The sequence below is a fragment of the Zingiber officinale genome, chromosome 5A (genome assembly GCF_018446385.1).
Source record: "Zingiber officinale cultivar Zhangliang chromosome 5A, Zo_v1.1, whole genome shotgun sequence".
In the NCBI taxonomy this organism is placed as follows: Eukaryota; Viridiplantae; Streptophyta; class Magnoliopsida; order Zingiberales; family Zingiberaceae; genus Zingiber; species Zingiber officinale.
In genome coordinates, this window is record NC_055994.1 from 39,656,760 (window position 1) to 39,945,117 (window position 288,358).

At 37.7% G+C, this 288,358-nt stretch overlaps 3 protein-coding genes across 4 annotated transcripts; 2 read left to right on the forward strand and 1 right to left on the reverse strand.

Annotated features, from left to right (window-relative positions):
• Positions 1-117,759: 117,759 nt before the first annotated feature.
• On the forward strand, positions 117,760-197,312 carry LOC121980448 (probable sodium/metabolite cotransporter BASS4, chloroplastic). 2 transcript variants are annotated; one of them, XM_042532482.1, is made up of 14 exons: positions 117,760-118,071; positions 123,410-123,515; positions 135,175-135,282; positions 135,368-135,435; positions 146,010-146,088; positions 146,197-146,255; positions 146,344-146,412; positions 156,625-156,738; positions 171,711-171,732; positions 172,186-172,253; positions 186,481-186,566; positions 187,913-188,042; positions 196,816-196,917; positions 197,002-197,312. In XM_042532482.1, the coding sequence occupies exons 1-14, from the start codon at positions 117,871-117,873 to the stop codon at positions 197,074-197,076; spliced, it is 1,287 nt and encodes a 428-aa protein (XP_042388416.1). In that variant the 5' UTR covers positions 117,760-117,870; the 3' UTR covers positions 197,077-197,312. The 2 variants fall into 2 exon arrangements, with proteins under 2 accessions (XP_042388416.1, XP_042388417.1); XM_042532483.1 differs by lacking the exon at positions 156,625-156,738.
• Positions 197,313-206,228: 8,916 nt separating this feature from the next.
• LOC121979537 (probable sodium/metabolite cotransporter BASS4, chloroplastic) lies at positions 206,229-238,657 on the forward strand. Its single transcript, XM_042531526.1, has 7 exons — positions 206,229-206,304; positions 213,101-213,160; positions 213,614-213,681; positions 227,908-227,993; positions 229,339-229,468; positions 238,237-238,338; positions 238,423-238,657. Exons 1-7 carry the CDS (start codon positions 206,229-206,231, stop codon positions 238,495-238,497), a joined length of 597 nt encoding a protein of 198 aa, XP_042387460.1. The 3' UTR covers positions 238,498-238,657.
• Positions 238,658-276,675: 38,018 nt separating this feature from the next.
• LOC121980449 (serine/threonine-protein kinase D6PK-like) lies at positions 276,676-279,377 on the reverse strand. Its single transcript, XM_042532484.1, has 2 exons — positions 278,748-279,377; positions 276,676-277,647 (listed from the first exon to the last, which is right to left on the reverse strand). Exons 1-2 carry the CDS (start codon positions 279,296-279,298, stop codon positions 276,828-276,830), a joined length of 1,371 nt encoding a protein of 456 aa, XP_042388418.1. The 5' UTR covers positions 279,299-279,377; the 3' UTR covers positions 276,676-276,827.
• Positions 279,378-288,358: the final 8,981 nt, after the last annotated feature.

Genomic DNA, 288,358 nt, shown 5'->3' on the forward strand with positions numbered 1-288,358 from the left:
CTTAAAGAATTCAAATATTTAATCTTTTATCTGAAACCCTAAGTCCAATTTTACTTTTAATTTATACAAATTTTTGGAACCCAATGTAGGTTCCTTACTATAGGATTAATCAAGAATTTTGGGGGTACGTAACTTTTGGATATTTTTCTGATTTGACCCCTGTGAAATCTAAGGTACAAGCTTAGTTTTTTATAATTTTGAGTTTGAACAGTTGAACATGTATGATTTTTCAAGTTTTCAACTTGTGTCCTCAATTTATCGTTTTCAATTTTTAATTTTTCAAAATCTTCTAACAGACAAGATTTAGCTAAAATTATTTTTAATTCTTTATTTTTTTTCAAGTTTGCAACAATCTTTACTTAATAATTTCATAAATTTAAATAACTTGTCAGGTGGGAGAGATCGTACTTGATTTATCTTGTCGATCCCGTCATCTGTAGCTCCATCTAAACTGTTTCTTTCTTTTGATATAGCTCCTCTTTCATCGATGATCTTGATGCTCATTTCGGATAAGCTTTCTTCATGTTCGTCTTCTTGATGACTTTCCATCAATGCAAGTCTGGAAAAGGGTTCGACCTCCGATTCGAATGATGTTTCGTCCCAAGTCACTTTAAGGGTCTTGTGTTTGTTCATTTAGACGGGCTTATTGTCTTTGCTTTTGTCCTATTTTTCAATTTAGGGCAGTTGTCTTTTACATGCCCTTCTTCATTGTAGTGGTAGCAGCTGATTATCCTTTTCTTTCTACCCTACAGATGATTAGATTTTCTAGTTTTAAATAATTTCTTAAATTGTCTTACCATCATTATCGTGTCGAGAGAGGATTCTGAACCTTGTTTGTCCATCTTTGCCTTAAGGGTAATGTTGTGCTTCGGCTCCTTCTTCAAATCTGTACATCTCGTTTCATGGATTTCAAATGTTGAAAATAACTCTTCTAAGGTAACAGACTCTAGATCCTTAGAGATATAGTTGGCATCTACTAATGATGCTCATTCCTTATTTCTAGGGAATGTGTTAAGTGCGTACCTTAGCGAATCTCGGTTGCTAGCCTTTTCTCTGAGATTCAAAAGTCCGGTGATAAGCTCCTTAATCCACGAGTGAAAGTTTGCAATGGTTTCATCTTCTTCTAATCGAAGGTTGGTGATTTGGTTGTGAAGTAGGTCCTGTCTCGCAAGTTTCACCTTCAAGGTTCCTTCATGTAGTTTCAGGAATTTTTCCCAGAGCTCATTGACAGACTCGTAAGCACCGATCCGGTTGACTTCTTGTGACAGTAGAACGCTTAGCAGATGAAACTCTACTTTGCCATTTGCCACGAAGTCGACTTGTTCCTTCTTTGCCCATTGATACTTTTTCTTGCCCTCGGGTGCTTCAAAATCAAATTTCATTATTAAAAATAATTCAAAGTTGGTTTTAAATAAAACCTCCATTTTCTTTTTCGAACTCACAAATTCCCCCTCATATTTTGGTGGGCAGATGCTTGGTTTGGTCATCTCGTTTACTTCATTTGGCGGTTAGCTCTCCTGAAGCTGTTAGGCTCTGATACCACTTGTTGGTCCGGTTAGGTCGGCTGGAAGGGTTGAGTTGCCTGAAACACTAAAATAAACCTTTCTCATCTTTCGACTTAGATTAGCAAAGCAATTAAAAAATAGAAATAATAACTTAAATAAAATCAGTAAAAGGCCAATAATTACTTGGTTATAACCTAGATGGTTGTTAATCCAAGATAATAGAAAGCTCACTAAGAATCTCCTTCAATGAAGGCAGAGAAGCCTTTTACACACAATGAAAGCTCAAAAAAGACTAGGGAAGTGAACACACAAGTTGTTACTTCTTTCCTAGATCCAGGAGTCTTTTTATAGCCCTTAAAAAATTATATCCGCAGGCTGAAGGCGCCTTCCATAGGGTGGGAAGGCACCTCCAGTGAGACACTCGTGGATAAAACTTTATCCATGACCAACGGTTCATTTCAGCCTGCTCGAAAGCGCGCCTTCCAGCCATGGAAGGTACCTTCCACAAAAGGCGTAGAGGCGCCTTCACCAACCTTTGAAGGTGCCTCTAGCAACACTTGCAGCTCCATTTCGCTCCTTTACTGTTGCGATCTCCAGGGTGATTTCGACCAACGGAATAGGGCTCACCTGAACCCAATTTCTGACCCAATGAATTGAGGCCCAAGCTTGCCCTTCTTGCTAAATCTCATAACCCCCTTCATGGGAGCTACTTTCATGAACACATGGTCTCCAACGGTAAACTTGAGCTCTCTTTTTCTCTTGTCAGCATAACTCTTCTGTCGGCTTTGAGCAACCTTCATCCAATCCCCGATTCTAATTACTAAGTCTGCGGCGTGCCACAAAATCTCTAGCTCAATCTTAGTTCTTTCTCCAACCTCATCCCAATAAATAGGTGGTTTACGCTTTCTTCCATAAAGTGCCGCATAAGGAGTCATACCTATAGATGACTGATAATTATTATTATAGGTAAACTCTACTAAAGATAACTTGCACTAAAAATAGCTTCAGCTCCCCGCTTCCTTGAAAATTGATCACACAAGCCTATAGTAAGTCCTCTAGAATCTATATCACTCTCTTAGACTGATCATCTGTCTCAAGATGAAATGCTTCATTGAACAACAACTTAGTCCCCATAGCGGACTACAAACTCTTCCAAAAGGATGACATAAATTTCGGCTCTCTGTCAGCCACTATCAAAACTGGGATTCCATGTAACTTGACTATCTCCCAAATATATAGTTTTGTATACTGTGTTATGGTGAAATTTGTCTTTACTGGCAAAAAGTGTGCTAATTTAGTGAGTCAATCAATGATCACCCAAATAGTATTAAAGCCCTTTACCATCCTCGACAATTCTATAACAAAGTCTATTGTAATGTTCTCTTATTTCCACTTAGGAATAGGAAGCGGTCTAAGTATCCTTACTGGTCTTTGATGCTCTGCTTTTACCTATTGATAATTTAGGCATTCAGATACAAAATGTATAATATCTCACTTTATACTTTGGCCACCAATAGAGTAGTTGCAAGTCTTTATATATCTTCGTACTCTCCAGATGTATAGAATATAGAGAAGTATATGCCTCAGTCATAATCTCAACACTAAGAGAATAAATTTTAGGAACCCAAAGTTGGCCTCAGTATTTGACTATACTATATATCCTCCACTGAGTATGACATACGACCCTTAGATTTATTCCTCTATCTCCACTTTCGTAACTGCTCGTTTGCCGATTGCTCGATACAAATGTGATCTATTAAGGTAGACTGTATTGTTAAAATGGATAATCTAGGAACGTTGCCCCTAGCATAAATCTTAAGGTCAAACCTTTGAATCTCGGTTTGAAGAGGTTTTTGCATTGGCAGATGAACTATGATGGCTATCTTCCTGCTAGGGTGGTAGCTGATATCACAATTATAGTCCTTCATGAGTTCTAGACAATGTCTCTACCTCATGTTCAGCTCCTTCTAGGTGAAAACGAACTTAAGACTCTTGTGGTCAGTAAAGATTTTGCACTTCTCACCGTACAAGTAATGTCTCCAAATCTTCAAGGCAAAAACAACTATTGTTAATTCCAAGTCATGCGTCGAATAATTCCTTTCATAGGCCATCAATTGTCTAAATGTATAAGTAATACCTCGATCGTCCTACGTCAAAATGGTGTCCAATCCAAGTTTAGAAGCATCAATATACAACACATAGTCTCCTTACCCAGATGACATCGCTAGAATTGGTGCGACAGTAAGTACTTTCTTCAACTTCTCAAAACTTCCTTGATAATCATCTCCCTATACGAACTTAATATTCTTCTTAGTCAAGGTTGTCAAGGGCACTGCAATGGACAAAAATCCCTTGATAAATTTTTGATAATAGCCCGCCAAGCATAAGAAACTACGTATCTCGATTGCACTTCTCGATACCGACCATTCTTTTATGACCTCCACCATAGATAGGTCCACTGCTACCCCCTCACTCAAAATTAAGTGGCCTAAGAAAGCGACTTTCTCCAACTAGAATTCACACTTGTTGTACTTAGCATATAGTTTTCGATCTTGAAGTACCTGTAATGCGATCCTCAAGTGTTGTTTGTACTCCTCCCTGCTCTTGGAGTATATCAGAATGTCATTTATGAATACGATGATAAATTGATACAAGTATGGTTGAAAAACATGATTCATGAGATCGATGAAAATTGCTAGGGCATTCATCATCTCGAAGAACATTGCCAAAAACTTATAATGCTTATAACAAGTTCTGAAGGCTATCTTCTGAGCATCTGCTTCCCTCACCTTCAACTAATGGTATCCTAAATGAAGATCTATCATCAAAAATACCGAAGCTCCCTGCAATTGATCAAAGAGATTCTCGATCCTCAGCAACAGGTACTTATTCTTCACTGTCACTCTATTCAACTCTTGATAATTGATACAAAGTCTCATGTTCTCATCCTTCTTCTTTAGAATAATATTGGTGCACCCCATAAAGAGAAACTAGGATGAATAAATCCCTTATTTATTAACTCCTGAATCTAGTCCTTCAGTTCTTTCACCTCTATAGGTGTTAGACAATACAGTGCCTTAGAAATTAGCACTACACCCAACAACAACTCAATAGTCAATTCCACTTCTCTCTTAGGTGGAATACTGACAACATCATCAGAAAATACTTTAGGGAACTCTCTTACCACTTCTATATCCTCTATAGGCCAACTAGTTACGTCGAGAGCTAAAATGATACTGGCTAGAAACCTATGACAATCTCTATACAAAAGCTTCCTCACATGAACATAAGAAATAACATGTGACATTTGCCTGCTCTTTACTGCCTCAAAGATAAATGACTTCCCACTAATCGGTTTGATCAACACTGACCTCAATTGGAAATCAATCGGAGCTCCATTTAATGTCAACCAATCCATGGCCAATATAATATCGCACTCAGGAATTGATAACATAATAAGATCAACCCAAATAGTGTTCTTCTATAGCCCAAGATTTACGTTTCTAACCCAACTGGTAGATAACATTTCTTCTCCTAAAGGGTCTATCACTCTAAATTCTAACTCTATATGCTCAGGGGTGATCTCCAAATGACTCACAAAAGATTTGTATATGATGAATTCGTAGCTCCAGAATCTAATAAAGCACACGTGGCTACACTTGCAATAAGAATCCTACCTATGATCAACAAAAACATCACATCCAACACAAAATTCCTCAAAAGCTATCATACAATTTTTTTCTCTTTCTAATTATCTATAAATCCCAAAATCCTACATTAGTAATAATTGTTTCAGTTGGAACTTAACATCTCAATAAATTTGACTATTTAAAATTTCCCAAATTAACTGTAATTACATGTGATAAGTGTAGTGTCCGACTCTGCTTGCTTGGCATGCCATAAGCTCTTCCGATCACTAGCTACTTCAGAATTTAGGCAATTATATGATTGATGTCCATCCTCTCTGCACTTTAAGAACTTACCCTATCCCCACATGCATTTGCCAAAGTGATAACTGTTGCACTCCTTGCACAAGAGTTTGTCACCTGATTTCGAAGCAAGTGGATTCGAAAGTTGTTGCTTCTGCTATCCTTGAGGCTTTGCAGTCCCTGAAATCTAGGTGGTCTTGCAAACAACTTCTTGTTCTTTTATTGCTGCTACGGATACTGCTTCTTTCTCTGCACCTCAACATTAATGTCCTTTAGGGTCTGCTCTGCCCAGGAAAGCTCTGGTAATAGCGGCAGAGTACTTAATCCGGTATGCCATCAGAATATCGTGATGAATAGTAGGTCGCAGACCATCCAAGAAGTGTTTAAGCTTTTCCTTAGCATCATTTACAATTAGGGCCACAAAATGACACCTCCTGTCAAACTTCCGGATGTACTTCGCCACGGATAAATCTTCTTGTCAGAGACTCATGAACTCTCTCTTCACCCTCGACTACACATTTACTGTGAAGTACTTCTCATAGAATATCTTCTTGAATCCCTCCTAAGTTAAGGTGTTCATGTCAACTAACTTCTTTGCTCCCTCCCACCACAAGGAGGTATCATCCTTTAGTAAATAAGTAGTGCAACGCACCCTGTCGACATCTACTATATCCATAAACTTGAATATTACCTTTAAAGATCTGATCCATCCCTTAGCCATGAATGGATCCATAGTGACAGAGAAATCCTTGGGGTCCATCCTCCAAAAACGCTTATAAACTGCTTCTGGTCGAACCTTGCACACAGTTTCAGCGTGCTACTCTAATAATTGTGTCATACCTTCTACCATACAAGTACTAATGCCCGGGGGTGGAGGTGGAGGAGGTGGTACCTCATCGTGCCCCTCCTCCTCATGGCCATATTCCCCATGCCTACGATAAACGCATCTCAGAGGCATATCTGTTCACACCTTCCAGTGCAATACGTAATTATCATGTAATTTACCACCATAGATGTGCATGAAAGATGAATATGTTTTTTACCGTGCTTATTCCTGGTCCAACCAATCTGAAAGAGAAGATAGATATTTTCTTACAGTCTCTGATTGCCGAGTTGATTGAATTATGGAATGTAGGGCCAGTTACTTATGATATTGTAAGTAAAACTAATTTTAGATTGCATGATGCATTATTATAGATGATTAGTGATTTTTCAGTATACTCAATATTGTCGGGATGAAGCACGACTGGTAAATTAGCATGCCACACTACATGACATTTATGATATATTTTCATTACTTGTAGTGGGAAGGTATCTTGGTTTGATAATCATTGTAAATTTTTACTAGTTGATCACCCTTTCAAGTGAAATAAAAAAATTCCTAAAAAATATTGTAGTCAGAAATCCTCCTCGAACAGTCCATGCTTCAGATGAAAAAAATCATTAAACAAATAAGAAATTATTAATTTCTACCAGTATCTCAATCTGGTTCCGATGAGATAAATAAATATATTATTAGAATGTGCAAGTATAGTTGGAAGAAAATGAGTATTTTATGGGAGTTGTCATGTTAGAAGTATTTGCTCATTTGACATAATTTAAATGTTATGCATATTGAAAAAATTTCTTCGATAATATCTTCAACACTGTGATTAATGTGCCTGGAAGAACTAAAGACTCTATAAAATCATGTGAGGAATTAAAAGAACTAGTAAACAAATCATAGTTGCATCATAATGAAATAACTAATAGATTTCCAAAGACTTGTTATACATTGAAAAAAGATGGTAAGTAAGTTTTATGTAGTTAGTTAAAAGAAATATAATTCTCAGATGGGTATGCCTAAAATATGTCTCGATACATGAATATGAACAAGTTAAAGATGTTTGGAATGAATAGTCATGACTATCATGTATTCATACAAAGACTTTTTTCAGTAGCTTTCCATTATTTGCTTCCTCATAATGTAGCAAGCACTCATAGAATTGAGTTTATTTTTTAGAGATTTGACAGCAAGGTGTATTATGATGGATGATATGATTTGGCTAGAAATAAGCATTCCTCTTATACAATGTAAGATAGTACGTATATTTCCACCTAGCTTTTTAATTCAATAGGACATCTACTAGTATATTTATTATATGAGGCACAAGTAGCTGGTTCTGTGCAGTACAGATGGATGTATCTATTAAAATAATTTTTAAGGAAATTAACTAATAATATTCATAATGAAGCAAGAGTTGAGGGGTCAATGTGTAATACTTATCTGGTTGAAGAAGCATCTTTTTTCTACTCCTACTGATAATGTGAAAATCAGACATTGCAAGTGCCCTAGAAATTCTGATGATGCTCAACTAATAGATCCATCAATGCTTTATATCATTAAATTTCTTAGTAAGTCAATGGGTGCATCTGTTTCTAGATTCTTAACTTAAGAAAAATACAATGCTGTAAGAATATACATACTGTTAAACTGTGATGAGGTCAAACCATACATAAAGTAAGTTAACTTCTCTAATCAAACATTTATCTCCAGTTTAATTTATTTGTTTGATATCCCAATTGTCTTAAAATTACCTTCTTTCCCATCTTATACTAACAACAACTATATCTACAAAATCTATCAATAGTGTAAGTGAGGTAGCTGAAAAGTTAGAGGCTGAATTTGTATTATGGTTTTAAATATATGCAAGTTAGAGAATTTATCAAAATTTTAAGTTTATGTGTATTAAGAAGTATCCTAATGTATACTATTTTTATTGGTAAAAGACTATAGAAAATCAAATGTACAAGATGATAGGATCATGCATCAAGACCCCTCTGTAAAATAAAGGTTTGTTGGATTGAGAAGCGCTAGAGGGGGGGGGGGGTGAATAGCGCTCGTGGCTTTCACCTTTCATATTCGAAAATTTGACGAGTAAATGCACAGCAGAAATTAAATCAAACACACAGAAAGACCCAAGTATTTACTTGGTTCGGAGGCTTGGGCGACTTCTGCTCCAAGGTCCGCGATCGTTGATCACTTTCGGTGGGCAACAACTATAATATCGTAAATTTAGTACAATAAATGATTACAGTTAAATGCACTAGAAATAAATTATACCGACAACACTAAATGGAAATCTCGTAGATTCGGGTCGTCGGGGACTTGTCGTAGCTTAGTCGGGTCGCTTCTTGAGCAACACACGAAGGAAGATGGCTTTTTTAATACTGTATCGAAGCTGTTAGTCGAGACCCCTTAGAAAGGTCACTTATGGCACCCTTAACCTCCTTGAGGGCGCCCTCATCCGCGCCGAAATCGCTGTGCGGATGAGTGCTGAATCCTTCGCAGCCTATCCGGTTAAATGCGCCTCCATACACCTTGAGGGCGCCTTCAAGCCTGTCTGAGGCGCCTCCAGCTCCATCCGAGGCGCCTCCAGCTCTGTTGCATGTGCTACATCTGCCTTGCACCCAAGGCGCATCAAGCTCCATGAGGGTGCCTCGCGTACTGTTCATCCGAGGCACACTTTACTTTTTAGCCCCTGCAAAATATGTTAGTCCACAGAATACCAACATATCCTGTAAAACAAAGTTAGTATATACAACAAAGCATAATAAAATATTTTGACAGTCTCTGGATTGTCCGGTTCTGACTTCGGATCTCCGCCCGAAAATCCTAGGTCGAACCGACGCCTACTATTCCCTCTTCCGGGGAACCCGTCCTCACCTACTCCACTCAGGAGAAGTTACCTTTTGCCAGTTCGGTCTTCCAGACCGACTGAACTTTTGTTCAGCGTCTGATGCTTCTGGTCTTTATACTGGACGTCCGGTCCACGACCCGTCCAGACTTTCATCTGGTTCGCAACACTAGGATTTCAACCTAGAGTTACGACCCCCTAGGATTTTTGCCCGAAGCTCCGACACGTCAAGACTTTCTGCCTAGGGTTATCACCCCCTAGGACCTAGGGTTGCCACCCCCTAGGGTTTTCAACCAGCCTAACACCAGCTAGGACTTTTACCTAAGTACACTTAGGACTTTTCCTGCAAAGCTCATTCAACATATTAGATAACAAAACACCTTAAATTTGAATCCTTTGACATAATCAAAACATAGATTCGATCGTCGCATGCTTCCCACACCAACAATCTCCCCCTTTTTTATTATGGTAACACAGTTCAAAGTTAAGTAAAAGTATGACAACATTATAGGGAACTTTAAGCATAAGAATAAATGTAATGAGGTAAAAACAAACTTATGCTACTAAAATTTATGCTCCAAATATTTCTTATATTCTCACTTACTTCACTTACTTAACTTTGACTTCTTGTCTCTCCCCCTTTGATATTGATCCGGCGGTAAAAATCCGGAACCCCATAAGGAGTCAACGCTGAGGGGAGGTCAAAGGGTCCAGTGGCTCGCCGGAAAAGGGCGAGCCGACCAGACTTAGAAGAAAGGGAAATCTGATAGTAAAAGGCACCCTGGTAGGGACCAGGGGTCCGACGCTCAAATAAAGCAGTGCGTAATGACCGAGCGGAAGGAGGTGCCGCCCAGACGGCGCAAAGAATCAAGGCTGTCCGGACGACGTTCATCGCCCGCCCGGCGGGCCGGGCACCCCAGTCAGATGGTGGGTAAAAGACGGGGACATCTTCTGACAGCCGTCAAGTCGTATGGCTGTGCCATACTTCTAGTCTGACAACGGGTGGTCCTGCCGTCCCATCAAAGAACATGCTCGGACTGTGGCAGCATGGTGTCAGGTAAGCTCTCTGACAAGTGCATACCGTGGTATGGGTTGCTGACACGTACGCACCTCGGTGGGCGTGCATCAGTTCCTTCTCCGTCCTATATAAAGAGGCTATTACTTCGCCAAAGGTACGCATAATACAAATTTGGCAGCCACTTTCTCCACCACTTACCTGACTTGAGCGTCGGAGGACCGTCGCCGGGGCACCCCTCCCGGCTCGGTTTTGTTGCAGGTTCGCCGGAGCACTCGAGGATCCAGCAGAGAGCGCCACATGCTGACTCTTGGTTCGGACAGGATCAAATTGGCGCCGTCTGTGGGAACGCTCCTGCATTCGAACAAGAACAATGGACGAGGCTGGACGACAACACACGGTGGCGCTTTCAACAGAAGAACTCGACGCTCTGGTCGAGATGAGGGCCGCCAAACTCATGGAGCAAAAACAAAAAGCATCCGCCGAGCGGGCAGAGCAACAAGCAACATCTGCGTCTGGTGGCCGAGCGGAAGCACCTCCAGCCACCGTCGTATTCCATCGGGCCTTATTTCGCACCCCTGAAGCCATACCAGCCCGAAGAGATAGAGGATCTTCCTTAGATGAAATGCCAAGGCGGGATGACAGGAAGGGGAAAGCTCCCCGAGCGGACTCCTCCCCCGAGCGGATCAATCGCCAATTTTCGGAGGCTATCTTACGAGACCCTCTGCCCAAGCACTACGTGCCTCCGACGATCGGCGAATACAATGGAACAACAGACCCGGATGATCATCTGGGTAAGTTCGATAATACAGCCACACTCCATTAGTACACAGATGGAGTAAAGTGTAGAGTCTTCCTTACCACCCTCTCGGGATCGGCTCAACGGTGGTTTCGGAGGTTGCCGGACGGATCCATCACGAGCTTCAAGGAATTCCGAACGGCCTTCCTCCACCACTTCGCCAGTAGTCGGCGTTATCAAAAGACAAGTGTCAGCTTATTCGCCATCAAGCAAGAGCCGAGAGAATCGCTTCGAGGTTATATTCAGCGATTCAACCAAGTGGAGATGGATATCCCCACGGCCACATCGGAGACGATGATGAATGCCTTCACGCAAGGCCTTGTGGATGGGGACTTCTTCCGGTCGCTCATCCGAAAGCCGCCCCGAGATTATGATCACATGCTACATCGGGCCAACGAATATATAAATGTGGAAGAAGCGCAAGCCGCTCGGAAAAAGGAAACTCCAGCCGAGCGCGCACCTGTTCATGCCGAGCGGAAACAGCACGCCGCTCAGCAGCCACCCAGAGGACCGAGGGCCGAAGCAATTCGATCCCCTCACGCCAGATCGCACGTACAAGAAGTGGCTGCCGCTCGGCCCAAGCCAAAGAAGAGGTGGACCCCTATGTTCTGCACCTTCCACCAGACGGATACGCACAACACGAGGGATTGCCGAAGTCTTCCCTTTGTGTCCAATCCTGTTCCCAGGAAAGCCGAACGACGGTCGCCTCCCATCGACAGGAGACGTAGGACTCATGAAGCTGACCGGACCTGCACCGAGGGGCGACATCAGCAGACACCCGATCGGCACCGATCTCCGAGGCAGGAGAATCGCCGGGCATCCGTCCACTCGGGAGGAGGAAAATAGGAGCAATACTTCTCGGGGCGAGATCAACGTTATTGCTGGTGGGCTGACCGGAGGAGACTCCAACCGAGCCAGAAAGGCGGGCGTCCGGCAGCTGCAGATCCACGCGGTCGGCTGCAGCCAAGAGCGGGCAAGTGGACCGGAAATCACTTTCGGACCCGGGGACTTAGAAGGAGTAGAAGTGCCCCACGACGACGCGCTGCTCATTAAAGCGGTAATAGCAAATTACACCATTCACCGCATATTTGTTGACACAGGGAGCTCGGTCAACATCATATTCAAGAAAGCGTTCGATCAGCTGCAAATTGATCGAGCCGAGCCGCCGCCATGACGACCCCGCCTACGGGTTTACGGCAACGGTTCACCGGACAAATCCTACCGGCCACCTCGCTAGGAGAAGAGCCACTCAGGAGGAACAATAAACTTTGTGGTGGTCGACTCTCCTCATCCTACAACGTTATTTTGGGACCAGCGCTCGGCGAATTCCGAGCGGTTGTCTCAACCTTCCACCAGAAGATAAAGTTCCCCGTGGAGGACAAAGTAGGAGAAGTGCGGGGAGATCAGCTAGCAGCTCGGCGGTGCTATATAGAGATGATCCGAGCAGAAGCTTGTTCCGCTCGGAAGGCGCCCCGAATTGAGGTACACGCCATAACCGAGAAACCTCCTGCTTTAATTTATGATGAAAAGGAGGAAGTCCAGATCCATCCGACCCGATCGGAGGCCACGACTTTTATCGCCTCTGATCTGGGGAAAGAACAGAAGGAGAAGCTGATTCAATGCCTCCAACGAAATCATGATGTCTTCGCATGGGCGACATGAGTTCCCAGGAATTTCACCAGCCTAGCGCAGCATGAATTGCATGTCCGACCGGACGCCGGCCATGAAGCGAGAAAAGGGACTTCAGCTCAGAGTAATGCCATTATCCGGGAGGAGGTGGAAAAACTACTCAAGGCCGAGCATATAGCTGACTGGCCAACGTAGTCTTGGTCTCCAAGCCGGCGGCAAGTGGAGGGTCTGCATCGACTTTCGAGATTTAAACAAGGCATGCCCCAAGGATTTTTATCCTCTGCCCAGATGGTGGACTCTACGGCCGGCTGCGAATTAATTTGCATGCTTGACGCCTACCAAGGATATCATCAAGTGCCGCTCGCCCGGGAAGATCAAGAAAAAGTAAGCTTCGTAACGGCCGACGGCACATATTGTTACAATGTGATGCCGTTCGGATTGAAGAATGCCGGTGCCACCTATCAACGCTTGATGAACAAGGTGTTCAAGGAGCAGATCGGGCGGAATCTGGAAGTTTATGTGGACGACATTCTTATCAAATCCGTCCGAGCGGCCGATCTTTTCAAGGATATGGAAGAAACCTTCCGAACGCTGCGTAAATATGGAGTCAAGCTAAATCCCCAAAAGTGCCTGTTCGGAGCCAAAGGAGGGCGTTTCTTGGGGTACATAGTGACCGAGCGGGGAATCGAAGCAAATCCCAGCAAGGTTAAAGCACTGCAAGACATGCCGCCCCCAAGAAATACAAGAGAAGTGCAAAGGTTGACCGGTCGGATAACTGCTTTATCCAGATTCATCTCCAGAACCGCCGACCGGAGCCTGCCATTCTTCAGGATCCTGCGCAAGGCCACTAAGTTCCAGTGGGATGAAGAAAGTGACCGAGCATTTGAAGAGTTGAAGACATATCTTAATTCTCTGCCAGTGTTAGCCAAGCCGGTCGGGGGTGAGTCACTTTATATGTATCTGTCGTCAACTGAGCATGCTGTAGGCTCAGCACTTGTGAGGGCGAACGGCGAAGAACAGCCGGTGTATTTTCTAAGCCACATTTTAAAAGATGCTAAATCTCGTTACACTGGGCTCGAGAAGTTGGCCTTTGCTTTGGTTCTAGCCGCTCGGCGCCTGCGACCGTATTTCTTGGCTCACACTATTGTTGTCCGGACGAACAGTCCACTTGGAAGAGTGCTGTTGAATCCAGAAGCGTCCGGACGGCTTATCAAGTGGACGACAGAATTAAGTGAATTTGACATCCAATATCAGCCCCGCTCGGCGATTAAAGCCCAATCCTTGGCTGATTTTGTGACCGAAGTGCAAAGAGGCGGAAGCTATGTGGAGAATATATGGATGGATCCTCCACTCGGCTCGAAGTGGATCGGAATATTACTACTCTCACCTCAGAAGAAAAGATGCACCTATCCGTCGGCTAGATTACAAAGCTACTAACAATGAAGCAGTATGAGGCCCTCATAGCCGGATTGCAGGCATGTGGGAGCCGGTCGGGTGACACTCTATTCGATTCACAGTTGACCGCTTTCCGGCACCTTTGAAATCAACTGTGTTCGGCTCAAACTCTACGCTGAGGCCTTTGAAAAACTCAAAGCTACTTTCCGAGAGGTGCTTATTCAGAAGATCCCCCGAACGGAGAACCAGGCTGCCGATGAGTTAGCCAAACTAGCGAGCTCAATAACGCCGGTCGCCATTCAGCAACCAATTGAAAAAACGCTGCTGGTGGCGCATGTCGACCGAATGCAAGGCCTCGCATTTCCAAGTGACTGGAGGACACCTATTATAGAATTCCTCCGTTCGGGCACCACACCATCCGATGAATATGCAGCCCGGCTCCTCAGAAGAAGAGCCGGTCGGTTCACACTCATCGGAGATCAGCTTTACAAGAAAGCTTTCTCGCGCCCTTTGCTGAAATGTGTAAGCTCGGAGGACTCAGCTTACATCCTCCAGGAAGTACATCAAGGATCATGCGGGGGTCATCCGGGCGGACGCTCATTGGCCAAGAAGATCCTCTTGGCCGGATACTTTTGGCCAACTTTACAAACAGATGCCGCTCGGACAGTATCTACATGCCTTTCGTGCCAGAAATATCACAACTTCTCCCACCGACCGGCAGAGGAGATGAAGGCATCAACCATCTCATGTCCGTTCGATCAATGGGGAATGGATATTGTGGGTCCATTTCCGATGGCGACCGGGCAGAGAAAATTTTTACTAGTGGCGGTAGACTATTTCTCCAAGTGGGTGGAGGCCGGCAAAGATCACTGAACAAATGGTTAAAAATTCATCGACAACACATCATTTGGCGGTTCGGCATCCCTCGCCAGTTCACATGGAAGATGTTAGAGGATTGGTACAAAAGCTACGGATTGAGCAACATTTCACGTCCGTGGCCTATCCTCGAGCAACAAGTCAAGTCGCCAACCGAAATTCTGCGCGCTCGGCTCGACCATTTGGGAGGGAGTTGGCCGGATGAAGTGCCGAGCGTCTTGTGGGCCATCCGAACGACGCCAAAAGAAGGGACGGGAGTCACACCGTTCCATTTGGTATATGGCGGTGAGGCTGTCATACCGGTCGAAGTCGGCGTTGAGTCAGCCCGGATCCAGAGCTATGATGATGACAACGCCGAACGAAGAAACATGGAGCTGGACTTGGTAGAAGAGGAGAGGGCAAAGGCGTCCGTTCGGCTGATGGCATACCGTCAGCGGATGAAGCAAAACTACAACCGGCGCGTAATTCCCAGATCGTTCCAAGTCGGCGATCTTGTCTGGAAGAAAGTCAAGCCGGTCGGCGACGTCGGCAAGCTTGAAGCTCCATGGGCAGGCCCTTTCAAAATCATCGAAAAGCTCCGCTCGGGCGCGTATTATCTGGAGGACGAGGACGGACGGCAGCTAGATAGGCCGTGGAGCGCGAACCACCTCCAGCCTTACCGGGCGGGGTGAAAGGTGTATCACTGTAAATCACCCTGTGTATTTCATTTTTCGACTAAATACTTGAAATGCAGAGATGAAAAGTCAAAAGAGCGAATATAAGGCATTATCATCGTAAACCGAAGGCCCCCGAGCCGATCGGCCGGGAGGTTTATATCCGAGCCGGGAGCTAGAAATCGAAGACCCCGAGCTGTTCGGCCGGGCTGCATACTAGTGTGGCAGGAAGGAAACCAAAGCTCTGCGCTCTTCAGGATGATAGAGGGAGGTTATTGCTTGAAGCGAAGGCCTGATCCGGTCGGCCGGGTATATGGTTTTCCGAGCCAAGCGCTCGACAACGAAGGCCCCGAGCCGCTCGGCCGGAGGTATACGGATCAAATTGGCGCCAAGCGCTCTAAAAACGGAAGCCCCGTACCATTCGGAAGGGGGTATATTATCCGAGCCAAGATACTCGACGAAGTGGACCCTGAGCCGTTCGGCCAGGGGGTAATTATCCAAGCTAGACTTGAAAGGAAGGCCAAGGTCGCTCGACCGTAGAGCCGCGCCGACCGGCTATAAAAACCGAGCGGAAAACCGACGAGCACCGTCGTTAAAAATCGAGAGCCGCGCCGATCGGCTATAAATATCCGCGCCATCGAGCTCCGACGATAAATATCGAGAGCCGCGCCGACCGGCTATAAAAACCGAGCGGAAAACCGACGAGCACCGTCGTTAAAAATCGAGAGCCGCGCCGATCGGCTATAAATATCCGCGCCGTCTAGCCCAGACGTTAAACCGTAGAGCCGCGCCGACCGGCTATAAAAACCGAGCGGAAAACCGACGAGCACCGTCGTTAAAAATCGAGAGCCGCGCCGATCGGCTATAAATATCCGCGCCGTCTAGCCCAGACGTTAAACCGTAGAGCCGCGCCGACCGGCTATAAAAACCGAGCGGAAAACCGACGAGCACCGTCGTTAAAAATCGAGAGTCGCGCCGATCGGCTATAAATATCCGCGCCGTCTAGCCCAGACGTTAAACCGTAGAGCCGCGCCGACCGGCTATAAAAACCGAGCGGAAAACCGACGAGCACCGTCGTTAAAAATCGAGAGCCGCGCCGATCGGCTATAAATATCCGCGCCGTCTAGCCCAGACGTTAAACCGTAGAGCCGCGCCGACCGGCTATAAAAACCGAGCGGAAAACCGACGAGCACCGTCGTTAAAAATCGAGAGCCGCGCCGATCGGCTATAAATATCCGCGCCGTCTAGCCCAGACGTTAAACCGCAGAGCCGCGCCGACCGGCTATAAAAACCGAGCGGAAAACCGACGAGCACCGTCGTTAAAAATCGAGAGCCGCGCCGATCGGCTATAAATATCCGCGCCGTCTAGCCCAGACGTTAAACCATAGAGCCGCGCCGACCGGCTATAAAAACCGAGCGGAAAACCGATGAGCACCGTCGTTAAAAATCGAGAGCCGCGCCGATCGGCTATAAATATCCGCGCCGTCTAGCCCAGACGTTAAACCGTAGAGCCGCGCCGACCGGCTATAAAAACCGAGCGGAAAACCGACGAGCCCCGTCGTTAAAAATCGAGAGCCGCGCCGATCGGCTATAAATATCCGCGCCGTCGAGCTCCGACGATAAATATCGAGAGACGAGCCGGCGTCTATAAATAATCCGAGCGGACGAACCGACGAGCCCCGTCGTTAAAAATCGAGAGCCGCGCCGACCGGCTATAAATATCCGCGCCGTCGAGCTCCGACGATAAATATCGAGAGACGAGCCGGCGTCTATAAATAATCCGAGCGGACGAACCGACGAGCCCCGTCGTTAAAAATCGAGAGCCGCGCCGACCGGCTATAAATATCCGAGCCGTCGAGCTCCGACGATAAATATCGAGAGACACTTAAAGTTGGGACGAGGGAAAAATTTCTTGCTAAAATAGAAAGGAGCAGAAGATTATCTAATATGCAAGCCAAAAAAGTCATTACATAGATAAGCGGGGCCGAACGGCGGGAATTCAAAAAAGTTTACAGAAACGCTCCTCACACATCGAAATCAAAAAGAGCGTCGGGGATGGCGTCCATCCTCGTCGGGGATAGTCAGCTCGGCAGACAGGTGACCTTTGGTCTTCAGATAGCCCACCGCCGCCTTGATGGCCTCCTCGAACGTGAGGGATATCTTGTCGGTAAACTTCTCTCCGAAGCCTTCCGAGCGGAGGAACGCCTTCCTCACTTCGTCCGAGCGGGCCGACTCCCCCTCTTGATACTCCTTGAGCGCGGCATGGGCAGCGTCGCTAGCAGCTTGGAGATCCTTCAAGTCTCCATCGAATCTTTGGAGATCAGCCGAGCGGCTCTCTTTTTCGGTGGCCAGCAGAGCATCCAGGTCCTTGATGCGTTGCTCCAACCCCCGGATCTCCACCTTCATGTGGTCCATATCGTTGATGGCTTGTTGCTTCCGAGTGGTCGCCGTCTGGATCTCCTTGTCTCGCTGCTTAATCATTGTTTCAAGCCGAACGACCTTGCTCGCCAGATCAGAGGCTCGTTTCCGTTCGGCTTCTAGCGATTTCTTGGCCTTCTCCAGAGCGGCCGTTGACTGCCTGGCGTCCCCCGCTATTTTTTGTTTCTTCAGTTCCTCCTCCAGCTCGGCCAACCGATCGCTAATGGCGATCTGCTCCACCCAGTTCTGCTAGCAAACACGAACAGGGTAAAAACTTCAAATAAGAGAGAGAAGAGGGGGAAGGGCTATACCCCGGTGGCTGATTGAAGGTTGCTATCGCCGAGCTGCCCGGGAGTCAACTTAGCTATCCGACTCCGAGCATCTATCCAAGCTTGTGCGAGAGGGCCCGTCAGGGTGATCATCTGCTCAGGAAACACCGGCCGATCGGCGGCAGCCATGTACGCCTCTGAAGGGAGGCGCAGAACGGTTTTAAGTAAATTCTGGCCGCTCGGCCCGCTCTGAGATGGCCCGCCAGCAGAAGAGGTGGGTAGCTCGCCTAAACGCCGGAGACGTCGTCGAGTCCTCGAAGGGCTGGACGGCGGCACTTCCAAGCTGGCCCTCGGAGAATCCTGAGGGGTCGGGGTACTCTCGAGAGAAACTGTTCCGGACAGCACCAGCGCATCTGCACCCCGCTCAGGTTGTGGCTCATCAAGTGTAGAGGCAGGTGCGGATTCCGGTCGCCGGCGTTTCCGAGCGCGCAGCGGCACATCATCGGCCGAACGGCCCTCCACTTCAGCTTCACTCGCAGGTTCTATATTGCCCGTGGCCTCATCAGGAGGGGCAGGGGCGTCCGGGGCTTCTGGGACCGTTGGCGTCCCCTCACCTTCTTCGCCGGCCGGATCAGCCGGAGCAATGCCCCGTTCGGCGGCCTCCTGGCTCGTCACCGCCTCAATCCGAGCGGCCTTCAGTTTGAGCTTCTCGGTGGCTCTGGCCCGCCACATGACCTCAGCTACAGAAGCAGAGAATAAATCAGTTAGAACAAAATAAAGGGGAAGATAGGGAAGCTTACTCATGCTACAAGGCAGATCGGCTGGTGTAGAAGACAAGCCGAATATATGCATTACTCCTGGGAGAAGCATCTTGTCAATGTGGTAGCGCTGACCGACTAGCTGTTCGGCTGCATGGAGATAGTCTGCGTCACCTCTAAACTTGCCGAGCTCCGGTTGCGCAGGCATAGTCGTCTGCCACTTGGTGCGGAAAGTGGGCCGCTCGGGAAAGCGTATATAGAAAAAATGCTCCTTCCAGTGTTTGTTGGAGCTCGGCATATTATCGAAAAGGACGAAGTCTATCCTAGATTGGAAAACAAAGGTGCCCCACTCGGCTTGCTTGGGATAGTAGAAGTAGTGGAAGATTTTTGGGGTTAAGGGAATGCCGTTCAGTTTAAACAAAACTACCACTCCGCTCAGCAACCTAATAGAATTAGGAACTACTTGGCCGAGCGGAATGCGGAAATAGTTGCAAACTTCTAAGAAAAACTTGTGAGGAGGAAAACGTAGTCTGGCCAGGAATTGATCCCGGAAGAAGACAACAGTGCCGGGCGGAGGATCGTTAGGCCGATCGGAAGACGTGGCTAACACTATTTCGTGGTCGGTCGGTAGGTCATATGCTCGAGTGAGGCGCATGGCGTCTTCCTCGTCGAACCGACTTTCCATGTTCGAGTACCAAAGACCCGGAGCACCGCCGGTTGACTGCGAGGTACTGGTCATGATCGAAAGGCCAGAATGCGGGATAGAAGAGGATGGTTCAAGCAATGGAAGAAAACCGGCTGAAAAGGATGATTAACAGAAAGAAGAATGCGTCTGAAGCGAATAAAAGGCTCTTACAGGTGAGGAAGATGACCGGAAGAAGCCGTGTGATCGTCGGAAAGTCTGAGAACAAAGTCGCCGGCGAGAGGGGGAATGACAGGAGTCTGGAAACGAAGAAGACGAAATGCGGCGGAAACAAAGTCAAGGGTCTTATATCTCCGCCCGGAAACGATCTCCACCGTCCGATCCAGGTCGTCGATATCGAGGTTGTCATCGGATCGTCCGTTTCAAACGGCGGCTATCCCATCGGAAGTGACGTAACCGCCATACTCTGACAAATGCACGGTCGCCACGTGTCAGTCGGTTACTAGCCGCATTTAATGAGCTCCCCTTACCGTGCGCAGAGCATGTGATGGGTAGTGTGGGAGAACAACGGACATCGATTCCCAGAAAATACAAGGCATGGACAAAGTATCGCCGGACAGACAGATATCGCCGCACGGATGAGCATCTTTATGCCTGGCCGAGCGGCCTAAGGCAATGATCATTGTTCGACAGATCGGCAGTCTAGTCAGTCGGACTTTGCCTCCTTCGACTAGACTCGAGAGGAAGGCAAGTGATCCGGCGGTAAAAATCCGGAACCCCATAAGGAGTCAACGCTGAGGGGAGGTCAAAGGGTCCAGTGGCTCGCCGGAAAAGGGCGAGCCGACCGGACTCAGAAGAAAGGGAAATCTGATAGTAAAAGGCACCCTGGTAGGGACCAGGGGTCCGACGCTCAAATAAAGCAGTGCGTAATGACCGAGCGGAAGGAGGTGCCGCCCGGACGACGCAAAGAATCAAGGCCGTCCGGACGACGTTCATCGCCCGCCCGGCGGGCCGGGCACCCCAGTCAGATGGTGGGTAAAAGACGGGGACATCTTCTGACAGCCGTCAAGTCGTATGGCTGTGCCATACTTCTAGTCTGACAACGGGTGGTCCTGCCGTCCCATCAAAGAACATGCTCGGACTGTGGCAGCATGGTGTCAGGTAAGCTCTCTGACAAGTGCATACCGTGGTATGGGTTGCTGACACGTACGCACCTCGGTGGGCGTGCATCAGTTCCTTCTCCGTCCTATATAAAGAGGCTATTACTTCGCCAAAGGTACGCATAATACAAATTTGGCAGCCACTTTCTCCACCACTTACCTGACTTGAGCGTCGGAGGACCGTCGCCGGGGCACCCCTCCCGGCTCGGTTTTGTTGCAGGTTCGCCGGAGCACTCGAGGATCCAGCAGAGAGCGCCACGTGCCCAGCGTCCGCTGACTCTTGGTTCGGACAGGATCAGATATAAATCAAAAAAAAATTTGTAGAGAGAATAAAAAATATTCTATGTAATTCTGAGCTCCCCCTGAAGGGTAGCATTTAGCTAAAATGGCTTTGAAAATAATTATTTTTGAGAAAACTTAGTTATGTACTAAGCAATTTGATAACAAGTGCTTAAAAATTGCTAAGTACTTAGCAAGTCAAATGCTTAGCAATTTGAATTCAAGGCTAAGTCAAAAATAATTAAATTTTTTTTAAGCCAAGTAAAAAAATAATTAATTTTTAAGCCAAGTAGGAAAAGTCAAAAAATAATTAATATTTTTTTATTTTTTTAAATACCAAATGTTCAGTAAAAAATGATTGTTAAATAATTTTTAAAATATTTTTAAAATGATTTTAAAATAATTTTAAAAATATTTTTAAAGTTATTTTAAAATAATTTTTAAAAGGATTTTTAAAGTGATTTTAAAATAATTTTTAAAAGGATTTTTAAAAGAATTTTAAAGTTTTTTTTAAAATAATTTTTAAAAGATTTTTAAATAATTTTAAAAATATTTTTAAATAATTTTTAAAAGGATTTTAAATAATCTTAAAATAATTTTTAAATATTTTTAAAATGGTTTTAAAAATATTTTTAAAGTTTTTTTAAAATAATTTTTAAATGGATTTTTAAAGTGATTTTTAAATAATTTTTTAAAAATTTTAAAAAGATTTTAAAAGTTATTTTAAAATAATTTTTAAAGTTATTTTTAAATAATTTTTAAAAGGATGCTTAAAGGATTTTTATTTTTAAATAATTTTTAAAAGGATTTTTAAATAATTTTTAAAAGGATTTTAAAAATATTATTAAAGTTATTTTTAAATAATTTTTAGAAGGATTTTTAAAGTGGTTTTTAAATAACTTTTAAAAGGATTTTTAAAGGTTTTAAAAGTGATTTTAAAATAACTTTTAAAAGGATTTTTAAAGGATTTTTAAAGTGATTTTTAAATAATTTTTAAAAGATTTTTAAAGTTTTTTTAAAATAATTTGTAAAAAAATTTAAAAGGATTTTTAAAGTTATTTTAAAATAATTTTTAAAAGGATTTGTTAAAAAATTTTAAAGTTATTTTTAAATAATTTTAAATGGATTTTTAAAGCTATTTTAAAATAATTTTTAAAAGGATTTTTTAAGTTGTCCTAGATCTATCTCACCCGATTCTAAGTTATCAATAAGGTAATTTTATGTATTTTTGTGAGATGATTATCTTTAATTAAGATTATGTCTAAGAATTAATTTACATTTGAGTTAAACTTAGATTTTCCAATTAGTTAATTAAATACACATTTCAAAGATTGACTCCCAGACTGTGGCGAGGCACTAGGCCTTCTTGGGTATGAGATCATCCACCATTTCTAGACAGAGCCTTTCAAAGAAATTATATATTTAATTTCCTTTTTGAACCCCTTAGGTTTAACTAAACAAGTGTAAATTACGCATAGGTTCTTAATCTACCCTAGTCTAAGCATGTATAATAAAGAGCAGAAATGACAAGTATCAAACAGTTCTATCTATTGATAAAAATAATCTTTCTATTGGCTCCCCCTGGATCATAGCCTCGATATGGTCTATCATGCATTTCATGTGTTGGGTCAATCATTGATCATGGTTGACCCTACTGGAGATCGAGGATTTGCAGTCTCAGGGGATTTCCTCATATCATACTATTAGTAGTTTTAGTGTCTGTTACTACTAGTTGGTTGAGAGTCAGATGTTAGCTAGAGCCCTAGAGCCAATCATTTGATGATTATATTTTGGACTTGTTGTATCATATTCTATATAAATAAAAGCATTTGGTTTTTGGTTATTATACTTACTTGTATTGGTGCCAAATAAACTAAGTATAATAACGTCCTTGAGTAGAAGGTTCTCACCTATATCAATCGGTTAGTTGAACCGATAGTGAGATGATATAGGGAACACTACTCTTAATCATTCCTAGTTGAGTATTAACATTCAGGGACAATGTTAATGCAATAAGACTAGTATGTAGGTCAACTCGATGACTTGATCTCACAAGTCATGGATATAGAGATATCAAGTTGACACATGGGTATGCATTGGAGAATGTATACTGAATGACCCGCCATGAGAAAGTATCATGGATCGTTATATGAGTGTCATATACTTTCTCATGTGGCTATTAATATGACTACTAGTCCTTAGACCTGAAGTCACCATGGTTCCCTACATAAGGAGTTATGTACTTTAGTTTCGTCAAACGTCACCCGTAACTGGGTGGACTATAAAGGCGATTACTGGGTATGTAACAAATTATGTGGAGGGATGTGAGTGATGTAGATGGGATCTATCCCTCCTATATGACGGGAGAGACATCGGTATTCTTGATAGAGTGAGACCACGAAGTGCATAGTCATGCCCAAATGAGTCAATATGAGATATTGAGCTCATTTGATTGAGTGAGTCTACTTGGAGTTCAAGATTTAGATTGATTAGAGGATGACACGGTCTATGCCTCACATTGATCAATCTAGATGTCTAGGATAGAAGAACACTTGTCATATATTGTGAGGAGTCACAATTAGTAGTCACAAGGTGATGTTGGATCTCAACATTCTTGTAACTTTGGTAGTAATGATGTATTGCTAGATACCGCTCATTATTTATGTTTCTAAATGAGTTTAGGGGCATTGCCAACGTTACAAGAACCTATTGGGTCACACACAAAGAACAAGTGGATGGAGATTAGGTTCATATGATGAACCAAGAGGATTAGATTCATTTGATGAATCAAATTGGATTAAGAGTAATCCTAATTAGACTAATTGAGTTGGACTCAAGTTGATTCATGTGTTCAATGAGTCTAATTTAGATTATGACTCATTGAATCAATTTAATTAAATGAATTAGATTCATTATATTAAATTGGCTTGAATTCAATGGTTGGATTAGATCAATCATGAGAGAGATTAAGTCAAGTTTGACTTGACTTGAGAGGAAGATGAAGAGTCAAGTTTGACTTGACTTTATGCCACCTCATTGGTGAGTTGGCATTAAGTGGACCAATGATGATGCTCCACATCATCATGGTTACTTAAGTGAAGTGCCACCTCATGGGAGTTACCAAGAGTTGTGACTCTTGGTATCCCATGGAGGTTACAAACCACTTAATTAGATGAAAAGAGTTTCATTTTGCAAGAGTAACTCTCATTCAAGTGATCTTCCTCCTCCTAAGCTCTCTTCTTGCTCCTTCTCTTCTCTTGGTCGTGGGTTTCAAGCAAGGGAGAATAAAGGAGAGTGAATCTAATCCAAGAAGAAAGGTTAGTGAAAGTCACATAGAGATTTTAGAGGAGTGTGTTCTCTTCTTTTCCTTTCTTCTTCTTCCAATCCTACCCGAGAGCCCTAGAGAGTGCTAGCACACTTGTGGTGCTCTCTTCTCCATCCTTGTGTGTTAGAGAACACATCTTGTTCGTGTGGATACTTCTAGAGGATTGTCTACGTTGACAATCACGAGATCCGGCGTACCTTGGATGAGCGGGATTCGCAAAGGGCACGCATCGAAGGTATAAAATATTTTTTCTTTGTAGATCTACTGTAGATCATAGTTTGAAACTCGTACTCGTATTTTCGAAAGTTTTCTTCGCACGGATCCAATGGCTAGGGGGTTTCGGGGTTTCCGCGACGCGAAAAAGCGGTTTTCGCGGCCCGAAAAACCCAACATCAGAGTCACATACCTGTCTCTATTATTATTAGTTGGATAGTGGATGGTATCTGTATGCATATGTTGACTCAGTTTGTATTACTCCGGTTGGTTAGATCAGTTTAGGATTGATTTACCTGATCGACTTGTGCAGTTGTGGATTGATTTATCTTAGTTGGTTTCGTACTCCTGTTATTTTGATTAGTAGAGTATTGATTTACTCATGTTGGTTAGGTTAGTAGATTACCCTCGTTGACTTGGGTAGTGGTGGATCGATTTTACCTTAGTTGATTTTGACGAGGATTGATTTACCCTTATTAGATCAGTTAGTTGACGACCGATTTAGTTAGTAGTTCGATCATTTGGGTATCGTCATACTTTATTTTTAGAGATTCTGATCTTTGGGGTTACTTGTGCTTGGTTAGATATTTTGGGAGATATATTTGAGTACATGACTTGTACCGGTGTAGAAAGGATTGAATTGGCCGTATACCATTATCGGCTTAGTCAGTCTATAGAGGATCGATGTATCCTATTCCATGAGGACTTTGACTATGGATTGTCTGTACTTGGTTGGGGGGCTTAGAAGGTACATTCAGATAGGATACCGCACGGTGTGGAAAAGTGTAAAGTTATGTGCTTAACACTTTGAGATACAACCGTTACAAGGGTATAACTTGGAGAGTACAGTTGGATATGATGATCTTCGAGGGGTAGAGCGTCGATTGAAAGATAGTTTGATCAGCTATTTAGTTATAGCGTTCCTCTATCTTTGTGTTCATTGCTCGATACTGGAGGTTGCTAAACCTCAGGGTGGAGCAATCATAGTAGGATGGGGTACAAGACAATGGTTAGACGACTCAGCTAACATTGTCTCTATCAGATAGCTCAAGACCCTGACCACGTGATCATTTTACCAGATATTGTAGTTTATACCTTAGATTAGAGGGTTTGATCTTTTATCAATATTTATCGAGGGGCATTTATAGATGAGGGTGATGGAGATACTCTTTTGATGAGTAGACTCTTAGCCAGGAGATTGTGTGACCCTTTGACTTTGGATTGGTATTCTTTTACTATGGATATTTGATTATCAGAAAGGATGAGATGATGAGATTTGGCAGACTTTATGGATACATTTAGTTTGTTGGCAGTAGGTGTTGAGGGTTGGATGCTTTCGTTTTCTCTATCATTGTTTAGGAGACTATCTGGTATGATTGATTGATATTGAGGATGATTATGATTGGTGGATATTGGGAGATCATATGTGGTGATAGGTTGTCTTTTGATGATCTATTAGTGGATATTTGACTTGATGATCTATTATTTGGTAATTGATATTGATAGTGACATGAGGAGTAGCACATGTGTGATATATATGGATTTGGTGATTTGTAGTTGGTGATCCAATCACAGACTTATTGTTGGGGATCCTACGGTTGAGTGAACCTATTGTACGTACATTATGGGTCATTGGTGTTACCATTTTAGGTATACCGTGCCTTAGATGTTTTTATGGATTTGATGTACTTGGTATTCCTAGGGTGATTGAATCCATTTTCATTGTCTTCATTGACGATGTTGTGATCTATTCACTATCCAAAGTGGATCATGTACACTAACTTCGCATAGTTCTAGAGATGTTTCGACGATAACATCTATATGTGAGGTTCAGTAGTACGTATTGTAATTATCTTCTGTGAGATTTTGGGACGCGTTGTCTTTAGTAGAGAGATATTAGTGGATCCATGGCAGTTAGAAGCTGTTATCAGTTGGGAGTAGTCGTAGTCTATACAGGAGATTCACAATTTCCTTGATCTGTCTAGATATTATTGGAGATTAGTTGAGGTTTCTCCAGTATTGTTATGCTGTTGACTGGACTGTCTAGGAGGGGTATGGAATTTTCCTAGATAGATGCGTACGAGATCAGTTTCAGGAGTTGAAACGAAGAGTTGTTAACTGCACCGTATTAGTTATGCTTTCTAGTGTAGACGGATTTGTACTCTACACAGATGTATCGTACCTGGGGTTTGGTGCAGTTTCGATGTAGCATGAACGGAGTAGTCTCATGCCAGTATACCGAATTATCATGTAATGAGAATGAAATTCTTTATCTTCGTAGGAGATTATGTGTGTTTCCGAGTCATTTCTTATCCGGGAGGAGTTACTGCAGGAAACACATTGATCTGGATTTGCGATACATTCGGGTGATATCTGATGTATGGAGACATTGGAGTGCTCTTATTTGTGGAACGATATGAAGAAAGACATCACGGATTTAGTAGCTTGAGGTCTAGTATGTCAGCAAGAGAAGGTTGAACATCAGATGTTAGTAGGATTGTCTCTGTTGGTTTGCATACTAGAGTAGAGTTGGAAGCATGTTTTGACAGATTTTGTTGTGGAATTATCCAAGATATGGAGAGGATATGATGGTTTGGATAATCATTGTTGGGCGACGACTTGCTCCCTAGCTATCGATTTGTAGGACAGATTCTTTTGGATTGAGTAGCAGGATTATACTCTAGAGGGATTATCGGACTGGATGATGTCTCTTTGAGTATTGTTTTGGATGGAGATCAGTGATTTCATATCATGGTTTTGATTATGCTTACAGCAGACTTTGGATTAGGAGTTTCACTTTAGTATAGGTTTTCATCTCAGACTGATGGATAGTTTGAGCGCTCTATACAGGTGTTGGAGGATTTATTGATAGTGGATTTTGGATTTTTAGAGGTGTTTGATTTATCCACAGTTGGCTAGATTGCAGAGTGGGAGTAGCGGGAGTAGGGTGAGTTCATAGCTCACAGAGTTATCGCTAGTCACTTGGAGGAGGATTATCATGTTTGGAGATATGTTTATGATACTAGGGTTGGAGATTTGGTTATGATATTTGGATGGAGTGGTATATGGGTATATTGCTTGGTGGTTAACTTGGTTGAGGATCCCTGAATTGACCAGTAAATTTGGGGACCAAATTTTTATTAGTGGGGAGAATGTAAGATACCGAAAAATTTAATAATAAATGTTATTGGACGAAAAATCTTATTGAATTTTTTCAAAATTTTTAGAAATTTATCGGGATTTAAACGGAGTCCGTATGACTCGTTTTGAGGGGATAAATTCTGGGTACAGTGGAGGCCTAATTGGAATACCCAATTAAAGTGGGATTTGATTGAGGAATTAACTTAGGTTTTAATTACTTAAACCTAAGTTATATATGCTAATTAAACCTAATTTGCTTTCTTCTACCGCTTCTTCCCCCAACTTCTTCCCCGATTCATTTCGTCCCGAGACTCACCAGCGATCGGTGATCTCCCTCTTCCCCTCTCGGCGTCACCGGCGCGAGCAACCACCGGAGCGTTGAGGGGGAAGTAACTGGCCGATCTTTCTTCCTCTCTCATTTTCTCCTCTTCTGCTTCCTCTCACGTGCACGGACGACCCGACGCCGACGGCTTCCCCGACGATCTCATCCTCGCCGCATCATTGGAGGAACGCCGCCGGATCTTGGAGATAAGGAGGTTATTCGGATCATATCTAGTGGAGCGCTCGTCTTCTCTGCTGGTCCTTGCGCGCGGTCGACAGTGATCGGAGGGATCCGATCTAGGGCACAACAAGATTTGGGATCGCAACGCCCTCCTAGCCGATTGGCCACCTTCAATCCTCCTCCTGGATCCGATCACTGGGGTATGCTCTGTATCTTCCCACTAGACGGATCGAATAGGATGATCAACCTTGGTAAGCTTCATCCGAATTCATATGGAATCAAGGTCTTGCCTTAATTGTTTCCAATTTTTGTTCTTCTTTCTGTCCTCGAATAGAGAAATCATTGGATCAGTATGTGGTGGACCTTCCTTGTTGCCGGCCATTGCCAATTCTACTTCTTCAAGCTGTGCAGGCTTCGGGTGAGAAGGTAAGGGGCTGTTGAGGTGAGTTTTGTATTGTGGATTAGGGCTTCAACAATCCTTTGCTGTATAATGAATTTTCTAGATTGATTCTTGGAGAGAAAAGTGTGTGTATGTGCTCTTGTAGTTTTCGGACAGGGGATCATAGTGCTGTTGAGCTACTGGATTTGTTGTCATACCTCAAGGTGAGTGTTTTCTAGTGATGTACCTATGGTATTCTCATTAGTATGATGCTAAATTAGGTTTTCTAAGGAATCTAGGGTTTTATGCTTGCTTAGATTATAAATGGTGAGTAGATGTATTGATTTAACTCATATTGATATTAGATTATGGATTTTTGGATTGGATGAGTTATGGGTTGGATAATTGAAGCATGTTAACAAGAAGAGTTAACTAATTGAATTGGATTAATTCATGAGGAGTTTTGATTGGATTAATTGATGATTGTGGATTATGTTTGATTTAGAAGGAGTTGGATTAAGGATGGATTTAATATCGTATTGGATTTGGATCACTAGGTGGAGTTAAACATGATCGTTATTGGTATGTGTTGGATTGATTGAGGATTGTTTGGAGGATTAATCAGAGATCAGATTTAGTTGGAGTGATCCTAGTTGGGTTAGGGATTTTATTTAGCTATTTAATCATATGAATTTAGCTAAATGAAATAAATATATTGATTTCTGCAGGACTTGGATTCGGGACGAGCGTCTCGACGCGGGATTACTTGGCACGATCTATATTTAAGGCGGGTATTTCTTCCTTGACCTCTGTGTAGATTTTCTTTGAGCTTAGTGCATGATTGTTATTTGACGGATTAGGTTACTTTACCTTATATCGTGTTCGGTTGCTGTTTTTCCTGCTTGTTACTTTTGCTTGAGCTTAGAGATGATCTATTTAATTCATATATAGTCTCAACTCTTGATATCTACTCTGTTGTGATTACACGTGTAGAGTATGTCTTGTAGGGATTGTCAGGTTGTTGGTATTCCCATGTTGATTGAGTATATGATGTGGACTGTACATAGGTGGGCATGTGTTATAGGAGTCATCTTGTTGACCGTGCATTTACATGTGGTGTGTACATACATATTTGCCATGTACTTTTGGAGAAGTTGTGTTGATTGTATGTTTGGGGTATATACACATGTCTGTTGTGTTTTTACTGGAGGATACATGTTGATTGTACTTATATTTGGTGTACATGTGTCTGGTGGGATTATTGGAGATTTTTGGTTGATTATACATGTGTAGTGTGTACATATGTTTGGCGGGATACGTGGAGGTATCATGACGATTATATTCATGTTGGAGGTATTTATGAGGTTTGGGGGTTGCATGGATGATGATTATATATATATATATATATATATATATATATATCATGTTCATCATTCATTGCATCTGATGACTATTGTCTCCCTTGTGGTTGAGAGAGTCATCGGTTTGGTTTAGCGCCGCACACTCGGCCACTCATGGGTAGTGGTAGCTGGAGCAGTTGCCGCTCGTCCTGTCATGCCACCCGGTCACGAGGTTTAGTGAGATCCGGCGTTGTGAGCAGTCAGGGACCCTGATGCTATGTAGTTAGATAACTACTTAGCATTCCGTCTGCCTCAGCTGCTTTATAGCAGTTTGGAGTATGAGGCTTGTACGGTTGTCACGGACCCAAGCCTCTCGGCCATACTGGGGTCGTGGTGTCTGGAGAGGTGTCGGGGTGACCATGGAGCATGCATACGCAGTTATTATTCCTGCATTTGATGCGCGGTGCATCTGCATTTGCATACATGCCTAGTAGATACTAGTTGCATGTGATTGTTGTTGTTGCACTTGATTTAGATATGGTTGTTGCATTTGGTTGCCATGCTGCATACATGTCATTTATTTTACATGTATATGCAGTCATATTTACATTGCACAGGTGTCACGGGTATATCTGTTGTAGATCCGGTGAGTTCACTGATCATTGTACTACGTGTCGATTCCGGATTGGGTTTGTATCTGTCATTATGTTAGTTGTGGTTTGTACAGTTTATATGTCAGGTTATTATGTCAGATATGTTTAGGTGCATTGATTATGATAGTATGATCATGTTCTTTATTCCCTACTGAGACTGTATACTTGTGATCTGCATGTTGTTTATGGACCATGCACTATCTTTTCTTTTACCCGCTGAGTTACCTATACTCACCACCGCATGTATACATTTATGTTTTCAGGTAGCTTGTAGATGGTTGGTGTCGCTCGGGGTATCCTGTCTGCCGGGTCCTACGTCACATCCGAAGACCGCGCTTGTTTTCTTTTGTATATTCTTTTCTTATTTTTGGCATTGTATTTGTGTATAGTCATGTGACTATCTTATGGTTTTGGTGTTGTATTTGTGTTTAAGCCGTGCCGGTATGCATTGTATTTATTTGTGTTGTGTGGGCTTTCCTTCATTTTTTCCGCTGTGTTTTAGTACAGCCGTGTGAGATGTTTTATATATAACTGCGTGGTTGTGATTGTTTCATTCCAGCCGAGTGAGCTGTTATTATAACTGCGTGGTTGTGTATATAAATATTCCAGCCGCATGTGGCTGATGTATTTTGCTTGTATGGATGCTTCAGATTGTCACCGGTACAGGGGAGATGTTGTCGGATTTTTGTCTGGCAGAGACTCCTTTGGGGGTGTGACACCCTGTCTCTCCTTCCTACATTTTTATGTTATATAATTTGTTTAGAATTAAATCGTGCTTGCTTACCTTAGTGTCGGAGGTGCCCTCGTGTAGCTCGATCAATTTTTTTCACAACTCTTTAGCACTTGAGAAGGGTCTGACTCTATTCAATTCTTCTTTTGTTAACCCGTATTGTAGCATATAGGTTGCTTTGACATCAGCTTCAACTTTCTTCATTATGCTAGCATCCCAGTTGATGCATGAGACTAGTTCTTCAGTGCCGTCACGTGGAAGCTCGAGATCGGTCTGGATAATGATCCACATCTCGACTTGTGTCTTGAGGTGGTATTCCATCCGATTCTTCTAATAGCTAAAGTCCTCGTCGAAAAAAAATGGCAAGCGGACTGTGTTGTAGCCTTCTTGATGGACCATTTGAAAAATGAATATCTCGCACATACGGAAATAAAAAAAACATGCCCCAGGACTTAATCCTGAATTAGTAGTTGGATTTAAAAAGAATATTATGCGATCATGAGTGGTGTTACGCCAACTTCGAGACAAATCCGATTACGAAAGAAAACTAGATTGGAAGATGGCAAGAATACTAATTCTGATCGACTCTAAAAAACTTTAAAAAACACCACGAAAAAGTGCTTGAATGGTGGTTGCACCAAATCGAAGCTACCCCGCTCTGATACCAATTGTTGGATCAAGAAGCGCTAGAGGGGGGGTGAATAGCGCCCATGACTTTCACCTTTCGTATTAGAAAATTAGACGAGTAAATGCACAACGGAAATTAAATCAAATACACAGAAGGACCCAAGTATTTATTTAGTTCGGAGCCTTGGGCAGCTCCTACTTCAAGGTCCGCGATCATTGATCGCTTTCGGTGGGCAACAACTATAATATCGTAAATTCAGTACAAAAAATGATTACGTTAAATGCACTGGAAATAAATTATACTGACAACACTAAATGGAAATCTCGTAGATTCGGGTCGTCGGGGACTTGTTGTAGCTTAGTCGGGTCGCTTCTTGAGCAGCACACAAAGGAAGATGGCTTTTTTAATTCTGTATCGAAGCTGCTGGTCGAGACCCCTTATAATGGTCACTAAGGGCGCCCTCAACCTCCTTGTGGGCGCCCTCATCTGTGCCGAAATCGTCGTACGGATGAGCGTTGAATCCTTCGCAGCCTATCCAGTTGAATACACCTTAAGGGTGCCTTCAAGCCTGTCTGAGGCGCCTCCAGCTCCGTCCGAGGCGCCTCCAACTCTGCTGCATACGCTACATCTGCCTTGCACCCGAGGTGCCTCAAGCTCCATGAGGGTGCCTCGGGTACTGTTCATCCGAGGCACACTTTACTTTTTAGCCCCTGTAAAATATATTAGTCCATAGAATACCAACATATTGTTGGAGCTACTCGAAATTTCATTTTGTTTTCCCTGTACAAAAATTTGTACAAGCACAGAACTTTTCCTAGCAACCCATGTGCTTTTCAGAAGTTAAACTTGGATTGCAAATGAAACTTAACATTATTAATCCAAGTTCAACCCATGTGTTCATCAGAAGTTAAACTATATTACAGAAGTTGATTAAATATATATTTCAAGGATTGGCTTCCAGGTCATTGGCGAGGCACTCGACCTTCTTTGGTATAAGATCATCCACCACTTCCTAGTCAAAGCCTTTCAAAGAAATTGAATATTTAAACTCCTTACAGTAAACCCTAGGTTAAACTACAGAGATCTCAATCAAAACACAAGATCGCTAGCCTCTTGTGTTGGTACTTCAGGATTCATACAAAGGAAAAATAAGCTAGTACATAGTGGAAACAATTAATTAGTTATACCTTTATTTGTATCTTAAAGACTCTTGATCTTCTGCTGTATTCCTCTCCTCCTTTTGAACGTCGTGTGGGCGACGATCTACCAAGACGTAAAAACCACCCAAGTCCTTTCTTCCAAGACTTCCGGCCACCAAGGGATCAAAGCTAGGAACACCACTTCTTGTTCTTCTTTCTTCCTTGCAATCCGCCGACCACAATATGGTTGAAGCCTCTTGATGCCGTCGACCTTAGGTGATAAAGCAAAGGGAGAATAAGAATATGAGGGGGTCGGCCACAAGGAGAATAGAAGAGGAATAGAAATTGTGTAGATGATTATTTCCTCTAAGGCACTATCTATTTCTTTTATAATCCTTGGTAATGGCTAAAAAGAAAAGATTTTAACAACAATTAAAAACTCTCTTTTGAATTTCCTATTGTGAATGACTACAAAAGGAAAGTTTTAAAATTAAAAATCCCTCTTTTAAACATTGTAGATGGCTATAAAAAGGAAAGATTTTTAAAAATAAAACCTCTATTTTAAATCATAATTACAAAAAGGAAAGTTCTAACAAAAATAAAATCTCTCTTTTAAACCATTGTAGATGGCTATAAAAGGAAAGATTTTTTAAATTTAAAACTCTCTTTTAAAACCATGTGGATGACTTCAAAAAATAAAAGTTTTTAAAATTTAAAATCTATCTTTTAAAATATTGTAGATGACTACAAAAAGAAAATTTTAAAAAAAATTAAAACCCCACTTTTAAACTCATCTTAGCCGGCCCCTTGCTTGCGCACCAAGCAAGGGGTGGCCGACCCCTTGCTTGGGCACCAAGCAAGGATGTGTCCGGCCATAAGGATGACTTGGGTTGATGCAAGACTTTATACATAGAGGCTACAACAGGGACTTAGAGGAGGAACTGGTTTTGGCCTCCTGATGAGCTTGCGCTTCCTGTGTTCTACCCGAACACCCAACTCAAGTTCATCAATAATAACTCATACCACTAAAGAGTTATTATTGAACTACCACACCAATTCCATATTACATTATGGTCTCCTTCTTATCATGAGTGCGTTAATCTCCCTGTGTTTAAGATATCGAATATCCATTAATTAAATGAGTTATTGACAACTCACTTAATTAACATCTAACGCCAAGAATAGTACCACTCAACTTCATTGTCATGTCAGAACTAAGTCCACCTGCACGGTTTACATGACAATCCTTATGAGCTCCTCAAGGGGACATCATCATCCTAATAAATAGGACATAATTACTTTCTATAATCAACAACACCATATAAATAATATTATTTCCCAACTTATCGGACTTATTGATTTAACGAATAAATCTCACCATTTGATAAATTAAAGAATAAATACTAAGTACATGTACTTGTTATTATATCGGGATTAAGAGTACGCACATCCATAATAACAGAGGTTCTGTTCTTTTATGCAGTCAGTATAAAAGGAACAACCTCAAATGGTCCTGCTCTATACACACATAGTGTACTAGTGTAATTTTATAGTCAAGATAAATTAGTACCAAATTACACTACAACCATTCCAATGGTTTGTCCCAATCCATCTTGGTTGTGAGCTTCTATTTATAATTTATAAGGAATTGATAACATGATCTTCTGTGTGACACCACACACCATGTTATCTACAATATAAATTAAATTGACAACTATATTTAACTAAATGCAGACATTTGACCAATGTGATTCTCATTTCAAAATAAATATTTATATAAAAACTAGGCTTTTAGTATGCATTCTAACACATATCCTGCAAAATAAAGTTAGCATACACAACAAAACATAATAAAATATTTTGACGGTCTCCGGACTGTCTGGTTCTGACTTCGGATTTCCGCCGGAAAATCCTAGGTCGAACCGACGCCTACTGTTCCCTCTTCCGGGGAACGCGCCCTCACCTACTCCACTTAGGAGAAGTTACCTTTTGACAGTTCGGTCTTCCAGATCGACTGGACTTTTGCTGAGCGCCCGATGCTTCCGATCTTCATGTTGGACATCCGGTCCACGACCCGTCCAAACTTCCACCTGGTTCGCGACACCAGGATTTCAACCTAGGGTTACCGTCCCCTAGGATTTTTGCCCAAAGCTCCGACCCGCCAAGACTTTCCACCTAGGGTTACCACTCTCTAGGACCTAGGGTTGCCGCCCCCTAGGGTTTTCAACCATCTTAGCCGTAGCTAGGACTTTTGCCTAAGTACACTTAGGACTTTTCTTGCAAAGCTCATTCAACATATCAGATAACAAATACCTTAACTTTGAACCCTTTGACATAATCAAAACATAGGTTCGATCATCGGATGCTTCCTGCACAACGAGGTTTATTTTGGTTACTATGTTAACGACCTCAAATTCGATGTGGCATAATAAGATTTACGGAGATTAACCTATAATTCTGGTATTTATGTCAAATGATCTATAGACAATAATAACACTCAGTTTGATTACTATGGTAAACTTGAGAAAATCATAGAGGTTGAATATCTTGTACCACCTATAAAAAAGTGTGTTATTCAAATGTTCATGGAATGATCCCACCCCAAGAACAAATACCAAAATACATCTAAACTATAATTTAGTTGTGGTTAATGTAACAAAAGGTTCAACAAGTTTAAACCTTTTAATTTCGGGGTACAAGCGGGTCAAATTTTCCATCTTGAATATCCTATGAAGAGAAGAAGAAGTAGTGAATGGTTGTCTGTTAGTCGAATGAAGCCTCACTCAATTATAGAAATGTCGAACACTATCACTACTCAAAATCATGATGCATTTCAGAATGATGAAGTGGAGAAACATTCAGTTGATTTACAACTCTAATCCACATCTCAATTACTTGTAGATGCTAACATCACTTACGAGGAGATAGATGATAGAGAGATGTCCAATTGTCAGGATGAAGTTGAACTAATAGAATCTAGCGATGAGCACTTAGAAACGGTTAATATTAATTAGTAAAATGTTAATGATAATTAAATATTGGTATTATTGTTCAACAAGTAAGTTTTGTTTCCATATTATTTTTTATTGATGTCATACATGTTTGTAAACTTTATTATGTTGTGTTGTAATATTATTTTACAGATATTATTATGGTAGAGTAACGGGTAGTAGCACCCCTTGGGTACAAGGTTTTTAGAGTTGTCGGAGACTTGTAAGTATTTTTTTTATTAGTAATTCAAGTTCATATATTACTTTAATAATTTCATACCTTAAGATTTTTTTTGCATATTTATTCCTGATAGCCACCAAATGCCACTTATATCACTGGAAAATTTAAATAACGAATATGCACTTCTGGTAATACATGAAGCCATATAGACTAAGACATGAAGATGTTTTATTATAATAAATATAGTAAGTAAATTTAATATATTTGATATTCTATAATATATTTATCCTTTAATATACTAAATGTTTAACTTATAATTGCAAAAAATATATACATGAGAAGAAGGGCAAAACGAATAATTTAAAACTACATTGAATAGTTATCGTGTCAAACTTTATAGAGACCTTATGTATTATATAAGAAAGAAGGGTACTAGGCCGACGTATGTTTTCGAGGCAACATGGAGTGTATGGACGGTCACCTAAGTTAGAGAAAGGTGGCAAGAAAATGCTTAAAAAGCTTGATCAAATAGAAATTCAGAGCCAGGTGGTATCGGAACCGCTCGACATACGTCAAGATTCAGATCTATTGTTGAGCATATCATGGATCTGATGAGTTTAATTTTAAGTAATACTTTGTAACAAATTTTGTACTTATTACCAAACTTGTATAATTTTGTCCCAAATTTTTTGTGTATGCAAGAACGTTATCTTGCTCGATAGTCCACATGTACGGAGGCCTTTTTAAGACCCATAAGAAGAAGGATGAGATATTTATCGATTCTCGATCCTGGGCCCTACACATAAGATTATTAACTTTATTATATTTGTTCTTTTCTATCTTTTCTATCCAATTGTGATCAAATTGGATATTAATCATATAATATTTTTCTACATAGGAACAAATGATGGATAGAGTGACTCAGATATCTTAGGCATCATCAGAGGGGATGAGTCACAACGTCTATCCATTGACACACTAAATGAGATTTATTTGTTTGATGACTCCCAAGGGTCATGCTAGTTCCTCTTCTTATATTGAGGTGTAGTCTTTAAGAAGTAAAATGAAGAATTACTCACTCAACTGAAGTCAATGGATGAGAGGATGGTTGCTATAGATTAGTGGAGGATCGTTGAGGAGCAAAGGAGGGTCTATGATGACCAGAGGAGAGCAAGAAGGATCGGAGGAGGGCCGAACATGATGTGAATAATGAACCTCTCTTTGCCCATATGTGATCGATTATGGTTAATTTCTTCGAGACCCAGACACCATATGGTTTTAAGTCATAGGAAACTAAAGACCCATTTGACCGTGGTAATTAGCTTTTCTGAGGTTTGTTTAACTACAACTTAATTTTTTATTTATTATATATAAACCATGCAAAATATATTTATTCTATTTTGATATTCTAATATGCTCATTTTTAAATATTATATTATTATTATATTACTATCCATCGGGAAAATCATTTCCGATGAATTATCTCCCTACAAACGAGTTTCCGTCGGAACGCTATCAATAAGCGAATGTACCGATAGATTTCCGATGAAAAATTTCGTCAGTAAACTAGGATATTTTTATAGTGTAAGATTTGAAATAACAAGATTTGAGACCGCTAAAATGGATAGAATCTATTGAAACCAAGTCATCAATGAAAAATCACAAACCTATCTAGCTGGGTCATCTAAAAAGGTAGCAAATCAATTGAAGACAAAGTCATAAAAATGTCTTAGCTATCTAGATGAGTTGACTACCATGGGTTTAAGTTTGCTACTAAGAAGTTAAGTCACTAAAAACAAAGTCATCAGGAAAAAAGGCCACAAGCTTATCCAATGAATTCAAATGATGCAAGGATGAATGAACTAATACAAATTTGAGTTAATGGAAAGGTTTTGAGTCGAGTGAAGAAGAAACCATTGTTGTGGATAACTTGTGGGATTAATGTTTTATTCCATTGGGGGAGATTTAAGTTGATTGAAATCATCCAAATTGTGTGACTATAAGAATAGGTGAGCAAGGCGACAAGACAACTCATATGCTCTGATATTTCATTCTCTAGTTTTATTTTCATGCTCAAAGGTGTTTTGAACAGCCCAGGAAATTGTAATCTAAAGATCTTCACCTATTCATTACCCCCTCCCTCCAATCGCACATATTTATAATTTATAAACAAATTTCTCTTTTATTTCTGATCTTGTTATCTTGTGTGTAACTAGTAAACTATAATAAAAGATTTTATTTGTATCATTTGTTTAGCTATAAATTGAGATAAATGTGAGACAAGCATACGATGATGTTATTTAAAGTTTCTTGGTCATAGTAATTTTAAGACAAAACAATAACTTCAAAATATGATTAGTATGTGTTATTCTATTGTTATACGATAGCAGTGGATGATGTCTAAGATAATCACATATATGTAGAATTGATGATGAATAAATTAAATCACTAGATATGATTCATCATAAAAACTTATTTTGTATCTTATCTAGTGTCTGTGGGGATCTCATGGAGATAAATATAATTGGTCATTAATCTTGATATTATTATTATTATCCTTAAGAGAATCAATATATTTTTATACTTATAGGTTGAACCCTTACAAGAGGATACTTATGCACTTGTCGTTGGGATATTGGTGGTCATACAGAGGTAAGTGATTAAACGATAAGAGACTTATTACTACCGGGTAAAAGATTTTGTAAAAGGTAAAATTAGTTACCTTGACAACCCCTCCATAACTGTCCCACACCATTAACAGGGTGTTGCACAAAGAAAAGATAATACCTCTCAACCTTTAACGTGCGGAAGAAGAGGAAGAGAGAAAAGGGATCACGCGGAGCAATAAGACAAAGATGCACAAAAGGAGAGCAAACATAAAGAAGGAGAAGAAGAGAAAGAAAAAGAGTTACCGTAATTCGGCGGCATGCCTACTCCATAAAAACGGCCGAAGCTTTATTAGAATTCTCTCTACACAAGAGAATCACATTACATGATTGTTGTGATTGTTATTGTTCAATAGGTTTACAATGATCTCTATAAATAATGCATAAACTCCAGACCCGATAAAATTATAACAGAATTTTGTTATGAAAAATCACAATAGAATTCTGTTATATAAAATCGTAACATAATTTTATTATCAAAAATCTTAACAGATTTTTCTTCCATAACATTCATTGCATTGATCTTCATCTAAATATGAGTCACCCGTCAACAATCTCCACCTTGGCGAATATTCACCCCTTTGAAGAATACGAGTATCTAAATAAAGCTCCAATTGGATCTTTGGGTCTAGGCTTTCTTCCTCTAGCATTTAGAGATATGAATTAAGTTCAAGCAATGCTTGAACTTCTCTGTGGTCACTGGCTTTGTCAGCATGTCTGCAAGCATTATTTGCAGTGTGAACCTTCTCAAGTTGAATTTCTCTATAAGTAATCAACTCTCTGATCTTGTGAAACCTTACATCAATGTGCTTGGTTCTCACATGATACACCTGATTCTTCGCTAAATATATAGCGCTCTGACTATCGCATAACAACTTGACTTCACATTGTTGAACACCCAGTTCTCTGACCAACCCTGTAAGTCATAAAGCTTCCTTCGCTGCTTCAATTGCTACCATATACTTCGACTCCGTAGTAGACAATGCAACAATAGATTGTATCATAGATTTCCAGCAAATAGGTCCTCCTGCTATAGTGAACACGTATCCTATAGTAGTGTTGGTTGCTACTGGGAATATCGTACCGGTTCCCCTGTACAAAAATTTTGTACAAGTCCTGAACCTTTCCTAACAACCTATTGTGTTCTTTAGAAATTAAATTCGGAATCACAAACGGAACTTAACATTATTGATTCCAAATTTAACTTATCTGTTCTTAGATGTTTAGACTTGGATCGCAAACGATACTTAACATTATAGATCCAAATCCACCTATGTTACAAATTCAATTAAATATTAATTTCAGAAATAAACTTCCAGGTTAAACATGGCGAGACACTAGGCCTTCTTGGATATGGGAGCAACCACCACTTCCTAGACAAAGCCTTTCAATGAAATTTAATATTTAATTTCCTTATAGTAACCCTAGGTTTAACCAAAAGGAACAATCGAATCACAAGATCGAAAAACAAAGAAACACAAATTCAAAACAAATCCGAAACCTAGAATTATATGCCTCTTGTGTTTGGAATTCATACAAAGAAAACTAGTATGATGCGGAAAATAATTACTAGTTATACCTTTCTTTGTAAGCAACAACCTCTTGATCTTCTATCGTATTCCTCTTCTTATCTCGGACGTTGTGTGGGCAACGATCTATCGAGATGAGAATCCACCAAGCCTCATTAATTCTTCCAAGTTTCGGCGAAGCACCTTTCTCCAAGAGATAGCAAGTCTCGGCCACCAACCAAGCTCCAAGGGATGCAAGAGCAAAGCCTCCTTTATCTCCTTCTTCTCCTAGCAAGAACCGGCCACCACAAGAACTCCAAGAAAGGGATGCACCGAACACTAAAGAGGAAGAGAAGAGGAGAAGAATAGGGTCGGCCACACACCAAGGAAGAGAAGAGAAACTATAGAAGATATGTTGTGAGATGAAAGCACCTCTACCCCCTCTTTTATATTCCTTGGTCTTGACATATAAGAAAATTTAATTATAATTAAAATTCCCTTATTCTCTTTGCCATTGGTTAATAAGGAAAATTTAATTAAAATCTCCTTATTAAACCTCTAATAGCCGACCCCTTCAATTGCTCCAAATAAGACAAGTTTTAAACACAAAATTAAAACTTCCTTATTTGTTTCTGGAAATTTTTAAAATAAAAATTTCTCTAATAATTTTTCCCATCATAGTTGGTTATAAAAGGAAATTTTATAAATTAAAATCTCTCTATTAAAACATGTGGATGATTTCCAAAAAAGAAAGTTTTCTTCAAAATTAAAATCTTCCTTTTAACTACAAATAAGGAAAGCTATATAATTTTTTCTTAATCTTTTGTAGAAACCATAAAAGGAAATATTTAATTTTAAAACTCTCTTTTAAATCATGAGGATGGTTACAAAAAAGGTAGGTTTTATCAAAAATTAAAATCTTCCTTTTAACTACAAATAAGGAAAGATATCAAACCTTTCACTTAATCTCTTATAGAAAACTATAAAAGGAAAGATTTAAATTTTAAACTCTCTTTTAAAACCATGGCTTCCACATATGGACAGATTTTAAATAAAATCCCTTTTATTTTATATATGGTCGGCCACACCAAGCTTGGGCTCCAAGCTATGGCCAACCATTAAACTTGGCTCAAGCCCTTGGCTTTGGCCGACCCAAGCTTGCTTGGTCGGCCACCTAAGGGTGGGTAGGAAATGGATATTTGGTGGGTATAATTCTCTATACATAAGAGGCTACGATAGGGACCGAGAGGAGGAATTGGTTTTGGTCTCCTGATGAAATTAAGCTTCCCGTGTTCGCCCCAAACACCCAACTTAATTTCATCAATAATAATTCATACCACTAAAGAATTATTATTGAACTACCACACCAATCCCAAATTACATTTTAGGCTCCTTCTTATCATGAGTGTGTTAATCTCCCTGTGTTTAAGATGTTGGATGTCCGCTAATTAATTGAGTTACTGACAACTCACTTTAATTAATATCTTAGTCCAAGAGTATTACCACTTAACATTATTGTCGTGTCGGACTAAGTCCACCTACAGGGTTTAACATGACAATCCTTATGAGCTTCTCTTGGGGACATTATCAACCTAGATTACTAGGACACAGTTTCCTTCTATAATCAACAACACACACTATAAGTAATATCATTTCTCAACTTATCGGGCATATTAATTTATCGAGCTAAATCTTACCCTTTGATAAGTCAAAGAAATAAATACTAAATATATGAGCTTGTTATTATATTAGGATTAAGAGCACATACTTCCATAATAACTAAGGTCTTGTTCTTTTATTAAGTCAGTATAAAAAGAACTTACCTTAAATGGTCATACTCAATACACTCAGAGTGTACTAGTGTAATTTTATAGTTAAGATAAACTAATACCAAAGTACACTATGACTATTCCGATGGTTTGTTCCTATCCATCTTAGTCGTGAGCTACTGTTTATAATTTATAAAGAACCGATAACATGATCTTCTGTGTGACACCACACACCATGTTATCTATAATATAAATTAATTGAACAACTACACTTAGCATATAAATGTAGACATTTTTGACCAATGCAATTCTTTATTTCAAAATAAATGTTTACAAAAGCTAGGCTTTCAGTATACACTCTAACAAGTAGATCTCCTGTTATCTAAATCTCCTACATAGTCTGCATCTACGTACTCAGCAACTGAAGGATCTTCCAGTTGTCTACTAAACATGATACCATAATCAGTTGTATTTCTCAAGTATCTAAAAATCTACTTCACTGTATCTTAATGTGGTTGACCAGGATTTGAAAGAAACTAGCTTACCATAGTAACTGCTTACGCCAAATCTGGTCTCGTACAAATCATGACACACATCAGACAACTAATTGTACTGGCATAAGGAACTTTTGACATCTCTTGGATCTCGTCATCCGTCTTTGGACACTATGTATTAGATAACTTGAAGTGATGTGTTAGGGGTGTGCTCACCGACTTTACATTCTTCATGTTAAACCTATCTGGTACCTTCTTCACATAGCTACGTTGAGATAACCATAATCTCCCTGTAGTTCTATCCCTATAAATCTCCATCCCAAGAATCTTCTTAACATCTCCCAAATCTTTCATGTCAAATTCCTTGCTCAGTAGTCTCTTTAATTTATCAACCTCTTTCATTTTCTTCACAACAATGAGCATGTCATTTACGTATAATAGTAAGAAAATCAATAATTTATCTTCAAAACTCTTCACATATATGCAGCAGTCACACTCATATCTCCTGTATCTGTTTTGAATCATGTATGAATCAAAACATTTGTACCATTTCCTATGAGATTGTTTCAATCCATAGAGTGATTTATTCAACTTGCAAACCAACCGCTCTTGTCCGAGCCGACTGAATCCCTCAGGTTGTGACATAAAAATCTGCTCCTCCAAATTTCCATGAAGAAATGCTGTCATCACATCCGTTTGCTCCTGCTGTAAATCGTTATGTGCCACCAAAGCCAACACCACTCTAATTGATGTATGTTTTACCACTGGAGAGAAAATTTCTTTATAGTCAATCCCCTTTCTCTATGAATACCCCTTTGCTACCAACCGAGCATTGAACTTCACTTATTCTCCCTCTGACATTGCTTCTTTCTTCTTGAATATCCACTTGCACCCTATAGCTTTCTCTCCTTTAGGAAGTTCCGCTAGATCCCACGTTTGGTTCTTATGCAACGACTTCATCTCCTTTGTTATAGTACCCATCCACCTGTCATTCTCAAAGCTATGTATTGTCTCCTAAAAAGATGTAGGGTCTCCGCTACTAGTGATAAGCACATAAGATACTAAGTCTTCGAATCCATATCTGGTGGGTGGTTTTATGACTCGTCTTGTTCTACCACCAGGTATAGTGCAATGCTCCACGTGCTCTAATCTAGAATTATTGAAGTCATGAATCTCTAGCTCCACCTGCATAATTTCTCCATGTTACTCTGTAGTGTTTCCTTTCCTTTTTCCTGAGTACACTGTAGCATAGTTTTCTCATCAAACACCACATCTCTGTTGATCACCACCTTATTTACCTTAGGATCCCAAAGCTTGAAGCCTTTAACTCCTTTCTGATACCCCAGAAAAATGCACTACTTTGACTTTGCATCCAGCTTTGATCTTTCCTCACTAGATATGAGCATATAGGTTGGACATCCAAAAACTCGAAGATGAGAGTAATCTACTTGATTTCTTGTCCATACTTCCTCTGATACTTTGCCTTCTAGTGCCGCCCTTGGTGATCTATTAATAAGATAACATGTCATATTAACCGCTTCTGCCTAGAAATTCTTTACAAACCCTGCATTCAACCTGAGACATCTTACCTTCTCAATGATTGTCATGTTCAACCTTTCCGCTATCCCGTTCTACTGAGGTGTCCTACGAACGGAGAAATACCTCATTATCCCATATTGCTCACAAAATTCCTGAAACTTTGAATCTGTGTACTCAGACTCATTGTCTAACCTAAGACATTTGATCTTTCTTCTGGTCTGCTTCTCTACTTCAGTTTTCCATAGTTTAAACTTTATAAAAGGTTTTGACTTGTGACGCATAAAGTATACCGAGACCTTTCATGAGAAATCATCATTAAAACTCACAAAATACAAGTGTCCTCCACGTGATGCTACACTGGCTGGTCCCCAGAGATCCGTATGTATATAGTACAGAATCCCCTCTGACTTGTTTGTTGCCATCTTGAATTTGTAGGATTGAAAAGCGCTAGAGAGGGGGCGAAGAACGCTCGTGGCTAATTCATTCGTTTCAAGTAAACTCAAAGTAAATACGCAGTGAAAATAAGAGAGATAAACAAAATACAAACACCAAGGATTTACTTGGTTCAGAGCCTGTGGCGATTCCTACTCCAAGGCCCGCACATGAGAGTGCTTTCGCAATCACTATAAGCTCGATTGTCGGAACAACAGCTGAGCATCGTTGAGTCATTTCAGCATAGAGTGCAGCTTCAAAGATTGCTTGTAGAATTGTTGTGTTCGAAGTAGATGGCCGAGACCCCCTTTTATAGCAACTTCAAGCCTGATCCAGATCCCCTGATCTTCGGGATCAAGCCTTGACTTGACGCGGATCGGTCGACCGATCCCCTGGTTCGGTCGACTGAACCTGCTGAACTTGCCCGGTCTTCTGTCTAGATACAACCTCTCTAGATAGCTCCTGCATTCGGTGGGTCGATCCCTCTGTTCGGTCGTCTGATCAGCCGATGGTCTCTACCTCATCTGATCCAATCAACTCGCTCGACCAGGTCTCTATCTATCTTCGGTTCGGCCGATTGATCCCAAGGTTCGGTCGACCGATCCCAAGGTTCAATCGACCGATCCCAAGGTTTGGTCAACCGATCCCAAAGTTCGGTCGACCGATCCCTCTGGTCAACCCTTTACTGAGAGCTGGATTCTAATCCTTTGTGTACTGGGGTTTGGTTGACTGATAATGTCATTTAGTCGATTAATCAAAGCTGAGTCCGACCTTGCAGAACTGTTAGTTTCCTGCAAAACAGAGTTAGGCAAATAGAGCAAATAATATTAAACAATTAAGTTGACAACCTTTGGACTATCTAGTTCTGACTTCGGATTTCCTCCAGAAACCTTAGGTGGAACCGACGCCTACTGTTCTCTCAACGGGGAATGCGTTCTCACCTACTCCTCTCAGAAGAGTTTACATGTTGTCATATTGATTCTCTAGACCAACTGGACTTTTGCACAACATCTGAAGCTTCCGATCTTCATGTTGGATGTCCGCGCCATGACCCGCCTAGACTTCCACCCGGTTCGTGACACCAGGATTTCAACCTAGAGTCCGCGACTCTAGGATTTTGCCCAAACTCGTCGGTTCGCCAAGACTTTCCGCCTAGACTTACCACCCCCTAGGACCTTGGGTTACCACCACCTAGGATTTACCACCTGCTTAATGGCGGCTAGGGCTTTTGCCTAAGAACCCTTAGGACTTTTCTTCAATCTCATTCAAACTTGTTAGACCACAAATAACCTTAACATTGAACCCTTTGCCATTATCAAAACTCAGGTTTGATCGTCAGATGCTTCCCGCACCAACAATCTCCCCCTTTTTGATTATGACAACAAAATTCAAAGTTAAGTAAAACATAACTTGATTATAAGAACATAAATGCGTATGAGTTAAAAAGATGCAATATCAAGATTCAATATCAATATCAAGATTCAATATCAAGTGCAATTTAAAAAGATGCAATATTTAGAACAACTTGTTGTAGCTCCCCTTTAATCACTTATTTACTTTTTAATTACTTAACTTTCACTTTTCTCTCCCCCTTTGCCATATATCAAAAATACTAAACAGAGAGAAGGATGTAAAGATAAGAAATTCTTAGCTCCCCTTGAAAGGTAACTCTTACTTGAAAAAAAAATATTGCCAAGTTTGTAGTTTTAAAGTAGACTTTAATTTAAAAACTTAACAAATTTTTAAGCTTTGAAAATGATTTAGGGTTTACCAAAAACTTAGCTAGACTTAGTTTTTGAAAATAATTGCTTTAAAAAAACACCTAGCTAAATTCGAAATGCTTTGAAAATATTTAGCTTTTTTAATAAAAAATTAGCTTTAAAAAATATTTTGATTGGGACTAAGCTTTAAAAAAGAGTTTAAAGAAAAACATAGTTATTTGAAAAGGTTTCGATAGAAATTATAGTTTAAGTACTTAGCTTGAAAAATACTTAGCTTAAAAAAATATTTTTAGATAAAAAGCATAGTTACAAACTTAAAATTTTTCAAAAATATTTGAACTTGTTTTTTTAAATAAGGTTTATTTTCAAAAATAGTTAAAACTGAACTTCTTTAAAAAATTTGAAATCTTAAAAAAAGTAATATTTTAACAAAATAAAAATTAATGACTTAACCTTCCTTTCACTCCCTCTTAATTAATGTCAAAAATGAGTGTTTTGAGTTTTAGGGTATCCTAGAGTTCAAGCATGTAAAACAAAAATATAAAAATTATTATTTATTTTCCTAATTTTCCATCTCATCCTTTCTAGGTTATCAAACATGTTTAGCTTATGATTTTGTATGAGATGAAATTATGTTAATCTTGAAGATGATTTTATCTATAATTTTGGAAAATATTTATGACATTTCAACCATAATTTAAGTTTAATTTGGATTTTAAAAAATATTGAATTTGAGAATTTAAAATATATGTGTGAATTTTAAATGACTTTGAATTTCAAATTTTGGAATATAAGTTTGGATTTTGAATAAGTTCTGATCTGGTGGTAAGGACGGGGAACCCTCATTGTGTTAGCTAGAGCCCTAGAGCCAATCATTTGATGATTGTATTATGGACTTATTGTATCATATTCTTATATTAATAAAGGCATTTGTTTGGTTATTATACTTACTTGTATTGGTGCCAAATAAACTAAGTATAATAACGTCCTTGAGTAGAAGGTTCTTACCTATATCAATCGATTGGTTGAATCGATAGTGAGATGATATAGGGAACACTACTCTAAATCATTCCTAGTCGAGTATTAACATTCAGGGACAATGTTAATGCAATAAGACTAGCATGTAGGTCAACTCGATGACTTGATCTCACAAGTCATGGATATGGAGATATCAAGTTGGCACATGGGTATGCATTGGAGAATGTATACTGAATGACCCGCCATGAGAAAGTATCATATATCGTTATATGAGTGTCATATACTTTCTCATGTGACTATTATTATGACTATTGGTCCTTAGACTTGAAGTCACCATGGTTCCCTACATAAGGAGTTATGTACTTTGGTTTCGTCAAACGTCACCCGTAACTGGGTGGACTATAAAGGCGATTACTGGGTATATAACGAATTATGCAGAGGGATGTGAGTGATGTAGATGGGATCTATCCCTCCCATATGACGGGAGCGACATCGGTATTCTTGATAGAGTTAGACCACGAAGTGCATGGCTATGCCCAAATGAGTCAACATGAGATGTTGAGCTCATTTGATTGAGTGAGTCTACTTAGAGTTCAAGAGTTAGATTGATTAGAGGATGACACGGTCTATACCTCACATTGATCAATCTAGATGTCTAGGATAGAAGGACAATGTCACATATTGTGAGGAGTCACAAGGTGATGTTGGATCTCAACATTCTTGTAACTTGGGTAGCAATGATGTATTGCTAGATGTCGCTCATTATTTATGTTTCTAAAGGAGTTTAGAAACATTGCCAACGTTACAAGAACCTATTGGGTCACACACAAAGAACAAGTGGATGGAGATTGGGTTCATATGATGAACCAATTGGATTAGGTTCATATGATGCACCAAAGATTGGATTCAAATTAGACTTATTGAGTTAGACTCAATTAGATTCAATTGTTAAATAAGTCTAATTTAAATTTGATTCATTGAGTCAATTTGTATTAATGAATTGAGATTCATTAAATTCAAATTGACTTGAATCAAAGGTTGGATTTAACTCAACAAGGAAGATAATTGGTCAATTTTGACTTGACTAAATGGAAGTTGAAACATCAAGTTTGACTTGATGTATTGTCACATCATGAAGGTTGACTCATCCTACATGTCATGACTAACCTTGCCACATCATTTCCACCTCATAATGGTGTGCCACCTCATGGAGGTTACACCTCCCATTCCATTTAATGTGGCCGGCCACATTAAATGAGGGAGTTATGTGTATGGCCGGCCACACTAAAGGGTGGAGGGGGTTTTCATTTGGTGGCATTCATGTGTGGTAATTGCTTCTCCTTCTTCCTTGCTTCTTCCTCCTCTTTGCTTGTGTTGCCGTGAGCTTTCATGGAAGGAGAAGGTGTGTGAGTTGTGTTCCAAGAGAATAAGGGAAAGTGAAGGTCACAAAGGGAGGATACTACTAGTGAGTGTATAAGATTCTTTTTTGCTTTCTCTCTTTTCTCTCTTTTAAATCCTACCCGAGAGCCCAAGAAGTGCTAGTACACTTGTGGTGCTCTCTTCTCCATCCTTGAGTGTTAGAGAACACTTCTTGTTCGTGTGGATATCACTAGAGAGTTGTCTACGTTGACAACTTCGAGATCCGGCGTACCGTTGGACGAGCGAGATTTGTGAGGGCACGCTTCAAGGTATAACTCTTATCTACTGTAGATCTGGAGTGTGAAACTCGTATTCGTAGTTTTATAAATTTTTCTTCACACGAGATCCAGTGGCATGGGTGATTCGGGGTTTCCGCGACGCGAAAAAGCGGTTTTCACGGCCTGAAAAACCCAACACATTGGCGGGAGGTCAACGACACGTGGGGGTCAACGGTCAAGGTGGTCAGCACCAAGGTCGTGCCGAGCGGACTGGCCGACCGGGCACCCGGTCCGGGTCTTCCAGGCGACCGGACAAAAGATAACCCGACCATAGGGCGGGTTTCCGATGCTCAAGGTAAAAGAGTATTTAAGCCGAGCGATTAGGACACTCGGCCGAGCTGCAGGACAATAATCCGTAATCCCAGCCGAGTACGTGAATAGGGCTTCTTGGAGGACATGAGCGTCGAGCGGCCGTTCCGCTAAGCCCGGAAACAAATAAGAGCGCTAGGAGACAAAAAGGATAGCTGGTAGCTTCATCCTCGAGACACCTGCCGTCGACAAACAGCATGGTCGCCGGCTGGAGTGGACAGGATATCGTACGGTAGAAGCTTCCACCGTCACATCCGGGATATGTTTGGATGATTGTGGAATGGCGTCATGCGTACTTTTCTGACACAACCCTATTGAGGTATGTTTGGGGAAGCGTGCACGAATCGAGAAGCGTGCCCGCGCCTCCTCGGTGTCCTATATAAGGACCCCCAGACTTCGACGGAGGTATGCAATCTTGATCACTGTAGCCACAGTAACATTACTCTGCTTCTTCGTTGCCTGACTTGAGCGTCGGAGGGTCGTCGCCGGGAAATCCCTCCCGGCTCGGCTTCTTTGCAGGTTCGCCGGAGATCTACACCACCAGTCGGATCAGCAGCAGAGAGTGCCACGTCCTCAGCGTCCGTCAACTCAGTGCTCGAACAGGATCAAGTTCAATTTTAAAATATAAGTGTAATTTAAGGATTAATTAACATTTTAAAATTTTGAAGGTTAATTATAATTTGGAAATCAATTAGATTTGAAAGTTAGTTGCAGTTTTGAAATTAATTAAGTTTTTGAAATTAATTAAAGATTTGAAATTAATTAAACTTTTGAAATTAATTAAAGTTTTGTAATTAATTATAGTTTTGTAATTAATTATATTTTTGAAATTGATTAAACTTTTGATTGAGTTAACTTAATTGAATTGAGTTTTGGGTTTAGTTAACTACTTTTTAAACCTAGGTTCATCTTATCCTTTTCTTGATTTTCAATCATGGAACCTTAATAGTTTTGTAAGATGATTAATTTAATCTTCAATTTAAATTCAAATCTAAGGATTGATCTATATTTGAATTAGACTAAAGTTTAACAGTTAGTCGATTAAATATTTATTTCAATGATTGGATTCTAGGCTGTGGTGAGACATTGGACCTTCTTGGGTATGGGATCATCCACCACTTCTAGACAAAACCTCTCAAGGAAATTGAATATTTAATTTTCTTTCTGAAACTCCTAGGTCTAATTAGTCAAGTGTAGATCAAACCTAAGTCTTTATCTATCCTAATCTAAGTATAAATAATAAAAGGCAGTAAATCAAGCATAAGACAATTCTATTTTACAATAAAAATGGTCTTTTTATTGGTTTCCCTTGGATCATAGCCTCGATAAGGTCTATAATAAAAATGATTGAATCCAACGTAACTAATCAGATTGAACTTGGGGACCCATGCTTGGACTAAGTTTCTATTTGATCGATTTACTAATGATAAGTAGGATCTAAATCTTTGTTTGGCCTTGTATCCAAGTCTAGTTTGATTGTATACGACCCCTTGTTTTCTAAGAATTAGGTCAAGTTTCTTGGAACTCAAAGTGAACCGTTCTAATGAGTCCTTGAGTTCTTTGACTTGAGTTTTTTAATTGGAATTCTCTTCCTTAACTTGCTCAGTCAAAGAACTCGAGTTAGTCATTTTCTTAAGGATTATTACCTCCTTTTGGAGTGACTTAATCTGGACGTTGGATTTGGCCAACTTTCTTAATAAATATGAAACTAAATTTTGTAAGTCATCTATATTAGTACCAGAAATTAGAGAGCTTACAATGTGATTAGGCCCTTCTAAAATGGATACGGATTCGTGGCTTCTCTCGAACTCCGTTTCCGATTCGCTGTTGGTTTCTAACTCGAACTCTATTTTGGAAACGTACGCTTGTACTAGTAGAGCGAGGAAGCTTGTTTACTTGTGTTCTTCTTCATCCGACTCTCCCGATGACTTGGACCACGCTGCCTTCAAGGTCTTCCTTCTTCCGTGCTTCTGGTTTGGACAGTCAGGCTTGTAGTGTCCCTTCTTGTTGCAGCCATAGTAGGTAACTCTAGATTTGGCCTTCGTGTTCGATTGAGTCACCTTCTTCTTCTTTAGTGCTTTCCAAACTAGTTTGACTAGTTCAGTGGTGATTTCATCTTCGAGATCTGATTCGTCTTCGAATTTGGGTTCAATTCGGCACTTGATTTTTGGTTCTCTTGTTCTGCTTGCACCTACAATCAAAGCAATACCTTTCTCGGCTGGACATGTATTGGTTTGTTCATGCAATTCAAATTTTGAAAATAACTCGTTTAGTCTAATTAAAAAAAGGTCCTTGGATGCTTTGTAAACATCTACCATTGATGCCCATAAGGTATTCCTCGGAAAAGCATTAAGTGCATACCTTATTATATCGCGGTTCTCCACTTTCTGCCAGATCGCGTGAAGTTCGTTCACTAGATCTGGTATGCGAGCATGAAGCTGGCTCGCTGACTCACCATCCTGTATTTTTATATTATACAATTTATTTAATATTAAATCACATTGACTTACCTTAGTATCAGAAGTGCCTTCGTGCAGCTTGATCAGCTTCTCCCATAGTTCTTTTGCACTTTTGAAGGGGTCAACCCGATTTAGCTCCTCTTTCATTAAGCCACATTGGAGAGTACAGGTCGCCTTGGCGTTGACTTCTACTTTCTTCATTAAGGTTGTGTCCCAGTTCTCGCATGATACTACTTTCCCAGCGCTGTCAAGTGGGAGTTCAAGGCTCGTTTGGATGATTATCCACATCTCAATTTGTGTCTTGAGGTAGTACTCCATTCGACCCTTCCAGTAGCCAAAGTCCTTGCTGGAGAAGAGGGTGTTGGTGTGGGAAACATCCGATGATCGAACCTGTGTTTTGATTAAGTCAAAGGGTCTAAAGTTAAGTTATTTTGTTATCTAACAAGGTTCATTGAGCTTGTAGGAAAGTCCTAAGTTGTTTTAGGCAAAAGTCCTAGTGGATTATAGGCAGGTGGAAAATCCTAGGGAGTGGTAACCCTAGGTCCTAGGGGGCGGTAACCCTAGGTGGTGGAAAGTCCTAGCTACGATTAGGCAGGTAGAAAATCCTAGGGGGTGGTAACCCTAGGTCCTAGGGGCCGGTAACCCTAGGTGGTGGAAAGTCTTAGCTATGGTTAGGCAAGTGGAAAACCCTAGGGGGTGATAACCCTAGGTAAAAAGTCTAGTTGGTCTGGAGGATCGAGCTGGCAATAGGTAAACTCTCCTGAGAGGAGTAGGTGAGGACGTATTCTCCGGCGAGGGAACAGTAGGCGTTGGTTCAACTTAGAATTTCGACAAAACTCAAAGTTAGAACTGGACAATTAGAGGCTATCATAATTTTATATTATATGTATATTGTTTTTGCTTGGACTAACCTTATTTTACAGAAAATAAGGGTTGGAGAAAGTTGGTCCGGGCGCCCCGAGCTGGTCCGAGCGCCCGGAATTGTTCCAGGCGCTGGAGTCAGTCTAGGTGCCTGGAACCCAAAAGTTATCGCTAAGTTGATGTGGCACGCACGGAGTGGCCAATCCACGTGGTCTAGGCGCCTGGAGGGGTTCCGAGCGCTCGGAATAGCCTATAAAAGTAGCCTCGACCAGAAGCTTTAGAACAACACAATGAACGACTTTTGCTTCTTCGAGCTACTCAAAAAATGCCTCCTCGACGATCAAAAGCTGCTCTGACAACCATCGCGTTGAAGATCCATATTTCTAAATTGTTGGTATTCTTTAAAGTTTTTATTACTTGTAATCAATCATTGTACTTGTACTTATTCTGAATTGATTAGTGATTGCCTATCGAAAGCACTCTTACGTGCGGGTCTTACAGTAGGAGTCACCACAGGCTCTGAACCAAGTAAAACTCTTGGTGTTAGCGATTGTTTTTCATTTACTTCTATTCCGCTGCGTATTTCTGAAATATAAGTGAAAGCCACGAGCGCTATTCACCCCTTCCCTCTAGCGCTTTTGATCCTACAATTGGTATCAGAGCAGAGTCGCTTTGAATTGGTGAAACCACCATTTAAGCAATTTTTCGTGGTAATTTTTTATTTTTCAGAGTCTATCTGAATCGGTAAAATTGTCGCCTTCCGATCTGTTTTTATCGCAATCGAAATTTTCCCTCGAAGCTGGTGCAACACCACTCGAGTTCGCGCATTGATCTTTAATCCCACACTACTAATCCAAGACCAAGTCTTGGAACAAAGTTTCTTATTTTTGTTAGTGTGAGATTTGACTTCCACAATGGCCCACCAAGAAGGCTACAACACAGTCCGCCTGCCTCTCTTCTCCGGCGAGGACTTCGGCTACTGGAAGGGCCGAATGGAGTCCTACCTCCAAACCCAATTCGAGATGTTGATGAACATCAAAATCGACATCTCACTCCCACTCGACGACACGAGAAAACCAGTATCATGCGAGAACTGGGACACAAGTATAATAAAGAAGGTCGAGACCAACGTAAAAGCAACGTGTACTCTTTAATGTGGTCTAACAAAGGAAGAGTTGAATCGAGTTGGCCCGTTTTCAAGTGCGAAAGAACTATGCGAGAAGTTGATCGAGCTCCATGAGGGAACTTCCGACACGAAAGTAAGTAAAAGAGATCTAATTTTGAATAAATTATATAACATAAAATTGCAGGATGGTGAATCGGCAAGTCAATTGCATGCATGCATCCAAGATCTCCTCAACGACCTCCACGCAATCGGACAGAAGGTGGAGAATCGAGACGTAATAAGGTACGCACTAAACACTTTTATGAGGAATACATTGTGGGCATCAATGGTAGGCCTACAAAGTATCTAAGAATTTGTCGTTAATTAAATTAGACGAGTTATTTTCAGAGTTTAAATTACATGAGCAGACTAATGCATTACCGGGTGAGAAAGGTATTGCTTTGATTGCAGGTACAAGCAGAACGAGAGAACCAAAAATCAAGCGCCGAACCAAACCCTAGTCCGAAGATGGCAAAATTACCGCCGAGCTCGTAAAACTAGTACAGAAAATGTGCAAAAAGAAGAAGGTGACTCAATCGAATACGAAGGTCAAGTCTGGAGTTACATGCTACGATTGCAACCAGAAGGGACACTACAAGCCGAAGTGCCCGAACCAGAAGCAAAGAAGAAGGAAGGCCTTGAAAGCAACATAGTCTGAATCCTCTGAAGATTCCGACGAAGAACACGTGCAAGCAAGCTTTCTTGCTCTACTAGTACAAGGATACGTTGCTGAAATAGAGTCTGAATAAGAAATCGAAGCCGAATCAAAAATTAATGAATTTTAAAATTTAGTTTCATATTTATTTAGAAAGTTGGCCAAATCCAACATCCGGGTTAAGTCACTCCAAAAGGAGGTAACATCCCCTAAGGAAGTGACTAACTTGAGTTCTTTGACTGAACAAGTTAAGGAAGAGAATTCCAAATTAAAAACTCAAGTTAAAGAACTCAAAGATACGTTGAAATGGTTCACCTTGGGTTCCAAGAATCTTGATCTGATTCTTGGAAAACAAAGAGTCGTCTACAACCGATCTGGACTTGGATTTAAGGCTAAATGAAAATACAAGTCTTATTTGTCACTTGTAAATAGAACTAATAGAAAAATAGTCCAAGCATGAGTCTCCAAGTCGAACTTTGTTAATCAAGTTGGACTTGATCAATATTGGATCCCCAAGGATCAGATCCATTATCTTGATAGACCCTATCGAGGTTATGATCCAGGGGGAACCAATAAAAAAATCATCTTTATCGATAAATAAATTTTTTTGATGCTTGTTTTTATTACTTTATTATACATGCTTAGACTAGGCTAGATAGGGACCTAGGTGTGATTTACACTTGACTAGTTAGACCTAAGGGTTTCAAAAAGGAAATTAAATATCCAATTTCTTTGAAAGCACTTGCCTAGAAATGATGGATGATCCCATACCCAAGAAGGTCTAGTGCCTCACCACAGCCTGGAGGCCAATTTTTGAAATGAATATTTAATTGGCTGGTTGTAAAATCTGAGTCTAACTCAAATGCAATTCAATCCTTATATGATAATCTAAATTGAAGATTAAATTAACCATCTCACAAAACTATTAAGGTTCCCTGATTGAAAATCTAGAAAAGGGCGAGATGGACATAGATTTAAAGTAGTTAACCAAACCCAAATTAATTAATTCAATTAAATTAACTTAATTAATTTTGAAAAATTAATTTCAAAATGTTAATTTATGATTTCAAAATTTCAAGATCATAATTAATTTTAATAAAATTCAAAAATCTTAATCATTTGATTATTAATTTTCAAATTATAATTAAATTTCAAATTATTAATTCTTATATTTTCAAAATCTTAATTATTTTTAAAAAATAATTAATTTTCAAATCATAATTAATATGTAAGTTTATAATTTTAATATATTTTTAAAATCTTCAAAATTTTAGTTATTGTCAAATGTTTAAATCTAATTAAATTTATATTTTAAAATTTAAAATTTAAACTCATTAAAAATTCAATCTTATATTTTAAATCTCAATTTCAATATTTTTAAATATTGATAAAATTAAAATAAACTTAACTCCGTCTCACACAAACTCATAAGCTGAACATACTTGATAACATAGAATGAGTGAGATGAAAAATCAAGAAAATAAACAATAAATCTTTATTTTTTTTTATCTACATACTTGGACTCTAGAACTCTAAAAAAATTTTTACCATTAATTAAGGGGGAGTGCACAAAAGTTTAAGACATTATTTCTTTAAGCATTATTTTTCAAAGTTAAACTTTTCAAAAAAGAGGAAGTTTAATTTTTTACTATTTTGAAAAAAAATAAATTATTTTTTGAAAAGACAGAAACTAAGTATTTGATAAAGTATATTTAAGTTTTTTTTTAAAAAAATTTATTTTTAAGCTAAGTGTTTAAGCAAAATTATTTTTAAAAGCTAAGTGTTTAAGAAAAATTATTTTCAAAGCTAAAAATTAGTTAAGTTATTCTTTTGGAAAAAGCTAAGTATTTTTAAAGCATTTCTAAATTAGCTAAATCTATTTCAAAGCACTTATTTTCAAAAGCTAAGTTTAGCTAAGTTTTTTTAAGTCTGACTCACTTTTAAATGCTTAAAAATTAGCTAAGTTTTTAAATGCTACCCTTCAGGAGGAGCTTAAAGTTAAAAGAATAAATATTTTTTCTATGTAAAATAAACTCCTCTCTACTTAGTATTATTTTTGATTTATGTCAAAGGGGGAGAGAAAAGTCAAAATTAAGAATTTAAACATAATTTTTATGAAAGGGGGAGCATAAGGAAGTTTTTTTTTAAATCATTGTATTTATGCTCATGCTTAGATTCATTTATTATTTTATTATATTTTACTTAACTTCGAACCGTGTTGCCAAAATCAAAAAGGGGGAGATTGTTGGTGCGGGAAGCATCTGACGATCGAACTTGTGTTTTGATTATGTCAAATGGTCCAAAGTTAAGTTGTCTTGTTATCTAACAAGATTCATTGAGCTTGCCGGAAAGTCCTAAGTTATCTTAGGCAAAAGTCCTAGTGGATTCTAGGCAGGTGGAAAACCCTAGGGGGTGGTAACCCTAGGTCCTAGGGGCGCGGTAACCCTAGGTGGTGGAAAGTCCTAGCTGTGGTTAGGCAGGTGGAAAACCCTAGGGGGTGGTAACCCTAGGTCCTATGGGGTGGTAACCCTAGGCTGAGGAAAATCCTAGGGGTGGTAACCCTAGGCAAAAAGTCCATTCGATCTGGAAGACCGAGCTAGCAATAGGTAAACTCTCTTGAGAGGAGTAGGTGAGGATGTGTTTCCCGGTGAGGGAACAATAGACGTCGGTTCAACCTAGAGTTTCGACAAAACTCAAAGTCAGAATCAAACAATCAGATGCTGTCATAATTTCATATTATATGCATATTGTTTTTGCTTGGACTAACCTTGTTTTACAGAAAATAATGGTTGGCGAAAGTTGGTTCGGGCTCCTGGAACTGGTCCGGGCGCCCCGAGCTGGTCCAAGCGCCCGGAGTCAGTCGAGGCACCCAGAACCTAGAAGTTATCGCCAAGCTGATGAGGCACGCGCGGAGTGGCCGAGCCATGTGGTCTAGGCATCTAGAGGGGTTTCGGGCGCCCGGAACGACCTATAAAAGTAGCATGGACCAGAAGCTTCAGAACAACACAATGAACTACTTTCGGTTCTTCGAGTTGCTCAAAAAAATGCCTCCTCAACGCTCAAAAGTTGCTCCGACAATCACCGCGCTAAAGATCAATATTTCCGAGTTGTTGGTATTCTTTAAAATTTTTAATTACTTATAATCAATCATTGTACTTGTACTTATTCCAGATTGATTAGTGATTGTCCATCGAAAGTACTCATACGTGTGGACCTTGGAGTAGGAGTTGCCACAGACTCCAAACCAAGTAAAATTCTTGGTGTTAGTGATTGTTTTTCGTTTACTTCTATTCCACTGCGTATTTCTGAAACATAAGTGAAAGCTATGAGCGCTATTGACCCCCCCCTCTCTAGCGCTTTCGATCCTACATAGAGGTGAGCATGCTGTGCTGTAACCTTCTTGGTAGGCCATTGATTAAGAACCTCACACACAAACAATACAATAACAAATGTTCCAAGACTTGGTCTTAAATTAATAGTACAGGAGAAAAATAAAAGTAGAAATTTACTAATTTTGAAAATAATAATAAAAAAAATAATAATAATAATAAAAATATATTATTATAAATTTTTAAAAATACGATATTTCGCTAATACCGACCAATGGTGAAAAGATGAAAATTCAAAAATAGTTTTGGAGGGAAAAACAAAAGGTGTAAAGTTTTATTTTTAACAAAAATGGACGAAAAAACGATGAATAAGAATGCTCAAACGGTAGTTGTATCAATTCATAGTGACTCCGCTCTGATATCAATTGTAGAATCGAAAAGCCTTAGACGCGGGGAGGGGGGTGAATAGCGCTCGTGGCTAATTCGTTCATTTCGAGTAAACTCAAAGTAAATACGCAACGGAAATAAGAGAGAGACAAACACCAAGGATTTACTTGGTTCGGAGCCTGTGACGACTCCTACTCAAAGGTCTGCACGTGAGAGTGTTTTCAATGGACAATCACTATAAGTTCGAGAAATCTTTACAAGATTAATTAAAGTATTGAATTTAAAAATATTATATCGACAATAAAGATTATGGAAGAAGTTGTCGATTGTCGGAATACCAGTTAAGCGTCATTGAGTCGTTTCAGCGTAGAGTGCAACTTTGAAGATTTCTTGTAGAATTATTGTGTTCGAAGTAGCTGGCCGAGACCCCTTTTTATAGCAGCTTGAAGCCTGATCCAGATCCCCTGATCTTCGGGATCAAGCCTTGACTCGACCCGGATCGGTCGACCAATCCCCTGGTTCGATCAACCGAACATGCTGAACTTACCCGACCTTTTGTCTAGACGCAACCTCTCTGGATAGCGCCTGCATTCGGTCGACCGATCCCTCTGTTTAGTCGATCGATCAGCCGATGCTCTCTGGCTCATCTGATCCGATCAACTCGCTCGACCATGTCTTTGTCTATCTTCGGTTAGGTCAACCAATCCCGAGGTTCGGTCGATCGATCCCTCTGGGCAACCCTTTACCGAGAGCTAGATTAAGATCCTTTGTGTATTGGGGTTTGGTCAACCGATCAGGTTGTTTGGTTGACCGATCAAGGCTGAGTCTGACCATGCAGAACTGTTAGTTCCTACAAAATAGATTTAGGCAAATAGAGCAAATAATATTAAACAATTAAGTTGACAGCCTTTGGACTGTTTAGTTCTGACTTCGGATTTCTTCCGAAAACCCTAGGTCGAGCCGACGCTTACTGTTCCCTCAACAGGGAATGCGTCCTCACCTACTCCTCTCAGGAGAGTTTACCTGTTGTCATATTGATCCTCCAGACCAACTGAACTTTTTCTCAGTGTCCGAAGCTTCCGGTTTTCATGTTGGACGCCCACTCCACGACCCGCCCAAACTTCCACCCGATTCGCGATACCAAGATTTCAACCTAGAGTCCCCGACTCTAGGATTTTGCCTGAAGCTCTCGACCCGCCAAGACTTGTCGCCTAGGGTTACCACCTCCTAGGACCTAGGGTTACCACCCTCTAGGATTTTCCATTTGCCTAACCGCAGCTAGAAATTTTGCCTAAGAACCCTAAAGACTTTCCTGCAATCTCATTTAAACTTGTTAGACCACAAGTAACCTTAACTTTGAACCCTTTGTTATTATCAAAACTCAGATTCGATTGTCGAATGCTTCCCACACCAACAGAATTGCACTTTGCTCTGTTTCCCAATAACACAGAATTTGCAGAATTCATGCTTGCATGTCTTTGTTGGGTCGTGAAACGTCGATAGAGGGGGGGTGAATATCGATTCGAAAAACAGCGTTAATAAGAGTTAAGCGTAGCGAAATAATAAAAAAAACTTAGACAAACTGAACACGGTGTTTTTTACTTCGTTCGGAGCCTGTGACGACTCCTACTCGAAGGCCCGTACTCCGTGAGTACTTTCGTTGGGCAATCACTAGCAGTTCGAAAATGATTACAATTTAAAGTACAGGAATGCTAGCAAAATAAAGAAAATACCGACAAGAATTAAAGAAAAGGAAAGAAGCGTATTGTCGGATCTTTGTTAGCGTCGCTAGAGCGCAGAGCAGTAGAGCAAGCAGTAGAAGACTTTCTTTTCGTTGTTGTTTTTGTTGATACGGTCTGACCTGGCTGTTTTTTTGATGTTGACACTGATTTAAGTTTGTATCAGATATTAATTAAACTCAGATTGATTACTGATCAATGTTGTTCAGGTGGAAGGGAAAAGTCCAAGTATGGAAACTTGGCACGCGAAGTCGGAGAGGGCTCCATAGCTCGTTCTCCGGACTAGGTCAGAGAGGGCTCGGTAGCTCGTTCTCTGGACCGGACGAAGTCGGAGAGGGCTCGGTAGCTCATTCTCCGGACTAGGTCAGAGAGGGCTCGGTAGCTCGTTCTCTGGACCGGACGAAGTCGGAGAGGGCTCGGTAGCTCATTCTTTGGACCGGACGAAGTCGGAGAGGGCTCCGTAGCCCGTTCTCCAGACTAGGTCAGAGAGGGCTCGGTAGCTCGTTCTCTGGACCGGACGAAGTCAGAGAGGGCTCCGTAGCTCGTTCTCCGGACTAGGTCAGAGAGGGCTTGGTAGCTCGTTCTCTAGACCGGACGAAGTCGGAGAGGACTCCGTACCTCATTCTCCGGACTAGGTCAGAGAGGGCTCGGTAGCTCGTTCTCTGGACCGGACGAAGTCGGAGAGGGCTCGGTAGCTCGTTCTCTGGACTAGGTCAGAGAGGGCTCGGTAGCTCGTTCTCTATACCAGGAAGGCTTTAGGGTTTAGGGCTGGGAAGCTCTAAACCTACCTACATAGGCATTTGATCGGTCTGTTGACCGATTTAGTGATACTATGGATATCTGATCGGTTTGTTGAGCGATCCAGTGATACTATGGATATCTGATCGGTCAACAGACCGATCCAGTGATACTGTGGTTATCTGATCGGTCTGGTGATCGATCAGTAACTAAACAGTAGCTTTCTGTGGGTTATCTGATCGGTCTGGTGACCGATCAATAACCAAACAGTAGTTCACTGTAAGTTATCTGATCGGTCTGTAGACCGATCAGGAAGCGATGGGATTCAGAGGACAATAAGGGGATCGGTCTGTGGACCGATCCACCTATAGGTTGATCGATCCACAGACCGGTCAGAAGCCTCCCAGACCGATCAGGGTATGTCCTGATCGGTCCAGAGGGTTATGGATCGGTCTGCTGACCGATCCACAACACTGTCTGTTTGTCTGTAACTTCTGATTCGTCTGATTTAACCATCTGGTGTGAGCTTTTTACGTTGCAGGTTGCAGGTATCATGCTAGTGCTTAAGTTCAAATTAAGGTCTATCAGAGGAATAAGACAAAGTGGTTTTTCTACTATGTTTGGCTGCAAATGGTGCAATTGGAGCGTCAACGGTTACTGGCGATCTGGCTGTGTTCTGGTTGCAATCAGCTTGACTCCTGGCTATTGGTTCGAGCTCAGAAACACCAGTGAAGACCATGGATGGTATTGGTGTGAGTTCAGAGAACCAGATGAGGAGGAAAAGTGATTGGCGACGCCTGAGTTGGCAGCAGCGATTCGGTGCAGGTTGCAGTGATTCGATACAGGCAGACGTAATGGAAAAGGCAGAGGCATAAGAAGGAGTATGAGATGTTCGAGAGAACAACTAAAAAAAAAAGGAAGAAGAAAATCTCTCTCGGTCGATCAAGCTAGAGTGCTGTGTGTTTTTGAGCTCTTGGCTAAGGAACTTCTTCTGGTTTTGCGCTCTGCTTTCATCGTGGCTGTAAGCTTATTTTTCATACCCTTTAGCCACTAATCCCTGTAAGTCTTGTGCTTCATTTAAATATTTTCTGTGACTTTGTGGAGAGATTACTCCACCAAGAAGGAGAAATTCTTAGCCGGAATCTATCCGGGGTGTGATCTACCGAAAGATCAAGGGATCGTCCACCTTACGGACACGCCGAGGAGTAGGGGCAAGTTATCCCCGAACCTCGTACATACTTGTGTTAGTTGTGGGTTGTTTCTTTTCCTTGTATTAGTTTTTCTTTTGCATATTTCCGCTGTGCTAACAGACTTTTGTGAGAAGATTGTTTAAGTTTTAGAGGAGACTATTCACACCCCCCCTCTCTAGCCATCCGAAGGTCCTAACAAGTGGTATCAAAGCTTGGTGCTCTTCATCCGGATTAACACCCTAAAGAGCAAGAAGATGGCTATGAAGGAAGGTTTTAGCACCAATCGTCCACCCTACTTTAACGGAGTGGACTTTCAATATTGGAAGAGCCGCATGGAATATTATCTCAAGACCGACATCTCCATGTGGTTCTCTGTCAAGGAAGGGTTTACACCTCCGAAGGACGAAGAAGGTAAGGAACTTGACTCATCAAGGTGGTCCACCGAGCAAACTCGCAAAGGACAAGCCGATGCCAAGGCGGTGGTCACTCTACAATGTGGGATAGACAAGGATCAACTCATCAAGGTAGGTCCATTCACGAGCGTAAAAGATTTGTGGAACAAGCTCATCGAGCTCCAAGAAGGAACCCGAGACTCTCGGATCGCCAAGAGAGACTTGTTCCTAAACCATCTACAAAACCTCACCATAAAGGAGAACGAGACGGTAAGTGAACTACACGGAAGGTTCAAAGAAATCATCAATGGTCTTCATTCCGTAGATGAACGCGTAGAGAATTGCGATCTTGTAAGGTATGCTCTCAAAGCCTTTCCAAGGAATGCCTTGTGGTCATCGATGGTAGATGCCTACAAGGTCTCCAAGGACCTTTCAATTGTTAAATTAGATGAATTATTTTGTGAAATGGAACTTCATGAACTTACTAACAAAGGTCAAAAAGAGAAAGGTATTGCCTTAGTTGCAGGAGAAAAGAGCAAGGATGGAAGAAGGAAGAAGGAAAAGAAGAAGGAAAAAGAGATTCCTTCATCCTCATCCTCCTCCGAGTCCGATGATGAAGGTGGATCATCATCAAGCGAGATGGCCAACTTTGTAAGGAGAATCATGAGAAGAAGCCGGAGATACAAAGGGAAAGGTAAACCTATCGATCAAAATGTTGATAAAACTAATGTTACTTGTTATGAGTGTAGCAAGAAAGGACACTATCGGAGCGAGTGTCCAAAACTCAAGAAGAAGGAGGAAAGGGCCAAGAAGAAGAAAGCTCTCAAGGTTACTTGGGATGAATCCTCCTCAAGCTCATCGAAGGAAGAGAAGAAGGAGAAAAGCACACCTCAATTAGCGTTCATGGCAAGGGAGGAACCGGATTCCGAGAGTGATGGTGACACAAGTGACACCTCAACCGCGGCTTCATCATCTTCGGATGATGAAGAGGTAACCTCTCCGCATTTAGAGAAATGTTATAAAATTATTGCACATTTATCTACTTTGCTTAAGAAATCAAAAACTGAAGTTAAATCATTAAAAGATGAAGTAAAGCACTTGAAGGCTCTTAGGGAAGATGAGGTTGATGACCTACATCAAGAGCTCCTTGAGGATGAAAACAAAGCCTTAAAGGGTGAAGTTGAGAAACTCAAGAAAATGCTTGAAAAATTCTCAACTAGCTCTAAGACCTTAGATATGATTTTAAATGCCCAAAGGGCGGTCTACAACAAGGCTGGGTTAGGATATCAACCTAAGGAGTCTAGTTTCATTTCACTAGTGTCTAGAACCCAATTTCATAGATCACATGCTTCTAGGGTTCATGATGTTGGGTTCTTCGGGCCGCGAAAACCGCTTTTCGCGTCGCGGAAACCCCGAATTACCCAAGCCGTAGATCCGTGCAAGGAAAACCGAACGAAAATTACAAGTACGAGGTTTTAAATATCTAGATCTACTCCTAGATCTATGTGTTAAGAAGTATACCTTGAAGCGTGCCCTTTCGCATTCCCGCTCGTCCAAGGAATTGCCGGATCTCTAGACCGTTAAGCGTCGGTCCTCTAGAAGTATCCACACGGACACGTAGATGGAGAAAACCTCACACAAAGGTGTGCTAGCACCTTGGTAAGATTCGGCCAAGCAAGGAGGAGAGGGAGAGGGAGAGCTTAAGGAAGAAGAAAGGAGTGAATGAGGCTTCAATGAATAAATTCATTTCTTTTCCCTCACTAAAGTGGCCGGCCACATCTCCAAGAGTAACCCCCATTTCTCATTTAATGCCTCAATAAAAGAGAATGGGTATGTAACTCCCATGAGGTGGCACACCATGATGATGTGGAACATCATCATTGGTCCACCTAATGCCAACTCACCAATGAAGTGGCAAAAAGTCAAGTCAAAATTGACCTTTGGTCTTCCTTCTCAAGTCAAGTCAAACTTGACCCAATCTCTACCATGGTTGATCTAATCCAACCATTTGATTCGAGCCAACTTAATATAATGAATCTAATTGATTAAATTAAATTGATTTAATAAGTCATAATCTAAATTAGACTCATTGAATACTTGAATCAACTTGAGTCCAACTCAATTAGCCCAATTAGGATTACTTTTAATCCAATTTGATTCATCAAATGAATCTAATCCTCTTGGTTCATCATATGAACCAAATCTCCATCTAATTATCCTTAGTGTGTGACCCTATAGGTTCTTGTAAAGTTGGCAATGCCCCTAAACTCATTTAGGAACATAAGTAATGAGCGGTATCTAGCAACATATCATTACTACCCAAATTACAAGAATGTTGAGATCCAACATCACCTTGTGACTACTAATTGTGACTCCTCACAATATGTGACATTGTCCTTCTATCCTAGACATCTAGATTGATCAATGTGAGGCATAGACCGTGTCATCCTCTAATCAATCTAAATCTTGAACTCTAAGTAGACTCACTCGATCAAATGAGCTCAACATCTCATGTTGACTCATTTGGGCATGGCCATGCACTTAGTGGTCTCACTCTATCAAGAATATTGATGTCGCTCCCGTCATATGGGAGGGATAGATCCCATCTACATCACTCACATCCCTCTGCATAATTTGTTACATACCCGGCAATCGCCTTTATAGTCCACCCAGTTACGGGTGGCGTTTGACGAAACCAAAGTACATAACTCCTTATGTAGGGATCCATGGTGACTTCAGGTCCAAGGACTAATAGTCATACTAATAGCCACATGAGAAAGTATATGACACTCATATAACGATCCATGATACTTTCTCATGGTGGGTTATTCAGTATACATTCTCTAATGTATACCCATGTGTCAACTTGATATCTCTATATCCATGACTTGTGAGATCAAGTCATCGAGTTGACCTACATGCTAGTCTTATTGCATTAACATTGTCCCTGAATGTTAATACTCGACTAGGAATGATTAAGAGTAGTGTTCCCTATATCATCTCACTATCAGTTCAACTAACCCATTGTTATAGGTGAGAACCATCTACTCAAGGACATTATTATACTTAGTTTATTTGGCACAAATACAAGTAAGTATAATAACCAAAATCCAAATGCCTTTATTTATATAGAATATGATACAATAAGTCCAAAATACAATCATCTAATGATTGGCTCTAGGGCTCTAGCTAACAATCTCCCACTAGCACTAGTGGCAATCAGTGTAGGCTATAAGCCCAAATGACCTAGTGTGACCATCATGCTTCTTCTGTGCCAAAGCTTTGGTCAAGGGATCTGCGATGTTAGCCTCTGTAGGTACTCTGCAAATCTTCACATCTCCTCTCTCGATAATCTCTCGAATGAGATGGAAGCGCCGTTGTATGTGCTTGGTCCGCTGGTGTGAGCGAGGTTCCTTCGCCTGTGCTATAACTGTTGGTTGCTACTCGGAAAACCTAGAGGTTCCACTGTACAAAAATTTTGTACAAAGGTCTGAACCTTTTCCTAGCTACCATGTGTTCTTTTAAATTAAATTTTGGATCGCTTGCGGAACTTAACACGTTTGATCCAAAACTTAATCTATTCGTTCTTTTAGGTTTTGACTTGGGTCTCCTGCGGAACTTAACACGTTCGACCCAAATCACCTTAAGTTGTTAATTCCATTAAATATTAATTTCCATAATTGGTTCCCAGTACTGACGTGGCGAGGCACATGACCTTCTTGGATATGCGAGCAACCACCACCGACTAGACAAAACCTTTTATGGAAAGCTAATATTTAATTTCCTAAAATAACTTTAGGTTAACCGAAAAGAACAATCAAATCACAAGGAAAAGAAAAACAAAAGAACACTATATCGAAAACAAATTCGAAACTCTAGAATCGTATGCCTCTTGTATTTGGTATTATTTCCAAAAATAACTAGTAAGATGCGGAAAGAAAAATTACTAGTTATACCTTTTAGAAAGACCTCTTGATCTTCTACCGTATTCCTCTTCTAACCTCGGACGTTGTGTGAGCAACGATCTTTCGAGATGAGAACCACCAAGCACCTTCTTCTTCCTTACAAGTTTCGGCCATCAAAACTTCTCCTAGGATGAAGAGGTTCGGCCACCACCACCATGCTCCAAGGGATGCTAGAAAAGAGGCTTCTTTTCTCTCCTTCTTCTCCTTCTTAGATCCGGCCACCAAAGCTATCTCCACCATGAGAAGGTTTCGGCCACACAAAGGAGAGGAGAGGAAAGAAAGGGCCGGCCACACCCAAGGAGAAAAGAGAGGAAAAATAGAATAGAGTCGTTCACCTTGAAGCCTCCTCTACCCCCTCTTTTATAATCCTTGGTCTTGGCAAATAAGGAAAATTTAATAAAAACTTCCTTAATTCTTTTGCCATTGAAAAGGAAAATTTATTTAATTAAAATAATTTTCTCTTTTCAAATTATAATGGCCGGCCACTCTTCTCCCAAAACAAGGAGAGTTTTAATTAAAACAAAAATTAAAACTTCCTAATTTGTTTCTAGAAATTTATAAAAATTTCTCCAATAATTTTAATCCCTTCATGATTGGTTAATAAAAAGAAATTTTATAAATTAAAATCTTTCTTTTAAACATGTGGATAATTTCCAAAAAGAAAAGTTATCTCTAAAAATTAAAATCTCCTTTCAATCTACAAATAAGGAAAGATATTAAATTTTTTCTTAATCTTTTGTAGAAACTAATAAAAGAGAATTTTTAATTTTTAAACTTTCTTTTAAATCATGAATATAATTAAAAGGAAAGTTTTTACCAAAATTAAAATCAACCTTTTAATCTACAAATAAGGAAAGAGATTTTAACTCTTCTCTTAATCTTTTGTAGAATCTTATAAAAGGAAGGATTTAAATTTTTAAACTCTCTTTTAAATTATATTATCCACATAAGAAAAATTTTAAAATTTAAAATTCCTTTTTATTTAATAGGGCCGGCCACATGAATTCACCCATGAACAAACCCATGGCCGGCCCTAGCTTGGTCTCCAAGCTAGCTTGGCCGGCCCCTATAGGATGGGTAAGAAGGTGGGTATAGGTGGGTATAGTACTCTATAATTAAGAGGCTACGATAGGGACCGAGAGGAGGAATTGGTTTTGGTCTCCCGATAAAATTAAGCATCCCGTGCTCGCCCCGAACACACAACTTAATTTTATCAATAATAATTCATTCCACTAGAGAACTATTATTGAACTACCGCACCAATCCCAAATTACATTTTGGGCTCCTTCTTATCATGAGTGTGTTAGTCTCCCTGTGTTTAAGATAACAAATGTCCACTAATTAAGTAAGTTACTGACAACTCGCTTAATTAATATCTAGCTCCAAGAGTAGTACCACTCAACTTCATCGTCATGTCGGACTAAGTCCACCTGCAGGGTTTAACATGACAATCCTTATGAGCTCCTCTTGGGGACATTCTCAACCAAGATCACTAGGACACAGTTTCCTTCTATAATCAACAACACACACTATAAGTGATATCATTTCCCAACTTATCGGGCTTATTGATTTATCGAACTAAATCTCACCCATTGATAAATTAAAGAAATAAATATCAAATATATGTGCTTGTTATTATATTAGGATTAAGAACACACGCTTCCATAATAACTGAGGTTTTTGTTCCTTTATTAAGTCAGTATAAAAGGAACGACCTCAAATGGTCCTACTCAATACACTGTAAGTGTACTAGTGTAATTATATAGTTAAGATAAACTAATACCTAATTACACTACGACCTTCCAATGGTTTGTTCATTTCCATCTTGGTCGTGAGCTACTGTTTATAATTTATAAGGTACTGATAACATGATCTTTTGTGTGTGACACCACACACCATGTTATCTACAATATAAATTAATTGAACAACTACATTTATCATAAATGTAGTCATTTGACCAATGTGATTCTTATTTCTAGATAAATGTTTATACCAAAAGCTAGGCTTTTAGTATACACTCTAACAATCTCCCACTTATACTAAAAGACTAAGCTGCCATATCTGCTGCTATACATCTGATTCCCATCCCTTCAACATGCCCATCAAAAGCTCTTGCCTTAAGGACCTTAGTGAAAGGATCTATAGGCCATCACCTGATGCAATCTAGGCGGCAACAACTTCTCCTTGTTTATACGATTCCTCGTATTGGGTGGTACTTGCGCTCTATTGTGTTTACTTGCCTTATAGACTTATGGTTTCTTCGAGTTTGCTACTGCACCAATATTATTACAATAAATTGTAATAATTTTTGGACAAACCAGAAATCATATCTAAGTCTATCTTGAGGTTATTGAGTCATTCAGCTTTTATGGCTACCTCAGAGGCTTGCCATATACTAAGCTTCTATGGTGGAGTCCAGAAAAATACCTATGCTTATCACTCTTCCATAGTTATGACTTTACCTCTCTAAAGTAAACACAAAACCCCGAGGTTGACTTATTATTGTTCCTATCTGATTGGAAGTCAAAATCCATGCAACCCTCAAGGACTAAATTAACTGCCTTGTAAGCTAGCATATAATCTCTAGTGCCTCTAAGGTACTACAATATATGCTTTACTGCAGTCCACTGTCCTTGTCCAGGGTTACTTTGATATCTGCTAACTATGCCCTTGGCAAAACAGATTTCTGATCTCGTGCATAGCATACATTAGACTTCCAACAGCTGTAGCATAAAGAACTGCCTTTATTTCCTTTATCTCCTTTGATGTCTACAGAGACATATCTTTAGATAAAGTTACTCCATCCTGAAGAGGTAAGAAACCTTTCTTGGAGTTTTGTATGCTTAAAACGAGCAAGGATTTTTCCGATATATGAAGCTTGGGATAAGTAAAATATTCTTTTCTTGCGATCCCTTATTACTTTGATCTCAAGAATATATACATTCTCCCAAGTCCTTTATATCGAATTGTTTGGACAACCATACCCTTACTTCTGACAACATTTTGATATTGTTTCCAACTACCAAAAATGTTATCTAAGTATAGTACAAGAAATACCACCACGTTTCCATCACATCTTTTGTATACACAAGACTTATCCGGTTACTAAATCCATAGATTTGGATTACTTTGATAAACCGGATGTTCCAAGACCTTGAAGCTTTGCCTCAGTCCATAGACTGATTGAGCTTGCACACAAGATGCTCTTAGCCCTTTGCAATGAACCCTTCTGGTTGCTTTATATGGATGTTTTCTTCAAGACTTCCATTAAGGAATGTTGTCTTGACATCCACTTGCCAAATAGATAAAAGAATCCAGATAGACTTAAGCATGGCTACCAGTGAAAAAGTTTCCTTTTTCATCTAGCCTTGCTTTGAAAGTTTCTACCTTCCTGTCTATCCCTCTTTTCCTAATATAGACCTTTTTACACCCAAAGGCTTTTATACCATTTGGTGGTTCTATAAGCTTCCAGATTTTATTAGAATACATATATTCTAATTCTGTTATTCATTACTCTTTGCCAAGATATTACATCTTTATCTTGGAGTGTTTCGTCATATGTCCGAAGATCAGGTTCATGTCCTCCAGGGATCGAGTCCAAAAACTCTCCCAAAACATGAATCTTTTTAGGTTGCCTAACAACCCTCCCACTACGACAAGGCACTTTCTGCAATTGTGTATCATTTGTGATACGTGTTGCAGTTTCCTTGTGGTATCTCATCTTGTACAGTTGGTACTAGATTAGACATGCCTTTTATTATTTCCTTAAGAACAAATTTTCTTATGGGCACATGGTTTATTACATAGTCCTTTTCTAAAAATCGGTCATTGATGCTAACAATGACCTTCGATTTAAGACTATAAACCTACTTTCATTTCACTAGGATAACCCATAAACAAGTGAATTCTGTCCAACTTATCATTGTCTCTCTTATGCATATGTGATGGACTACCCGAATCCGAATATGCTTGAAATTAGGCTATTCATCAATTCTATATGAGTGAGAGTTCTGACTTTAGAAGGTACTATATTCACTCCCGTTTCCAGAGCATATCCTTAAAATGATTTTGATAATATTCTTAATAACTCATCAATCTACTTATTTCCATAAGAGTCCTATACCTTCCTTTTCCTACACCATTCTGTTGGGATGTACCAAGGTGCAGTTAGTTGGGATTGAATCCCTACTTCTGATAAATGACTCCTAAATTCTCCCAAGAGGTACTTGCCACTATGATTTTACCGTAGTGTCTTGATATTTTTACTTTGTCGTTTCTCCACATCAGCCTCGTACTCTTTGAACTAATCAAAGCACTTAGACTTGCGGCACATCAAGTAAATATATCCGTATCTCAAATAGTTGTCTATAATATAGATGAAATATTTGAAACAACCTCTTGCCTGGATGCTCATAGGATCACACAAATCAGAATGAACCAATTCCAATATATCTTTGACTCCATACCCCTTAGACTTAAAAGCTTCTTGGTTATTTTTCCTTCCAAGTAAGACTCGTAGGTTGGAAAGATTTCCACTACTAATGAACCCAAAAGTTCATCAGCTACCAATGAATCCTACTCAAGTTAATATAACCTAGCCTTAGAAGCCAAAGATATAATTGGTTCATTTTCGAAGGTTACTTTCTCTTAAAGTTAGAAGATGTGTTACTAATTTCCATTTATTGCATCGTGAGAGTTATTGGATTTATAAATTGCCAACCAACGTACCAGAACAGATAACTTCCCTCTTTTTCTTAATAACAACTTTGTTATTTAAAAAGAGGCAGAATATCAAGTTCTTTGAATAGTTTAGAAACTGAAAACTAGTTCTTTCTAAACTTGGTGCGTAAAGACAATTACTCAAAAATCCATGTTTTATTCTTATCAAAAGATAAACATCTCCCACTGCCACAGCTACCATTTTTACAGTAGTGCCCATGTAGACGGTGTTTTAATTTTCATTTAGTTGTCGGGTTTCCTGGAACCCTGCAATGAATTGCGGACATGATTAATGGCATCTGTATCTACACTCCAGGTTCTGGTAGATAACACCACTAAACATGTTTCAACTAATAAATTAAATACACCTATATTGTTCTTAGATCTAAGAAGACAGTCTACCTTAATGTCCAAGTCCTATTTCCAATCATTATAATTGGGATTACTAAGTCTTTTCTATAGTATGACTACTAGGGAATTGACAAACATTTTAAATCCTAAGAATCACAAAAATATTTGGTCAAGATCAACTCCTTAAAAATCCCCATGAATTTTGTATGCCACGATAGTGTGAACGTATACAAAATCGAAGAGGAGATTTTATTCATTAATTTTATTATCTCGTCAACTTTACTTTATGACGAATAAAATTAATAGTTGATCTGTCTTTGATCAAATATTTGGTCAAAACTTTTTGAATTTAAAATAACATTGATTCCTCAAACAATATTATTTAAATTCACCAATACCTCAAACACCGTGAATTTTGCATGCCACGTTAGTGTGGACGTATACAAATTCAACCTTTGTAAAAGGAGGGTTTTAACCCATTAATTTTATTATCTTGTCAACCTAACTTTTTGACAAATAAAATTAATAGTTGGTGTCTTTTGGTCACATAAATAATAGCAGTGACTCCGATGGGGAGGATACTATTAGATGTGTCTAAGTGTATACCATTACTTGACACTAAGTCCATTAATAAGATTATGCCCCTTCCGTTGGGGAAGATCACACGCTCTTAATTAACTTCCTATAGTCATCCAAAAATGGAAGTCTGTTCTAGTGATCCACAAACAAGCTCATCCGTTATGGAGGAAGGCACTCAGAGCCAACGCGCAAGCTTGTTTGCATCACTTACAAACCAGTAATGGAGACCATGGGATTTATTTAAACCTCTCCCACTTAGTTATTTATAAACAAGGAATTTTAACTATGCTAGCCTACTAGTCATGTATACTAACATGCACACACAGCACAATATAAAAGCAATAAATAGAAAATCTAATTTTCAACTATTATGGCTTTTATCTATGGTTATCCTCCGTGTGTTGTCATCCCAAGGTGCTGCCATATTTGGCCACCGCCACCGGGTCTAGCTGTCGCATCCATCTTGCTCCTTGTTCCGCTGCGCCTCTGGTCCTCAGAAGGTTCTACGCTTTGCAAGATTCGATCCAAGACATAAATAGAATTTTACAATTTTGATCCTATATTCCATAAAAGGAATGTACATGTATCTAGATCAAAAATAAAATCCTAATAAAACTAAATACAGCTCCTGCTGTATTTTATAATACAATCATGCACACACATATAAATGCCCTTGACATGTCCAAGGGTCCAATCACACACATAAAACTATAAGCCATAATAGTTGGATCCTGCATCCACAAAGTTAGCACATCCTACTATTATCCTGCCTAAATTATGTATGACATGTGCATAATTAAACTAATACCAAATACACAGAGGCAAAACCCTAGCTCTGATACCAATTGTTGGTTGCTACTCGGAAAACCTAGAGGTTCCATTGTACAAAAATTTTGTACAAAGGTCTGAACCTTTTCCTAGCTACCATGTGTTCTTTTAAATTAAATTTTGGATCGCCTGCGGAACTTAACACGTTTGATCCAAAACTTAATCTATTCGTTCTTTTAGGTTTTGACTTGGGTCTCCTGCGGAACTTAACACGTTCGACCCAAATCACCTTAAGTTATTAATTCCATTAAATATTAATTTCCATAATTGGTTCCCAGTATTGACGTGGCGAGGCACATGACCTTCTTGGATATGGGAGCAACCACCACCGACTAGACAAAACCTTTTATGGAAAGCTAATATTTAATTTCCTAAAATAACTTTAGGTTAACCGAAAAGAACAATCAAATCACAAGGAAAAGAAAAACAAAAGAACACTATATCGAAAACAAATTCGAAACTCTAGAATCGTATGCCTCTTGTATTTGGTATTATTTCCAAAAATAACTAGTATGATGCGGAAAGAAAAATTACTAGTTATACCTTTTAGAAAGACCTATTGATCTTCTACCGTATTCCTCTTCTAACCTCGGACGTTGTGTGAGCAACGATCTTCCGAGATGAGAACCACCAAGCACCTTCTTCTTCCTTACAAGTTTCGGCCATCAAAACTTCTCCTAGGATGAAGAGGTTCGGCCACCACCACCATGCTCCAAGGGATGCTAGAAAAGAGGCTTCTTTTCTCTCCTTCTTCTCCTTCTTAGATCCGGCCACCAAAGCTATCTCCACCATGAGAAGGTTTCGGCCACACAAAGGAGAGGAGAGGAAAGAAAGGGCCGGCCACACCCAAGGAGAAAAGAGAGGAAAAATAGAATAGAGTCGTTAGCATTGAAGCCTCCTCTACCCCCTCTTTTATAATCCTTGGTCTTGGCAAATAAGGAAAATTTAATAAAAACTTCCTTAATTCTTTTGTCATTGAAAAGGAAAATTTATTTAATTAAAATAATTTTCTCTTTTCAAATTATAATGGCCGGCCACTCTTCTCCCCAAAACAAGGAGAGTTTTAATTAAAACAAAAATTAAAACTTCCTAATTTGTTTCTAGAAATTTATAAAAATTTCTCCAATAATTTTAATCCCTTCATGATTGGTTAATAAAAAGAAATTTTATAAATTAAATCTTTCTTTAAACATGTGGATAATTTCAGAAAAGTTATTTCTAAAATTAAAATCTCCTTTCAATCTACAAATAAGGAAAGATATTAAATCTTTTCTTAATCTTTTGTAGAAACTAATAAAAGAGAATTTTTAATTTTTAAACTTTCTTTTAAATCATGAATATAATTAAAAGGAAAGTTTTTACCAAAATTAAAATCAACCTTTTAATCTACAAATAAGGAAAGAGATTTTAACTCTTCTCTTAATCTTTTGTAGAATCTTATAAAAGGAAGGATTTAAATCTTTAAACTCTCTTTAAATTATATTATCCACATAAGAAAATTTTAAAATTTAAAATTCCTTTTTATTTAATAGGGTCGGCCACATGAATTCACCCATGAACATACCCATGGTCGGCCCTAGCTTGGTCTCCAAGCTAGCTTGGCCGGCCCCTATAGGATGGGTAAGAAGGTGGGTATAGGTGGGTATAGTACTCTATAATTAAGAGGCTACGATAGGGACCGAGAGGAGGAATTGGTTTTGGTCTCCCGATAAAATTAAGCATCCCGTGTTCGCCCCGAACACACAACTTAATTTTATCAATAATAATTCATTCCACTAGAGAACTATTATTGAACTACCGCACCAATCCCAAATTATATTTTGGGCTCCTTCTTATTATGAGTGTGTTAGTCTCCCTGTGTTTAAGATAATAAATGTCCACTAATTAAGTAAGTTACTGACAACTCACTTAATTAATATCTAGCTCCAAGAGTAGTACCACTCAACCTTATCGTCATGTCAGACTAAGTCCACCTGCAGGGTTTAACATGACAATCCTTATGAGCTCCTCTTGGGGACATTCTCAACCTAGATTACTAGGACACAGTTTCCTTCTATAATCAACAACACACACTATAAGTGATATCTTTTCCCAACTTATCGGGCTTATTGATTTATCGAACTAAATCTCACCCATTGATAAATTAAAGAAATAAATATCAAATATATGTGCTTGTTATTATATTAGGATTAAGAGCACACGCTTCCATAATAACTGAGGTTTTTGTTCCTTTATTAAGTCAGTATAAAAGGAACGACCTCAAATGGTCCTACTCAATACACTGTAAGTGTACTAGTGTAATTATATAGTTAAGATAAACTAATACCTAATTACACTACGACCTTCCAATGGTTTGTTCCTTTCCATCTTGGTCGTGAGCTACTGTTTATAATTTATAAGGTACTGATAACATGATCTTTTGTGTGTGACACCACACACCATGTTATCTACAATATAAATTAATTGAACAACTACATTTATCATAAATGTAGTCATTTGACCAATGTGATTCTTATTTCTAGATAAATGTTTATACCAAAAGTTAGGCTTTTAGTATACACTCTAACAATAACTCCATTGTTGTCACAATAGAGCTCAATGAGGTCAGCAATACTAGGAACCACCCCAAGTTCAGTGATGAACTTGCGGATCCAAACTGCCTCATTTGCTGCCTCTGATGCAGCAATATACTCGGCTTCTGCTGTAGAATCAGCTACTGTATCCTGCTTCGAACTCTTCCAGCTGACAGCACCACCATTAATGCAAAATACGAACCCCGACTGCGATCTATAATCATCTTGGTCGGTCTGGAAGCTAGCATCACTGTAACCCTTTACAGCTAGCTCATCATTGCCTCCATATATCAAGAAATATTCTTTAGTCCTTCTTAAGTACTTAAGAATATTCTTGACCGTTATCCAGTGACTTTCACTTGGATCTGACTGGTATCTGCTCGTCATGCTCAAAGCATACGAGACATCAGGTCGAGTACATAGCATGGCGTACATGATCGATCCTATGGCTGAGGCATAAGGGATCTGATCCATGCGGTCTCTCTCCTCTCTAGAAGAGGGACCTTGAGTCTTTGAAAGACTCACGCCATGTGACATCGGCAGAAATCCCTTCTTGGAGTTCTGCATGGCAAACCGTAGGAGTACCTTGTCAATGTATGTACTCTAACTTAGGTCAAGCAATCTCTTAGATCTATCTCTATAGATCTGTATCCCTAGAATGCGGGATGTCTCACCTAAGTCCTTCATTGAGAAGCAACTCCCTAGCCAGGTCTTGACAGACTGAAGCATAGGGATGTCCTTCCCAATGAGTAGTATGTCATCCACATACAATATGAGGAAGACAACTATATCCCCTACAACCTTCTTGTAGACACAAGGTTCATCTTCGTTCTTGATGAAACCAAACTGTTTGATTGCATCATCGAATCGAAGATTCCAGCTCCGAGAAGCTTGCTTTAGTCCATAAATGGACCTATAAATACTCTACTAGTATGCTGTGGATCTACAAAACCCTCAGGTTGTGTCATGTACACATCCTCGAGCAGGTTTCCATTCAGAAACGCGGTTTTGACATCCATCTGCCATATCTCATAGTCATGGTAGGCTGCAATAGCAAGCATGATCTGAATGGACTTAAACATCGCTACTGGAGAAAAGGTTTCATCATAGTCAATACCATGAATCTGCTTGAAACCTTTAGCTACCAAGCAACCCTTATAGATAAGTCCATCCATGTCAGTCTTTCTCTTAAAGGCCCACTTGCACCCAATGGGTTTTACCCCTTCAGGTGGATCAACCAAAGTCCATACTTGGTTGGTGTACATGGATTCCATTTCGGATCTCATGGCCTCTAGCCATTTCTCGGAATCTGGTCTTATCACAGCTTCCTGATAGGTGGTAGGCTCATCCTCTATGAGCATAATGTCATCATGGTCAGACAAGAGAAATGAGTATCTCTCTAGCTGACGACGTACCCAATCAGACCTGGGAAGAGGTATGTCTACTTGAACTGGTTGTTGGTCCTCAACTCCTTGTGGAACAACATCATCCACAACACTTTGTGGTTCCAGTTCAATTTCCATCGAGGCATCAGTGCTATTGTTCGCATCTTGAACTTCTTCAAGATCGAACGTGCTCCCACTAGTCTTTCTAGAAACAAAGTCCCTTTCTAGAAACACCCCAGTCTTTGCCACAACTACCTTGTGCTGACTGGGAATGTAGAAGTAATTTCCCTTAGTTTCCTTGGGATATCCGATGAAATAGCACTTGTCGGATTTGGGTCCTAATTTGTCTGAGACTTGACGTCGTACGTAAGCCTCACAGCCCCAAATCCTCATGAAAGACACCTGGGCATCTCTCCCAGTCCATATCATATATGGTGTCTTTATCACGGCCTTGGATGGAACTCGGTTGAGTATAAAAGCTGCCGTGTCTAGAGCATAACCCCCAAGGTATGTCGGAAGATCTGTGTGACTCATCATAGATCGTACCATATCTAATAGGGTACGATTCCTCCTTTCGGATACACCATTCCACTGTGGTGTTCCAGGAGGAGTGAGTTGGGATAGAATCCCACACTCAGCTAAATAGTCACGAAACTCATGGTTTAAGTATTCACCACCTCGATCTGATCGAAGTATTTTAATACTCTTGCCAAGCTGGTTCTGTACTTCACTCTTGAATTCTTTGAACTTTTCAAAGGATTCAGACTTATGTGTCATCAAGTACACATAACCATATCTACTGAAGTCATCAGTAAATGTGATAAAGTATCTATAACCGCCTCTAGCAGCGACATTGAAAGGGCCACATACATCACTATGTATGAGTCCTAACAAATCAGTCGCTCTATTGTTGTGCCCACTAAAGGGAGTCTTGGTCATCTTGCCTCGTAGGCATGACTCGCATATCTCATATGATTCAAAATCAAATGAGTCCAGCAAACCATCCTTATGGAGCTGGGATAAGTGCTTGTCATTTATATGACCTAAGCGACAGTGCCAGAGATAGGTGTGGTTCATATCGTTCGATTTGAACCTCTTGGTACTAACGTTTTAGATAGAGCTCTCAAGGTCTAGAATATAGAGTCCGTTCATCAAAGGTGCACTACAATAGAACATATCGTTTAAATAGACAGAACAACATTTGTTCTTTATTATAAACGAAAATCCTTTCTTGTCCAAACAAGAAACTGAAATTATGTTCTTAGTCAAGGCAGGCACATAACAACAATCATCTAATTCTAGTACAACCCCAGAGGGAAGGGATAGATGATAAGTTCCTACAGCAATAGCAGCAACTCGTGCTCCATTGCCTACTCGTAGGTCTATCTCACCCTTCGTCAATGCCCTGCTATTTCTCAGCGCTTGTACATTAGTACAAATGTGCGAAGCACATCCGGTATCTAATACCCACGATGAAGAAATAGAGAGGTTGACTTCTATAACATGTATACCTGAAGTAGAAATCTTATTTCTCTTCTTCGTAAGATCTTCCAGGTATTCTTTGGAGTTCCTCTTCCAGTGCCTTGCTTGTCCTTGATATAGGTGACAAAGATGTTCAACCATATCGTAAGCGCTCATCAACTCATGTTGCTTCTGAAGCTCAGAGTTCATGGTTGCGAGCATAAGACAGGACACATCTAATGCGTCATCTTGATGCTTCTTGTAAGCATCTCGGTCTGCTCGCGTGGCAGTGGCAGGAGGAGCCTCCGGAATGGGCTGCTCCAGAACGTACAGTTTACGTTCTTGGGTGAGAACTATTCTCAGGTTCCTGTACCAGTCCAGGAAATTTGCTCCGTTGAGCTTGTCCTTCTTAAGGACAGATCGTAGAGAGAAGGTGTTCGTATTCGACGTCATGAAAATTCTACAATAGAAATAAATGCAGAAATAAGTATCATATTCTTAATCATTTAATTAGGCCTTTAACTAAATGATGCTCCCACTGAATTCTATAATTCACGTGGGACAAGATCCACATCATACTAACCCTTGAGTTAGCTTTGGCTAATACGCCCAAGATTTAATATGATCGGTAGGTAACGATTACCAATTACATCTCTATGCAACTCTTGTTTATAGGATGAAATCCGCATTTATATTAAAACTCGAGTTAGCTTTGGCTAATACGCCCGAGAGTTAATATAGATGTGATTTTGACCTATCTTTTCCAACCGTTGGAGGAATGCCTATAGTTGACTCGATCTAACCGAGCAACTAGGAATACTCAATCTAATTGAGTTTGTATTCACCCATGCGTTGATAGGCGGGACCAAGATTGTCCCTTCGTACCCTACCAAGATAATATGTATTGCTCTGCTTTGGCAGATTCAACAATACATGTGATCGAGGTAGTGATATGTATCACGGCACGGTTAGGCATTTAGAGTTGGTTCGATCGAGATATAATCTAATCGAAAAGGATGCATCTTGTGCACGACTTAGATCTAATCTAATCGCAAGGGTGCATCATGTGCACGACTTAGATCTAATCTAATCGTAAGGCACTAATTAATTAATTGCTTATTAAACATGCATCATATACATAAGCAATTAACTAATTAATCTATTTGTGATTTAGTCATGGCCCCACTATGATCTTCTCAAGCCAATGAGAAGATCGAATGGTCAACCTAGGGTTAACAGCTTCTCCAAGCTCCTCCCTTTGACCACCTTGTGTTGCTCGTGCCCGCCTCGGAACTCCGTCTCGTGTGGACCCTCCACCGCTCCAATTTGTAAATTACAATTTGAAACTCGAGTTACATTCGAGTCTAAATCTAATTTACAACCAGAATATATGAGAAAGGCACGACGCGCAGGTCACGGAAAAATAAAAACATACAACACGCGCAAACACATAACGGCACGCAGGCCGTATTATGAATTACAACACAATCCAATTATATTGGGTTTTTGGGCCATGACTATCACAAATTAATATATAATTGAAAATTATATATTTTCATAATTTTCTATAATTTTAAAAATTAATTTTTTTACAATTTTTACGAGTAAAATTTCCCGGCGGTCCCGTTTAGCGATTTCGGGCGCAATCGCGGATCAGCTCAGGGGCAGCGCCCCTACCCGCGATCTAACCATCGCGAGGGTTCCATTGCGATCCAACAGCGCCTAAACTCGCTGTCCCAAAACGATTTGGGTTGAGACATTGCCGTTTCGGAAAAATCTTCCCGGCAGGTTCGTTTTTAGCGATTTCGGGTGCAATCGCGAAGCAAATCCCCTTGCGGGGTTAGGAACAGTACCCCTACCCACGATCTAACCATCGTGAGTTGCTCCTTTGCGATCTAATGGCACCCAAGCCCGCTGTCCCAAACGGATTTGGGGCAAAACGAAGCCGTTTAAGGAAAAACTTCCCGGTAGCCGAGATACTTGTGCTTCGCTTCTATGGAAAAATTACCCATAAAAACATAAAAAACTAAATTTTTACAGAAAATCACAGAAGGTTTAGTTTTCATAAAACCAAAAATTAAACTCGTACAAGCCTTGCACGTGGCTCTGATACCACTGTTGGGATCCTCGCGTCGCGGAAACCCCGAATCACCCAAAGCCGTAGATCCGTGCAAGGAAAACCGAACGAAAATTACGAGTACAAGGTTTTAAATATCTAGATCTACTCCTAGATCTATGTGTTAAGAAGTATACCTTGAAGCGTGCCCTTTCGCGTTCCCGCTCGTCCAAGGAATTGCCGGATCTCTAGACCGTCAAGCGTCGGTCCTCTAGAAGTATCCACACGGGCACGTAGATGGAGAAAAACTCACACAAAGGTGTGCTAGCACCTTGGTAAGATTCGGCCAAGCAAGGAGGAGAGGGAGAGGGAGAGCTTAAGGAAGAAGAAAGGAGTGAATGAGGCTTCAATGAATAAATTCATTTCTTTTCCCTCACTAAAGTGGCCGGCCACATCTCCAAGAGTAACCCCCATTTCTCATTTAATGCCTCATTAAAAAAGAATGGGTATGTAACTCCCATGAGGTGGCACACCATGATGATGTGGAACATCATCATTGGTCCACCTAATGCCAACTCACCAATGAGGTGGCAAAAAGTCAAGTCAAAATTGACCTTTGGTCTTCCTTCTCAAGTCAAGTCAAACTTGACCCAATCTCTACCATGGTTGATCTAATCCAACCATTTGATTCGAGCCAACTTAATATAATGAATCTAATTGATTAAATTAAATTGATTTAATAAGTCATAATCTAAATTAGACTCATTGAATACTTGAATCAACTTGAGTCCAACTCAATTAGCCCAATTAGGATTACTTTTAATCCAATTTGATTCATCAAATGAATCTAATCCTCTTGGTTCATCATATGAACCAAATCTCCATCTAATTGTCCTTAGTGTGTGACCCTATAGGTTCTTGTAAAGTTGGCAATGCCCCTAAACTCATTTAGAAACATAAGTAATGAGCGGTATCTAGCAACACATCATTACTACCCAAATTACAAGAATGTTGAGATCCAACATCACCTTGTGACTACTAATTGTGACTCCTCACAATATGTGACATTGCTCTTCTATCCTAGACATCTAGATTGATCAATGTGAGGCATAGACTGTGTCATCCTCTAATCAATCTAAATCTTGAACTCTAAGTAGACTCACTCGATCAAATGAGCTCAACATCTCATGTTGACTCATTTGGGCATGGTCATGCACTTAGTGGTCTCACTCTATCAAGAATATTGATGTCCCTCCCGTCATATGGGAGGGATAGATCTCATCTACATCACTCACATCCCTCTGCATAATTTGTTACATACCCGGTAATCGCCTTTATAGTCCACCCAGTTACGGGTGACGTTTGACGAAACCAAAGTACATAACTCCTTATGTAGGGATCCATGGTGACTTCAGGTCCAAGGACTAATAGTCATACTAATAGCCACATGAGAAAGTATATGACACTCATATAACGATCCATGATACTTTCTCATGGCGGGTCATTCAGTATACATTCTCTAATATATACCCATGTGTCAACTTGATATCTCTATATCCATGACTTGTGAGATCAAGTCATCGAGTTGACCTACATGCTAGTCTTATTGCATTAACATTGTCCCTGAATGTTAATACTCGACTAGGAATGATTAAGAGTAGTGTTCCCTATATCATCTCACTATCGGTTCAACTAACCAATTGATATAGGTGAGAACCATCTACTCAAGGACATTATTATACTTAGTTTATTTGACACAAATACAAGTAAGTATAATAACCAAAATCCAAATGCCTTTATTTATATAGAATATGATACAATAAGTCCAAAATACAATCATCTAATGATTGGCTCTAGGGCTCTAGCTAACACATGAGACTAGGAAGGGTGTGACCAAGGCATGGGTTCCTAGGTCTTTCATTGTAGATGCATTAGGTCCCAAGATTTGGGTACCTAAAACGTCTATCTTTCGTGTCTTATAGGCATTTGTCAAGGGGGAGCATCTATCAACTTGGTTTGTTGATAGTGGATGCTCCAAGCACATGACCGGGGACAAGTCACTCTTCACTACCCTTCAAAACAAAAATAGAGGTAATGTGTCTTTTGGTAATAATGGTAGCCTTAAGGTTATAGGAGTTGGAGATATTCATATATCCGAATATCTCCAAATCAAGAATGTCCTTCTAGTCAAGGGGATGACCTTTAATCTCCTAAGTGTCAGCCAATTGTGTGATACGGGTTACACAATTGAGTTTCATTCAAATCAATGTCTGGTCAAACACATTGACACACTTGACACGGTACTAGTAGGCACAAGGGTAGATAACATTTATCAAGTATCTTTTAAAAGTGCTACTAATGCCTCTGCTAAGTGTTTCATGTCAAAAGAAGAAGAATCATGGCTTTGGCATAGGAGGTTGGCCCATGTGAACATGAAGAATATTCGAAAGCTGGCCAACAAAGGATTAGTGCGAGGCCTACCAAGCATCAAGTACCAAAAGACAAAATTATGTGATGCATGTCAAAAGGGTAAGCAAACAAAAGCGTCTCATAAAGGTAAAAGCGTTGTAAGTACCTCTACTGCTTTAGATTTATTGCATATGGACTTATTTGATTGTAGTAATATCATTTCATTGAATGGTAGTAGATATTACTTAGTAATCATTGATGACTTTACTAGATATACATGGACTTTCTTTTTAAAAAATAAGGATCAAACCATAGATATTTTTGTTTCCTTTTGTAGAAGAACTGAAAATGAAAAATCAACAACAATTAAAACAATTAGAAGTGATCATGGTGGAGAATTTCAAATCATAGATTTTTAGAATTTTGTCAAGAAAAAGGATATAGGCATGAGTTCTCTACTCCAAGGACCCCACAGCAAAATGGGGTTGTGGAGAGAAAGAATCGAGTCTTGCAAGAAGTTGCACGAAGCATGCTCAATGAGTACTCACTACCGAGCTACTTATGGGCTGAAGCTGTAAATACAGCTTGCTATGTGCAAAACCGAGTCTTGATACATAGGTTTTTAGGAAAGACTCCCATGAACTTTGGTTTAGAAAACCCCCTACAATTAAACATCTTAGGGTGTTTGGTTGTAAGGTGTTTATCTTGAACACCAAGGATTATCTTGGAAAGTTCACAGCTAAGGCTGATGAAGGAATACTGGTCGGGTATTCTCTCATCAGCAAAGCCTATCGAGTCTACAACAATAGGACTAAATTGATTGAAGAGTCCTCGGATGTAGCATTTGAAGAAATTCCTAAATCAAATGATCAATCAAGGGATGTAGGAGAAATTCAATTTGAACTTAGAAATCCAAGTTTAAATGATCAAAACATAGAAAGAGTCGAAATTGACTCCGATGATGATGAACAAAGGCAAGAGAGGGCTCAGTCTGATTCTTTGCCTGATATTGAGTCTTTGCCTGTGTCTAGTGAGACCACTAATGAGACACCGCCAACACCAAGGCAATCAAGGATAGCCTCTAGTCATCCCCAAGACCAGATTGTAGGAGACATCCAACAAGGGGTTAGGACTAGATCATTCTTTAGAAATGAGTCTAATGAGGTCGCCTTGATCTCAGAAATCAAACCAAAATTAGTTGATGAGGCATTGCACGATCCTGACTGGGTCATAGCTATGCAAGATGAGTTAGGTCAATTTAAAAGGAGCCAGGTGTGGGACTTAGTTCCTAGACCTAAGAAGACCACCATTATTGGAACCAAATGTGTCTTCAAAAATAAGTTAAACCAAAAGGGAGAAGTCGTGAGAAACAAGGCAAGACTTGTAGCCAAGGGCTATAGTCAAGTCGAAGGTCTCGATTATGATGAGACTTATGCTCCCGTGGCCCGATTAGAGTCCATTCGTTTGATGCTAGCTTTTGCTGCACATAGAGGCTTCAAGCTCTATCAAATGGACGTTAAATCGGCCTTCTTAAATGGTTTCATTAAAGAAGAGGTCTATGTTGAACAACCACCGGGGTTTGTGAATACCGAAGCTCCAAACCACGTGTACAAGCTCAAGAAAGCTCTTTATGGACTTAAACAAGCACCTCGAGCTTGGTACGAAAGGTTGTCAACTTACTTACTAGAAAAGGGTTTTGTAAGAGGTCAAATAGATCCAACACTATTTCTGCGTAGAGATGGTGAAAACATATTTGTAGCCCAGGTGTATGTCGATGACATAATTTGTGGCTCAAATAACAAGGATTATTTGAATGAATTTATCACTCATATAGAAAGTGAGTTTGAGATGAGTCTGGTGGGAGAATTGACATTCTTCCTTGGACTTGAAATCAAACAAACTCGAGATGGCATTTATGTCCATCAGACAAAATACACTCAAGAGATGATCAAGAAATTCAAAATGAGTGACTCTAAGGAAGTATCCACTCCAATGGCGACAAACACTCGCCTTGACAATGATGAGAATGGAAAACCAGTTGATCTAACGCAATATCGAAGCATGATCGGTAGTCTTCTATATCTCACAGCTAGTCAACCGGACATACTTTTTGCTATGGGCATGTGCGCTAGATATCAAGTCTGTGCCAAGGAATCTCATTTAATTGCAGTTAAGAGAATTCTGAGATACCTTAAGGGCACAATTAGAGTAGGTCTCTGGTACCCTCGTACTGAGTCTTTTGATTTAATAGGTTATACTGACTCCGATTATGCTGGGTGCAAATTGGATCGGAAAAGCACTAGTGGGGGTTGCCAATTTTTAGGTTCATCATTGGTTAGTTGGTCAAGTCGGAAGCAACATTGCGTTGCTCTCTCCATGACCGAGGCTGAATACATTGCCATGGGAGAGAGTGTATCACAATTGTTGTGGATGATCCACACCCTAAAAGATTATGGGCTTTCGTATAAGGGAGTGCAAGTGCTGTGTGACAACATCAGCACAATAAACCTAATGAAAAATCCAGTCCATCATTCAAGGACCAAACACATTGAAGTGTGTCATCACTTCATTAGAGATCACGTAGCTAGGGGAGACATTGCGCTCACATATGTTGAGTCAAAGTTAAACCTAGCCGATATTTTCACCAAACCTCTTCCGGAAAATGAATTTAGTCATTTAAGGAGAGAATTGGGAATGTGTTTGGCTCAATAGGCCATTAGGACGTCATCATGATCAATAAGAACAATTAAAACAACAAGAGAAATTGGGAAATTAATTTGGGCAACTTGGGGACATCTCACACAAACTATAAGGTTTAACAAATTATTTTTGTTTGTTAGAAATGGGGTGAGATGCTAGGATCAGCCAAATTATTCAAAATGTATCATGCATCCCTTGAATAATTAGGTTGAAGAGACATAAATTGAGTATGGGGAAGACCATTACATAATTCATGTGCATTTGGTTCTTAGATCTTACTCATATATTCCAACCAAGGAAACTTGGTTGGACCTTTACCTAGAAATTATGTAACTTTGGTTGATGGACTGTTTGATACCTTTGATCGATACCTTTCATGTTTTTGATTGAAACTAGGACAAGTCGTTGAAATAATGATAGCAATTTGGATATATTTTGACAAACTTGAAACTGAACATAACAAGGTCGGAAATTTCAGTGTTTGAAGCCTTGAGTTGTCTGTGTTCTTTTAAACGTCTGAAACTTTCGGGCTATAGACAATTTCAGACCATAAGAGTTCATCTTTAGGGAATAGTTATGTTTGTAGATTCTTCAGATTCTAGGTACTGAATTTGGAAGTTTCTGGACTTCTTGAGTTATGAATTATCGAACACTTCTACGAATTTACGAATTTCAGTTACTGAAATTACTGGAGTGTCAGACACTGATCGGTCTACAGCCCGATCAGGAGAGGGTGGATCGGTCTGTCGACCGATCCAAAAACTCTCCAGATTTGATATCTGATCGGTCCAGGGACCGATCAGGTTCTTTTTACGCTAGGAAGCTTACTGATCGGTCTACAGACCGATCAGTAGGGGTGTAATCGAGCCGAGCCGAGCCGAGCCGAACTCTTGAATGTTTGAGCTTAGCTCGTTTATAATCAAGCCGAGCTCGAGCTTTATTTAACGAATATATTCATGGCTCACGAGCTTATTCGAGCTTTTATCGAGCCTAAACGAGCTTAATAAGTATAAATTATAAATTTAAATATTCATTAAAAATTAAATTATATATTTAGAGAAAATTATAATATTCTTATTAAAATTTATAATTTTATTCTAATAAATAAATTTAATATATTTGTTTATATTTTTCATAAGTAGAGTGTAAAATCTATAAATTTAATATCAAAATTATTATTTTTTTAATTTAAAAGTTGATTCATGAGCTTAACGAACATGTTCGTGAGCTAACGAGCAGAGTACTGCGAAGCTTGAGCTTGGTTTGTTTATCTTAACGAGCCTCATTAAACGAATTTAAACGAGCTTTTATCGAATCGAGCTTCGAATAGCTCACGAGCGGCTTGGTTCATTTACACCCCTACCGATCAGGAGGTTTCCGGGATCGGTCCAGGGACTGAGCTACTAGCTGCTGAGCTCCATGGGCTGCATGTTCGGATTGACCAGCGTTACGATGATCTACACAGTCAGCAGTTAGCGACGCAGCAGGTGCTTCTGGGATGGATGGCCAGCTACCCACCTCCGCAGTATTACTCGGGCTATCCACCCTCGAGCATGCCGCCTCAGGGATCCATTCCTCCAGCAGATGATGATGCTGCTCCTCATCTTGAGGATATTGATTGATACACCTTGTTTTATGTTGGTCATTTTGACTGCCTATGTTTCAGATACTGTTTGATAGATACTATGTCTGACCTGGATATTAGCTGTTTATGCTACTCATTTTTCTATTACTTGCTTCTCCTTATTTTTCAGTTCTTATTGACACTTTATATGTTTTTTATATGCCATATCTTGATTGTCTCTTATTTACTGTCCGATATTACACTTAGAGGGGATTCTGTGTGGATTAAGAAAGAGACAGTATGGGTTAAGGGGGAGTCCTTTGAGTCTTATTACCTAATTCGCACCTTTTCGATGTTTGACAAAGGGGGAGAAGATGACTAAGTTTAGAAATGAATGAAGTTTTGATTTTAGGGGAGAGGATAATCTTGAGGATTATTGACTTCCTTAGTGTTGTATTCGTCTTAGGGGAAGGATCTTGATTCCCCTAGAATTAGGGAAATATGAGCATTTCTGATATAAACTTAAATCGTGTTGTCAAACAACAAAAAGGGGGAGATTGTTGATACGGTCTGACCTGGCTGTTTTTTTGATGTTGACACTGATTTAAGTTTGTATCAGATATTAATTAAACTCAGATTGATTACTGATCAATGTTGTTCAGGTGGAAGGGAAAAGTCCAAGTATGGAAACTTGGCACGCGAAGTCGGAGAGGGCTCCGTAGCTCGTTCTCCGGACTAGGTCAGAGAGGGCTCGGTAGCTCGTTCTCTGGACCGGATGAAGTCGGAGAGGGCTCGGTAGCTCGTTCTCCAGACTAGGTCAGACAGGGCTGGGTAGCTCGTTCTCTGGACCGGACGAAGTCGGAGGGGCTCGGTAGCTCGTTCTTCGGACTAGGTCAGAGAGGGCTCGGTAGCTCGTTCTCTGGACCGGACGAAGTCGGAGAGGGCTCCGTAGCCCGTTCTCCGGACTAGGTCAGAGAGGACTCGGTAGCTCGTTCTCTGGACCGGACGAAGTCGAAGAGGGCTCCGTAGCTCGTTCTCCGAACTTGGTCAGAGAGGGCTCAGTAGCTCGTTCTCTAGACTGGATGAAGTCGGAGAGGGCTCCGTAGCTCGTTCTCCGGACTAGGTCAGAGAGGGCTCGGTAGCTCGTTCTCTGGATCGGACGAAGTCGGAGAGGGCTCGGTAGCTCGTTCTCCAGACTAGGTCAGAGAGGGCTCGGTAGCTCGTTCTCTAGACCAGGAAGGCTTTAGGGTTTAGGGCTGGGAAGCTCTAAACCTACCTACATAGGCATTGGATCGGTCTGTTGACCGATTTAGTGATACTATGGATATCTGATCGGTCTGTTGACCGATCCAGTGATACTATGGATATCTGATCGGTCAATAGACCGATCCAGTGATACTGTGGTTATCTGATCGGTCTGGTGATCAATCAGTAACCAAACAGTAGCTTTCTGTGGGTTATCTGATCGGTCTGGTGACCGATCAGTAACCAAACAGTAGTTCACTGTAAGTTATCTGATCGATCTGTAGACCGATCAAGAAGCGATGGGATTCAGAGGACAATAAGGGGATCAGTCTGTGGACCGATCCACCTATAGGCTGATCGGTCCACAGACCGATCAGAAGCCTCCCAGACCGATCAGGGTATGTCCTGATCGGTCTAGAGGGCTATGGATCGGTCTGTTGGCCGATCCACAACACTGTCTGTTTGTCTGTAACTTCTGATTCATCTGATTTAACCATCTGGTGTGAGCTTTTTACGTTGCAGGTATCATGCTAGTGCTTAAGTTCAAATTAAGGTCTATCAGAGGAATAAGACAAAGTGGTTTTTCTACTGTGTTTGGCTGCAAATGGTGCAATTGGAGCGTCAACGGTTACTAGCGATCTGGTTGTGTTCTGGTTGCAATCAGCTTGACTCCTGGCTATTGGTTCAAGCTCAGAGACACCAGTGAAGACCATGGATGGTATTGGTGTGAGTTCAGAGAACTAGATGAGGAGGAAAAGTGATTGGCGACGCCTGAGTTGGCAGCAGCGATTCGTTGCAGGTTGCAGTGATTCGATACAGGAAGACGCAATGGAAAAGGCAGAGGCATAAGAAGAAGGAGTATGAGATGTTTGAGAGAACAACCAAAAAAAAAGGAAGAAGAAAATCTCTCTCGGTCAATCAAGCTAGAGTGCTGTGTGTTTTTGAGCTCTTGGCTAAGGAACTTCTTCTGGTTTTACGCTCTGCTTTCATCGTGGCTGTAAGCTTATTTTTCATACCCTTTAGCCACTAATCCCTGTAAGTCTTGTGCTTCATTTAAATATTTTCTGTGACTTTGTGGAGAGGTTACTCCACCGAGAAGGAGAAATTCTTAGCCGAAATCTATCCGGGGTGTGATCTACCGAAAGATCAAGGGATCGTCCACCTTACGGACATGCCGAGGAGTAGGGGCAAGTTATCCCCGAACCTCATACATACTTGTGTTAGTTGTGGGTTGTTTCTTTTCCTTGTATTAGTTTTTCTTTTGCATATTTCCGCTGTGCTAACAGACTTTTATGAGAAGATTGTTTAAGTTTTAGAGGAGGCTATTCACACCCCCCCTTCTCTAGCCATCCGAAGGTCCTAACAGTTTTGAAGCTCCCCTCTGACCCTCCTTTTATATGAGGCTCGGGGCGCCCTGGATCCCTTTCGGGCGCCCTGGTGGGACATGGCAGGTCCAACCAGCAAGCTCCATGTGGCGATGCGCGAGTTTGGATAAAACTTACCTCCGGGCGCCCGGATCCCTTCCGAGCGCCCAGACCTCCTATTTCCAGGAACTCCTTCTCCTGCAAAATAGAGTTAGTTCGAGGCAAATGTATATCCTATAAAACATATTGTTAGCACAATTAAAGTTCAACAAAGTAATAGCAAAGTGTATGACTTAGATTCCGTCTTTCCGAGACCGGAATCTAGTCACGATCTCGACTTAGATATCTGAAATGGATCTAAGCCGGATCGACGCCTAATGTTCCCTTCCCGGGAACGCGTCCTCGCAGTCACTCCCCTCCAGTGACTTACCTCACTTACCTGCCAGACGTCCGGTCAGCCCGTCGACCCGTCTGGACTTCGTGCCAGCTATCCGGTCAGCCCGTCGACCTAGCTGGACTTCTCGCCAAGCGTCCGGTCAGCCCATCGACTCGCTTGGTCTTCTCACCAGCTATCCGGTCAGCCCGTCGACCCAGCTGGGCTTCGTGCCAGACATCCGGTCAGCTCGTCGACCTGTCTGGACTTCTCCTACACACTTGATCAAAGTGTCAGACAACAACAAACTAACTTAACCTGATTTGTCATTCATCAAAACCTAGGTTAAATCGTTAATGCTAACCGCACCAATAATCTCCCCCTTTTTGATGGAATGACAACCTGGTTAAGTTAGTGAAAACATATGCAAGAAACAACATGCATTTATGTGGTTTTAAAGGTTAGTTTGTATTTTCAAATTGGTTTAGCTAACTTAACCACCTAACCCTCCCCCTTTGGCATTCATAAAAAATAAGCATGGATTAAGTAAGCATAAACATAGACTTCAGACAAAGTAAGAAATAATGTCAAGTTAATCTGGGGGAGTTTAAAACATAGATTATTTTGCTTTTATTTCTTAAATCTTTAAAAAAAAAACAAGTCTTGAAAGATAGTTAATTTTTTTAAGTATAGTTTTTAAGGTCAAAGTTAAAAATTCAAGGTTTCAAACATAAGTTTTCAAAATCAAAATTCCAAAACTAAGTTTGAAAAAATCTATTTTTCAAAACTAATTGAAATTTATTTTTCAACACTAAGTTTGTAAAAGATTCAATTTTCAAAATTAAGGAAAATGATTTTGAGAAGCTTAGTTTGTAAACTTAAGTTTTGAAAAATCTAATTTCCACAATTTTCAATAACAAAGCAATTTTTAAAACTAATTTTTGTAAAATTTTAACTTTCAAATCAAATTGTCAAAATTAAGTGAAAAAAAATTCAATTTTCAAAACTAAGTTAGATATAATTTTCAAAATCAATTTTTTAACAAAAAGTAAAACCCAAAACAACTTAGTTTTATAAGAGTTAGTTTTCAAAAATAAATTTAAGAAATATTTAAGAAAACATTTTTCAATCACTAACATAAAATGTTGAAAGTATTTGCTAAAAATATTCAAAGCAGATTATTTTTTTTAAAAAACAAAGGAGTTTTCAAAATAATTTTGTAAAATTCTTTTTTCAGAATCAAATTTTCAAAAAAAAAAAAATTGCATATTTTTAAGCAAGTTGAGTTTAGACTTTGATTTTCAAAGATAAGTTTAACAATTCAATTTGAAATACTGAAGTAGTTTTATTTCTCCCAACTCAAATATCTAACCAGTTTGTTACTGACTGACTTATCAGAAGATAGCAGCTTTCACTTGGTTAGTCAAGTTAAGTTCAATCTTAACTTGATTAATGTATATTTTGTATTTAATGCCCAGACTTATATCGATGCACTGAAATAAGCATCTTAAGTCTTAGGCAAGTGGCCTATACATCTCACCCCTTTCTATGTTCGTCAATCACAAGCAAGTTAAGCCTAGAGTTTTGGTGAGATGCTCAAAACTAGTCTTATGGGTACATGCTTTCTAAGGATTTTGAACTAGTCTAAGGCTAAAAATATATTTAAAAATCTAAAAATAGGAAAGTTTTGAAAATGAAATATGTTTTAACCTATAATTTGAGAATAACCATTTTTGAAAAATATTTTTGAAATTTGAAACTCCTAGTCTATTAAGCACATTCCTAGATTTCTACGTAAATTGCTAAATTCACTTTCAGAGAGTGGTTTAGTGAATATGTCAGCTAAGTTTGACTTGGACTCAGCGTATTTGAGTTCAATGTCACCCTTAGTAACATGATCCCTGATAAAGTGGTGCCTGATTTCAATGTGTTTGGTTCTTGAATGATGCACTGGATTTTTTGTTAAATTTATTGAGCTAATATTGTCAATTAAAACTTTGACATTTGTGATTTTTTAAGTTGAAATCTTTTAAAGTGTGCATCATCCATAATAATTGGGCTACACATTCTCCTATGGCTATGTATTCTGACTCAGTTATAGATAGTGCAACACAATGTTACTTTCTACTAAACCAGCTACCAAGTGATGGGCCTAGTAGTTGGCATCCACCACTTGTGCTTTTGCGGTCTAATTTGCATCCAGCATAATCTGAATCAGAATATCCTATTAATTCAAAGTCATTGGTCCTAGGATACCAAATTCCTACGTTTGTTGTTCCATTAAGATATCTAAAAATTCTTTTGACTTGAGTCAAATGGGATTCTTTAGCACAGGTTTGGTATCTAGCACACATACTAACTGCAAATAGGATATCAGGTCGGCTTGCAGTTAAGTAAAGTAGACTACCTATTGCACTTCTATAATACTTTAGATCCACTGGTTTTCCATTTGGGTCATTGTCTAAGATTGTGTTTACTGCCATGAGTGTTTTTATTTCTTTTTTATTTTCCATTCTGAATTTTTTAAGTAATTCTTTAGTGTATTTATGTTGATAAATGTAATTTCCTTCATTTGTTTGTTTAATTTGTAATCCTAGAAAATATGTCAATTTTCCTACTAAACTCATTTCAAATTCTTGTTCCATTAGGTTGATAAATTCTTCTAAAAAGTTTGAGTTAGTTGAACCAAATATTATATCATCTACATGTATTTGTGCTATAAATATGTCATTATTTAGTAATTTAACAAACAAGGTTGAGTCAATTTGTCCTTGGTTGAATCCTTTGGATGTTAAGTAAGATGTTAGCCTTTCATACCATGCCCTGGGTGCTTGTTTAAGTCCATATAATGCTTTCTTTAATTTAAAGACATAATCAGGATGTTCTAGATTTTCAAATCCAGGAGGCTGACCTACATAAACTTCTTCTTTTATCAGTCCATTGAGAAAGGCTGACTTAACATCCATTTGATATAGTTTGAATCCCTTATGGGCTGCATAACTTAGTAATATTCTAATGGATTCTAATCTGGCTACTGGGGCATAGGTTTCATCGTAGTCAAGTCCTTCAACTTGACTGAACCCTTTGGCAACTAGCCTAGCCTTATTCCTAGTAATTTCCCCAGATTCACTTAATTTGTTTCTAAATACCCATTTTGTTTCTATTATTTTCTTATCTTTAGGTGGTGGTACTAGATCCCAAACTTCATTATGCTCAAATTGAGCTAGTTCCTCTTGCATAGCGATGATCCAATCTGGATCACGTAGGGATTCAGCTACAGTTTGGGTTCAATTTTTGAAATCAGGGAAATTTGACTTAGGTTCCTAAAGGATGATCTGGTCTGAACCCTTAGGTCTGAGTCACCAATTATTTGATCAGTTGGATGGTTAGGGTTGAATCTTATAGTTCTTGGAGGTTGATTTGCTTGAGTGTGTTCATCTTCTTCATGATCTAGGGATTGATTGGTTTCTTCAGAATTATTATTTTCAATAGGTTGAAGTTGATTTTGTTCTTGGGTTTCTTCAAATTTTACGTTTGTGGTTTCCTCGATTTTTAATGTAATTTTATTATATATTCTGTAACCCCTACTGTTTAGAGAATATCCTACAAAAATTCCATTTTCTACTTTAGAGGTAAATTTTCCTAAGTGTTCTCTAGTATTTAAGATGTAGGCTGGACACCCAAATACTTTAAAATATTTTATGTTGGGTTATTTGTTATAAAATAGTTCAAAGAAAGTTTTATTATGTCTTTTATTTAATGTTGTTCTATTTTGCACATAGCAGGCTGTACTAACAGCTTCTGCCCAAAAATATTTAGGTAAGTTATATTCATTTAACATAGTTCTAGAGGCTTCTAATAAAGTTCTATTTTTTCTTTTTACAATTCCATTTTGTTGGGGGGTTTTAGGACACGAAAATTCGTGATGGTAGCCATTCTCAAGACAGAACTTGTTGAAATTATGATTTTTAAATTCTCCCCCGTTGTCACTCCTAATTCTTTTAATTTTAATATCTTTTTTGTTTTCAATTTGTTTGCAAAAGTTTGCAAAGATTTCAAAAGTTTCATCTTTATATTTTAAGAATTTAACCCAAGTAAATCTAGAATAATCATCTATTATTACTAAGTAGTATAAGTTTCCATTTATGGATTTGACTCTATGGGAGTCAAAAAGGTCTAAATGTAGAAGTTCTAATATCGAGTTGGTTTGTGGCTACTTGGTTGGTTTGTGAGTGGATTTTGTTTGTTTACTTGTTGACAAGCATTACATATGGTTGAATCTGTTAGGATCGATGATCGCGGCTAGAGAGGGGGGGTGTGAATAGCCGACCCCAAATTCTCGTTTCTTTCTACAATTAGAGTTAGCGCAGCGGAAATAAAACGAATAGAAACGAAAGCGGAAAGATCAAACCTCAAACTCGTCGATATAACGAGGTTCGGAGATAAACTCCTACTCCTCGGCGTGTCCGTAAGGTGGACGAAGCCTATCAATCCGTCGGTGGATGAGTCCCCGGAAAACCGGCTAATAAGAACTCCTTCTGGGTGGAGAAACCTCGCCACAAGAACTTTGCAACAGCAATAAGGAGTACAAAGAAGAGCAAGAACAAAATACACAATAAATGTACAAATACTCGCTTGCCTTCTAGTTGACTGAAGTCCTGGATGAAGCACCAACTTCACGGACGAATGCCAACAAGCAATCTCAGTCAAAGAAGCTCCCCCGAAGCTTCGGAGCTCAGCAAAGCTCAAGCACAGCTTTCAGAAGAACAACAGCTCGAGGAGAAAGAAGAAGTGTTAGTCAGCAACCCTCGATCTCTTCTTATATTCCCTGATATCCTGGCTAACCTGCGAACCTGCAAGCAAAAAGACCAGAACACAGAAGCCCGAAATAACCTAGCCGTTGAGTCACAACGGCTAGGGCTGGACCGATCAGGCTCCACCCTGATCGGTCCAGAGTGCTGCTGATCGGTCATGGGGACCGATCAGCATGCTTTTCTCCCGAACTTCTTGCCTCTGATCGTTGTTTCCTGATCGGTCTGCAGACCGATCAGATAACACTCAGTAGGCTACTGTTTGGTTACTGATCGGTCACCAGACCGATCCAGATACCCAGTGTATCACTGGATCGATCCACTGATCGATCCAGAGCTTGGTTTTTGCCCAAACCAAGTCCCAAACCTTCCAAACCAACATCCGGTCAACCTTGACCTGTTGGTACATCATGCTTAGCATCCGGTCACTCCCTTGACCTGCTAAGACTCCCCACCAAGTGTCCGGTCAATCCCTTTGACCCACTTGGACTTTTCTCTTCGTGTCAAGTATCCGATCACTCCCTTGACCTACTTGACCTTCTCAACACCAGATGTCCGATCACCCTTGATCCATCTGGATTTTCCCTTGCCCGGCTTCACTCACCAGGACTTTCACCTAGCTTCACTCACTAGGGTTTTCACCTGGCTTCACTCACCAGGATTTCCAATCTGCCCGGCTTCACTCACCAGGACTTTCCAACTGCCTGGCTTCACTCACCAGGACTTTCCCACTGCCTGGCTTCACTCACCAGGACTTTCACTTTCACCTAGCTTCACTCACTAGGATTTTCACCTGGCTTCACTCACCAGGATTTTCACCTGGCTTCACTCACCAGGTTTTTCCAACTGCCTGGCTTCACTCACCAGGACTTTCACTTTCACCTAGCTTCACTCACTAGGATTTTCACCTGGCTTCACTCACCAGGATTTCCCGACTGCCTGGTTTCACTCACCAGGACTTTCTGAACTGCCTAACATCCCAGTTAGGACTCCCCAGTTAAGTATCCGGTCAACCTTGACCTACTTGACTCTTCTTCATCCAACCTGATCAGACCCTGATCAGTATCTCTCCGCATGGACAGCTGCACCTGCATTGTCCATGTCTACATGTCTTTCTGTATTGTTAAACATCGAAACCATGACCAAGGTTTACGCTTGGTCAACTAGGTCAACCTTGACCTACAGTTGCACCAACAATCTCCCATCAAAATACAACTCTTTTGTTATTGTCAAACATCAAAATACAACTCGAGTCAGATCAACTCGAGTCGGGTCAACCAGGTCAACCTTGACCTAAGGTTGCACCAACAGAATCTAGGTTAGGTAATTTCGATAAGCCTCTCACTAGTCCATTTAATTTACTTATATTTCTAAAGTTGGTGTGAGACATTCTCCTATGCCATAACCAAGTTTCTTCTTTTTGTGTTAAATAACACTTAATTGAAGAGGTGGTTAAGTTGATAGCATAGATGTTGTTTTTTCTAAAACCTTTTAGACTTATAGTAGGATTATCTAGATGTTTGATTAAACACTCTGTGAATAGAAATTTAACCTTATACCTAGTATTACACAATTGACTTATACTCAGGAGATTGTATTTAAAATTCTCGACAAGTAGAACATTTGTAATTATGAAATCTATTTTTAATTCAATATTACCTATTCCGATTACCTTGAGTTTGCCGTTGTTTCCAAAGGCAACTGTTCCTAAGCTTTTGTAAGTGAGTTGAGTGAACTTGGTGTGATCTCCAGTCATATGTTTGGAGCAACCACTGTCCAAAATCCACTTGGTTTCCTACAATGAGTAGGAATTAAGGTTAGTCTTTTATTTTTAAAGTTAATTTAATAATTCTTAAAATAGTTTTTAAAGTTAAAATAATTTTAAAATAATTTTTAAAGTTTAAAAGAAATTTAGTTTTAATTCAAAATTTAATTTAAATTTGAAATTTGAAATTTGAAATTTAATTTGAAATTCGAAATTTAATTTCAATTTAATTTAATTTGAAATTCAAAATTTAATTTTAATTCATTTGAAATTCGAAATTTAATTTGAAATTTGAAATTTAATTTTAATTTAATTTAATTTGAATTTCAAAATTTAATTTTAATTCATTTGAAATTTAATTTTGATCCTTAGTCATCTCACCCGATTTAAGTTTTCAATCAGGGAATCCTATAATCTTGTGAGATGGGTTGGATTTTAATTATGGAGTTTGGTTTAACTTGTGTTAGATTCAGGTTTAGCTTTGGTCTCTACAAATAGGCATTCTTCGGATAAACTTCTAAGCTTGGTGAGTCACATGGACATCATTAGAAGTAACCAACCTTTCGAGGTTTTCCGAATAGTCCTATCCACGGAGCTTAGTACTAAATCTTGGTCTAACTAGTTAGGATCTATTTAAGGGTAGCTTCGATCAGTTCCACTTGGCCAAATGCACCAGATCGAAACCATATCTTTCTAGACATGCGATGCCCAAGCTTCCCTAACGTACTATCATCCAAAAACTTCACCAGTACCATGATTCAAGTTAAACTTAGTCTCTTTTTAACTAATCCTAATTACCCTGCCGGGTTAGTTTGTTTAGGTTACCCTGTCAGGTAAGTTAGTTTTGGAGGTGCCAGCTATTCTGGAGCCTCCCCCTGAATTATTGACTTTTAATTTAAATTTTCGCTTTAGGTTTGTGTCGATTTCTTTTATAATTATAATTAACTTGGTGATAATTTATATTTTGTTGAGTTTTTGATTTCTTTGACTTGTATTTTGGTTTTTGATTTGGTTTATTCGAGTTTATATAAAATATTTTTTCTTTAGGTATGTAATATTGATTCATTCCTACTTGCGTGGTCAAACACGCTTTCGGAACCCAAGCTTGATTAGTTGATTTGTATTGGGTTATTAATGACTTAAAGGTTTTATTTGAGTTCGACTTGTATCCAAGTCCGGTTTTATTATAACATGCTTTTTGATTGTTCAGGATTAAGTCTAGATTTTTTGATCTTCTAGTGAATTTTTCTAGTATTTCTTTTAAGTTATTAATTTTTGATTTTAATGATGAATTCTCTTCAAGTATTAGATCTTGAGTTAGATTTAAATTTTTTATTTATTCCTTGAGGTCTTGATTTTCCTCAAGGAGTGATTTGTTTTCATTTTCTATTTTAATTAACTTACTATTTAAGCAAGAAATAATTTTAAAGAATTTTTTGTTTAAATTAAAATATACCTCATCCGGGCCTTCGGAAACGAGTACGGACTCGTGGCTTGATTCGGGTTCCGACCCGTCTTCCGATTCAGCTTCTGACTCGTCTTCCGTTTCAGCTTCGCGGGCCATCAGCGCGAGGTGGCTCTGGTGTTTCTGCTCTTCTACCTCCGATTCGTCCGAGGAGTCTTCCCACGTTGCTTTGAGGGTCTTCTTTTTGGTTGGCTTCGGTTTGTCGAACTTCAGTCTTGGACATTTGCTCTTGTAGTGCCCCTTTTTGTTGCATCCGAAGCAAGTCACATTCTTTTGTTCCGCGGGAGGACTGATCTTTTGAAGATCCTTTTTGCTGAAGCTCTTTTTTCTCCTGGTGAACATTTTTCTTACCAAGTTCACCAGGTATTCTTCGTCTTCTGAATCTTGACCGGAATCCTCTTCAGATTCATACTTGCTCTTCTTTTCTTTGGATGATCCTTCAAATAAAGCAATACCTTTCTCGGCTCCAGCATTAGTTTGTTCATGTAATTCTAACTCACAGAAAAGCTCGTCTAATTTTAACTTAGATAGATTTTTTAAAATTTTGTAGGCATCTACGATTGATGCCCACAAGCTATTACGAGGAAAGGCATTTAGTGCATACCTTATTAAATCTCTATTTTCCATCTGATGGCCTATCGCGTGGAGTCCTTTGAGGATGTCCTTGATTCTTGCGTGCAGTTGACTTGTCGTTTCCCCTTCCTGTATTTTTATATTAAATATTTTATTTAAAAATAAATCTCTTTTTGTTACCTTTGCGTCGCTCGTTCCTTCGTGCAGCTCGATCAATTTGTCCCACAATTCTTTAGCATTCTGATGCGGTCCGACCCGGTTCAGCTCTTCTCGTGTTAAGCCGCAGTGTAGCGTATTGATTGCTTTGTTTTCTGTCGACGCCTTTTTCCTCATGTCCGGAGTCCACTATTCCGTGTCTAGTGGATTTCCGGAGTTGTCGGTTGGAGCTCGGTAGGCCTTTATAACGCTGAACCACTTATCGTAATCCGTCTTTAGGTACACTTCCATTCTTTTCTTCCAGTAGGAGAAGTCATCCCCGTTGAATAGGGGAGGACGTACTGTGCTGAAGTCTTCTAGTTGAGACATTCTGCACACAAGTAAACAACGAAAAGATATTCCAAGACTTGGTCTTGGATTAGTAGTGCGGGAAAAAATAATAGCTGTGTCTAAGTTGGTGTTGCACCAATTTAGATTTAATTGCAACGAGAAAAAAAATCCCAAATTAATAATAATATCAACTTAGAATTAAGCGTAAATAAAAAAAGAAAAAAAATCTTTTCACCCCTGTCTGATTGGTGGTTGCACCAAATCAGAGCGGTACCTGCTCTGATACCACTTGTTGGATCGTGAAACATCGATAGAGGGGGTGAATATCGATTCGAAAAACAGCGTTAATAAGAGTTAAGCGTAACGGAATAATAAAAAAAACTTAGACAAACTGAACACGGTGTTTTTTACTTCATTCGGAGCTTGTGACGACTCCTACTCGAAGGCCCATACTCCGTGAGTACTTTCGTTGGGCAATCACTAGCAGTTCGAAAATGATTACAATTTAAAGTACAGGAATGCTAGCAAAATAAAGAAAATACCGACAAGAATTAAAGAAAAGGAAAGGAGCGTATTGTTGGATCTTTGTTAGCGTCGCTGGAGCGCAGAGCAGTAGAGCAAGCAGTAGAAGACTTTCTTTTCGTTGTTGTTTTGAAGCTCCCCTCTGACCCTCCTTTTATATGAGGCTCGGGGCACCCTGGATCCCTTCCGGGCGCCCTGGTGGGACGTGGCAGGTCCAACCAGCAAGCTCCACGTGGCGATGCGCGAGTTTGGATAAAACTTACCTCCGAGCGCCCGGATCCCTTCCAGGCGCCTGAACCTCCGGGCGCCCGGATCCCTTCCGGGCGCCCGGACATCCTATTTCCAGGAACTCCTTCTCCTGCAAAATAAAGTTAGTCCGAGGCAAATGTATATCCTGTAAAACAGATTGTTAGCACAATTAAAGTTCAACAAAGTAATAGCAAAGAGTATGAGTTAGATTCCGTCTTTCCGAGACCGGAATCTAGTCACGATCTCGACTTAGATATCCGAAATGGATCTAAGCTGGATCGACGCCTAATGTTCCCTTCCCGGGAACGCGTCCTCGCAGTCACTCCCCTCCAGTGACTTACCTCACTTACCTTCCAAACGTCCGGTCAGCCCGTCTGGACTTCGTGCCAGCTATCCGGTCAACCCGTCGACCTAGCTGGACTTCTCGCCAAGCGTCCGGTCAGCCCGTTGACCCGCTTGGTCTTCTCGCCAGCTATCCGGTCAGCCCGTCGACCTAGTTGGGTTTCGTGCCAGACATCCGGTTAGCCCATCGACCTGTCTGGACTTCTCCTACACACTTGATCAAAGTGTCAGACAACAACAAACTAACTTAACCTGATTTGTCATTCATCAAAACCTAGGTTAAATCGTTAATGTTAACCGCACCAACAGTCTTGACACCCATCAACAAATCTCTCTTGTGAAGTTCTAGCATTCCATGTTCACCCATATGCCCTAGCCACATATGCCACAAGACTATACTGTTGATACAATCGACCTAGGAATTAAATAGGTGATCTTTATTTTTGATGTGTGTGTCAAAGGGTTTAAGTTAGACTTTGTATTGGTTCTAATATATACTTAAGATTGTGCAGGACTTGGTAGACTGCATAATCTTGGAAAGTTTCATGGCTCATGTTCTTGAAGATTGGTGAAGGATGGTGCATCCGATAGACTACGGACAAAAAGTAAACGGAGTGAAGGGAAGTGAATCTCAAGGCAATGTGAAGGATGGCACGAAGATTAGCTGCAGGCTTGAGTGCATCTGAGGGACAAAGGCTGAGGAGAAAGACTTCAAGAGCAACTCCGGACACCAGTCGACTGATGCAGTTGACTGTGAGCGAACAGAGACATTCTGTTCGCTCGGTCCACAGTCACTAGTCGACTGATGAAACATGCAGTCGACTGGTAGAATGCCGTTGGGATGATGACGCACAGGATCTCCGCATATTTGATTTAAACAGTAGCCGTTGTGTGATACCAATCGACTGCATGTTTCATCAGTCGACTGATGTCGCGAATTCCAGCACACTGTATATAAAGTTGAGAGCTTGGAAAGAAAAACTCAACTGATTGAAATTACTGTTTAAGCTTTCCAAGTGCTCTCTCAGTCTTACTACTCTTATTCTCTCCTCCCTAAGCTTATCAAAAACCTTGTAAAAAGAGGAGATCATCTTGTAAAGGTTTCTCCACCATCACTCTTGGATTGAAAAGGAGAAGATCTTAGTGGAGCTTGCTTGGGTGTGTGTGTGCCTTGGATTAGTCACCTCAAGGAGGTGGAGACCAAGTAAATCGAAGAGTTAGCCGTGTTCTCTTATTGTTTTTCATTTGCATGTTCGTTTTGTGCTTCCGCTAACAAATTGTAGGTAAAAAAATCAAGAAAGGCTATTCACCCCCCCTCTAGCCATGCTCAAGGTTCTATCAATTGGTATCAGAGTGAGGTTCACATCGGAAGACCTCACCGTCAACCGAAGCATCAAAATGGCATTTCAAGAGGGATATAGCACCGCAAGGCCACCCTTCTTCGATGGGAACGACTTTGCATATTGGAAAGGTAGGATGGAGTATTATTTAATGAATGACATTGAAAATTGGTTTAGTGTTGTAGATGGATTCGAGATGCCAAAGGATGGGTCGGGAGCTCCTCTTTCAACCAAGGATTGGACAAAAGAGATGGCAAAGAAGGCTCAAGCAAATGCAAAGGCTACGACAACCCTACAATGTGGACTCTCAAAGGAGCAACTAAGCAAAGTAGGACCATTCAACTCCGCCAAAGATCTTTGGGAAAAACTCATTGAGTTGAATGAAGGATCAAGTGAATCAAGGAGAGCCAAGAGAGATCTCTTGTTGGGGCAACTTCAAACTTTCACTATGAAGACAAATGAAACCGTGAGTCAAATGCATGGTAGATTCAAGGAGATAGTGAATGGTCTTCATGTAATAGGTGAGAAAATTGACAATCGAGACTTAGTAAGGTATGTTTTACAATCCTTTTCTAGAACTACCTTATGAGCATCAATGGTTGATGCGTATAAGGTTTCTAGAGATCTTTCCTTAGTTAAGCTTGATGAATTATTTTGTGAATTTGAACTTCATGAACAAGCTAATATGGTTTCAAAAGAGAAAGGTATGGCTCTTATTGTAGAAAAGAAGGAAAAGAAAAAGAAGAAAGAAAAGAAGATAGAATCCTCATCATCCGAATCCGAACAAGAATCATCGGATAGTGATGATGAAATGTCGGCGAGTGAAGTGGCTCACTATGTCAAAAAGATTATGGGAAGATCAAGAAAATTCACAAGAAAGGATGTGAAGAAAATGTTTCAACCCTCAAAAGGTAAAAGTAGTCAAAGTTCAAGTTTTAACACTAATGTGACTTGTTATGGATGTAACAAGAGAGGACACATTAAGCCAAATTGCCCGGAACTAAAGAAGAAAGAAGAAATGGAGAAGAAGAAAAAGGAGAAAAAGAAGAAGGAAGCCATGGTGGCTCAAGCTACATGGGATACACCAAGCATTGACTCATCGGATGAAGATGAGCTATGCCATGTTACTCGACATATGGCATTTATGGCTTGTGAAGATGGTAAAGAAGAGTCAAGTCAAGAAGAAGTGTCAAGTGAAGAGGATTCATCAAATGGAGAGTCATCAAGTGAGGAATCATCATCAAGTGATGATGATGAGGTAAAAGAATCTCCCAAAGTAGAATTTCTCTATAAAACTATTGCTCATCTCAAAAATGCTTTTGTTAAATCACAATCTAAGGTAAAAACCTTGAAGGGAAAGCTTAGGACCATTAAAGTTGATGCATGCATGTCTAGTGAGTCAAATATGCTCAAGGAAGAAAATGAGAAATTGAAGAATGATGTGATTGAATTAAGAGCGTATTTAGAAAAATTCACAAATGGATCCAAGTATCTAGATATGATCATTAGAGATCAAAGAGACGTTTACAACAAAGCCGGAATAGGATATAGACTTAAGGAAAAGGAAGTTGCTTATATGTCTCTAATCAATGGTACTAGGAATGATGCACTTAAGAACAAAGTTACGAAAAATCTTAAAGGAAAGGTAAAACAAGCTTGGGTGCCTAAGAAATATTTGAATGATATTTCCGAATCTAGTGCATGGGTACCAAAGAGTTGTGTGTTTTATGTTTCTTAGGTAGAGAAGAAGGATGCAAGTATGTGGATTGTGGATAGCGGTTGCTCAAGACATATGACCGGTGATGTGAGCAAGTTCTCCACAATAAATTATATAAAGAAGGGAACGGTATCATTTGGGAATAGTGGAAAGCTCAAGATTATAGGTAAAGGTACAATTGAGGTATCATCTAAAATTACTATTCATAAAGTCCTATTGGTTAAAAGTATGGGGTTTAATTTGCTTAGTGTTAGCCAATTATGTGATGCCGGATATAATGTTGAGTTTCATCCCGATAAATATTTAGTTAAGCACAAAAATTTTGAGAATGTTGTGCTACACGGATTTAGAAAAGCAAATCTTTATTATATTGATCTTTCATATGCTTCTAATCCTCCTATTAAGTGTTTAATATTAAAAGAAGAGGAAGGATGGTTATGGCATAGAAGACTTGGACATATCAACATGAGAAACATAGCCAAGGTAGCCAAGATGGAGCTAGTAAAGGGACTACCAAAGATCAAGTACATCAAGGACAAATTGTGTGATGCATGTCAAGAGGGTAAGCAATCAAGGTCATCACACAAAGGTAAAACTTTAACTAGCACTTCATTGCCATTAGAGTTATTGCATTTGGATCTTTTTGATTGTCATAGAACACCCTCTTTGGTAGGTAACAAATATTGTTTGGTGATAGTAGATGATTATTCTAGATATACTTGGGTTTATTTCTTGAAACAAAAGGGGAAAACTTTAGAAACAATTATCGGGTTTACCAAGAGGGTAGAAAACGAAAAGAATCTCAAGATTGATAGAATTCGAAGTGATCATGGTGGAGAATTTGAAAACTTGAACTTTTCTAAATTTTGCTTGGAAAATGGCTATAAGCACGAATTTTCTTGTCCAAGAACACCTCAATAAAATGGTGTAGTGGAGAGGAAAAATAGGGCCTTACAAGAGGCGGCTAGGACCATGCTTAATGCATACTCCTTACCTAGTTACTTGTGGGCCGAAGCGGTTAATACTGCATGTTATATTCAAAATCGTGTCTTGATTCATAAGTTTTTAGGTAAAACACCTTTTGAATTATAGAATGGCAAAATCCCTACAATTCACTATTTTAAAGTCTTTGGTTGTAAGGTTTATATTCTCAATACTAAAGATGACTTAGGAAAATTTGAGGCCAAGTCCAATGAGGGAATTTTAGTTGGGTACTCATCTACTAGTCGAGGATATAGAGTATACAACAAAAGGACTCAAACAATTGAGGAATCATCCAATGTTGAGTTTGATGAATCCACTAATACTTACCCTAGGAAATCCCCTATTGATAAGGATATAAGTGAACCAAATCAAGACGTTACTCAAGGATTGCAAAATCTACATTTAGGTGGTATTGATCAAGGGGGAGGAAGAGATGGTTTGGATGATGAACGAAACAATGTAAACAATGATCCTTCAAAAGATGATGATTCTATAACCTCAAGGATCTTAAGGCATCATCAAGATCATCCTATTAATCAAGTAGTTGGAGATGTTGCACAAGGGGTAAGGACTATGTCATACTTTAGGGATCACACTAGTCAAATTGCTCTAATATCACAACTTGAACCAAAAACAATTGATGATGCTTTGCTTGATACGGATTGGATTCTAGCAATGCAAGAAGAGTTGAATCAATTTGAAAGAAGTGATGTATGGGAGTTGGTTCCAAGACCAAATGATAGTACAATTGTCACAACTAAATGGGTCTTTAGAAACAAGTTGGATGATCAAGGGAGAGTCACTAGGAATAAGGCTAGGTTGGTAGCTAGGGGTTTTAATCAAGTAGAAGGACTTGATTATGATGAAACATATGCTTCGGTAGCACGATTAGAGTCCATTCAGATACTATTAGGATATGCCGCCTATATGGGGTTTAAACTTCACCAAATGGATGTAAAATCAGCTTTTCTAAATGGGTTCATTAAGGAAGAAGTTTATGTAGAGCAACCACCCGAATTTGAGAATATGGATTATCTGAACTATGTTTATAAACTTAAAAAGGCATTATATGGTTTAAAACAAGCTCCCCGGGCTTGGTATGAGAGACTTTCATCTTTTTTAATCTCTAAGGGCTTTAGGAGGGGAACAATTGATCCAACATTATTTTTAAAGTCTAAAGATGGAGACATTTTCATTGCCCAAGTCAATGTTGATGACATCATCTTTGGCTCAACAAATAATGATCTTCTTCATGATTTTATTCAACACATGGAAAGCGAGTTTGAAATGAGTCTAGTTAGAGAATTAAGTTTCTTTTTGGGGTTACAAGTAAAACAAACTAATGAGGGAACCTATGTGTACCAATCCAAGTTTGCTAAAGAACTTATCAAGAAATTTGGATTGGAAAATACGAAAGGAGCAACTACCCCTATGGGGACAAACACCAAGATAGATAGTGATCAAGAAGGAAAGTTAGTGGATCCAAAGCAATATAGGAGCATGATTGGTAGTTTGCTATATCTAACCGCTAGTAGACCGGATATATTATTCGCAGTAGGAATGTGTGCAAGATATCAATCATGTGCTAAAGAGTCACATTTAGTAGCGGTAAAAAAAATTTTGAGATACATCAAGAACACTCTTAATGTGGGGCTTTGGTACCCTAGAACTAGAAATTTTGACTTAATTGGGTATACCGATTCTGATTATGTGGGTTGCAAATTGGATAGAAAGAGTACTAGCGGTGGATGTCAATTTCTTGGACCTTCACTTGTAAGTTGGAGTAGTCGAAAACAACCTTGTGTGGCATTGTCCACAACCGAGGCCGAGTATGTGGCAATGGGTGGTTGTGTAGCTCAATTGCTTTGGATGATGCATACCTTAGAGGATTATGAGCTCCATTATTCCAAAGTCAAGGTCTTATGTGATAATGTGAGCACCATTAATTTAACCAAAAATCCGATACATCACTCTAGAACAAAGCACATTGAGGTCAAACACCACTTCATTAGAGATCATGTGGCAAGAGGAGACATTGAACTACTTTATGTTGAATCCAAATCTAATCTTGCCGATGTTTTTACCAAACCATTACCCGAAGCGGAGTTTATCTCTATTAGAAGAGAACTTGGTTTGTGCCTTGTAGAATAATAGATTTAGCTTTTCATGATCACATAAATTCAAAAGCTAAATACATACTTGAATGCATCTCACAACGACCTAGGATGACTTGAATGTATTTAAACATGATGTGAGATATTAGGAAGATGCATTTGGCTCCTCATGTTAGTTATGATGCATCATTGTGAGCCAACATGACATCTAGAGATATCAATCCTTCATTGGACCAATCATTGGGAAGGCTTGTGCACAATCAATGTGCTCTTTGCTCCTAGAATATGATTGGAAATTCTTGAAACAAATATGGCCATGAGGACATCAATTTATAAATTCGTTACAAAATTATCATATAAATGACTTCTTGAAATGTACTCAGATTTGGCTAGGTAAATAATTCTAAGGGAAAACTCAAACTAGTACTTTGGCTCAAGGTTCTATCTTTGTAATCTTAATGGTTATCAAGTTTGTATCTATTTTGTAGGGTGGCTTGTATCCAATTGGATACCTATTTTTCCCAAGTAAATATTCACATAACAGATCACTCCACGAATTTTGGGCATTTTTAAAGGTCTAGAGAATATTTAGTGATTTTTCAAAACTCAGTTCCTGAATCTTCCATCTGCGTGCCAGTCCCCTGTCACTGCATCAGTCGACTGGATCAGTCGACTGCATCAGTCGACTGGGTCAGTCGACTGCATCAGTCGACTGGGTCAGTCGACTGCATCAGTCGACTGGTAGCACTATTCGACCATACAGAATGGTTCTATATATTTTTTTCTGGGGAGCAGTCGACTGATAAAACATGCAGTCGACTGCATGTTTTAGCAGTCGACTGATGCCCTCGATTTTATATAAGCCGCCAGATTTGGGCGGTGGCAGAAACCCTAGCTTTTCGCCGCCGCCCGCTATTTCTCGACTCCTACACCTTCTTCCCGACGTCTTCCACCGGTTTGTGGCTCCACAAACTCTTCCAAACCTTCAGATCCGCTCTCCCTCCCGTTCCTTCTCTCATTTGCCGCTTGGAACAAGGTTTAGCCACCCCTTCGAGGTTTGGTTGCGGTTCCTGCCATTTATCTGTCGTTTGACGATTCCCCGACACAATGGAGCGTCGGTAATACTTTCTTCCTTGTTTGTTCTGGTATTTTAGGGTTGATTCTTACCTAAAGTCTTCTATGTGTTGTTTCCCTTCACGATTGACTGGTACTTGGCATGGTTATTGCATATGCATGGTTTAGAGTTAGGCAAAAGCGTCCAAGTGAAGCGGGTACCTCTCGGCAGCCCCCTCCGGCGCCTTTTGGAGGGCGGTTTCCCTCTGTGGCTTGCCGTACTCATTTTGAGAACACCGACTTCAAAAATGATGAGCTGTCGCTATCTCAATCGTCCATATTTCACTAGACTTGCCCCTGAAATCATTGACATCAATGTGCATTATGGTTTAGAAAAGTTATTTCATTGCACAACTACTGTCAATTTAGACCTATGTAAGGAATTCTATAATAATCTGAGTCCATCTAGTACTGAGGGTCATGCATATGTCACTATGGTAAGCGGGACATCCATTAGCTTCACCCCTGAAATATTGAGGTCATTCTTAGGATGTAGGCGGTCTACTAGTACCTTTACATGCTTTCCTCAGGTTGAGGAGCCTCTATCTGATACACTCTCTCATGTCTCTGTTGATATGATTCATCAGCATTATTTCCATGTTCCTAGGCCTCCACTTAAATGTATTTTTGATGCCACCCGCATGTCAGCCCCCAGTTACGCTCTGTATAAGGTTGTCATTGCATGTCTCCTGCCCATCGTGACCAAAGGGCAAGCCAAAATCCGTCTTCCTCATCTAGTTCTGATGTATGCCCTAGAGCAGCGTCTTGACATTGATATTGCTCTTCAGGTCTATGAGTCTATCATCCACTTTTCTAGACCAGTCCAGGGGAAGCTATACATGCCTTTCTGTCATGTCTTAACATCATTTTTCGTGCATAAAGGGATAGATGTCACTAGGGGTGCCTTGCATCCGTTGTCTAAGGACTTTGATCAGTTAGGACCTCGCCAGATGTCTTTAGCCCAGATTGAGCCACGTGACGGTGTTATGGTGTGGCGTCGTCGCCCTGGCCCGGATGATTCTGATTCGGATGAGGATGCAGAGGATGTTCCTGTTCCTGCTGCAGAGCCAGCACGTGCCTCACTGCGGGAGCGTGTCTACCACTTGGAGGAGTTTGTTCGGGAGGAGTTTCGGAGCGTTCGCCAGCAGCAGACAGAGATATTTGATATGATGCGACGCTGGGATCTTGCCTACCAGGGCCCCCCTCCTCCTCCACCTTCCCATGATGATGCGTCGGCATAGGAGTTTGTTGTGTTGCTATGGTGTCGGGTGACTTTTTGGCTTTGTCGTGCCTATCTTTTCTCACCGCGAACACTATTGATGCTGATGTTGTTGGATATTATCCACTCTCTTTCCTATGTTGCTTAAGAACTTTTATTTTTCTATCTATGCATGCTAGTTATGTTTCTGGTATTATTGTTAATTTCTGAGTATGTGTTTTATTTTGTCACTATTCATATACACATATGCTTCGGTTTACTATTGTCATGGTTTGATGAAATTGTTGTTTCTTCTTGTTTTTTTGATGTATGTCAAAGGGGGAGGATACCACAAGTTTAAGTTAAAAATACTCTTGATAGAGCATATGTTAAGGGGGAGTTTTAGATTATAATGTTTTAATATAGTATGTGTTAAGGGGGAGTGTGTGTGGATCTCGTTATGCCTTATGGTTCATGATTTAAATCATGCTTACAATCTTCAAAGAAATGAGTTTATATTCTTCATGAGTTTATGTTTCATAAAAACAAATATCAAAATTATGTTTCATGTTTATATTATGATTGTAACTTTCAAAGCTGATTTTATGTCTAACTTAAACATATTGCCACACATCAAAAAATGGAGAGATTGTTGATACAATCGACCTAGGAATTAAATAGGTGATCTTTGTTTTTGATGTGTGTGTCAAAGGGTTTAAGTTAGACTTTGCATTGGTTCTAATATATACTTAAGATTGTGCAGGACTTGGTAGACTGCACAAGCTTGGAAAGTTTCATGGCTCATGTTCTTGAAGATTGGTGAAGGATGGTGCATCCGATGGACTATGGACAAAAAGCAAACGGAGTGAAAGGAAGTGAATCTCAAGGCAATGTGAAGGATGACACGAAGATTAGCTGCAGGCTTGAGTGCATCTGAGGGACAAAGGCTGAGGAGAAAGACTTTAAGAGCAACTCCGGACACCAGTCGACTGATGCAGTCGACTGTGAGCGAACAGAGACATTCTGTTCGCTCGGTCCACAGTCACCAGTCGACTGATGAAACATGCAGTCGACTGGTAGAATGCCGTTGGGATGATGACGCACAGGATCTCCGCAGATTTGATTTAAACAGTAGTCGTTGTGTGATACCAGTCGACTGCATGTTTCATCAGTCGACTGATGTCGCGAATTCCAGCACACTGTATATAAAATTGAGAGCTTGGAAAGAAAAACTCAACTGATTGAAATTACTGTTTAAGCTTTCCAAGTGCTCTCTCAGTCTTACTACTCTTATTCTCTCCTCCCTAAGCTCATCAAAAATCTTGTAAAAGGAGGAGATCATCTTGTAAAGGTTTCTCCACCATCACTCTTGGATTGAAAAGGAGAAGATCTTAGTGGAGCTTGCTTGGGTGTGTGTGTGCCTTGGATTAGTCACCTCAAGGAGGTGGAGACCAAGTAAATCGAAGAGTTAGCCGTGTTCTCTTATTGTTTTCCATTTGCATGTTCGTTTTGTGCTTCCGCTAACAAATTGTAGGTAAAAAATCAAGAAAGGCTATTCCCCCCCCCCCCCCCCCCCCCTCTAGCCATACTTAAGGTTCTATCATATACTGTCTGATTCAGATTCTACCGAAGCGACTCCACCTACAACTGTAGTCCCTATCAACTTGTAGATGTTTCTTGCTACCTTTTGCCCTTTCATTACCGTCAGAGCTCCCTTGCTGACTTTCATCACCCCGCTCACTGATTTATAATTACAATCAATATCATCCAGTGTAACTAATGAGATCAAGTTCTTCCTTAGCACTGGTATATATCTAACATCACATAAAGTTCTGATCACACCATCAAGCATCTTGATTCTGACATTCCCTATGCCGATAACTTTGCATGACACATTATTTCCCATCAAAATTGAACCAGAATCCACTGCCCTATAGGTGTCAAACCAATCCATGTTTGGAGCCATATGATATGAATATGCAGTCTAAAATCCATACATCTGTCAGCTACTCTGAACTCGATATAACTGATAGCATATCTCCATCACCGCTCTCTAAATTTTCTTCTTCAACTATGTTTGCAGACTTTGCCAAACTACCTTTGTTCTTTGCAACATGTTTCTTTATCTCTAGACAATCTCTCTTAATATGACCTTTGCCTCCACACTTGTAGCACGTGATCACCTTTTTTCTTCTTGACTTAGAATGAGCCTTGTTATTATTGTCAAATCCATGTTGAGATTTGCTCTTACCACGCTCTTTGTTGCTATTTACCACAAGTCCTTCTGTAGGATTGAAAAGAATTTAGATATCTCCATAATAGTATGATATTATCCACTTTGAGCCTAATCCCTCATGGTTTTGCTCTTAGGCTCTACCCAAAATGCCTCATGTTAATGGAGATATCTTTCCTCTTATAAACTCATTATCTTTCCTATGTGTTTTCAATGTGGGACTATGCTTGCAACATTGCAACCCCAACGATCCCCCCCAAACAAAGGACCACAGACTTCCCACGTCTGATTCTTGACCCACCAGGACTTCCTACCCCTCGGTTCAACCGACCTCAATCCACCCGACCTACTAGGACTTCCTGCCTGGTGTTTTGTCCTCTTGATCCGAACATAAGAGCTCCCACTTTCTTTGTTCGAGGTCAATATTGTACCCACATAGCTCAATCAGACCATAGCTCTTGTGCACAGTCGGCTGCTAAACTTTCTGGCAGTTTGGGTTCTGATACCAATTGTAGGATCGAAAAGAATTTATATATCTCCACAATGGTATGCTATTGTCCACTTTGGGCCTAAGCCCTCATGATTTTGCTCTTGGGTTCTACCCAAAAGACCTCATGCCAATGGAGATATCTTTTCTCTTAAAAACCCATGATCTTTCCCATGTGTTTTCAATGTGGTACTATGTTTGCAACCTTACAACCCCAACACCTTCTCCCTAAGAAACTTTATCGCATGTTTTCTTTTTTTGGTAAAAACCTAGCAACGCACCTGTGATCTCCTCCAATTTAAGAGTTTCCTTACCCCACATCAAAGTAGTAATCAAATTCGCGTACGTAGGAGATGAAGGTAGAGAATTCAACAACATCAATGCCTTGTTCTCATCTTAGATCTTCACATCAACCTGCTTCAGATCGCTCATAATCTGATTGAATACGTTGATATGTTGGCTCAGATCGGTTCCTTTTGTCATCTTCAACCCGAATAATTTCTGATTGAGATATAACTTGTTTGTTAATGACTTTAACATGTACTGACTTTGACATGTACTGACTTTCCAACTTTTGCCAAACTGCCAACGATGACTCATCGTCTATGACATGATACATCACATCATCTGTAAGACAAAGTCTGATTGTTGCTACTGTCTTCGCCTGAAGTTCTTCCCAATCTGATCTATAAACGTGCACGACGGCCAACTCAGAAACCCAGGATCCTTTGGTTGCGCTCCCCATTTGGAGGAAAATTTTTTATAAATATGTCATAGTTGAAGATCGAACTATAAATACTTAGATGATAATCTGAATATCCTACCATGATACTATAATCCCGGAGATACTACTGAGTAAAAGGGAACATATATCACATGACTAATTGATTATTGACTATTTGGGTTAAATATATGCACGGTGAAAAGTAGTCGAGTCTATATAGGTTTATTTAAGAGGTCCCTAAATGAACCATGATTGCATTAAATAAACACTTGGACATACCCTAATCTTAATCTTGGTCTTGTTACCCAAGTATTTTGATGCTTGATCAATTTTCTTCGTTTGGGTGTTGGGGAGGAGTGGAGGTTGTAGTTAGCAATGGAAAGTCCAATAGGTGGTCAGCAACAGAGAAGTCTAGCATGTGGTTGCTAACTAGAAGTGATACAAGTAATTGACAACAAAGTCTTATAGTAGCTAGCAATAAAGAAGTCCAAATAAATTTAATAATAAAGTCCAAACAAATTAAGGAATATTATATAAGGAGTGTTAGATGTTTGATAAACGTGAAAGTCTAATCAATCTAAAGGTATTTATAATGGGGGTTTATAATAATAAATTTATACTATAAATCTTTCATTAAAAACCTCTCCTTCCATTATATGGGTGGAGTTTATAAATTTTTTTTATAAACTCAGTCCTAAAATCTTAGGATCGAATTTATAAAAAGTGGTTAAGATCTGATATAATAGATAAATTTTGGAATAAATATAATATGCAATTTTATGTTTTGTGAGTGAGAATTGATAATTTTCCAGCCTGCGAGGACCATATCGTCATCCTTCTGCTATATTGAATCAAATAATATCAAAACTTTTCTCGTGAGAATGTATCTTTATTCTTCAGCTGCGCTGCGTTACCAGATTGATTTGAACTTGGACATTCAAAATTCTGACAGAAAGAGAAGGGTCAATTGATGAAGCCTTGGAGACAATCTTAGCCATGACAATTTTTATAAGTCAAGGTTAACTTATACTGAATATATAAGGAATTTCTGGACACGAGTCTTTTGACACAATTATAATTCATCCAAAGTGGACGGAATGAAGTTATCAATAGACTATATATATATATATATATATATATAAAATTGACATCACATATTCTGCACTTTAAACTAATTAATTTTGACAGTTCAATTTTATAGAAATTTCCTATTGATTATTAGAATAATTCAAAAAATACTGATAGAGATTTTTTCATACGATCAATATTTTTAAATCTATTTCTCATTGAAATAAAAATCATATGCACCATAATTAAATCTTGAACCTTAGATTTTTTAATTAGTCGTTAGAGAATTGATCTTCTTATTAGGGTTCAATTAAAATCCCATATTAAAAAGATTTGGTAAAGATCATGAGATTAAAATGATGCAAGATATCTCTATTGGCATGAGACCTTTTGGGTAGAGCCCAAGAGCAAAGCCATGAGGGTCTAGGCCCAAAGTGGATAATATCATACCATTGTGGAGATATGTGGACATCCTTCGGACCCAACAAATGATATCAGAGTCATGGTACGAACCAGATACTATGTGGGGCGACCTTGAACGAAGTTGAGGGTGGACCTGGAGTAGGTCAGGGTGACTGGATGTTCGTAGGAGGACTGGAGCAGGTCAGGGTGATCGGATACTTGTGCGGAAGTAAGTAGGTCAGGGTGACTAGATACTCGCGGGGAGGCCTGGGGCAGGTCAGGGTAACCGAGTACTTGCGGTGAGGCGAGTAGGTCAGGGTGGCCAGATGCTCGTAGGTAGGCCTGGAGTAGGTCAAGGTGACCGAGCGCGGATGCTGGCGGGGAGGCCCGGAGCAGGTCAAGGTAATCGAATACTTGTAGGGGCAAGTAGGTCAGGGTGACCGGATGCTCACGGTGTAAAATACCGGATAATAATAAGGGAATTTTCTGAAATTTTTAGAAATTTTTTGAAAATTTTTCGGAGCTCGTATGGTCGAGTTAACGGGGATAAAAACGGGGTCCAGGAAAGCCTGTTTAGGCTACCCCATTTTTAACGAGGAAAAGTTTTCTTTTCTTTAATTACATTTCTCCTTCCCCGCCGAATCCACGCGCCCCGTGCCTTTCCTCCCGAGCTCTCCTCGCGACACCGATCTGCCCTAACTGCTACACTGCGGTTTTCATCACTTCGCCGAACCTGATTTCCCTCTTCTTTTCCCCTTTCTTCGCATTGTTGTGCCCTAGATCTGCAGCGCGCCTCCAGCCGACCGCCACAAGAGCACCGCCGGCTCCTTCTCTCGGTCAATCCATCCTCGCCGGCCGACGAGAGACAAGGAAAAGCCAATCTCTTCCTCATGCACGCCCGACGCTACTGCCATTGTGAGCCGCCGCCCGAAGCTAGGCGGTCAGCGACGCCGGCCACCTTCTCCTTCTTTTGGCATCCGAGCCCTAGCATCGCCGCTGACCCATCTCCTCTCTTTTTATCGCCGGCCAAAGCCCTGAGTAGTGCCGATCAAGCCAACTCTCTTTTCCTTTGCCCTAGCGACGACAGACGGTCGCCCCTCTCTGTTGACCTCACGCCTCGGCACTGGTTGCTGATCACCAGGTACTGTCGTGCCATCGATGGGCCTAGTAGTGCCCTAGTTCTCCACCGCCGCAGCCACCTAGCCTCACTGTGCCAACCTGTTCCTATGCCCTAGTGTCGGCAAACAAGCTTTCTTCCCTCTGTGTTGCGGTCGACCACAGGATTTCGGGCATCAACAGATTGCTATAGCCTATTGACAGAGAGGAAGAAGATTTAGGTAAGGTATGTTAGGTATTTGGATTTTGATTTGGGGTCTTGCGCTGAACGGATTTGGCTGATCACTATGGTAGTGAATGTTTTCCTGCAGCATCGTTTGATCTCCGGCAGCAGGTAGATTCCAACAGCAAACGACCCTACTTCCAACAGTGATAAACGACTGTGAGTTTAAGGTAAGGCATAGGAATTTGATATATGCTGTTGATCATGTATGGGTTGAATTAGGTTTATGTGTTGATTAGGGATTTGCCCTAATTTAGGGTTAGAGAGTTTATTTAGCTATTTATAAGAATGTAGCTAAATAAAAATATATTCAATTGGTAACACAGGGCTTTGACGCGAGACGAGCATCTCGACGTCGGATTTGGACCGATTTGGATCTTGTTATTTGGAGGCGGGTACTTCTGACTTTATGTCGTTTGATATGCATAGTAGTGAATTTAACAAATTGTAATAATTATGTTTCTTATCTGTTTCGGTTAGTGACTACCCGATACTTTTTACATTCTTGGTTGATACTTGTTTTGCATCTCATGTTATTTCTTACCTGCTTATACATGCTTATAGGGGGTAGTGATATACCATGCTTCACCATGTTCAGGACCTATGTTTTATACCTTATCTTATCTGTGTACCTTTGATATGATTCATTGACCTAAGGTGCACCTTCTATATATCTATGGATTAGCTCAGGATATTTCCATGGTTAGTGTCATGCACCATTTGCATGATTGCATGCGGTGCGATGTTCCGCTCCATTATTGTTGAGCACATCGCCAGTTACATGGATATACACACACCACCACTCATGGGTTAGTGGTCGATTCAGGCAGAGTGTGTTGCAGTAGGGACTTTGTTTGGCTTCGTTGGTCCGCTCATGGGTAGTGTGACGCAGCGTGGTAGCCGGCTGATCATCGTGTACCGGGAGATGAGAGCATTGCACTCCCCCATTATGATTTGGGGTAGGAGGATAGGTGTACTCCGACAGCATCCCGTCCACTCGGTCACTCATCAGGAGCAGTGACGACAGAGTGCACGGTTGTCACAGCCCTACCCACTCGGTCTCACCATTGTGTGTGAGATGGTTGATTGGCATCAGGGGTGACCAGGACGCATCATTGGCATCATACGCATTGATGCATTTGTTTCTTGTGATTGTGTTTGCTGCATTTATTTGCTATATTTTGGTTGGATGGCCATGCCTGACATGCATACAGGATTTCTATACCTCTCAGACTGTTTACCCTTGTACCAGGTCCTGGTTAGTACAGTTTTCTCCTATTTACTACAGTTGCATTTTATCCTTCTTATATCAGGAGACTGTACGCATGATTAGTGCTAGATGTTATTTCTCTACTATGTATATCAGTTGTTACCCGCTGAGGAGTTGACTCACCCCGTGGATATTTACTATTTTCAAGTTGATGCTGTCAGGAGAGAGTTCCAGTTGCTATTCCCCTGCAGCCCACTACCTTTTGACTTTATGTACTAGACTATGTTTGGACTTGTTTTGTTTTGATACTTGGAGCTTGCATGGATGGTACTTGTCGATGAGTTTTTAATTAGATTTGTTTTACTATATGTTTGCCTAGACGGCAGAAGAGATAAGTTGATTTGATCATCGGATTTGTGTTTTATGAGTGTAGTGGAGTAGAATATCAGTTTTGAGCTTTATGGATGTAGTTGAGTAGGGTGGATTTTGAGTCTTATTATCATTGCTTATTAAACTGCGTGGATGTTTATATGTTGTGGTTTGTTTATTATTGTTATTTATTCCAGGCGCATGTGGCTAAGGTATATGGTGATGTAGTAAAGTTTCAGATTGTCCACCGTACAGAGGAGATGCTGCCGAAATTTCTTCGGACAGGGACTCCTCCGGGGTGTGACACACAGGGAGGCCTGAAGCAGGTTAGGATGACCGAGTACTTGCGGGGGCCTGGAGCAGGTCAAGGTGACCGGGTACTTGCGGTGAGGCGAGTAGGTCAGGATGACCGGATGCTCGCAGGTAGGCTCGAAGTAGGTCAAGGTGACCGGACGCAGATGCTTGCGGGGAGGCCTAGAGCAAGTCAGGATGACCGGATGCTCACGGGGAGGCCCGGACTATGAGAGTAATTGTGGTCCTTCGTTTGAGAGGAGGATTGTTAGGGTCAATCAAAGTCCCACATTGAAAAGATTTGGTAAAGATCATGGGGTTAAAAGGATGCAAGCTATCTCCATTGGCATGAGACCTTTTAGGTAGAACCCAAAAGTAAAACCATAAAGGCAACACTTCTTTTTACCGGAGGAAAAATCCCCATTTTATCGGAGAAAAAAATCTCCTCTAATATGACACAATTTAAACTCGAACTTGGATCCATTGGTTATCTTAAAAAAAAAAAAATTATTTGAACAACATAATGGGATAATAAAAGAAAGTTAAATTTTGATAATTTATGTCGTGTGCGTGTTGACATCATTTCAAAAATAAGATTTTAGATGAGTATTATTACTATAATATATCTTTTAAGGTCATTTGTTTTATTACATGCCTCATCTCTATCCTATAAAGGGACATCCTATTTGAAAAAAAAAATCTTCATAATTTACCTATTTATATTTCATTAAAGGGCGATGATATTAGATAATAAACGTTATCATCTTTTAACTCCAATAATAAATTTATCCTTGCTGAATTTACAAATATATGACTTTGTAAAGAATTTTTATAATATTCTATATTGATAAATTTAATTTTTTTAGTATTTTAACTCGCTCCGGACCTGCCTTCAAATTTTATATTATATTAAAAAGTTTATTAATTCTCATTTCATGCTTTATTTATATAAAATTTACTATGGGTACACTCATAATTTAGAACTAAGGAATCTCTCGGAATAATGTGGTGGTTAAAATATTAGATGTTATCATAGTAAATTATGGATCGGAACTCAGACTGTGTATGTCTTTTTTATATTTACCACTTGATTAAGAGCTGAGGGATAATACAAATGGGACGGACCGATTCCTCGGGTCCCAACAGAAGCAGCCCCCGTGGAAAATGGAATTCAACCTCGTTGGCTGAACTACCTCTGCTGGTGGTACTCAATTGATTCGAAGCTATCCAAAATTCCAAAAAATGGCGGTGGCCGTCGCCCTTAGGAACCTCCCTCTCCGGCCCGTGGCCACGAGTAGATCATCTCGCTTTCGAACCTACAATTTTCCCTCTAGTTCTGCCAGCTTCTTCTCAAAGTCACTTTTCCCCGTCTCTTCTCCGCCGCTCTACTTAGAGCGCTTCCCTTCCCTTCGACTTCCTAGAGCTACCGGGGAATTCGATCAGGTATGCTACTCATCTATTTAGGGCCTTTTATGTTCCCATCTTTAGGACCAGTGCACTGTCTGTATGCAAGTGGGTTCGGCTGTGGACGAGACCTGTGTTAGAGGGGTTGCGGTTGAGGGGGTAGCGATGATTGTGGCAGCGTTGAGGAACAGCGAGGGGAAAAAAAAGGCGGTGGTCGCATGCTGGCATAGAGATAGAACTGGCGCTATCAGTAGAGGAGGTGTTATCTGTTTGCGACGAGGTTGGAAGCAGCACCGAGAGATAGAGGAGACAGAGACGTAGGTTAAGAGCAAGAAGATATAACTCGGAGGAGGAAATAAATTGTCTTATTGCTTAGTTCATCGTTGTACAAAGTTTTCATTTTATAGTGAAGAGAATATAAACCTATTCTAATAATTCTCTTCTTTACCGGGATTACACTTTCTTATTTAACTTACCACTGTTATCTCTTTCCACCAAGACCTTTTCCTTCTTTGATTTCTCTCGAGTCTATTTCACGTATTCTGTTCTTCCACAAGCAGGTTGCTGCTTTCACTCGCAGATACTGTTTCCCTTCCTTCTCCAAGGTTGAATCCTCCCTTCCCTATATCTTTCTGCAGTTGAACTAAGTCCATAATATTTCCTGCTCCATTGATTTTGTGCTTGTCCCCGAGTATGTCGCTGCCATGTATGCGTTGAGCTTACGGGGAATCCACCCGGATTATATCCACATAACACATTCGTGCCGCTAGTTGGCTTCCTCTTACCTCACCGATCTGGTTGTCTACCGAGAACTTGATCTTCTAATGAAAAGTGGAGACCACAGCCTGAAAAGTGCTTAACGCCGATTTAACCAATATAGCATTATATGCTGAATTGGTATTCACCACCAGGAATGGCGTGCACCTGGTCCTCCTTGGTTCTTCTCTTAATGAGAGGAAAAAATAAATTTGCCCCATGGACTGAACTTTGTGCCCCGTGAACCCGAATAGGGAAGTATTCACGAGATGCAGCTCCTCTCAATCTAATTGCAATTGATCAAAGATATTTTTGAAAATGATATTAACAGAACTACCTGTGCCAATGAATACCCTTTTGATTATGTAGTTGGCTTTCAAGGCTTGAATTACGAGGGCGTCCTCGTGAGGAACCTCAAAGCCTTTTAGATCACTGGGACCAATGCTGATTACAGGGCTTTAGCTTGCACTCCGCCTAGTACTCACTTCATAGTTCTCAAGTCACCGACTATGCGGGCCCGCATGGAATCACTTCTGTAGGCCCTCTAGAAATCATGTTAATTATTTTCCTAGGATCAACTTTATCTTTGCCTTTATCGTAATTCTTGTTAGGCTCTGACGATTTCCTCTAGAGTCGGACACTATCTTACTGGCGCCCAGGGGAGCGGGACCGTTGCCTTGTATCTTGTGCCATCTCCGTTTGTGCTCCTTCGTTTTATGGACAAGGATAAGGTTCTGCAAATCTTCTAGTTGACTGAGCGCGACTAGCTTTCCTTTGGTTAGCCACCAGTCGTAGTTCCCGGGCATACTATTGACATTCTCGGGTGGAGTGCCCGACCAGTGAAAATTACAATAAGGCTCTCCTATAAATTCCTGACTGGGCCGTCAAGTCAAGTTGCTTTCTATTGTTTGCATAGTCTTTTCTTTGCAGTTTACATACTCCCAGTTCCATAAAGGTGGAGGAGGCACTCTTCGGTCCACCTATACGGGTGCAGGGGTTGGATCCTACACCTTTTTTTTCATGGCAAGTTGGGCTTCTTCCACTTGAACATATATAATAGCCCTTGCAACCCATCGAAGTCAACTGGGTTTTTTTAACTAGGGATCTAAAGAAATCTCCGTTAATCAACCCCTATGAGACGACATTGACTTAAACCTCTGGGATAACCAAAGGTGCATCAATGGCTACTCGATTAAATCTTTACAGATAATCATTTAAGGTTTCTTTAGGTTTTTGTAGATGGGTAAATAGGTCATGAGGAGTCTTTTGATACCTCCAGTTTGTAGCAAAGCGCTTCAAGAATACCTCCTTGAACTCCTCAAAGGTTCGTATAGAGGAGGCGGGATGACAATTGAACCATCTTTGTGTTGAGCCTGTTAGAGTTGTCAAAAAAAACTCAACATTTGACCCATTTGTATACTGATGCAATAAGGCCACATTCTTAAATTTACAAAAGTAGTCTTCATGATCCATGGCCCCATTATACTCCCTAATTTGTAGGCCTTGAAAATGCCTTGGCAATTCATTTTTGAGGACTTCTGAGGAAAAAGGAGGACCCCTGGAATCTGGGACTTTACTCGTCATGTATATTTTTTCCTTTGGGGGGATTTCGACTAGGAGTTTCCCCGAAAGACCCCAAGGATTTCTCCCTCTTGATCGAGATTTTGGCCGAAGCTTGAGAAGATGTATATTTTGGCCGTTGCTCCGATGCCCAAGTCAATTTTTGAAGATGAAGAGGAAGAAGTATTCTGAATTCAGGGTTTCAAGAAGATGTATCGGCGTGCCTTTTCCTTGCAGTTCCCCTTTTTTATAGGAATAGATTCTTCTTATCACGTCTCCACATTTACTTTGGACATTACCATGTTCTCCGTAATAAAGGGCCATTATTGCCCATTAACTCCGAAATAACTGGCCACGTTCTCTCGCCGTTTTGACAATAATGTGGGTGGGGTCAACAATTCCCCTTCCCTAACAGCTCACTCAAGTAGTCGATGGGAGTTGGGAGCCACGCGGTAGACGGGAGTTATAGCCGGGAGTCGTAGCCAGGAATTGTAGCTGGGAATCGTAGCTAGGAATTGTAGTTGGGAGTTGTAGCCGAGAGTTGGGATTTTTCCTTTTTGCTTTGACAAAAAATATTTATTGACTTCACTAGCCATGTAGCCTCTAAAGAATACCATTGGATCAGCTGCGTAGACATCTGAATGGACCGTGGTCTAATCCGCCTTGAAGAAATTGGAGCCATATCCGTCTAGTCTCGGGGCACGCTACCAATATCGAAGAGATCAACTTGTATGCTCTTGGAGGTAATCGGAGCGACCAAACCTTGCTGCTGCACCTTTGTAAGAATAGGCCCATCAAACTGCAAGTTGTCCAGCGGCATACAGTTCCCTCTTGTGCCCAGCAACCTTTCAAAATGTGATATAATTTCCTTCGCAACTTCAGTATGGTGGTTTGCTCCTGGATGTAATAGTGATAGTTACCATAGCATTTCACTTCTTGTTCCTCTTGACCATATTATGGAAAAACTTATGCACCGATCAGATTGCTTGAGATATGCACACTTAGGCTTTTGTTGATAAAATGATCGTTCTGCCTCTGGTTGCTGCTGACTATAAGCTGGTGCTGTAGTGTTATGGTGCGGGCTCCTAGCAAGTATTCTCTGTTGGACAACCTCTAATTCAACCTTCGCTCGCTTTGCCTTCTTCGAAATGTGTTGGAAATGCAATCTATTGAAGTTTCTTAGTTGCGTTTTTTTTTTACTAACTTTTGCTTAAGGTGGAATTGAGCTATTCTTTAATCCTCTTCCCCCATGATTCCTCAAGCAGTCTGTGGAAGCCCTCGTGTAGTGTCCACATGTTATGGAACTTGAAAGACAACGACTTTGGCTGTTCTCTGGGCAACAGTGAGGCAACACAGCAAGAATGAGCCGAAAGGCAGCCTGGCGGAAGGAATTTTGTATAGCTCTCAAAGTCCTCCGGAAGCCACTGCATGTTGATCAATGCTCGGTCTAGTTTGCTAGAAATTGAGCCTTGTGGGCTACGGGCTCCGCTCTCTGTGTCGCTGCCTCCACCCTGCATGCCACCATCTTTGCTCTCTGTACCCGTTTGCACGGGCATTGAGCCACTGCCTCCACACCGTGTCACTAGCTCCACTCACTGCACCAGCTTGCTTAGTCGCCAAGTTGCTACCTCAGCTCTCCGTGCCGTTGTGTGCAGGTTGTGTGCTTGCTTCTGTCTCGTCTGGTATGGCTGGCCACCGCTCTTTGCTGTAGTTTGTGTGGATTGTGTGCCACTAACTCCTCCCTCCGCACTAGGCACTGGGTTTTGCTGTGTTTGGCTCTGTTCGCGCAAACGCTACACTTCGTCGTCCATGTGATCTTGATCGTCGACTGCCTGATGTGGGTTGTCCTATCACTTCCGGTGAATCTTTTTGAACAACCCAATAGTTCTCCTTGGAGTGCCCAATGCAATGACAACTCTCTCAAAATTTTGACATCGCCTCAAACTTAACCTCTAAGTTGACTTGCACTCTCGTTGGAAGCATGATTGGTACTATGCCGGTCTGTTTTCCATCCATATCAACCTCAATCAATAGCCGTGCATAGGTAACTCGTTCTCTAGTGGGGGTCAACTTATTCATATACAATGGTTGCTCGATCTTCGAGCCAACAAGGCTGAGTATGAATACATGCTCGAAACAACAGTTCGCTGGTAATCCGTGTATTTGCACCCACACTGGAACAAAATGTCTGTCGTCAAACAAGAAACAGCTCGGCATCATTTTCAAGAATAATGGACTGCCATACGTGAAGTACGACCCCTTATCTATCACACGGTCACGATCCACTGCTGTATCAAAGCGGAAAATTGTCCAACCGCTCTTATGCATATGGAACTTGGACGGAGTTCCCCAATGCCTGGCGACCACAGTGATTCCATCACGACCAGGATTACGCCCCATGAAGCAGCCCACAAGGCCGTGTGACCACAGTGAAGGTCCTAGCTGCTCCATCAATGCAGCTCCTCGCTCTTTTGCGCTGGCCCAGCAGCTGGCCGGTTGGCCGGCAGCCACCGAAGCTTGGTTGCAGCCCCTTTTCTAGAGAGAAGGCAGAGCTTCTCTCTCATTGCTTCTAGATTCTTAGGACCTTCTCTTTCTTGATAGTCTAGTCACTTAAGACTATGAGGAGTGGATGTTTGGATGTCTAACAGATTCCTATTTGGCTAGTTGATCCAACACTAGGTTGCTCATCCAATATTGAGCTGAATCTGATGTATATGCCTCATGTTCCAATGGACGTTTTGAAAAGTTTCCTTAAATATTCAAAGATGACAATTCTGGAATCTGATAATTGAGTAGCAATTTCTAAGTCAACAGAATGATAGCGTTATACGGAAAATATCTTTTAAGCTTTTCAAGTTCTGGCTATCGATACAAATAAAATTTAGAAATCTGAACATTTTTTGCTCTCTAGCCTTGGAGCTGTAGCCTCCCTTAATGTTTTTATGCATGTTCCAGAATTGAGAGATCAGAAGCTTGAATAATTAAAAAAGAATCTTGAGTCTTCCTTTGCCAGAAAGGCTCTTTTTCATGAATAATAATATAAGTATTCACCACATTACAGGTTGGTGGTAGAGGAAAACATAGTTTCCAGGATTCAGCTTTTCAAAAGACAGCTAACTGGACCCAGCCGTTGTTGGACTTTGTCACAACCAACTTTCTTCCTCTTGGTAGATCCTTCATCATTTGTTTAATTTCTGTCTTCTATTGCTATTGATGGTTTTTCCCATATATATTTTTTGATTCTACATAATATCATTGTCAGTTCTGGTGTGTACATTTCTGATTTCTTTAAGACTGCAAAAACTATTGGAATTCGAAAGGAAAATATATAAGAGGTAGATTGCATTATTAGAACTCAGTAGTGATATTTTTGAAGAAAGAACAAAAGAGTCCTCAGGTTTTGTTCTTTAGCAATAAGCTAATGGTGTTATGGTTATACTTTTTTTGAGTATAGAATTTTTTGGTAGTTGCTTTTGTTTGGATGTAGGTAAGTGGAAAATAATTTATCTCTAATCATTGTCAACATACATGAAGATTATTTTATTTTTATTATTATTATTTATTCTAATATGGAGGATCAATCCCAAATTTGAAAATATTGCAATTCAAATTCTCTCGTAAATGACTCCTTCAGTGGCTTTGAAAGAAATTGATCAACTTTCTCCATCATTCATACAAAAGTGTGAAATTGTCTTTCTTATCTCGCTTGGAGAAGATTGTCTACATTCATTATAATATGTGTCCTCAAGTAAGAGCTATAACAAAAGAGAAAGAATAACAAAATATAGACCTATTTGATATTGGATTCGTCCCTAATGAGGTTGATCCAATGACGATTACTTGTTGAAATAGGAGATTCACCACGACTATCTAAATTTCTTACCTAGCAAATTAAAAAAAGTTCAAACTAGAGATTGTGAGGAAGATAATGATGATTAAGTTTTAACTAAGAATTTTTATTGTCTAGAGGATCACTACTTTGGCTTTAGACTTGTAGAGTAAGATCATCAAGTTGCTTGAGCTTGTTTTGTCGTTGCAAGATTAGCAAAGGAGGGGTAGAGTTAGTATTTTATATAACTTCTTTTAATATAATTATTATTGGCTAACTAATAATAAAACATAAATATAATTATTTATAGATTTTTATTGACTAATCCTAACATCTTAACTTGGGAATTATCAAGTCATGTACAAAGTAATAAATAATAATTAAGGTATAAATTAGAACTATGATTAATTAATAAGTGCTAATTGAATTGTAAGATACAACTAACTTTAATATTAATTTAATATCAATTCAATATTAGTACTTGTTTAGAATTATATATTTTAATTAATTAAGAATCTTATGTGAATTATTTGTAGTAATTAAGATAATAACTTTATATAAATCTCATATGTCAATATTATTAAAATACCAACATTTTTAAAGTAATTTTAACAATAATTTTTTTATAAACTACTATTCGAAGAACAATTTATGCACACTCAAAAGTCGGCCTCAAAATATTTATCCCTAGTGGGAATTAGTTGTTCCTCTGATTTACTATGTGCCACATCCGTGAGGTATAAAGATGCCTATCTTTTAGTATATATTAGTAAAACATAAGTTTGTTAGTATTGTCATTTAATTGATGTATTAATATTATTAATATTTTGATCTTGCATGTAACTATTGTGTTTAACGTCCCTAGTTTTTCTTATTATTATTTGTTTACATTTTCTTTCATAACATTTCATATAAATATATCTGCGGACGTCACTTACATATACTACCATAGTGGATTCTCAATTCAACGAAGTTACATAAATGATTCTTAAAACTCAAATAATGCGGAAACTAAGTTGGAAGGTCTTCAGCTTATACTGTCATTGTCTCGAGCTGGCTCACTGGTCAATGCTTCTTATCTCATTCGTCCCATTGTCTGCAAAAAGGTTAAAATATGTGAGTCGAGAGACTCAACATATTTAAAACGGTGTTATGCAATAGTTAGCGCATATAATCTAGTGTAAGGGGAACCACATTCTAGGTAACTGGGGACCTTTCTACTAACATACTATGAACTTAAGCATAGGCATCAACAAAAGCATGAGAGCATAAACATAAGCATGTAAATGAACTAGGCATAATATTAGACTTGATCATGGGTATGTCCATAAGCTAGCGTTTGAAATATCGCCCTAGGCGGCCGCCTAGGTGCGACGACAAACCGCGCCGGAAACCAGCCAGGCGGGTGACCTAGGCGGTTGGGCCACCGAGGTGGTCCTTGGCAGCCCTCACTGGCTTCGGTGACCCTCGCGGGCTTAGGCGGGCTCGGCGGGCCTCGATATTTTTGGCATATTTTTAGGCTTTTAATACTAAATCCTAATTTGCACAAGGCTCTTTGACTTCTCTCATCGTCGACTCTTCATCTTCTCTCATCGCGGCTTCGGCTTCGTAGCTTCCGATAAGTTTTTATTTTTGTTTCTCTTAATTTGTTTTGTTTCTGTTATTTTTTTTTGTTTCTCCTCATGATTCGTCATCGCGGTAACTCTCCGGCGGCGCTAAACGTGTCGCAGGGAGTCCAGCGTCGCTGGAAGCATCGTCGGACGCGTCTGGCGTGTTCGACGAAGTCCGGCGTTGCTTCCAGGGCGCTAGTAGCGTCGCGATGCTTTCGGCACAGTCGGAAGCTTTCCACGACGCTACTGGCGCCGCTGGAAGCAATGCCGGACTTCGCCGGACGCGCCAAAGATGCTTCCGGCCGCGCCGTATGCCTCCCACGAGGCGTCCGGTGGCGTCCACACCGTCGCTGCGAGTTTTCCTGTTTTTGCTGTGCATAATTTTTTTAGGATTTAATAAAATAAAACAATTCCTAACCGGGATAATTTCAATAATAGATTTCATAAAGCCTAATTAAATTATCCCAATTATATATATTTAAAATTTTTAATTTATATAATAAATATTATTAATTTATATAAAACAAATTTAACTATATAAAAATTATATATAAAATTCTAATAAACATAATTAATTTATATAATCAGATTTAAATATATAAATAATATATTTAAAATTAATTTTTTAATAAATATTATTAATTTAGATAACAGATTTAAAAATTATATTTAAAATTTAAAAATTTCTAATAAATATTATCAGTTATCAGATTTAAAAATATAAAAATTATATTTAAAATTTTAAAAAATTCTAATACATATTAATATTATTAATTTATATAAATCAGATTTTTAAATTTTATATATTATTAATTTATATTAATCAGATTTATAAATATTAAAATTTAAAAATTCTAATAAATATTAATATATTATTAATTTATATTAATCAGATTTATAAATATTACAATTCTAATAAATATTATTAATTTACATAAATCAGTTTTAAAAATATAAAAATTAAATTAAAATTTTAAAAACTCCAATAAATATTATTAATTTATATAAAACAGATTTAAAAATATAAAAAATATATTTAAAATATATATATTTTTAAATAAATATCTAATAAATTTTATTAATTAGATTAAGATATATAAAAAAAATTCTCAGACTTGTTAATGTTATCGTATGGACCGTATGATATAATTTAATTTTATTATCATATTATGTTGTTATATATAATTTTTTTAGGTTATCTGTTATTATAATGGCAAGCAATCCATCTTCGACAGCGTCTGTCACTCAACCCGAATCCGGGATTCTTAGAAGAAAGTCAAATGACATCGGATGGAGTTTGGGATATTGATTGATCCTAAGAACCTCGACAAAATTAAATGCAAGTTATGTGGAAAAACAATGTCGAGAGGAGTGTATAGGATCAAGGAACACATTGGAAATATATCTGAAAATGTATCTGGTTGTCAAAAAGTATCTCAAGAAGACAAAAATAAGTGCAAATAGGCTATTTTAGAAGGGAGAAACAGAAAGAAGAACAAAATAATAGAAGAACAAAGTTGTAGAGCAGAGGTGGCTATTTCTCTAGACAAAGAAGAAGGTTTTGAAATTGAAGGGATGAATGGAATTAAAAAACCTCTTCCACTTGGCTCCATGGATATATATGCATCAGTAATTGCTCAGAAAATGTAACTCCAAGTGGGAGTAAAATGCTTCGCCAAAAAAATATAAATGAAGCTCTTTTCAAAGAGAGAACTTAACAAGTTTAATAATATGGTGGGAGATGGGTTCATGAAAATGGAATCTCATTCAATGCTGTTGATAATGATAGCTTCAAGTAACTAATGGAGGCTGTGGGTCAATTTGGACCAGGATTCAAGCCTCCAACTCAATATCAACTTAGGGAGCCACTGTTGAAAGTCGAAGTTGAAAGAACAAAACAATTACTAAGAAACATGAAGAAGAATGGGCAAAGAATGGGTGCTCGATCATGACAGATGCATTGAGTGATAGAAAAAGAAGAAGCATCTTAAATTTGTGTGTTAATTGCAAGGAGGGTACTATATTTTTAGAGTCTAAGGAGTCTTCAGACGAGACGCATACAACTGAACTTATTTTTGAATATGTTGACAAGTGTGTTAAACAAGTAGGAGCTCATAATATTGTTTAGATTGTAACAGACAATGCCACCAACAATATGGCTGCAGCTAAATTGATGAGAGAAAAGCGACCTGGGATTTTTTGGAGTTCATGTGCAACTCACACGGTTAATCTCATGCTTGAAAGTATTGGCAAACTTCCACGATATAAAAAGGTTATTGAGCAAGCCAAGTCTTTTACTATTTTCATCTATGCTCACCATAAGACTTTGTCATTGATGAGAAGTTTCATGAAGAAGAGAGATATAGTCCGACCAGAAGTTACCAAGTTTGCATCAAATTTCCTCACATTGCGAAGTTTGATTAAAAAAAAAGCTATTTTAAGGGCCATGTTTACAAGTGATATGTGGGAGAAATGTAAATGGTCAAAAACAAACAAAGGAAAATTGACTTACTCTACAGTGATGAAGGTGAGTTTTTAGAATGGTGTGACACTTTGTTTGAAAATATTTGCTCCTTTGGTAAGAGTTCTTCGCTTGGTAGATGGAGATAGAAAGCCATCGATGGAGTTTCTATATGGGGAGTTTCTTCAAGCTAAAGAAGATATCAAGGTGGCTCTGAACAACGTGGAATCAAATTATCAGCCTATCTTAGTCATTATTAGTCAAAAATGAAAGATAGACTTGATACACCATTGCATACCATTGCCTTTTTGTCGAATCCCTATTTTTACTATAAAGATAGTTCTATTGCTCTTTATGAGGAGGTCGCGACGGGGATATTTGAATGCATAGAAATTTTGCATGCCAATGAGTTAGATCTACAAGATATAATTATTAACAAGGAATTTGCAAAATACAGAGATACGACCGGGTTATTTGGAAAAACATTGGCTGCAAAAATATGTGAAAAAAATGATGATACATTTGGTCCATGTGCATGGTGGAGTACATACGGCGCTCACACACCCAACTTACTAAGGGTGACATTGATGATACTTTCATTAACTACAAGTTTATCTGGGTGTGAAAGAAATTGGAGTATATTTGAAGGAGTAAGTTTTAAACTTTCAGTCTTTAATTAAAGTAGCTATAATTGTTAACGTTTATATTCATGTACTAACTATAATATTTACTTTCTCTCTTTTTTTTTAATTCATACAAAGAAAAGAAATAGGTTGGATGCCAACAGGTTGAACAATTTAGTATTTATCCAATTTAATGCTAGATTGTTGAACAAACAAGAAAGAGAAAAAGAAAGGAATGTCGATGTCCTTCTTACAAAAGATGCTTCAAATGCATAAGGTTGGATTGTGGATGGTGGTGAAGATAATGAAGTTGAACTAGGTTCTGGGCTCACTTGGCAAATGATTGATGAAGCAAGTGGAACAGATGAAAATCTACAACCCCGAAGAAGCTCTAGAGTGAGAGAATTTCATGAAGATGATTTTGCATCTGAAGAAGAAGAGGAGGATCACAATAATGATATTAAGTTTGTGTCCGATGAAGAACAAGTTATTGAAAATTATGGAGAAGAAGAAGTAGAATAAATATGAGTCTATAAGGTGTTATTAGTTGTGTAATTTTGAACTCATTTTGTTAAGGCGTGACTTATGTTATTCAACAATTATATTTCATTATTTTGCTTGGTGGTTCACAATGATGTAATCTTAATTGAACTCTTGCTACTATTTCTTAATGTTTTCCACCACTAAAGTTGTTTTAACTTATAACAAGGTTTTAAAATTCGAGTTGGATATATGTTCTATTGTTTATTACATGATTATAATAACTTACCGCATGTTTTACTATTCAACTGATTCTTTTGCTCGTAATTACTGAGTCTATTATATTTCCTTTGCACAAAACTGTTAGTTTTCTTTTCTAGTTTTTCATTTTTTGGTATTGGAAAGTATGCATTTATTTCAGCATACATAGTTAGATCTCCATGCTATGAAACTATTTAAGACAACATTTAGATTTGCATATGACATTCTCCACAGTCCACATAAAACAAGGGATACCGAGGAATCCGCTTAGCGGCGCCTAGTCCCCGCCTACGCACCAGCGCCTAGTGAATTTTAGAACCTTTCCATATGCATCGACATAAGCATACTTACAAGGCATCAACACACATAAGAATAGACTTAATCATGAGCATCTATATAAACATAAACGTAAGCATACTTGCATGGAATAAATATACACATAAGAATAGACTTAATCATGAGCATCAGTGTGTAAATAAGCTAAGCATGAAAATAAACATAACTACATAGGGTTAGTGAGCTCCCGGGCTAAGGACACTGGTCATAACCCCCGTCCCATTCATAAATACCAAGTTACGTAATTATATGGTTATCACCACCATGTTTCTAAAAAGAATCATAAATTGTAAAATCTTTTTAAGATAAGGTTGGATCGTTGACAGTAACTAGCTATCATCATATGGTCGATTGATCAATCTTAATTGTAAAACCATGGTACTAGGCGGCGGGACATCAGCAACCACTTTTCAATTACTGTGCCTTAGTCTATAGTTGGCGGTGTCTCCAGCAACCCTTTTATTACTGGGCCATGGTGGAAATTTGGTGTTGGACTCCCTCTGGGGCCTTGGCCCGTAAATGGGTGTTCCTCTGGGGCCTTTTTCCTTACAGTATTTCCATCAAAATCATTATCATTTTATCAAGTCAACTTACTCGATATTGGACTCCTTCTAAGGCCTTTTCCCATAAACGGGCTTCGTCTGGGGCTTTTTCCCTCACAGTATCCTCATTAAATCTTCTTCATTATCATTATCACTTTGTTACAATCAATTTACCCAATATTGGGCTCCCTCTGGGGTCTTTTCTCGTAAACGAGCTTCCTCTGGAGTCTTTTCCCTCATGGTATCCACATTAAATCTTTATCATTATCATAATTATCTTCATAGCATGTTTAATCCTAATGATTCACAAATTTAACATGTAACCTATAAATGTTATCATGATAAGATATAGGAAGCAACATAAACATATACTACCTAAACTTAGGGGGTGTTTGGTTGATGGATTTGGGAATGAGAGAATGGAATGATAGTAAAAGATAGTGTTTGGATTGTGGGTTTGAGAATGATAATTTGGAAATGATTTCTAGATTTATGGGAATCGACAAAACCCATATAACTAGGTGGGTTTCATTTTCATTCCCATTCCCATTCCCATTCCACCTTACTATCAAATCCATGCCCATAGTCATTCCCATCATTTAACCAAACGTCACCTTAGAATTCCGTAATTTACTTCTAACACATTAAGGTATCATAATCAGCATAAGTAGAACATGAATATAAACTTAAGCACAAGAGTGCAAATTCATAACACAAGCTTAAGCATAGACTTGTGCATCGACATAGCATGAGCATGCATAGCGCAACTCAGACATGACATAATCATAAACCTAAACGGAAGCATGCAAATTCATATCATAAGCTTAAGTATAGACTTGTGCATCAACATAACATGAGCATGCATAGCAACTTAGACATGGTATAATCATAAACCTAAACGTAAGCATGCAAATTCATATCATAAGATTAAGCATAGACTTGTGCATCAACATAGTATGAGTATGCATTGCAACTTAGACATGGCATAATCATAAACCTAAACGTAAGCATGCAAATTTATATAATACCTATAGCCTACTAAACTATCATGATGTGAAGCAAGAGTAAGCACAAGCACACTAAGCAAATTCCAAAACTTACAAATTTATAGGAGCTAACATGATATCACCTTCTTAAACATAAAAGAGCATAAGGAGCTATTAAATCTAAAACCTACAAATTATACAATATCTCTAGAGCATCAAGGATAGAAAGCCAGTATAAGGACCTAAACATGATTGTAAGGAAAAGACATGATTTATAGCTTAACTCGTTGAACCCCAAGGATCCTAAACTTGCATCCCGTTAATGAGTTAATAAGGTTATTGATTTCCTAACATTTTTCATGATATAAACCGAAATTTAAGCTATAACATGTGATATTAAACAACTAGCATGTCAACGACATCATTCAATGACCTTACTAACATGAAATATGAAGATCTCCACATATTTTTACAGTATTTAAGTAACCATAAATTTTGATGAAACATCCTAAAATATTCTCTATACAATAATCATGAGTTCCATAATTTTAAGGGTCATTGTATACGTCAATAAAATGAAGAAACTACATAAAATGTTAAAACTACAAACAAGGATCTGATTTAATGAAGAAGGAAGAATCCTAACGTTTTCACCGGTGATTAAATGACATTAAATTCAGATTTAATTCACCTAAATGTTCTCCATATAGTAACCATGAGTTCTCTAAGTTTAAGGGTCATTATATGCATCAATAGAATGAAGAAACTATATGAAATGTTAAAATAACAAGCAATGTTCCGATTTCATGAAGTATGAAGGAACCTAACATTTTCACAGCAATTAAATGACATGAAATTCGGATTTAATTCACCTAAATGTTCTCCATAAAGTAACCATGAGTTCTCTAATTTTTAGGGTCATTATATGCATCAAAAGAATGAAGAAACTACATGAAATGTTAAAACAACAAACAATATTCCGATTTCATGAAATATGAAGGAACCTAACATTTTCACCAGCAATAAAATGACATTAAATTTGGATTTAATTCACCTAAATGTTCTCTATACAGTAACCATGAGTTCTCTAATTTTAGGGGTCGTTGTATGAATCAAAAGAATGAAGAAATTACATAAAATGTTAAAACTACAAACAATGGTTTGATTTCATGAGGTATGATGTATCCTAATGTTTTCACTAGTAGTTAAATGGTGTTAAATTCATATTAATTCACCTAAACATTCTCTATACATGTCCCTTAATTTTACATATTATAAGAAAGATTTTAAGCAACTAGAAGACCAAGAACATGCACAAACTTGTAAAGTAGAAACATGATGGACAACCTTAGCTTTCAAATTTAGTGAGAAAACTATCCCTTCTAGAAATCCGAAATCCTCTATTCATGCAAACCATTCGAAGCTTAGGAAACGAACATAAACTAGGGAATCATTCTTAAAATAAACAGCCATAAAAATCAATCTATAAACCCGAAGTGCACTAATTATTGCAACTAACTGCAACATAATGTAAGTAGGGAACATGCCTTTGAATCTTTAGCTATTACCCCCACTTCTTGTCTTCCCTTGGAGCTATGGAACTAGTGGAACTTGGTGAGGGTGAGGGGCTTGGGGCTGGCGGAAATCAAAAAGATAAGGTGGAGTTTTATATGAGGGTTTTATAAGGTGGGGGTATTACGACTTGTTCTAAATCTTATCCACTAAATCATGTAAATTTTCATACTAGATAGATTTTATAAATGCCAAGTCTTATATATTTTTTTACATGTTATACATGTTATGTATATATCTATATTAATCCTTTATTTAATTTTATGTACACAATATAAATTTAATACTTGACTTCTATATTGATTAGATATAAAATTTTATAAGTCTCTAATAATTTTATACATATTTATATTCTACTATTTTTTTAAATATAATTGATTAATAAATTTGTAATTAAATCTAAATTATTCTTAATTGAGCAATTGAGTTTTAAAGAGATGGAGCTTTGTCTAAATTTTATCCATTAAGTCATATAAATTTTATTATACTTAGTCATAAAAATTTATATTCATATGTTATATAAATTTTTATCTACCTATCAAGTCTTATAACTTTTATAATATTAAGTCTTGTATAATTTATTTTTATTATATATATAAAAATTTATATCCCTATGTTTTATAAATTTTTATCTACACACAAAGTCTTTATAATTTTTATTCATAATAAAAATTTATTATGAATTAAGTTATATAAATTTTTATATATTTACTAAATCATATAATTTATATAAAAATTTATATACATGGATTATATAAATTTTTATATACACATTTGTTTTTTAATTATTTTATATATTTATATTCAAATTCCATAAATATAAACTAACTTAATTAATTAAATTTGACTACCTACATCTATTTAAATTAAATAAATTCTTAATTAAATCTGAAATAATCAAATAAATCCTTTTAATTAAATAAATTCTGAATTCTAATTAAATTACAATTAATCTAATAAATCTACTTAATTAAATAGATCCAAATTCTAATTAAACTGCAATTAATTCAATAAATATCCTTAATTAAATAAATTTGAATTCTAATTAAATTATAATTTAATCAAATAAATCCCCTTAATTAAATAAGTTGTTTCGGACACTATATTGTGTGTTAATATTCTTTAATTAATAATATTAGTTAAGTAATAATATTATTTAGCTTATAGTAAATCAACATGTAGTCAATAAGTTATTAAGTAAATCTAAGTATGTATTGATTAACTTGAAGTAAATAATAATAAAAAATTTTGTAATTTATACTTGAATAGTTAAATAGCCGACTCCACCTACTTGGATAAAGCTTGATAGTTATTGTTGTATGCTTGAATAGTTAAATCAATTATATATATTATAGACAAATTTAACCATCAAATTAGTTATATTTAATTACCACATCTTTTAAAAGTTAACCACTAAGTTATTGTATTCATATTATTGAATGGAAGAGGATTTAAGTAGAGCTAGTTCAAAATCATCTTGGCTTGCTTTGGCAAAAGTACCAACATCGTATCATCAAGTTGAACATGGAAGTATGTGCCTGAATGATACTGTTAACCTTGACCAAGCTTATGTTATTCCTCTTTAATGTAATAAAAAAATAGATTAATTAATTTGAATATTATTAGAGATATAGTTTCACCCGAAATAGTGGGGGCAAACATGGTTTGATGATGGTCTCGTTATCCTTCACCAAACTAGTTTATGAGCTGTTCTAGAAATCCATTTTGTTGAATGATACAAACATCACAAAATGCAACCTAATTCATGATGAAATTACTCCTTTTTTTGCATGCTCATAACCATATATCAGTACTAATTCTCCGATATTTTGGTTCTTAACCAAATGTTATTAATACTTCTAAGACATTTTGGTTCCTCCTACATATAGATAGCATTTTAGATGATCTATATTTCTGTTTTAACTTATTGAGTGTTTTCTGGTTTTGCTGTAATCTCCTTCAGTTATTGGATGCATATGGTTGTATCTTAGTCTTTTTGTTGCTGTATCACTTCCTACATGCCCATGCATTAATTTCTCTTTTAATTTGGTAATACAACATTCCATTTTGAATTACATCTATAAAAAACAGTCACTCTAATTCTTTCTCCTTTCTTCTTTCTACAGCTCTTCTAAGTGGGATAGCTCTTGGACTTGCAAATCCAACTCTTGGCTGTGTTGCACACAAGTTCTCGTTGTCTAAATTTAGTACTTTTGGTATATTTTTTCTTTCGGGTGAGCTGCAAATAATGGAGATTGTCCTTATTTCTACTAAGCTAGTTAGAGAGTGTGCTTCTTGAAAACCTTCTTTGTAATGCAGGGATTATGTTGCGCAGTAGAGAGCTTGGTGCAGCTGTAGAAGCTTGGCCTGCAGGGCTTTTTGGTCTAGTATGATCTCATTTTGCTTCATTGTATTATACATAAGGTTCTTGCTTGATTTTATCAGAATATTATGTATTAATTTATAAGAAGCTAATAGAAACAACCTTTTGTTATCATCCTCTCATTAGATAGTTATGCACTTGTGAAATGGGTTAGTACTAAATATAATTTGTACTTTCATCTTAGACAAGTTTATCATGTCTTTCATTTATTTGTTGAAGGCTCAAAATATTATTATATGTGACCATGGCGAAGTTTTGATCACTAGCATCACTTTAAATCATTCTAAGATCTAACTTAAATGAGTTTTGATCTATAGGACTCTGCATACTTACCTCGAAACATAAGCCTATAACAATTAAAAAGTCCATTGAATTAAAATTTTAGAGCAACAAATTACAACATAATAACAAACTTCTCAACTTATAATTATACTATCGTAATAGCAAAATGAGTGTCATGAATATGTATTGGTTGTGTGGTATCCTACTGAGATAATCTTATAGTTTTCGTGACCCAACAACAACAACAACAAAAATCACTACCAAATCTTCTCTTAGTGAGGTCGACTATATGGATTCTCTAACACCATTAGACTCTATCCTCTACTATATCATCATATATATTTAAATAAATTTTATCCTATTTTATTATTGTTAATCAAGTCTTTTTTTTTCTTGTTTAATGTGCACATTTGACATAATTTTAGATCGCCTGATTGGTGTATTTATTAGTTGTCTAAGTAGATATCTATACCATCTATGTGTCTCTTGAAATTTCTTTCAATTGGCGTAACATCGACTTTCTCTCTAATATTCTCATTTATTATTCTATTAATCTTTATATGTCCACACATCCACCTTAACATTATCATCTTGATATGTCTCTCACCTTCTACTTATGTGCTTGAGTTATAGCTCAACTATAGATTAAAATCTCATGCCATACCATGCAAACAGACGAAACATTTTGTTCCTCCCACTGACTGACACTAACATGAGGCCCTGCGACAGGCGCGGAGGAGTTGCGCGAGCCTCAGGCCTTAGTGGAGGTGTCGTGCGAGCCTCGCGACCTCCGCTAAGGCATTACACGAGCCCTACGGTCGTCGCAGAGGCGATCGTCGCAGGCGTTACACGAGCCTTAAGGTCGTCGCGGAGGTGTCAAGGCTGACAGGAGGTTTTTTTTTGCGCGAGAGAAATTTTAATTTCTTATATTAATAATTTCAATCAACTCTTAACTATACCAGAGATAATCTAAATAGGATTAATTAAACCCTAATAAAATTATCTCATTATTTCATTAATTTATTATTTTTTATTTTAAAAATATTTATGTTTTTTTTTATATTTTTAGTTAATATATTTTATATTTAAAATTATATCAAAACTATATCGGCACGACACGACCGATTATAAACTGAAACTCTGATACGACTGAAAATTTTAAATCATGAGCCCAACCTTCATCTCCTATAATATAGTTTAATTGCCGTTTTGTAAAATTTCCCTGAGTTTTATTAGTACTTTGCAATTAACAAAAAACACCATCTCTTCTATTTCAACCATCCTATTTGTATTCTATGCAAGACATTTTTCTCAACTCCTTCGTCCTTTTGTAAAAACATTCCTAAATAATTAAAGCTCTCTTAGTTTCTCATCGTTTCGCATCTTAACAATTATTATACTACGCCTAATATTACTAAACTCAAATTCCTTATATTATATTTTTATTCTACTAAGCCTAAATCTTTTCATTTATATTGTTTTTTGATAATATCAGAGTGTAACATTTACTCCTTCACGTGCCTTATCTACAAAAATAACATCGTTTAGAAAGATGTACTATAGTAACATATCTCATGACTAGTATAAAAAAAAAAGCACTTGAGTTAATCTTCGACGTAATTCCATCTTTTTAGAGAATGCTTTGGTTAATTCGTATGAAGTTTTTACTCTTGTCTTTACATCCTCATACTTATCCTTAATTATTTCAATATACTCTACACTAATACCTTTCTTTTTTAGAATTCTCTATATATTTTTTCTTGGAACTTCGTCATAATTTTTTTCTAAGTCGACAAATAACATGTGTAAGTCTTGCTTCTTTTCCTGATTGTTTGAGGAGATATATAATTTCTATTATCAACCTTCTAGCTTGAATCCAAATAGATTTCTTGTTACCGTCGTCTCCTTAATTTTTTATTACTTGTCCTAATATTTTATGTTATGACTCATTAGTTTAATACTCTAATAATTCGCACAATTTTGTATGTTTTCTTTTTTTTTTTATTATAAAGGGGACTAGACTACTAACTCTCCATTGATGAGATATTTTTTTCATTTTTAATATCAGGTTGGATAACTTAATAAACAATTCAATATCCTGGTTCCCTAGGCACTTTCATACCTTTATCATAATATCATATGGTCCTACCATTTTTTTTTTCATTTTGCATCCATTTAAAATCTTCTATACTTTTAAATTTTGAATTTTTTGATAAAAACTTAAATTTCTATATTCTTTTGACTTACTTAAATTACCGAAGTTAAGTTAGTCACGTAAATCTTTATTAAAAAATTAAGGAAAATACTTTTTCCATTGGTCTTTTATTTTCTTATCATTTGCTAGTACCTTATTGCAATTATCTTTATTAATCTTATTTGGGGTTAGATCTCTTATTTTCCTCTCTCACTTTAGCTATACTAAAGTATCCCTTCCCCTTCTTTTGTATTTAACAGTAGGTATAAGCATTTAAAAATTTTATTTTTGGCTTCACTCATTGCTTTCTTTGCCTCTTTCTTAGCTATTCCATACTTTTTAAAGTTTCTTCATTGTTACAAGTGTACAATAACTTATACGCAAGTCATCTTTCCGTCATTTTTTACTATACTTTCTCGTTCCATCACGAAGATTTTTTACTTGGTGGTGCACGTTTTTTTTTGACTCACCTAGTATGCTCTTGACCATTATTTTCAAATTTAATATTATCTTTCCTTTGTTGTATTCGAGTCGCCATGTGTTTCTTCTACTACTTGACTCCTACCCTTTCCTTAAACGCATGCTACTTCCTGTCTTTGAACTTCCACCACTTGATAATAGATAGAAGCCGTGCACGTTTTTCTTCTATTGGAGCAAAAGGTGATAACGCTCACCCCAGGCGCCTAGTATTGCTGGCCCTCAGCTAGATATAGGCAGGTAAATCACGGGGGGCATTTTGCCCTAGCACAACGACCCTTTACATTGGGGAGGTCAGACACCTAAAGGGGAATTGACTGCAAGACCTATTGGAGCAACCACCCTTGTAGTTACAAACTGTGCTAACTTGTGGGGGGTAACAATTGGTCAAAAATAAAATGTTTTTCTTCTATTGATATTTTGTTTGAGGCGTATATCTAACACTACTAATTTATATTGGTAGTTAATTTTTTTTAGAGATGATCTTCAATTTTTATAAATCTTTCTATCATTCTTCTTAATCATAAAAAAGAGTCAATTTGTGACTTATTATTCTTTTTTAAAACAAAACCAAGTGTTTTTTTTTCTTGAAAAACATAGTAGGTATTATAGGTTCACATGTTATTACAAAATTCAATATATTTTTCCTTCATTTCTTGTTCCAAAATCATAATCTATATGCACCTTATTATATTTTTTATCTCTTACTCTACATGCTCATATAGATTTCTTCCTTCTGATATGGGTTATGATGGAGCAGCCTGGCAAATGAAGTAAGGGTCATGGTCGAGAAAGATAGGAGGGATATATAGCTTGGTGAACGTATGAGTAATAGGATGAGGAACGACCAAATAAAAGCCTTTTTGCACGTGCTCGGTCAGGTAAAGCCTGACCAGCGTAAAGGTATTTAATCTTATATATAACTTTTAGTATATTATCGGTCGAATTAAGGCCGAGCGAGCAGTAATATGCTTACAGGCGCTCGGTCAGGCAAAAGCCTGATCGGACGTAAAAGTATTTAACCTTATATATAACTTTTAGTATATTATCGGTCGAATGAAGGCTGAGTGAGTACTAATATGCTTACAGGCGCTCGGTCAGGCAAAACCTGACCGAGCGTAAAGATATTTGACCTTGTAAAACTTTTAGTATATTATCGGTCGAATGAAGACCGAGCGAGCATTAATATGCTTACAGGTTGGACAAAGCCCGACCGAGCGTAAAGGCATTTGACCTTGTAAAGCTTTTAGTATATTATCGGCCAAGTGAAGGCCGAGCGAGCATTCAATGTGTTTATAGGCGCTCAGTCAGGCTTTGCCTGATCGGGCATAAAGGTATTTAACCTTATATATAACTTTTAGTATATTATCGGTCGAATGAAAGTCGAGCGAGCACTAATATGCTTACAGACGCTTGGTTAGGCAAAACCCGACCGAGCATAAAGGTATTTGACCTTGTAAATCTTTTAGTATATTACCGGCCGAGCGAAGACCGAGCGAGCATCAATGTGCTTACAGGCGCTTGGTCAGGCAAAGCCCGACCAGACGTAAAGGTATTTAACCTTATATATAACTTTAGTATATTATCGGTCGAATGAAGGTCGAGCGAGCACTAATATGTTTACAGGCGCTTGGTCAGGCAAAGCCCGACCGAGCGTAAAGGTATTTGACCTTGTAAAACTTTTAGTATATTACCGGCCGAGCGAAGGTTGAGCGAGCATCAATGTGCTTATAGGCGCTCGGTCTGGCAAAGACCGACCGAGCGTAGAGGTATTTAACATTGTAAAGCTTTTAGTATATTACCGATCGAGTGAAGGTTGAGCGAGCATCAATGTGCTTACAGGCGCTCGGTTAGGCAAAGCCTGACCGAGCATAAAGGTATTTAACCTTATATATAACTTTTAGTATATTATCGGTCGAATGAAGGCCGAGCGAGCACAGTGTGTGTATAGGCGCTCGGCCAGGCAAAACCTGAGGGCGCTCAGCCTTATAAAGCTCATAGACATTCTTGGTCGAAACATGCTTAACAGAAGGTATTCTTAAGGTATTTTCAATATATACACGACCGACTTGAATGATCGGTCGAGACATGCTTAACAGAAGTATATAAGTATGATAGCTTGATAAATTTGGCGGGAAGTATCTTCTAGAAGCTTCTTCAGTTATAGTAACGTGTTCCTATGCATATCTCATCATAAATATGAGTCACAAACGACAAAAGAGGTACATCTGGGGTAAAAAAAGATTCCTTAAAGGATTATTGCACGAAGCTTAAAAGGTGGCTTTAACAAACCGGGGACCATTTCATGACTACGGAGGTTACATGAGATATTATAAAAAGGGAGATCCTCTCCGTTGGCAAGGTAAGCAAATTCTAACATTCAAATTCTGTTTCTAAGTACTTCAGTTACTGTACTTCTTTTACTTCTTCTTCTTCCACCTTTGAGAGAGAGACTGACTTGAGCATCGGAGGGCCTAGCCAGGGATCCCCACCCGGTCTTAGGTCACTAACGCTTTGTTGGCTCATCTCATTGTGCATAGGATCGTTGAGGAGCTTTTCCAGATCTTCAAGAGTTCGTCTTCATCGAAAACTGCCATTCACCGGAGCCAGCGCACCACCTCGCAGATTTCAGATAGGATCAATCTCATTGATGAAATTTTTTTGTACTACCTCATTTAGGTCTTCACAATAGTTATTAAAGGAGCTCACAAGCGAGCCTCTTGCGCCTGGTCACCTTAAGTGCGCACCTTGTTAGAGGTGATAACCACACTTGTGGCACGATTTTTCTCTCCTCATTGAAGGGAGACGTACATATACAAATCAGGCCTAACAATACTTTTTAAAGCTCATCCCATATCTTTAATTACCCTTTTAATTAATTACGTAGCATGCATGCAACACTTATTTCTTTGCTTGTGAATGAAACTAAAGTGATTTTGAACACGTAAGTATAAATATTTAAGGAAATTTAAATAAATTTATTATAAAAGATAAATTAAAATAATTTTTTGTTTTGTGTGAAGCTTCATTCCCAAAGATGAAATAGGTTGAAGCAAAAAAGACTAAATGATTTAATTTCTATTAAGTATAATAAGATTTTGAAGAGGAGCCTTGGCACAACGCTAAAGTTGCCCGTGTGACCCGGAGGGGGTTCGAGTTTTGGAAATAGCCTTTTGTAAAGTAGGATAAGACTGTGCACAATAAATCCTTCCTCAGGATTCTGCATTGACAGGAACTTCATACATCAAATTGCCCTTTATTTTATAAGTATAATAGAACTTTGAAGCATCGATATGATATGCATTGTAGATTCTATTTCTTTGAATGAAATAGATTATATCAATGAATGGTTGATGGGGGATTGAATGATAACACTAATGTAGAAAATGATTTAGTATTTGATGATGACAATTTAACTTAGAGTGAAGTTGCATGAGGTGAAGATGCTTACAGTTTCAGATCTCGAGTTTCATCTTTTTTAAAAGAAGTTAGGACAACTACATCAAAAGGAACTAATAGAAGATTTTTTACGAGTCAACTTGTTGATGAAGAGGAATAAAGTGGTCTTGAAGAAACTAATGAAGATTCAACTATACAAATCTGAAACATTGGCGGTGATGATGATAATGATAAGATTGAGGAAGATGATGAAGATTTTGATTATTTAGATATTTAAAGTTTTTTTCTTTAATTTGAATTATGCATTTATGCATATAACATATTTATTTGTTAGTGAATTTTATATTTATATTATTCTTTTAATATTTTATGGACTATAATTTTGTTAGTGAAATATTTTGGCAAATTTTTTTTATATATGTTTGAATTGTAAAAATTTATACAGTACCTTACTTCGGTAAGATGTGCACCTTAACTTGCACTATGCTCCTTAGGCCCTATAACACCTATCCGCTTTTGGACGCCATCTCTGGAATTAAGGGCAACAACATGATTGAGAGGTCTACCAACTTGGATTGGTATAAGGCCCCACCCTCAGCTCTCGACTTGATCAATGAACTGAAGAGGTCCACAAATAAACCCTTCAGTTCCCTCTTTAGGATGTGTATAAAATTGGTGGTATTGGTACTGTTCTAGTTGGACGAGTGCCCTCAAGCCTATCATAGTTGTTACATTTGGTCCAATTGGTTTGACTACTTTAGTCAAGTCGAGTAAGAAGTATTTGAGGGACATGAAGATGGATAAGAACAGTGTCCACGATGTCGTGCTCATCAGCAGATCAACAAGGATTCTGAAAGTCCAATAGCTAGTAGATTTTGTATATTTGGTGCAGATGAACTTCCTCCTGGGCTACCAGTTAATACTATTCTAAATTCGAGGATAAATTTTCTCTACCTTGGAATGAATAATGTGGGAACTGAAAAATTTTATTACTATTTCGAATAGTTTTCATTTTTGGTAATTTTTGGATTTTTGGTATTTAGAGTATTTTTGGTAATTTCTAATTTTTACAAATTAGGATTTTGGGTCTATATAAGGGAGTTTTTGATTAATAAGAATTTGCGACCGCGTTATTTCTTCCCAAACATTGAGTTTGGTTGGCTATCTCCTAGCATTCTACGGAATCAACAGGGTTTAGAAGCTCACTTCCCATATTCGTGCGCGAATCATCAGAACCGATAGCTATCCGTTGCGTCAGTTGGTATTAGAGCGAGATTGATCTTATGGAGTCGGTCGCTGTCTCCTTCAGGAATGACGAGTTTTACCTTTTTATTTCCTGGTATTCGTGCACGAATCAATAGAGTTTAGAAGCTTGCTTCTGGTATTTGTATGCAAATCAATGGATTCAATAACTTTTTGTTGCATCATCATAGCGAAGTTGATCTTATGGAGTCAATCATCATCTCCTTCAAGAATGATAAGTTTTGCTGTTCTATTTCTTGGTTTTTGTGCATGAATCACATAATTTAGAAGATTGCTTCTGTTATTCATACGCGAATCAACAAATTCAATAGCTTTCTGCTGTATCTCACCAAGAAGACCGTAATGCGTTGCTAAAGCTCCTTCTGATGATATGACTAGCAATTCAAGGGTAATTTTCTTCACCATCGGGAGAATGATGCAGGAGGATCCGAATATCTTTCATACTATTTGTAATAAGTTTTGAGTTTTTTGATATTTAAGGTATTTTTGATAATTTTCGTCTTTTGTATTTTTAGATTGAGAGTCCGTTTAGTGATTTTAGGATTACGAGTATTTTTCTTTTCTTTACAAGTTAGGAATTAGGGTTTATATGTTAGAATTTCTTTCCGTTGTTTGTGTAGGGTGTGGAGTCTATATAAACAATTATTTGGGTTGATATAAAAGAAGGTTTTGATTAATAAGAATTTGCGGCTACGCTATTTCTTCTCAAATGTCGAGTTTGATTGTCTATCTCTTTGGCATTATGTGGAATCAACAGGGTTTAGAAGATTGCTTCTGATATTCATGCGTGAATCAACGGAATCGATAGTTATCTGCCGCATCATCTATCATCTTTGTCTTCTCTCCTATTCATTTTATCTCTTGTAAATATAAAATATTAATTGTTCTCCTAATCATCATATTCACTATCTCTATTACTTTATTAGTGAACGTTCTTATGTTCCATGTTTCAAATCTAAAATAATTAATATTCCTATAATGTTTATTTTTATTGAACTTATAGTGTGAGAACTCATGCATATTTAACATTACATCCAAATTCTCATAAAGATACAACGATCCTTGTTGAGACGTTGCAATCATTGTTGCAATCATATTCTGCAATGTGTTCTTTCCGGAGATAATCTAGCATTAATACAATAGTTTAGTGAATCCATTCATATAACATTCACATGTGTTTGACGCTGATTGTCAACTTAATGCAACCTTCAATCTTTTTCATCTGGGATTGAGATTGACGATTTTTAGTTTTCAAGACCTATATTAATTTTTTTTTTGCAGTTTGATATTATAATTGATTTTTATTTATGTCCATAAATGTTTTTTGGTTGACCAATGAGAGTTGGACTTGAATTGAAACTTAGAATAAATATAAGTACATTTCATTTTCTCCAATTTTAGTATTACTTCTCTTTGGTATTCATGTTGTTTTAGTTAGTGGATCTCCTCTTCTCCTCTCTTTTTTTATTATTTTGTCTCCCTTATGATTGATAAAAGGAATTGAAGGATGAATCATGAGAAAATAAATCTTTTGTCTCATTTGGTACCATCCATTTTCCTCTCCTCTCTTTTTATTACATCTTTGATTGAATTGAAGGATTAGTCATGGAAGGAAAATCTTTCTTTCTTATTTTCGAGCAGTACTGACCAAAATACGTCTTGCCTTGACTCAGTCTCTACCACTTAAACCATGTTTGCATAGACAACTAAATGCTATTTTACCTATGCCAACATGATATTGTCATCGGTTGATAACACACACAACATGTCTTGGCTAGCCGACTTGTAATACTCTATCAAGTTTTCCATGCCTTAAAGTGTGGCAGTTGCTATATCTTTCTTTTTAGTTAACTGATTTATACCAAGATTTAACATCGTATGCCCTACCAAAGTTTTGGTCTTCAATTAGAATGATATGTTTCGGTGTTGAGCTGTGCTGTATTGTGTTAACACAATGCAGATTGACACACTTCCAAGTGTGTTGAGATGAATTCAATTTACTAGTTTGGTTCTAGAGTGACATCAGGGATTCCAGAATTCATCAACTGTTATTTGCTTGACACAATATAAAAGTGATTTATGGTCGTAAATTTCATGGTATAATACCTTATACCAGGGTGCACAAGTTTGAGCACCCGAGCGAAAGACCCTGGGAAGATTAGGTCTTAGGGGACCGTCGTCACCTTAGAGATGAATGGGCCGGATAACTATAATGGCATGAAGGCCTCCACGGGCCGATAAAAGAACATGGGCTAGAATAGAGGGAGAGTCATGATGAATATGCAACGGTTACGCTGATAGTTACTCGCGACGATTGAGAAAGAGATGGTTAGTATAAAAGGGCGATCAATCTTCGGAGAAAGGGGATATTTTTTCTTTTTTGAAAGATTGTCTTTCTTTTCAACAAATTGGAAAGGGTGCAAAGATTGGTTGTGGTTAAATTCTCGGCAAACAGTCCCCAGAGAAAGGGGAGATTTATTCTTTTCTGAGAGATTGTCTTTCTTTTCAACAAGTCAGAAAGGGAGCAAAGATCGGTTGTGGTTAAATTCTCCTTGTCCTTGACTCAAATTAATCTGTGGTCTAGCCATATTCGGGGATTCGAGGAGTAAGGGGAAGGGGATTAGACCACATGAATACCCATTAGTTTCTGTAAAAGTTATATGTATCTTCCCTTTTGGTTAAAGACTTAACAATTTATGATGTTGGAACACCTGAAATCCTGTGAATTTCATCTGTGAAGCTTCTTAAAGTGTTTAGAAGCTTGGATGTCTCCTATGAGAGTTGGAGCTCCATGTTCTGGTATACTTCTGGTGATAGTTCTTATTAAGGATATAATCTTTTTGAGTTAACATTTTATGACACTGATGTGGGACTTTCATCTGCTCATCGACTCATTATATTTTGCTTTTAATATCTATTCAGCATCATTAATTACCATTTGTTTTGTTTGTATGTCTTTCTAGGGCTCAATTTTGTTGCTAACTCCATTTTTCTCAAGGCTTGTTCTACAAATTCAGCTGGCACCTTATGAATTGATCACTGGTGATTACATTTGCTCATGTAGATTTTGTTAAATTTATTCTGGTTGCCAGGTGGTTGTCCTAGTTTACTTCATTTACGCAATTACTTGGTTAATATATTCTTTTATAGGATTGGCTGCCTTTTGTTGCATGCCGACTACCTTATCAAGTGGAGTTGCTTTGACACAGGTTAGTCTTCCTACTAAACTCCTTTATTAATCTTCTGATGTCATTTGAAGTATTTAACCATATGCTAATAATCTGGTATCTTATGCAGCTTGTTGGTGGAAATACTGCTTTGGCTCTTGCAATGACAGTGCTCTCTAATTTGCTAGGTATTCTTATTGTGAGTACTGTTTCTCTTTCTCAAATATACCATGGCATCCTGTGATTATAGGTTTTTTTACACTCAATGAAGTTATGCAGAACATAAGCTAAGCCATTATATTCTTTCCACCTGTTCTGTGTTCAGCTTTGCCAGAATTATAAAGACAACAACAGTCACATAAGCTACTTTTTTAATTTACTTTTCATGGATTGCTATAGTATATAAGGTGCATGCACCAAAAACATCTTATCGAATAATGTTGTTGTCATTATTTCCTCTGATTTAACTTTAGATCAGAGAGCTAAATTCCCTTCTTCCTGAACTATTGTTGCCCCTTAGCCTTTAGGAACACCATCATCACTACCAAGGTTCAAAATTTCAAGTCGTGCCAAAGTTTTGGTCTTTAACTGGAAGTAGATGAAGCACAAGAAGGAGACATTGTCTATGCCGAGCATAGTTTTGAATCTTGTATCGTATCGGCCAAAACGGTTGAAACATATTCCTAGTAAATTACTAAAACTCAATATCACTCAGCATAGACAATGTCTCCTTCCTTTGCTTCATCCCTATCCTCCTTTAAATTCCAATCCGTCACCGACATGATACCAATCAAAGACCAAAACTACAACACAACTCAAAATTTTGAACCTTGGTGTCGAGTGGTATCGAGTTTCGATGATTTATTGCACGGCATGATAGGAGATTTTAAACCATGATCACTACAACAAAAAATATTTTAATGGCAATAAATTTTCTCCCAATAATTTACTAATTTATTGCTGAATGTTTTAGTGATAACAATTTATCACTATATATAGCTGGCCAATTTCCATAAATTAAACTATTAATGGTACTTTTAATTGTTCTAAATGCGACATTTATGCTAATTTTTCATCACCATATTCTGTTGGCCTAAGTTGAATGATTAAAACTATTAATGATATTTTTAATTGCTCTAAATGTGACATGACAATTTTTCATTGTTATATGTGTGATTAAAATTGTTTTAGTGATAGCTAATTGTGATTTCTATTTTGATGTATTTTCTCAAGGAATTAGGCCTTGAGGCTATTTTCTTTAGTTTTGGTCATTGTAAGAAAACGTGCGAGTGATTAGATGTGAAAAATGCTCTTTGTAGGTCTCCTATGAAAAAGTGATCATGTAAGGACAAAACATTTATCTCCTAAACAATTTGCATGCCCTATAATTTTAAAATTTTAACTGATATTTAAATTAGTTGGTAAGTTAGACAAATAAATATTGGAATTGATGTGAATGAGTCATGAGATATGTGAGTCTAATGAATGAATAAGTATACAGTATATTGTTATCCTTGAGTTTACAAGGTGCATTAATATATTCTTTACAATGATTATTTTAATAATGATCACTAATTAGGTTAATCATTCCCCTAATATCAATACGAATCTCTCATGCACATTAGAATTTTAATTTTGTTACATGTAGGCAAATGAATTAAATCAATGTACTGACAATATTTGAACTTAGAAATTACTATAAATGGATAGATCCCTGCACATGTCTTATTAGAACTATTATAAGTAATTTTATCAATTTACTTATTCCATTGCCCTTTGAATTTAGTAGGTTCTTTAAAATCCTTAAGATAACACAATAATTATAACATTAGTTCATGAGAATTGTTACTCAAGTGTGGTTATCTGTCAGGTGGCTCCTTTTAAAGCTCAAGTACAGAAAGGATTTTCAGGTACTCTTTAGGAAGTATAATTAAAGTTTCACTGGGCAAAAATTATAGCAATTACATGAGTCAAGTCGTGTTGGATGCTTTCATAATGGGGTAGTTTATAAGGAGTCTTTTTGGGGGCTAATTATTAAGGTGTGCTTAAAAGTTGTTGGGCCTCAAGGAAAAGGGTCACTTGGTAAGATATAAGTTGATGAGAGAAGTTGTTGATGTGTTGCTCTTCAACTATGGTGGTTCAATTAAGGGATTTTTGGTTTTATAAGGGGAATCATTATGTAAGGTTGGCAATAACTCCTGTTGTGCTAAAATTGGTTATCTGGATCTCTAATTTTTCATTTGCAGCTGTGGACGTGCGTGGCAACTTATCAAGTAATTTTAATGAGGTTGTATCTTGTGGTCAAACTTGAAGGATACACGATTTAATGAAAGTAGTTTTTTTGCCCATGTTTATCTTGGTTTTAGGGTTGACTTTTCTTTTAAATCCTTTCCATTTTAGTGGTTGCTTTAGGGGTCTCCTTTGTTGCTTGTGGCTTAGATGTATGAAGTGGATCTTCTTTCTGTTGATTTGTAAAGTATATTTATTTTCCCTTCTATTATGTCTGACAAAGAGATCATGCAACTTTGGTCTACTAAGGATGATATGATATCACTGATCTTCATAAGAAGAGCATCACACATATCTTAGCTCATCTGGACATTTATGTACGATGGGGAGGGATGTTTTGTTTATCCGTGTAACTCTGTAACAACTTAAGTGAGATTTTAGGGCTCATGTGTCATCTACAGAACAAAGTTATGTATCTTACTATATTAGAACTCGTGATTCTTTTTTCATCTAAAGAATGAGTGCCATCATGTTCAATCGTTCTTATCACATAGTCTTGATTATCTTTTTACTAAATGTAAGTTCTGATACCGCCACTTGATATTGCACTTGACCTTAGATAATTGTACTAGCTCCAAAAGGTGGGGTTCACATGAACTTAACAAAGTAAAGAGGGGGATCCATTTCCATTTGTGGTTTCTTAATAGAGCTCTAGGGAAAGAATTATCATGTAGGTTCGTATCGCGCGGCTAGAGGGTGGTGAATAAATAAGAATTAAAATTAAGAGAAGCTTTTGAGCTCTTAGAGTTGTTGGACAAAGATAAATTAGAGAATTTCATAGTGATTATCGTTATATTTTGACTTTCCATTGTACCCCTATTATCAACACATCCTAACATTAGATTTGTAGATAAGGATGCTCAAACAATTATTTTCTATTAGATTTGAGTCGATTGAAATGCATATATGGAATCCTTATCAACCAACGACTAGTTGCTAACTGAATCAAACATCACTTAGCCAATTCAAATCAAATTTAGTCAACTCAAATGGCTAAGACAAGAAAGCTTAACTACCAACGACTAGTCTACAAGTCAACTACTCAAAGTTTTAGTTGACTTGAAGCATTTCCAATCGACTCTAAGAGCTATAATAGTAAACCTATCCTCAAACGAAGTCAACTTAAGCACAATAAAGAGCACTCAATTTTGAATAATCAACTACTTGGTCAACTCAATAGTTTGTTGACTAAGTTCTTCCAATCGACTAGAGTTGAAAGAGATCTTTTCAATTTTTGAGCAAAGTATCCACAAATGACTCTTGAGTCGACTCAGCACATCAGTCAACTAAATATGCTTGAAGATCTCGATTTAACTCGAGATCAAGTTGACTACAACTTGAAATCCTTCCTTAGTCATACTAGCCGCTAGGTAGACTTTACCCAAAAATACAATCCAAGACAAGGTTTTAAAATTCCCTAGGCGCTAGTTCGGTGGCAGACCAACGCCTAGGCGGGGACTAGGCGCCGCTAGGCGGATTCCTCGGTATCCCTTATTTTATGTGGACTGGACAATGTCATATGCAAATCTAAATGTTGTCTTAAACAATTTCATAGCAATGGAGATCTAACTATGTATGCTGAAATAAATACATACTTTCCAATACCAAAAAATGAAAAACTATAAAAGAAAACTAACAGTTTGTGTAAAGGAAATATACTAGATTCAGTAAATATGAGTAAAAGAAACAGTTGAACAGTAGAACATGGAGTAAGTTATCATAATCATGTAGTAAACAGTAGAACATATATCCAACTCAAATTTTAAAACCTTGCTATAAGCTAAAACAACTTTAGTGGTGGAAAACATTAGAAAATAGTAGCAATAGTTCAATTCAAGATTACAATGCATTGTGAACCAGTAACCACTAAGCAAAATATAATTGTTGAATAACATAAATCATGTCTTAACAAAATGAGTTCAAAATTACACAACTAATAATATCTCATAGACTCATATTTATTCTACTTTTTCTTCTTCATAATTTTCAATAACTTGTTCTTCATCGGACACAAACTCAATATCATTATTGTGATCCTTGTCTTCTTCTTCGGATTCAAAATCATCTTCATGAAGTTCTCTCACTCTAGAGCTTCTTCGGGGTTGTAGATTTTCATCTGCTCCACTTGCTTCATCAACCATTTGCCAAGTGAGCCCGGAACCTAGTTCAACTTCATCATCTTCCCCACCATCCACAATCCAACCTTGTGCATTTGAAGCATCTTTTGCAAGAAGGACATCGACATTCCTTTCTTTTTCTCTTTTTTGTTTGTTCAACAATCTAGCATTATATTGGACAAATACTAGATTGTTCAACCTGTTGGCATCCAACATATTTCTTTTCTTTGTATGAATCTAAAAAAAACAAAGAAAGTAAATATTATAGTTAGTACCTGAATATAGAGTATAGACGTTAAAAATTATAACTAATTTAATTAAAGACTGAAAGTTTAAAACTTACTCCTTCAAATGTACTCCAATTTCTTTCACACCCAAATGAACTTGTAGTTAATGAAAGTATCCAAAATGTCACCCTTAGCAAGTTAGGTGTGTGAGCACCGTATGTACTCCACCATGCACAGGATCAAATGTATCATCATTTTTTTCACATGCTTTTGCTGTCAATGTTTTTCCGAATAACCCTGTCTTATCTCTATATTTTGGAAATTCTTTGTTAATAATTATATCTTGTAGTTCTAACTCATTGGCATGCAAAGTTTCCATGCATTCAAAAATCCCCGTTGCGACCTCCTCATAAAGAGCAATAGAACTATCTTTATAGTAAAAATAAAGATTCAACAAAAAAAACAGTGGTATGCAATGATGTATCAAGTCTATCCTTCATTTTTGACTCAATAATGGCTATGATAGGTTGATAATTTGATTCCACGTTGTTCAGAGCCACCTTGATATCTTCTTTAGCTCGAAGAAGCTCCCCATATAGAAACCCCATCGATGACTTTCTATCTCCATCTACCAATCGAAGAACTCTTACCAAAGGAGCAAATATTTTCAAACAAAGTGTCACACCATTCCAAAAACTCATATGCTCATCAATGTAGAGTAAGCCAATTTTCCTTTGTTTGTTTTTGACCATTTACATTTCTCCCACATATCACTTGTAAACATGACCCTTAAACTAGTTTTTTTTTCAATCAAACTTTGCAATGTGAGGAAATTTGATGCAAATCTGGTAACTCCTGGTCGGACTATGTCTCTCTTCTTCGTGAAACTTCTCATCAATGACAAAGTCTTATGGTGAACATAGATGATAATGGTAAAAGACTTGGATTGCTCAATAACCTTTTAATATCGTAGAAGTTTGCCAATATTTTCAAGCATGAGATTAACCGTGTGAGTTGTCGCTTTTCTCTCATCAATTTAGCTGCAGCCATATTGTTGGTGGCATTGTCTGTTACAATCTGAACAATATTCTGAGTTTCTACTTGTTCAACACACTTGTTAACATACTCAAAAATAAGTTCAGCTGTATGCGCCTCGTCTGAAGACTCCTTAGACTCTAAAAATGTAGTACCCTCCTTGCAATTAACACACAAATTTAAGATGCTTCTTCTTTTTCTATCACTCCATGCATTGTCATGATCGAGCATCCATTCTTTGCCCATTCTTCTTCATGTTTCTTCAGCAATTGTTTTGTTCTTTCAACTTCGGCTTTCAATAGTGACTCCCTAAGTTGATATTGAGTTGGAGGTTTGAATCCATTAGTTGCTTGAAGCTATCATTATCAACAGCATTGAATGAGATTCCATTTTCATAAACCCATCTCCCAACATATTGTTGAATTTGTTGAGTTCTCTATTTGAAAAGAGCTTCATTTATATTTTTTTGGCGAAGCACTTTACTTCCACTGAAGCTTGCATTTTCTGGAGCAATTGCCGATGCATATCTATCTATGGGGCCAAGTGGAAGAGGTTTTTTAATTCCATTCATACCTTCAATTTCAAGACCTTCTTCTTCATCTAGAGAAATAGCCACCTCTGCTCTACAACTTTGTTATTCCATTATTTTGTTCTTTTTTCTGTTCCTCCCTTCTAAAATAGCCTGTTTGCACTTATTTTTGTCTTCTTGAGATGCTTTTCGACAACCAGATACATTTTCAGGTATATTTCCAATGTGTTCCTTTATCCTATACACTCCCCCTGACATTGCTTTTCCACATAACTTATATTTAATTTTGTCGAGGTTCTTATGATCAATCAATATCCCAAACTCCCATCCGATGTCATTTGACTTTTTTCTAAGAATCCTGGATTCGGGTTGAGTGACATATGTTGTCGAAGATGGATTGCTTGCCATTGATAATAGATAACCTGCAAAAATTATATATAACAAGATATAACATGATAATAAAATTTAATTATACCATACAGGCATACAATACAAAATATTTCAATAACATTAAATCATTAAGTCATTAACAAGTCTGAGAACATTTTTTATATATCTTAATCTAATTAATAAAATTTATTAGATATTTGTTTAGATAAATTAAATTTTAAATAATTTTTTTATATTTTTAAATCTGTTTTATACTTTTATATATAAATTAATAATATTTATTGGAATTTTTAAAATTTTAATTTAATTTTCTTATTTTTAAAACTGATTTATATAAATTAATAATATTTATTAGAATTTTTAAAATTTTAATATAATTTTAATATTTATAAATCCAATTAATATAAATTAATAATATATAAAATTTATAAATAAGATTTATATAAATTAATAATATGTATTATATTTTTTTAAATTTTAAATATTTTATATATTTTTATTTTTTAAATCTGATAAATAATAATATTTATTATAATTTTTTAAATCTGTTAATATATAAATTAATATTTAATATTGTTTATTTAAAAAAAGTAAATATATTATTTATATATTTAAATTTGATTATATAAATTATAAAATTAATAATGGTTATTAGAATTTTATATATAATTTTATATATTTAAATTTGTTTTATATAAATTAATAATATTTATTATAAAAAAAATAAATTTTAAATATATTTAATTGGGATCGTAATTTTATTAGGCTTTATGAACCAACCCTATTATTGAAATTATCCCCGTTAGGAATTATTTTAATTTATTAAATCTAAAAAATAAAAAAACGCTCGACTCTCTGTCGCGACTCGCGCGACGGCGAGGATGTCACCGGCGCTTCACGGGAGGCCTTCGGCGCCGCCGGAAGCTCCGTCGGTATGTGTCCGGCGCGTCCGGTGAAGTCTGACGTTGCTTCCAGCGGCACCGGAAGCATCGCGGAAAGCTTCCAGTGCCGCTGGAAGCATCACGAGATGCTGTCGGACGTGTCCTACGATGCTTCTGGCGATTGCGGACGCGTCCGGCGCCGCCAGAGACGTGTCGCGAGGCCCGCGACTATGACTCAATAGGAATAAAAAAAATTAACAGAACGTAAGAAAAAAAAACGTAAAAGCTTACCAGAGCCGGAGCGACAAAGCCTTCGACGCAGCGACGCAACGACGATGAGAGAAGACGAAGCGGCGCTGAGAGACGACGAAGACGTAAACACGGAAACAACAAATTTGGTACAAAATATTAAAACCTAAATAACTATGCCGAGGCTCATCGAGGGCCGCCGAGAGCCGCCTAGGCGGCTGGGCCGCTTAGGTCACCCGCCTGGGGGATTTGCGGCGCGGCCTGCTGTTGCACAACGCCTAGGCGGCCTAGCTCGTGTTTTCGAACACTGATCCAAGATTACATTCCCTCATAATCTCTCATAACTCCCATACTTCTAAGTCTTCGATGTCGTTGATTCTTTCACCTTGAGTTCATTTTGTTAGACCTTCAGTTCCTTAGATGCACTAAATCTCTAAATTTTCTCTAGTTTTATCTTGTTTTGGGTCGTTAAGTCATTGAGCCAGCGACCAACTTGACTACATGCATAACTTGACCTTATCGAGTTACAATCTTTTGTGCTTCCTGCGTAACTTGCCAAGCACCTAGTTGACTTAGACCTCTTAGTTTAACAATCTACTTGATCCTGATCTTTTGCGCTCCATGAATAACTTGCCAAGCTCTTAGTCGACCTCAACATACTTCAAACTTGACTTTGTTGAGTTATGAGCTTTTGAAGCTCTATGTGCAATGTTAAACTTTTGCTCACTTGATGCGGATATTAGAATATAAAATGAACCTAATTTAAATTCTTTTTTAACGATATTAAGTCAACCTGGGCAAACTTGATCACTCACAACATGATTGTGCCAACATGTCATACCTACTAGTTCATTTTCATATAAGAAGATAGTGAATGATTAAATGGGATGGTTTACCCATGGTTTAACATCTAGAGGAGTATCAGAGTTTCGGTTTATGATTAGAATAATACAGTTTTAGTACCATATCGTGCCGTGCTGATATGATTTCGATATCTTATATTAATTGAAAATAAAAAATTAATTTAAATATTTAAAAATAAGAAATATAAAAATAAAATATTTTTTAAAAGAAAAATACAAGATCATTATGCCTCTATATGATAAATAAATGAATAAAAATTTTATTATATATTTTCAAAAATTAAAATAAATAAAAAATATTAAATTAGTGAGATAGTTTTATTAGACTTTGATTAAGTCTATTTAGATTATCCTATTTATAGGTAGAAGTCGATTGAAATTATTAACTAAGTTTAATTATTACCTAAGTTTTTATTTTATGCATCGCGCTCGTGGGGAGTTGGCGACCGAGGGGTGGGGGTGTGGGGGGGGGGGGGGGGGGGGGTGGCATCCTCCGCGCCCCTTGTGGAGGGTCGCCGTGGGGTCGCACACCCTTTGCATCCTTTGCAATCTTGCGGTGTCATCGTGATGGCCTTGTCGCGGTTGCTATGTTGTCGTGATGCCTTCGCGTTAATGATGCTGCAACGACCTCGTGGTCGTGGTGCCAGTAGGTATTAGCATGGTTTAAAATTTCGTGCCATATCGGGCAACACGGGCGAAACAGTTTGTTCCATTTGCAGATCGATATTGTGCAGAGATAAGAATGCCCCGCGGAGGCATCATGTGACCCCCGCGGCAATGCTACCCTCGTGGCCGTGCAAGAGGGGTTGAGAAAATGAATTTTTTCTTCATATTTAATTCTCCATAGTTACCTTAATTCTCCGGGGTTTCTATCATTGAATGCATTCATTGATTAATTTGCTATTGTTATTTTACATGTATTCTGTCTTACATTAAGAGGTACTGGTGCCCTCAACTTTTTGTTACTAAAAAGGTTACTCTTTTTCTTGATTGATATTTTTTCATGCACTCCCATTTATGTTAATTCTAAATTTAAATCTTTAGTTGTTGGTTAACATTCAAAACTACCATTAAAATGTTACAGGTCCCATTTTCACTTTCAAAGTTGATAGGAGCAGGAATTGGGGTATCCGTGCCTTCTGAACAGTTATTTAAGAGCCTTGTTATGACACTTTTGGTTCCACTCATTCTAGGACACTTTTGGTATCCGTGCCTCCGCACCCCTCGTGGAGGGTCGCCGTGGGGTCGCACACCCTTTGCATCCTCTGCAATCTCTCGGTGTCATCGTGATGGCCTTGCGGTTGCAATGTCGTCGCAACGGCCTCGCGGTTGCTATGTTGTCGCGATGCCTTCGCGTTAATGATGTTGCAACGACCTCGTGGTCGTGGTGCCGGTAGGTATTAGCATGGTTTAAAATTTCGTGCCATATCGGGCAACACGGGCGAAACATTTTGTTCCGCCCACAGATCGATATTGTGCAGAGATAAGAACACCCCGCGGAGGTGTCACGTGACCCCCGCGACAATGCTACCCTCGTGGCCGTGCAAGAGGGGTTGAGAAAATGAATTTTTTCTTCATATTTAATTTTCTATAGTTACCTTAATTCTCCGGGGGTTCTATTATCGAATGTATTTATTGATTAATTTGCTATTGTTATTTTACATGTATTCTGTCTTACATTAAGAGGTACTGGTGCCCTCAACTTTTTGCTACTAAAAAGGTTACTCTTTTTCTTGATTGATATTGTTTCATGCACTCCCATTTATGTTAATTCTAAATTTAAATCTTTAGTTGTTGGTTAACATTCAAAACTACCATTAAAATGTTACAGGTCCCATTTTCACTTTCAAAGTTGATAGGAGCAGGAACTGGGATATCCGTGCCTACTGAACAGTTATTTAAGAGCCTTGTTATGACACTTTTGGTTCCACTCATTGTAGGAAAGGTTCGGAAAATGATGTTTTATAATTTCAAAAGAAATTGATTTAGTTCTATTGTAAAGATATATGCTTTTCATTTTTTTTTCATGCAAATAAATACGTGGAAAGAAAAAAAAATCTGTTGTTCTCTTGCCTAACTGCTGTTGGTTAACTACGTACATCTATGTTACTGAAATATAATTGCATTAAGTGTACTACTTCTTACTGTCTATTTGTCATTCTACATTCGAGCCATTCAGATACAATTCATTCTTCTTATCAAGGAAAAACATCTTCAAGTCTCTATGTCTGTATTTTGAAGTCTAAACATTGTCTTCACGTTAATGAGGACAGTTACCTTGTTTTATATAATGTACCTAAAGCAAAATAGACACGATAAAATAACTAATATGTATACTTAGAACAAAACAACACTAAACTTCACATAATCATTCCTAATAATCAACTTGTAATAGGTGACCAGAAACTCAACACAAAATGCAAAGTGAATATAGAATGGAAGTGCATAATTTATATATATATATTTTTAAAAATCAACAATCAATATCTATATTTCTTCATCATATATTTAGGTATCATCATACTATTACTCAAGAAGTTGTTTGCTTTTAGATTCAGAATATTACTACAATTTATCACTTAAACTAATTAAACACATACTTTAATATTGATCACTTCTAAATTCACATTATTAATATTCTCATATTATTTTTTTTCACTTGTTAAATATTTGGGTTGTTTACAATTCATATTTCTTTATTTGGTCTTTTGTTTCTCAAAGTTTAATAGATGATTATAGTGAAACACATTACTCACTCCCAAATCTCATAAATAAGTAATGATCATTACTGTGTCAATGTAATAAAATAGGAATGAAAACTCCTTGCACCTAAATGCGCAGGGACATCTATCCGAATATACACTTAACATGCTAGTAGACTAAAGTCCCTTTTTGTAGCGCTCGAAGCCCAAATCAATCGACATGCTTAATTGAAAAAAACTTCCTTTTCAAAAGGTGGAGAAACTTATAGTTTTCTTTTTTTACATATAAGATAAATGAAATGACATAACCGAAGAACCTTCCTTGGTTTGGAGTGTAGCGCTATAAAATATCAACAAATGGGAGCACAAATGAAGTAGTAAATGTTGTCAAACTCAAGCTTACATTCTAATCACTCAACAGTCAACTCAAGTCAACTCTCACAATTGTAGTCAACAATTTTGCCATTCAGTCGATTCAAGCTAGAATACAAATCCTTTCTATTCGTAAATAATAAGCCAATATTCAACTACATCGTCAACTTAACCATTAATCGATTGGATATACATATTAGTCAACTTACTCTTTGCTTGACCTCCAGAAAACTCATTGTGTTTGACCTAAAACACCTGTTCTCTAGTCGAGTACATGCCTAAACGCTTAAGTAGAAAAACTTCTATTGAAAAGCCAAAATGTAGATCCCTCATTCCCTCATCTCTCATGCTATTTTGTTCATGCTCCTCCCCTCAAGAACCCTCCCTCCATCCTAGATTTCTGCCTAATAGTCTTGCTTGATCCGGGTTATGCTTGAGCCAATACCTCTTCAGAAACATTGACAATCTTTGAGATACGTAGATACCTTTGACGTATATTGATCTTGCTAGGTGTTCCACCTCTGCGACTTTAAATCACTTGGAGTTCAACTCTGGGACTTTCATCTTTCTAAGGAGCTCACTTCTTCAGGACTTCATGCTAAGTATCTAATCCTTCATGACGTGCTGAGACTTCATGCTAAGCATCCAACGCTTCTTGTTGCTAGGATCCTCAACCTACTTGAACTTCCACCTTCCAGGAGCTCACTCTTTAGGACTTCATGCCAAACATTCTTTCCTCCTTGATCTACCGCCAAGTATTTGTTCCTTGACCTATATTGACTTTCATCTACCAGAAGCTCACTCTCTAGCTAAATTGCAATCATGCAAACTTAAGATAAGTTGCATTATTATATCAATATTTTGTCTAACATAATAATTTTGTCTAGCTTAAACATGATGCTAATGGTTTTACCAACCACATCAACACCAACCTGACTCGAGTATCATTGTATCAACAACTTCCTCCTTAAGCCAAGCTTCCTAGAGATTAATTGCACCAACACCAACAACATGAACAAGGAACATTAGCAACAATGTCTTGGGTGTGCATGGGTAGTGGGATGACAACAACATTGGGGTGTGTGTGGTGTTAGGCACAGAGGGTTAGCACACTAGAGCAAGGGTGTGTGCGCCTTCTGGCCTACCTTCAAGTGGCGTTGACTTGCAAGCCTTCTAGCAAGAAGACACAAAGGGATGAGAAAGGAAGAGAAAAAGAGGAGAGAGAATTGCATTGGCTTACCCTAGCCTCGAATAGCCATGGTGGCGATGTGTGGGGAACAAAAACAAGAAAGGAGATCGGGAGAGGTTGAGGGAGGGAGAGAGCTATTAGAAATGACAAAGGAGGGAGCCAACAATGTCAACTCACTAGTGGCTATGGTCGAGGATGAGCAACACGTGTGGAGAGGATGATGACATTGCCAAGGGGGACGAAGGGTCGTGAAAGGGGAAAAATGTGTACTTGGAGAGAGGGAGGTAAGATATATGAATAATTTCTGTTTTCTCAAAAATTTCATTAACCCAACTACATACAACTAAAGTGGTTTTGCTTAAATATAAGTTTGGTTTAGCCCAAAAGTGGTCAAAATAAATTCAAATCAAGTCTATTTTGAATCCACATGATTGTAATTACCATGTCTACTCAGTGAGATTTATTGAAACCTAAAGCGACTTGAAATTACTCCAAACCCCAAAATGTGGTTCAAATTAGCTTAATTATCACAAATTTTAAAATAAATCTAAAAATAAATTAAAATAGAATAAAATTTTGATGTATAATGGATCTAATATTTTATCTTATTAACTTGAAGGTAAGATAGCAGAAATTTGATTTCAAGTTTCAAATGAAAATTTAAAATAGTATGATAATTATAATGTAATCAAAATAAAACTATGAAATGTTAGTCATATATTTTAACAATAAAGATAATATCACTATAACATCAAACTAATAATATTTTTTTATAAAAAATTGAATTTGATTTGATATTGTAGGTTTTTAATAGTTGATATTTATATTGTGGATGAAGGGTTTTGTGGTAATTTCTTTTGTTTCTCTTTTGAATTTGATTGGATATCATAATTAATTTATGGGTGATATTTATATTATCGATGAGAAGTCATTAAGTACTCGGCATGGGTGAAATTTACCATTCCACTTGCACACTAGTACTAGCACCACGAGGTCGTGGAGGCTATTGCGAACCCATGGTGGCCTTCACGAGGATTTTTTAATTTAATTCATTCTTTCTATTTTATTTTCCCTATTAATTTTTTTCTTTCTTCTTAATTTTTTTTCTCTCTTTCATCCATTGATGTTTTTCTTTCTTATTATTATTTTTCCTTCCATTCGTCTACAAAGGTAGATAAAGAGACAAAAAAAATACCTCTTTAACTTCTTCAAGGATGATTATTTTTTTTTCTCTCCACCTTTTCACATTGGTAAATAGAGAGAAAAAAATAAACCTCTTAACTTATTTAAGGATGATTATCTTTTTTTCCTTCATCTGTCCACGAGATAAACATAGAGAAAAAAAACTTTAATGAGATAGAAAATAAATTATTAAGAAAGATGAAAAATTAAATACAATATAATTTTTAACTTTATAAAAAATACTACTACTAACGAACTAAAGTATTCTATATATAAATATGCTTTAATTTTAAATTAATCAAAATAAATTCAAATTATATCTTGTATAAATCTACTCGATCCTACTATGTCACCTTGACGGACTTCATTTAATTCTAAATCGGCTTTTACTCAATAAACATTAAACATATTAAGAGATAATATTAAAACTTAAATTCAACATTCAACATCTCCAATATAACATAATATAAACATCTATAGCAATCAAATATTAATAAAATTATATAAATTAATATATTTTATATTTTAAAAGGTATCAAAATCGTATACATGATATGGTACTAAAATTATATTGTTTCAATCAGAAATTGAAACTCCGATATGTCTCGAAATTTTGAACCTTGGTGGATCATGTTCATATGTGGAGTTACCTTTGGGTTTCTTTTAATAAAGGGCAGTCTGATGCACAAAGCTTCCACCAATATTGGTTACGGGAAGGATTGGACCATATTGTGTCTATTGTACGTAACTTTATCCTATATTACAAGAGGTTATTTTGCAGCTTAGAACTGTGACTACAAGAAATATGGGCAACTAAATATTAATGCCTTTTTGATGGCGAGATTTAGTATTAATGGGAGACTTATTGCATGATTTTGCATCAATGTTTTGGAGGCAACTTTATTATATGGAAAAACAAAAAAGCAAAATGTTGTAGCACAATTTAGTGTTGAAAGTATAATATAGGCCAATGGCACATAAAATTGTGAGGTGATGTGGCTAAAATCCTTTCTTGAAGAACTCAGCTTTAACATTACAGATTTAATGAATATTCATTGTGACAATCAAAAGCTATTCACATTGCAAACAATCCAGGTTCGATGAACACACTAAACACATTTTTGTGGATTGCCACTTCATTTGCAAAGTTGTTATGTATAAGAAAATTAGTATGCTCTACACTTCTTCGCGAGGATAAATTGTTGACATCTCTATCATGCCGCTATCTACTACATTTATGTTTCTATGTAATAAGTTGGACATATATATATCTAAGCTCCACTTTGAGAGGGACCATGAGAATAAGTACAAATAGATTAGTTTTATATTTTCCTAGTTTAGGTTCTTAGTTTTGATTAGTTTATTATTTTGGAATCTATAAATACTTGGGTTGCAATCCTATTTGAGTAATTATAATACATCAATTTTGTTTAATTACATCAACGTCTGCAAGAAAAAGGAAAATGTTAGAATCAAGACTTCAATGGCATTTTGGCAATTACCAGATTAGGGGAACCTTTAGTACTGTTGTATTAGGTTCTTCATTCAAGTTCATGATAAAAGTAGAGAAACTGATTTTCTGAGGCATTCTTAGTGTCATGTTACTTCTCTTTGGTGATTTTAAGATGGATGTTAAGCACTAGGTGAATATCAGCCAAGAAGGTTGTGAAATGAAGCTATTTTCTCTTGTCTTTTGATGGAAATTAGAATTTCTTTAGGTTTTAATCCTATTTGAGGATAATTATTGTTTATATTTAGGAGAAGAAAATTCAGTTTCTCTCATGTAATGGTGTTTCATTTGCTTCAATCACTGGCAGTGCTTACAACTAAAAATACTAGGAGATGGCACCAAGAGTTTGGAGAGAACCGACTAATATTCGAGTTTAGCTATTCAACAGCTGAATTATGAGTGGATCAAAGGGAATCAGAGCCCAGCATCAAATTTTTTTGTAAGATGCTTATATAATCAGGTGGAAAAGAGCATGCCCTGCCAATTCGAGGAGCATGGAGAAGGGGCTTAAAATACGGTAAACCCTAATCTTCTAATGCTTAGCTTTAGCCTTTAGTTGTGCGGGAGGCTGAGAATAAAGTTTATCCCAACTCCCAAGCTTGGGCAGGGGGTGGAATGATGGCTTAAAGGGGTTCTGGCTTTCCCACCTAGAAGAGATTAAGAAACCTTAACAGAACAGTTCAATTGAATTAATATCACTTTGGCTGACTTAGAATGGAAGGTGGGTGTGTAAGTTCAACTGAGGTAATGTCAGATTGGAGTCATCAGATGGGGAGTTTGGAGTATGGACAAATGTAAGTAGTTAAACTAAAGGGGCAGGAAGTGGTACACAGATGACTAGAGGTGATTATAAGATTAAAATTCTTAAAATATTAAGCCAAAGGTGAGAAAAATTACATAACTCATCTACATTTAAGGAGAAGAATACTTGTAAGGGAGTGCCTAATCACAGTGCACAAGTGACCACTTAAAACAAACTAACTGCAATTAACCACTTCAAACAAATCTTTGAATGATTAATCCTGTTCTACCGCATTGCACGTCTTATTACTGATTTGCCCCCCTCAACTACTTGGACGAGTTGCTTGTTACTCAATTGAATACAATTGAAATCTAAAGCAGTTCCCTCATACAAAGCCTAATGTATAATTCAACTTAGCAGTACACTTTCTCTACTTAGTTTTCTATAGTCAACTTCTTCGACCTAGGTCTGAGCTACACTAAAAAACTAGCATATTTTTGTATCTGTTTTTTTTACACAATTTAATGTTATTATATTTATATACCCTCCTATATGTTCAGCTCATAATTTAAATTTGTGGCAAATAAATGATTGACAATGGAATTTCAAGAGAGTATTAGTTTGAAAAAGAAAGCTCTATAGTTTAGCAAGTTACAAATGAAACAGTAGTTCTAAACAACATCAAGTTTTTTTAGTTGTTTGAAGATTCTTAAATAAAGTGTGGGAGGATCCATATAGCTGATCCCATTTAATGGGATAAAAGCTTTGTTGTTACAAATTCTTAAATATAGTGAACCATCCAAGTCAACTATTTTCAGCTTAAGATACTATAATTTCATGAAGTCATGTGCCCCAATTAATTAGGTTCCATGTTCGTGAGATGGTTGATGTAGTTTTGCATATGCTTCAACAGTGGAAACAACTTTCACTTTTTTCATCTGGACTTTGATCCTATATTAGCAGTGTTTAGAGGATACAATCAAGGCTTAAAGCAACATTCACCGCTAGAGTTTCAATCTCTAGTTTAGAAGTATAGTTTTAGCATCCTCTACATGTTTTAAAGTGTTCCTAGATCAAGTTTAATTCTAGAATCCTTCCATTTAGCTTACTTGCCTCCAATAAATCTATAGCAATTAAAAAGTTAATTAAGTTAAACATTTTAGGTTGGAAGTGTAACAAATATCTCGACTAATAATTATACCATCCTAATATTCAATTAAGTGTCATGCATGGATGAGAGCATTGGTTTAATTGAATAAATTTTCTAAAACAAACAAAAATTTGGCAAATATCTTGACTAATGATTATACCTTCGGAATACTTAATTGAGTAGCGTGCATCAAATAGCATTGTACATATATTTCTAAGTCACATGCAAGGTTTAAAATTTCGACCCATGCCGAGGTTTCGGTCTCAGACCGGAACGATACGGTTTCGGTATCGTATCGTGCCGTGCCGATTCAGTTTCGGTATTTTTTATTTATCTATAGTAATTATAAGATAAATATGTTTATGGTATATATAAAAATAAGTTGTATATTGATTTATTATAAGTTCTCAATTATTGAATAATTTAATATTATTAGAAAAAATAATTAAAAATAAATTTATTTAAATAGAATTGATATAACAATAATTCAAATTAAAATGAAAGTATCTATAATAATAATAACAATAATAATAATAATATTATTATTATTAAATAAATAAAATAACTATTTATTCATTTAATTAATTAATAATTAAATAATATATATTTTAAATAATAAAAAATTTTAAAAAATAAAAAAATATATCAGAATATAAATATTATTTATTAGAATTTTTTTTAAAAAATTTAGAATTTTTTAATTTTTTTTAGAATTTTTTAAAAATTTAAAATAATAAAAAAATATATTAGAATATAAATAAGAATTATTATATTTTTTTAATTTTTAAATGAAATTTAAAACATTATTTTTTTCAGAATATTAATTAATAAAATTTATTTAATTTATTTTAATTTTAAATATTTTTTTATATATTTTATTAGGATAATTTAATTAGGGTTTATAAAAGCCTCTTCGAAATATCACACATCCTCCTTAGAAATTGTTTAAATTAATAAAATAAAATAAATAATTATTAAAAAAGAAAAAAAAACTGGGTTCGCGAGAGGCGTCCGGCGGCGCTGGAAGGGTCGCCGGAAGCGTCCGGCTACCTTGCCGGACGCTTTCGGCGACACCATCGGCGCCGCAGAAGGCGTCGCGCACGACGCCTTCGGTGCCGAAGTCGTCGCGGGACGCGGTCGGTGGCGTCCCGCGTCTCCTCCGGCGCCGCCGAGACGGGAGGTGCTCCCGTGCCGGTTTCGGCCGCCCGGCGGAACGGTAAAAACCGTCCGTGCCGGGCGGCACGGAACGGTATTCTCAACCTTGGTCACATGTTTAATAATGGGCCTAGAATATCTATTCTTGGACTTTACATGTTCATAAATATATCAGTCAATCATTGAACTTGGATTTGAACTCACACAAATAAAACTAAAATAGTTATAAATTCAAAATATGGATATGCTTTGACTCTGGTGCTACTCCTCTTTGCTACTATTGTGTTCCATTTGGTGCATTGCCTCTCCTCCTCCATTTGCTTTTAGTGTTTCTATCTTCTTGTGACAACTGAGAAAATTGAAGGATGAGTCATGGGTGAGAATCTTATTATCTTTGTCAATATTGTTCATTGGTGCTTCTTTTCTCCTCTTTTTAGTGCTTCATCTCTTCCCTATGATTTACTAACAAAATAAAAAAATGAGTAATGAATAAAATCTTATTGTCTTGGTCAGGTTTGAATAGTATCAGTCAAGATAGACTTACTCTGAGTTGGTACTATTAAAATTGTGTTTGCATGGGCGACATTTTTCTGTGCTGATTGACAACATTAATATTGGTTGGTGATCACAATGAAAATGTTTAGGTCACATTGATACAAATCAACATTTGAAACCATAGATACAATACCACAACTCTAACTTGATATGGTGATCAGATAAATAAATAACTTTTCTTTAAGAGATTAGACAAATTATATGCCATGAAGCTAGAATAAGAATTCAGTTTCAGCAATTTTTCCTTCCAAAGGCAACTGTGTAGGCCGGCTAGAGGGGGTGGGTGAATAACCCTACAATTAAACGTTAGAAATTTCTCTTGCTATTGAACTTTAGCAAGGACGAATACACATTAGTTAAGAAAAAATAATATCATAAAAAGTAAAGGGAACAAGAAGAGTTATTTGGTTTGCAACTAGAGAGGTTACTTATTCAAAGTAGTAGAAAGTATACTATCAAGCTCATTCTTATACAGAGTTGGAGGCGAAGTAGCCCCTCAACATTTAAACACTAATAGAATAAAAATAGAATGAAGAATTGAAAGTACAAGTGTGTTGTATTAAACTTCAAGGACCAGGGCTCTATTTATAGCCTACTGGTCAAAGTTATCCGTTTGCTGACTTGGCAGCTCTCAAGCGCTTGGACCCGGTTCGGGCGCCAGTAAAATGCCCCTATGTTTTTTTTTACATTCCATGCACTATATAACATTCCAATGAAATAAGAAAAACTGACTGTAATTAATAAACCAGTCAAACATCCTGGAGGTCTAAATTCAATACTATTTTATTCTCTCTAAATCATAAATATTGTTTATTTATTCTTTGCGCGAAATCGAAAGGTCCTCTACTGTCCTGTCCAGTCTGGTCAAGGGTTCGAGCCTCCAACGTCATCTGTTTCTTCACCTGCCACAAACCAAACCTAATGAGTCTAACTCAACACCTTCAAATCATAATAGCAAGAATTCCATAAACAGTTGCATGCATCATTAAATCTACCCTAATTTGAAATTTATTGTCAAAGAAACAAGTAAACATGCATATAGGCATCTACCATAAAACGTTAAACTATGAGTATCACACAACAGTTTATGTATCCTTTAAAATCATCACATTGCATAGCACTATCCTTTAGCATTTATCATATATCATTCTTGGATGGAGATGCATTAGTTATCCTTTATCCTTTGTTCGATTGGTCAATCTGTATAACCATGGTACCAGGCAGGCGTCAGTAACTCTTGTCACTGGGCCGTGGCCAAATATGAAAATCTAGTGTTGGGGTTCCTCTGGGGCCTTGTCCTGTAAACGGGTTCCTCGGAGGCCTTGACCCTTGTAGAATTTTCATTAATCCTCATCATTACTATCATTTTTTTTCATTCTTTCCATTCAGGTACACATGCATCATAACTTTAGCATATCTTATTAAACTACACAATGCTCAATAAACATGCATATTATTAACCTACGTAAAGCTCAATAAAAATGCATATCATTAGCCTATGTAAATCTCAATAAACGTTTATATCATTAAGCTACATAACTACATGAAGCTAAATAAACACTTAAAATACTCGTTGTTTTTTTTGAATGTGTTGCGATTACTCATGATGTTGCCACAACTCCTAAGCTTCCTCGGACGTAAGGTGACCGAGTATTCATCAAAACCTATTGCACACACACACACAATACCCCTAAAAAAAACTGTTGCAACTACCCCTTAAACCCTGCGGCACACAAACCTCAAATGACCATAAAAAATCTGGTATGCACAACCTCAAATAACCATAAAAAATCTGCTACGTACAACCTCGATTAACCATCAAAAATCTGTTGTGCACAACCTCGATTAACCATAAAAAAAACTGCTGTGCACAACCTCAAATAACCATTAAAAATCTGCTACGCACAACCTCAATTAACCATAAAAAATCTGCTACGCACAACCCCCAAACACCCCTCGAAATCTGCTGCACGTAACCTCAAATAACCATCCCAACCATGCATATAACTCCAAAATAACATAGGGAAATCAGTATAAGGGGTGTGAAACTAAACCTCAAGATTTCTCATACAAAAATATTAAAGCGTGCATAATATGATCCAAATGGCACATAAAGAAAAGGTTTAAAAGGTGCCTTGGTGCTCAAAAGCTGGGTGTTGGCACGGGCGATGATAAGGAGCAACGATGGGAAGGTCCTTTGGCCTCGTTCTTCCTTCAAGAAGTCGCGGAACTGCTTTGTTTCCTCTCTTCCAACCCTCCTCACAATTGCTGCCGCCTCCTCCCTAGCCTTGTTCGAGATTTTCAATCCCCCTCCCACGTAAGGTTTAATTTATATAGTGGGTGATGTCTAGCCCATTACTCCCAACATAATGGGTCCGACTCCTTTAAGATAAATCCCCTCCTATAAATTCTGAAAATTTTTACTATTAAATAAAACCATATATTTCTAAATTAAAATAACTATGTGATACCCTTTAGCATTTAACGTTTAAATATATCGTTTTTTTTTACTTTTATGACTGTTTAGTTGAAACAATTTAACCATTTATCAGGTTGCTTTTGGGTTAGTGGATTTTGGGCATTACAGCCAGGATTCGATTCCGATTCGTGCGCTTGGATCCGGTCTAGGCACCTGGACGTGGTCGACTCGATCCACTCCACAACGTCTTCTTTATAAAGATTATCGTGTTCCCAGGCGCTTGGACCCGGTCCGGCGCCTGGAGTCTACTAACGTGGACTCCAGTGCTGATTTTGCTGTAACGGCTCGCATCGTTGACTTGGCCAAGACTGCTCCGAGCGCCCTAGACCTAGTCCTTGTCCAGGCGCCTAGATAAAGTCAACTCAATGTTGACTTGTCTGATCACTTGTTCGGACATTTGGGTGATCCTCCGATTGTCCAGAATTGAGCTCACCTGAAACCAACTCCGGTCTTCTCCTCGAGCAGCCTTCCTCCCCGGGTTCTTGTCTCTCGGCGCCACACACGTCCTTTTCATCCATCGATCTACTCTTCTGCGGCTCCTCGTCCCTCAAATTCACCAAGTCCATCCACTCGCCTCCTGTGTCATATTTCTCATTCACTGCGTCTTCGGCTCGACTTCTTGTATTTCTAAATACCTTTACACTTAGACACAGGGCATCAAAAATATAGAGCCTAACTTAACTCGATCTATCACATCAAAATTAATCCGGGGTATTTACAATATTTCCCTTTATGATGTGCAATAATTCAAGTTAAGTTAGAGTTAAAAACAAACAATAATTTAAATAAGTTAATTAGCAATTATTTCTATTAAAAAAATTACAATCAATTCAATAAAAGAATATTAAATTATATATCTCCCCCTTAACTTAATCTCTAATTTTCTCCCCCTTTGATAAAAAAAAAAACAGGGAAAGTACGAAAAAACACTTGAAAAATATTGATAATTTTTTAGGAGATTGAAACAGAATTTTCAATAATTACCTTTTAATCGAAATTAATTTTTGAAGAAATAATTTTTAATCGATTAATTCAAAGATTTTGGAAAAATAATTTAAAATATTTGAAAAATTCTGAAAATTTTTGTCATGGTCAAACAAAAACAATCGAATTAGGATAAAAATTTTCAGACAAACAAATTTTTATTTTGACCAAAAATAATATTTTTGAGCAGAAATAATCATTTTCAAATTTAAATATTTAAAAATAGTTTTTTAAGTCCTAAAATCTAGCTTCTTTTTCTAAGCATTCAACGTATAACGGTCTTCATCCAAAAAATCAAGTTTTTCAAAATTAATCTTCGAAAAAATAAAATTTTAAAGATTCCCTTTTTTGATTAAAAATTCATAAAAAATTATATAATCGTCGAAAACTCTCAATTTTTTTAATCTAATGGAAAATATAATTCATTATCACAGAAAAAATTAATCAAAAAATATTAACAGAATGTTCATGAAATAATTAATTTTACCAAAAAAAATGTTAAAATTAAATCAAATTTAAGCATAAAAAAAGGCAGCCCGGTGCATGAAGCTCCCGCGATGCGGGGTCCTGGGGAAGGATTCATTCTACGAGGCCTTACCTTGTTTTTTGTAAGAGGCTGTTTTTAGGATTCGAACCCGTGACCTTTTGGTCACATGGCAACAACTTTACCGTTGCGCCAAGGCTCCCCTTCTAAAAATTAAGCATACATATAAAAATTAATTTAATCAGACTAAGCATTATTTAGGAACCTAAAATAAATTCCTACCTACTGGATTTATCAGAAATTTTCTTGGAATATAATTTCTAGGCACTTTTATAATTTGGCCCCAATGGTTTCTAATAAACCAACTTAGTCCTCCGGTATTTCTAAAATTTGAAATTGGTGAAATGTTCAAATTGGAGCATATATAATTATTTTTCAATAATTCTATTTCTTCTTTCAAATTATTATTTTTAATATCAAGTTTCTTAAATTTGCTACTAGACATTTATATTGTTTCTTCGAATCTAAATATTTTATCCTAGATTTACAAAGTGATCCACTAAGCATCTTAATACATTCATATAATTGGTCGGAAGGAAGGTTACGTACCTCACTTACCATATCAGACTGGTAGGTAGACGCTCCCCCTTCATTGATGCTATCTTCCAAAACACTTTCATCATCTTCAGGTAGATATTCGGCTATTAGTGATGTTCCGACAATCTCTTCGGTCTCAGACTCTTTTGAAGATGAATAGATATCCATCAAAGAGTCAGATTCATCTTCTTTTGGTTCTTCGTGGAGTTTCAGAATCTTATCCAGAGAGCTTTGGCAGATTTGTATATGTCGATTCTGTCGAGTTCCTCAACTGGTAGTACGCTCACAAGGTGAAACTCGGCCTTGCTATTTGCTATAAACTCGTTGCACTAATTTTTGGTCCAGAGGTGTTCATCGATTTCTCCGTTATTGTCCTTTGGTGCTTCAAAATCATATGTCATTGTTAACATTATATCAAAGTCGGTTCGAAAAAATCTCCATTTTCATTTCCAAAACGCACACTCCTCCTCAAATGTTGGTGGATAGATGCTAGATCCGACCATCTTTCTTTTTCTTTAGCTGGCGGTTAGTCCTTCTAAATCAGTTGGGCTCTAATACTAATTGTAGGTACTGTGTAGGCCAGCTAAAGGGGGCATGAATAACCCTACAATTAAAGGTTAAAAATTTCTCTTGCTATTGAACTTTAGCAAGGACGAACACACATTAGTTAAGCAAAAATAATAACATAAAAAGTAAAGGGAACAAGAAGAGTTACTTGGTTTGCAACCAGGGAGGTTGCTAATTCAAGGCAGTAGAAAGTGTACTATCAAGCTCCTTTGACAGACGAAGTAGCCCCTTACAACGTTTAAGCACTAACAAAATAAAAACAGAATAAAGAATTGAAAGTACAAGTGTGTTGTATTAAATTTCGAGGGTCGGGAGGCCTAGACTTGGTCCGGGTGTTTGGAGTTTGCTAACGTGGACTCCAGTGTTGATCCTCGCTGCAATGGCTCGAATTGCTAACTTAGCCAGGACGACTCCAGGCGCCTGTACAAAGTCAACTCAGTGTTGACTTGTCCGATCACTTGTTTGGTCATTTGGGTGATCCTTTGATCGTCTAGAGTTGAGCTCACCTGAACTTCTCCTCGAGTAACCTTCCTCCTCGGCTTCTCATCCCTCGGAAGCATTGCGCGCGTCCTTCTCGTCCGCCGATGTACTCTTCCACGGCTTCTCGCCCCTCGGATGCACCGAGTCTGTCGACTCACTTCTTGTGTCATCCTTCTTTCTCACTGCATCTTCCGCTCGACTTCTTGTGTTCCTAAGTCTTTGCGCACTTAGACACAAGACATCAAAAACGTAGAACCTAACTTAACTCGGTTCATCACATCAAAACCAACCCGAAGTACTTGCAACATCTATTCTTGTTAAATTTTTATGAAAATAAACAAAAGATCACTATATATTGTGGTTAGCTGGAATCAATACCAAGTTTGTTACTCTCTTCAATTATTTGTTATCAAATATCCAGGAATCTATGATTGTTCAACCCAAAGTAGTTGGACATTGCTTGTTCAGTTGATAATGCTCACAATTGAATGTAATGTTACCATTTAAGGTGTAGATTTGACTATTATTATGAAACCAACCATATATAATGTTACATTTAAGGTGTAGAATCAACTCTTATTATGAAACCGACCATATAAATATCTTAGAAAAAATTACCAAAGTAAAGTGTTGCTTATACAAAATGTTTCTTCTTTTCATATTTCATCTTCTTGTCTTGTTTAGCTACATCCTTCATTTTGTAATCTGAGATGCTTGTGAATATTTCTGAGGAAATGGGAAAGAAACTGATGCACTTCAATATTTGCAGGTCCTTCGTGATTCATCAGAAAGTGAGTTACATTTTTCATGTTTATTTGTTCTTCCCTTGCTTTGTATTTTTTTCATGTTTATTTTTTCTTCCTTTTCTTTGTATGCTACTGAAAACTCTTCCTTTAGAAGTCACAAGGGAACACTAAATATTACTTGTCTATAATGAAAAACCAGCAATGCCAAGTTTTTCATTGTATCCACACTAAAACTCTTGCTTTATGTGAATCAGAGTGGTAATTCATTATTCTAGTGAGTTCCATGGATTGTTTTTCTTTTGAAGCTATCCTTGATAAAATTTTCATGAGTTAATAATTTGAGAAGGATTATTGAATTTTATGCTAGTTAAAGAGTGCAAATCATAGACAATTCAAATTAGTTTGAGGTTATTTTCTTCTATGTTCCGAAACCTGGATTTGTGTGTATTCTCTGTTTACATAGGGGCTATATGAAAGTGTTTTGGTATTACTTTTCAGGCATGGCAGAATTTGTTGATCGGAATCGCCAATCTTTGTCCATGTTAAGTGCCGTGCTTCTTAGTCTCGTGAGTCTCTAATTGTTCCTTATTTAATGTAAAATTAGTTTTTACATTTTAATTCTCTTCTCATAATCATGATGGAAAGGGAAGTACAACCTTATATACAATGAAAATACCATATGCCTTTATTTAAGGGAAGAGGATACTTTTGTAAACAAAATAATTGAGAATATCAACTTTCTTAAAAATAAAAGTACAAAACCAGATTTTGTTTTTATTTTCTCTATATTGCTTCTGTTTGATTTCAAAGAATCACTTTCATGGAATAAAGCTCAAATACGAGCTTAATTTTTTTTTCCTTTTTCAAATCTATTTTGATTTATGATTTTCTATTTTAATTGTTGATATATATATATATATATCCTTTCTTTCTACCAAAGAAAATGATTGGGCAAGAAATATTTTACAATCTTGTCCTTGTCCTTCTCCTGAGGAAATTTTTCTATCCTCTTTCTTTGCTTTGAAGGGAACAGTCCATTTGACTCCAAGTAAAGAAGGGAAAAATGGATAGGATAACAAGGGGCAAAACTTTATACCTTGAAACTAGGTTTCGGAGAACTAATTTTCTTCTCACAATTGTTATAGAAAAGAAATTACAACATATATAATGAAAATACAATAATCTTATAAAAGAATTAAGGGGAAGCAGGGTGCACAAAGTTCTCGCTAGTGCGGGGTCTGAGAAAGGGTCGCACCACATTATAAAAGAATTGAATAATTGAGAAAAATAAATAATTGACTAAATATACTTTATAAAGAATGCATAAATTATAAACACCTTGTTGGTAATAGTGCTTGAAGTGGTTGGTTTCGACCTTGGGTTTTGATGTTTGCATAAAATGTGTTTAAGTTGTGTAGGAACTTGGTAGGATATGTATGGAGCCTATGTAACTCGTGACTCAACGAGGTCAAGTGTGGATGATGACTTAGCGTGTCCAAGGTAACATGTTCAATGACTTGAGGTCTAATGGAGTTCAGATAAGGTTGCATGAATCATTCGATGGATCACTGAACCAAAAACATTTAGGTGGTGTTGGAGCAACTTGTGGAGCATGACTTGGTGCGACCATGGTAGATGGCTTGGTGGGAAGTCCTAGTGAATAATGACACGGTCAATGGGTCGTCGGTCGACGACATGAGAGGTCGCCAAATGGGCCAACGACATAAGGGCCGCCAGTGGGCCGTCGCAAGGGCCGCCCAAGAGGCCAAAGGGCCGGGTCGTTACAGGTGAAATATGGATTGTTCTAATCTATTAACTCCTCTTGTATTCCTTGTAGCCTAATCCTCTACATCTTATTGTAAGCTTTACTGTACGACTTTTTGTCAGAGGTTTCTCCACCTTTGGAGGCTATTCGTGATGGAGAAAGATGCTGGACTTTCGAGAGTGACTCACCGACAGTCATAAGTTGTTGAGTAGGAATGAGGGTTCCAAATAGCATTTACTTTATCTTATTAGCGATTAGAATTAGCAACTGTCGTAATACTTTATTTCCACTGCAAAACTTTGTATGGTCTTGCTTAGCCATTAGCAAGAATAGAAAGATTTTATTTGTAGGTCAATCGCTATTCATTCCTCTTTATGTTATTGGACTATTTATACACACTAGTCCTAACAAGTGGTATTAAAGCTAGGAAGATCTAACAGGTCTCACTGCATTTCCAATCATAACAAGTGGTATTGGAACTCGTTTGCTTGGAAGGACTAATTGCAACCGTACAATCTATTTGATGGAGAAGCATTGCATTTCTATAGTGATTTGATGATGTTAACAAGTGGAAGTGCCATTAGAAGCTTTGACATGGAGGTTATAACTTTAAAATCCATTTAGTTGTGCCCAAAAAATCTTGAATGGATTTGAAAAATGCAAAATACCAAGGAGATTTAGAATAAATAGTTCATTAGCATGAGAATCTCAAACAAGAGGAAGAAGTCCAAGAATAGAAAGTATAAGATAAAATTGAAGAAGAAGAGGATAAAATTCAAACTCAAATCATTGAGGGAATCAGTAAGAATATAAGACCCTCTTCATCAGATGAGTTGAGTGGGAACCATCCATCTCTTCGAGGAATAATGACAAGTCCAAGAAGGGGTAAAGAAAGTAAAAAAATTCCTAAACAAGTTGTAGGAAGAAAGAAACAAAGAAGGATCATATAATTTGCTTACTTGCTGTGAGAGGGGGAGCCACTACCATAGCAAGTGCCCAAAGAAGGAGGTATTGAAGATGAAGAAGCCTAAGAGAGAATGAGGACAAAGTTGGAAGCTCAAATTGAGGGGGAGCTCCAAAGCTAAAATAAATGGTAACTAATGTCTAATTTGAATTTGAATTCAAATTTCAGTTACCTATGTATAATTTTAGTTTCAGTTATGATGATAATCCTAGGTTTAGTTTTCATGATAATTCTGCTAAGGTAAACATATGCCTAGGTCTAGGAACAGGCAAGAAAAATCATGATCTATCAGGTATGAGATATAAATTATCATCAAGGGCCAATTTACTATCCTATGATGTGGTAGCATTGTTTTTGATAGTTATATGTAAGTATGTATTTTAAAAGAGAAGATGTACAAAAGGTCTACCTTGAGTCTCTACTCATGCCTGAAACAACATTAAGTCAGAGTAGATACCAAAGGTACGGTATACATGCACTTGTTTCTCTCGAAAAATCCTTTCCACATCCATTTCCTCACCCTCATATACGCTGCCATTTTTAGCTAGACATGGCCGTATGATTTCCACATTGTACGAGCCCATGACTCTTGGGAGCTAGCTGAAATGATGATAGGCTCTGACAACTTTTTTCCCCTCTTGACCAAACCTGGCCAACATTTGTGCAGCTACCTTTGAGGAACCAACTGAAGAAGCTAATTCTTCCTGTATTTGTAATAGCTTCTTAATCAGTGGCAAGTACATATGCTTGGCTTTCCAAGCCTAGATATTCACGTTGCTTAAGTATGTATGATGTATCCATTTAATTAGTATCCTACTTCTTTGAATGCGCCATAAGACTTTTGTAAGCAGTGCTTTGTTCCATGCCTTTAGGTCCTGTAGCCCTTGCCAACCTTCATCCTTTAGCCTGTACATGCCAACTCAAGAGATAGGATGATGCATGGATGTCCATGTAAAACTCTTGTATGTGCTCTAGATGCAGTTTGCAATCCCATAAGGCAATGGAAGAATAGATAGTCAAAAGCACTCTACTCCCTGCAAGACTGAGCTGATGAGTTGAATCTTCCCTATATAAGATAGTATCTTCTTAGGCTAGACATTAATTCTTCTGATGAGGGAATTTTTTAACGGATTGTAGTGTGAGGTTCTTCGCTTTGTATCCCTTTACTTGCTATAATGTAGATTAAGATGAATTAAGATAATGTTGTTAACTTTTTTATCTTGTGTAATGCTTTAAATATTTAGGATCATTTTTGTAAAACGATATAGGGATTAAGAGAGATGTCTTACATATGATACAAGCAGGATGATTGAAATATAGGAGTACGTCGATATTTTATATGATCGTAAAGTACCTTTAAAATTTAAAGGGAAGTTCTACAAAACGATGGTTAGATCTGCTATATTATATGACGCTGAATGTTGGGCTATGACTCGAGCACATGAGCAAAAGATGAGAGTTGCAGAGATAAGGATGTTAAGTTGGATGTGTGATCATACAAGGATGGACATAATAAAAAATGAGAACATTAAAGAGAAAGTCGGAGTTACATTTATTGAGGAAAAACTCAAGAGACATGTTGAAGATGGTATAGACATATATTTAGATGACCAATAAATACTTCGGTTAGGCTATATGAAACTATGACAAATATGCACATTAAACGAGGAAGAGGAAGCTTGGTTAGCAACAATAAAATAAGATAAAATTTATTTAAGTATAGATGATATAGTAGGGGATAGAGCCCAATGATGTAGAACAATCCATATAACCGGCCCCACCTAGTGGGATAAGACTTGGTTATTGTTGTTGTATGTCTACAAAAGATAATATCAAAACTATATTATTCTAGATGGAACACAAAGTTTGATCTTGAACTTAAGTATATATTTATTTTTTCTTCTTCAACTCTTTACTTCTTTCACCTGCAATTTGCCATCAACACCCTACATTAAAATATTAGCACGATACTAAAATAATATCATTCCACTTAAAGGTTAAAACATGACACCGCTCGAGCTATTAAAGCTTAGGTTTTGTATCCCAAAGAAATTGTACTTGCGTGCTGAAAGAGTTTTAGGGTGTGTCTATAAGTTTGAGAATGAGTGGCAAATTCAATTCTAGATAATTGACACATTGGGATGTTTCATACAACAACAACAACCAAATCTTATCCACTAGGTAAGGTCGGCTATATGAATCCTTTTACGCCATTGAGTTCTATTTCCTACTATATCATCATCTATACTTGGATAAATTTTATCATCATATATGAAGAATTCTAGAAAAGAGAGGTGTTAGCGTAATATATATTGAACTAATTAAGGATATTATAAGGATGTAACGGTCAGAGTAAAGACTTCAGGCGGAGTAACTGAAGCATTTCCAATAAAAATCGAGTTATATCAAGGATCAACTTTAAGTACTTATCTTTTTATACTAATTATGGACGAACTTACTACACACATTCAAGACGGTAACCCTAAACATTGGGATGTTTCATGCAAAGGATATTTTGTGTTTAAGTTGCATGAAATAAATTCAATTTGTATTTGATATGCTTAGGGGTATTTCAGTTTGTGTTTGACAAATGCACTTGTATAAGGTCAAAATTACAACTTTGAGGTTAAGGAACTAGTCTTTATAACTAATTTTGGGAAATGTATCTAGCTTGGAAAATATGATAATTTTTTTTGTAGAAAATCTTCCCAACTAGATATAATTGATGAAATAAACCCCTTCATAAAAGTTGAGAGTTTTTAGAGGTTCATGGAATTGTAGGGGAATTTTAGAAATTTGTACACTATTTGGGTGTAGAGTTAGACTGTTTCAGTCATAATCAATTGGTATTTAGTAGATAGTAGGCATAGAATGTTTAGAATTAGAACATTCAACATGTGATTGATCATCATAATGTAGATATTCATGTTAGAATTCATTAGAGGACTTTGAATACAAATTAAAGATCATTTAAATGCATTAAACCATTAGATGAAAGATTGTTGGTGTATCTTTTTGAGTGCATTAATGGGGGAGAGGAAAAAAAAAATTAAGTTAGAAATCTTATTTCTCCTCTAGTGAAAATTTAGAAAATTTCTAGATTTAGAGGGAGCTTAGGTGTAGAGGGAGCCTCCTTTAGGTTCCATTTCTTTTGTTGGTTTTCTTAACTTAAATATATTGTCAAATATCAAAAAAAGAAAATTATTAATGTAGTGCTCTAGATTTTGATGTTTATGCTAAGAGTTCAAGTTAGGTCTTAAATTTGTATTTGATATGTTTTAAGTGGTGTAGGAACCTAGAAAGACATACATGGAGCTTGTGATTTGATGTGGTCAAGTGTGGATGATGACTTTGTGTGATCAAACTAACACGTTAATGGCTCGAGGTAGGGTGGAGTTTAGAGGAGGTTGCATTCAGCATTTGTGGGACCGTGGGATGAGAAGAATTGAGGTGGTGTGGAAGTAGCTCGTGGAACATGATTTCTTGTGACCAAGTTGTTTGGCTTGGTGGGGATTGAAGAAGGATGGTATGAGATATTTGACGGACCAGTATTGATGATAATTGAAAGAAGACGAACTATGTAGGGGAAGAGTGAAAGATGACATGTGGAGTGAACCATGTTCTTAGTGCATTTGAAGGACTTGAGGGCCAAGCAGGAGATGTCCCCAGTGGCGAAGGCAAATTACAGAAGACGAGCTTGAGCTTGTGTGTGAACTATGAGAGTTGTGAGACTTATATCCTTGGGAAATAGGAGATGATCTCAAGTTAGATGAATATCGATCATTAAGATGATCGTAGTTGTGGCTTTAGTCGACTAGTGAGCTTTGTTGACTTTAAGCTGATTAGCCAATAGACAAAAATATAATGTTTCTGCATGACTGAGTCGATTGGGTAATCAACTCATTTGTAGTCAATCAAAATTAATTGTAAATTCCTGTTGCCTGATGCTACAATAGGGAAGTTAGAAGTAGTTATAGATTTGACAAAGTTGACATGGAGCTAGGAAAAAGGTGTGTTTACGTTGACCCCTACCCCCTTGTACTAAAAAATTTAGGGGATGGAAAATCGTGAGTATAGTTGAGATCAACGATAAACGAGCAATAGTAAGAGTGAAAATTACAATTAAACAAGTTTTGGGATAATTAATTCTCTTCTTGCAATAATTACAGAAAGAAAATTACAACTTGCTTAGAGCGAAAACTTCCATAATATTTAAAAGAACAAAGTACAACAATAACAACAACGACATCCAAGCCTTTTCCCACTAGGTCGGCTGTATGAATTCTTTTACGCCATTGAGCTCTATATCATATTATATCATCATCTATATTTAAATAAATTTTATCTTGTTTTATTGTTGCTAACCAAGTCTTTTTTAGTCTTCGTCTTCCTCATTTGCTATGCATGTTTATTTTCACATCGTCTAACTGGAGTATTTATTGGTCGTCTAAATACATGTCTGTACCATCTTAAATGTGTTTCTCGGAGTTTTTCCTCAATAGCTGCAACTCCGACTTTCTTTCTAATGCTCTCATTTCTTATTTTGTCCATCCTCGTATGTCCACACATCCACCTTAACATCCTTATCTCTGCAATTCTCATCTTCTGCTCATGTGCTCGAGTCATAGCCAAACATTCAACTCCATATAACATAGCAGGCCTAATTGCGATTTTATAAAACTTACCTTTAAGTTTAAAAGGTACCTTACGGTCACATAAAATACTCGACGCTCCCCTCTATTTCACCCATCCTCCTTGTTTTCTATGTAAGACATCTCTCTCAATCCCTCCATCGTTTTGCAAAAATGATCCTAAATATTTAAATCTCTTAGTTCTGGGCAACTCGTCCTCTCCTATCTTAACAATTATTTCATTACTTCTAATATTGGTAAACTTAAATTCCATATATTCTGTCTTTAATCTACTAAGCTTAAAACTTTTCCCTTCTAGTATTTCCCTCCAAGATTCTAGTTTAACATTTACTCCTTCACATGTTTCATTTACCAAAATAATATCATCTGCAAACAACATGTACCACAGTATTGTGTCTTGAAGGTGCACAGTGAGTTCGTCCATAATTAGTGTAAAAAGATAAGAACTTAGAGCCGATCCTTGATGTAACCTTATCTTTATTGGAAATGCTTCAGTTACTCTGCCTGAAGTCTTTACTCTGTTCATACATATCCTTAATTAGTTCAATATATGTTATGCTAGCATCTCTCTTTTCTAAAATTCTCCATATAATTTTTCTTGGAACTCTATCATAAGTTTTTTCTAAGTCAATGAATATCATGTGTAGATCTTGTTTTTGCTCCCGATATTTTTCAATTAATTGTCTAAGAAGATGTATAGCTTCTATTGTCGACCTTCCAGGCATGAACCCAAATTGATTTTCTGTCACTGTGGTCTCTTTCCTTAATCTCTTTTCTATTACTTTTTCCCTAAGTTTCATAGTATGACTCATTAGTTTAATACCCCTATAGTTTGTACAATTTTGTACGTCTCCCTTGTTCTTATATAAGAGAACTAGAGTACTTATCCTCCAGTGATCAGTCAATTTTTTCATTTTCAATATCATATTAAATAATTTTGTAAGCCATTCAATACCTTGTTTCCCTGAGCACTTTCATACCTCTATCGGAATATCATCTAGTTCGATTTTCCATTGTGCATCTCATTTAAAGTTTGTTTTACTTCTGAAGTTTGAATTCTACGATAAAAATTAAAATTTCTATGCACATTTGACCTACTTAAATTACCTAAGTTAAGTTGGTCACCTAAACTTTAATTAAAAAGTTGATGAGAATACCTCTTCCACCGCTCTTTTATTTCTCCATCGTTTACTAATACCCTATTACATTCATCTTTAATACATTTTATTTGACTAAGATCTCTTGTTTTCCTTTCTCTCACTTTAGCTATTCTATAAATGTCTCTTTTTCCTTTTTTTTAATCTAATTTTTGATATAACCGTTCAAAAGTTTCATTTTTTGCTTCACTCACTACTTTCTTAGCTTCTTTCTTGGCTATTGTATATTTTTTTAAGTTTTCCTCGTTCTTATAAATATATAATTCTTTATAATCTATTCGTTTTTCCTTCACTTTCTCTTGTACTTTCTCATTCCACCACCAAAATTCTTTACTTAGTGGTGCATGTTCCTTTGACTCACCGAGTACACTCTTATCTATTATTTTCAACTTTGATACCATCTTATCCCATGTTGTATTAGAGTCATCATATATTTCACCTAATACTTGTACTTCTACCTTCTCCTTAAATATATTTTGCTTCCCATCCTTTAACTTCCACCACTTAATTCTAGGAATTGTATATATTTTCTTGTTATTGATACTATGTTTGAGGCGTATATCCAACACTACTATCCTATGTTGGGTAGTTAAGCTTTCTCCAGGGATGACTTTGCAATCTTTACAAATCTTTCTATCCTTCTTCCTAACCTTGAATGTGACTAAGTGTTCTTCTCTTTTCTTAAAAAACGTATTAGCTAATATAAGGTCATATGCTATCGCAAAATCTAATATAGTTTTCCCTTCCTCATTCTTCGTTCCAAACCCATAACTCCCATGTATTCTCTCATATTCTTCATTTTTCACTCCGACATGCCCATTTAATCACCTCCTATTAAAATCATTTCATTTAGTGGAATATTTTGTAATATTTCATCTAAGTTCTCCCCAAACCTTGATTTGGTAGCTTCATCTAATCCTACCTGTGGTGGATATATGCTAATTATGTTCATAGTTTCTTTCGCCACTATTATCTTAAGGGCTATAATTCTATCCCCTTTTCTAACTGCTCCTATAACTTCATCCTTTAACAAATTATCTATGATAATACCTACTTCATTTCTTGCTTTATTCTTTCCATGTTCCATAACTTAAAACCCGAGTTCTCTATCATCTTTGCCTTCTCGCCTGTCCATTTTATTTCTTGTACACACAAAATACTAATTCTTCTCCTAATCATCATATCTACTACCTCCATTGATTTACGAGTGAGAGTTCCTATGTTCCATGTTCTAAATCTTAGATTATTAGTTTTTCTATCATATTTGTTCTTATCCAATCTATGGTGTGAGAACTCTTGCATATTTAACACTACACGCAAGTTCTCATGGAGATGTAGCGGTCTTTGCTGAGACGTTACAGTCGGATCCTGTAACGCTAACTCTTGCATATTTAGCACTACACCCGAGTTCTGGAGATGTAGCGGTCCTTGCCGAGACGTTACAGTCGGACCCTGCAACACGTTCCTTCCGGAGAACAACCTATCATTAGCACAATAGTTTAATGGATCAATTCATTAAATATTTGCCATAGTTTTGACGCTGACTGACAACGCAATGCAATCCTCCTCCTTTATCCGGGCTTGGGACCGACCATGACCGGTCATCATGGGCGGAGTTAACAAGAAGAAAGTAATTGGGAAAAAATAGCAAAACATATAGACTTTCAAAAGGAATAGAAACAAACAACATTAATCTCATACAAATTGGGTAACCGTAAAATATGAAGGCTAAGAGTGATATTAAAAACAAGGGCACAACTTGGTAGGCACTGTGTCATGAGTTGTTAAAGACACGGCTGAGGCGCGCCCTAGGCGCGAGGCGCACAAGGCGTGAGGCGCCTTTGCACCTCATCTAGGGTGTGAACGAGGTGTGCCTCTTGAACTTTTGGATTCTTCACGTTTTGAACCTATTTTTTGGGCAAAGTGTTTCATTTGGTTTGGAATTAGGGTGTGGAGGAAAAAGATAAAAGGGAAGAAGAAAACGAACGCAAGAAAGAGAGGTACCCACCCAAACCCTAGCCTCCCTAGAGCATTTTCGGCCACCGCCGTCGTTGCCTAAGTTGCTCCGCCATACCCATCAACTGGTATGTGTTTTTAACTTTTTTTTTGTTCTTCTGTGCTTCTTTTTCTTCTGTTATCTTCTTTTCTTCTTCATTTTCAGTTTTTCTCTTCTTCTTCTACTTCTTTTTCTTCTTCTTCTTGCGTTGCTGGTAGTGGTAGGTGTTCTTCTTGCGGTTGTCTATTTCTTTTTAAATTTTTTTGGTCCTGTTTTTCTATTTTTTTGTCCTGTTTTTCATTTTTCTTACTGGTATGTGTTCTTGCCTAATAATTTTATTATGGTGTTGTTTTGCTTGTCATATTATGTATCTCATGGCTAGTGGTTTGAAATTTGTGTGTGTGGAATATTAATAGTTATCATATTTGACATAGTAATCAATCTCATGTTTAAGAGGCGCGCCTCGAGCTCTAGGGAGCCCTTTGTGCCTCAGTGTGCCTCGCGCCTTTAACAACACTGACTGTGTCTTGATCGAAGTAAGGTATTCCTAAAATGCGGTCCATTTTAGCTGATTGATTGACATGGATCCATGCAATAAAAATATTAGGTGCGGAATACTCTTTAGTGCTAGTTATCTCTTAAGTGGAATTATCAGAATCTCTTCTTCCAAATAAAATAATTCAGATATCTTCTTCCTAGTAGAATGAATTGAAATATTTCCTTCAAATCATTTCAAAAAAAAAAAAAACTTGAGGATTTCACCAAGATGGACTAAAGTGCTTTCAAATGAACATAAAATTTTAGCTATAGCTTTTATTGGCATATTCGAGTTGCAATAATCCCATACTTTAATTTCCTCTATGCCTAAAGCATTCTGTCTCCTTGTACCTACCAATTCATTCACTGTAAGCTTTTGAGATTGATCTTCTCAAGGTGTTTCTACTAATGAAGGAGCCATAACCTAGTATGTGGACGTTTTGAATTGATTTAGCGGTCAGATGATCATTTCAGTCATATTGTCAACTCTAACAACTATATGCTATTGGGCTGAAGTGATGTTCTTATAGTTTTGTCCATTATAGGACATATTTCTTTTATTGCTTGTTAGATGACAAGGTTTAAAGTATAATGCATGCTAGAGTTTTAATTCTTTAACTATAGTGGTATTATTTCAGTTGAAGATTGGGTTGATCTCTCACATAGGAAAAAGGTTTGCACAATTGGTAGAGAAAGGTGAAGGGGAGGAATCTATGCTAGAGGGGATTGCTACCTTTGTTGGTTGCTACATCTGGATTCCGTTCTGTTCCCAGTATAAAAATTTTGTACAAGCACAGAACTTTTCCTAGCTACTCATGTGCTCTACTGAAGTTAAACTTGGATTGCAAACGATACTTAACATTATTAATCCAAGTTGTTCTTCAGAAGTTAAACTTGGATTGGAAACGAAACTTAACATTTTTACTCCAAGTTCAACCGATGTGTTCTTCAGAAGTTAAACCATATTACAGAAGATGATTAAACATTTATTTCAAAGATTGACTTCCAGGTTAAACATGGCGAGACACTAGGCTTTCTTGGATATGAGATCATCCATCACTTCCTAGACAAAACCTTTCAAAGAAATTCAATGTTTAAACTTCTTACAGTGACCCTCGGTTTAACTAAAGAGACCTCAATAGAAGCACAAGATCGAAACATGAAATCGAAACACAAAATCGATAACACAAAACCGATAGCCTAAAATCGATAGTCTCTTGTGTTGATATTTCAGGATCCATTCAAAGAATATGAACTAATTATGAAACGAAACTAGTAATTAGTTATACCATTCTTTGAAGATTTAATAACCTCTTGATCTTCTATTGTATTCCTCTCCTCCTCTTGGACTTCGTGTGAGCGACGATCTACCAAGATGAAATCCACCCAAACCTTCTTCTTCCTTCCAAGCTTTCGGCCACCAAAGGGATATCACAACTAGAGAACCTCCTTTCTCTTCTTCTTCACCTCTAAGTATCCAGCCACCAATGGAACTCCAAGCTTGATGCCGCCGGCCACAAAGAAGAAGAAGAAAAGAAAAAGATGAAGGGCCCACCACCAAGGAAAGGAAGAGGAAATAGAAAATGTGTTAAACCATAAGGCACCACCTCTTCTTTTATAATCCTTGGTGAATGCAAAAAAGAAAAGTTTTAAAACAAAATTAAAACTTCCTTTTAATCCTCTATCATGGTCGGCCACACCCTTTTCATCAAACAAGGAAAGATTTTAAACAAAAATTAAAATCTCTTTTGTGGATAGCTATAAAAGGAATGTTTTATAAAATTAAAATCTCTCTTTTAAATCCTTTTGTGGATATCTATAAAAGGAAAGATTTCAATAATTAAAATCTCTCTTTTAAATCCCTTGTATGGATCTCTATAAAATGAAAGATTTTAACAAGATAAAAACTACTTTTATTTCCTTTTGTGACCGATCTAAAAAAGGAAAGTTTTATAATTAAAATCATTCTTTTACATCCTTTTTATGGATCTCTATAAAGGAAAGATTTAACAAAAAATAAAATTTCCTTTTCTAATTTATGTGTGGTCGGCCCCTTGCTTGGGCACCAAGCAAGGCTTAGCCCACCCTAGCTTGGGCTCCAAGCTTGGCTTGGCCGACCCCTTGCTTGGACACCAAGTAAGGCTTGGCCGACCCTAACTTAGGCTAAGAAGCTGGGCTTTGGGTGGATATAAGACTTTATATAAGAGGCTACAATAGGGACCTAGAGAAGGAATTGACTTTGGTCTCCCGATGAGCTTGAGCTTCCTGTGTTCGTCCCGAACACCCAACTCAAGTTCATCAATAATAACTCATACCACTAAAGAGTTATTATTGAACTACTGCACCAATCCCAAATTATATTATGGGCTCCTTCTTATCATAAATGCGTTCATCTCCCTGTATTTAAGATATCGAATGCCCATTAATTAAATGAGTTCTTGACAATCAATTAACATCTAGCTCCAAGAGTAGTACCACTTAACTTTATTGTCATGCCGGACTAAGTCCATCTGCAGGGTTTACATGACAATCCTTATGAGCTCCTCAAGGGGACATCATCAACCTAGATAACTAGGACACAGTTTCCTTCTATAATCAACAACACACCATATAAATAATATTATTTCCCAACTTATCGGATCTATTGATTTAACGAATAAATCTCACCCATTGATAAATTAAAGAAATAAATACTAAATATATGTGTTTGTCATTATATCGGAATTAAGAGTACGCACTTTCATAATAATAGAGGTCCTGTTCTTTTATGCAATAGTATAAAAGAACAACCTCAAATAGTCCTGCTCACTACACTCATAGTGTACTAGTATAATTTTATAGTCAAGATAAACTAATATTAAATCACACTACGACCATTCCAATGGTTTGTCCCTATCCATTTTGGTCGTGAGCTACTATTTATAATTTATAAGGAACTGATAATATGATCTTCGTGTGACATCACACACCACGTTATCTACAATATAAATTAAATGAACAACTACATTTAACATAAATGAAGATATTTGACCAACGTGATTTTATTTCAAAAAAATGTTTATACAAAAAGCTAGGCTTTTAGTATACATTCTAACAACCTTCTTGCTTGAGCTCCTTGCATGCCTCGTTATTGCAAGACATGAGTTGGGTCTGTGTCATGCCATGCAAAGGAGACAAGCGTGCAGGCCTCTTGCAATTTCGAGAAAAGGCAAGCGGTAGAGGGGTTTTTAAAAATGCAAAACCCTTACCCCAATTAAACCTAGTCATTTGACATCATCCGGAACCTGGTCACATTCGATTCAGCCTTAAAGGGTCTGATTTAAGTCTTATTTGAGCTCCATGGTGAAATTAAATCATTCCACACTTGATCTCACTCTCAGTCAATCTGTTTAAACCCAAATTGACCCTAAAATCTTATCCAATGCCACTCAATCAGCACTTAGATAGCCTATCATTCCACTCCTGTTCCCACTCTCAATTAACCTGTATAACCCCAAATTAACTCTAAAATCTGATCCACAACCACTGAATCAGCACTTTCATAGTCCATATCCTACTTAATCTTTAATTAGGCATGGAATGTAACACAAATTAATTTTGTAGGAAATGTGGAAGAGAAGGAATTATTTTGTTGGGAACCCCGGCTGTTGGATTCTTACCATATTAGGTTGTACTGTGTTTTTTTGTTTTTGTATGTTTATTTGGTCTTTTTTGGCCTCCAGGTGCCATGGATGCAAGTGAGCAGGTCCAGACCTCTGCTTTTGACAGTTAAGCCTGCAGTGTTTGCTACTGCAGTGGGCATGGCAACGTATGTTTATCAACTTATTACATAGTAGTTATGTATCTGTTTGTTTTGTGGTTTTACTTGAACCCAAAGCTCCAGTTCCTCAATTTTCTTTTCTCAATGTTATTGGATGTCAAGGGACCTTCCAGATTCCAATTTGTTTTGGTGGAGGCCCTTGCATTGATGACACTTGCTGTAATGGCCTCTAATATAAGATTCAATACCATCAATTGGGAAAATTCTCAATAACGATGAGGGTTGTGAGGTTCACCGAATTTTAAGTTACCCCTTAAACAATTTCTATTTCAAAATGAGTATGGTTTAGATTTAAAGAAAAGTTTTATAAAACGGTGGTTAGATATGCTATGTTATATGGAGCTGAATGTGGCGCTATGATTTGAGCACATGAGCAGTAGATGAGAATTGTAAAGATGAGGATGTTATGAGACAAACATGTATGTAGACGACCAATAAATGCTTTAGTTAGACGATGTAAAACTATAACAAATGTACATATCAAACAAGTAGAGAAAGACAAAAAAATTAGTTAACAATAATAAAATAAGATAAAATTTATTTAAATATAAATGATGATATAGTAGGGGATAGAACCCTATGACGTAGAAGGATCCATATAGCCGACCCCATTTAATGGGATAAGGTTTGGTTGTTGTAATGAGTATGGTTTAGATCTCATTCTGTGTAGATTTCAAGATTTCTCTCAACAATTCTATGTTGAGTTTGACCTTTTGGAAAGGCCGTTTACATTGTTCTAGGCAATTTGGAGGATTGCATTAAAACTTTTCGATTGGAAAGGAATAAATGAGAGGATTGCTACCCTTGTTTCTATCATCAGCTGTAACACAAAGGGGAAAAATGTAAAGAAAACCAGGTATCAATCAGTTGATTATTCAATGCTATAACCTATAAGGTTTGCTGTGACGTTTAGTAAAATTTGATGAGCACTGAAGGCACCTTATCTTAGTTAAGCTATCTTAAATGATTATATTGCTATATTGACCTAATATGTTAGATTGCAATTTTCCAACCTTCCAGGTAGGAGAGAAAACATGGTTAAATTCTTCTTTCTGCATCCTTCAACCATAAGTTCTATTATGTTGCATAAGAGCTTGACAAGTTAGTCAATCCATTGTCTCAAATTAGTCTCTCATTTTCTGTATCACTACGAAAGAACTCAGCAGAACAGAAACTACAATCTCCTCTTTCCAAATTTGTGAATATATGAATTAGAATAATTGCTATAGATATTTACATGAGAGTTATGTAAGTCTACATTATTCATATTAAAGTGAAGTCATTTGATTGATGGAATTCGCCTGTAACTTTTTATAATTTCAATACCCTTGCAGGCTCCTACATTTTTTGTTATTGGCATTCAACATCATTTCAGTGAAGAGCCTCTCAGTTGTTTCTGGTGGTGACAAGTCCATTTTCTCAAAGAATGAAAATGCTCGTGCAGTCATAATAGTTTCTAGTCAGGTTAGTTATATTTCCCCCTCATAGTTTTACCAATAGCTGTTAGAATATCTAGCCTCTTCGTGGCTTGTCATGTTTTCCTTTGTTTTCATTCTTCCATTTGCAGGTATCAAAAAGCTATGCTTTAGTTTCAATGAGTGTGACATCCCAATGCACCCATGTATGGGCATTTGGACGTTATAATTGACTATCCGGACCAACTGAAATATTGTGAACGTTTAGAGCATAAAGACAAAATTAATTGGCATAATATTCAGAATGTTTAAATTGTCTAAAATATGCTGGGATGATATTTATTAAAACTATATAAACTACTAAATGAACAAAAGAAACATACATCTCTAAAGGCATTTAAAGTTCTTCTGAACCAGCTCACAAGACTGCACTCCAAAATTTCAATAATTTTTTTAAGTAAGATCAGTTGATACAGTCATTGCATAGATGCAGAATTTCCTTAGAGTTAATGTCAAATGGTTATTAGACTAAATATATATGTTGAGAGAAATATTGACAATTAGTTTTTGATTTGCATAAAACGTAGAAGCATGATTTGAAATCTCATACCATGTTTGGTGGCAGTTGAAACTGTTGTGAGAAGCAAGGGTAGATAAGTCTTTTTATCTTTTGTTAATAAGTTGATGCTTAGGGTTGTGTGGCTATATAAGCATATGTAATTCTCCTGAAATATCATGAATATTAAAAAACTCTTTATTCCAACATGGTATCAGAGCAAAGTTCCGATCCCTAACCCTAACCCTAGCCGTCGGCGCATCTTCTTCCTCTTTGCCCTAGCGCCGACCAAGCTTTCCTCTTCCTTTCTTCATCGCGATCTCCTGGTGCCGACCAAGCTTTCTTCCCTTCTCTCTGCCACGTGCAGATCTCCTTCCCGAAGGTGCCCACAAGGTTGCCACCGCCCCAACTTCACCGGCAAACTGCAGTGATCTGCTGGTCATCGGAGAGCAGCAACTTCTTCAAACGGCTGTGAATTCCTGCACTTCACCTTCTCTGGAATTCTTTTTCTTCAGCCCAGTGTATTGCCGCCGCCCCTTCTAGAAAAATTTTTAATGGCGGACAACGCTAGCGAAACCTCGGGGATTTCTGCGAACCCTATGTCTTCTTCAGGATAGGTACAACCGGTTTTCACAATGGCAGGCACTGGAGGGTCCGGTCTTCAGATAGTATCAGAAAAATTGTTTGAGACAAATTATGCATCTTGGGCAGTTGCTGTTGAACTTTATGTCGAAGGCCATGATAAACTTGATATTCTTCATGGCACTAAAGTGAAACCAGATGAAAAGGATCATAGTTTTCGCACTTGGCGGCGTGACAATATTCAATTAATGACTTGGATGCTTAACTCTGTTAATTCTGGCATCAAACAAGTCATTCTTCATAACAAAACAGCGTACGACATGTGGAAGACACTGGAGCAGATGTATGGGCGTCGACATGATATGCTGCGTACTTATCAGATCAGCAGTCAAATTTTCAAACTTGAACAAGGTTCTATGTCAGTCACCAACTATTTTGCTACTCTGAAGGGACTGTGGGATGAGTTTGACTACTACCGGATGGAAAATTGGAGTTCCACTGATGATCATCAGAGATATTTAAAGCTTCTGGAAAAAGATAGAATTATTAAATTTTTAGATGGACTTACTGTAGAGTTTGAGAGTTTAAAAGGGCAAATTCTTGGTCTTGATCCTACTCCTTCTCTAGAACAGGTTTACTACAAAATTCTAAGTGAAGAAGGTAGAAAAAGGACCATGAATAACAAGGGGATTTCCACTGGAGGTCCTTCGATTGGGGAGACCTCTGTCTTTATTGGTTCTGCAAACAAGTTTCGGCCTGGGGGAACTAAAAGACAAGGAGACAGATTTTGTCGGCACTGCAAGAGAACTAATCATGATTCAGATTTCTGTTGGGAAAAATATCCAGAAAAGAAACCTGAAAAATTTAAGCACAATGCTAAGAAGGCTCCTAATAGTAGTAATATTGCTATCCAAAAGTTAGAAAGTGAAGAGACTATTGGTTCCTCTGTGTCCTCTATCACGAGATTGTCTTCTACTGATATTGTTAACCTCCAACATCTTCTCTCTCGGCTTCAGGCTTCATCTTCGGCCTCTACTCCTGCAGATTCTACTCCATTTCAAGCGCACACAGGTATCCGTGGCCAGGGATTAAGTGTTACTGGTCCAGTTTTTACAGCCCCTGAGTCATTGATTCAGGAGCTACGGATCACATGACAAATGCTGTTAACTCCTTTATTTCTTATTCTTTATCCTCTGGGCAGGAGAAAGTGATCATTGCAGATGGAACCAAAGCCACTGTTGCTGGCAAAGGTTCCATAAAACTTACAGATCATTTTTTCCTATCCTCTGCACTTCACGTTCCTTCCGTCTCTATTAATTTACTTTCTGTTAGTAGCATTACTAAACAACTACACTGCTCCGTAACCTTTTTCCCTGATCATTGTGTCTTCCAGGATCTCGAGACCAAACAGACGATTGGGATTGGCCGTGAAGTAGGGGGTCTTTATTATTACCAGCTTGAAGCAACAACTGCTCTGAAATCTGCAGCCAAGTGTTTGGGAACTAAGCATCAAGAAATTCTTTTATGACATTCTCGGTTGGGACATTTGTCTTTTCAGTCTTTGAAAATTTTATTCCCTAGTATGTTCCTTTCTGTTTCTCTTCAGTCATTTCAATGTGAAATCTATCAGTTATCCAAACATTGTAGAACACATTTTTCTGAGTCTTTAAAGAAGAGTTTGTCTCCATTTGATTTTGTTCATTCGGATGTGTGGGGGCCCTCTCCTGTGACTTCTTTGGATGACTATCGATATTTTCTATCTTTTATTGATGATTACACCCATTGTACATGGCTTTATTTGATGAAAACCAGGGAAGAAGTTCCTCGTCTCATTCAAAATTTTTGTAGAATGGTTGAAACCCAATTTAACTCAAAGGTGAAGATTCTTCGTTCTGACAATGCCCGTGAGTACTTTGCACTCTCTAAATACTTTTCTTGAAGAATCAGGAATTCTTCATGAGTCATCTTGTCCCTACACACCACAACAAAATGGAGTGGCCGAGAGAAAGAATCGTCATATTCTTGAAACAGCCCGTGCACTTTTATTTCAACGTCACTTACCCAAATATTTCTGGGCGGATGCTGTTCTTGCCGCTGCTTATCTCATCAATCGATTGCCATCTAAAGGTCTCGGGAACCGGTGTCCTCTCACTATTCTTCATCCTAGCGTAGAGTTGTTCTCCCTTACACCTCGGGTTTTTGGTTCACTTTGTTTTATACATGTTCTTGGTCCCAAATCTTCTAAACTTGATCCTCGTTCTATACGAGGAGTTTTTATAGGGTATTCCACTTGCCAGAAAGGCTACAAGTGCTTTGATCCTATTACTAGGACGAGATATATCGTAAAGGATGTTACTTTCTTTGAGTCTGAGTCTTATTATTTTCCTCAGTCTCATCCTCAGGGGGAGAATATTACCTCTTCCTTTGTGCCTCAACTGGTCGTTCTTCAAGTGGTTTCTTCTCCTATTCCACTGGATGTCATAGAAAATAGAAAAGATGCCCCATCACTGGGAAAAGATGCTCCATCACTGGGAGCACAGTCTTCACCAAATATTATTACTTATAAATGACGAAGACACAAGCAAGACCCTACTATTGATCGGCTGGTTGAATCGGATGCTCTGGCTCCTGATCCTGTGAAGCAGTTATCCTCATCAGTTGAGCCAACCGCACCTCTAAATATGAACGAGCTGGACCTTCCGGTTGCTGTTAGAAAAGGTGTCAGGTCATGTACTCAACATCCTATCTCCAACCATGTTTCATACTCTCGTTTGTCTCCTTCATATCATGCATTTGTTTCACAATTATCAAACCATGCTATACCTTCTTCCTATTATGAAGCTGTAAGGGATTTAAGGTGGCAGGAAGCAATGAATGAAGAAATGGAGGCTCTTAACAGAAATGGTACTTGGGAATTAGTTGATCCCCCAAAGGGGAAGAACTTGGTTGGTTCTAAATGGGTCTATGCTATCAAGTATAACTCAGAGGGTGAAGTGATTAGATATAAAGCCAGACTTGTTGCCAAGGGATTCACCCAAACATATGGGGTAGATTACTTGGAAACTTTCGCACCAGTTGCAAAGCTAAACTCGGTCAGGGTAATTCTTTCTCTTGCTGCTCAATATGATTGGCCTCTATTTCAGTTAGATGCTAAAAATGTCTTCTTGAATGGTGACCTTTATGAAGAAGTATACATGTTGCCACCTCTTGGAATTGAAACAAAAGGAAAGGTTTGCAAGCTAAGAAAAGCTTTGTATGGGCTTAAACAATCTCCCAGAGCATGGTTTGATAGGTTTTGCAAAGTCATGATATTGTTTGGCTTTAAACAAGGGAATGCTGATCATACACTCTTTATAAAAAGGAAAGGGGACAACACTACCATTCTTTTGGTTTATGTTGATGATATGATAGTTATAGGGGATGATGAGGTAGAAATCCAGGCTCTTAAGTCCAAGTTAACATCAGAATTTGAAATTAAAGACCTTGGATCATTGAAGTACTTCCTAGGTATTGAAGTCGCTCGATCAAAGAAAGGAATCTATGTATGTCAGAGAAAATATGTGTTTGACTTACTCAAGGAGACAGGGAAGCTGGGTTCTCGGCCAGCGTCTACTCCTATAGAAGTAAATCATGATCTTACTAGTTCTAGTGGGGAAGATCTTACAAGTCTGGAAAAGGGAACGTATCAAAGGCTGGTTGGAAAATTACTCTATTTATCTATGACTAGGCCTGACATCACCTATGCTGTTAGTGTAGTAAGCCAGTACATGCATGCTCCTAAAACTATCCACATGAAGGCTGTTGACAGGATTCTAAGGTACTTGAAATCATGTCCTGGAAAAGGCTTGCTGTTTAAAGGAGGTGGTGATCTGAAGGTGGAATGCTATTCTGATGCAGACTGGGCTGGTTCTCGAGATGATAGAAGGTCTACTTCTGGCTATTGCACTTTTTTGGGAGGAAACTTGGTAACTTGGAGGAGTAAGAAATAAAATGTTTGTGCACGGTCCAGTGCTGAAGCTGAATATCGAGCCATGGCACATGGTCTTGCAAAGATGTTATGTCTGAGTTTTCTGTTGACAGACATAGGATTAGAGGTTGAATTACCTCTCAGGTTGTATTGCGACAACAAGGCAGCAATCAATATTGCAAATAATCCAGTACAACATGACCGGACTAAACACATTGAGATTGACCGTCACTTTATTCGGGAGAGACTTGATTCTGGAGAGCTATGTCTGCCTTATGTTAAGTCTGAGGATCAACTTGCTGATATGTTTACAAAAGCTATACCCCAAGTTGTGTTTGACTCTTCTTTTAGCAAGTTAAACATGTTTGATATATATGTTCAACTTGAGGGGGAGTGTTGTGAGAAGCAAGGGTAGATAAGTCTTTTTATCTTTTGTTAATAAGTTGATGCTTAGGGTTGTGTGGCTATATAAGCATATGTAATTCTCCTGAAATATCATGAATATTAAAAAACTCTTTATTCCAACAGAAACATATTGCAGAAATTTGATACTACTAGCCACATGTAGTTTGTTATGTTGCAACGTCAAACATGTTGAAGAGTATCGTGTCAACATGTTGAAGAGTATCGTGTTATGTCGACACTATAATACAACACAGGTGAAGGTGAAGATAATGTTATTATTTTTTCATAGCTTGTGCTATGCAAAATAATGTTAAAACTGTAACATTCAAGATGAAACCTAAAGTTTAAACACGGGTATATAATTGTCTTAATTCTTCTTCTTCACCATACATCAAAACTCTCTCACAGTTTAAGATTTTGAATCTTAGGTAAAAGATAAAGAAATATTTTAGTGGGCACACCTCATAAACATAATTATATATAAACATGAAGAAAGTTCCAAAGTGCACCCACTCACTAGTGTGTCAATTGTATGCCATTGTCCTCATAAAGATGGCAAATCCTATTGTTGCTATAGCTCAGATTCTAATTAGGCATCACTGCATACCATAAATTTGTTACTTCTGACCTCTCAAAAAATTGTTGCCTTTTTTTCCTACTATTTATCTAGAAATAATAAACGAGCAATCCTAGTAAAATCCTTAGGTTTAGTTTACTAGAAATCTGAACTAGAATCCTATGGTTAACAAATTAAAAATTTTACTGAAATCTTCTATTAAGTAAACAAGAAACCTATCATATATTTAGATCCAGTATTAATTTGAAGATTTACTAACTACCTCAGACCAAATAGATTAATTGATTTCTCTTTGCAGTCAATGATCAAAACTCTGACACGGTTCAAGATGTTGAACCTTGGTAAGAGATTTATTAGTGTGCACACTTCATAAACATAAAAGCATAAAACACATACCTAAAATATGAAGAATCTCCTGTATTCTTTTGGAGGGGCGCACTTACCCACCATGGTGTGCCACTTGTATACTACTGCCTTTGTAAGGATGGTAAATCCTATTGTTGCCGCATCAGACAACTCGGATCCTAGTTAGACACTGCCACATTCCAGAAATTTGCTGGTTCTGATCTCTCAAACGATTGTTATGGTTAATTATTAATTAAACAATAAACATAGCACAAATTTCTCTTTCCTTAAATCAGGGATTAAATATATTTGGGCTTGGGATTAATTTGAAGATTTACAACTACAATCAGACCAAATAAATTAATTGTTTTTATGCCAAGTTAATAGGTCCATTATCCTAATGATAATTTCAAGTTACTTGATGATTCCTCAAATTTACTTAGGTTGGTTAAGTAATAATTATATGAAATATTAAAATTCTACAGAACACATGGCTGATACAAATAGTAAAAGTTGCATTCTCTTAAAACATAATTATTAGGCTTTCATTTTAAAAAGATGATACAAATAATCAGTCATTTTTATTAATCTATCAAATTATAAATCTAATTATCAGAAAAGATCAGCCATGTAAATCATGTCAATTATTTTAGATTCTCCAATAGGCTAAAATGAGTGGTGCTTGTCCTATTTCTACACCTATTATTGTATGCAACTTCTCTACACCTTCATCCTCTCCTCTTATGGAAAATCTTTAGATGTATTGAAGTACAATATGTCACTATCACATGACTTGACATTGTTTCTGGGATTGTCAGTTCATGCATGCTCCCTCTGAACAATATTGGAAAGGTGTTAAGAGGATTGATCTCTTTTTGTATCGTCATTCCTCACAAGAGTTGAATGCCTATAATGATGCAATTGGGCCGACTCTCCTAAAGACAAACATTGTATTGGTGGATATGCAATATTTCTGGTACAAAATCTCATGTCGCATTGTAAAAAGCAACCTACTATAACTTGCTTAGGCACCAAGTCTAAACAAAAAGCTATAGCCTATTTAACATACGAAATGATTTAGCTTGAATCTCTTCTTTTGAAACTGCATCTTGCTACTGGTGTTACACCTAAAATATGGTGTGATAACATTGGAGCAATGTATCTTGTTGCAAATCCAGTTTGCATGCTCATATGTGGAAATTGATTTTCACTTTGTGCGAGAATGTGTAGCGGCTAAACAACTATCACTCTTGTATCTCTACAAAGGTTCAGCTTATTAACATCTTTACTAAGCCGTTATCCAAACAATATTCTAATAGATTGATAACCAAACTCAACGCTCTACACCTCGTATAGAGTTTTCCGAGGGTAATGAAGACAAAAATAGTAGTCCAGGACGATGATCATAAATTGATTCCAATTGAGAAAGATATATCGTATTCGGTGCTACAATCACAACCATAATTATTGTTATTTCTATGATTACTAAGATTGCATACATATTCCCTATCACCATATTTGTCATAATATTTTCTATATATCGTTTTAGACAATTTGTATAAATATGATTAATATCTACATTGATAAATCAATGAAGTAATTATTTGTTTACTTTTCTCTCCTTTCTATGTTTCTCTGTCTCGATACCCTAACCATATTCCTCCAGCTCGACCTTACCGAATACTTGCTCTGGTAGGTTGCTGGAAGGTCTAACTCATTTGTTGAACTTGACCAGCTTTGGTAGGTAGCTGGAAGGTCATGACTTTGAACTTGACCTTAACTATGCCAAAGTATTTTAAATAGAATTATCAGTTAATTAGAATTTCATTTTAAACAGATGATGCAATTAATCACTCAATTGTATTAATTAATCAAATTATAAATCTAATCAGCTTCATTTAGATTCAGAGGTTAATCACTCAATTTCCTGGCAAAATTTTCTTTTTGGTTTTTTGGTATAAAAACAAGTAATTTTGTTTAAATAGTATGAATATGTTTTCTTGCATGACCAATATATTTTATAGGATGTAGTTACATATATTAAAGGAAAAAAGAAGGCCACAGAAAATTATAGTTAACGGAATTAAAAATGAGTTAAGGGATTTGATATTATTATGGGTAAAGTTGCCTTGCATAAGGCTAAATAGAGGAATGAGTTGCATTTGTAGCCACTTCAAATAGTTAGCATAGACGCTACTCTCTTTAATTTGCGAGGACGGCAACAAAACCTTTTGTTTTTTAGATCGGACGGTTTAGCTGATAAAAAGAACAAATGCCTTGTTCCCTTTTAGGCACCGTGGCTGATGCTAAAGAAAGTTTTAGTACTAAATTTAGCATTATAAAGATTGCATTCACTGCAAAATTATCCATCCTGGTGTGTCATCCTGCAGAAAACTCTTCCTGTATTGGTTGCTGTGGTCGAACAGCTCCACGGAGCACTAGGCGAGCCTGGACTTTTGGTCCTACCCTGCGTTGCTGCGCATATTATTCAGGTGAAATCATTCAGTGAAGTTTCTTTTAAATTCATGGATGTTCCTTTTCACATGAATCACATCTACATGATAATTCTTCTGCAGATTATCATTGATTCGTTTATTGTAAACCTATGGCTGAGGAAGGATCAAATGTCTGCTGCGACAAAAGAAGTTTAGAGCCTTCATAACTACTACAAAAATTGATCTGCATACTAAAACTGATTGCCTTGATTTTTTAAGCTCATACTTCTTTTAGATGACCTTTGTTAACGTTGTCAGGCTGTGCGTTGTTTATGATTACTTTGTATGAATGTTTATGCCTAAATCCTCATCTCCAACATATACTTATTGGTTTGCGTTGGTAGACGGGTTTCAAACGTCACATGAACCAATTAGTAATTTATTTATTTATATTGGTAAGATGTTTTCGAAATTTATGCAAAGTATAACTAACTTATTCAAATTGACTTTCTAATTAATTTTTAATATGAATTTTATATAATTGTTGTTTTATTTTTTTGAAATTTAATCTGAAACTTTAATCAATTTGATGAGGTTAGGCCCTTGAAGTAGTTTTTGTTAAAATTGCTATACTATGAATATGCATAGTACAGATACAATACTAGTCTGTGTGGAAGATAAATGCACCTTATAATACTCTAGGGTTTAGAAAAGACAATGCAATGATTTGTCAAACATCTAGATGAGGCTGGTTTCTTGTAACAATTTTAGTTAAAATATTTTTAAAAGTATTACATGATGCAATGATGTAATACTGATCAAGAGTGGAAGATAAATGCGCCTTCTAAGTCACTATATCTAGAAAACACAGTAATAATTTATCAAGCATCTAGATAAGATTAGTTTCTTGTATAAATTTAATAAAACTACTATGAACATATATATGGTTAGAACTACTGTATGATGCAATAAGATTAGGGGTGGAAGATAAATATACCTTCGAACTTCTAAGGGAGCATAATGTAATAATTTGTCGAACATTTGGAAGAGTCTTAGATATTTATAGCAGTTTTCGTCAAAATTGTTACAGCATATATAACTTTAAAACTACTGCATATTGCAATCCTTATTAGGGGTGAAATATGCATCTTCCAACTTTGCATAGTCAAGGGCAAATTTGACCCTAGCATGAACTAATGGTTCGACAATTCAAAAAATATTGACTCTTTTCAGAACCTTGAAAGATAGTTATAGTTCCTGGTTTGGAATCGTTGATTAGGTTTTCATTCACAATTCATGATGATTTAAGGTTATTATTTATATTTTAATATTTAAAAATATAAATTTTTTTATTTTATTTAACATGTCTACGTATCTCATTAAGTATAAGAAAATTAAAGTTTATGTTGTTCGCTTACTTTTTTTTTACTTTTATTATTTTAGGAAGTAATGTTTACTTACTTTCATTTTTATTCTGATTCTAATAGTGATAGTTCCTTTAATATCAAATTCTATTTAATCTAATGAAAGTTACATTCCTTATATATATATTTTTACCATTCTCATCTAATCATCAAATAACATTTGAGTTTCTAAAGAGTTAAAAGTCAAAATAGATTATCTTTCATATATAATATTATTAGTGCAGTTAGTCCAAATAATTTATTTATCAAGTATACAAGATTGAAAAATTTGATGAGACTTAGCATAGTCCAGCTAGATTGATAATTAGCATAGGAACACTAGATAAGTTGATATTGTTGGATCGAGACGCGCTAGAGGAAGGGAGAGGGGGAATAGCGCTCATGGCTTTCACTTTTCGTATTCGAAAAACTATCGAGTAAATGCAGTGGAAATTAAAACACAACATAGAAAGACCCAAGTGTTTTTATTTGGTTCGGAGCCTTGGGCGACTTCTACTCTAAGGCCCACGCTCGTTGAGCGTTTACTTCGGACAATCACTATAAGCTTGGAAAAGGTACAACTTTAAAGTACAATATTAAAATTGAAATAACAATTATACCGACAATGAAAAATAGCAACTGAAACTTTTGGTTGTCGGAGTTTTGTTATATCTTTGTTGAAACGTCTCTTGAGCAGCACACGAAAGAAGGGTTGTCAAATTGTGATTCATGCAAGCTACGGGTCGAAATTGCCTTATAAAGGCTGTTGAGGGCGCCTTCAAGCCCCTTGAGGGCGTCTTCAAGCCCCTTGAGGGCGCCTTCAATCACTGATAATTGAAAAACTTTTCAAAACAGAGAACTTATAGTTTTCTTTTTTTACATATAAGATACATGAAATGACATAACCGAAGAACCTTCCTTGGTTTGGAGTGTAGCGCTATAAAATATCAACAAATGGGAGCACAAATGAAGTAGTAAATGTTGTCAAACTCAAGCTTACATTCTAATCACTCAACAGTCAACTCAAGTCAACTCTCACAATTGTAGTCAACAATTTTGCCATTCAGTCGATTCAAGCTAGAATACAAATCCTTTCTATTCGTAAATAATAAGCCAATATTCAACTACATCGTCAACTTAACCATTAATCGATTGGATATACATATTAGTCAACTTACTCTTTGCTTGACCTCCAGAAAACTCATTGTGTTTGACCTAAAACACCTGTTCTCTAGTCGAGTACATGCCTAAACGCTTAAGTAGAAAAACTTCTATTGAAAAGCCAAAATGTAGATCCCTCATTCCCTCATCTCTCATGCTATTTTGTTCATGCTCCTCCCCTCAAGAACCCTCCCTCCATCCTAGATTTCTGCCTAATAGTCTTGCTTGATCCGGGTTATGCTTGAGCCAATACCTCTTCAGAAACATTGACAATCTTTGAGATACGTAGATACCTTTGACGTATATTGATCTTGCTAGGTGTTCCACCTCTGCGACTTTAAATCACTTGGAGTTCAACTCTGGGACTTTCATCTTTCTAAGGAGCTCACTTCTTCAGGACTTCATGCTAAGTATCTAATCCTTCATGACGTGCTGAGACTTCATGCTAAGCATCCAACGCTTCTTGTTGCTAGGATCCTCAACCTACTTGAACTTCCACCTTCCAGGAGCTCACTCTTTAGGACTTCATGCCAAACATTCTTTCCTCCTTGATCTACCGCCAAGTATTTGTTCCTTGACCTATATTGACTTTCATCTACCAGAAGCTCACTCTCTAGCTAAATTGCACCTACAATCATGCAAACTTAAGATAAGTTGCATTATTATATCAATATTTTGTCTAACATAATAATTTTGTCTAGCTTAAACATGATGCTAATGGTTTTACCAACCACATCAACACCAACCTGACTCGAGTATCATTGTATCAACAACTTCCTCCTTAAGCCAAGCTTCCTAGAGATTAATTGCACCAACACCAACAACATGAACAAGGAACATTAGCAACAATGTCTTGGGTGTGCATGGGTAGTGGGATGACAACAACATTGGGGTGTGTGTGGTGTTAGGCACAGAGGGTTAGCACACTAGAGCAAGGGTGTGTGCGCCTTCTGGCCTACCTTCAAGTGGCGTTGACTTGCAAGCCTTCTAGCAAGAAGACACAAAGGGATGAGAAAGGAAGAGAAAAAGAGGAGAGAGAATTGCATTGGCTTACCCTAGCCTCGAATAGCCATGGTGGCGATGTGTGGGGAACAAAAACAAGAAAGGAGATCGGGAGAGGTTGAGGGAGGGAGAGAGCTATTAGAAATGACAAAGGAGGGAGCCAACAATGTCAACTCACTAGTGGCTATGGTCGAGGATGAGCAACACGTGTGGAGAGGATGATGACATTGCCAAGGGGGACGAAGGGTCGTGAAAGGGGGAAAAATGTGTACTTGGAGAGAGGGAGGTAAGATATATGAATAATTTCTGTTTTCTCAAAAATTTCATTAACCCAACTACATACAACTAAAGTGGTTTTGCTTAAATATAAGTTTGGTTTAGCCCAAAAGTGGTCAAAATAAATTCAAATCAAGTCTATTTTGAATCCACATGATTGTAATTACCATGTCTACTCAGTGAGATTTATTGAAACCTAAAGCGACTTGAAATTACTCCAAACCCCAAAATGTGGTTCAAATTAGCTTAATTATCACAAATTTTAAAATAAATCTAAAAATAAATTAAAATAGAATAAAATTTTGATGTATAATGGATCTAATATTTTATCTTATTAACTTGAAGGTAAGATAGCAGAAATTTGATTTCAAGTTTCAAATGAAAATTTAAAATAGTATGATAATTATAATGTAATCAAAATAAAACTATGAAATGTTAGTCATATATTTTAACAATAAAGATAATATCACTATAACATCAAACTAATAATATTTTTTTATAAAAAATTGAATTTGATTTGATATTGTAGGTTTTTAATAGTTGATATTTATATTGTGGATGAAGGGTTTTGTGGTAATTTCTTTTGTTTCTCTTTTGAATTTGATTGGATATCATAATTAATTTATGGGTGATATTTATATTATCGATGAGAAGTCATTAAGTACTCGGCATGGGTGAAATTTACCATTCCACTTGCACACTAGTACTAGCACCACGAGGTCGTGGAGGCTATTGCGAACCCATGGTGGCCTTCACGAGGATTTTTTAATTTAATTCATTCTTTCTATTTTATTTTCCCTATTAATTTTTTTCTTTCTTCTTAATTTTTTTTCTCTCTTTCATCCATTGATGTTTTTCTTTCTTATTATTATTTTTCCTTCCATTCGTCTACAAAGGTAGATAAAGAGACAAAAAAAATACCTCTTTAACTTCTTCAAGGATGATTATTTTTTTTTCTCTCCACCTTTTCACATTGGTAAATAGAGAGAAAAAAATAAACCTCTTAACTTATTTAAGGATGATTATCTTTTTTTCCTTCATCTGTCCACGAGATAAACATAGAGAAAAAAAACTTTAATGAGATAGAAAATAAATTATTAAGAAAGATGAAAAATTAAATACAATATAATTTTTAACTTTATAAAAAATACTACTACTAACGAACTAAAGTATTCTATATATAAATATGCTTTAATTTTAAATTAATCAAAATAAATTCAAATTATATCTTGTATAAATCTACTCGATCCTACTATGTCACCTTGACGGACTTCATTTAATTCTAAATCGGCTTTTACTCAATAAACATTAAACATATTAAGAGATAATATTAAAACTTAAATTCAACATTCAACATCTCCAATATAACATAATATAAACATCTATAGCAATCAAATATTAATAAAATTATATAAATTAATATATTTTATATTTTAAAAGGTATCAAAATCGTATACATGATATGGTACTAAAATTATATTGTTTCAATCAGAAATTGAAACTCCGATATGTCTCGAAATTTTGAACCTTGGTGGATCATGTTCATATGTGGAGTTACCTTTGGGTTTCTTTTAATAAAGGGCAGTCTGATGCACAAAGCTTCCACCAATATTGGTTACGGGGAAGGATTGGACCATATTGTGTCTATTGTACGTAACTTTATCCTATATTACAAGAGGTTATTTTTGCAGCTTAGACCTGTGACTACAAGAAATATGGGCAACTAAATATTAATGCCTTTTTGATGGCGAGATTTAGTATTAATGGGAGACTTATTGCATGATTTTGCATCAATGTTTTGGAGGCAACTTTATTATATGGAAAAACAAAAAAGCAAAATGTTGTAGCACAATTTAGTGTTGAAAGTATAATATAGGCCAATGGCACATAAAATTGTGAGGTGATGTGGCTAAAATCCTTTCTTGAAGAACTCAGCTTTAACATTACAGATTTAATGAATATTCATTGTGACAATCAAAAGCTATTCACATTGCAAACAATCCAGGTTCGATGAACACACTAAACACATTTTTGTGGATTGCCACTTCATTTGCAAAGTTGTTATGTATAAGAAAATTAGTATGCTCTACACTTCTTCGCGAGGATAAATTGTTGACATCTCTATCATGCCGCTATCTACTACTCCATTTATGTTTCTATGTAATAAGTTGGACATATATATATCTAAGCTCCACTTTGAGAGGGACCATGAGAATAAGTACAAATAGATTAGTTTTATATTTTCCTAGTTTAGGTTCTTAGTTTTGATTAGTTTATTATTTTGGAATCTATAAATACTTGGGTTGCAATCCTATTTGAGTAATTATAATACATCAATTTTGTTTAATTACATCAACGTCTGCAAGAAAAAGGAAAATGTTAGAATCAAGACTTCAAATGGCATTTTGGCAATTACCAGATTAGGGGAACCTTTAGTACTGTTGTATTAGGTTCTTCATTCAAGTTCATGATAAAAGTAGAGAAACTGATTTTCTGAGGCATTCTTAGTGTCATGTTACTTCTCTTTGGTGATTTTAAGATGGATGTTAAGCACTAGGTGAATATCAGCCAAGAAGGTTGTGAAATGAAGCTATTTTCTCTTGTCTTTTGATGGAAATTAGAATTTCTTTAGGTTTTAATCCTATTTGAGGATAATTATTGTTTATATTTAGGAGAAGAAAATTCAGTTTCTCTCATGTAATGGTGTTTCATTTGCTTCAATCACTGGCAGTGCTTACAACTAAAAATACTAGGAGATGGCACCAAGAGTTTGGAGAGAACCGACTAATATTCGAGTTTAGCTATTCAACAGCTGAATTATGAGTGGATCAAAGGGAATCAGAGCCCAGCATCAAATTTTTTTGTAAGATGCTTATATAATCAGGTGGAAAAGAGCATGCCCTGCCAATTCGAGGAGCATGGAGAAGGGGCTTAAAATACGGTAAACCCTAATCTTCTAATGCTTAGCTTTAGCCTTTAGTTGTGCGGGAGGCTGAGAATAAAGTTTATCCCAACTCCCAAGCTTGGGCAGGGGGTGGAATGATGGCTTAAAGGGGTTCTGGCTTTCCCACCTAGAAGAGATTAAGAAACCTTAACAGAACAGTTCAATTGAATTAATATCACTTTGGCTGACTTAGAATGGAAGGTGGGTGTGTAAGTTCAACTGAGGTAATGTCAGATTGGAGTCATCAGATGGGGAGTTTGGAGTATGGACAAATGTAAGTAGTTAAACTAAAGGGGCAGGAAGTGGTACACAGATGACTAGAGGTGATTATAAGATTAAAATTCTTAAAATATTAAGCCAAAGGTGAGAAAAATTACATAACTCATCTACATTTAAGGAGAAGAATACTTGTAAGGGAGTGCCTAATCACAGTGCACAAGTGACCACTTAAAACAAACTAACTGCAATTAACCACTTCAAACAAATCTTTGAATGATTAATCCTGTTCTACCGCATTGCACGTCTTATTACTGATTTGCCCCTCAACTACTTGGACGAGTTGCTTGTTACTCAATTGAATACAATTGAAATCTAAAGCAGTTCCCTCATACAAAGCCTAATGTATAATTCAACTTAGCAGTACACTTTCTCTACTTAGTTTTCTATAGTCAACTTCTTCGACCTAGGTCTGAGCTACACTAAAAAACTAGCATATTTTTGTATCTGTTTTTTTTACACAATTTAATGTTATTATATTTATATACCCTCCTATATGTTCGCCCATAATTTAAATTTGTGCAACAATGATTGACATAAATGATTTCTATGGAATTTCAAGAGTATTAGTTTGAAAAAGAAAGCTCTATAGTTTAGCAAGTTACAAATGAAACAGTAGTTCTAAACAACATCAAGTTTTTTTAGTTGTTTGAAGATTCTTAAATAAAGTGTGGGAGGATCCATATAGCTGATCCCATTTAATGGGATAAAAGCTTTGTTGTTACAAATTCTTAAATATAGTGAACCATCCAAGTCAACTATTTTCAGCTTAAGATACTATAATTTCATGAAGTCATGTGCCCCAATTAATTAGGTTCCATGTTCGTGAGATGGTTGATGTAGTTTTGCATATGCTTCAACAGTGGAAACAACTTTCACTTTTTTCATCTGGACTTTGATCCTATATTAGCAGTGTTTAGAGGATACAATCAAGGCTTAAAGCAACATTCACCGCTAGAGTTTCAATCTCTAGTTTAGAAGTATAGTTTTAGCATCCTCTACATGTTTTAAAGTGTTCCTAGATCAAGTTTAATTCTAGAATCCTTCCATTTAGCTTACTTGCCTCCAATAAATCTATAGCAATTAAAAAGTTAATTAAGTTAAACATTTTAGGTTGGAAGTGTAACAAATATCTCGACTAATAATTATACCATCCTAATATTCAATTAAGTGTCATGCATGGATGAGAGCATTGGTTTAATTGAATAAATTTTCTAAAACAAACAAAAATTTGGCAAATATCTTGACTAATGATTATACCTTCGGAATACTTAATTGAGTAGCGTGCATCAAATAGCATTGTACATATATTTCTAAGTCACATGCAAGGTTTAAAATTTCGACCCATGCCGAGGTTTCGGTCTCAGACCGGAACGATACGGTTTCGGTATCGTATCGTGCCGTGCCGATTCAGTTTCGGTATTTTTTATTTATCTATAGTAATTATAAGATAAATATGTTTATGGTATATATAAAAATAAGTTGTATATTGATTTATTATAAGTTCTCAATTATTGAATAATTTAATATTATTAGAAAAAATAATTAAAAATAAATTTATTTAAATAGAATTGATATAACAATAATTCAAATTAAAATGAAAGTATCTATAATAATAATAACAATAATAATAATAATATTATTATTATTAAATAAATAAAATAACTATTTATTCATTTAATTAATTAATAATTAAATAATATATATTTTAAATAATAAAAAATTTTAAAAAATAAACAAAAATAAGAATATAAATATAATTTATTAGAATTTTAAAAATTTAAATTTTTAAAAAAAATTAAATGAAATTTAAAATAATAAAAAATATATTAGAATATAAATAAGAATTATTATATTTTTTTTAATTTTTAAATAAAATTTAAAACATTATTTTTTCAGAATATTAATTAATAAAATTTATTTAATTTATTTTAATTTTAAATATATTTTTTATATATTTTATTAGGATAATTTAATTAGGTTTGTAAAAGCCTCTTCAGAATATCACAACTCCTCTTAGGAATTGTTTAAATTAATTAAATAAAATAAATAATTATTAAAAAAAAAAATAAAAAAAAATAAAAAAAAAAGGGCGTACGCGAGATCGCCCGCGATCATCGCGGGCGATCCCGCGGGAGGCGTCCGGCGGCGCCGGAAGGGTCGCCGGAAGCGTCCGGCAAGGTCGCCGGACGCTTTCGGCGACACCATCGGCGCCGCAGAAGGCGTCGCGCACGACGCCTTCGGCGCGACGCCTTCTGTGCCGAAGGCGTCGCGTGCGGTGCCGAAGTCGTCGCGGGACGCCGCTGATGGCGTCCCGCGTCTCCTCCGGCGGCGCCGAGACGGGAGGTGCTCCCGTGCCGGTTTCGGCCGCCCGGCGGAACGGTAAAAACCGTCCGTGCCGGGCGGCACGGAACGGTATTCTCAACCTTGGTCACATGTTTAATAATGGGCCTAGAATATCTATTCTTGGACTTTACATGTTCATAAATATATCAGTCAATCATTGAACTTGGATTTGAACTCACACAAATAAAACTAAAATAGTTATAAATTCAAAATATGGATATGCTTTGACTCTGGTGCTACTCTTTGCTACTATTGTGTTCCATTTGGTGCATTGCCTCTCCCCCTCCATTTGCTTTTAGTGTTTCTATCTTCTTGTGACAACTGAGAAAATTGAAGGATGAGTCATGGGTGAGAATCTTATTATCTTTGTCAATATTGTTCATTGGTGCTTCTTTTCTCCTCTTTTTAGTGCTTCATCTCTTCCCTATGATTTACTAACAAAATAAAAAAAATGAGTAATGAATAAAATCTTATTGTCTTGGTCAGGTTTGAATAGTATCAGTCAAGATAGACTTACTCTGAGTTGGTACTATTAAAATTGTGTTTGCATGGGCGACATTTTTCTGTGCTGATTGACAACATTAATATTGGTTGGTGATCACAATGAAAATGTTTAGGTCACATTGATACAAATCAACATTTGAAACCATAGATACAATACCACAACTCTAACTTGATATGGTGATCAGATAAATAAATAACTTTTCTTTAAGAGATTAGACAAATTATATGCCATGAAGCTAGAATAAGAATTCAGTTTCAGCAATTTTTCCTTCCAAAGGCAACTGTGTAGGCCGGCTAGAGGGGGTGGGTGAATAACCCTACAATTAAACGTTAGAAATTTCTCTTGCTATTGAACTTTAGCAAGGACGAATACACATTAGTTAAGAAAAAATAATATCATAAAAAGTAAAGGGAACAAGAAGAGTTATTTGGTTTGCAACTAGAGAGGTTACTTATTCAAAGTAGTAGAAAGTATACTATCAAGCTCATTCTTATACAGAGTTGGAGGCGAAGTAGCCCCTCAACATTTAAACACTAATAGAATAAAAATAGAATGAAGAATTGAAAGTACAAGTGTGTTGTATTAAACTTCAAGGACCAGGGCTCTATTTATAGCCTACTGGTCAAAGTTATCCGTTTGCTGACTTGGCAGCTCTCAAGCGCTTGGACCCGGTTCGGGCGCCAGTAAAATGCCCCTATGTTTTTTTTTTACATTCCATGCACTATATAACATTCCAATGAAATAAGAAAAACTGACTGTAATTAATAAACCAGTCAAACATCCTGGAGGTCTAAATTCAATACTATTTTATTCTCTCTAAATCATAAATATTGTTTATTTATTCTTTGCGCGAAAATCAAAGGTCCTCGGCCCGGGCCCGGGTCAAGGGTTCGAGCCTCCAACGCCATCTGCTTTCTTCACCGCCACAAACCAACTCACTTGAGTCTAACTCAACACCTTCAAATCATAATAGCAAGAATTCCATAAACAGCTTTCGTACGTGCATCATTAAATCTAAATTTAATTGAAATTTATTGTCAAAGAAACAAGTAAACATATAGGCATCTACCATAAAATGCTAAACTATGAGTATCACACAACGCTTTTCATGTATCCTTTAAAATCATCACATCGCATAGCACTATCCTTAGCATTTATCATATATCATTCTTGGATGGAGATGCATTAGTTATCCTTATCCTTTGTTCGATTATCAATCAGATAACCATGGTACAATACAGGCCAAGAATTCTTGTCACTGGTCAGTGGCCAAATATGAAAATCTAGTGTTGGGGTTCCTCTGGGGCCTTGTCCTGTAAACGGGTTCCTCGGAGGCCTTGACCCTTGTAGAATTTTCATTAATCCTCATCATTACTATCATTTTTTTTCATTCTTTCCATTCAGGTACACATGCATCATAACTTTAGCATATCTTATTAAACTACACAATGCTCAATAAACATGCATATTATTAACCTACGTAAAGCTCAATAAAAATGCATATCATTAGCCTATGTAAATCTCAATAAACGTTTATATCATTAAGCTACATAACTACATGAAGCTAAATAAACACTTAAAATACTCGTTGTTTTTTTTGAATGTGTTGCGATTACTCATGATGTTGCCACAACTCCTAAGCTTCCTCGGACGTAAGGTGACCGAGTATTCATCAAAACCTATTGCACACACACACACAATACCCCTAAAAAAAACTGTTGCAACTACCCCTTAAACCCTGCGGCACACAAACCTCAAATGACCATAAAAAATCTGGTATGCATAACCTCAAATAACCAAAAATCTGCCGCATAACCTCCCTCAACTATCAAAAATCTGTTGTGCACAACCTCGATTAACTATAAAAAACTGCTGTGTAGCAACCTCAAATAACTATTAAAAATGCACACGACCTCAATTAACTATAAAAATCTGCTACGCACAACCCCAAAATACCTCAAAATCCGCTGCACGAACCTCAAATAACCATCCCAACCATGCATATAATTCCAAATAATATAGGGAAATCAGTATAAGGGGTGTGAAACTAAACCTCAAGATTTCTCATACAAAAATATTAAAGCGTGCATAATATGATCCAAATGGCACATAAAGAAAAGGTTTAAAAGGTGCCTTGGTGCTCAAAAGCTGGGTGTTGGCACGGGCGATGATAAGGAGCAACGATGGGAAGGTCCTTTGGCCTCGTTCTTCCTTCAAGAAGTCGCGGAACTGCTTTGTTTCCTCTCTTCCAACCCTCCTCACAATTGCTGCCGCCTCCTCCAAGACCCCCCTCTAGCCTTGTTCGAGATTTTTCAATCCCCCCCCTCCCCCCTTAAGGTTTAATTTATATAGTAGGTGATGTCTAGCCCATTAAACCCAACATAATGGGTCCGACTCCTTTAAGATAAATCCCCTCCTATAAATTCTGAAAATTTTTACTATTAAATAAAACCATATATTTCTAAATTAAAATAACTATGTGATACCCTTTAGCATTTAACGTTTAAATATATCGTTTTTTTTTACTTTTATGACTGTTTAGTTGAAACAATTTAACCATTTATCAGGTTGCTTTTGGGTTAGTGGATTTTGGGCATTACAGCCAGGATTCGATTCCGATTCGTGCGCTTGGATCCGGTCTAGGCACCTGGACGTGGTCGACTCGATCCACTCCACAACGTCTTCTTTATAAAGATTATCGTGTTCCCAGGCGCTTGGACCCGGTCCGGCGCCTGGAGTCTACTAACGTGGACTCCAGTGCTGATTTTGCTGTAACGGCTCGCATCGTTGACTTGGCCAAGACTGCTCCGAGCGCCCTAGACCTAGTCCTTGTCCAGGCGCCTAGATAAAGTCAACTCAATGTTGACTTGTCTGATCACTTGTTCGGACATTTGGGTGATCCTCCGATTGTCCAGAATTGAGCTCACCTGAAACCAACTCCGGTCTTCTCCTCGAGCAGCCTTCCTCCCCGGGTTCTTGTCTCTCAGAAGCGCCACACACGTCCTTTTCATCCATCGATCTACTCTTCTGCAGCTCCTCGCCCCTCAAATTCACCAAGTCCATCCACTCGCCTCCTGTGTCATATTTCTCATTCGCTGCGTCTTCCGCTCGACTTCTTGTATTTCTAAATACCTTTACACTTAGACACAGGGCATCAAAAATATAGAGCCTAACTTAACTCGATCTATCACATCAAAATTAATCCGGGGTATTTACAATATTTCCCTTTATGATGTGCAATAATTCAAGTTAAGTTAGAGTTAAAAACAAACAATAATTTAAATAAGTTAATTAGCAATTATTTCTATTAAAAAAATTACAATCAATTCAATAAAAGAATATTAAATTATATATCTCCCCCTTAACTTAATCTCTAATTTTCTCCCCCTTTGATTAAAAAAAAAACAGGGAAAGTACGAAAACACTTGAAAAATATTGATAATTTTTTTTAGGAGATTGAAACAGAATTTTCAATAATTACCTTTTTATCGAAATTAATTTTTGAAGAAATAATTTTTAATCGATTAATTCAAAGATTTTGGAAAAATAATTTAAAATATTTGAAAAATTCTGAAAATTTTTGTCATGGTCAAACAAAAACAATCGAATTAGGATAAAAATTTTCAGACAAACAAATTTTTATTTTGACCAAAAATAATATTTTTGAGCAGAAATAATCATTTTCAAATTTAAATATTTAAAAATAGTTTTTTAAGTCCTAAAATCTAGCTTCTTTTTCTAAGCATTCAACGTATAACGGTCTTCATCCAAAAAATCAAGTTTTTCAAAATTAATCTTCGAAAAAATAAAATTTTAAAGATTCCCTTTTTTGATTAAAAATTCATAAAAAATTATATAATCGTCGAAAACTCTCAATTTTTTTAATCTAATGGAAAATATAATTCATTATCACAGAAAAAATTAATCAAAAAATATTAACAGAATGTTCATGAAATAATTAATTTTACCAAAAAAAATGTTAAAATTAAATCAAATTTAACATAAAAAAGGCACTTGCATGAAGCTCCCGGATGCTGGGTCCCGGAAGGATTCATTCTACGAGGCCTTACCTTGTTTTTGTAAGAGGTCGCTTTAGGATTCGAACCCGTGACCTTTTGGTCACATGGCAACAACTTTACCGTTGCGCCAAGGCTCCCCTTCTAAAAATTAAGCATACATATAAAAATTAATTTAATCAGACTAAGCATTATTTAGGAACCTAAAATAAATTCCTACCTACTGGATTTATCAGAAATTTTCTTGGAATATAATTTCTAGGCACTTTTATAATTTGGCCCCAATGGTTTCTAATAAACCAACTTAGTCCTCCGGTATTTCTAAAATTTGAAATTGGTGAAATGTTCAAATTGGAGCATATATAATTATTTTTCAATAATTCTATTTCTTCTTTCAAATTATTATTTTTAATATCAAGTTTCTTAAATTTGCTACTAGACATTTATATTGTTTCTTCGAATCTAAATATTTTATCCTAGATTTACAAAGTGATCCACTAAGCATCTTAATACATTCATATAATTGGTCGGAAGGAAGGTTACGTACCTCACTTACCATATCAGACTGGTAGGTAGACGCTCCCCCTTCATTGATGCTATCTTCCAAAACACTTTCATCATCTTCAGGTAGATATTCGGCTATTAGTGATGTTCCGACAATCTCTTCGGTCTCAGACTCTTTTGAAGATGAATAGATATCCATCAAAGAGTCAGATTCATCTTCTTTTGGTTCTTCGTGGAGTTTCAGAATCTTATCCAGAGAGCTTTGGCAGATTTGTATATGTCGATTCTGTCGAGTTCCTCAACTGGTAGTACGCTCACAAGGTGAAACTCGGCCTTGCTATTTGCTATAAACTCGTTGCACTAATTTTTGGTCCAGAGGTGTTCATCGATTTCTCCGTTATTGTCCTTTGGTGCTTCAAAATCATATGTCATTGTTAACATTATATCAAAGTCGGTTCGAAAAAATCTCCATTTTCATTTCCAAAACGCACACCCTCCTCAAATGTTGGTGGATAGATGCTAGATCCGACCATCTTTCTTTTGCTTTAGCTGGCGGTTAGTCCTTCTAAATCGGTTGGGCTCTAATACTAATTGTAGGTACTGTGTAGGCCGGCTAAAGGGGGCATGAATAACCCTACAATAAAGGTTAAAAATTTCTCTTGCTATTGAACTTTAGCAAGGACGAACACACATTAGTTAAGCAAAAATAATAACATAAAAAGTAAAGGGAACAAGAAGAGTTACTTGGTTTGCAACCAGGGAGGTTGCTAATTCAAGGCAGTAGAAAGTGTACTATCAAGCTCCTTTGACAGACGAAGTAGCCCCTTACAACGTTTAAGCACTAACAAAATAAAAACAGAATAAAGAATTGAAAGTACAAGTGTGTTGTATTAAATTTCGAGGGTCGGGAGGCCTAGACTTGGTCCGGGTGTTTGGAGTTTGCTAACGTGGACTCCAGTGTTGATCCTCGCTGCAATGGCTCGAATTGCTAACTTAGCCAGGACGACTCCAGGCGCCTGTACAAAGTCAACTCAGTGTTGACTTGTCCGATCACTTGTTTGGTCATTTGGGTGATCCTTTGATCGTCTAGAGTTGAGCTCACCTGAACTTCTCCTCGAGTAACCTTCCTCCTCGGCTTCTCATCCCTCGGAAGCATTGCGCGCGTCCTTCTCGTCCGCCGATGTACTCTTCCACGGCTTCTCGCCCCTCGGATGCACCGAGTCTGTCGACTCACTTCTTGTGTCATCCTTCTTTCTCACTGCATCTTCCGCTCGACTTCTTGTGTTCCTAAGTCTTTGCGCACTTAGACACAAGACATCAAAAACGTAGAACCTAACTTAACTCGGTTCATCACATCAAAACCAACCCGAAGTACTTGCAACATCTATTCTTGTTAAATTTTTATGAAAATAAACAAAAGATCACTATATATTGTGGTTAGCTGGAATCAATACCAAGTTTGTTACTCTCTTCAATTATTTGTTATCAAATATCCAGGAATCTATGATTGTTCAACCCAAAGTAGTTGGACATTGCTTGTTCAGTTGATAATGCTCACAATTGAATGTAATGTTACCATTTAAGGTGTAGATTTGACTATTATTATGAAACCAACCATATATAATGTTACATTTAAGGTGTAGAATCAACTCTTATTATGAAACCGACCATATAAATATCTTAGAAAAAATTACCAAAGTAAAGTGTTGCTTATACAAAATGTTTCTTCTTTTCATATTTCATCTTCTTGTCTTGTTTAGCTACATCCTTCATTTTGTAATCTGAGATGCTTGTGAATATTTCTGAGGAAATGGGAAAGAAACTGATGCACTTCAATATTTGCAGGTCCTTCGTGATTCATCAGAAAGTGAGTTACATTTTTCATGTTTATTTGTTCTTCCCTTGCTTTGTATTTTTTTCATGTTTATTTTTTCTTCCTTTTCTTTGTATGCTACTGAAAACTCTTCCTTTAGAAGTCACAAGGGAACACTAAATATTACTTGTCTATAATGAAAAACCAGCAATGCCAAGTTTTTCATTGTATCCACACTAAAACTCTTGCTTTATGTGAATCAGAGTGGTAATTCATTATTCTAGTGAGTTCCATGGATTGTTTTTCTTTTGAAGCTATCCTTGATAAAATTTTCATGAGTTAATAATTTGAGAAGGATTATTGAATTTTATGCTAGTTAAAGAGTGCAAATCATAGACAATTCAAATTAGTTTGAGGTTATTTTCTTCTATGTTCCGAAACCTGGATTTGTGTGTATTCTCTGTTTACATAGGGGCTATATGAAAGTGTTTTGGTATTACTTTTCAGGCATGGCAGAATTTGTTGATCGGAATCGCCAATCTTTGTCCATGTTAAGTGCCGTGCTTCTTAGTCTCGTGAGTCTCTAATTGTTCCTTATTTAATGTAAAATTAGTTTTTACATTTTAATTCTCTTCTCATAATCATGATGGAAAGGGAAGTACAACCTTATATACAATGAAAATACCATATGCCTTTATTTAAGGGAAGAGGATACTTTTGTAAACAAAATAATTGAGAATATCAACTTTCTTAAAAATAAAAGTACAAAACCAGATTTTGTTTTTATTTTCTCTATATTGCTTCTGTTTGATTTCAAAGAATCACTTTCATGGAATAAAGCTCAAATACGAGCTTAATTTTTTTTTCCTTTTTCAAATCTATTTTGATTTATGATTTTCTATTTTAATTGTTGATATATATATATATATATCCTTTCTTTCTACCAAAGAAAATGATTGGGCAAGAAATATTTTACAATCTTGTCCTTGTCCTTCTCCTGAGGAAATTTTTCTATCCTCTTTCTTTGCTTTGAAGGGAACAGTCCATTTGACTCCAAGTAAAGAAGGGAAAAATGGATAGGATAACAAGGGGCAAAACTTTATACCTTGAAACTAGGTTTCGGAGAACTAATTTTCTTCTCACAATTGTTATAGAAAAGAAATTACAACATATATAATGAAAATACAATAATCTTATAAAAGAATTAAGGGGAAGCAGGGTGCACAAAGTTCTCGCTAGTGCGGGGTCTGAGAAAGGGTCGCACCACATTATAAAAGAATTGAATAATTGAGAAAAATAAATAATTGACTAAATATACTTTATAAAGAATGCATAAATTATAAACACCTTGTTGGTAATAGTGCTTGAAGTGGTTGGTTTCGACCTTGGGTTTTGATGTTTGCATAAAATGTGTTTAAGTTGTGTAGGAACTTGGTAGGATATGTATGGAGCCTATGTAACTCGTGACTCAACGAGGTCAAGTGTGGATGATGACTTAGCGTGTCCAAGGTAACATGTTCAATGACTTGAGGTCTAATGGAGTTCAGATAAGGTTGCATGAATCATTCGATGGATCACTGAACCAAAAACATTTAGGTGGTGTTGGAGCAACTTGTGGAGCATGACTTGGTGCGACCATGGTAGATGGCTTGGTGGGAAGTCCTAGTGAATAATGACACGGTCAATGGGTCGTCGGTCGACGACATGAGAGGTCGCCAAATGGGCCAACGACATAAGGGCCGCCAGTGGGCCGTCGCAAGGGCCGCCCAAGAGGCCAAAGGGCCGGGTCGTTACAGGTGAAATATGGATTGTTCTAATCTATTAACTCCTCTTGTATTCCTTGTAGCCTAATCCTCTACATCTTATTGTAAGCTTTACTGTACGACTTTTTGTCAGAGGTTTCTCCACCTTTGGAGGCTATTCGTGATGGAGAAAGATGCTGGACTTTCGAGAGTGACTCACCGACAGTCATAAGTTGTTGAGTAGGAATGAGGGTTCCAAATAGCATTTACTTTATCTTATTAGCGATTAGAATTAGCAACTGTCGTAATACTTTATTTCCACTGCAAAACTTTGTATGGTCTTGCTTAGCCATTAGCAAGAATAGAAAGATTTTATTTGTAGGTCAATCGCTATTCATTCCTCTTTATGTTATTGGACTATTTATACACACTAGTCCTAACAAGTGGTATTAAAGCTAGGAAGATCTAACAGGTCTCACTGCATTTCCAATCATAACAAGTGGTATTGGAACTCGTTTGCTTGGAAGGACTAATTGCAACCGTACAATCTATTTGATGGAGAAGCATTGCATTTCTATAGTGATTTGATGATGTTAACAAGTGGAAGTGCCATTAGAAGCTTTGACATGGAGGTTATAACTTTAAAATCCATTTAGTTGTGCCCAAAAAATCTTGAATGGATTTGAAAAATGCAAAATACCAAGGAGATTTAGAATAAATAGTTCATTAGCATGAGAATCTCAAACAAGAGGAAGAAGTCCAAGAATAGAAAGTATAAGATAAAATTGAAGAAGAAGAGGATAAAATTCAAACTCAAATCATTGAGGGAATCAGTAAGAATATAAGACCCTCTTCATCAGATGAGTTGAGTGGGAACCATCCATCTCTTCGAGGAATAATGACAAGTCCAAGAAGGGGTAAAGAAAGTAAAAAAATTCCTAAACAAGTTGTAGGAAGAAAGAAACAAAGAAGGATCATATAATTTGCTTACTTGCTGTGAGAGGGGGAGCCACTACCATAGCAAGTGCCCAAAGAAGGAGGTATTGAAGATGAAGAAGCCTAAGAGAGAATGAGGACAAAGTTGGAAGCTCAAATTGAGGGGGAGCTCCAAAGCTAAAATAAATGGTAACTAATGTCTAATTTGAATTTGAATTCAAATTTCAGTTACCTATGTATAATTTTAGTTTCAGTTATGATGATAATCCTAGGTTTAGTTTTCATGATAATTCTGCTAAGGTAAACATATGCCTAGGTCTAGGAACAGGCAAGAAAAATCATGATCTATCAGGTATGAGATATAAATTATCATCAAGGGCCAATTTACTATCCTATGATGTGGTAGCATTGTTTTTGATAGTTATATGTAAGTATGTATTTTAAAAGAGAAGATGTACAAAAGGTCTACCTTGAGTCTCTACTCATGCCTGAAACAACATTAAGTCAGAGTAGATACCAAAGGTACGGTATACATGCACTTGTTTCTCTCGAAAAATCCTTTCCACATCCATTTCCTCACCCTCATATACGCTGCCATTTTTAGCTAGACATGGCCGTATGATTTCCACATTGTACGAGCCCATGACTCTTGGGAGCTAGCTGAAATGATGATAGGCTCTGACAACTTTTTTCCCCTCTTGACCAAACCTGGCCAACATTTGTGCAGCTACCTTTGAGGAACCAACTGAAGAAGCTAATTCTTCCTGTATTTGTAATAGCTTCTTAATCAGTGGCAAGTACATATGCTTGGCTTTCCAAGCCTAGATATTCACGTTGCTTAAGTATGTATGATGTATCCATTTAATTAGTATCCTACTTCTTTGAATGCGCCATAAGACTTTTGTAAGCAGTGCTTTGTTCCATGCCTTTAGGTCCTGTAGCCCTTGCCAACCTTCATCCTTTAGCCTGTACATGCCAACTCAAGAGATAGGATGATGCATGGATGTCCATGTAAAACTCTTGTATGTGCTCTAGATGCAGTTTGCAATCCCATAAGGCAATGGAAGAATAGATAGTCAAAAGCACTCTACTCCCTGCAAGACTGAGCTGATGAGTTGAATCTTCCCTATATAAGATAGTATCTTCTTAGGCTAGACATTAATTCTTCTGATGAGGGAATTTTTTAACGGATTGTAGTGTGAGGTTCTTCGCTTTGTATCCCTTTACTTGCTATAATGTAGATTAAGATGAATTAAGATAATGTTGTTAACTTTTTTATCTTGTGTAATGCTTTAAATATTTAGGATCATTTTTGTAAAACGATATAGGGATTAAGAGAGATGTCTTACATATGATACAAGCAGGATGATTGAAATATAGGAGTACGTCGATATTTTATATGATCGTAAAGTACCTTTAAAATTTAAAGGGAAGTTCTACAAAACGATGGTTAGATCTGCTATATTATATGACGCTGAATGTTGGGCTATGACTCGAGCACATGAGCAAAAGATGAGAGTTGCAGAGATAAGGATGTTAAGTTGGATGTGTGATCATACAAGGATGGACATAATAAAAAATGAGAACATTAAAGAGAAAGTCGGAGTTACATTTATTGAGGAAAAACTCAAGAGACATGTTGAAGATGGTATAGACATATATTTAGATGACCAATAAATACTTCGGTTAGGCTATATGAAACTATGACAAATATGCACATTAAACGAGGAAGAGGAAGCTTGGTTAGCAACAATAAAATAAGATAAAATTTATTTAAGTATAGATGATATAGTAGGGGATAGAGCCCAATGATGTAGAACAATCCATATAACCGGCCCCACCTAGTGGGATAAGACTTGGTTATTGTTGTTGTATGTCTACAAAAGATAATATCAAAACTATATTATTCTAGATGGAACACAAAGTTTGATCTTGAACTTAAGTATATATTTATTTTTTCTTCTTCAACTCTTTACTTCTTTCACCTGCAATTTGCCATCAACACCCTACATTAAAATATTAGCACGATACTAAAATAATATCATTCCACTTAAAGGTTAAAACATGACACCGCTCGAGCTATTAAAGCTTAGGTTTTGTATCCCAAAGAAATTGTACTTGCGTGCTGAAAGAGTTTTAGGGTGTGTCTATAAGTTTGAGAATGAGTGGCAAATTCAATTCTAGATAATTGACACATTGGGATGTTTCATACAACAACAACAACCAAATCTTATCCACTAGGTAAGGTCGGCTATATGAATCCTTTTACGCCATTGAGTTCTATTTCCTACTATATCATCATCTATACTTGGATAAATTTTATCATCATATATGAAGAATTCTAGAAAAGAGAGGTGTTAGCGTAATATATATTGAACTAATTAAGGATATTATAAGGATGTAACGGTCAGAGTAAAGACTTCAGGCGGAGTAACTGAAGCATTTCCAATAAAAATCGAGTTATATCAAGGATCAACTTTAAGTACTTATCTTTTTATACTAATTATGGACGAACTTACTACACACATTCAAGACGGTAACCCTAAACATTGGGATGTTTCATGCAAAGGATATTTTGTGTTTAAGTTGCATGAAATAAATTCAATTTGTATTTGATATGCTTAGGGGTATTTCAGTTTGTGTTTGACAAATGCACTTGTATAAGGTCAAAATTACAACTTTGAGGTTAAGGAACTAGTCTTTATAACTAATTTTGGGAAATGTATCTAGCTTGGAAAATATGATAATTTTTTTTGTAGAAAATCTTCCCAACTAGATATAATTGATGAAATAAACCCCTTCATAAAAGTTGAGAGTTTTTAGAGGTTCATGGAATTGTAGGGGAATTTTAGAAATTTGTACACTATTTGGGTGTAGAGTTAGACTGTTTCAGTCATAATCAATTGGTATTTAGTAGATAGTAGGCATAGAATGTTTAGAATTAGAACATTCAACATGTGATTGATCATCATAATGTAGATATTCATGTTAGAATTCATTAGAGGACTTTGAATACAAATTAAAGATCATTTAAATGCATTAAACCATTAGATGAAAGATTGTTGGTGTATCTTTTTGAGTGCATTAATGGGGGAGAGGAAAAAAAAAATTAAGTTAGAAATCTTATTTCTCCTCTAGTGAAAATTTAGAAAATTTCTAGATTTAGAGGGAGCTTAGGTGTAGAGGGAGCCTCCTTTAGGTTCCATTTCTTTTGTTGGTTTTCTTAACTTAAATATATTGTCAAATATCAAAAAAAGAAAATTATTAATGTAGTGCTCTAGATTTTGATGTTTATGCTAAGAGTTCAAGTTAGGTCTTAAATTTGTATTTGATATGTTTTAAGTGGTGTAGGAACCTAGAAAGACATACATGGAGCTTGTGATTTGATGTGGTCAAGTGTGGATGATGACTTTGTGTGATCAAACTAACACGCTTAATGGCTCGAGGTAGGGTGGAGTTTAGAGGAGGTTGCATTCAGCATTTGTGGGACCGTAGGATGAGAAGAATTGAGGTGGTGTGGAAGTAGCTCGTGGAACATGATTTCTTGTGACCAAGTTGTTTGGCTTGGTGGGGATTGAAGAAGGATGGTATGAGATATTTGACGGACCAGTATTGATGATAATTGAAAGAAGACGAACTATGTAGGGGAAGAGTGAAAGATGACATGTGGAGTGAACCATGTTCTTAGTGCATTTGAAGGACTTGAGGGCCAAGCAGGAGATGTCCCTGGTGGCGAAGGCAAATTACAGAAGACGAGCTTGAGCTTGTGTGTGAACTATGAGAGTTGTGAGACTTATATCCTTGGGAAATAGGAGATGATCTCAAGTTAGATGAATATCGATCATTAAGATGATCGTAGTTGTGGCTTTAGTCGACTAGTGAGCTTTGTTGACTTTAAGCTGATTAGCCAATAGACAAAAATATAATGTTTCTCTGCATGACTGAGTCGATTGGGTAATCAACTCATTTGTAGTCAATCAAAATTAATTGTAAATTCCTGTTGCCTGATGCTACAATAGGGAAGTTAGAAGTAGTTATAGATTTGACAAAGTTGACATGGAGCTAGGAAAAAGGTGTGTTTACGTTGACCCCTACCCCCTTGTACTAAAAAATTTAGGGGATGGAAAATCGTGAGTATAGTTGAGATCAACGATAAACGAGCAATAGTAAGAGTGAAAATTACAATTAAACAAGTTTTGGGATAATTAATTCTCTTCTTGCAATAATTATAGAAAGAAAATTACAACTTGCGTAGAGCGAAAACTTCCATAATATTAAAAAGAACAAAGTACAACAATAACAACAACAACAACCAAGCATTTTCCCACTAGGTCGGCTGTATGAATCCTTTTACGCCATTGAGCTCTATCTCCTATTATATCATCATCTATATTTAAATAAATTTTATCTTGTTTTATTGTTGCTAATCAAGTTTTTTTTTTGGTCTTCCTCTTCCTCGTTTGATATGCATGTTTATTTTCACATCGTCTAACTGGAGCATTTATTGGTCGTCTAAGTACATGTTTGTACCATCTTAAATGTGTCTCTCGGAGTTTTTCCTCAATAGATGCAACTCTGACTTTCTTTCTAATGCTCTCATTTCTTATTTTGTCCATCCTCGTATGTCCACACATCCACCTTAACATCCTTATCTCTGCAATTCTCATCTTCTGCTCATGTGCTCGAGTCATAGCCAAACATTCAACTCCATATAACATAGCAGGCCTAATTGCGATTTTATAAAACTTACCTTTAAGTTTAAAAGGTACCTTACGGTCACATAAAATACTCGACGCTCCCCTCTATTTCACCCATCCTCCTTGTTTTCTATGTAAGACATCTCTCTCAATCCCTCCATCGTTTTGCAAAAATGATCCTAAATATTTAAATCTCTTAGTTCTGGGCAACTCGTCCTCTCCTATCTTAACAATTATTTCATTACTTCTAATATTGGTAAACTTAAATTCCATATATTCTGTCTTTAATCTACTAAGCTTAAAACTTTTCCCTTCTAGTATTTCCCTCCAAGATTCTAGTTTAACATTTACTCCTTCACATGTTTCATTTACCAAAATAATATCATCTGCAAACAACATGTACCACAGTATTGTGTCTTGAAGGTGCACAGTGAGTTCGTCCATAATTAGTGTAAAAAGATAAGAACTTAGAGCCGATCCTTGATGTAACCTTATCTTTATTGGAAATGCTTCAGTTACTCTGCCTGAAGTCTTTACTCTGTTCATACATATCCTTAATTAGTTCAATATATGTTATGCTAGCATCTCTCTTTTCTAAAATTCTCCATATAATTTTTCTTGGAACTCTATCATAAGTTTTTTCTAAGTCAATGAATATCATGTGTAGATCTTGTTTTTGCTCCCGATATTTTTCAATTAATTGTCTAAGAAGATGTATAGCTTCTATTGTCGACCTTCCAGGCATGAACCCAAATTGATTTTCTGTCACTGTGGTCTCTTTCCTTAATCTCTTTTCTATTACTTTTTCCCTAAGTTTCATAGTATGACTCATTAGTTTAATACCCCTATAGTTTACACAATTTTGTATGTCTCCTTTGTTCTTATATAAGGGAACTAGAGTACTTATCCTCCAGTGTTCAGTCAATTTTTTCGTTTTCAATATCATGTTAAATAATTTTGTAAGCCATTCAATACCTTGTTTCCCTAAGTACTTCCATACCTCTATCGGAATATCATCTGGTTCGCTTTTCCATTGTGCATCTCATTTAAAGTTTGTTTTACTTCTGAAGTTTGAATTCTATAATAAAAATTAAAATTTCTATGCTCATTTGACCTACTTAAATTACCTAAGTTAAGTTGGTCACCTAAACCTTTATTAAAAAGTTGATGAAAATACCTCTTCCACCGCTCTTTTATTTCTCCATCGTTTACTATACCCTATTATATTCATCTTTAATACATTTTATTTGACTAAGATTTCTTGTTTTCCTTTCTCTTACTTTAGCTATTCTATAAATGTCTCTTTCTCCTTTTTTTTGTATCCAATTTTTGATATAATCGTTCAAAAGTTTTATTTTTTGCTTCATTCACTACTTTCTTAGCTTCTTTCTTGGCTATTGTATATTTTTTTAAGTTTTCCTCGTTCTTACAAATATATAATTCTTTATAAGCTATTCGTTTTTCCTTCACTTTCTCTTGTACTTTCTCATTCCACCACCAAAATTCTTTACTTAGTGGTGCATGTTCCTTTGACTCACCGAGTACACTCTTATCTATTATTTTCAACTTTGATACCATCTTATCCCATGTTGTATTAGAGTTATCGTATATTTCACCTAATACTTTACTTCTACCTTCTCCTTAAATATATTTTGCTTCCCATCCTTTAACTTCCACCACTTAATTCTAGGAATCGTATATATTTTCTTTCTATTGATACTATGTTTGAGGCGTATATCCAACACTACTATCCTATGTTGGGTAGTTAAGCTTTCTCCAGGGATGACTTTGCAATCTTTACAAATCTTTCTATCCTTCTTCCTAACCTTGAATGTGACTAAGTGTTCTTCTCTTTTCTTAAAAAACGTATTAGCTAATATAAGGTCATATGCTATCGCAAAATCTAATATAGTTTTCCCTTCCTCATTCTTCGTTCCAAACCCATAACTCCCATGTATTCTCTCATATTCTTCATTTTTCACTCCGACATGCCCATTTAATCACCTCCTATTAAAATCATTTCATTTAGTGGAATATTTTGTAATATTTCATCTAAGTTCTCCCCAAACCTTGATTTGGTAGCTTCATCTAATCCTACCTGTGGTGGATATATGCTAATTATGTTCATAGTTTCTTTCGCCACTATTATCTTAAGGGCTATAATTCTATCCCCTTTTCTAACTGCTCCTATAACTTCATCCTTTAACAAATTATCTATGATAATACCTACTTCATTTCTTGCTTTATTCTTTCCATGTTCCATAACTTAAAACCCGAGTTCTCTATCATCTTTGCCTTCTCGCCTGTCCATTTTATTTCTTGTACACACAAAATACTAATTCTTCTCCTAATCATCATATCTACTACCTCCATTGATTTACGAGTGAGAGTTCCTATGTTCCATGTTCTAAATCTTAGATTATTAGTTTTTCTATCATATTTGTTCTTATCCAATCTATGGTGTGAGAACTCTTGCATATTTAACACTACACCCAAGTTCTTATGGAGATGTAGTGGTCCTTGCTGAGACGTTATAGTCGGATCCTGTAACGTGAACTCTTGCATATTTAGCACTACACTCGAGTTCTGGAGATATAGCGGTCCTTGCCGAGACGTTACAGTCGGACCTTGCAACGCATTCCTTCCGGGGAACAATCTAGCATTAACACAATAGTTTAATGGATCAATTCATTGAATATTTGTCATAGTTTTGACGCTGGCTGGCAACCCAATGCAACCCTCCTTTATCCGGGCTTGGGACCGACCATGACCGGTCATCATGGGCGGAGTTAAAAAGAAGAAAGTAATTGAGAAAAAATAGCAAAACATATAGACTTTCAAAAGGAATAGAAACAAACAACATTAATCTCATACAAATTGGGTAACCGTAAAATATGAAGGCTAAGAGTGATATTAAAAACAAGGGCACAACTTGGTAGACACTGTGTCATGAGTTGTTAAAGGCACGACTGAGGCGCGCCCTAGGCGCGAGGCGCACAAGGCGTGAGGCGCCTTTGCACCTCATCTAGGGTGTGAACGAGGCGTGCCTCTTGAACTTTTGGATTCTTCACGTTTTAAACTTATTTTTTGGGCAAAGTGTTTCATTTGGTTTGGAATTAGGGCATGGAGGAAAAAGATAAAAGGGAAGAAGAAAACGAACGCAAGAAAGAGAGGTACCCACCCAAACCCTAGCCTCCCTAGAGCATTTTCGGCTGCCGCCGTCGTTGCCTAAGTTGCGCCGCCATACCCATCAACTGGTATGTGTTTTAAACTTTTTTTTTGTTCTTCTGTTCTTCTTTTTCTTCTGTTATCTTCTTTTCTTCTTCATTTTCAATTTTTCTCTTTTTCTTCTTCTTCTTCTTCTTCTTCTTCTTCTTCTGTTGCTGGTAGTGGTAGGTGTTCTTCTTGCGGTTGTCTATTTTTTTAAATTTTTTCGCTTGTTTTTATGTTTTTTGCTGTTTTCATTTTTCTTCTTGTATGTGTTCTTGCCTAATAATTTTATTATGGTGTTGTTTTGCTTGTCATATTATGTATCTCATGGCTAGTGGTTTGAAATTTGTGTGTGTGGAATATTAATAGTTATCATATTTGACATAGTAATCAATCTCATGTTTAAGAGGCGCGCCTCGAGCTCTAGGGAGCCCTTTGTGCCTCAGTGTGCCTCGCGCCTTTAACAACACTGACTGTGTCTTGATCGAAGTAAGGTATTCCTAAAATGCGGTCCATTTTAGCTGATTGATTGACATGGATCCATGCAATAAAAATATTAGGTGCGGAATACTCTTTAGTGCTAGTTATCTCTTAAGTGGAATTATCAGAATCTCTTCTTCCAAATAAAATAATTCAGATATCTTCTTCCTAGTAGAATGAATTGAAATATTTCCTTCAAATCATTTCAAAAAAAAAAAAAACTTGAGGATTTCACCAAGATGGACTAAAGTGCTTTCAAATGAACATAAAATTTTAGCTATAGCTTTTATTGGCATATTCGAGTTGCAATAATCCCATACTTTAATTTCCTCTATGCCTAAAGCATTCTGTCTCCTTGTACCTACCAATTCATTCACTGTAAGCTTTTGAGATTGATCTTCTCAAGGTGTTTCTACTAATGAAGGAGCCATAACCTAGTATGTGGACGTTTTGAATTGATTTAGCGGTCAGATGATCATTTCAGTCATATTGTCAACTCTAACAACTATATGCTATTGGGCTGAAGTGATGTTCTTATAGTTTTGTCCATTATAGGACATATTTCTTTTATTGCTTGTTAGATGACAAGGTTTAAAGTATAATGCATGCTAGAGTTTTAATTCTTTAACTATAGTGGTATTATTTCAGTTGAAGATTGGGTTGATCTCTCACATAGGAAAAAGGTTTGCACAATTGGTAGAGAAAGGTGAAGGGGAGGAATCTATGCTAGAGGGGATTGCTACCTTTGTTGGTTGCTACATCTGGATTCCGTTCTGTTCCCAGTATAAAAATTTTGTACAAGCACAGAACTTTTCCTAGCTACTCATGTGCTCTACTGAAGTTAAACTTGGATTGCAAACGATACTTAACATTATTAATCCAAGTTGTTCTTCAGAAGTTAAACTTGGATTGGAAACGAAACTTAACATTTTTACTCCAAGTTCAACCGATGTGTTCTTCAGAAGTTAAACCATATTACAGAAGATGATTAAACATTTATTTCAAAGATTGACTTCCAGGTTAAACATGGCGAGACACTAGGCTTTCTTGGATATGAGATCATCCATCACTTCCTAGACAAAACCTTTCAAAGAAATTCAATGTTTAAACTTCTTACAGTGACCCTCGGTTTAACTAAAGAGACCTCAATAGAAGCACAAGATCGAAACATGAAATCGAAACACAAAATCGATAACACAAAACCGATAGCCTAAAATCGATAGTCTCTTGTGTTGATATTTCAGGATCCATTCAAAGAATATGAACTAATTATGAAACGAAACTAGTAATTAGTTATACCATTCTTTGAAGATTTAATAACCTCTTGATCTTCTATTGTATTCCTCTCCTCCTCTTGGACTTCGTGTGAGCGACGATCTACCAAGATGAAATCCACCCAAACCTTCTTCTTCCTTCCAAGCTTTCGGCCACCAAAGGGATATCACAACTAGAGAACCTCCTTTCTCTTCTTCTTCACCTCTAAGTATCCAGCCACCAATGGAACTCCAAGCTTGATGCCGCCGGCCACAAAGAAGAAGAAGAAAAGAAAAGATGAAGGGCCCACCACCAAGGAAAGGAAGAGGAAATAGAAAATGTGTTAAACCATAAGGCACCACCTCTTCTTTTATAATCCTTGGTGAATGCAAAAAAGAAAAGTTTTAAAACAAAATTAAAACTTCCTTTTAATCCTCTATCATGGTCGGCCACACCCTTTTCATCAAACAAGGAAAGATTTTAAACAAAAATTAAAATCTCTTTTGTGGATAGCTATAAAAGGAATGTTTTATAAAATTAAAATCTCTCTTTTAAATCCTTTTGTGGATATCTATAAAAGGAAAGATTTCAATAATTAAAATCTCTCTTTTAAATCCCTTGTATGGATCTCTATAAAATGAAAGATTTTAACAAGATAAAAACTACTTTTATTTCCTTTTGTGACCGATCTAAAAAAGGAAAGTTTTATAATTAAAATCATTCTTTTACATCCTTTTTATGGATCTCTATAAAGGAAAGATTTAACAAAAAATAAAATTTCCTTTTCTAATTTATGTGTGGTCGGCCCCTTGCTTGGGCACCAAGCAAGGCTTAGCCCACCCTAGCTTGGGCTCCAAGCTTGGCTTGGCCGACCCCTTGCTTGGACACCAAGTAAGGCTTGGCCGACCCTAACTTAGGCTAAGAAGCTGGGCTTTGGGTGGATATAAGACTTTATATAAGAGGCTACAATAGGGACCTAGAGAAGGAATTGACTTTGGTCTCCCGATGAGCTTGAGCTTCCTGTGTTCGTCCCGAACACCCAACTCAAGTTCATCAATAATAACTCATACCACTAAAGAGTTATTATTGAACTACTGCACCAATCCCAAATTATATTATGGGCTCCTTCTTATCATAAATGCGTTCATCTCCCTGTATTTAAGATATCGAATGCCCATTAATTAAATGAGTTACTGACACTCAATTAACATCTAGCTCCAAGAGTAGTACCACTTAACTTTATTGTCATGCCGGACTAAGTCCATCTGCAGGGTTTACATGACAATCCTTATGAGCTCCTCAAGGGGACATCATCAACCTAGATAACTAGGACACAGTTTCCTTCTATAATCAACAACACACCATATAAATAATATTATTTTTCAACTTATCGGGCCTATTGATTTAATGAACTAAATCTCACCCATTGATAAATTAAAGAAATAAATACTAAATATATGTGTTTGTCATTATATCGGAATTAAGAGTACGCACTTTCATAATAATAGAGGTCCTGTTCTTTTATGCAATAGTATAAAAAGAACAACCTCAAATGGTCCTGCTCACTACACTCATAGTGTACTAGTATAATTTTATAGTCAAGATAAACTAATATTAAATCACACTACGACCATTCCAATGGTTTGTCCCTATCCATTTTGGTCGTGAGCTACTATTTATAATTTATAAGGAACTGATAATATGATCTTCTGTGTGACATCACACACCACGTTATCTACAATATAAATTAAATGAACAACTACATTTAACATAAATGAAGATATTTGACCAACGTGATTTTTATTTCAAAAAAAATGTTTATACAAAAAGCTAGGCTTTTAGTATACATTCTAACAACCTTCTTGCTTGAGCTCCTTGCATGCCTCGTTATTGCAAGACATGAGTTGGGTCTGTGTCATGCCATGCAAAGGAGACAAGCGTGCAGGCCTCTTGCAATTTCGAGAAAAGGCAAGCGGTAGAGGGGTTTTTAAAAATGCAAAACCCTTACCCCAATTAAACCTAGTCATTTGACATCATCCGGAACCTGGTCACATTCGATTCAGCCTTAAAGGGTCTGATTTAAGTCTTATTTGAGCTCCATGGTGAAATTAAATCATTCCACACTTGATCTCACTCTCAGTCAATCTGTTTAAACCCAAATTGACCCTAAAATCTTATCCAATGCCACTCAATCAGCACTTAGATAGCCTATCATTCCACTCCTGTTCCCACTCTCAATTAACCTGTATAACCCCAAATTAACTCTAAAATCTGATCCACAACCACTGAATCAGCACTTTCATAGTCCATATCCTACTTAATCTTTAATTAGGCATGGAATGTAACACAAATTAATTTTGTAGGAAATGTGGAAGAGAAGGAATTATTTTGTTGGGAACCCCGGCTGTTGGATTCTTACCATATTAGGTTGTACTGTGTTTTTTTGTTTTTGTATGTTTATTTGGTCTTTTTTGGCCTCCAGGTGCCATGGATGCAAGTGAGCAGGTCCAGACCTCTGCTTTTGACAGTTAAGCCTGCAGTGTTTGCTACTGCAGTGGGCATGGCAACGTATGTTTATCAACTTATTACATAGTAGTTATGTATCTGTTTGTTTTGTGGTTTTACTTGAACCCAAAGCTCCAGTTCCTCAATTTTCTTTTCTCAATGTTATTGGATGTCAAGGGACCTTCCAGATTCCAATTTGTTTTGGTGGAGGCCCTTGCATTGATGACACTTGCTGTAATGGCCTCTAATATAAGATTCAATACCATCAATTGGGAAAATTCTCAATAACGATGAGGGTTGTGAGGTTCACCGAATTTTAAGTTACCCCTTAAACAATTTCTATTTCAAAATGAGTATGGTTTAGATTTAAAGAAAAGTTTTATAAAACGGTGGTTAGATATGCTATGTTATATGGAGCTGAATGTGGCGCTATGATTTGAGCACATGAGCAGTAGATGAGAATTGTAAAGATGAGGATGTTATGAGACAAACATGTATGTAGACGACCAATAAATGCTTTAGTTAGACGATGTAAAACTATAACAAATGTACATATCAAACAAGTAGAGAAAGACAAAAAATTAGTTAACAATAATAAAATAAGATAAAATTTATTTAAATATAAATGATGATATAGTAGGGGATAGAACCCTATGACGTAGAAGGATCCATATAGCCGACCCCATTTAATGGGATAAGGTTTGGTTGTTGTAATGAGTATGGTTTAGATCTCATTCTGTGTAGATTTCAAGATTTCTCTCAACAATTCTATGTTGAGTTTGACCTTTTGGAAAGGCCGTTTACATTGTTCTAGGCAATTTGGAGGATTGCATTAAAACTTTTCGATTGGAAAGGAATAAATGAGAGGATTGCTACCCTTGTTTCTATCATCAGCTGTAACACAAAGGGGAAAAATGTAAAGAAAACCAGGTATCAATCAGTTGATTATTCAATGCTATAACCTATAAGGTTTGCTGTGACGTTTAGTAAAATTTGATGAGCACTGAAGGCACCTTATCTTAGTTAAGCTATCTTAAATGATTATATTGCTATATTGACCTAATATGTTAGATTGCAATTTTCCAACCTTCCAGGTAGGAGAGAAAACATGGTTAAATTCTTCTTTCTGCATCCTTCAACCATAAGTTCTATTATGTTGCATAAGAGCTTGACAAGTTAGTCAATCCATTGTCTCAAATTAGTCTCTCATTTTCTGTATCACTACGAAAGAACTCAGCAGAACAGAAACTACAATCTCCTCTTTCCAAATTTGTGAATATATGAATTAGAATAATTGCTATAGATATTTACATGAGAGTTATGTAAGTCTACATTATTCATATTAAAGTGAAGTCATTTGATTGATGGAATTCGCCTGTAACTTTTTATAATTTCAATACCCTTGCAGGCTCCTACATTTTTTGTTATTGGCATTCAACATCATTTCAGTGAAGAGCCTCTCAGTTGTTTCTGGTGGTGACAAGTCCATTTTCTCAAAGAATGAAAATGCTCGTGCAGTCATAATAGTTTCTAGTCAGGTTAGTTATATTTCCCCCTCATAGTTTTACCAATAGCTGTTAGAATATCTAGCCTCTTCGTGGCTTGTCATGTTTTCCTTTGTTTTCATTCTTCCATTTGCAGGTATCAAAAAGCTATGCTTTAGTTTCAATGAGTGTGACATCCCAATGCACCCATGTATGGGCATTTGGACGTTATAATTGACTATCCGGACCAACTGAAATATTGTGAACGTTTAGAGCATAAAGACAAAATTAATTGGCATAATATTCAGAATGTTTAAATTGTCTAAAATATGCTGGGATGATATTTATTAAAACTATATAAACTACTAAATGAACAAAAGAAACATACATCTCTAAAGGCATTTAAAGTTCTTCTGAACCAGCTCACAAGACTGCACTCCAAAATTTCAATAATTTTTTTAAGTAAGATCAGTTGATACAGTCATTGCATAGATGCAGAATTTCCTTAGAGTTAATGTCAAATGGTTATTAGACTAAATATATATGTTGAGAGAAATATTGACAATTAGTTTTGATTTGCATAAAACGTAGAAGCATGATTTGAAATCTCATACCATGTTTGGTGGCAGTTGAAACTGTTGTGAGAAGCAAGGATAGATAAGTCTTTTTATCTTTTGTTAATAAGTTGATGCTTAGGGTTGTGTGGCTATATAAGCATATGTAATTCTCCTTAAATATGATGAATATTAAAAAACTCTTTATTCCAACATGGTATCAGAGCAAAGTTCCGATCCCTAACCCTAACCCTAGCCGTCGGCGCATCTTCTTCCTCTTTGCCCTAGCGCCGACCAAGCTTTCCTCTTCCTTTCTTCATCGCGATCTCTTGGCGCCGACCAAGCTTTCTTCCCTTCTCTCTACCACGTGCAGATCTCCTTCCCGAAGGTGCCCACAAGGTTGCCACCGCCCCAACTTCACCGGCAAAGCTGCAGTGATCTGCTGGTCACCGGAGAGCAGCAGCTTCTTCAAACTGCTGTGAATTCCTGCACTTCGCCTTCTCTCGAATTTTTTTTTCTTCAGCCCAGTCTACTGCCGCCACCCCTTCCAAAAAAATTTTAATGGCGGACAACGCTAGCGAAACCTCGGGGATTTCTGCGAACCCTATGTCTTCTTTAGGACAGGTACAACCGGTTTTCACAATGACAGGCACTGGAGGGTCCGGTCTTCAGATAGTATCAGAAAAATTGTCTGAGACAAATTATGCATCTTGGACAGTTGATGTTGAACTTTATGTCGAAGGCCATGATAAACTTGATATTCTTCATGGCACTAAAGTGAAACCAGATGAAAAGGATCCTAGTTTTCGCACTTGGCGGCGTGACAATATTCAATTAATGACTTGGATGCTTAACTCTGTTAATTCTGGCATCAAACAAGTCATTCTTCATAACAAAACAGCGTACGACATGTGGAAGACACTGGAGCAGATGTATGGACGTCGACATGATATGCTGTGTACTTATCAGATCAGCAGTCAAATTTTGAAACTTGAACAAGGTTCTATGTCAGTCGCCAACTATTTTGCTACTCTGAAGAGACTGTGGGATGAGTTTGACTACTACCGGATGGAAAATTGGAGCTCCACTGATGATCATCAGAGATATTTAAAGCTTCTGGAAAAAGACAGAATTATTAAATTTTTAGATGGACTTACTGCAGAGTTTGAGAGTTTAAAAGGGCAAATTCTTGGTCTTGATCCTACTCCTTCTCTAGAACAAGTTTACTACAAAATTCTAAGTGAAGAAGGTAGAAAAAGGACCATGAATAACAAGGGGATTTCCACTGGAGGTCCTTCGATTGGGGAGACCTCTGTCTTTATTGGTTCTGCAAACAAGTTTCGGCCTGGGGGAACTAAAAGACAAGGAGACAGATTTTGTCGGCACTGCAAGAGAACTAATCATGATTCAGATTTCTGTTGGGAAAAATATCCAGAAAAGAAACCTGAAAAATTTAAGCACAATGCTAAGAAGGCTCCTAATAGTAGTAATATTGCTATCCAAAAGTTAGAAAGTGAAGAGACTATTGGCTCCTCTGTGTCCTCTATCACAGGATTGTCTTCTACTGATATTGTTAACCTCCAACATCTTCTCTCTCGGCTTCAGGCTTCATCTTCGGCCTCTACTCCTGCAGATTCTACTCCATTTCAAGCGCACACAGGTATCCGTGGCCAGGGATTAAGTGTTACTGGTCCAGTTTTTACAGCCCCTGAGTCATTGATTCAGGAGCTACGGATCACATGACAAATGCTGTTAACTCCTTTATTTCTTATTCTTTATCCTCTGGGCAGGAGAAAGTGATCATTGCAGATGGAACCAAAGCCACTGTTGCTGGCAAAGGTTCCATAAAACTTACAGATCATTTTTTCCTATCCTCTGCACTTCACGTTCCTTCCGTCTCTATTAATTTACTTTCTGTTAGTAGCATTACTAAACAACTACACTGCTCCGTAACCTTTTTCCCTGATCATTGTGTCTTCCAGGATCTCGAGACCAAGCAGACGATTGGGACTGGCCGTGAAGTAGGGGGTCTTTATTATTACCAGCTTGAAACAACATCTGCTCTGAAATCTGCAGCCAAGTGTTTGGGAACTAAGCATCAAGAAATTCTTTTATGGCATTCTCGGTTGGGACATTTGTCTTTTCAGTCTTTGAAAATTTTATTCCCTAGTCTGTTCCTTTCTGTTTCTCTTCAGTCATTTCAATGTGAAATCTGTCAGTTATCCAAACATTGTAGAACACATTTTTCTGAGTCTTTAAAGAAGAATTTGTCTCCATTTGATCTTGTTCATTCGGATGTGTGGGGGCCCTCTCCTGTGACTTCTTTGGATGACTATCGATATTTTCTATCTTTTATTGATGATTACACCCATTGTACATGACTTTATTTGATGAAAACCAGGGAAGAAGTTCCTCGTCTCATTCAAAATTTTTGTAGAATGGTTGAAACCCAATTTAACTCAAAGGTGAAGATTCTTCGTTCTGACAATGCCCGTGAGTACTTTGCACAGTCTCTAAATACTTTTCTTGAAGACTCAGGAATTCTTCATGAGTCATCTTGTCCCTACACACCACAACAAAATGGAGTGGCCGAGAGAAAGAATCGTCATATTCTTGAAACAGCCCGTGCACTTTTATTTCAACGTCACTTACCCAAATATTTCTGGGCTGATGCTGTTCTTGCCGCTGCTTATCTCATCAATCGATTGCCATCTAAAGGTCTCGGGAACCGGTGTCCTCTCACTATTCTTCATCCTAGTGTAGAGTTGTTCTCCCTTACACCTCGGGTTTTTGGTTCACTTTGTTTTATACATGTTCTTAAGCCCAAATCTTCTAAACTTGATCCTCGTTCTATACGAGGAGTTTTTATAGGGTATTCCACTTGCCAGAAAGGCTACAAGTGCTTTGATCCTATTACTAGGACGAGATATATCTTGAAGGATGTTACTTTCTTTGAGTCTGAGTCTTATTATTCTCCTCAGTTTCATCCTCAGGGGGAGAATATTACCTCTTCCTTTGTTCCTCAAGTGGTCGTTCCTCAAGTGGTTTCTTCTCCTATTCCACTGGATGTCATAGAAAATAGAAAAGATGCTCCATCACTGGGAAAAGATGCTCCATCACTAGGAGCACAGTCTTCACCAGATATTATTACTTATAAACGACGAAGACACAAGCAAGACCCTACTATTGATCGGCTGGTTGAATCGGATGCTTTGGCTCCTGATCCTGTGAAGCAGTTATCCTCATCAGTTGAGCCAACCGCACCTCTAAATATGAACGAGCTGGACCTTCCGGTTGCTATTAGAAAAGGTGTCAGGTCATGTACTCAACATCCTATCTCCAACCATGTTTCATACTCTCGTTTGTCTCCTTCATATCATGCATTTGTTTCACAATTATCAAACCATGCTATACCTTCTTCCTATTATGAAGCTGTAAGGGATTCAAGGTGGCAGGAAGCAATGAATGAAGAAATGGAGGCTCTTAACAGAAATGGTACTTGGGAATTAGTTGATCCCCCAAAGGGGAAGAACTTGGTTGGTTCTAAATGGGTCTATGCTATCAAGTATAACTCAGAGGTTGAAGTGATTAGATATAAAGCCGGACTTGTTGCCAAGGGATTCACCCAAACATATGGGGTAGATTACTTGGAAACTTTCGCACCAGTTGCAAAGCTGAACTCGGTTAGGGTAATTCTTTCTCTTGCTGCTCAATATGATTGGCCTCTATTTCAGTTAGATGTTAAAAATGCCTTCTTGAATGGTGACCTTTATGAAGAAGTATACATGTTGCCACCGCCTGGAATTGAAACAAAAGGAAAGGTTTGCAAGCTAAGAAAAGCTTTGTATGGGCTTAAACAATCTCCCAGAGCATGGTTTGATAGGTTTTGCAAAGTCATGATATTGTTTGGTTTTAAACAAGGGAATGCTGATCATACACTCTTTATAAAAAGGAAAAAGGACAGCACTACCATTCTTTTGGTTTATGTTGATGATATGATAGTTACAGGGGATGATGAGGTAGAAATCCAGGCTCTTAAGTCCAAGTTAACATCAGAATTTGAAATTAAAGACCTTGGATCATTGAAGTACTTCCTGGGTATTGAAGTCGCTCGATCAAAGAAAGGAATCTATGTATGTCAGAGAAAATATGTGTTGGACTTACTCAAGGAGACAGGGAAGCTGGGTTCTCGGCCAGCGTCTACTCCTATAGAAGTAAATCATGATCTTACTAGTTCTAGTGGGGAAGATCTTACAAGTCTGGAAAAGGGAACGTATCAAAGGCTGGTTGGAAAATTACTCTATTTATCTATGACTAGGCCTGACATCACCTATGCTGTTAGTGTAGTAAGCCAGTACATGCATGCTCCTAAAACTATCCACATGAAGGCTGTTGACAGGATTCTAAGGTACTTGAAATCATGTCCTGGAAAAGGCTTGCTGTTTAAAGGAGGTGGTGATCTGAAGGTGGAATGCTATTCTGATGCAGACTGGGCTGGTTCTCGAGATGATAGAAGGTCCACTTCTGGCTATTGCACTTTTTTGGGAGGAAACTTGGTAACTTGGAGGAGTAAGAAACAAAATGTTTGTGCACGGTCCAGTGCTGAAGCTGAATATCGAGCCATGGCACATGGTCTTGCAGAGATGTTGTGGCTGAATTTTCTGTTGACAGACATAGGATTAAAGGTTGAATTCCTCTCAGGTTGTATTGCGACAACAAGACAGCAATCAATATTGCAAATAATCCAGTACAACATGACCGGACTAAACACATTGAGATTGACCGTCACTTTATTCGGGAGAGACTTGATTCTGGAGAGCTATGTCTGCCTTATGTTAAGTCTGAGGATCAACTTGCTGATATGTTTACAAAAGCTATACCCCAAGTTGTGTTTGACTCTTCTCTTAGCAAGTTAAACATGTTTGATATATATGTTCAACTTGAGGGGGAGTGTTGTGAAAAGCAAGGGTAGATAAGTCTTTTTATCTTTTGTTAATAAGTTGATGCTTAGGGTTGTGTGGCTATATAAGCATATGTAATTCTCCTGAAATATGATGAATATTAAAAAACTCTTTATTCCAACAGAAACATATTGCAGAAATTTGATACTACTAGCCACATGTAGTTTGTTATGTTGCAACGTCAAACATGTTGAAGAGTATCGTGTCAACATGTTGAAGAGTATCGTGTTATGTCGACACTATAATACAACACAGGTGAAGGTGAAGATAATGTTATTATTTTTTCATAGCTTGTGCTATGCAAAATAATGTTAAAACTGTAACATTCAAGATGAAACCTAAAGTTTAAACACGGGTATATAATTGTCTTAATTCTTCTTCTTCACCATACATCAAAACTCTCTCACAGTTTAAGATTTTGAATCTTAGGTAAAAGATAAAGAAATATTTTAGTGGGCACACCTCATAAACATAATTATATATAAACATGAAGAAAGTTCCAAAGTGCACCCACTCACTAGTGTGTCAATTGTATGCCATTGTCCTCATAAAGATGGTAAATCCTATTGTTGCTATAGCTCAGATTCTAATTAGGCATCACTGCATACCATAAATTTGTTACTTCTGACCTCTCAAAAAATTGTTGCCTTTTTTTCCTACTATTTATCTAGAAATAATAAACGAGCAATCCTAGTAAAATCCTTAGGTTTAGTTTACTAGAAATCTGAACTAGAATCCTATGGTTAACAAATTAAAAATTTTACTGAAATCTTCTATTAATTAAACAAGAAACCTATCATATATTTAGATCCAGTATTAATTTGAAGATTTACTAACTACCTCAGACCAAATAGATTAATTGATTTCTCTTTGCAGTCAATGATCAAAACTCTGACACGGTTCAAGATGTTGAACCTTGGTAAGAGATTTATTAGTGTGCACACTTCATAAACATAAAAGCATAAAACACATACCTAAAATATGAAGAATCTCCTGTATTCTTTTGGAGGGGCGCACTTACCCACCATGGTGTGCCACTTGTATACTACTGCCTTTGTAAGGATGGTAAATCCTATTGTTGCCGCATCAGACAACTCGGATCCTAGTTAGACACTGCCACATTCCAGAAATTTGCTGGTTCTGATCTCTCAAACGATTGTTATGGTTAATTATTAATTAAACAATAAACATAGCACAAATTTCTCTTTCCTTAAATCAGGGATTAAATATATTTGGGCTTGGGATTAATTTGAAGATTTACAACTACAATCAGACCAAATAAATTAATTGTTTTTATGCCAAGTTAATAGGTCCATTATCCTAATGATAATTTCAAGTTACTTGATGATTCCTCAAATTTACTTAGGTTGGTTAAGTAATAATTATATGAAATATTAAAATTCTACAGAACACATGGCTGATACAAATAGTAAAAGTTGCATTCTCTTAAAACATAATTATTAGGCTTTCATTTTAAAAAGATGATACAAATAATCAGTCATTTTTATTAATCTATCAAATTATAAATCTAATTATCAGAAAAGATCAGCCATGTAAATCATGTCAATTATTTTAGATTCTCCAATAGGCTAAAATGAGTGGTGCTTGTCCTATTTCTACACCTATTATTGTATGCAACTTCTCTACACCTTCATCCTCTCCTCTTATGGAAAATCTTTAGATGTATTGAAGTACAATATGTCACTATCACATGACTTGACATTGTTTCTGGGATTGTCAGTTCATGCATGCTCCCTCTGAACAATATTGGAAAGGTGTTAAGAGGATTGATCTCTTTTTGTATCGTCATTCCTCACAAGAGTTGAATGCCTATAATGATGCAATTGGGCCGACTCTCCTAAAGACAAACATTGTATTGGTGGATATGCAATATTTCTGGTACAAAATCTCATGTCGCATTGTAAAAAGCAACCTACTATAACTTGCTTAGGCACCAAGTCTAAACAAAAAGCTATAGCCTATTTAACATACGAAATGATTTAGCTTGAATCTCTTCTTTTGAAACTGCATCTTGCTACTGGTGTTACACCTAAAATATGGTGTGATAACATTGGAGCAATGTATCTTGTTGCAAATCCAGTTTGCATGCTCATATGTGGAAATTGATTTTCACTTTGTGCGAGAATGTGTAGCGGCTAAACAACTATCACTCTTGTATCTCTACAAAGGTTCAGCTTATTAACATCTTTACTAAGCCGTTATCCAAACAATATTCTAATAGATTGATAACCAAACTCAACGCTCTACACCTCGTATAGAGTTTTCCGAGGGTAATGAAGACAAAAATAGTAGTCCAGGACGATGATCATAAATTGATTCCAATTGAGAAAGATATATCGTATTCGGTGCTACAATCACAACCATAATTATTGTTATTTCTATGATTACTAAGATTGCATACATATTCCCTATCACCATATTTGTCATAATATTTTCTATATATCGTTTTAGACAATTTGTATAAATATGATTAATATCTACATTGATAAATCAATGAAGTAATTATTTGTTTACTTTTCTCTCCTTTCTATGTTTCTCTGTCTCGATACCCTAACCATATTCCTCCAGCTCGACCTTACCGAATACTTGCTCTGGTAGGTTGCTGGAAGGTCTAACTCATTTGTTGAACTTGACCAGCTTTGGTAGGTAGCTGGAAGGTCATGACTTTGAACTTGACCTTAACTATGCCAAAGTATTTTAAATAGAATTATCAGTTAATTAGAATTTCATTTTAAACAGATGATGCAATTAATCACTCAATTGTATTAATTAATCAAATTATAAATCTAATCAGCTTCATTTAGATTCAGAGGTTAATCACTCAATTTCCTGGCAAAATTTTCTTTTTGGTTTTTTGGTATAAAAACAAGTAATTTTGTTTAAATAGTATGAATATGTTCTTGCATGACCAATATATTTTATAAGATGTAGTTACATATATTAAAGGAAAAAAGAAGGCCACAGAAAATTATAGTTAACGGAATTAAAAATGAGTCGAGGGATCTTGATATTATTATGGGTAAAGTTGCCTTGCATAAGGCTAAATAGAGGAATGAGTTGCATTTGTAGCCACTTCAAATAGTTAGCATAGACGCTACTCTCTTTGCGAGGACGGCAACAAAACCTTTTGTTTTTTAGATCGGACGGTTTAGCTGATAAAAAGAACAAATGCCTTGTTCCCTTTTAGGCACCGTGGCTGATGCTAAAGAAAGTTTTAGTACTAAATTTAGCATTATAAAGATTGCATTCACTGCAAAATTATCCATCCTGGTGTGTCATCCTGCAGAAAACTCTTCCTGTATTGGTTGCTGTGGTCGAACAGCTCCACGGAGCACTAGGCGAGCCTGGACTTTTGGTCCTACCCTGCGTTGCTGCGCATATTATTCAGGTGAAATCATTCAGTGAAGTTTCTTTTAAATTCATGGATGTTCCTTTTCACATGAATCACATCTACATGATAATTCTTCTGCAGATTATCATTGATTCGTTTATTGTAAACCTATGGCTGAGGAAGGATCAAATGTCTGCTGCGACAAAAGAAGTTTAGAGCCTTCATAACTACTACAAAAATTGATCTGCATACTAAAACTGATTGCCTTGATTTTTAAGCTCATACTTCTTTTAGATGACCTTTGTTAACGTTGTCAGGCTGTGCGTTGTTTATGATTACTTTGTATGAATGTTTATGCCTAAATCCTCATCTCCAACATATACTTATTGGTTTGCGTTGGTAGACGGGTTTCAAACGTCACATGAACCAATTAGTAATTTATTTATTTATATTGGTAAGATGTTTTCGAAATTTATGCAAAGTATAACTAACTTATTCAAATTGACTTTCTAATTAATTTTTAATATGAATTTTATATAATTGTTGTTTTATTTTTTTGAAATTTAATCTGAAATTTTAATCAATTTGATGAGGTTAGGCCCTTGAAGTAGTTTTTGTTAAAATTGCTATACTATGAATATGCATAGTACAGATACAACACTAGTCTGTGTGGAAGATAAATGCACCTTATAATACTCTAGGGTTTAGAAAAGACAATGCAATGATTTGTCAAACATCTAGATGAGGCTAGTTTCTTGTAACAATTTTAGTTAAAATATTTTTAAAAGTATTACATGATGCAATGATGTAATACTGATCAAGAGTGGAAGATAAATGCACCTTCTAAGTCACTATATCTAGAAAACACAGTAATAAGTTATCAAACATCTAGATAAGATTAGTTTCTTGTATAAATTTAATAAAACTACTATGAACATATATATGGTTAGAACTACTGTATGATGCAATAAGATTAGGGGTGGAAGATAAATATACCTTCGAACTTCTAAGGGAGCATAATGTAATAATTTGTCGAACATTTGGAAGAGTCTTAGATATTTATAGCAGTTTTCGTCAAAATTGTTACAGCATATATAACTTTAAAACTACTGCATATTGCAATCCTTATTAGGGGTGAAATATGCATCTTCCAACTTTGCATAGTCAAGGGCAAATTTGACCCTAGCATGAACTAATGGTTCGACAATTCAAAAAATATTGACTCTTTTCAGAACCTTGAAAGATAGTTATAGTTCCTGGTTTGGAATCGTTGATTAGGTTTTCATTCACAATTCATGATGATTTAAGGTTATTATTTATATTTTAATATTTAAAAATATAAATTTTTTTATTTTATTTAACATGTCTACGTATCTCATTAAGTATAAGAAAATTAAAGTTTATGTTGTTCGCTTACTTTTTTTTACTTTTATTATTTTAGGAAGTAATGTTTACTTACTTTCATTTTTTATTCTGATTCTAATAGTGATAGTTCCTTTAATATCAAATTCTATTTAATCTAATGAAAGTTACATTCCTTATATATATATTTTTACCATTCTCATCTAATCATCAAATAACATTTGAGTTTCTAAAGAGTTAAAAGTCAAAATAGATTATCTTTCATATATAATATTATTAGTGCAGTTAGTCCAAATAATTTATTTATCAAGTATACAAGATTGAAAAATTTGATGAGACTTAGCATAGTCCAGCTAGATTGATAATTAGCATAGGAACACTAGATAAGTTGATATTGTTGGATCGAGACGCGCTAGAGGAAGGGAGAGGGGGAATAGCGCTCATGGCTTTCACTTTTCGTATTCGAAAAACTATCGAGTAAATGCAGTGGAAATTAAAACACAACATAGAAAGACCCAAGTGTTTTTATTTGGTTCGGAGCCTTGGGCGACTTCTACTCTAAGGCCCACGCTCGTTGAGCGTTTACTTCGGACAATCACTATAAGCTTGGAAAAGGTACAACTTTAAAGTACAATATTAAAATTGAAATAACAATTATACCGACAATGAAAAATAGCAACTGAAACTTTTGGTTGTCGGAGTTTTGTTATATCTTTGTTGAAACGTCTCTTGAGCAGCACACGAAAGAAGGGTTGTCAAATTGTGATTCATGCAAGCTACGGGTCGAAATTGCCTTATAAAGGCTGTTGAGGGCGCCTTCAAGCCCCTTGAGGGCGTCTTCAAGCCCCTTGAGGGCGCCTTCAATCACTGAGTCAGTCGCGCGTGGATAAGGCCTGACTTCTTCGTTGCTTATCCACTTGAGGGCGTCTCTAACCTCTTGGAGGGTGCCTTCAATGTCGTCTGAGGCGCCTCAGCACTCCATGAGGGTGCCTCTAGCTTCGCTGTGCACCCCTCAGCCTTTGCACCCGAGGCGCCTCTAATTTCCATGGAGGGCGCCTCGGGTACTATTCATCCGAGGCAAAGCTTGCTCCTTTATCCCTGCAAGATATGTTAGTCCCAAAAATATCTTGCAACACAAAGTTAGCACATAATAATAAGGTAAACAAAGATATTTGACAGTCATCGGATTGTCCGATCTTGACTTCGGATTTCCGACCGGAAACCCTAGGTTGAACCGACGCCTACTGTTCCCTCTTCGGGGAATGCGTCCTCACCTACTCCACTCAGGAGAGTATACCTGTTGTCAGACCGGTCCTCCAGACCGACTGGACTTTTGCTCAGCGCCCGAGTCTTCAGGTCTTTCTGCTGGACGCCCGCTCCACGACCTACCCAGTCTTTCACCTGGTTCGCGACACCAGGACTTTCCACCTAGAGTCCTCGACTCTAGGACCTTTGCCCGAAGACCTCGACCCGCTAAGGCTTTTCACCTAGGGTTACCACCCCTAGGACCTAGGATTTCCACCCTCTAGGGTTTTCCTGTCTACCTAACCGCAGCTAGGACTTTTGCCTAAGATACCTTAGGACTTTTCTTGCAAGCTCATTCAACACATTAGATCACTAATAATCTTAACTTTGAATCCTTTGCCATTATCAAAATCCAGGTTCGATCATCGAATGCTTCCTGCACCAACAATTTCTCACTTTTTGATTATGATAACAGAAATTCAAAGTTAAGTAAAAAGACATAAAGAAATAATGTTGTAAAGAATTTCAATGACAGTGCAAGCATAACTGAACAGTACAAGCATAAATAAATTTAAGCACAAAGCTCCCCCTTAATAAAAGCTCCCCTAAATTTTCTTTATATAGATTTTTAGATTTGAATTTTCTTATACTCTCCCCCTTTGCCATATATCAAAAGAAATAACAAAAAGAAAGTAAAGTAAATAAGAACAAAGAAGTGGAAAATTTTCTTAGCTTTTCAATAGGTTTGAAGAACCAAAACTTAGCTATCAAAAACTTAGCTTTAGAAAGATAGATGAATTATAAAATTTTAGCTTTAGAAAGATTTTTAAAACCTTAAAGAGTAAATATTTTATTTAAAACTAACTTAGCTTAAATAGGAGGTTCAAAACATTTTGATAAACACTTAGCTTTTAGAATAAATTTTCTTGTAGACTTTTTAGCTAAGTGAATGAATAGAAAAAACTTTTATCAAAAGTTAAGTAGGGAGCTTAGTTTAAAAATAATCTATTTTTTTTTAGAAAGTACTTAGATTAACAAAACTTTTTCCTTAAAAAAAATCCAGAAACTAAGTTTGGAAAGAAGTTTTTATCTAAGTTTGTTGATTTTGAAAAGTAACTTTAAAAAAAATAGTGTAAAAAGAGCGAACAAAAATATTTGATAAAACTTAAAAAAAATTAGAGATTCAAAAATTAATTTTACTTAGTTAAATTTGAAAAATATTTAGCTTAAATAGTATCAACTTGTAAAACTTTAGCTAAGTCCACTTTCACTTAGAAGAGTAAGTCAATTTGAAAGAAGAGTTAGCTCTCTTTTCCAAAAATCCTAAAGTCCAAACATGAGTAATTAAAAAATTAAAACTAAATACTTAATTACCTTAGCCAAATGTCTAACTATTAGTTACTAGCTGCTTACCTGAAGAGCAATAGCTTTCACTTGGTTAGTCAACTTAAATCAGTGATCCAGTTAGATTTGACTAAGATAGGATAACTTAACTTGATTAATGTAAATATGATATTTATTGCCCTGACTTATGTCGATGCACAGACATAAGCATTCTTAAGTCCAAGCAGTACCCTATACATCTCACAACATTCTAAGTGTTTTCATACACAAGCAAGTTAAGCCTAGTGTGCTTGTGAGATGCTCTGGCTGAAATTAGGGGTACATGATTTTTAGGGGGTAAATTCCTAGGCTAAGTTCAAAAAATTCTTAAAACTAATAAAAATTTGAATTTTAAAAAATATTTTCCCTAGAATTTTAAAATAAACTGAGTTAAAAAACATAGTTTTTTTAAAAAGATATAATAATAAAGGTAAATTCTATTCTACTAAGCACAAGACCAAAGAAAAAGGAGAGTTATCTACATAAGGAGTAAGTGTTATGTACAATGCATGTCCAAAATATGATCAACTAGGAGGATCGTCAGCCGGAGGAGGTGATAGAGGTCACTCGGGTGCCTGCAGTGTTCGAAGAATCTCCTCTCGGAGAGTAGTGAATTCGGAGGTCATCTCAGCCTATAGTGTACGGAAGCCGTCCAAGACGAGCTATCGCGTCTGCATGGAAGTCTCCTCGAGTCGAGCGAGTCTATCCTCGATAGATATGGAAGTGGAAGGCTGGGCTGACTCCGAGGGCTGAGCTGAAATCGAGGGTTGTGATGGATCGAGAGGAACCCCAAACATCTCAACATCCATGAACTCTAATAACTCCTCCTATCCCTCAGCTGGATAAAAATACTCATCTGGAGCTAGGACGAACCCCTCAGCTGGAGCAGCGCCCTCGGCTGGATCAACAACCTCATCCTCGACTAGATTGGCCAGCGGTGGCCCACCTCTCCATGCGAGGACCTCGTGAGCGGTGATGTCTATATGAGCTAACCTAAGGTGATGCTGGCCAATCTTGTCATAAGGTCTAAGGGAGGTAACCGTCCCCTGGGTCGTATCTATCCTTAAAGTCGAGAAGATATATGTCAAGACATGACAGTAGGGCATGTGGACTACACAGGACGTAACGAAACTGCCGCATGAATGATGTTATAAAACATGTGTAAAGCGATGTCTATATCTAAATGCTGACATAAGATATACAAAAAGAAGGAATGTGAAGGACGCATCTTCGAGACATCCCGAGATGTGATCGGTAAAATACATGCTATCAGGACTCAATACATAATGTAGTCCTGGACCCTAAGAGATAGTGACCTGAAGTTAGAGACTACAGGTGGACTCTCCTCCCCAAAAAAATACATATAGAGTGTATCTAATGTAATGTGAGAGTAGGCACTACAACAAAAACCTTCATAGACATCGGTTTTCCACCGGTGTCTATTTCATTTTCGACCGATGTCTATGAAGCCGATGTTAAAAGTCTGCCATTTTAGACATCGGGTTAAAACCGGTGCAGTATTACTTAACGACACTGGTCTTCGAATCGGTTATTAACCGGTGTAGTATCACTTAACGACACCGTTTTATTAACGGTGTAAAACCGATGTAATATTGTATGTTAATAACACCAGTTTTGGCAGCGGTAAATGACCGATGTAATATTAGTTAATAACACCGGTTTTGCAGCGGTGGAAAACCGATGTAATATGTATATTTTTTAACAGCACAAATTTGATTTCTGAAACAATGAAAAACCGACAATAAAAAAAAACACAAATATTCACAAATTATACAAATATTCTTCATTCAATAATATCCATAAAATACACAAATATTCACAAATTATATAAATAATCTTCTTACAACAATATCCATAAAATACTCAAACATTCTTTTTACATCAAAAGCTAGCTAATAGATATCAAAATCAAGGTAGAACATTCTTTTAACACATCAAGGTAGAACCACATTTCAAATGTAATCTAGCATGCATTCAGCCCATTCAAACCGCACTTCATCAATTTCAACTCTGGAGTACTTGAGATTTGTAAACTGTAAAAACACATAAATAATATATTAGTAAACCAAGACTAAAAAGGATACAGCATGCAGAGTATCAGTAGTACAAGATGTTAGCAATTCCTGCTAACAGAATTATATGCAAAGCTATATAAAGAATATTAGGCAGTAAGAGCATGGATAACAATGAGTCTGTCACATACTGATGCTTATATGGACAACTTAATGCCTATCCCATTGGATAAACTTTCATACACTCGAGCAAACTATTATCCTAGGCATGCATTCCATGCATAAATTTGTAGATATATATGATTCTATCTTATATGCGTTTGCAGCAGATGAAAGAAGGGGTAACAAAATATGTTGCACAAACAAGAAACAAGGAACAAAGTTTAACAATAGAGCATTGCCTGCAAACTTGGCTATGGACAAAAAAAGGCAAGATAGTCTACATAGAAATAGATACTTAGAGAACAAGAAGATCCAGAAGGTATGGTCACTTTCACACATCAGTACTTTAGCAAACAGAATATTACAAAGGCCAATCATAGGAAGGAGAATTTTACTGAGAAAATAAAGTTGTATCCCATTTCGAGAATAACACGCAGAAATTCTATCCTTCTCCACATCATTGACAAATATCCAGCAGTCATGTAAATCTTCTCATCTGAGAAATCCATTCCCTCAGTATAAAGAGCAAAACAGTGAGTATGCAAGGATATGCACCTTATGTACGCTTTCTTGTCCAAGGCAATGATTACCAAATGGTCCAGGAGTCTGCGTGTTCCATCTCCTGTCCGAAAACTTTGAAAAAATAAATCTATAATAGAACCAGGAGAAGCCCAGGCAGCATTCAAAGTTGTTAATATTACTGTTTTGTTTTCCATAGCTGCTTCCTTTAGAACTTTCTCAAGCTTAACATCGTTCTTTTCCTGCAAGCAGATATATAATTCTCTATAAAGGAGGAAAATTCACAATTGTTTGCAGGCACACAAGTTAAACGATATAAATTAGGGGGGGGGGGGGAATGACTTATTATATTGCATAAAATAGCGTAAATCAAGTGATTTACTGACAGCTTAAGCTCATGGGGTAGATAATCATCCAATCGGATTTAACATTGTATTACGCAGAAGAAACAAAATCAATCCAGGTACTAGGCTTGTCTACAAATTCAACTTCGCCAAAATGAAGTGTGTTGAGAATATAGCATTCAGAATTCAACATCAAAGGAATGGTAGCTAGAGAGTATCCTAGAAAGTCACAAGGCATAAAAATTTTGAAAACAGTTATAACTTTTCAATAGTTTAGAAACATCATAGACTAAACCCTATTATGTCTAATTGAAACAAGTTGATTGGGAAGGTTAAAATAAGTTAATCAGCTTTTCATATATGTTGGATTTACTATAGAAAACTTGCTGCATTATGCAGAAAAGACATTCAATTGCACTTTACAGTATCTTAAAGTTTTTCAAGAAGAACAAAATACTCTACAAAAGACTATTGTATACTTCATAAGTAACTCATATCATACACATACTAAGTGCATAATGAAAGTTGTTAAATTGTAGTTAGTCCAACAGAAATGGCTTCATAATTAGCATCAAGAAGTTCACCAAAACACAAATGATTATGAAGACTAGCATATGAGGAATAGATTTAAATCATGAAACTTCTGACGCAGAAGGTACATGCTAGTCTGACAAAGTTGTACACAATTTAGTTGTTAAAATAAGTGAGATGAAACGTAAAGCAAAAAAATAGTTATGTGCAGAAATACATGTAATAATAAAATTGCTGCATAATTGAACATGCCCAAGATACACAGGATCATGACTCACGAAAACGTTGATGTTGTTGCTCAAATGTTATAACACGAGGAGGAAGGAACCCAAAGCCATACATGATAAATATATAGAGTCGAACCTGATCATAGAAGTAACCCAAAGCCATACTATGCAATCTTAAACACTTAAAAGAGAAACATTTTATCACCTGTCTGAGACCAATAATGTAATTCTCTTCCATGACTTTATCCCAATCAAACCTCTCTGCCAAACCATTTAGCAAGTCTGCGATCTGCTCATAATTCATTGGGCGCAAAGTATCAACTTCAAAACCAAGCTTTTCATGTTCAGTACCAATTCTGTTTCAGCAAAAAAAAAACATACAAGTCATTATAACAATATGACCAACGACAGTGAAACGTCTCTTTAAACTTCAAAGATAAACAAAGAGGCATCCCTTCCATATGGAATAGAAAAAATGAAACAATTCAATAAGTACAAGGAAATTAATTTTCATAAGAAACAACATCGATAAACTATTGATTCCTAGAGGCCAGCTCCATGAATCTTTTCTCAACATTGACCTCTATATAAGGAAATGAATGGAAAAAAAAACAAATTCATAAACAAGGAGCCTTAAATAAGGAAATAAAGCAGTTTATTCAGGGTACAATAAATGGACAAGATTAATTTGCAATATTAATACGAAGGAAAAAAAATCTTCTTTGTTCCTGTACTTCACAAGGATACTAGGACAGTAACTAATACAACCAGCCAAGTCTTCCTCGACTTAGATAATTAACAGGATATGTATTTAGTTCCTACAGAATTCCATATACTAATCATTCAAAGAAAACTTAAAAAAAAACATAATAATTGGAAAGGAGAAACAAAATCACATCAATAGAGATCCTGTATAAACTTCTGTACACCAAATGCATGATCAGAGGCAATCCATATTTATCCACCAACGATCCCAGGAAGGACTAGCAGGCATAGCAGAAAAGCCAGATGAAGAGTATATACCTCCATTTCTCCTTGGGCTTGCAACCCAAAGCGAGATACCTCACGAGATCAGAGTAGAAACCGACACCAAATTGACCAATCATGCTCACATCCACGCCGGCTTGGAGTGCCTCCATGAACTCCTTGGTGCCAGACCGTGCGATAGTGCCCAAATTGTTCACTAGATCTCCTTGGTGCCAGATCGTGCGATAGTGTCCGGTTTTAGTATTGTTCTTGATGAACACTTTCCATGGGCAGGTAGGGTGAGAGGAGGCCTACGTTTTCAGTCACGAAAAGGTAAGGTTTGACTTCATTGAAAGCACAGAGGCGGAGGCGACGTTGAGAGGAGATGGGTGTTCAGGTCGCTGGGACGTGGTCCGCCTCCACGACATGTGTCGATCTGTCGCGTTATGATTAAATGAAATATTGATTAAGAATCAATCATCTCGCTAGCTAGGACAGAATATAATCGATCGAGATCGATCGATGGAGCTAAAAAAATTAATGATCAATAATATCATATATGTATATAGTATATTACATACCTGTTGTTGGAGGGCGAAGATGTGAGCGACGCAGCCGTAAACGGGATCACGGAGGCGAGCCTGTGCCTCGTAGCAGATGGTGACGACGACGTCAAGACGCTTGTGAGCGGGGATGTGGAGAAGCAACTTGGAGACGTTGCTGGCACCGAAAACCTTGTGAACCGCCACGAAGTGCGCCGCGCCCTGCTCCGAGTCAAAATAGGGAGCGAAGATGCATTCTGTCACGCACTTACGCCACAGAAACTTGCAGGCCCCGCAAGGCCCTCCTCCTCCTGCTCCTCCTCCTCCACTGCCAGCTCCGCTTCCTCCTCCTGATCCTGCTCCTGCGCTGATACTGCTTCCACTACTCATATCACACCCTGCAGCCAGCCAGCCCCAATTGATAATACTGGCTATCTATTACGCGTGTATGAGAGCTTGTAACAGTCTTGAAGGAAGAGTGATCGATCGAGATTATAAGAGGGAGGGAGAGAGCTAAAATGGTGTGAGGAGAGAGAAATTAAGAGGGGCGGTGGGTTTGGAGGAGTTACTACTGTTCGATGCTTGTTGGCTTTCTCTAGCACTTTAAAGCCACGCCAAGCGCCCAATCCTATCTCTTCTCCCCACTGATCTCACAGGCCACTTCTACACGGCCAGGGCCAGGGCAGCCCTTCCCTTAGTAGCTTGCGTGAAGAAAGCATGCAATGCAAATTTGATTAATTTAAATAAGAAAACCAAACCCTATCTCTATATTTCCTCGGCTCCATCTGATCTATTCTTGCTATAGCTAGCTTGTCACTGTTCATCAGTACCACTGCACAAATTGTGTTCGGTCGATGGAGGTTGGGGGAGGCAGCCGCTTGGACATGGCTTTTTACGCCGTCGCGCCTTCGGCGCCAGGACCGAGTGCTTCCCTTCTGGCAACGTCGATGATGGTCGGGCGGAGGAGGATAATGTGGAGGAGTTTGCTCAGAGGTTGGAGGAATCGATTCTCGAGCTTCAACGGCAACAAGGAAATGGAGGAGACGCATCCCTGTTCTCTGCTTCCTTTTGCCTCAACACGAGCTCGCCACCGTCGTTGAGCAAGCAAGAGCCTTCAACAAAGCCCCCGTGGGTGCCAGTGAGGCCGGAGCCGCCGGACTGGCCCGGACAGATCGTGTCGGCGAGCGTGGAGAAGAAGCAGGTGGTTTTGATCCGATTGAGGGGGGCATCGATCCAAGAAGGGGAAGAGATCTAGGAAGGGGAAGAGGGAGATGAGGCTGAGACAGATGGTCGGGAGGTTTAGGTTTAGGTTTAGGCTGAGAGAAGCGGCGCGATATTAGTTTAGGTTTTGAGGGAACGAAGTGTTGTAAATTTTGGTTGGAAAAATTAAATTATTATTATTTTTGGTTCATTAACACCGGGTTTTAAAAACCGCTGTTAAAACCGATGTCTATTAACAAAAAAAAAGGCGCTCATAGACATCGGCTAAAAAATCGATGTCTATGAGCGAAAATCTGCGCTCATAGACATCGGTTTTTGGAGAAACCGGTGTAAAATACTCAAAGACATCGGTTTTTGCTTAAAACTGTTGTTGTTCCACTGATGTCTATGAGGGTTTTTCTTTTAGTGAGGGGTCGCCAAATGGCAGATCCCTACTAGGGAAACACAAAAAGGGGCATGTAGAGGTTCTAAGATCTAGACTAGTACGTATCAATGCAGGGGTAAGCTGAAGATCTTGTCCACCAACTCTGGTGGAATAGGTCAGATCATCAACCTTCTCCAGGTTGTTATAGAATTGAGCACATAGGTCCTGATTTACTGCATTACTGCAATAAACCAACCTATCAAGCTGAAAGTGCTCAATCATTTGGGCAACAGGCTGACAATATCTAGAAAAAAATTGTCTACTTAAATATCTACATTTAATTGGTGAATATGTATGCTCAATGAAATCAAGCCTATGTAGCTCAGTGGGGAACCTAGGATCGGTGGACGAGGTAGTACCGAAAGTAGACACAATATTACGTCGTTTCCTATTTTTCAACAAACATAGATATGACAAAAAATGTGCAACTAAAGCATATAGATGCATTTAAGATGAATTGGGGTATACCTAGGTGACATTGTGAATCTTTGATGAGGTTGGAGGGGAGAAACCCGAGTTGAAGGCGCCTCGGCGTGGTCGATTTTGGGAGAAAAAGGCGAACAGAGAAGCCTCTGTTCGTTGGAAATTCTCGTGTTGAGGGTGCCTCCAATGCCCTTAAAGGCGCCCTAAAGGTGGTATGGGAGGTGTCTCGGTGTCGGTGGGAGGCTCCCTAAACGGGTTCAGTGGGAAATTTTCCGCCGCTCTCGAGGGCGCCTCCTTTTCGTTGGAGGCGCCTTCGAGAGGTGCCTTGCTGAGGCGTTTCCGCCCTCTTTTTTGTGTTAGTGAAATTAAGATTAGAGTTAATTAGTTTATTAAATTAGATAAAATGAATTAAGTTAAGTTTAATTTATTAGAAAATTTTAATTAAGTTAATTAATTAGTCAATTATTTTTGATTAAATTAAATTCAATTAGTTTAAGTTAATTCGACTAGGTTAATTTGATTAGGTTAAGTTAATTAAATAGGTTAAGTTAATTAATTAGTTGTAAAATAATTAAGTTATGTTTAATTACATTAATTAAATTAAGGTTTAAATTGTATTGAATTGAAGGTTTAAATTGAATTGAATTAGGTTTAATTAAATTTGACTAAGTTCATCTTGGATCCATCTCACCCAATTTTAAGTTATCAATAAGGGAATCTTATGTATTTTTGTGAGATGGTTAACTTTAATTTAGATTATTTCTAAGGATTAATTTACATTTGAGTTAGACTTAGGTTTTTCAATTAGTCAATTAAATATACATTTCAAGGATCAGCTCCCAGGCTGTGGCGAGGCACTAGACCTTCTTGGGTATGAGATCATCCACCACTTCTAGACAGAGCCCTTCAAAGAAATTATATATTTAATTTTCTTTTTGAAACTCTTACGACTAACCAATCAAGTGTAAATTACGCTTGAGTCCTTAATCTATCCTGATCTAAGCATGCATATTATGAAGAAAAGAAAATAACAATCATCAAACAATTCTATTTATTTATAAAGATAGTTTTTCTATTGGCTCCCCCTGGATCATAGCCTCGATATGGTCTATCAAGGTAATGTATCTGATCCTCGATATGGCATCATTTGCAATCCAAATTTAACTTCAGTAGAGCACATGGGTAGCTAGGATAGTTCTATACTTGTACAAATTTTTGTACAGGGGAACTAGAACGGTATTCCGAGTAACAACCAACAGGTTCAACGTGATTGACCAAGTTAGACTTAGGTACCCATGCTTGGACTACCTTTTTATTTGGTCTGTTAACAAGTGATAGATATGAACAATATTTCCTTTTAGTCTTAAATCCTAGTTCGGATCTATTGTATATGACCTTTTGTTTTTCAAGAATCAAATCAAGATTCTTGGAACCTAGTGTAAATCGTTCCAATGTGATATTCAAATCCTTGACTTGAGTTTTCAGGCTGAAATTCTCCTCCTCAAGCTTTTGGACTTGAATTGGGGTTTCAGTCTGAATAGGGTCATTCAAGGATTCAGAGTTAGTCACTTCTTTAAGCGATGTTACCTCCTTTAAAAGTGATTTGATCCGAATGTTAGACTTAGCTAATTTATGCATAAGGTAGTTAACTAAGTTATACAACCGAGAAATACTTACAGTGGGATTCGATCCTTCAGAAATGGATACGGATCCGTAGCTTCTCTCGAACTCAGTTTCCGATTCGTCCTTGCTTTCGGATTCATTGACTTGGTCTTGGGTCGTCAGTGCAAGGTAGCTCGTCTGTTTGAGCTCTTCATCGGACTCTTTTGATGAGGACTCGTCCCAGGTTGCTTTCAGAGCTTTCTTCTTTCTTTACTTCTTTGCATCCTTTTGATTAGGACAGTTGGCTTTGATATGCCCCTTTTGGTTGCAGCCGTAGTAGGTTACTTCAAACTTCATCTTGGAACTTGGTTGAACCTCCTTGGACTGGATCACTTTCTTGACATCCTTATTGTTGAAGCCCTTCTTCTTTTTGTAGATCTTTCTTATCTGGTTGACGAGTTCGGCTGTGATCTCATCGTTGTCACCATCCGAGTTTGGTTCTTCTTCTGACTCCGGTTCAGTTCTGCGTCTTGCTTTTGGTTCGCGGGTTCTACTTATACCTGCAATTAAAGCAATACCCTTCTTAGTCAATCGAGAGTTAATTTGTTCATGCAATTCAAATTCAGCAAACAATTCGTCTAATTTAATTAAAGAGAGATCCTTGGATACCTTGTAAGCATTTACCATTGATGCCCACAAGGTATTCCTCGGGAAAGCATTAAGTGAATACCTGATTATGTCTCTATTTTCTACCTTTTGTCCGATTGCATGGAGACCGTTGAGGAGGTCTTGGATGCGTGCATGCAGTTGGCTCGCCGTTTCACCTTCCTACAACTTTATATTATATAATTTATTAAGAATGAGATCCCTCTTACTTACCTTCATATCTGATGTACCCTCGTGTAGTTCAATCAGTTTTTGCCATAATTCTTTGCGCTCGAGAAAGGGCTGACGCGGTTCAACTCCTCCTTGGTTAGGCTGCACTGAAGTGTACAGGTTGGTTTGACATTTGCTTCTACCTTCTTTATCAGAGATGCATCCCAGTTCTCACACGATATCAGTATACTGTCGTTGTCAGTTGGGAGTTCAAGATCGATTTTGACGATCATCCAAACTTCAAAATATGTTTGAAGGTACGACTCCATTTAGCCCTTCTAGTAGCCGAAGTCTTCTCCGGTGAAGAGCAGAAGTCAGGCTGTACTGTAGCCTTCTTGAAGAGCCATAGAACTTGCACAAAAAAATAACAAAAGAAACTTGTCCCAGGACTTGATCCTGGATTAGTAGTGCAGGTTAAAAGAAAAACTAACACGCGATCTCGAATAGTGTTGCACCAACTTTGAGAAAAATTTGATTACGAAAAAAATCAGAGTGGGGCAAGAATATCGATTCTGATCGACTCCGAAAAACTAAAAATCACCATGAAAAATGAGCTTGACTAGCGATTGCACTAAATCGAAGCAACCTCGCTCTGATACCAATTATTGGATCGAGACGCGCTAGGGGGGGGTGAATATCGCTCGTGCCTTTCACTTTTCGTATTCGAAAAACCATCAAGTAAATATAGCGGAAATTAAAACACAACACAGAAAGACCCAAGTGTTTTTACTTGGTTCGGAGCCTTGGGCGACTCCTACTCTAAGGCCCACGCTCGTTGAGCGTTTACTTCGGACAATCACTATAAGCTTGGAAAAGGTACAACTTTAAAGTACAATATTAAAATTGAAATAACAATTATACCGACAATGAAAAATAGCAACTGAAACTTTTGGTTGTCGGAGTTTTGTTATATCTTTGTTGAAACGTCTCTTGAGCAGCACACGAAAGAAGGGTTGTCAAATTGTGATTCATGCAAGCTGCTGGTCGAGACTGCCTTATAAATGCTATTGAGGGCGCCTTCAAGCCCCTTGAGGGTGCCTCCAATCACCGGGTCAGCTATGCGTGGATAAGGCCTGACTTCTTCGTTGCTTATCCACTTGAGGGCGCCTCCAACCTCTTAGAGGGCGCCTTCAATGCCGTTCGAGGCGCCTCAGCACTCCATGATGGCGCCTCCAGCTTCGCTGCGCGCACCCCTCAGCCTTTGCACCTGAGGCGCCTCCAAGCTCCATGAAGGGTGCCTCGGGTACTGTTCATCCGAGGTAAAGCTTGCTCCTTTGTCCCTGCAAGATATGTTAGTCCCAAAAATATCCTGCAATACAAAGTTAGCACATAATAATAAGGTAAACAAAGATATTTGACAACCACCGGACTGTCCGGTTCTGACTTCGAATTTTCGATCGAAAACTCTAGGTCGAACTGACGCCTACTGTTCTCTCTTCGGGGAACGCGCCCTCACCTACTCCACTCAGGAGAGTATACCTGTTGCTAGACCGATCCTCCAGACTGACTGGACATTTGATTAGCGCCCGAATCTTTAGGTCTTTCCGTCGAACGTCCACTCCACGACCCGCCCAGTCTTTCACCTGGTTCGCGACACCAGGACTTTTCACCTAGAGTCTCCAACTCTAGGACTTTTGCCCGAAGACCTCGACCCACCAAGGCTTTTCACCTAGGGTTACCGCTCCCTAGGACCTAGGGTTACCACTCTCTAGGGTTTTCCTGCTTGCCTAACCGTAGCTAGGACTTTTGCCTAAGATATCTTAGGACTTTTCCTGCAAGCTCATTCAACACATTAGATCACCAATAATCTTAACTTTGAATCCTTTGCCATTATTAAAATCCAGGTTCGATCGTCGGATGCTTCCCGCACCAACAGATATCTGGTGGGAAGTTCAGTTGGGTTTGTAGGAAGTTCAGATGGGACATCTGGTAGGAAAATCCAATGGGTTAAAAGTCATGTAAGTCGGCAATGGTAAGTAAGGTAAGTACTGGAGGAGAGTGACCCAGTGAGGACACAATCTTGGTTGAGGTAGCAGTAGACATTGATTCGACCTAGGGCTTGAGTAAAATTTGATGTCAGGACCGAATAATCTCGAGACTGTCAAAACATTTATTTTGTTTATTATGCTTGTTGTGCTAACTCTGTGGTGCAGGAAAGCAAAAGCTGAAAAAGGGGTTTCATGCGCTCGAAGGTCCGGGCACCTCGGATGGGTCCAAGCGCTTAGATTGGCTCGAACCTAGCTACTCATGTAGATGAGTTGACTCTCTCTGATTGGCCAGCGCACATCATCGTCTAGGTGTCCGGGGGTGGTCCAAGTGCCCGGGATGGTCTAGGTGCCAGGAGGTGGATAATCCAGCGATGAAGCATGTCGCGCCCCAGAGGTGTACATGTTCGACAGAACAGACGATGACCCTTTATGACAATATTTGATACAACATGATAACATCCCGCACGATTGGAATATCAAAACATAATACATTCCACACAGTTGGAAATAAGCACAATATAATACAACCTGCATGGCTAGAAACAAAAACAATGGAAGATAATAATAATACACAACCTATATGGCTGGTACAAATACAAACCACGTACGATAATAGTCTGAATAGGCAAAAATCTAAGAGCAAGGCTAAAATAGAGAAAAAGTAGGGTTAAGGCAATAGAGAAAAAGTCGAACACAATAACGACACATAATAGAGAAAAAGTAGCCATAAGGCTAAAATCCAAGAGCAAGGCAAATTATTACATACCAAGTCCAAAAATAAAAAATGCAAGTTGAGAAGCAAAAAATAGCATAAAAGAAATAAAACGATCTCAGTGTGACATGCGACTAGTAGCCAGGATCCTCTAAACGACTCTAGAATCATCTATCTGCTACTTGAGGAAAATAAGATTAAAACAGGGTAGTGAGTTTAAATGACTCAATGAGTGATAGACAGTGATAGTACATGGTCATAAGAATATGGAGATCAAAGTATACAGTCTCACAGGTAAGAATTATGTGCATAACCATAAGTGACATAATGAATATACATACCGAAACTAGTCTAACATATTAGGTATAATGATCAGTAAGCAATGGGATCTACATAAGATCTTCTTGTACTACATGTGCATCATACAATAGCAAATACATGTATGATAAATAAACATATATGAATAATGTCAGACATATGTAACAATCATAGCTTAAGCAAATGTGACATATCATAGGCATATGCACAATAAATATCTCTAAAATATGCACCATGCATGCTTTGTGCATATGCTCATGTATGTGTCACTCCTACACACCACTCAAGATATAACGACATCTATGTGTCCTAGTGGGCAGGACTATAAAAATTGCTCAAGACTCTAGCTATCACTGCTCCTGAGTGGTCGGTCAGGTAGGATGCAGAGTAGCTATCTAGTTACATAATAAGGTCATTGTTTGCACAACTCTGCTACCACTACCCCGAGTGGCTGAGTAGGCACTACAAGACAAGCTGCACCTAACTTTAGCTACCACTACCCTTGAGTGGCCTAGTGGGCAGCAAATATGACTAACGATTCTCTCACACCATAAGGGAGACAATGGTCAACAACATGCAAAAAGTGTGATGATGTGCATGATGCTAATACTCATGTCTCGAACACAGTTATCATCAATGCAACATCATGATAAACATAGATATATCCAGAAAATATGATCCATCAGTTACATATATCTATATGTATGTAAAAATCTAACAGGTGTCTACTAAACAACATGCATAATAAATAATAATACCTATAGTACATACCATGTCATGCCCTAGGGTATACTTGCCCGTCAAATTGGACGGAACCCCCTAGTGACAATATAGGAAATAACTGATATCAAACCAATAAAAGCCAACACCAACATTGGTGCAATATAAAATCACAACTGATAACAACTAGTGCGTATATGTATACGTGTACATGTGATCATACTAAACTATATATAATAACGGTTATACTAATATAACAAAACCTCAACAATTTGACAAGGGAAAGAAAATAATAAATAGCAATAGTGGCACAAAAAATAAATCAACCCAAAATAAGAATCCAACTCGAGTGGGATCGGTAGCTAGGACATTTGAGCTACATAACACATCCTCTTTTTGCTAACCTGAAAGTTAAAGGAAAAACAAGGAGTAGTGAGTACAATAACTCAGTGGGTATAAGAAAATAGTACATAATACTATATATAAGGAGATCAAAGGATGCAATCTCAAGTAAAATACTTACTACAAAAGTAAGAGTATCAATATAATCACTTGCTAACCAAAAACATAACCAATAACATAACCCTTCACTAACCTATTCAACCGGGTATAACCAATAAATCAAAAGTGCATATAGTACATCTAAATATGCACGGACAAATATATGACTGACATGTAATAAGCATATCACAAGCACTGATTGCAGGAGAAGTGCTCTATCATGGATAGTCCCGTGGGCAGTGAGGATAAATAAATAGTCACTGTATATAGGCAAACTCGATACCAGTATAATCTCATGGGCAGACAAGGTATATACATATATATTTAGTTATGAACTGCACGCGAACTCGCTACCACTAATGTCTCATGGGCAGTCATATGTATCATGATCGTTGATGACTCTCAATCACAAATGAGAGACAATGGTTGAAAGGATATACCAACGGTCGCTAACAATTCTCTCAATCATAAATGGAAGACAATGGTCAAGAGGATATACCAATGGTTGCCAATGACTTTCTCAACCATGAATGAGAGACAATGGACGACAAAATATACCAACGGTTACTAATGACTCTCTCAACCATGAATGGGAGACAATGGTTGATAGGATATTGTTGGATCAATCGCACGTGAGAGGAGGGGGTGAATCACGTGGTTTTCAAAAAGTCATCTTTTCATTTTGAAGATCAAAGTAAGAACACAGCGAAAAACTAAAAGAAACGAGAACACAAGAAGACACGAATGGTTTACTTGGTTGGGAGCCTTCGATGACTCCTACTCCAAGACCAAGGTCCCATGGACCTATCATTGGGAATCCACTAAAGGTCTCTTTCAGTACCTCCGGAAGAGGGAATCGAGTACAAAAAAAGTTGAACAAGTGCAACACACTGTACTTGTCTTTTTGCAATAATTAATTACAAAAGAAAATTACCGACACTTAAAGATTAAAGTGGGAATGCTCGTGTCGATGTTGGTCTACCAGCCACAATCGGAAGTCCTCAGAGCAATCATCGGGTGCAGCAGCTTTGCAGCAGAGTCGTAGCAGGAGCCCGTAGCAATCAGAACTTCAAATGAATGCGTAGTAGCTTGTATAAGTGTTGTTGTACAATGCTTTCTCGAGATAGCCTTATAAAAGGCATGGAAGGCACCTTCCATAGTCATGGAAGGCACCTCCAATGAGGTAAAATTGATCCCAAATAACCCGACACTTATCCATAACTTTGGCCAACATTTATCCTACAGAAGGCTCCTTCTATAGCCATGGAAGGAGCCTTTTATGAATAGTACAAAGGCACCTTCCATAGCCATGGAAGGCGCCTTTGGGCACTGTTCGCCCAAAGGCAATTTCCTTCTTTTGTCCTGGAAAATAATGTTCAGTCCAATAACTTGCAAGACAAGTGTTAGCATAATTATAATTAAAGAATAGTAATTAGTTTCTGTCCTCCCAGGATCAGGAACTAGTCAAGGTCTCAGCTTAGGGATCCCAAATGGACCTAAACTAGATTGACTCCTACTGTCCCTTCAACCGGGGTGCGTCCTCACTTGGTCACTCTCCTCGAGTGACTTACTTTAACTTACCAGTTTGCTAGACATTCGGTTAGCCTGTCGACCTGTCTCGGCTTCATGCCAGCTATCCAGTCGGCCTGTTGACCTAGTTGGACTTCCTCAGACCTGTCAACTCCTGCACACTGAGTTAGTACAATAGATAAAATAGTAAAGTAAAACAGTGTCAACATATTTCAGGATTCGCTGGTCCGGTCAATTGTACGCGACGACTAGAAACCAGTCGGTCACACATTACTTAGGGTTACCTTCCTATGGTTGCCTAGTTTCACTCATTAGGACTTCCATTGTCTGGCTTCACTCACCAATACTTCCTCCACTTAGCTTCTCTCACTAGGACCCGACTTCACTCACCAGGACTTCCATTGCCTAGCTTCACTCACTAGGGCCCGTCTTTACTCACCAAGACTTCCACCACCTAGCTTCACTCACTAGGGCACGACTTCACTCACCAGGACTTCCAGCACTTAGCTTCACTCACTAGGGTCTGACTTCACTCACCAGGACTTCCACCGCCTAGTTTCACTCACTAGGGTCTAGCTTCACTCACCAGGGACTTTCACTTGCCTAACCTCTAGTTAGGACTTCTCACTTGCTTATCCTTCGGTTAGGACTTACCCTTGTTAGTCATCTAGTCCTGACTAGACTACTCTCTTCCAAATATCAAGTCTTGTTTGGATTAACCCTTGGTTAAACTGACTAGACTTAGGTGTATTGTCAAACATCGAAACCCTAGAGGTCAATTGCACCAATAGATATGCTGACAAGTCTCCCAACCATGAATGGAAGACAATGGTCAACATGGTATAACAATGTAATGATATGTAGGAGGGTCTAACCTCACTAGTGTTTATGTATGAGCCTAAATAACAATAAGGGTTTAGTAGGATACTCGATATTCTACATTACGGTATGATCTAACCAGGTATAGACATGAGCCTAAATAACAAAGGTCTAGTAGGATACTCGATATCCTACATTATGGTATGATCTTGCTATTGTATAGGCATGAGCCTAAATAACAAACAAGAGTCTATTAGGATACTCGATATCCTATACTATGGTATGATCTTACTATTGTATAGGCATGAACCTAAATAATAAATAAGGGTTTAGTAGGATACTCGATATCCTATACTACGGTATCACTAAATAAAGGCACATGTATAAATAGCATGAATAACATGGATAACAACGAGACTGCATGAATATCAAATAGATCAAACTAAGTACAAGCAACTAAGTATTAACTCAAGAAATAATTAGAGTGGAGTCAGGATAAACAAGTAAATACTACCTAATCAATATATAAGCAAATATATTCATGCATTAAGATCAAATATCTAAAAAAGATAAGCAGGAACTACCCATTTTAAATATAGATTATCCTAAACATTTTCAAGTCAAAGAGTCTGCCTTAAATGTAGATTATCCTAAACATTTTCAAGTCAAAGAGTCTGCCTTGAGTTTGAATCCTATAAGCACCGGGTATGAGATAAAACTAAGTACTATCCTACTAACCATAAATAGTCTACATAGATAAATTATTTAACTTTCTCTTTTCGATCTTGCTTTTTTAGATGGGTATACAATAAATCTCCAAATTCATTAGAAGTTAATTAGTTACTGGATCAAATTAATTAATCAACCTATTAATTAATTCATCTATGAATTTAATTTAATCTATAATTAAATCATCAAATTGGCTTAGTCAATTGACTAATTTCATCTTAATTTGATTCATATCAACTACGATAATCATTTAAACCCCCCATAAATAATCAAATCATTCAAACTGATTAAATCAATAATTAATCAACCAAATTAATTATTTAATTAACTAACTTGCAATCAACAAACAGATTAATCTCCATCAATTAAACCAACCTTAATTATGTAATTAAACCAAGTAATTTTTAGCATTTGTTCTATCAATTAAATTATTAAACTCCAATAAACTCTTACCAAAGCCATTAAGTTAATTAACTGGTTAATCTTAATTAATCAATACCTTATACTTAATTACAGTGGCGGATTTAGTACAGGACTAGGGGGGGCCACGGCCCCCCCGAAGGTGAGGGAAAGTTTGGGCTATCTCCTGCCCAACCGGCTGATCATGATATAATTCGTCAGAACGGATGCGGAACGCTTGGAATGGCATGTGCCATGTCAAATTTCTGGTATATAACGTTCTAGACCTCACGACAGCATCTTGTTCGGCGGCATATCCCGGCGGCGGCAGCAACTTTTCTAGCGATATATCATGGAGGCAAGGCAATGCGGGCGGGAGAGGTGAAAAGCTGCGAAGGAACTGAGGAAGGAAGTGATTTGGACTTTGGTGGCAACGACCAAGACGTGCGAGAAGGGAAGATGGCGTAAGAAAAAAACGTAGGTAATTAATTGGGAGTTCATTAGTTTAGGTTATATTTTGATTAATTCTTAATTTAAATAACTTAATTAAATTTTAACATAATTATCTTCTAAAATATTATATAAAATATATTTTAAATTCTAAAAATTCCTAAATAAATTTTATATATTTAAATTTATTTATTGTACAAGGCATTAACTAATTATTATTATTATTATTATTACTACTATTTATTTATTTATTTAATTATTAAATTCATTCGAATAAAAAATTTAAACAATAAATTTTATTTATTTATTTTATTAATATGTGTCGTGATCGTACCGTGAAATAATATTGAAATTGAAACGGTAGAGTTTGAGATGACACCAATCTTGCAAACCATGGATCACGCCCTGCGATGGCACCTTCATGGATCAAATTATCGTACAGTCGGGAGATGCATCAACCCAGCCCCTAACCCTAAAACCCCCAAGGTAGAAAAAGAGTTTATGCTACCGGTCGCTGACCATCCAATCACGCTGCCTTGTGATGGTGCCTTCGAGCAAGTCATCATATAGCCAGAAGATATATCAACTCGGCCCCCTCAAATTTAAAATCCTGGATCCGTCCCTGCTTAATTAATCAACTAAATTAAGATTACTTAATCAAAATTTGTATTAATCAACTAACGTTACCTCTTGTTTTCGCCAACCTCTCCGACGGCAAGCTTTCGACGGTAGGAAGCAGCCCACAATCTAGAAAAAGAACAGGGCTAGTGGTTGGCAGTGGGTTGTCATGGCGGTGTACACAACGCCGGCAACGCAGTGGAGGTTGGTGCATGGGCAGTGTGGCTACTATGGCGGCGATGTAAGCGCGCGAGGAAAAATGGGGGACTGCTCACGATAGCATGTGATCTACGGCGACAACTCGCAACTTTCTAGTGGCTTGTGGTAAATTTTCCAACTGTTCGCGGCAGGGAATAGGAAGCAATAGGGCATTTGTAAAATAACACACTTGCTTGGACGACGACCGAAGACGGCCATGCTGGCGGTCGGGTAAAGAGACCAAAGCGACACCAACATTGGCCGGTCGCATGGGCGGAGAAGTGGCGTTGGTGGTCGACAGGCAGAGAGAGCGACGCTACTGCATGCGTGTGATGGAACACCGCCATGATCACAGGTGAAGGAGCAACATGGAGGGGAGAAGACGCCACGTTGGCCGGTTGCGTGGGCAGGGGGAGTGGCGTTGGCGGTTGGTGCGCAAGAGACGTGGTCGTTCGAGCACGCGGCACTGCTGTCATGCGCCTGGGGAGGCTGGAAGCAATGATTGATAAATGAACTTAGAATTTAATTAAAAAACCTAATTTTATCACAATCAACTCCTAACTTAAATACATATTTCTAAATCAACTTTTCTCTTATCCATTTATCTCCATAAAAATCTAAAATGACACATTTAAAATCTAAGATTTTTCATAAATTTCTATTAATTCATATAAACTTATTTCTCTATTACTTATCAATTTTTGTATTTTTATTTTACTAAATGAACTTATTTCTCTAGTACACACTATACACATATGCACACTACATCATATGCAAAATTAGCATGCCAACTTCTATAGTACATACAATACACATGTATATATATTATAGAGTATGAATATCTAAAAATATGACTATATAAAAAATAAATAGATCATCTCTAAGATCAATCATGCAAGTATCAAGCTCAGTTTTAATACGAGTAGAGTCAAGATAAAACAATCCAATCCGTCAACTAAAACTATGCACTAAGGTCAATAAACTACTAAGGTCAAGGAAGGAATACCCACCTCAAAATGTAGATTATCCTGAACTAATCTCAAGTTGAGATGTCTGCCTCCAAAATCAGAGTCCCATATCATTATGTGTTATTTAGCTGATTTCACATAAATTAAATAGCCATATCAATTTCCTACAACTAATTAGAGCAACCTTAATCGAACACGATCATTAATTAACCTTAGTTAACCCATCTTATTGATTAAACATCAATCTTTAATCAACCTTCCAATGATTAGAATTTAACCAAGCTAAATCCTATCATGAATCTAATAGCTAACCCAAAACCTAAACCAATTAGAAAAGTCTCATTGGATCAACCAAATTATCAACTAGCTCAACCTAATCTGAACCAAATTTTCCTTCACATGCTCCAATTTAATCCAAGCAAAACATGAATTAATAATCCACATAAACTTTTAAAAGAATCGCTCATCTAAGATGGAAATCAAAGCAGGGAAAACACTGAAGGAAACTTACACCAATGGATGGAACAATGATCGGATGCCTATGTCTTAGCAAAGCTTAAATCTGTTGATATCCTCTATCTAACAATCAATCAATTACATCCAAAGGTTAATCCAGATTCTATTCTATTAACTGAAGCAATCAGGTTTACATAGCTCTAGAAATCAAAATCAAAATTTACCCTATCTAGCCACTCCTCCGACTGTGGATCCCTGATGGCAAGCATCCAATAGTGGTGCAAGGGGAGGGAAACAATGTCATTGGCTAGAGAACCTACAGCTTGCTGCTTATGGCCGAAGAGGTGCTGGCGGCATCAGCTCGAGCTTGCAGTAGAGGCAGACCAGCACAGGCATGCGTCATAGAAACTAGGGAAAGAGGAGAAGCTCTGCAATGACTAGTGATGTCTAACAACGATGGTGCCATTGGGTCAGCTTCATGCGATAGGTACGGTGGCGATCCGACGACAATTTCCTAGAATGGGCATTGCCTCGACAAGAAGGGTGGCTACATCTCTGAAATGGTCTTGAGTTGTGGAGTGGGGCAATGACGACGACCGATGACAATCGGTGGCAGAACGAGGGTGGCAACCAGGGCGATCGACGGTGTGTCGAGTAGAGATGCGTGAAGGGGAGGGATGACGAAGAGTGGAATCAGGAGAATGAGGCTTAAGTAAGGAATTAAACCTAGGTCTTAAAATTTATACTTAGGTTTGTTGATTCTAACCTTAGGTTAATTAGATCAATCAACTTCTAGCTTAATTGATATTCTAAAATAGACTTTCCCTAAGCCTAATATATTCACCTCCTTAAGCATGTTATACGGACTCCGTTTAAATCCTGATTGTTTAAAAATTCCTAGAAAATTCTGTAAGGTTATTTTCTTAAATAGCACTTCTGATTTAATTATCATATCTTAGTCCAGGCACCCGAGTGTGGTCCAGGTGCCCAAAAATGCTTATAAAAGGAGTTTTGAACCACAACCTTATATATCAATTTCTACAAATCTTCTACGTGCTTACTCGAACATCCGGTTGCTTATACTACATGCAAAACTACTGTGTTGCTATCATGCTACTACTCTATTACATCAGACCATTGATGGTAGACCGACACCAGCACAAGAGCACTTCCACTTTGACATCATCGTGTTGGGTAACGATTTAATTTAAAGTCATTTACTTTATTGCTAAGGAAGTGTATAGTTGTTACACTTTCCTATTCTTCTCTATGTACTCGATTACTCTATCGGGAGTTTACCGGTAGAGAATATTAGTGAATTATCCATCAATAGGTCTAAGAGGTCTCGGTCTTGGAATAGGAGTCGTCGAAGACTTCAAACCAAGTAAACTGATCGCGTCCTTATTTTCGATTTTTTGTTTTGTGTTTTACTTAACTATTTTCCGCTATACACTTTGTTTTTAAAAGTTCGATAAAGAAACAATTTTTAAAAGTACACGTGATTTACCCCCTTTCATGTGCCTATGATTCTACAAGTGGTATAAAAGTGGGGTCACTCTTAATCGGTGAAAGGACCATAAGAGCATTTCATTTCCTTTATATATATATATATATATATATATATATATAGCAAAAAATATTCTTACATCTATTTTCTAGTTTTGTATTTTTATTTTTTCGACATTAGTAATAATTGGTGCAATCATCTCTCCTGACAAATCTATCATTATTTTTTTTTCTTTATAAGTTGGTGCAATACCACTCGAGTTAATTTGTTTTATTCATTTTTCTCCCATATTACTTACCCCAAGAGCTACTCTTGGAATATTTCTTTGAAATTATTGTTGGTGCAACATCCCTCAGGTCAAGGTTGACCTGGGTGACCAAGCTGAGTCTTGGTTTGAGTTTAGATGTTTGACAATAAGAAATTGATTGAAGAAGAGTCAAGTAGGTCAAGGTTGACCGGATACTTGACAGGGAAGTCCTGGTGAGTGAAACCAGGTGAAAACCCTAGTGAGTGAAGCTAGGTGAAAGTCCTGGTGAGTGAAATCAGGTGAAAACCCTAGTGAGTGAAGCTAGGTGAAAGTCCTGATCAGTGAAGCCAGGCAGAAGGAAAATCCTAGTGAGTGAAGCTAGGTGAAAGTCCTGGTGAGTGAAGCCAGGTGAAAGCCCTAGTGAGTGAAGCTAGGCAGAAGGAAAACCCTAGTGAGTGAAGCTAGGTGAAAGTCCTGGTGAGTGAAGCCAGGTGAAAGCCCTAGTGAGTGAAGCTAGGCAGATGGAAAACCCTAGTGAGTGAAGCTAGGTGAAAGTCCTGGTGAGTGAAGCCAGGCAAGGGAAAATCCAGATGGATCAAGGATGATCGGACATCTGGTGTTGGGAAGTCCAAGTAGGTCAAAGGATTGACTGGATACTTGGCACGAGGAAATACAGATAGGTCAAAGGAGTTGACCAGACATCTGATGGAAGTCCAAGTAGGTCAAAGGAACCGGATACTTGGCATGAATAGAAAAGTCTAAGTGGGTCAAAGGGATTGACCAGACACTTGGTGGGAAGTCCTAGCAGGTCAAAGGAGTGACCAGATGCTAGGCATGATGTACCAACAGGTCAAGGTTGACCGGATGTTGGTTTGAGAGGCTTGGAACTTGGTTTTGGGCAAAAACCAAGTGTTGGATCGATCAGTGGATCGATCCAGGAGCTGGATCGATCAGTGGATCGATCCAGGCTTCTCCTAAGCGAACAGAGAGCCTCTGGATCGATCCGTGGATCGATCCAGATGTTCCAATCGATCAGTGGATCGATTGGGACGCGGCTGCTTCGCGCGATAAGCGCTGGATCGATCCGTGGATCGATCCAGGCGTTTTTCCAGAGCACAGAGGCGCTCTGGATCGATCCGTGGATCGATCCAAAGCCTCCCCGATCGATTGGGAACATTCGAATCGATCGGGATCCGACCGTTGGCGTCGATAAAGGCCGCAGGCGTTCATTTCCTTCGGCATCTCTTCACGGTTTCATCTCAGATCTTCGCCAGCTCCTCCACAGCACTCTCAAAGCTCGTGATCGCCAGTTCTTGAAGGTTCTTGGAAGCTCTCCGAGTCAAGAGGCGGATCAAAGGCAAGAAGAGAAGCTAGGGTTAGGGTTTTCTGCATTCATTGTAAGCTTTGTGCTTGTATTTTGTTTCCCTTTCCTTCTTCTTGTACCGAGAGTCTTGTAGGGCTTCTCCGCCCTCGGTAGTTACCGAAAAGGAGTGTTTCATAGTGGAGGGTGCGTGCGTGGTGTGGATCCTTGGATTAGTCACCTCCTTTGGAGGTGGATACCAAGTAAAATCCTAGTGTTAGCGTGGGTGTATTTGTTTCTGTATTTTCCGCTGCATATTCTTGAAGAAACAATCAACGCCAAGCAACGCCGAGCAACGCCAAGCACCGAGCGAACGCGACGAGCTATTCACCCCCCCCCCCTCTAGCTACTTTTAGTCCTAACAAGTGGTATCAGAGCAAGGCCGCTCTTCACCGGAATCATCGCCGGAAGGGTCAAGCATAACAAGAAAAGCTAGAGGGGTGAAGAAGTTGGAGCAAATTCTTCAAGTTCAAGATTTTATCAAGCTCAACTTCAAGATGCAATTCCAAGATGGACTTGGATTTGACACAAGGGTGGCTCCACCATATTCATCTACAAGCTTCGATTCTTGGAAATCAAGAATCGAAAATTTTCTTATGATGGAGATAGAGCAATGGTTTGCTCTCATGGAAGGTTTTGAAGCTCCCACAAATTCCAAGGGCAAAGTACTCAAAAGGAGCAAGTGGAGCAAAGACCAAATCCAAAGATGTGAGGCCAATGACAAAGTGACCAAGCTTTTGGTCAATTTATTGCCAAGCAACATCTTGAAACAAATTGGAGAGTTTGAAGATGCCAAGGAGCTTTGGAGCAAATTGGCAAGAATTCATGAGATCCCCTCCACTGTACCAAATCAAGGAGAATCCAAAGAGGGCGACTCATTGGATCAAGACCAAGAGGAGGACTCCGAGGTTGAGAGATGCTCAACCTCCGAAGAAGAAGTTCAAGAAGAAGCTTCATCTTCAAGGGAATGCAACGAAGGGAACAAGGAGGGAGCATACTCCTTGTTTCATATTCAAGATGATGAAGCCTCCACCTCTAGGATTGAGGGGGAGCAATCCTTGGTGACACCGGATCAAGAAGAAGGAGAAGCTTCTACATCCGGGTCAAGAGATGAAGAGATTGAAGAAGCTTCTACCTCCACGAGTCAAGAAAAATCAAATGGAGGAGAATCAAGATCGGATCAAGAGGAAGCTTCTACCTCCGGATCCAAAGGAAAAGATGCCACCCCTACAAGCAAAGGTATAAATATTTCAATTAAAAATAAAAATCATATTATATGCTTTGAGTGTAGAGAACATGGGCACTACAAAAGCAAGTGCCCTAAATTGGCCAAGAAGAAGGGCCAAGTGGCACAAAAGGGCAAGGCGAAGCCCAAGGAGACCATCCCCGGAACAAAGAAGAGCAAGGAGCACATTGTGTGCTTCTCTTGCAATCAAAAAGGGCATTACCGAGGTCAATGCCTCAAGGGGAAGAAGATGGTCAAGGATCAAGGAGGCATTCGTCAAGGGGGAGCCTCCAAGGTAAAGAAGAAGGTAACATTTATTGAGCCTACCCCCTTACATTATGGTGAAAAGCATGATAGTTCTAACTTTTATCATTTTAATGCAATTTACCATAAGAATTGAAAGCATGAGGGCTTTAAGGAAAAACATGTGGCCCTACATGCTAAAACTACCCAACCTAAGGTTAGGAAGGTAGATAGACACTTGGGCAATAACTCTAAAGATTTTAGATACAAGCCCAAGAACAAATATGCTCATGAATCAAATGAAAAATCTAAAACTAAGGACTTAGTGATAGAAAATCAAGTCTTGAGGTCAAGACTTGATAAAATGGAAAAGACCCTAAAAAGGATGGAAAATATCCTATTAGGGCAAAATGAGCATAACCTAGGTTTAGGGGTACAAAAGCCATCCAATGGCCATAGAGGTTTGGGATACAAACCAAAGGCTAAGAAGGATGTGCCCTCTTACCATAGAGTTCCATATAGTTATGGAACAAACCCTAGGTCTAGTGGTCAAGCCAAAAATACTAGGGAAGTCATCCCTAAGAGTATTTTTGCAATAAATGTGACTAAGACTTCTAAGAAGTCTAAGAAAGTCACAAACAAGGTCACAAGGGAGGTTATCCCTAGAGTTGACCTAGAAAATGTGACCAAGGCTTCTAAGAAGCCCAACAAGGTCACTAGGAAGGTATCTAGGGAAGTTATCCCTAGTGAGTACCTAGAGCATCCAAGGAGCACCAATAGGTGTTGGGTTCCTAGGAGCATCTTCTCTACCCATAGATGGGTTAGAGAGTGTCAACTCCGATTAGAAGGGTAGTTAACCTAACTTTGAGGAAATTGACACTCAAGGAGCATTTTCAAGGTTTTAGTTAACCTTTGAAAATGAAATGGACCTATTGTTTACTCCTTGAAAGAGTAAAATGTGCCTAATGGTGGAAGAATTGATTTTAATCTAAAATGGCACAAATTGGGAAAACCTTGAGAAATACCAAGTTGGGATTTTGGTATTCTGTTGGAAATTTAAGGCAATCCGGGCCTTGATTTATGTAATCACTCTTGAGGAAAAATGGAATATGCCAACATTTGAGGACATGTTTACTTTCAATTGGCATACATTAAATCAAGGAAATTAGAAATGCAAATTTAGGCTTTGGTATTCTCTTGTAGCACTTTAGGGCAATCTAGGTTTAAGTTGTAAGTTTAACTAAGACTTTAAGGATACTTAGATAGTTAATCTAGGTATATTTTATTTATGCTAAATCTTGCCATGATTGTTTGCCCATCATATGCCATGACATCATGTCTAGTTTTGCATTCATGTTTTATTATGAAAAATCCAAAAAAAATACCATGTCATGACATTCATACATCATGTAGTAATAGGATATTTTCTTTTGAAAATTATTTTCTTTTGATGTATGCCATAACATAATCATGCATTAAGTTTAATTCCTTGTAATTAAGGACGAATGGCATTTAACGACACTTATTGACAAGTGACATCCTAGGTGGATGTCTAATATCTCTAGAATGCCTAGATAGATATGCATGATCCCTAGATTAGGGCAAAAACCAAAATCTACATCTCACAAAGACTATAAGGTGACTTGTATGTGATTAGTGCACATTAGATACAAGTGAGATGTTAGGATGATGAACAAAGCTCAAGATGTTGATTTAGTGCATTCTTTTGAGTTTTTAGGTTCATCAAAACACACAGTTATGTGTTTTCCCATCATTGGGAAAGCTAATGTACAAGTCATGTGCATTATGCCCAAGGAACATGATGGGATATTGGTTTTGAAAATGTTTTTAAAATGTTTTTGGAAAACCTTGGTGAAGGCTATCTTTTGATAGTAATCACCATTGAATAGTTAGACACAAACTTGAAGAAAAACACTAAAGTTTTTGCAAGTTTTCAAGTTTGTGTCAATCTTTGAAAATATGATGTATTTTCATAGAAAGCTATTTTTCCATGATTAAGTATGCCCTAAATAATGTCTACACCAAATTTCATGATTTTTGGATTTTTGTAGAATTTTCTAGGGGTTTCTGAAGTTGACTGAAATGAAATTTCAGCAACTATCAGAGCTCCGATCGATCCATGGATCGATTGGAGTGCCCGAATCGATCCGTGGATCGATTCAGAAGGCAAGTCTCCCGCGAGTAGAAGCTCGCTGGATCGATCAGCCGATCGATCCAGGTAGTCTGAATCGATCAGTGGATCGATTCAGAAAGGTTCAATCGATTGGAACCCAACTCCAATCGATCCAAGTTGCTGATTTTGGCTGGGAAGGCTTGATTTCAGCATCTTTGAACCTCTTTGAGTCTAGGTAACCATTCCAAACCCCTAAAATACATTTGTATACATATAAAGGGTGTTTTCATGTGAAAACAAGGATGGATTGGTTAAGGAAGGCTTCATTGAAGTTTAGGTTGAGGTTTGTTTCAAATTTTGAGTATTTGAACCTCAAAACTTCTAAATTTGGGTTTCCTAAAGGTTTAGGAATTCCAAGTCATTGTTGGTGCAATGACAGAAGTTACCACCATGTCTTTAGGGGGAGGGACTCTTTAAAGACATGAAAAATTACTTTTCATGAACCTTGGAAGGTGGTTAACCTTCTTTAAAGAAAATGCTCATGTATGAGCTTTTGAACTTGAAATGGGGAGTGGATATCCTCATTATTTCAAGTGGGAACTCAAGTGGTTAGATAATGCTCAAGGTTGGGTATTTGTCTACATTGAGGGAGAAGTTAAGGATAAATGAAGGGTATGAGACCTTCATTATCGTGTTGATCACAACGAGTGATGTTGTGAACAATGATGAGTAACTCTTCAGGGGGAGAGTCGTCAACAAATGGATTTGTTGATGTGTACCCAAAATTGGGGCATGGGTTGATGTGTGCCCAAAGATGGGTTGATGTGTGCCAATAGGGGGAGAATGAAAGGACCTATGAATGGGTGTAAGTTAGGCTTTCATTACCTAGAGGGAGTGTGCCCTCGTAGGGGGAGAATGAAGAGCTTAATTTATATATTCATTACCTAGTGGCATGAAGATTGAGGCTATAGGATTAGCCTAACTTACATGTGGTATTGTAAGTGTTATTGTGGTATTGTCAAACATCAAAAAGGGGGAGATTGTTGGTGCAACATCCCTCAGGTCAAGGTTGACCTGGGTGACCAAGCTGAGTCTTGGTTTGAGTTTAGATGTTTGACAATAAGAAATTGATTGAAGAAGAGTCAAGTAGGTCAAGGTTGACCGGATACTTGACAGGGAAGTCCTGGTGAGTGAAACCAGGTGAAAACCCTAGTGAGTGAAGCTAGGTGAAAGTCCTGGTGAGTGAAACCAGGTGAAAACCCTAGTGAGTGATGCTAGGTGAAAGTCCTGGTCAGTGAAGCCAAGCAGAAGGAAAATCCTAGTGAGTGAAGCTAGGTGAAAGTCCTGGTGAGTGAAGCCAGGTGAAAGCCCTAGTGAGTGAAGCTAGGCAGAAGGAAAACCCTAGTGAGTGAAGCTAGGTGAAAGTCCTGGTGAGTGAAGCCAGGTGAAAGCACTAGTGAGTGAAGCTAGGCAGATGGAAAACCCTAGTGAGTGAAGCTAGGTGAAAGTCCTGGTGAGTGAAGCCAGGCAAGGGAAAATCCAGATGGATCAAGGATGATCGGACATCTGGTGTTGGGAAGTCCAAGTAGGTCAAAGGATTGACTGGATACTTGGCACGAGGAAATACAGATAGGTCAAAGGGATTGACTAGACATCTGATGGAAGTCCAAGTAGGTCAAGGGAGTGACCAGATACTTGGCATGAATAGAAAAGTCTAAGTGGGTCAAAGGGATTGACCAGACACTTGGTGGGAAGTCCTAGCAGGTCAAAGGAGTGACCAGATGCTAGGCATGATGTACCAACAGTCAAGGTTGACCGGATGTTGGTTTGAGAGGCTTGGAACTTGGTTTTGGGCAAAACCAAGTGTTGGATCGATCGGTGGATCGATCCAGGAGCCTGGATCGATCCGTGGATCGATCCAGATGTTCCAATCGATCGGTGGATCGATTGGGCTTCGCGCGATAAGCGCCGGATCGATCCGTGGATCGATCCAGCGCTTTCGCACGAAGGTGCTCTTGATCGATCCGTGGATCGATCCAAAGCCTCCCCGATCGATTGGGAGCAATCCAATCGATTGGGATTCGACCGTTGGCGTCGTTTATAGCTGTTGGCGTGCGATTCCTTCAGCATCTCTTCACCGTTTCATCTCAGATCTTCGCCAGCTCCTCCACAACACTCTCAAAGCTCGTGATCGCCAGTTCTTGAAGGTTCTTGGAAGCTCTCCGAGTCAAGAGGCGGATCAAAGGCAAGAAGAGAAGCTAGGGTTAGGGTTTTCTGCATTCATTGTAAGCTTTGTGCTTGTATTTTGTTTCCCTTTCCTTCTTCTTGTACCGAGAGTCTTGTAGGGCTTCTCCGCCCTCGGTAGTTACCGAAAAGGAGTGTTTCATAGTGGAGGGTGCGTGCGTGGTGTGGATCCTTGGATTAGTCACCTCCTTTGGAGGTGGATACCAAGTAAAATCCTAGTGTTAGCGTGGGTGTATTTGTTTCTGTATTTTCCGCTGCATATTCTTGAAGAAACAATCAACGCCAAGCAACGCCGAGCAACGCCAAGCACCGAGCGAACGCGACGAGCTATTCACCCCCCTCTCTAGCTACTTTTCGGTCCTAACAATTATGTTATGCAAGAAAAATGATGCACAAAGAAATGTTGGGGGTGAAGCATCCACGAACCTTCACCATACGAAATGGACAACTTCAGAATATGGAAGCATCAAATAGAAAGCTTCATAATGATGGGGTGACTTCAACTGTGACATGACACAAAGGCGATCCACCTAAAACATAGAAGTTAACAAAAAGATAATAAATTTAATTATAAAATTATTACTTAACAAAGTCACATGCATGATAGGATATGTTAAAAATACTCACAAATTTTGAACTTAGCTGAACAAGCTTCATGAGGATCTATTTTAGGGTTCAATCCAAAGGATCAAGTCAAATTCGAATCCAAACATGAGTTCAACCCAATGGAGAAGCCTACAGAATTTGGGATTACGTTTAATGTTAGTATAATTTACCAAAATACCTCTATCAGTAGTAGTTTAAATGACATGCATGATAATTTAGAAAATTATAAAAATACCCCTAGTATGGTGCAGGATAGAATAATTCTTTCTTTTGATAATTTAGATTTTCATGTTTGAGTATATTTAAATAAATCAAATTTAATTAAAAATTTAGAATTAAATAATAATTTAGTTAATAGTAATAATTTTACTTTGAAAAATTCAATTAAAAATCTCAATAATTTAATTAATAATTCAAATATAAATTTAGATAATAATTCAAAGTTAATTAATAAAATTAATAAAAGAAATAAATAAATTAATCTAGATCTAGATAAAATTAACTATAATCCTGATAAAGTTTTCTTTTTATTTGACTAAGATAACTCCAATAATTCAAACAAAAATTTAGATTTAATTAATTCAAAAAAATCTGAATTTAAATAAATTAAATAATAAAAATCTTAAAAATTTATAAATAAATAATAATTTAATTAATTCAAGCATTAAGATAAGTGCGAATGAAGAAGTCAATATAAATCTATATAAAATTAATAAATTTCTTAATAAAATATTTGATATTCTAGATAATCTAAATCTAGAAATTTCTATAAAAAATAAAGATAAATTAATTAATTTGAAATTATTAAAAAGTTTAATCTTAAGGATAGTTCTATAAGTAAAACTAGTCTAATAAATTCAATTAAATAAAATATAAATATAAATATGAATTCAATCACTGAGATAAAATCAAAATGAAATCATACAAATTTAAAATTTAAAATTAATAAAAATGTAAATATTAAAGATAAGATCTTAAACATAAATAATTTAACAATTTCAAAATTAAAAATTAACAAAAATTTAAATACTAAAGATAATCTTTTAAACAAAGGCAATTCAAACAATTTATCAAATTCAAAATTTAAAATTAATAAAAATTTAAATATTAAAGATAATCTTTTAAAAAAAGATAATTTATCCAATTTAATAATTTTAAAATTTAAAATTTAAAAAATTTAAATATTAAAGATAATATTTAAAATAAAGATAATTTAACAAATTCAACCAATTCAAAACTAAAAGCAAATTTAAATCTTAAGTACATTTTTTTTAATAGAGATAATTTAACCAACTTAATTAATTTGAAATTAAAAACCTAAATTAAAACTTAAACACCTAATTAAACTTAATTAAATCTAAACTTAATTAAACTTAACCAAACCAAAGTATGAGTTCCAAAACTTATCTAACCGAGCAAGTAGAATAAAATAAATATTATGTACATAAAAATGAAATTCATTATATAAATAGAAAACAAAGGTTTTATGATTCAAGGGGAGGCACCAACTTAGTAGGAACCTCAAGAATATAGCCTATCCACTTGGGTAATTAGGGCTAGATAGGAAAGAAATAATTTGATTCTTAGCTTGTCTGACATAGTACCAGAGTCGGGCGAGATGATAGTGTTAGGAAAGCTTGGTCTATGGAGTCAAGTAGGGTAAGACATACCCTGCTCGGTTTATTTAGATAAGTGAAATTAACTGAAGTTAACTCGTCACATCTTAGACTAATTAGACCAAAAATTTTCAATAGGAAGATTAAATGTCTAATTTTTTTAAAAGGGTTTATTTAGAAGAGATGGTTGCTCAGATACTCAAACGACCCCTATATGCCGCCACATTCTAAAAGATAATTTTTAAAATATATATTTAATTAATTGATGGATGAATATGTTAAATTATCTTTACAATAAAAATTTAACTAAACATCTCACAAAACTATAAGAGTACTTTGGTTGAAAACTTAAGATGGGTGAGATGAATAATTTAACTAAAAGATCAAATTCAGATAAAATCAAAGTATTATTTAAACTTAATTAAAATTTAATTAAAACTAAATTAAAAATATTTATTTTATCAGTAAACTTAATTAAAAATAAACCTTAATTAAAATTTTAAATTTTAAAAAAACTTTAAATTAATTAAATATTATTTGTTTTAAATTAATTAAATATTTAAAATTTAACTTTAAATTAAATAAATATTTAAACATTAATTATTACTTTAAATTAATTAAATATTTAAACATTAAACTTTTAAAACCTAGTTAAACTTCAATTAAAACTTAAAATTAAATTAAATTAATTAATCCTAATTAATAAGTCAATTAATCTGAAATTGAATGATTTGTTAATCAATCTTAATTAATTCTAATTTAATTAATCAAGTTAAGTCAATAATCATTTTTGTTGTGAAATTATATAAGCAATTGTATAGGGAAAGGAAATATTATTAACCTTTTCTCTTTCTCTTTCTTTTTTCTCTAATCTTCTTCTTTGCCTTGTGTTTCATTTACTCGTTTTGAGGAGCTAGCATCTTCTCGGGTCTTATACGGGAATACATGCTCAAAGAATGAGATATTTCTTGATTCTATTATCGAGTTCTTGTGTATCTCCAGTACAGATCCAATAAATATGCACTTTCACATTCGTAAATATTTGTAAGATGGTTGTCTTCCATTCCACAACTCATAAGGGCTCTTCTTTTCTTTCAGGGCACCTTATTTAAATGCCTTGTGTTTCATTTACTCGTTTTGAGGAGCTAGCATCTTCTCGGGTCTTATACGGGAATACATGCTCAAAGAATGAGACATTTCTCGATTCTATTATCGAGTTCTCGTGTATCTCCAGTACAATCCAATAAATATGCACTTTCACATTCGTAAATATTTGTAAGATGGTTGTCTTCCATTCCACAACTCATAAGGACTTTTATTTTCTTTCAGGGCACCTTATTCCACAACTCATAAGGGCTCTTATTTTCTTTCAGGGCACCTTATTTAAAAGGTTCACTGCACCTCATTTTTATAAAGAACAAATTTTTCACGTGTTGGCAGGTTGGCCTTGGGGTTCTTCCGTTTCGAGCTTTGACCGTGCTCGACCATATTGGCTTTCTCCAACACGTTTGGATTTTCATTGAGGAGCTAAGGTCTGCATTTAACATCCATATTGGCTTTCTCCAACACGTTTGGATTTTCATTGAGGAGCTAAGGTCTGCATTTAACATAGATTCCTTAAAATATCGTACACAAGTCAACTTGGTTCAATGCAATCCAAGCCCTAGATTTGCATTTCCTTGCGCACCCACACACAAGAGTAAGCTTCTACTCAATCATTTGTTCACAATATACATGATTGAGAAACAATATAAACCAATTATTAAGTCTTGAAACTTTCAATGTGGGACTAAAATCCCATGTACAATGAAGTCTCCTTCATCCACTCCACTTTCCATTCATATTTTTTTTCCCCAACAAAACTAACACGTGTAACACTCATACATTTTATCTTGTGATGTTTTGCACAGATTGAAGAGATGAAATTATCAAACTTTTTTATTTTATGAAATTTTTGTATATTTTGTTGAACTCAAATTGCTAGTAGTTGAACTGGGAAATGCGTGGTAGATTGAATAAGGGTAGAAGTATGAACTTTTTATTTTCATCCATTTTTATTTTTTTCTAGTAGTTGATTTTTTTTTATTTTTATTATTATTATTTTTGTTTTTTGCAAATGTATGCTACGGAAAGATTGCTGGGAATATATATTTTTGGCAAATGTTGCTGCTAAAAGATTGTCCGAACTGTTTTTTTTTTTTTCGAATTGGGAAATATAATGGCAGATTAAAGATGGCAGATTGAAGCAAGGTGGCAATATGAACTTTTTATTTTCATCAATTTTTATTTTTTTTCTAGCAGTTGATTTTTTTTTTTTTGCAAATGTATGCTACGGAAAGATTGCTGGGAATATATATTTTTGGCAAATGTTACTGCTAAAAGATTGTCAGTAGCTGAACTGTTTTTTTTTTTTTTGAATTGGGAAATATAATGGCAGATTAAAGATGGCAGATTGAAGCAAGGTGGCAATATGAACTTTTTTATTTTCATTCATTTTTGTTTGTTTTTATGAATTATTAAATGAAATATTAGCTAAACTTTTAACCAGCTAAACTTGGATGTTAGGTGTTGTATTTTATATGTTTCAAAACATATAAGCTAGAGATCCTCTATTTTATTATAAATGACTGAACATTTATTGTCCTTAATTTTTATTTTGTCCAGATTTTAATTTATTTTGTCTAAATTATTTGAATTGAAAATGGGTATTGTATTTTTATTCTATATTTATATTATTGATGCATTTGTCACTTTATTTATTTTATTTTATGTAATTTAGTATCTTTTTAATAATTCAATCCATTCATAAATCAACTAACTTAAATTAAATTTATATAGTTCTAAGAATCTCAACGAATAAATAATTTGAATTCGAATTAATTGTGTCTAATTCGTTCAAATTTTGAAATTCGAATTAGAATGGTATATATATATTTCGTGCTCAAATCTAAATATTAATATTTTCATAATATTCGATTCATACGTTTGTACCCTAACATGGATCATGTGACCACAGCTAAGGCTCTGTCTTCTCAATATCACACCGTTCAACTCGCGTTGACCGCAAATGTATTTTCCTATAAGGATTTTATTTGTTATCAGTAGTACTCCATCGGCGATCCTGGACAGCTGTCGTCGGAAGCATCATGGCTGTGGGTGCTGATGGTGGACGGCGGTGGCACGTAAGGCGGCAAGGCGCATCGCAACAGCGCCCAGTTGACGCCATGAAAGAAAGGGTGGCGCTTGATAGCGGCGGCGCCCATTGTGGAGCCAAGGCGTAGCTCGGGGTCCTTCACGAGAAGGCAGGCTATGAGATCCCTGGTCGCTGCGGATATGGGAGGCTCCTTGGGGAACTCTAGCGCCCGGGCGACGATGTTGGCGAGCGTCAGCTCGTGGTCAGGGCCCTTGAAGGGCGTCACGCCGTAGAGTAGCTCGAAGACGAACACACCTAGCGTCCACCAGTCCACGGTGCTGCCATGACCCTCTCCGGAGACGATCTCCGGCGCCAGGTACTCGTGAGTCCCCACGAAGGACATCGACCGGATGTCTACGGGTTCGGCCACGAACTCCAGGCATGGCCCACGGGAACAGTTCGGCCTCTTCTTACGCCTGCGTTTAGGCGGGTGGAAGCAAGAGACGGCGGGCACGATGCAGCCGGGGATGATGCAGGACGCGACAGAGAACTCTCCCCCTCCGCCCCCCACTGACTGCTCCACCGCCGGAGGGATCGGGTTTTGGTGAGTGATGACTTGCGCAGCGGAGGCGTTGGTAGAGTCGCCCTTGAGGGAGAGGTCGAAGTCGGTGAGCATGATGTGGCCATCTCCGCGGACGAGGATGTTTTCGGGCTTGAGGTCTCTGTAGATGATGCCCATCATGTGCAAGTACTCCATGGCCGCCACCACCTCCGACGCATAGAACCTGCAACGCTTTTAATCATTAATTTGCCCTCCCACCCAACACTGACTGCATACGCAATTTCGTTGATTGCGTCTTTCAGAGAGAAGCTGCTAATTACGTAATAAATAATAATCAATTACAATGTTTGCATTAAAGTAGCTAGCGCAGGCATGATCTCAGTCCACTCTTCCATGTGTGCGCGCGCGCATGTATATAAAGCATACACTAAGCATCAGATCTGCGGCTGGCATTTCTAGCGTCGACCAAATTAAAGATATATATATATGAATGAGCACATGTGAAGCTCTCACATGGCGCACCGATAAGCCAGCTGCGAGGTACAGGGCTCTGATGGCACAATGTATCAAAGTGAAATTAAAGGGTAAGAAATGGTTCGATCAAGATCAAATCTAGCAAGCACGTACACTAATAATTCACAGTAAGAGAAGTGAGAGCGTGAAGTGGCCAAGTGGGGCAGCACAGCACCAACCATCGATCGGTGCCCACAGACAGCGTCCCCGTCGACATGCAGCTAATTAATCTCGAACACATGGCTCCGAATTGAACTAATTAATTTGTCTATTTCGTAGATAAGACAAGAAGCTATCAAGCTAGAAAGATGCATGCCATGTCCCTATGGGCGTAAGTAATTAGTCTAGTAAGAAATTAAAGTTGGGCTCTCTTCTCTCTTCATCTTCGGGAACGGTGTTACCATCTTTTAATTTCTATCCTTAATTTGTGCCAAAAGGTAAATGCTCCCATCCCCCGTCGGAGAGTTCCACTTCCTTAATTTAAGCTGTTGTTTTGTCGATCTACAGGCGATCGACATCCCAGCCCCAGGGTACAAGTCCCCGAATATCGACAAGTTTGATGAACATGAGGAAAATAGAAGAAAATAACAATACAGATATCCAAATAGCGATATTTATATTATAAAGGGACCACTGTTGTTATTATTATTATTATTATTATTATTATTATTATTATTAAAAAATAAAGAAATACTAGTGCGCATACCGGCGCTTAATTTTCAGGAAAGTAAGGTGGATTTAATGATTGGTTGATAGATTAATTCTCGCCCATGCTTGGAATTTTGATTGAAAGTAACGGCTGGAGTTTACCTGACGGTGGCCTCGTCGAAGCGCTTGCTGGGCTGGCGCTGGCGGAGGAGATGCAGATCGCCGCCAGGGCAGAACTCGGTGAGGAGGCAGGACCATCGGTCGTCCTCGGCGCAGGCATAGAGGCGGGGTAGAAAGGGGTGATCGACGGCCTCCAGGATCTCGCGCTCCGTCTTCGCCCTCCTCTCCTTGCTCCGCCCCTCGAGTTCCTTCTTATCCATCATCTTGGCCGCCAATGGCAACCCCTCAGCCCCCGGACACTTGAGCTCCGCCAAGTACACGCTACCGATGTCTCCGCTTCCCAGCCGCCGCACAAGCCTCAGATCAGACATCGATAGGAGGTTGCCGCCTCTGCCACAACCTCCCGATGAAGAGTTGAGTCGGCGGATCGTGTCGAGGATGGGGTCACCGGTGGGGTGCGCTTTGTGGACGGAACCCGAAGAGGAGGAGGAGGAGGAGGAGGAGGAGGCAAGGGAGAGGGAGGTGGAGAGGGGTGAGAGGCCGGAGCGGTCCGAGGAGCCGAAGCTCATGCTGTGGAGATCGTCGTCCGGCATGGAGGCTCGTTCTACGATGAGGACGAGACTAGGACAAAGGAGGCCGAGAAGAGGAAACGAGAAACGAGCGCGAGGCTGGACTGGGATGTCAGCGAGCGATAGAAACCGAATCAACGGCGTGGGCATTTGTAGTGTCGCGGAGGGTGACTGACCCCCGTTAGGAGACGGTGAGACGGTTCGTCCAGTTCAATGGTTCGTAGAAGGTTGATCCTAAACCTTAACTTTTAAGTGTTCAGACGATTACGACTAACCGTTTGGAATCGCCTATTGACAAAGTTTAAGGAAATCGAGATTGGATGATTGATGATATACCCTGATAAAAAAGACTTATATTTATTTCCATATCGACACGTTTGGTAGTGTCCGTATGAAATACTGAAAAATTTTAAGGAAGTAAAAAATAGGATGGTTGATGATACCCCTTTAGTCCAATCCTCAAAATAATTAAAAAAAAGTCATCCTGCACCAGATTTTAACGGATCAAATCTTGTTGGGAGGTTGGGCGGCGAGCTGTGCAGGCAATGTAGAGAAGCGACGTGCCAAAGGCAAGGGTGGATTTTGGTGCCGAACTTCAAAGCGTCATGTACCGGGCCAATATTAATCTGGTCCAAGTTAGTCCGATCTCGCTTGTTCTTGATTAAGAGAGAAGTCTTTTTAATGGGTCTAGTGATTAGTTTATGAAATATTATCATCATAAGATTTGAAGTTCGAATCTCGATAAAATCGAGATAAATACCTCCCTTATGTATTAGTCACTATTTCAAAATCTAGTAGTCGTCTGTGATTTATCTCCTCCGTGTTGACCCTGAGACGGATTGACATAGATACTGGGGACGAGTGTATTCGCCTAATTTGGATGTTCGATTCAAGTAGTTTTTAAAAAATATTATTTTAATTAAATTATTTTTGTATTTCGATTATGAATTTTAAAAATCAATTAAATTGAAAAAAAATAAAATAGAATTTGTATCAAGTTGATTAAATTTTTATTAAAAAGTTTTATTAATAAATTAATTAAGTTTTTATCGATTTGATTTACTCAATTATGTATATATAAATCAATTAATTTGATTTAATTAATTCACTTAGATGTACTCAATTGTAATTTCCTTTCAAAACTTCATAGTATCACAATATGTTTAGACTTTTTTTAAAATATGTTTGCCATTATACTTTTATATTTATATGGTAAGCTGCAGCGTTTTTTCGGGAATATTCCCAAGGAGAATGTTACATAGCCTCAATGTTTTTTTAGGGATGTTTCTTAGCTGTAATGTTCTTCTGGGGATGTTCTTAAGCAGGATGTTCCCAAGCCGCAATGTATTTCCAAGAATGTTCCCAATCTACAATATTTTTCCGGAGATGTTCCCAAGCGCAATATCTTTTTAGGGATTCTACCTTTTGGTCATGTCCTTGGTCAGCAGCACAGACTCGCCTGCACGCATCTATGCCTCTCCGCACTTGGTAGGTCAAAGAATAACCGATGAGAATTGGCTGTGGATGTGACCTGCCATAAATGCTTTGAATTTACCATCATATGTTGGTGCAATTGACGCTAATGATTTAACTCAGATTTTGATAAATGATAAATGGATTAAAGTTAGAGTATTTGTAATCTAATTACTTTACCAAGTGTGCAAGATTTGACGGGTCTGAAGGACCTGACACCAGACTAAAATCTAGCTAGGGCCTCTGGACCCGATAGTTGGTCGAAGTCTAGATAGATCTGCGGGACCCGATATCTGGCGGGAAGTTCGGTTGGATCTGTGGGACCTGATAGTCGGCCGAAGTCCAGTTGGATCTGCGGAACTGCCAACTAGTGGGAAGACCTGATGGGTCAAAGACAAGTGAAGTAACTGTCGTTGGTAAGTAAAAGGTAAGCAATTGGAGGAGGGATCCAGTGAGGACGCATTCCTAGTTGAGGGAACTGTAGGCATCGGTTCAGTTTAGGTCAATTTTAGAAACCTAAGCTTAAACTTTGACTAGATCTTGATCTCGAGAAGACATGATCTAATTACTACTACTATCTAACTGTATTGTGTTAACTTTGTTTTGCAGGATAAACTTATCTTTTTTTACCTGGATTAATCCTTATTTACAAGAAGAAGCTGTTGAAAAAAGGGGAATCCAGGTGCCCGGTGCTGGTCGGACCGCTCGAAGCTGGTCATGGCACCTAGACCAGCTTCGCTCGGGCAGCCTGGCCAGGCACCCAAGCGATCTGGGTGCCTGGGGTTGGTCCAGGCGCCCGAACCAGAAAATTCATATAGAAGTTGATTTAGAGTGCGACGATTGGCCGAACCCATGTTAAAGGTCTAGGTGCTCGGAGGTAGATAAACTTGACGGATCAAGTTTCGATGAAAGATAGCCATGTTAGTAACGGTCTAGGCACCCGAAATGGGCCTATATAAAAGCCTTTGATCAATAGTTTCGGAACATCATCTGCTACAAGTTTCATTCTTGTGTGCTACTCTAAAAAGGCTCCGACGACACTGAAAGACTGCTCTGAAGTTTGAAGAATGAAAGACTTCAAATTTCCTTTCTGCTTATCTGTAACAATTAATTTTAGTTATTGTACTCAAACCATTTTGTAACTCATTTTCGAACTGATAGTGATTGTCCATCGAAAGTACTCTCACATGTAAGCCTTGGAGTAGGAGTCGTCGAAAGCTCTGAACCAAGTAAAAAATTTCTTATGTTAGTGTGTGCTTGTCTTCTTCTTTCTAGCTTCTTTCTTGCCATCTTTTTATCATCTGGTTACTCTCAATTTTCCTAAAAATTGATGATTGTTATTCAACCCCCTCCCCTCTAGCGTCTTTACAATCTAATAAGTGGTATTAGAGCCAAGTTGGCTTTGAATTGGTGCAACAATCAATCAGGTAAGGGGTGACTTTTAAAACATGCTTTTAACTTCTTTTGTTTTTTTTTTCAATTTTGAACTTTTCAATATAACTCAAATTGGTACAATTATCTCTTTGGACAATTCTTTTTGTTGCAAATACTCTGAATTGGTACAACATCAATCAAGTCTTTATAATTTTATTATCTCCCACACTACTAATTCAAGACCTAGTCTTGAGATTTCTTTCTTCCTCTTCTTTGTGTGCAAGGTTATATTCTTAAATGATCCAAAATGAAGGATAAAACACCATTCGCCCCCCCCCCCCTTCCCTCTTTAACGGGGACAACTTCCCATATTGGAAGAAGTGTATCTAAAGACCGACATCGATCAATTGTTCATCATCAGTCGAGGATACAGGGCGCCAATAGATGAAGCAACAAAAGTACTGGTCGACCCAGAAAGATGAAATCTAGAAGAGAAGAAAAAGGCCCAGATCAACTCAAAGGTAACGAACACAATCCAGTGTGGACTTACCAAAGAAGAATTGAACCACATCGGCCCATTTGAGAATGCCAAGGAGCTCTGGGATAAACTGATCAAACTACACTAAAGTGTAGGATTGAAAAGCGCTAGGGGGGGATGAATAGCGCTCGTGCCTTTCACGTTCGTTTCGGAAAACTTTTGAGTAATAAGAGAGGAATAATAAAACACAAACACAGAAACACACCAAGGGTTTCACTTGGTTCGGAGCCTGTGGCGACTCCTATTCCAAGGCCCACGCTAGTTGAGCGTTTACTTTGGACAATCACTATAAGCTCGGAAATATACAATCTTGATTTACAATATAAAGTAAAATGGAAATTATACCGACAACGAAAAATAGAGAGTTTGAAGCTTCAGGTCATCGCTGTCGAGTTATAGCTTTGTAGAATCGATCTTTGAGTAGCACACGGAAGAAGGATTGTCAGTTTTCGTTGTCCTTTGACTCATGCTCGAACTAGGCTTAAGTAGCCCATGGAGGGCACCTCCAACACCATGGAAGGCGCCCTCAATCCCGCCGAAACCGCACCGTGGATGAGCTCTGAACTAGTCGCTGCTTATCCGCCTGAGGGCGCCTCTAACCTGCATGGAGGGCGCCCTCGTGCTAGTGCCCAGGGCACATCTAAGCTCCATGGAGGCGCCCTCGCGCCTTGCTGCGAGGCTGTCTCTGCAAGTGGCCCCAAAGCGCCTCCAAGTTCCATGGAGGGCTCCTCGGGTACTGTTCCTCCGAGGTAATTGTGTCCAATTCACTTCCTGTAAAATACGTTAGTCCCAGAAACTAACCATACCCTACAAAACAAACTTAGTACAATATAGACATGATAAATAAAGTATTTGGCAGTCTCTGGACTGTCCGATTCTAACTTCAGATTTCCTGTCCAGAAACCCTAGGTCGAACCGATGTCTACTGTTCCTTCACTGGGGAGCGCGTCCTCGCCTATTCCACTCAAGAGAGTTTACCTGTTGTCAATTGATCCTCCAGACCAACTGGACTTTTTCTTAGCATCCGAAGCTTCCGATCTTCATGTTGGACGTCCGATCCATGACCCGCCCGTCCAGTCTTCCACCCGGTTCGCGACACCAGGATTTCAACCTAGGGTTACTACCCCGCCAAGACTTTCTACCTAGGGTTACCACCTCCTAGGACCTAGAGTTACCCGCCCCTTCGGATTTTTCCTTTTGCCTAACCGCAGCTAGGACTTTTCCTCACCTAGGGTTACTACCTCCTAGGACCTAGGGTTACCACCCTCTAGGGTTTTCCACCTGCCTAACCACAGTTAGGACTTTTGCCTAAGTACACTTAGGACTTTCCTGCAATCTCATCAAACTTGTTAGATAATAAGACAACCTAACTTTGAACCCTTTGACATAATCAAAACACAGGTTCGATTGTCAGATGTTTCCCGCACCAACAGAAAGAATGAGTAATACAAAGGTAACGAAGTGTGACTTATTATTAAATAATTTATTTAACATTAAAATATAGGATGGAAAAATAGCTACTTAGCTACATGCAAGAATCAAGGATATTCTGAACAGGCTCCACCTAATCTGTCACCAACTAAAGAACAGAGATGTAATCAGGTATGCCTTAAACCCTTTTCCTTGAAATGCGTTGTGGGCATCTATAGTAGGTGCCAATAAAGTTTTGAGGAATTTAAATAAATTAAAATTAGCTGAGTTATTTTGTGAACTTGAACTCCACGAATAGACTAACTCAAAGCAGGTCGAGAAAGGTGTGGTTTTTCTTGTAGGTCTATCAAAAGAAACAAAGACTAGAGATCAAGTCAAGCCTGAGTCAGAAAATGAATCCGACTCAGAAGCCGACAAAGAAGAACAACTCGTGAACATGGTCAGAAAAATATTCACAAGAAGGAAGAATAAGTTCACAAAGAAGGACTTACAAAAGGTAATCAAATCCAACGACGTGAAGGCGAAGATCACATGCTACGTGTTGCTACAATATCCCTTCAGTTAGGTTGATCAAGTTGACTAAGCTTGAGTTGACTCAAGCTTGAGTTTTGATATTTAGGTTTGGATGTTTGACAATATATGGAGATTGCAGGAGCAATCGTCCGATTGAGGAGAATGTTAATGCAATTTCCCTCTGGTCAAGAGATGACCAGTTTGATGTGGAAAAGAGTCAAGTAAGTCAAGGTTGACTAGATACTTGACTGGGAAAGTCCTTACTGGAGGTTAGGTAGGTGAAAGTCCTGGTGAGTGAAGTCAGACAATTAGAAATCCTAGTGAGTGAAGCTAGGTGAAAGTCTTGGTGAGTGAAGTCAAGCAGGTGAAAGTCCTAGTGAGTAAAGCCAAGCAGTGGGAAAATCCTGGTGAGTGAAGTCAGGTGAAAATCTTAGTGAGTGAATCTAGGTGAAAGTCTTGGTGAGTGAAGCCAGACAAATAGAAAGTCCTAGTGAGTGAACTTAAGCAGATGGAAAGACCTAGTGAGTGAAGCCAAGTACGTGGAAATCCTGGTGGGTTAAGTTTGACCGGACACCTAGTGTTGGGAATTCCAAATGGGTCAAAGGATTGACTGGACACTTGGTGAAGAAGTCCTAGTAGGTCAAGGTTGACCGGATTCTAGGAATGAGGAGTTCTAACAGGTCACGGTTTACCTAATGTTGGACTTGGAAACCTTGGACTTGAGTTAAGCAAGTCAAAGGGGGGGGGGGAGTCGAACGATCAACCAATCGATTGAACCGTAGTCCAATCGATCAGCCGATCAATTGGAGCTGTGCTACGAGTGAAAGCTGGTCCAATTGATCGGTCGATCGATTAGGAAGCAATGTCACGAGTACAGAAGGGTCCCCAATCGACCGATCGATAGATTGGGCACCGCCAATCGATCGGGCGATCAATTGGAGCTGGGATTATCACGAGGAAGCAAGCGCACAGAAGCGCGCTGAATCGATCGGTTGATCAATTCAAGCCTCCTCAATCGATCAATTGATCAATTGGGATATGACTGTTGTGCAAGATACAGGTTTTGAACAGCTGGGATCGCTAGGATTTGACGTGCCCAATCGATTGGGAGCCCTAAAAGCACCAAGTATAAAGCCATTGCAAGCTTTCTTCTTCAATAGAGTTCTCCCGATCTTCACACAACTTCTCTGACTACTCTCTGCCAATTCTTGGAAACTCTTGGAGATAAGTGTTGTTGCACTTCCAAGGTTCAAGAGGCATCTACAAGAAACAAGAGAGCAAGAAGAAGGTTTTCCATTTATATTCTTTGTATTTTTCTTCTTGCATTGAGTTGTATGCTTGTGTGAGTGTTGTAAGAGGTTTCTCCACCTCTGATAGCACCGAGAAGGAGTTTCTTTCTTAGTGGAGAATGCTTATGTGTGTGGATCCTTGGATTGATCACCTCTTCTTGAGGTGGATACCAAGTAAATCCTTCATGTTAGCATTGTAAGTGTTGTTTCGAGTTCATTCCACTGGATGCTGATCGGAATTCCGTTCTGTTTCCCTTGTAAAAAAATTTATACAAGCACAGAACTTTTCCTAGCAACCCATGTGCTTTTCAGAAGTTGAACTTGGATTGCAAACGAAATTTAACATTATTAATCTAATGTTAACTCATGTGTTCTTCAAAAGTTAAACCATATTACAGAAGTTGATTAAATATCTATTTCAAGGATTGACTTCCAGGTCATTGGCGAGACACTCGGCCTTCTTGGTTATGGGTGTTAGAGTGTATACTAAAAGCCTAACTTTTGTAAACATTTATTTTGAAATAAAGAATCACATTGGTAAAAAATGTCTACATTTATATGCTAAGTGTAGTTGTTCAATTAATTTATATTGTAGATAACATGGTGTGTGATGTCACACACACAGAAGATCATGTTATCGGTTCTTTATAAATTATAAACAGTAGCTCACGACTAAGATGGATAGGAATAAACCATTGGAATAGTCGTAGTGTAATTTGATATTAGTTTATCTTAACTTTAAAATTACACTAGTACACTCTGAGTTTATTGAGCATGACCATTTAAGGTAAGCTCTTTTTGTGCTGACTTAATAAAAGAACAAGACCATAGTTATTATGGAAGTGTGTGCTCTTAATCCTAATATAATAACAAGCATATATATTTAGTATTCATTTCTTTAACTTATCAATGGGTGAGATTTAGCTTGATAAATCAAAAGGCTCAATAAGTTGGGAAATGATATTACTTATAGTGTGTGTTGTTGATTATAGAAGGAAACTGTGTCCTAGTAATCTAGTTGATAATGTCCCCAAGAGGAGCTCATAAGGATTGTCATGTTAAATCCTGTAGGTGGACTTAGTCCGACATAACTATAAGGTAGAGTGGTACTACTCTTGGACTAAGATATTAATTAAAGAGAGTTGTCAGTAACTCATTTAATTAGTGGGTATTCGAAATCTTAAACACAGGGAGACTAACAAACTCATAATAAAAATGAGCCCAAAATGTAATTTGGGATTGCTGCAGTAGTTCAATAATAATTCTTTAGTGGTATGAATTATTATTGATGAAATTAAGTTGAGTGTTCGGGGCAAACACAGGAAGCTTAATTTTATCGGGAGACCAAAACCAATTCCTCCTCTCGGTCCCTATCGTACCCTCTTGTATATAGAGAATTATACTCATCGCATATCCACTTTCTACCCACCCTTAGGTGGCCGGCCAAGCAAGCTTGGAGTCCAAGCTTGGGTCGGCCAAGCCAAGGGTTGAGTCAAGTTGAGGGGGCCGACCATAGCTTGGAGCCCAAGCTTGTTGTGGTCGGCCCTAATAAAATTAAAAGGATTTTATTTTAAAATCTTTTCTTATGTGGATATCATGATATTAAAAGAGAGAGTTTAAAATTTAAAATTTTCCTTTTATAACTTTCTACAAAAGATTAAATGAAAGATTTGATATCTTTCCTTATTTGTAGTTAAAAGAAATATTTTAATTTTTGATAAAACTTTCCTTCTTTGTAACTATGTTCATGATTTAAAAGAAAGTTTTAAAATTAAATATTTCCTTTTATAAGTTTCTACAAAAGATTAAGAAAAGATTTGATATCTTTTCTTATTTGTAGATTGAAAGGAAGATTTTAATTTTAGAGAAAACTTTCCTTTTGGGAAATCATCCACATGTTTTAATAGAGAGATTTTAATTTATAATTTTTTTTTATAACCAACCATGAGGGGAAAAATTATTAGAGAAATTTTTATTAAAAATTTTGGAAGCAAATTAGGAAGTTTTAATTCTTGTGTTATTAAAACTTTCCTTGCTTTGAGCTATGAGGTGGCCGGCCATGATGATTTAAGAAAAGGAAATTGGTTTTAATCAATTAAAATTTCCTTTTCATGGTGAAGAAAATAAGGAAGTTTTTATTTAAATTTTCCTTATTTGCCAAGACCGAGGATTATAAAAGAGAGGGAGGGGTGCCTTCATGAGAGACAACTCTATTCTATTTTCCTCTCCTCTCTTCCTTGGCGGTGGTCGACCATAAGTTCCTTGCTCCTCTCCTTTTCTCTTCCTCCTTGGTGGTCGGCGGCATCAACACAAGAGGAGTCCTTGGTGGCCGGTTCTAGCTAGGAGAAGAAGGAGAGAAAGGAGGTTTTGCTCTTGCATCCCTTGGAGCTTGAAGGTTGGTGGCCGAATCTTGCAAGAAGGAAGGTGTTGGTGGTTCTCATCTTGGTAGATCGTTGCCCACACAAC

Excerpts from the sequence above, each read along its gene's own strand:
- LOC121980448 (XM_042532482.1), top strand. The coding sequence starts at position 117,871 with ATGGCGGTGGCCGTCGCCCTTAGGAACCTCCCTCTCCGGCCCGTGGCC. Across the intron at positions 123,516-135,174 it reads AACCAACTTTCTTCCTCTTG|CTCTTCTAAGTGGGATAGCT; the intron begins GTAGATCCTTCA and ends TTCTTTCTACAG. Across the intron at positions 171,733-172,185 it reads CCTTCGTGATTCATCAGAAA|GCATGGCAGAATTTGTTGAT; the intron begins GTGAGTTACATT and ends ATTACTTTTCAG.
- LOC121979537 (XM_042531526.1), top strand. The coding sequence starts at position 206,229 with ATGGCGTCCCGCGTCTCCTCCGGCGGCGCCGAGACGGGAGGTGCTCCC. Across the intron at positions 213,161-213,613 it reads CCTTCGTGATTCATCAGAAA|GCATGGCAGAATTTGTTGAT; the intron begins GTGAGTTACATT and ends ATTACTTTTCAG. Across the intron at positions 227,994-229,338 it reads ACTGCAGTGGGCATGGCAAC|GCTCCTACATTTTTTGTTAT; the intron begins GTATGTTTATCA and ends ATACCCTTGCAG.
- LOC121980449 (XM_042532484.1), bottom strand. The coding sequence starts at position 279,298 with ATGCCGGACGACGATCTCCACAGCATGAGCTTCGGCTCCTCGGACCGC. Across the intron at positions 277,648-278,747 it reads TTCGACGAGGCCACCGTCAG|GTTCTATGCGTCGGAGGTGG; the intron begins GTAAACTCCAGC and ends AAAGCGTTGCAG.